We start from the raw sequence: 288358 nt of genomic DNA on the forward strand, positions 1-288358 counted from the left end.
TGACTTAATAGTTTGTTGTAGTTCTCATATATAATAAGAGAATACTGCATCAACTCAGACAGTAATGACTGATGTGAGGATGCCCTCCATGATGGCAGTGTGGATTTGCTCCAGTATTTGGGGAAGATGGAATTTTACCAACTGTCACAAAAAGTACTTCCTGTGTTGAGCCTTGTTGCTAATGAAGGAGATATAGTGCTCTGAGGCTTTATGAGGCAACGGAAACTTTAATCAGCAAAATTAAGTCAAACATCAACTCGTGCCCATGAGGTTCACGCATGCTGCTTCTGCTTTCCGGAATCCTCTCGGAGACTGCAGAGTGCTGGGACACCCAAGCGATCTCTAAAAAGCAATTCAGAGGCTCCAGCAGTTCAAGAATCACATCCAAGATGAAAAACAAATGTAAAAGATAAAAGAAGTACATCGTTTTATGATCTATCCAGAAGATGCTGACCGAAGGAGCATTGTTTGCAAGCACCATCTTGACTTTCACTACGTTTAACTATTATATATGTGTGTGTATATATCTTTACTGTAGTTAACGTATTTTCCCAATATTATCATGTATTGCAGCCACAAAGTTAACAAATTTCACAACATATGCTGCTGATATTAAACCTGACTCTGATTCTGCCTTGACAACAAAGAATGTGGGACATTGATGATGATCTGGTTGAATGAGCATCAGAGGGGTCTTTGAAGTGTGATCTGTGAGTCAGGTCTGCAGTTGAACTCGTTTAACCAGTTTGAGATGAGGGAGTCATCGGGGCAGAGGGATGCCTTCCTTTTGTAGTTGGTAATGGACTGAAGGCCTGACCGAAGAACAGTCATTTGCAGAAAACTGGCCTTTTTGAACTCACCTTTATCTCCACACCTGAAGGCCGCCTTCTTCTCCAGATGCAGTTATCTAAGCTCTGCATTAAACCAGGGTTTATTATTGCTGAAGCTGCTGATTGTTTATGCTCTAAAAGCTTATACATACACACTTAAATGCTAAAAATTTGCAGGGACACCTTTACCTATTGTTTGCAGCATTCTTTCATGTTCAAAAGCATGACATGATGTTAATACCCAGGTTCACTTTTCAAAAAATTGATGTAGGGTGCTGTCAACTGATTCCTCTTCTTTCTTTGCTAGTATTATTTGCTCCTACTGCTTGTGCTCTGTGAATTACTTGATCAATCTCTGTCAAATTCATTGTTTGAACAAAGTGGGCAGTTTTACTGACAATTGGCAAAGTTAATTTGAATAATGATTCATGTGACATGTCAAGGGAAAAGAGAACAAGATGAATTAGAATGCAAGTTTTATGACAGCGTTTCCTTCCAGACACTGAAAATTACTTAACCTAATTTTCCAGTTTGATGAGTTCTGCGATTAATGTATAGTTCAGCAGAGAAAGGAGAGGAAAAGTTGTGCATAATCCATCTGTTGGGTCTAGGGTCTTCTGGTTTCATAGTCATAGTCATAGTCATACTTTATTGATCCTGGGGGAAATTGGTTTTTGTTACAGTTGCACCATAAATAATTAAATAGTAATAAAACCATAAATAGTTAATATGTAAATAATAGTAATATGTAAATTATGCCAGGAAATAACTCCAGGAACAGCCTACTGGCTCAGGGTGTCTGACCCACCAAGGGAGGAGTTGTAAAGTTTGATGGCCACAGGCAGGAATGACTTCCTATGACGTGCTGTGCTGCATCTCGGTGGAATGAGTCTCTGGCTGAATGTACTTCTGTGCCCAACCAGTACATTATGTAGTGGATGGGAGACATTATCCAAGATGGCATGCAACTTGGACAGCATCCTCTTTTGAGACACCACCGTCAGAGAGTACAGTTCCATCCCCACAACATCACTGGCCTTACGAATGAGTTTGTTGATTCCCCTTTCCTGCATCCTTCAAATGTTCTCTGAATTGACATCTTGAGAGATGTCAAAGAATGGAATTTGAGGGTTCCCTCTATTATAGCTTGAAAGCCTTTTAAAATAAGTAGTTCCCAAATGCAAAAACCTGAAGAATTCAGATTAGTAAGGAATGTTTAACAATCTTCATGTGTCTGTCTGTTGCCCAAATATTATATAATTCTTCAAAAAAAAACCCTGTTATTTCTATAGATGGAAGGAATTGTCAAGAGGAATAGCAGTGTCAGGATAAAATGTTTTAAAGCAAAATGCAAGTGTTTTCCTTGTGTTATAGACAAAGTTTCAACATTTCAGATTAAATTTAGATATGTTTTCAAGTTAGCAGGTTACATCTTTGGTAGTACAGAAAACATGAATTGTTTTACTTTGGAGGAAAGGTAAAATTTCTGAACACATCTTTCAAAGACAGCGCTTTGTATTTTGCATTTCCTTTTTAAACTTTATTGTCAACTCTGTGCTACTCCATGCAATAATTAACTAGATGAAACAGATTTTTGGAAATGTAATAAAATAAGCTTACTTTTCACATTCATTACCATCTCAAGAAATAACACAGATTAGATATTTATATCAGCCTCTATGATGAGTTTCACATTTACTCTGTAAGTAAATATGCTGATCAGATCTTTATGTCGGAACCTGTGATGAGTTTCAGATTTATTCTGTAGTAAACATCCTGAAATATGCTGTGGTCAGTTTTCCATTTCCCATCCTGATTATCCTTGGGATATCTTAGAAATGCCTTCCAATTTATTACAAATTATGGGGATCATAATTGTACATCATATTGTTATGGAATGGTAACAAAACTACTTCCTTAAGTAACTTCACTGCCATCAGAAATGTAAGAATTTCTCAGTAGTATCAAACCTGAAATGATTAACCAACCAGTTGTCAAAACTAAGGTAACTCAAAAGGGTGCATCCAGTACAAATACTTCACACAGTGGGTGGATTGATGATTAAATACTACCTAAATTGTGTTGTACATGAAACAGAATTTCATTTACTGTATCACTGAAGTACATTGAATGGGGTAAAGATGCTTCATTTGTTCAGTTGATATGACCAAACTCACTACATAGTTATTTTTAAGGGTAGTACCCCATAATGCAATGATATGTTTGGATTACCACTCCAACACTATATGTTAACAATTTACTAACACAAAATCACATTCTTTCTTGTAAAACATTACTAAAATGTTATATTCATATTGTACCCTTTTTCTTCCCTCAGTTTTTCACTCCTTCCATCTTTGTGTGCATTGTTTGCATTACAGTCCTCCAATATGATTGTAATGAGATGCACAGTCCACTGGAGTCCCTGATTCCAAGGTTCCTCGAGCAGCTTAATCAGTTCAATTTTTAAAAATGTAATTTGCCAAGTATATAATGTTGTTAGAAAGCCTAAGTGTTCAAGGACAGTAGCTATAATTAGATTATCTTCTATAGTGAAATAATGTTTCAAAATGATCTGTGAAATTTCCCCCACAAACATTCAGTGTGATATTTTCAAAGTATTTTATATCGTATCAAGTGAAGCAACAGATTTAATGTTAGCTGTAAGAAATACAAGGCATTTGTAAGTAAAGAATATGCATTATTAAGTATATATGCATGATTATAGATAATGAATATTAAGGAACATAACTGAACGAGGAAAACTAAATTGAGATACTTTTCATGGCACTTCCCTTTGGCTAATATCTTCCACAACTGTGGCATTTATAAATGTTAATGAATTTAAATGTGGTAATTGAGTCAGTTGATTGTTATTAGGCCACGTTATTTGACTTTGACAAACAAGCTATCATGCAGCAGAAATCAAAAAGTGACAATTAACAACAGATTATGCTGTTCAATAAAGTCAGGCAAGAAGCTATGTTTAGCATATTCATCTCCTAAGACTAGAGAATAGTAGGTTCTTCTGAATACATTAGGTTGATCCCATAGTAAATAAAGGACTTCTCGTGTGATTCTAAATGTTATACTATCTAAATTAAAGTATGAAAATGACTAGAAATGATCTCTAACACTTTGCAAGGCTTCTCCTCTGATAAAGCAATTTATGATTTAAGATAAAATCCTTTTATTGTAATCATTTTCAAGAAATTGTTTTGTTATTGATCTAGTGCCCCAAAATTTGGTCTGATCATCCGTTCTGATCCTGAAGAGAGGTGCATCACCATCAAAGTCCTGATTTTTGTCCTTGCCCCACTCAGCTCCTAACACCTTAATAGACTTTACAATCCTTCACTTGCCTCCTATGAACCCGCTCCTGTCTCTCCTTTACTCACTGTGAGCCAGACCTTGCTGTAACTGATTTCCCTTGGGTACTCTGCACTGAAGTATTCTGCAATCACAAAGACGGCATGCCAGCGCTCTACTTTGTTAGGATTTTGAGGAGATTTGCTATGTTACTAAAGGCTGTTAAAATTGCAACAGATTTATGATGGGGAGCATTCTAACTGGTTGCATCACAGCCTGGTATGGAGCCTCTAGTGCAAAGGATTGCAAGAGACTGCAAAGGGCTATAGACTCAGCCAGCTTGATCATGGACACAAACAATCTGATGCTACCCAACACACATGTATACCTCGTCTGAATTTTTTGGTCTTTTTTTAATCCTTTATTGCTACTTTCACATATTTATATTACTACTTGTTTTATTATAATAGTGCCAGCCATCAATATCATACTGTCTTAGATAAACATGCAACCTGTACACTGTACACTCATGATTGTGTAGCCAGGTTTCCATCAAACTCAATAGATAAGTTTGCTGATGACTCAACAATTGTAGGCCGTATCTCAGGTAATGATGAGTTTGAGTACAGAGAGGAAATTAAGAACCTTGTGGCATGGTGCGAAGACAATAACTTATCCCTCAACGTCAGCAAGACGAAGGAATTGGTTGTTGACTTCAGAAGGAGTAGCGGACCGCACGACCCAATTTACATCGGTGGTGCGCAAATGGAACAGGTCAAAAGCTTTAAGTTCCTCGGGGTCAATATCACAAGTGACCTGACTTGGTCCAATCAAGCAGAGTTCACTGCCAAGAAGGCCCAACAGCACCTTTACTTCCTGAGAAGACAAAAGAAATTTGGCCTGTCCCCTAAAACCCTCACTAATTTTTATAGATGCGCCGTAGAAAGCATTCTTCTAGGGTGCATCGCAACCTGGTATGGAAGTTGTCCTGTACAAGACTGAAAGAAGCTGCAGAAGATCGTGAACATGGTGCAGCACATCACACAAACCAATCTTCCTTCCTTGGACTCACTTTACACCGCACGCTGTCGGAGCAGTGCTGCCAGGATAATCAAGGACAGGACCCACCCAGTCAACACACTTTTTGTCCCTCTTCCCTCCGGGAGGAGGCTCAGGAGCTTGAAGACTCGTACGGCCAGATTTGGGAACAGCTTCTTTCCAACTGTGATAAGACTGCTGAACGGATCCCGACCCGGACCTGGGCCGTACCCTCCAAATATCCGGACCTGCCTCTCGGTTTTTTTGCACTACCTTACTTTCCATTTTTCTATTTTCTATTTATGATTTATAATTTAAGTTTTTAATATTTACTAATTTTTTTACTATTTTTAATATTTAATATTTGTAATCCAGGGAGTGGGAAGTCCAGAATCAAATATCGCTGTGATGATTATACGTTCTAGTACCAATTGTTTGGCGACAATAAAGTATAAAGTAAAAGTAAAGTAAAAACCTGCACTTCATGTCAACCTATCAATCTTCAGGCTATGCCACTCAGGGATTTATGCTAATACTATACTGTGTGTGCTGGATTGGAATAATATATGCTGTGTGTGACTGGTCGGATATCCTAGCAGAAAAGACAGTGAAACAGCAATGGCAGGTATCCTTGGGAATAATGCACAAGGTGCAAAATCAGTTCATCCCCGGGAGAAGGAAGGATTCAAAGGGGGGAAAGTGGCCACAGTGGTTGACAAAGGAAGTCAGAGATAGCATAGCATTAAAAAAGAAGTATAACAGAGCTAAGGTGAGTGGGAAGACGGATGATTGGGAAATTTTTAAGGAGCAACAGAACTTAACTAAAAAGGCAATACGGGGAGAAAAAATGAGGTATGAATGCAAGCTAGCTAGGAATATAAAGGAGGATAGCAAAAGTTTTTTTAGGTATGTGAAGAGAAGGAAGATAGTTAAGAACAATGTTGGGCCCTTGAAGAATGAATTGGGAGAAATTGTTATGGGAAACAGAGAAATGGCAGACAAATTTAATAAGTACTTTGGATCTGTCTTCACTAGGGAAGACACAAGCAATCTCCCAGATGTAAGGATGGGCCAAGGACATAGGATAACAGAGGAACTGAAACAGATTGACATTAGGAAGGAAACAGTGATGAGTAGACTGATGGGACTGAAGGCTAACAAATCCCCAGGTCCAGATGGTCTGCATCCTAGGGTACTAAAGGAGGTGGCTCTGGAAATTGTGGATGCATTGGTGATCATTTTCCAATGTTCCTTAAATTCAGGATCAGTTCCTGAGGATTGGCGAATGGCTAATGTTATCCCACTTTTTAAGAAAGGAGGGAGGGAGAAAACAGGGAACTATCGCCCTGTTAGCCTAACATCAGTAGTGGGGAAGATGCTAGAGTCCATTATTAAAGATGAAATAGCGGCATATCTTGATAGCAGTGATAGGATTGGGCCGAGCCAGCATGGATTTACCAAGGGCAAATCATGCTTGACTAATCTATTGGAGTTTTTCGAGGATGTAACCAGGAAGATAGACGCGGGAGATCCAGTGGATGTGGTGTAGCTTGACTTTCAAAAGGCATTCGATAAGGTACCACATAGGAGATTGGTGGGTAAAATCAGAGCTCGTGGCATTGGGGGGAGGATATTGACATGGATAGAAAACTGGTTGGCAGATAGAAAGCAAAGGGTAGCAGTGAATGGGTGTTTCTCGGAATGGCAGGTGGTGACTAGTGCGGTACCACAGGGCTCGGTATTGGGACCACAGCTGTTTACGATTTACGTCAATGATTTAGAGGAAGGCATCGTGAGTAATATCAGCAAGTTTGCTGATGATACTAAGCTGGGTGGCAGTGTGACATGTGATGAGGATGTTAGGAGAATTCAAGGTGACTTGGATAGGCTGGGTGAGTGGGCAGAAACTTGGCAGATGGCGTTTAATGTGAATAAGTGTGAGGTTATTCACTTTGGGAGCAAGAACAGGAAGCCAGATTATTATCTGAATGGTGTGGAGTTAGGTAAGGGAGAAATACAAAGAGATCTAGGAGTACTTGTTCATCAGTCTCTGAAGGTGAATGAGCAAGTACAGCAGGCAGTGAAGAAAGCTAATGAAATGTTGGCCTTTATTACAAAGGGAATTGAGTACAAGAGCAAGGAAATCCTTTTGCATTTGTACAGGGCCCTGGTGAGACCACACCTGGAGTATTGTGTGCAGTTTTGGTCTCCAGGGTTAAGGAAGGACATCCTGGCTGTGGAGGAGGTGCAGCGTAGGTTCACTAGGTTAGTTCCTGGGATGTCCAGACTGTCTTACGCAGAGAGGTTAGAGAGTCTGGGCTTGTACACGCCGGAATTAAGGAGATTGAGGGGGGATCTGATTGAGACATATAAGATTATTAAGGGATTGGACAAGATAGAGGCAGGAAATATGTTCCAGATGCTGGGAGAGTCCAGTACCAGAGGGCATGGTTTAAGAATAAGGGGTAGGTCATTTAGGACAGAGTTGAGGAGGAACTTCTTCTCCCAGAGAGTTGTGGAGGTGTGGAACGCGCTGCCTCAGAAGGCAGTGGAGGCCAATTCTCTGGATGCTTTCAAGAAGGTGCTAGATAGGTATCTTATGGATAGGGGAATCAAGGGTTATGGGGACAAGGCAGGAACCGGGTATTGATAGTAGATGATCAGCCATGATCTCAGAATGGCGGTGCAGGCTCGAAGGGCCGAATGGTCTACTTCTGCACCTATTGTCTATTATATGTACTGTGTTTTGCACCTTTGCACCAGAGGAACAATGTTTTGTTTAGCTGTATGCATGTGCATGTTTGAATGATGATAAATTTGAACCTCCACACCATCAAGGACATCATCAAGAAGCAGTGCATCAAGAAAGTGGCATCCATCATTAAGAACCCTCATTATCTGGTACACTTCTTCTCGTTCCTGTGTCAGAGTGGAAGTGCAGGAGCCTAAAGACCCACACTCAATGATTTAAAAACAACTTCTTTCCCTCTATCATGAGATTTGTGAACGGTTGGTCCATGAACACTGCCTCATTATTGTTGCTTTTTTAGACTATTTATTTTTATAATTTATAGATTTTCATGTATTTCCTTTGTACTTCTGCCACAAAACAACAAGTTTCACATTATGTATCAGTGATAACACTGGACAGCAAAGATTTTGCTTCCTGAATACTTTTGGGTGTATCTTATGGATTTTGGGTTGCTGATCATAAAAATCACCATGAAATTTCCCTATTATGCACCATTTTGTGGAATTGCCTATATTTGTTATTTATTCATAATTCGCATCAATTAAAATTTTGCCCAAGATGTAAAATGAAAGGTTTTCCGTCGTGTCCATGCATACCTCGGCATGCTTAGGTAGGGTAGGTGATGCATGGCAGGACAGGTTTTAGAAAGGCTATAAAAGTATCACACACACACACACACACACCATTTTCAATGCATTGCGTTAACATACGTATCGGTCCGTGATCACATTGATGCTCTACGCACATAGCATATTCTGTGTGCTCATTATAATTAATTGTATTTTCAGGAGTATTTGTGATAGCAAAATGTCTCGTCAATGTTGCAACAGCTGCCATACTTTCAATTATATTTGCGGCGAGTATACGCTTAAATTTTAAAGACGGAGCATGATTCCTCTAATTAAGAAAGCCTATGAACTCTACTTTGGGTGTAAGATTCCCCTGGGCCTCTCACATTTGTGGTGCAACATGCGCTATCGATCTTAGAGCTTGGCTCAGAGGTACTTGGAAGTCAATACCATTCCTGTCTCGATATGGCAAGAGCAGAAGGATCATGTGACAGACTACTGATCTGAGTGATCAAAGTGTCAGGTTCCTCTGCTGGAAACAAGAAATCCATTGAATACCCTAATCTTCCTTCAGCCATGCCATGAGACCTGTGCCACATGCTGATAATCTTCCCGTACTAAAGCCACCAGAGACATGGAGTCTAGAGGCAGCAGACAAAGATGCCATGATACATGAGCCATGAATGGAAAACAACACTGATACTGATACAGATTTTGAATCCTTTATGTTGAGTGAGTCTCATCTGATAACCCAATCTGAGTTAAGTGACCTGGTCAGAGGCTTTGCTTTTGCCTTTGACAAACCCAAATTACAGTACTGGGTTTAAGACCGCAAGGATGGAATCTTAAACACAACACAGTGGAGTAGTCCTGACGAAGGGTTCCGGCCCGAAACGTTGACCGATCTTTTCCACTGATGCTGCCTGACCTGCTGAGTTCCTCCAGCATGTTGTGAAGGATGGAATCTGCTGTCACCAGGCACAAAAATTTCCGTGAAGGATATCAATATTTGTGACAGATGCTTCCCAGAATAACTGATGCCAAGATTAAGGAAGGCATTTTTGTTGATCCACAGATCAAACAGGTCATCAATGACAGGTAATTCCAGGAATTTCTAGTGGCACCGAAGAAAATTGCATGGAAGGCATTTGAGGATATTGTTGAAAATTTTCTTGGAAACTACAGAGCACCAACTACCTACAGCTGGTTGACAACATGCTTCAAGCATACAAAACCATGAAGTGCAACAAATCACTAAAGATCCATTTTCCTCATTCCCATTTAGACTTCTTCCCTGTAATTCTTGGCGCTGTCAGTGACAAACAATGTAAAGGTTTCACCAGGACATTGCAGTCTGGAGAAATGATATCAGGGCAACTGGAATCCATCAATACTGACTGATTATTGTTGGACACTTAAGCGAGAAACCTCTGACACTGAGTACAAATGAAAATCATCAACAAGACTTTTTTTTAGCTTAGTTGAGCCATTGCAAAGTGTCAGCTGCTTTATGCAGTTAAACACATTATAGTCAATAAAAGTTAGTTTCTTGTTTCTCCAATTTCCTACGTGATACAAGTAATCTGAAATTATATTTGTGTTCACCTACAAGCAGTCAATCATAACCACAAACATTTGCTGAGGAAGTAACACTTTGAAAAAAATTGCTACCAGTGTAATAAATATGATTTTGATTCTGTACTGTCTCATGTCTTAGGACTCAAGCTGCTGACTTTTGCCTGCCCACAAACACATAACTGGCAGCTTTTAGCTTCTTGGCTAGTATCTCTACTTAATGGTAAGCTACCCAGTGAATATATGAAGGATCAAAGTCACACTTACAATTATAGCTAATTGCAAAAAAAAATGAATATATTATAGTTGCACATTTTCTTACAATTTATTCGCTGTAGAAAAGGAACCTAGATCATTCAGACTGTGCTGATTTCCTTTCGTGTAAGGAACATAAAGCTCATAGGACCCTGAACTATGAGTACCTAGACATTCTAAAACAATGTATTATGTTACTGTACAGCTTTCTGTATATTTAAGTATCAGATTTACTGTACTTTTTGCTATTCTTTTTATATGAATATTTTGTTATCTCTATCTTTTTAAATTTTCCATTCTTTATCGTTACCAAAGAAAACTGACTAAAAACTAGGCATTTATAAGATATTGTGAAATAAAACTACAGCAATTTTTTTCAAAGGATGGAATATTCACACAAAAGAAACTGCTACACATTTTTGAGGGAAAATGGGACTAGCTCAAGTAGACAATTTTGTTGGCAAGGACATGTTGAGCTGAAGGGTCTATTTCTGTATCATATGACTATTTATATAATGCATTTACTGCTATAGCCCACCTCAAGACTATTTTTTTTTCAGTTCAATTGAGTATTCTGTTCTAGTTTCCAAATTTTCTTTCGTTGGTACTTTATTTATTAATGCACTTCAGGCACTACTAAGAATAAAATGGATAATTGAATAAAACATTTAATATAAATATTTGCATAATTGTTAAAATTTATGCTTATGTGTAAAAAGGGTGGTGGTGTGGAGATATGTCTCTATTAAAGGAGGTGTAAGACGCTCTTTCCCTCCACTAGCCGTCAGATTACCCTTCTATCACTGCTTAGCCCCCGGATCAGGGTCACATGAAGCCATGGGAGCAGATGGTAGATGGTCATATAAGCATATCACAAGTCTTATTTTTTTTGCAACCACTGATGCCGGGCAAACAATCTCTGAAAAGTATTGATAATGGTTGGATTCACCTGTCTTGCTCCGACAAAGGCAATGGCGAACCACCTCTGTAGAAAAATTTGCAAAGACAAGGGACTATGATCATGAGACCATGATCATACGTAGTATGACATGGCCCATAATGATGATGATGATGTAAAAAGATTGTTTCTCAGACAAAGCAAGTCATATTAAGTTTCATGAGTGGTGTTTAATGCTAATTGACTATTTAACCCACCTTTTGAGGCTAGGAAACTGACACTTTCAGGAACTAACCATTCTTAGAAAAGTAGAGGTTACTTTCTTCAGGGGAAGCTATGGTATTTGCTGATTGTTCCTTTTGTGAGTAAACAGGAGACTTCCCAAGCATTCACATACACGGGAAGTATACTGCTGCCGCAGATCTGTGGATAGTTCAAAACTTCATTGGCTACATTTAATATGGAAGTGAAATTCTGTGAAAAAGATAGTCAAAGAATGGAGCTAAAGTTGAACTTCTATATGGAACTGAGATTATGTCTCTTCATTAGCATATTATCACTGATCTATCTGATGAAAAATGGATGAGCAGAAACTGTCATGAACACATCGGAAAGGCACTCAAGCATTGGCATAGTTGCAATGCACAGCACATTAATGAGGCCACACTTGCTGTACAAATAGTTTTTGTACCCTTACTTAAGAAAGGATATAGTAGCATTGGAAGCATTCTACAGGAGAATCATCAGGCTTATTTCTGGGATGAGAGGATTGTCCTGTAAAGAGAGATTAAATAAGATGGATCTGTTTTCTTTGGCATTTAGAACACCAAGAGGTATTCTTATTGAAACACATAAGGCTGCACAAGGAAGCATAAGCAGGTAGATTAAAGTTCAAAGTACATTTATGATCCAAGTATGTATATGATATTAAACCTTGAGATGTTTAGGTGTTGCACTAATAGGAGAGACTCAAATGTGGGAATGTAGTTTCAAGATAAGGGAATGATCATTTAAAATTGCAGGACATAGAAATTTTTCCTTGCAGAAAATCAAATTCAAAGTCAAGTTTATTGACAAAAGCACAAGTCCACACGTGCAACATAAAACATACTCCAGCTGCATTAAGAGGTACATGGCATCATACAAGTAGATTTCACAAGAACATGCATTAAACAAAAATATCCAGATAATTTATAATGAAACACAATTAAAACAAGAAAAAAAAACTTAAATTTAGTGTAAGGTGGTCATAGTGTTGCTGAACTGTAGTGATTAAGGTTTTATAGGTTGGTTCAAGAGCTAAATGATTGAAGGGAAATAGTTGTTCTTGAACCTGGTGGTTTGGGATCTGTACCCCCTGCTTGATGGTAGCTGTGATGATGGGGGTCTTTGATGTTAGTTGTGGCCTGCTTGAGGCAGCATCTCTTGTAGAGGGATGTGCCCATGATATATTGGCAGAATCCATTACTCTCTGCAGCTTATTGCATTTCTGTGCATTCAAATTGCTGTTCCAGACCATGCTGCAACCAGTCAGGATACTTTCAACAGTATATTTATAGAAGTTTGTTGGAGTATTCAGTGACAAGCTGAACCTCCTCAAACTCCTAAGGAAGTAAAGATGTTGGTTCACTTTCCTTCTTATGATTTAATCTATGGGTTGGGTCCAGGGCAAGTCATTTGGCATGTTAAGGCCCAGGAATTTAAAGTTGCTAACTCCCTCCTCCCTCCCTCCCAGTGCAGATTGGCACATGTTCACCTGCCTTCCCCTTCCTGAAGTCAACAATTAGTTCTTTAGTTTTGCTGATGTTGAGTGACAGGTTGTTGTTGTGATACCACTCAACCAGGTGTACTATCTCACTCCAGTAAAGGTCTCTCTCTACCCCAGAGAGTTGTAAATACTATATTTTCAGAAATATTTAAAGTGAAGTAGATAAACTTTTGATCAGGTGTGTATACATTAGTTCAGCTGCAATCTTGTCTTAATCTTGACTATAACTGTGAACAAGTCGACAATGTCTTGGAGCTTGGCCTCCAAGCATGTACAAATACGAGAACTGATGCTGCCCTCACCCTCATCTCTTCCATTTCTCAGTGACCTGCCTTCACCCTATCTCCCAACCACCTTAACAGAGATACAGTTCCTTTTGTCCTTACCACCCACCCCATGAGCCTCCATATCCAGCACATCATTATCCACAACTTCTGCCATTTTCAATGAAATCCCACCACCAAACACATCTTTATCTCTCGTAGTGGCTAGCACAAAACTATTACAGCTCAGGGTGTTCTAGAGTTAGTTCAATTCTGGTGCCATTTGTAAGGAGCTCTGATTTCCTCTCACAGTCCAAAGGTGTACTAGTTTATAGGTTAATTGGTAATTGTAAATTATCCTGTGATGAGGCTGGTGTTAAATAGGTGGGCTGCCCATCAGTGCGGCTCATTGGACCGGAAGGACTGCTTTGCGCTGTATTTCTAAAGAAATAAAATAATCTCTCCACTTTCCATGGGATTACTCTCTCTCTGTGATTCCTTTGTTCATTTGTCCCTCACACTAATCTCTCCCCTGACACTTATCCCTGCAAGTGGAACAACCACTACAACTGTCCACAAGCACCACATCCTCCCTCACAACCATTCAGGGCCCGGAAACGGTCCTTCCTCGCAAAGCAACCCTTTACCTCCAAATCTGTTCGAAGTGATCTACTGTATCTGGTGTTCCTGGTGTAGCTCCCTCTACTGACATAGGTCAGGGGACTGCTTTGTTGAGCACCTTTGCTCCCTCCTCGTGAGGGAGGATTTCCATATGGCCAGACATTTTAATTTCACTCCCCATTCCCATTCCGACATGCTGGTCCATGGCCTCCTGTACTGCCACAGCGACCCACTCTCAGACTGGAAGAGCAACACCTCATATTCTGTTTGGGTTTCCTCCGGGTGCTCCGCTTTCCTCCTACATTCAAAAGACACTCAGTTAGGGTTAGTAAGTTGTGGGCATGCTATGTTGACGCCAGAAGTGTAGCGACACTTGTGGGCTTCTCAGTACAATCCTCGCTGATTTGAATTGATTCACTATATATTTGGATGTACATGTTACAAATAAAGCTGACCATTTAAATGCTGCATCCATTATCCATTGACATGTTTCAAAACCTAATTTTGTAGGTCATCAGATATATTAGCCACCATCCTCACTACTTCAATATTAGTTTTTCACTAATATTGATTCCAATGAACTCTATTTCTTCATCAATAAAGACAGGCATGAAACATTTGTATTTTTCCTGTAAGAAAGCTACAAAATTCTGCAGATCTCCTTTTCTTTTCATTTACCTGTAAGAGCTCTTAGAATTTGTTTTTATGTTTCTTGCTCAACTGCTCGAAAATGTTTATTTCCCTTTCGTTACGAGGACCACGAGGAGCCTAAATCATAGGGAAATTGTGCAGAACCAGGAGAGCATCATTTACATTTTGAAGGTGACAAACTTCTGTGGAAGAGTCTAGTAACTGTCACATGATATTAGAACACGTGACAATCACCTTGGGAGAGCAAGCAAAGTTTGCATCTGTGCATACTCCAACTAACTCAATTCTACTAAACTGGAAAAAATTGTTCTCCATGAGCAGAGGGATGGCACCTGTGATTTTAATTAACTTAGAAACATAGAAAACCTACAGCACAATACAGCCCTTCGGCCCACAAAGCTGTGCTGAACATGTCCTTACCTGAGAAATTACCAAGGGTTACTCATAGCCCTCTACTTCCCTGAGCTCCATATACCTATCCAGGAATCTCTTAAAAGACCCCTATCGTAACCGCCTCCACCACTGTTGCCGGCAGCCCATTCCACATGCTCACCACACTCTGCATAAAAAACTTACCCCTGATATCTCCTCTGCACCTACTTCCAGGCACCTTAAAACTCCGCCCTCTAGTGCTAGCCATTTCCGCCCTGGGAAAAAGCCTCTGACTATTCACACAATCAATGCCTCTCACCATCTTATACACCTCTATCAGGTCACCTCTCATCCTCCTTCACTCAAAGGAAAAGAGGCTAGGTTCACTCAACCTATTCTCATAAGGCATGCTCCCCAAACCAGGCAACATCCTTGTGAATCTCCTCTGCACCCTTTCTATGGTTTCCACATCCTTCCTATTGTGAGGTGACCAGAACTGAGCACAGTACTCCAAGTGGGGTTCTGACCAGGGTCCTGTATAGCTGCAACCTTACCTCTTGGCTCTTAAACTCAATCCCACGGTTGTTGAAGGCCAATGCTCTGTATGCCTTCTTAACCACAGAGTCAACCTGCATAGCAGTTTTGAGTGTCCTATGGACTTGGACTCCAAGATCCCTCTGATCCTCCACACTGCCAAGAGTCTTACCATTTATAGTATATTCTGTCATCATATTTGACCTACCAAAATGAACCACCTCACACTTACTGTATCTGGGTTGAACTCCATCTGCCACTTCTCAGCCTAGTTTTGCATCCTATCAATGTTCCGCTGTAACCTCTAACAGCCTCCACACTATCCACAACACCTCCAACCTTTGTGTCATCAGCAAATTTACTAACCCATCCCTCCACTTCTTCATCCAGGTCATTTATAAAAATCATGAAGATTAGGGGTCCCAGGACAGATCCCTAAGGCACACCACTGGTGACCGACCTCCATGCAGAATATGACCCATCTACAACCACTCTTTGCCTTCTGTGGGCAAGGCAGTTCTGGATCCACAAAGCAATTTCCCCTTGGATTCCATGCCTCCTTGCTTTCTCATAAGCCTTGCATGGGGTACGTTGTCAAATGCCTTGATGAAATCCATATACACTACATCTTCTGCTCTACCATCATCAATGTGTCTGGTCACATCCTCAAAAAAATTCAATTAGGCTCGTAAGGCATGACCTGCCTTTCACAAAGCCATGCTGACTATTCCAAATCATACTATGCCTCTCCAAATGTTCATAAAACCTGCCTCTCGGGATCTTCTCCATCAACTTACCAACCACTGAAGTACTCACTAGTCTATTATTTCCTGGGCTATCTCTACTCTCTTTCTTGAACAATGGGACAACATCTGCAACCCTCCAATCCTCCGGAACTTCTCACATCCCCATTGATGATGCAAAGATCATCACCCAGGGGCTCAGCAATTTTCTCCCTCGCTTCCCACAGTAGCCTGGGGTACATCTCATCCAGTCCCGGTGACTTATCCAACTTGATACTTTCCAAAAGCTCCTGCACATCCTCTTTCTTAACATCCACATGCTCAAGCTTTTCAGTCCTATGTAAGTCATCCCTACATTCGCCAAGATCCTTTTCTGTAGTGAATACTGAATAAAGTACTCATTAAGTACCTCTGCTATCTCCTGCAATTCGATACACACTTTTCCACTGTCACACTTGTTTGGTCCTATTCTCTTGCTCTTAACATACTTGTAGAATGCCTTGGGGTTTTCCTTAATTCTGTCCGCCAAGCCTTCTCATGGCCCCTTTTGGCTCTCCTAACTTCTTTCTTGAGCTTCTTCCTGCTAGCCTTATAATCTTCTAGCTCTCTATCATTACCTAGCTTTTTGACCTTTTCATTAGCTCTTCTTTTCTTCTTGACTAGATTTACAACAGCTTTTGTACACCAAGGTTTCTGCACACCCTACCATCCTTTCCCTGCCTCATTGGAATGTACCTATGTAGAACTCCATGCAAATACTCATTGAACATTTGCCACCTTTCTTCCGTACATTTCCCTGAGAACGTCTGTTTCCAATTTATGCTTCCAAGTTCCTGCCTGATAGCCTCATATTTTCCCTTACTCCAATTAAACGCTTTGCTAACTTGTCTGTTCCTATCCCTCTCCAATACTATGGTAAAGGAGATAGAGTTGTGATCATTATCTTCAAAATGCTCTCCCACTGAGAGATCTGACACCTGACCAGGTTCATTTCCCAATACCAGATCAAGTACAGCCTTTCCTCTTGTAGGCTTATCCACATATTGTGTCAAGAAACCTTCTTGAACATACCTAAGAAACACCACCCCATCTAAACCCCTCGCTCTTGAGACATGCCTTCGATATTTGGGAAATTAAAATCTCCCATCACAAGAACCCTGTTATTATTACACCTTTCCAGAATCTGTCTCCCTTTCTGCTCCTTGATGTCCCTGTTACTATTGGGTGGTCTATAAAAAACACCCAGTAGAGTTATTGACTCCTTCCTGTTCTTAACTTCCACCCACAGAGACTCTGTAGACAATCCCTCCATGTCTTCCTCCTTTTCTACGGCCATGACTCTATCTCTGATCAACAGTGCGATGCCCCCACTTCTTTTGCCTCCCTCCCTGTCCTTTCTGAAACATCTAAAGCCTGGCACTCAAAGTAACCATTCTTGCCCCTGAGCCATCCAAGTCTCTGTAATGGCCACAACATCATAGCTCCAACTACCGATCCATGCTCTAAGCTCATTCGCTTTGTTCATAATATTCCTTGCATTAAAACAGACACATCTCAAACCATCGGTCTGAGCACATCCCTTCTCAATCACCTGCCTATCCTCCCTCTCGCACTGTCTCTAAACTTGTTCAGGTAAAATAGGGAGTTGCATCTGGGGAAGAAGAATTTTGGTTGCAAACATTCCAGCTGGATATGGCACAGGTCTAGAAGCTGTAATGATGGAACTGCAATCTGAGTTACAATAGAATGACATTATATGTTCAGTCCCTTAAGAGATGAATTGACTTTGTAGAGCATGACATTATTGTCCTCTCTCAAGAGGACATAGCTTCTCCTTACCATAGCTGCATTTCATGCAATAAACTAGTCTTCCCCCTTAACCAACTATCTCAGCATGTGGCATCATATGGCAGAATACAGCAGTCTGAAGTTATAGAGTGATAGCACAATACAGCACAGTTACTGCCCATGTCAAACACCTTGCCCAACCGAATTATCCCAGTTTCCTCCATTCAGCTCATATCTAGATCCTGCCCCTCATGTTCCTATCCAAGTGCTTCTTAAGTGATCCTCCTGTACTTGTTTCATCCAATTTTTCTGACATCTTGATCCATATCATCATCGCAATCTGTACGCAAAACATCTGCCTCTCAGGTCTCTTCTAAATCTTTTCCCCCTCACCCTATATCCATGCCCCCTACCCTGGGGAAAAGACTGTTACAGTCCATCTTACCTATACTTATCATTTTAAATATTTCAGTAAGGTCACCCCTTATTGCAAGAAATAAATGTTCCAAGGAATAAAGACCTGGCCTGTGAAGACCTCTCCCTATAATTCAGGCCCTCTGATCCTGGTAACATTCTTGAAAATCTTTTCTGCACTCTCACCAGTTTAACCACATCTTCCCTACAACCGAGCCCAAAACTGTATAAAAGTGCAGCCTCACCAACAACTTATACAACTGCAGCATAATACCCTAACTCCTTTACTCACAGCCCTGACTGTTAGAGGTGTGCTAAATACTTCTTTTTAAACCACACTGCATACCTTTGATGCCACTTTCAATGAACTCTGCACTTGTACTCTTAGGTCCCTCTGTTCCATTACACTCCGTAGTGCCCTACTATTCATAGTATAAGTCCAATATTGGTTTGAGTGTCCAAAATCCATCACCAAACACTAATCTGTATTGAAATCCATTTGCCACCTAGCCTACTTCCTGAACTGATCAAAATTCTCCTGTAATCAATGATAAACTCTTTCACTACCAAACACACCTAATTTTGTATCATCTGAAAACTTATTAATCAGGCCTTGTACATTGACACCAAAATCATTTATATAAATAACAAATCACAAGAGTTCCCAACACCAATCCCTGTCGCACACCACTAATTAGCGGCTTCTACTCCAAGAAACAACCTTCAACTACCTCTCTCTGCCTCCCACCTCCAAGCCAATTCAGAATCCACCTAACTAGGTCTCCCTGGATTCCAAGGGATGTAACTTTCCAGGCCAGCCACCATGTAAAGTCTTGCTTAAGTCCAAATAGACAACATGACTATCCTTTTTCATCCTCCTTTTTTGTTACGTCTTCAAGCAATGCTAAAAGGTTCATCAAGCATGGCTTTCCATGCACAAGTAGCTTGTGTGATGTGGTAGGTTCCCACGCTGACTCCTCTTAATCTGATTTTGTCTATCCAAATGCTGGTAAATCCTGCTCCTCAGAACTCCCCCCAGTAACATCCTCACTACTGATGTCATGCTGACTGGCCTGTAGTTCCCCACCTTGTCCTTGATACCCATTTTAAACAACAGAACATTAGCCACCTACCAGGCTTTGGTAACTTCACCATCAAAGACAAGCTGAAAGAGCAGAGACTAAGATGAGAATTATACATATTGTACATATGTTGAGTTTTTAAAAATCAAGGTAGCTGAAACATTTTTCATTTATCACTCTGTGGTGAGGCCTGTGCTTGAGGACAGCCTATATGCAAAATATACCATATAAATTTAAGTCTTTCTTTCATCTAAACCAAATGTTGCAAAATGACTTTTCCAGACGATTCATACCTTTGCTCAGCAAATATCACCCCTGTCTAATTCCAGATTTATACTATTTATGATTGTGAAGTAATATGGACTATTATTGTGAAGTATTAGACTGCTATTTAAGCCACAATCAAAACCCATTCTGATTTATTGTTACTGCAGTGTTTGGAGTCTTAAAAAAATCAAAAGTCAATAGAAGCTTATTTTTGCCTAAATGTAAGGCTGATTCTCTCTTCAAATGTGTCTACAATATATTAAAGAACATCCATTGTAAGTAAATTGTTCATTATTTTCTGTATTGCATTCTTGAATCTGTATCTTAAAACACCCTCCCAGTTATAAACTTATAAATTTAAGCAATATAATCAATAAACAATTGTTTCAATTACATATGGTAATTGATTACAATATTAGACATTATCTGATAACAGAATTGATGACACTAAAAGCCTGAATATGTGATAAATACCAAAAAAAGGTCAATTAATGAAGTAATTTGTTTTTCTGCCGGGCAATTAACTTTCCCTACCATTGCTGACGCGTTTTCAACTGCCAAGGCCCTTAAACTATCCATTTCCCATCTTAAACCGCAATGTCTCCCTCACTCACTATTTACATTGAAGATATCCATTAGAATCTGCTTTTAATAAGACTTGCGCTCATTTAGTGCAGTATCTACATGTTTCTTTTTTGACAGTATTCCATGGGATGTTTTAACATATTACAGGTACCTTATAAATATATGTCATTGTGAATGAGTATGGGAAACCTATTGGGAAATTTCCCCCAATTTTTAAAAATATAATATACCAAAATCAGATACAGTAAAATACTTGGGTTTGCATGTAGGTATTAATAACTCTGCTCTGGAATGTCAACAAAGGTCCAATTTCTTACAGATGCAAAATAAGATAAATTGTAGCAGTTTCTGTAGATAGAAAAAACTCTATTGCAATGATTAAAGCTTAAGTTTTTAAACAAAGGCATTCAGAACATAAATAATTTGCATTTGATTTCCTGGTGGTTCATGAGGCTGTTTTGTTTATGTTTGTTTTTCTATTCTTGGGCAGGGTTGAGGATGACCTGTCTATTGGATTCTGAAGTTATTGTTGAGAGCAAGTGAGTCATATAGACTATACCATGGGTGGAGCAGGAGATGCTTGATTGGATGGACAAGTGAATACTTTGAAAACGGGCTGTGCTCATTTCTCCATTTACACTCGGCTGTATGTTTCTTGTAAGTGAACTCTGGGTTCTTAATGCAATCTAAAATACTCCTTCTCCACTTTGAGCAGTCATAGTTACTCTGAGCTCCCAGGAGGTTTCAAGAATAATTCTCCACCCAATTATTTCTTGCCATGACAGTCTTTTTCTGGTATTAGGCATGCAAATGTATCTTCTCATCAGAATCAAAGAGATGTAATTAAGGCTTTAAAACCAGAAACACTGGATTCAGAGAAGGTACTGACATTGCTACTCATGACCTGTTAATGAATTTGGAGGAACACTCGTGATATCTCTTTGAATTACTTCATTCATTCATAATCCATTCTTAGAAGAGTGCAGGAGGATAGGTCTTTTGCTGGGTTTGAGATATTATTCCAGGAATGGTAGTTGGTCCAAATCTATACTGCACACTGAACGTAACAGTGAATTTCCTCATTAACGACTGTCTTTGCTGAGAGTTGACTCTCAAGATATCAGAAGGATTTTAAAGAATTCCGAGGTGTCATCATGAACATTTATTGCCAGTTGATTGCATGGTTCAGCAGAGGCAGAGAGGACCTGTGTTTTGCAGAGGTTAAGTATAAGGCCTGTTCTCTTATGTGCTTCAGTGAAAAGGTTGAAGAACAATTAAAGATTAAAGATTATCTTCATTTGTCACATAAACATCAAAACATTGAAACATGCCTCGAAGTGCGTTATTTGCGTCAACCACCAGCACAATTCAAGGATGTGCCAGTAAAAGCCCGCAAGTGTCACCATCATAACACGCCCACTGCTTACTCATTTCCCTTTACTAACCTGTGTACCTTTGGAATGTAGAAGGAAACTGGAGCACCTGGACGAAACCCATGTGGTCATGGGGAGAATGTACAAACCCCTTACAGACAGCAGCGGGAATTGGCACTGTAAAGTGTTACACTAGCCATTACGCTACCATGCCATGGACAATGACTTACCATTTATATGATTTTTGTGAAACAAAGTGGCAATGTGTAGCAACCACTGAGCAGATCAAGGCCAGAAAACTGAGAATGCAGCATATCCCATATGAGCACAGATTCACTCTCCATCAATCATACTGCTTCTTTTCCACTGGAGTTGTGAAGTAGTGGCCATATCTTAAATGCCTAACTTTCAAACCAAATTTTAAAAACTTGCCTGTCTGGAATGTGATGTTTTCTCTGCAATAGCTTCTCCAATAAGACATTTTTTCTTTTAAATTTTCATGATTTTATACGTGAAGCTGTATTGACTCCTGTTTAAGAAACTAGTTATGTGCTCTTTTGTATCTGATGTCCTTTTTGGCCCCTGATTTTATGTGAACACCTACTGAAAATTAACCTGCAGGACTACGTTTGCTTGTTTGTTTGTTGGAGCTGGCTCCCTTATCCTGTTAGGAAATAGACGGTAACTTTAGTAAGTCCAGTAATATGAACATGTTTACTCAGTAGAAAGCAACCAATTCACCTAAAGCTTGCTGCACCATGATAATTTAAATGTGCACTAGTAGCTACTATTATTGTGTTTTAAAATTGTATTCATGTTCCTATCTACCCTCGGCCAGTAGGCTCGATAATGAGTCAACCTATCGCCAGGGAAGTGATGACCACCATCTATTACACTGTTCGAGGTAACTTATTTTTATTCTTTCTTACTTCTCTTCTAATATTTGTATATCTAAGCACTTGCAATGCTACTGTGACACTGTAATTTCCTTTGGAATCAATAAAGTATCTATCTATCATTCCTAGAATTTTGCATGTACTTTATTGTGATAATATTCAATAAGGAGTTAACTTAAAAACTGTACTGAGAGTAGGTACATTTTTAATGCTGTACTTTTCTTTGTAATTCATGTACTTAAAATTCTATGAGATGCCAAAGAAAACTACCGCAGAACAAGCAGTAAGATCACAAAGAACAAACAAAACATGTTTTAAAATTTGGAACATCATAAATATATATATATAAAATAGGAAATGAAGGTCAAACTCTATTGAGTTAAAATCTAGTTACTAGGCTTATACTAGAGACTTGAGCTGCTAGAATTTGGAGCAGAAAAATAAACCACTATAAGAACTTAGCAGGTCAAGCACAGAGATGGCCTATATTTTACTCTACAGCACAACTAAGAGTATAGATGGAAAATGCTCATTATATAGAGTAGAAGTGAGGGGGAGGGGTGAGACAGAAGCTGGTAGGTGATTGGTGGAACAAGATGATGGCAGTAATGGGCAAATGGAGGGGTAAAGACAAAGGCTGATGGAACCAGATAAGGGACTGATGAAGGGTAGATGGAACCAGTTGGGACAGGAATGGAAAAGGTGAACTAAAGGAGAGAAAACCTTACATATTTAGTAGGTATGTGGTTGAAGGAACTAGATGGAGGAGTGTGGTGAGCTTAGCTGATAGTTGGGGGAGGGAACGAAACGGAAAAGGTGAACAATGGGAAAGAGACGCTAGATGGACAGGCTGGAGTAGAAAAGGAAAGCAGAGGGTGTGGGTTACCTGAAACTGGAAAATTCAGCATTCATGCTATTGGAATGGTGGCTACTCAGCAGGAATACAAGGTGCTGTTCCTCCTGTAAGCTGGAGATAACCCACTTTACAATCAGTTAGACAGTTGTGTGCATGGAGTATGATGGAGACATTGGAATGCCTGAGAATGAACATACTGCCAGAGGGAGTGGTAGAGACAGATACATTAAGGGCATTTAAGGGACTCGTATATAGGTACGTGGATGAAAGAGAAGGAGGGCTATGTGAGAGGGAAGGGTTAGATTGATTTTAGAGAAGGTTAAAAGGCTGAAAGGCCTGTATTATGTTGTATTGTCTATATTCTAAATATTGTTACTTTCTGTCATAGATAAAGAACATCATTCATGTAACCTCTTGATAAGATACACCATCCTTTTCCATAGCCCTTTTCCATTTCTTTTCAGGCCTTAAGACAAGAATCAGTGTCTTTAGGGCTTTTTTTCATTCAAATTCAAGTTTATTGTCATTCAACTGTATATATGTATACTGCCAAAGGAAAACAATGATCCTCTGGATCAAGGTGCATAGCACTATAAGTATAACTCTCACACAACACGCATAGTAATATTACCACAAATACATTGACAAATATTAAAATGTATTCCAGGAGATCGACTATGGTCATGCTGGGTTCAGAGAAGAACCACAATCAAAACTCTCATTTTTTGGAATAAATCAGCACTTTGTGGGTTCTAGGCCTCTGATGTATTAGAATTTAACAGTTCCCTACTTATCATTTCTGTTTTCTGCAAAAATAAAAATAAAATAAATACATTGTATAACATCACTTATTCAATATGGTTATTTAATAAATCCCTAGTTCAAGCCATCTACACAGCCTGCAGTAATTCCATTATTTTCCCTTTTAAACATAAGCAAGCTGTAGAAGATACCAATTGTACAAAGCCAGCTAAAGAAAATTCAGGATCACCCAAGAGCCTTCTTCAACTTTAAAAGCTGAGGTGGGTTAATGGTTTGGAACATCTACATCCTAAATGACCTATCCAACAAAGCTGTCCAAGTAAATACAATACTTTTTAATCTAACAGCAACATGAACCATAAGTAAGTAGAAATTCATTGCTGCCGCCATCATTCCGGAGTATTGAGAAACAACTACTTGAACATGCAAGCTAAAGTTTGAAGAACTGAGTCAATGGTGGCTGTCATTTTACACTTTTTATGTTCCAGATGAAACAAAATGCATCTCTGTATTACCAGCACCATTTCCACTGTTTATGCTCCCAACTCTTTGTTTGAAGATAAATGGAAATGCCTTTTTGAATGATTTTCTGAAGTTGGCTCCCATGAATGCATACACTATGGGATTGATGCAGGAATTAGTGTAAGACATGCAATGGGCCCAGATCTTCACTTTGTATGTATAATAACTCCTGTTAAAGTTTGGAAGGAAAGACTGCAAAAGGATATATAACTGGATAGGACCCCAGCAGATGGCAAAAAGAAGGACCATAACTGCTAACATTCTGGAGATCTTTGTGCGCATGGCCTCTGACCTTTCAGCAAGAAGCTGTACCTGTAAAACAGTTTTAGTCTGCGATAAGGACCCAATAACATACAGAAGCATGGATTAAGAAATGGCAATTTGATCCATTGAATTCATTTATACTATACTAAATACCTTATACTTTATATACTATAATTTAACTTTCTGAGAGAAAGCTTGGCATGAATAACCTCTAATCTCTCAAATGCAATCTGTAATTAATTTATTCTTGCATATCCTTCATCACAGCGGAGTAAAATTTTATTTCACTTAACAAAGGCATTAAGTATTGTGTAAGCAGAGAATAAAAAGGAATGCAGAGCTGAAATGATCACTTGTCTATGGAAGTTCAACAGAGTATTAACTTGTCTTGCCAATTGCCAGCTTGGAAATTCTAAGTTTTGAATAAAACTAATTACATCCATTACTCTAAGTAACCCTCTCAGATTTCACTGTCAGTTCTGCAGCAGAAGTGGAACCATAACAGGAGGATAAAACAAAAATCTGAAAATGCTTGGAATATTCAGCAGGTCAGCAAGTTTCAGGTTGGAAACATTTAGTCAGAACTGAAAAAGGAGACAAAAGATGCTTGTAAAGTTGCAAAAAGGGTGGGGTGGGTGTCTCTGACAAGGTAAAACCAGAGTGACCTTGTAAATAAGATTATCAGATCAACCGGTGAAGAGAGCAGTTTATTTATGTTGTTTCTTTTTGCACCCTGTGGTGCATCAGGCAAGGCAGCATGTTTTGCCATTTTCTTAGCAATTGTCTGTTTTTTAACGAGGCCAAATTGCTACCTCTACACTCAACCCAGCAGGGATGGAAAGAATACAAAGATTTGAACCCAGGACCATTCCCCTGTAAGTCCAGTGCTGATGCCACTACACCACCAGCCGAATGTATTTATATTTTTTATTTATTTAGAAATACAGCGCAGAACAGGTCCTTCCAGCCCACTGATCTGTGTCGCTCAGCAACCGACTGATTTAAATTGTCCTAAGCACAGGACAATTTAAAATGACTAATTAAACTACTAACTGATAAGTTTTTGGACTGTGGGAGGAAACCGGAGCACCTGGAGGAAACCCACATGCACACGGAAAGAATGTACAAACTTCCTGACAGAGGATGCCAGAACTGACCTCTGAACTCAGCCCCCAGCTGTAATAGCATTTTGTTAACCACCGTGCTACCGTGATGCCCAAAAATCAACTGCCATTCTTCTTTCTACAAAGCCCATTGCCGATCAGTCTCTCAGCAGCAGTGCTGTGTTGCCAAACTGGACGGTGGTCACTGGATGAAGATCCCGAAGGTTGTGACCAGAAATCAAACCCGGCCAGGCAGTTGGAGACCCAAACCCCAACCACTTAACTGGAGAGTGAGAACATAGACAAACCAAGGAATAAAAAAAAATGTAAGTTGCAAAATACAGAGCAGGAGGTCATACCCAACAGCCAGTATGAGCATGTCCTCCACTCACAGGGACAAAAAAGGATGACTGATACAGACATAGAAATCAAATCATCTGACGTAGTGTATTCTATATTGAGTCTAAAAAACTGTAACATGCCCAGGCAGAAAATTAGACGCAGTTCCTCAAGCTTACGATGATGTAGTGGCCATTACAGAGACTTGGCTGGCACCAGGGCAGGAATGGATTCTCAATATTCCTGGATTTCAGTGCTTTAAAAGGGATGGGGGGGGGAAGGGGAGGAAGGGTGGCATTACTGGTCAGGGATACTATTACAGCTACAGAAAGGGTGAGTAATGTAACAGGATCCTCCTTTGCGTCAGTATGGGTGGAAGTCAGGAACAGGAAGGGAGCAGTTACACTATTGGGAGTATTCTATTGACCCCCTGGTAGCAGCAGAGATACCAAGGAGCAGATTGGGAGGCAGATTTTGGAAAGGTGCAAAAATAACAGGGTTGCTATCATGGATGACTTTAACTTCCCTAATATTGATTGGCACCTGATTAGTTCCAAGGGTTTAGATGGGGCAGAGTTTGTTAAATGTGTCCAGGGCAGATTCCTGTCACAGTATGTTGACAGGCCGACTGGGGGAATGCCATACTAGATCTAGTATTAGGTAACAAACCGGGTCAGGTCACAGATCTCTCAGTGGGTGAGCATCTGGGGGACAGTGACCACCACTCCCTGGCCTTTAGCATTATCATGGAAAAGGATAGAATCAGAGAGGATAGGAAAATTTTTAATTGGGGAAGGGCAAGTTATGAGGCTATAAGGCTAGAACTTGCGGGTGTGAATTGGGATGATGTTTTTGCAGGGAACTATACTATGGACATGTGGTAGATGTTTAGGGATCTCTTGCAGGATGTTAGGGATAAATTTGTCCTGGTGAGGAAGATAAAGAATGGTAGCGTGAAGGAACCATGGGTGACAAGTGAGGTGACAAGTGAGGTGGAAAATCTAGTCAGATGGAAGAAGGCAGCATACATGAGGTTTAGGAAGCAAGGATCAGATGGGTCTATTGAGGAATATAGGGTAGCAAGAAAGGAGCTTAAGAAGGGGCTGAGAAGAGCAAGAATGGGGCATGAAAAGGCCTTGGTGAGTAGGGTAAAGGAAAACTCCAAGGCTTTCTTCAATTACGTGAAGAACAAAAGGATGACAGGAGTGAAGGTAGGACCGATTAGAGATAAAGGTGGAAAGATGTGCCTGGAGGCTGTGGAGGTGAGCGATGTTGGAGTTGTTAAAATACATTAGGATGGATAAGTCCCCGGGGCCTGACGGAATATTCCCCAGGCTGCTCCACAAAGCGAGGGAAGAGATTGCCGAGCCTCTGGCTAGGATCTTTATGTCCTCGTTTTCTACGGGAATGGTACCGGAGGATTGGAGGGAGGTGAATGTTGTCCCCTTGTTCAAAAAAGGTAGTAGGGATAATCTGGGTAATTATAGACCAGTGAGCCTTACGTCTGTGGTGGGAAAGCTGTTGGAAAAGATTCTTAGAGATAGGATCTATGGGCATTTAGAGAATCATGTTCTGATCAGGGACAGTCAACATGGCTTTGTGAAGGGGAGATTGTGTCTGACAAGCCCGATAGAGTTCTTTGAGGAGGTGACCAGGCATATAGGTGAGGGTAGTGAAGCGGATGTGATCTATATGGATTTTAGTAAGGCATTTGACAAGTTTCCACATGGTAGGCTTATTCAGAAAGTCAGAAGGCATGGGATCCAGGGAAGTTTGGCCAGGTGGATTCAGAATTGGCTTGCCTGCAGAAGGCAGAGGGTCGTGGTGGAGGGAGTACATTCGAATTGGAGGGTTGTAACTAGTGGTGTCCCACAAGGATTGGTTCTGAGACCTCTACTTTTCGTGATTTTTATTAACGACCTGGATGTCGGGGTAGAAGGGTGGGTTGGCAAGTTTGCAGATGACACAAAGGTTGTTGGTGTTGTGGATAGTGTAGAGGATTGTCGAAGATTGCAGAGAGACATTGATAGGATGCAGAAGTGGGCTGAGAAGTGGCAGATGGAGTTCAACCTGGAGAAGTGTGAGGTGGTACACTTTGGAAGGATAAACTCCAAGGCAGAGTACAAAGTAAATGGCAGGATATTGGTAGTGTGGAAGAGCAGAGGGATCTGGGGATACATGTCCACAGATCCCTGAAAGTTGCCTCACAGGTAGAGAGGGTAGTTAAGAAAGCTTATAGGGTGTTAGCTTTCATAAGTTGAGGGATAGAGTTTAAAAGTTGCGAGGTAATGATGCAGCTCTATAAAACTCTGGTTAGGCCACACTTGGAGTACTGTGTCTAGTTCTGGTCGCCTCACTATAAGAGGGAGGTGGAAGCATTGGAAAGGGTACAGAGGAGATTTACCGGGATGCTGCCTGGTTGAGAGAGTATAGCTTATGATCAGAGATTAAGGGAGCTAGGGCTTTACTCTTTGGAGAGAGGGAGGATGAGAGGAGACGTGATAGAGGTGAACAAGATATTAAGAGGAATAGATAGAGTGGATAGCCAGCGCCTCTTCCCCTGGGCACCACTGCTCAATACAAGAGGACATGGCTTTAAGGTAAGGGGTGGGAAGTTCAAGGGGGATATTAGAGGAAGGTTTTTTACTCAGAGAGTGGTTGGTGCGTGGAATGCACTGCCTGAGTCAGTGGTGGAGGCAGATACACTAATGAAATTTAAGAGACTACTAGACAGGTATATGGAGGAATTCAAGGTGGGGGGTTATATGGGAGGCAGGGTTTAAGGGTCGGCACAACATTGTGGGCCAAAGGGCCTGTACTGTGCTGTACTATTCTATGTTCTATGTTCTTACATTGCCCTCTCTCAGTGACAGTAAAGGAAGCCACATACCTATAGGTCAAAGTGGGAGTGAGACTGGGAATTAAAATGTGAAGCAACCAGAAGCTCAGGTTCAGCCCTGCGACTGAACACAGGTGTTCCACAAAGCAATCACTCAGTCTGCATTTGGTTTCTCCAATGTCAAGACCATACTGTGAATGCAAATGCAGTACACTAGAGTAGATAAAGTACAAGTGAATTACTGCTTCATGCCCTCTTGCTCTGCATTTTGCAAACCTCACCCACTTTTTCCTTGATTCTTTCATCTATGAAAACTAACTGTTCCTATTCACTCATTGACAGATAAACTTGTTTACAGCTCATCCCCATGATCACCCCATTTTAACACATCAGAGGCAAACATCCCTCTCCCTTGCCCTCCTTGCAGATTTACAAGCTTTTGTCACCTTTTCAGATTTGACGAAGAGTCTCGGATCTGAAATTTCACTCTGTTTCACTTCCCACAGATAAGGCCTAACCTGCTAAATATTTCCAGTATTTTCTGTTTTTGTTTAGATTTCCACCATTAGCAGTTTTTTTATTGTTAGCAAGAGGATAACACTTTGAGTATTTTTAAAAACCTATTAGATGTATTTTATTGCTTGCAGACCCCATTTAGTTTGAACAAAATAACTTTTATAAATGTATAAATCTAATTTTGTTGCCTTCCTCCTCCACTCCAACACTGTATTGAGCTCCAAATTTTCTTACTTTCTTCCTGACTTATTTATTCTTCTGATTTTTTCTCCTCTCTATAGGAAATAACAACCCCAATTTAATGTCAAAGCAAAAACCAGAACCCTGGTGGGGCAAGGTATCAGTATTTTAGTTCAATCATCCAGGAGATTACTTAAAAGTACAGATCGAATCCAAAAATGTCACAGTTTAATGAGTACATTTTATACGGGGCTATTCTAATGTATTTGAAAGAGGAAGTATTTAAACTAATACAGTATATGTAATTAAGGTTTACCTGAAGGTTATTATCAATGGGTTCCACAGCTGGTCGCCCCATCTGATGAAGCATAGCAGTGTAGGACACACAAATTGTGACTAGCGGCAGGAGATAAACAGCTAGGAAGTTGTGTATAATGAAGGCCTTCTCAAGGAAAGCTGACGGAAAAGATTCACTGCAGTACACTTGGGGCCCAAACCAGTATCCACTTTGAATCTTCTGATAGATAGCCACTGGTATGGACACAATAAACGAACCTACAATAATTTGCAGAGGGTTAACATGCTGAATAAAAGGGTTCTTTGTCACCTATTTCACAAGTTTTCATTTGGTAACTTGACTACTTCATTATCAGACTTAATTATTACTTTAAGCTTATTGAAATTATAATACGATTCAGTAGCAAGGATAGAATGGCACTTTACATGCACGTATAACAGAAGAGAATATCCTACAGTGCTGCACACATCAAAAGTGAACATAAATGCCAGTGCACAGAAGGAAAAGCTACAGGGAGCAGCTTGACCAATAATTTGTTCAAAGCAGCGAACATTAAAGAATGTCTGAAGGGAGGACACTTCATTTGGAGCTATTGATTGATATCGGGAGCACATGGCCAAAGCAGTACAAGACCCAGCCACCAGCACTGGGGAGAAGACTCAGGTAACCAAGACATAATTTTATTTTACAGTTTAATAAGCATTTTATCTACATTGATCAGTACCTAGAAGGATTATACTGAGCTCCATAGTTTTCAGGTATGAATAGCAATTACTTGCTTAGAAAAATATTGATTGATTAACCTTTTTTAAGTTAGCTGAAAAATATTAACCTGTAATTTAATAGGTTAATAAATTTTAAAAGTTGAGGTGGCATATCCCTTTCCACAAAATGTTTGCGGATATAAACCAATTATATTTAGCAATTGAATCAGTGGCTTCTGATCCTTAGCATGAAGTATTTAAGTCTTTGGCTTCTGTGCTTACCAATCCATATTCCGAGACTGATGCCCAAAGCCACTCGGGGGGTTCTCTGCCTTAAGGACCTGAGTGGGTAAACTGTCACGTACCATCTGTCCACACTCATTGCAGTCAATGTTATACACGTTGCCTGTACTGATACCTGCAAAAACACAGAGTATATTTCTGAAAACTAGTCCAACAGAAAGCATTTTCACAAACAGGATTGAGGTCCATTATGTAAGGTTTGAGTGATTAAATGTGTTGAGTAAACAATTCCAAACAGACTGAAAATTACAATAAATTTATTTATTCACACATTCTTTTTCTCTCTCTCCTTTTTCTCCCTCTGTCCCCCTCACTATACCCCTTGCCCATCCTCTGTTCCCCCCCCTTTTCTTTCTCCCTTGACCTCCTGTCCCATGATCCTCTCATATCCCTTTTGCCAATCAACTGTCCAGCTCTTGGCTCCATCCCTCCCCCTCCTGTCTTCTCCTATCATTTTGCATCTCCCCCTCCCCCTCCCACTTTCAAATCTCTTACTCGCTCTTCCTTCAGTTAGTCCTGACGAAGGGTCTCGGCCCGAAACGTCAACTGTACCTCTTCCTAGAGATGCTGCCTGGCCTGCTGCGTTCACTAGCAACTTCTATGTGTGTTGCTTGAAATTCCAGCATCTGCAGATTTCCTCATGTTTGCATTACAATAAATTTATTTGTCCGATCCTCCATCTGAACATTTTCAACAATCCTTCAACAATCTCAGACATCCACCCTGCAAAAACTCATTTCAGGAACGTAGCACCATCAATTTGCGGGAGACTTCGGGGAGAGGTGGGATGTCTGCAATAGAGTAGCTCCTTAGCAGCTGGCCAGCTAGTTTAAATAACGTTAGCTACGCTAATGAACGAATGACACCTGTTAAACTCACCTCAACATGTCTTTTACAGTCTTAACCCACCATGGGCAATAGAAAAGTCACTGTTGCAAACAGTGCAGCGAGCAACACTGTCATTATGTTGACCCCTATTAGGCAGGGGTACACTTTAGTGTAGTCTGGGGTGACGTACATTTCATTTTTTTGGGAACACTCTGCAATGGCGCGCTCTCGCTCGCGCTCTCTCTCTCTCTCGTGGTTGCTCATGCGCTCTCGCTCGCGCTCTCTATCTCTTGCTTGCTTTCTCTCTTGCTCGCTCTCTATCTCTCGCTTGTTTTCTCTCTCTCACGCGCGCTCTCTCTCGTGGTCACTCTCGCGCTCTCTCAAAAAAATTGATTTCCGTGATATTGTATATAATTTGCGGGCATCAGGGAGCCACTATTAATATGTGGGAGACTCCCAGAAGTTCCAGGAGAGGTGGGATGTCTGAAATCTGTATCAAGCATTTATCATTTATAACTTGTCTATGATATTGAGTATTTTTTTGCCAAATAAAATATTTTATCATTGTGAGTTGTACATATGAGCCTATCAGCTACTCAAGTTTAGGACAAAAGACTTAGGAGCAGAATTCGGTCTTTCAGACCATCAAGTCTGCTCCACCACCCCATTATGGCTGATTCATTATCCCTCTTGACCCCATTCCCCCGCCTTCTCCCCAGAACTTTTGATGCCCTGACTAATCAAGAACCTATCAACCTACACTTTAAATACACCTAATGACTTGGCCTCCACAGCCTTCTGTGGCAATGAACTGCACAAATTCACCACCTTCTAGCGGAAGAAATTCCTCCTCATCTCTGTTCTAAGTGGATGTCGCTCTGTTCTGAGGCTGTGCCCTTTGGTCCTAGGTTCACCCACTATAGTAAACATCCTCTCCACATCCACTCTCGTGTTACCAGTTAATAAAATAAGAACATAATATGCAGGAGCAAGTGAAAACCAATTACCCCTTGAGCCTGCATTGCCCCCAGTGCAAGTATATTCCTTCTTAAATATGGAGATGACATCTCGATTATTGCAGTTTTTGTCTTATTAGCATCCTGTAAAGTTGCATTAAACCTTCTCTATCTTTGTACTCCATATACTTTGCAATAGAGGTGGCATTCCATTAGTCTTTCTAATTACTTGGTGTACCCATGTGCCTACAGTGTTTCATGCACTTGGTCCCCCATTCGTACTACAATATCTTGTAGTCTCACTCCCTTGAAATCATAACTTGCATTTTCATTTTCCAAATCAAAATAGATAATCTTGCATTTTTCAACATTATATTCCATCTATCAACTACTTGCCCTTTCATATATCCCATGAATATTCCTTTGATGGTTCCTTATGCTGTCTGCACAAATTACTTATGTATCTGACTTTACATCATGACAGATGTAAACAGGACGACATCATGACATCTTTACATTGTGACAGACCCAGGACATCTTCAAGGAGCGGTGTCTCAGAAAGGCAGCGTCCATTATTAAGGACCTCCAGCACCCGGGGCATGCCCTTTTCTCACTGTTACCATCAGGTAGGAGGTACAGAAGCCTTTAGGCACACACTCAGCGATTCAAGAACACCTTCTTCCCCTCTGCCATCCAATTCCTAAATGGACATTGAACCCTTGGACACTACCTCACTTATTTCGTATATATTATTTCTTTATTTTTTGCACATTCAATATACGTATACAGTATTTTATTTATTTATTTACATTCTATGTTATGTATTGCATTGAACTGCTGCTTGTAAGTTAACAAATTTCACGTCACATGCTGGTGATAATACGAGAGGTGATTGATAAGTTCATGACCGAAGGTAGAAGGAGTCAATTTTAGAAAACCTAGCACATTTATTTTTCAATATAGTCCCCTCCTACATATACACACTTAGTCGAGCAGTCGTGGAGCATACGGATCCCTTCTTTGTAGAAGTGGTCCACAGCAGGGCTGATTGATAAGTTTGTGGCCTAAGGTAGAAGGAGATGAGTTATACAGCTCTTGTTACTTGTACGTGCAGTTCAACTCTTTGAGTGAAAATGCAGAAAGTTTGAAGTTAATAACTCATCGTCTACCTTAGGGCACGAACTTATCAATCACCCCTCGTAAACATAGTCACAGTCATACTTTATTGATCCCGAGGGAAATTGGTTTTTGTTACAGTTGCACCATAAATAACTAAATAGTAATATGTAAATTATGCCAGGAAATAAGTCCAGGACCAGCCTATTGGCTCAGTGTGTCTGATCCTCTAAGGGAGGAGTTGTAAAGTTTGATGGCCACAGGCAGGAATGACTTCCTATGATGCTCAGTGTTGCATCTTGGTGGAATGAGTCTCTGGCTGAATGTACTCCTGTGCCCAACCAGTCCATTATGTAGTGGATGGGAGACATTGTCCAGGGAAACCTGATTCTGATTCTGATCTGACTTTAATGTCAATCCCACATTCCCATCCCCACTAGTTTCATACCATTGCCTGTAAAGAGTCAATCGATATCTGCTTTTAAAAAAGAGAGAGGCAAAATGAATCTCAAAGACTTGCAACTTTGAAAGAAAAGGATGTCATTATATCACTGTTGTAGATGTATGACCTTTTATTTTTAAGCTGTGACCCTTAATTCTAGATTTTCCTACTTGAGGAAACATCCTTTCCACATCTAAGTTGTCAAAACCCTTGCAAATATTTCAAAAAAGTTCCCTCTTACTCTTCTAAGCTCCAACAGATACTTGCCTAGCCTGTTGAACATTCTACCTATTCATTCAGCAAACCATTACTGAACAGATTCAAACACATCTTACTTAAATGAGGAGACCAATGCAGTACACGATACTCCAAAAATGATCTCTCCAATGTCCTACATTAATAAAGAATAGCCTTTCTACTTTTATATTTAACTTCACTCACATTAATTTACAACGCCTTGTTAGATTCCTAGTGAAGTAAAATGCTCAAGACTTGGTTGTGCCAGATTGACAGGTTTTCCCAGATCTCAACATTATGCATATTAATACCTAAAAGTACACTTAATTTACCTTATTTTAGATGTTCTGCTGTTATATATCTTCCAGTGAACTAGTAAGTTTAAGGGGAGCACAGGAACCAACCAGAACCAGTGTGTTTAAATGGAGTGCTGGAAACAGCCCTACTAAGTTTAAATAGAGCATGAGAAACATCATCCAATGAGGCAGGTGCTAATCCATTGGTATTTCCAAATAATCAGGTAACATATTAGCAGAGTTTTACTGTTCTAGCTGCAGGTGTATATTAGCATACGTAAAACGTGCTCTGGCATAGGACATAGAGCTCTGCAATCTCTCACTACCTAGATAATAAGCATCTTTTTTATTTCCTGTCAAAATGGTCATTATGCTTCATTTGACCATAAAACCACAACATAGGAGCATAAGTAAGGCATTTGGCCCATCGAACCTGCCCTGTCCTTTCATCATGACTGATCCATTTTCCCTCTCAAGCCCATTGTCCTACCTTCTCCCCATAACCTTTAACGCCCTGACTAATCAAGAATCTATCATCCTCCGCCTTTGATACATGCAATGCATTGGCCTCCAAAGCAGCCCGTGGCGATAAATTCCACAGATTCATCACCCTCTGCCGAAAGAAATTCCTCCTCATCTCTGTTCCAAATGGACGCTCCTCTATTCTGAGGCTGTGCCCTGTGGTCCTAGACTCCTCCACTACAGGAAATATCCTCTCCACATCCACTCTATCTAGCCCTTTCAACATGCTCACTGAAACCCCTCAATTGAAACTCATTGAAGGGTTTCAATGAGATCCCCCTTTATTCTTCTAAATTCCAGCAAGTACCAGCCCAGAGCCTTCTAACACCCTTCATACGATAACCCTTTCAATCCCAGAATCATTCTCATGAACTTCCTCTGAACCCTCTCCAATGTCAGGGCATCCTTTCTTAGATAAGGGGCCCAAAACTGCTCACAATGCTCCAATGAGGCCTCACCAGTCCCTTATAAAGCCTCAGAATTACATCCTTGTTTTTATATTCCAGTCCTCTCGAAATGAAAACTAACGTTGCATTTGCCTTCCTCAACCACTGACTCAACCTGCAAGTTAGCCCTCAGGGAATCCTGTACAATGAATTTCAAACCCTTTGCATCTCAGATTTTTGAATTTTTTTCTGTTCACAAAATAGTCTACACTTATATTCCTTTTACCAAAGTGCATGACCATACATTCCTGACACTATATTTCATCTGCCACCTCTTTGCTCATTCTCCTAATTCATCTAAGTCATTCTGCAGACTCCCTGCTTCTTCAACACTACCTGCTCCTCCACCTATCTTCGTATCATCCACAACTTGGCCACAAAGCCATCAATTCCATCATCCAAATCATTGATATATAAAAAGAATAGGTCCCAACACTGAACCCTGTCGAACATCACTAGTCACTGGCAGCCAACCAGAAAAGGTTCCCTTTATTACCGCTTTTTGCCTCCTGCCCATCAGTCAATCCCCTATCCATGCATATTTTTCCTTTATTACCATGGGTTCCTATCCTCACCTTGTCAAAGGCCTTCTGAAAATCCAAGTACGCAACATCAACCAATTCTCCTTTAGTAAATCTGTTTGTAATTTCTTCAAAGAATTCCACCAGATTTGTAAAGCAAGACTTTCTCTTAAGGAGACCATGCTAAATCTGGCCTATTTCATCATGTGCTTTCAAGTACCCAGAGACCTTGTTTCTGCCCCTTGACACTCTTGAACTTCCAGCACACTGCAAGTGTCTTCCACTGTGAAGACTGATGCAAAATACTCATTCAATTCGTGTACCATTTCCTTGATCTCCATTGCTACCTCATCATTTTCCAGCAGTTCGATATCTACTCTCGTCTCCCTTTTACTCTTTATATATCTCAAAAAACTTTTTGGTATCCTCTTTGATATTATTGGCTAGAAACTTGTCCATTCACTTAGTCTATGTCCCTTTATAACCCTCCTTTTTTTTCTTTCACAACTTAGTTTCCTACCTATCCTTATGTCATTATCAAATTTAAGAAATGAACCACACTGTTGGTGCCTTCATGCAAGTGATTTATATTAATTGTAAAATATGAGGTCTCAGCACCAACCACTGTGACACACCACTCATCATATCTTGCCAATCAGAAAAAGTAACTTTTTTGTTACTCCCTATTTCCTGTTAATTAGCCAAGCTTCTCTCTACATTACAGCAAAAATCTTGGTGCACATTTTATCAAATGACTTCTGGAAATTAAGCACAGTAAAACTACTAGTTCCCTTTTATCCACAGTACATGTTAAGAACTCCAATAAAATGATCAAATATGATTTCCTTTCACAAAATTGTGTTGACTTTGCCTGACTACCTCAAATGCTAGGAAGTATTTGATAATAAATTTGAACATTTTACCGAGGACAATGAAGGAAAATGTATAGCTAACTGAACTAAAATTTCCTATTTCTGTCTCCTCTTTTTGATTAAAGTAATTACAGTTATTATTTTACTTTGTTTTTCAAACTAATGGAACCTTTGGTAAAATTAACTATAGACAATTTTTCCAGCCATTCTTTTTTAGCCTAAGGATCAAGTCCTGTGGGACCTGGATTCTTATCTCTGTGCAGCTACAACAGCGGCACGGTAACATAGCGGTTAGTGCAATTGCTTTACAGTGCCAGTTATCACCAGTTTCCTCTGCTGTCTGTAAGGAATCTGTATCTTCTCCCATCATTGTGTAGTTTTCCTCCGAGTGCTCCAGTTTCCTTCCACTGTTCAACGACATACGGTTAGAGATAGTGAGTTGTGGGCAAGCTACGTTGGTGCAGGAGGGATGGTGACACTTGCGGGCTGCCCCCCGAGCAATCTTCAGACTGCATTGGTCATTGACGCAAAACACCTTATTTCACTATATGTTTTGGTATATATGTGACAAATGAAGCTATTCTGTTTAAATTCCTCAATACCACTTATCTGGCTATAATGATTTCCTGATTTCCTCTCCCCCTTAATTACACAGACTCACTTCCTATAGGACCAATGCTCTACTGAAGCCCTCCATTGGTCGGAGTCGGCCATGGATGTTGTGTCCCAACTGTTTACGTAATACGCAAGCCAGTGCAATATGATATGGAGAGCAAGCTGTTGCCCATGTAGCAAGCTCCCCCTCTCTATGCATCAGTTGAACCCAAAGGAACAGCAGAGACCAATACAGTTTGGTACCAGCAGCATTGTAGGAGTTGCCAGTCAGCGTTGAACTCAACGTAGGACTGTCTTAGGGACTGCAGCTCTGGATTTTTCCTTGGGGTTTACTGCTGAAGCATTCTCCATAAGTGAGTACAGCTGCAAGGCAGTGGAGGTTCGAGCTTAGATTTTTCCTTCTCCTGAATGAGCTGCCAACCACAGCTGACAAGCCCCATCTGCCCAGAGCAACTGATTTTAAGGCACCAGTAACCTACCTTTGCCCCTCTCCTATCAGTAGAAGCAGTTCCGTCGGGCTTTGTAGCTAAGCCACATGCGAAGGCCAGGAGCTGGATTTGGTTGTCAGAGGCTATTTGAGACACACGCCTTTGGGAGCATTTAATAGGTAATGGGAGCTTATCCTCTCTACCACCGCCAGGCTACAACAACCCTAAGGAACCAATTCTCTGCTACTCTTTAAATATCTATAGAATGCTTATAGGAAGTACAGTACAGGATTTTTTGTGTATTTCTGGTTAGCTTCATTTGTAGTTTTCCTTTCCTTATTAACTTTTTAATCATCTTTTACTCTTTTATCTTATGTCCAATCTTCTGGTCTGCCATTTAGGTTTACAAGATTAGTTTCTTATAATTTAAGTTTAATATAATCTTTCAACTTCTTTAAAGCCGTGGAGTCACACAGCACGGAAGCAGGTCCCTTTGGTTCGATTTGTCCAAGTAAACCAAGATGTCAATCTGACCTCATTCATTTGACTGTATTTGGCCCATATCCCTTTAGGCTTAATGCCTCTATCAATGACAAATGCCTTTTAAATATTGTAATTGTACCCCATCTACTTCATTCTCTAGTAGTGTGTTCTGTATACCAACCCCCCACTGAATGAAAATTATGCTCAGGTCCCCTTTAAATCTTTATCCCTCACCTTAAGTTCATGCCCTTCAATTTTAGAATCCCCTATCCTGAGAAAAAGACTGACCATCCACTTTATCAATGCTACTCATAACTTTATATTCCTCTGTGAAGTAATTCCCCCATGAAAAAAATTCTAAGCCTGCCCAGCCTCTCCTGGTAACTCAAGTCCTCTAGTCACAGTAAACATCAATGTAAATTTTGTCTGCACTCTTTCCAGCTTACTGACGTCCTTCCTATAGCTGGGTGACCAGAATTACACTCAATATTCTAAGTGAGGTCTCACCCACATCTTGCAAAGTTGCAACATAACATCCCTCTCTTCTATGCAATGACTTGACTGATAAAGGCAAGCATGCTAAACACCTTTTTCACCACCCTGTCTATCTACGTCCCGAATTTCAGGGAACTATGTATCTGTACCCCTTGACCTCTCTGTTTTACCACACTTTCCATGGCCTTACCATTTACAGTGTAAGTCTTGCCTTGGCTTAACTGACCTAAATATAACTCCTTGTACTGGTCCAAATTAAAATTCTTCTGCCATTCCTCTACCTGCTTCCCCATTTCATCCAGATCTTGCTGTAATCTCAGATAACCTTCTTCACTGTACCAATTTTGGTATCGTTCACAAACTTATTAAACATGTTGACAATGTTGTCATCCAAATCATTAATAAAGATGCCAAACAACAGTAGAGGCAGCACAGATCCCTGCAGCATACAGCTGGTCTCAGCCATCCAATCTGAAAAACAACCTTCCACTACCACCCTCTGACTCCTCTCACCAATCAATTTTGTATCCAATTGATTAGCTCACCCTCGATTCCAAGGGATCTAAACTTCCAGACCTTCATGCAGGACCTTCAGATTTTGACATAGACCTTGCTAAAGTCAACGTAGACAATGTCTACCACCCTCCTCTTTGATTAACCATAGATGGTAGATCCTTTCTTTGGATTTTTTTTGTTTGGTTGGAATATATTCTATGAGGGTTGGTAGATTATCCCACCATGGTAAGACTTACAAGGTTACCCAATCCTATCCTAGTCTACTAACCACTGAAAAATAAAAATATAGAAGTCTAAGTACAGTACAATCACTAGTTCTCTTCAAATACTGTTCTTCTATCAAATACTGTATCTTTGATCAGCTAAGAATATTATATTGATGGAAAGGCTAGGGCTGTTTTCCGTGGAGCAAAGAAGGCTGAAGGGTGACCATAGAGGGGTTTAAAAAACCACAAGGGGCATAGATAAGGTGGATAGTCACCTTATTTTTTCCCACGGTTGGGACAACTAAAACCCAGAGGACTTGGGCTTAAACTGAGAGGGAAAAGATTTAAAGGGGGCCTAAGGCACATTTTCACACAGATGATGGTGGGTTTATGGGATGAGGAGCCAAAGATGATAGTAGAAGTGGTACAAGTACAATGTTTAAAAGTCATTTGACCCCATCATGGATAGAAAAGCTTTAGAGTTATAATGGTCAAGCACAGGCACAATGTTCAGCATGGGAAAGTTGGGCTGGAGAGACTGCTTTTGTTCTGTATAACAATATGATTCTCTTCCTTCATAACTAATATATTCTTTTTAAATATGATTCAGCCACCCGTCGGCAAATGCACTGAGAGCTAGAGGCACTGATCAGCCTCCAGCAGGTGACGCTCTTTAGCTGCTTTCTTGAGGATACTATTACAAAATGCATTAATTTTCTATTAATTCAAGTGAGTTTAGAAACGGGGTAAAAATACACTCTACGCCCTTTTTTAAGCTTAGGGTGAGGGTGAAGTGACAAATTAAGAAAATACCACATGATCCGTTGCAGCATAAATAAATAGTATAAATTCTCAATTGAAAGAATATAATGTTTAAATGGTGTAAAATATTGGTGGCTCAGGTTGAGACATTTAATGTTGCAGTGTTCGCTGAGCTTCGTGAACACCATAATGTTTAAATCTCAGCCAGGGAAATCTACAACCTAGTAATTTGAACAACTTGCAGTAATCATTACATGCTCCTTCCTTTTCTCTTCCTTCCTGATCTACCTAGCACCTATCACATTGCCTCTTTTCCCACCTCCCTCCCTTTATTCTGTGCTCCACCATCTTTATCTATTACATTGCATCATCTCCAGCCATTTGTCACTTTCACTTCTCTCTTGCCAGCTTCTGGTACCATTCTCACCCTCCCCCCCCACCCCCGCCACCTAGACCCACCTACCACCTGCTAGCCCTTGCTCCACCCTTTCCCCTCCACACATTTATATTACCTTCCCCCTGGAGCTTTTAGTCCAGATTTAGGGAGTCTCGACCGTATTTACCAGCATAAGTGCTTCCTGACCCACAAAGTTCCTCTGGAATCTCATGTGTTGCTCCAGATTCCAGCATCTGCATTTTCTTGTGGATCCTTTATTGGAACTAACTTTTCATGTGTCAGGTGTGCTTCTAGCCAATAATGTGAGTTTTTCTTTTCACTTCCTTAACATCTACTGGCCAGGGTTAATACATTTGGATATGTTTCTAGTGTTCAACTGTGGCTACCCTGTTTGGATAAAATCTAGTTAGATCTAGAGCTTTACAGTTCTGTTAGTTACTAAGATGAGCATGATAAAATGGTTAATGGTGAATAATTTATGTTGCTATGTTTTGCACGATGCTTTACCCTATGGGCTATTGAGAGATGGAGATCATAAGGGTTCCCTTTTATGCAGGGAAATAGAATGGGCTAAGTGATGCCCTGTTGTCATTTCAGCAGCCTGATCCATTATTGCCTTACACGGTGGCTTCAATGAGATGAGTCAGTTTAAACATTATTTCATTTTAATGTAATAACCATATTCCTGACTACCCATATTTAATGTAATTGAAATGAAGCTAGTCTTAAAGACTTACCGACTGTATATTTACACCATTCAAGAAATCTCACTTATCAATGACATGAATCTCCTGGCGGAGAACTGCCCGCAATTCAACTAAATTCCGCAAAATTTATGTCATCTGTCTTTCACGAGCAGATTATCACCTGAAATGGCCAACTGTACATTTTCCGTCAACTTCAATTGGTTGCTAGCCTCAGATACTGAATAAACACAGTTGAAAAAATGGTAATAATTTTAAAAAAGAGAAATAATCAGCAAGTTAGGCAGTGCCGGACGAGAGAGAAAAGAGATGACTTTTTAGGTCGATGAATTATCAATGGAGCCCCTAATAACCTGTTTACCAAACCTCCCGGCTCTGGCTGGATACCAAGCAAATGTATGTCATCTCTTCTCACAGTCCACTAAGGGAAAGGGTAGTTCCAGTTTTGCTAAAGCGATGGATACCTAATGTTTTGTGACAAGATTGCGCGCCAATTCAGATTGAATGCAACGATTGCTCCGTCTTCGATACACAGTGGCAAACTCAGTGATTGCTTTGATTTTTCATTGTTCCATTCCAACTCATTGTTATGAAAGACTGAGGACTGGTACGCCTATAAACTACCTTTCGGTCACCAGAATCCACGATATTAGGTAGATACTATATTTCGTAGAATTAAACTGCAAATATGAGGAGTGAAATTGTCGTTTAAATCACTGCATCAACAACTAGAGATTACGATTAACTGAGCTCAGGAGAAACAAGTGTCAATTGGGTCAATCGAGAGAGGGAAAAAAAGATGTTAGGAAAGCTTACTTGTTGCATATAGTTGACAAATTTACACATGAACTCCCCGAAAATCCAGCTTGGGAGAGGGTACAGGACTGCGGTGAAAGGCACGCAGCACACCAGGAAAATAATATCGGTTGTAGCTAAATTTGCTTGGAAAAGAAAAAGTTCAAAACAATTTAGATGCAGCAGAAGTTAGGAGAACAAACCTGATTACATGCTAAAGAGCTATCTGATTGTTGTCGAAATAGGTCAAAGTTTAAATAATTCAATGCATTCTGACATATTTAGGTAGATGAATTATTACTCACTTCACAGAAAATAATATGCCTAATGTATAAACTATTCCTTTATATTAGCCCGTTATAGAACCGATTTGTCTTGTCTCAGTGATCTGTACATCAGATTTATAATTGCGAATTTATAAAGAATTAAATAAGATCACATTCCGCATTTAACTTACACAGGTTCAACTGCAAACAAAATACTAACTTGGAAATTGCACATTTAGATTTTTGCTTTGCTTTTAGGCACTGAACTTGATCTAACTGCTCTACTGTAACTGGCTTTACATTAATTTCAAAGGGAATGGACCAATATTTTAACCATTCTTCATTAAATCTGCATGTTATATGTAAATCTACTTGTAGAATATTCTAGAAATATACACATCGGTATGATTTTACACATGGATATTGTTACCTATGTAAAAGTTGGTGACGGTTCGCATCTGCTTGTGCTTCGTTACTACATAGATCACCAGCGAGTTTCCAGCGAGTCCAACCACCATCAGAATCCCAAAGCAGAGAGGTACTAGCCAGGCGTCCATTAACACTGGAGGGGTGGGAGCAGTAGTTGTGTTACTGCAGATGTATCCCAAACATGACCCGGTGAAATATTGTAATGATTCATTTGTCGAGGGGGTCACAGAAGAACCCATGGTCTGCCGAACGAAATAAATGAGACGCTGTTAAAATCGCCACATGTACAAAGGAACATGGACATGATTGTCGCCCGAGAGATCCGCACGGGCTTTTCTCTCGGTCTGTGATGGTACCTGTGTAGATGAAATTTAGAACCTTTAGTGCAGACTGATGGAACCGAATCGGTCCCGCGCAATGTTCGTAGCGTCTACGATCTTACCCAGAACTCGTTGGTAGGAACCAGTCAGATCAAAGAAAGGAGACTTTGCAGCAGCTGGATGAGTGAGTGCAGGGGCTGATTTTCTCTCTCTCTTGCTCTTTCAGTAAGAGCTCCTGACGTGTTTGTGAAATCAAAGCGGAGGATTGGGTAGGAGGTGCGCACTGGTGAAACCCGGAGCTCAAATTCAGTGAGATTTAACCCAAATTGCAATGACTCAAATCCCAACCAAAATATCAAGGCATTTTAATCCAAGCCCTAATAACAAATGACTCGGGTATTCCATCATTTAAAGATTAATTTGTAATCTTTACAGTAATTATTTTCTACTACATTTTCCTATCTTCCAGTTGACATTTTAGCAGATAGATACTTTATTGATCCCAAGGGAAATTACAGTGTTCCAGTATCATTACAAGTGCACAGGTATACAAATATTAGGAGAGAAGTAAAAAAAGAATAAAAAATAAGTTACCTCAAACAGTCTAACAGGAGGGGGGGGGGGTCATCACTTCCCCCGCCGTAGGTTGACTCATTATTGAGCCTAATGGCCGAGGTTAAGAATTTGGAGCAGCGCAGTTGTCTTAGTCTATTATTTTAAGTGCTCCTCTGTTCAGCCAAGGTGACATGCAGAGGGTGAGGAACATTGTCTAGTATTGCCAGGGTTTTCCGTAGGGTCCTTTAGAACCATAGACCATAGAACACTACAGCACAGAAAACGGGCATTATTCCGCTAGTCCCCTTGACCTGTATCCAGTCCATAACCCTCCAGACCACTCCCATCCATGTACCTATCCAATTTATTCTTAAAAGTGAGACCGCATTCACCATGTCAGATGGCAGCTCTTTCCACATTCCCACCACTCTCTGAGTGAAGTTCCCCCTAATGTTCCCCCTAAACCTTTCCCCTTTCACCCTAAAGTCATGTTCTCTCGTATTTATCTCTCCTAATCTAAGTGGGAGAGCCTATTCACATTTACTCTGTCTATATTCCTCATAATTTTGTAAACCTCTACCAAATCTCCCCTCATTCCTCTATGCTCCAAGGAATAAAGTTCTAACCTGTTCAATCTTTCCCTGTAACTCAACTCCTGAAGACCCGGCAACATCCTAGTAAATCTTCTCTGCACTCTTTCAATCTTACTGATATCCTTCCTATAGTTAGGTGACCAGAACTGTACACAATAGTCCAAATTTGGCCTCACCAATGTCTTATACAACCTCCCCATAACATCCCAACTCCTATACTCAATACTTTGATTTATGAATGCCAGGATGCCAAAAGCCTTCTTTACAACCCTGTCTACCTGTGACGCCACCTTCAGGGAATTATGTATCTGAACTCCCAGATCTCTTTGTTCCTCCCCACTCCTCAGTACCCTACCATTTACTGTGTATATCCTACCTTGATTTGTCCTTCCAAAATGCACCATCTCACACTTGTCTGCATTAAATTCCATCTGCTACTTTCTGGCCCACCCTTCCAGTTGGTCCAGACCCCTACGCAAGCTTTGAAAGGCTTCCTCGCTGTCCACAACGCCTCCAATCATCGTGTCATCAGCAAACTTGCTGATCCAATTTACTACATTACCACTTTGTTCTGCTACAGCCGCCAGTGTGTCCAGCTTGGCACCTATAACAGAGTAAGCCTTTCTCATCAGTCTATTGAGCCTGTTGACATCATCCGTGTTGATGCCATTGGATAGCACACCACTGCATAGAAAACTGTACTGGCGACAACAGACTGGTAGAACATGTGAAGGAGAGGCCTGCATACTCCAAAGGACCTCAGTCTCCTCAGGAAGTAGAGGCAACTCTGGCCCTTCTTTTACACCACCTCTGTGTTGGTGCTCCACTCAAGTCTGTCATCTATGTGCACCCCAGATACTTGTACGTCCTCACAAGCCCCATGGTAATTTTACATTTATTGGAGGGATTAATGGACATGACAACTAATCCCTGCCTATTGATTTATTTCAACACATTCCTCCCCTCCCCTTAAAAAAGGCCAGTGAGGTACTCTGGGTAGAATTTCTGTCCTTGGCCAGTCTTCTTTTTGTCAAATCCTTCCCTTGCTATAAGATTTCCAATTCATAAGTATCCCAAAGCAGGAAACATGTTAATTCATAAACTGAATGTTAGATTAAGGCCATTTTTTCTTCAGTTATTCCTTTTGTCTGTTCAGGAAGCCAGATAAAATCTAGAACTTGAGTATATGCATTGAAATATATATTCAATCCCATAATTCAATATTTAAAACAGTAAAAAGTGCAACAAAAATAGTCTTAAAGAGCAACTGTGGATCAGCAGATGAAGGAAGACTCAGCCAGTTTGTTATCCTGGTCCCTTTACTATGCTAAAAACAACAATTATAATCACTGCTCAGCTTCTTTTGAGTGAGATCATAACTAGTTTACACACCTGCTCCTCAACGTTCATTCAATCTATCCATCACTCAATGATTCTGATTGCTTTCTTCTGCAACCTCTTGAAAACCAAAGTATATATTTTTTGTTTGTAGCTATCAGAAGAATTCTTTTAACTTAAAGGATGATGAATATTTGAAATAGTCCAAGATAAAGTTGGATAATGGATATATTAATCTAACAGCAGGAATTTTAAAAAGGGGGGTTTTGATAAACAAGAGAAAATCTGCAGATGTTTGAAATCCAAACAACACATACAAAATGCTGGAGGAACTCAGCAGGTCATGCAACATCTATGGAAAGAGTACATTTGACGTTTCAGGCCGAGACCCAATAGCTTTTTCATTGCCTTTCTGTTGTTCTTCCTAACGAAATGCTGAATAACTGAAAACCTCATTTTCATTTAGACTATTTAAAAAGGGATTGTGGTTGACAGAATTTTGGGGTTCATCACATAAACTTACTTCAACTCACATAGCTGATTCTGTCCTTTCAAGTATGTCTAGTGAGCAGTTAAAATAACCCATGAGACTTACCTGCAATAATCCCCACCACCTCTTGAGCTTCAAATTTAAATAATCATTTTGAATAGATAGGTGAAAGAGGCATTTGTCAAAAGACATTTCAGTCTCTAGTTAGTACTGCCACAGTAGGAACCTTAATTGAGTGCTGGTCTGGTTGGACTTTTCTCAGCCATTCATGTCCAAAAAGTGCTGGCCCTCCACAAAGCTGCCAAACACTCCTCATATGTTAACTCCTTCATTCCCAGACTCATCCTCATGAACCTCCTCTGGACTCTCTCCAGTGACAATATGTCCTTACTGAGATAAGGGACCCAAAACTTTTGACAACACCCCAGGAGCAACCTGACTAGTGTCTTATAAAGCTTCAGCATTATCTTCTTGTTTTTATATTCTACTCCCCTTGAAATAAATGCTAACATTGTGTTTGCCTTCTTTACCTCACACTCAACCCGTGAAATAACATTCTGGGAATATTGCACAAGGACTCCCAAGTCCCTTGGCACCTCTGATTTTTGAACCTTCTCCCCATTTAGATAATAGTCTGCAGTTTGCATAGCACTTTTTCCTTAGTAGCAATGACACTCTCTTCTGTTCCGTGATGCTCATGGACTTCTGGCAGACTGCTAGTGTCTTCCACAGTAAAGACTGAAGCAAAGTACTTATTAAGTTCTTCTGCCATTTCTTTGTCCCCCATTACTACCTCACCAGCATCATTTTCCAGTGGTCACAATCAACTCTTACCTCCTGTATAGGTAAGTGTATGGGTGAGATGTGTGGGTCTGAAAATTGGTATGGCAAGGAAATGGTTAACAAGTAGGAATTTGTGAGTCTGTCCTGGTTTGAAGGTCTACCCGCGTGTTGGGCAAATTGACCCTTGATACTAGATAAGGGGAGAACAATGTGACTCTGGTTTGCCGGATAACATGGCCTGAAAGCAAGCTAAAAGTGCTGATTGTGTAAAAGTAATTAATCACCTTGTCTCTAAAGAATGTTTTTTTTACATTGTTTAGCTGTAAGCTTAATAGGATGCATTGTCCCTGGGGAGGCAAAGGCTGATTGTTTAAGGTCACCTGACCGAGAGGTTAGGGTCTTGTAAACGTCATATTGGATGCCTAGCCCCTTCCAGCTGGACTGGGAAGTGGCGATAGTGCTATAAAGGTGGGCAAGTTCTTTCTTGGGCAGACCACTCGCCTGGGTCCCACCTTCCGGCCGAGCAGCTGAACAGGTGCCAATGACCTCCACCCGAGCCAGTCCAGAGTCGATCACCTGCCTCAGGGACCACGCAGACGTTGGCGGTGTAGACCACCAGGGGTTGCTTCTGTTAACCCTACCTACTAGTGGTGTAGGCACTGTACAATATAAAGCATTTCTCATAGCTCTCTATTTCTTCTCTGTATTAACAATAAAGTGAGTCTTGGAGGAACTACTGAGCCTGGGTCCATTTGTTCAAGCCAAACCAAATAGTTGCCGCATCCACCCGTCACAGTTATTCTCATTGGGTATCAGTTTTGTGGAACAATTGGCGTAGTCGGCAGGATTCGCAGATTGCTGACAATGTTCCACTGGAACAAAGAGGTTGCCCCAGAACAATATCGCATACCTGGATGGACGGATAATACTGATGGGTTTGTTGCGCTTGCTAACACACTTGCAAAGTTGGGACCTCCCATAAATTGAGATGATTGCCTAGATAATCCTGGCAACAAATTGGGAAGTAAGGTGGCTAGATTGTTGCAAGAAATAAATTTTCCATCGAAATGAGGTTCTCATATTGATGGCTGTTGGCTGCTGGCCAGAGCCTTGTGCCAACAGTTGGAAAGGACCCGTGAAGTGGAACAAGAAAAGGATAAGTTGAGAGATGAAGTGAATGCTGTGAAGGAGAGGTGCTCAGTAATGATTGAGGTGGTGAGGACCAGTCAGAATAGGGCACAGGAAGCTGAGGAGAAGGGAATTAAGATGGCATGTAGGCTAGCGCAAATTAAACATCAGGAGGCAGCCCGCTGCCAGAATTATACCCCCAATCCCACGAAGATAAGATCGATGTTGCTATCCAGGGGAGACCCAGACACCTGGGATGGGGATCTATGGTATGATGATAATGATAATGGGTCCTTTGGTGAGGGGGAAACTGCTTTTGCCCCAGAACCATTGCAGGCTCGGCCTGCTGTGGTGACTTCTCAGTAAGATGTCCATGGGCAGCCGGGAGTACAGACTCTCGAGTACAAGAAGTATCATGATAAGGAGCTATCTGAGATGGCTGCTCATTTTAAACGAAGGTCTGGGGAATCGCTGGCCGAATGGTTACCCCACTTGTGGGATGATGGGGGTGCTAGTATAACCTTTTATCTTGAAGAACTAGCAAGGCTAGGGTCTTCAACTTCGAATTCTTGTATTAATATTGATATCCTCGTATTTGGAGTATTGTGTGCAGTTTTGTTCACCAAATTACAGGAAAGATATTAATAAGTTTGAAAGAGTGCAGAGAAGGTTTACAAGGATGTTGCCAGGACTTGAGAAACTGAGTTACAGAGAAAGGTTGAATAGGTTAGGACTTTATTCCCTGGAGCGTAGAAGAATGAGGGGAGATTTGATAGAGGTATATAGAATTATGGTGGGTATAGATAGAGTGAATGCAAGCAGGCTTTTCCCACTGAGGCTGGGGGAGAAAAAAACCAGAGAACATGGGTTAAGGGTGAAGGGGGAAAAGTTTAAAGGGAAGTTTAGAGGGGGTTTCTTCACACAGAGAGTGGTGGGAGTGTGGAATGAGCTGCCAGATGAAGTGGTAAATGCGGGCTCACTTTTAACATTTAAGAAAATCTTGGACAGGTGCATGGATGAGAGGTGTATGGAGGAATATGGTCCAGGTGCAGGTCAGTGGGACGAGGCAGAAAAATGGTTTGGCACGGCCAAGAAGGGCCAAAAGGCCTGTTTCTGTGCTGTAATATTCTATGGTTCTATGGTTCTATTTCTTCTTTCATCATAGGCATCCAAATACAATTGCCGACTGCACTTTTAATTGAAAGCATGTGATTGAAAACCATTGTAGTTTTCCCCATGATCCATGTCAGCATGAAGATACCCAAAAGGGTGTCTGGACCTGCTTTTCTTTAACTTTCCTTCTAGGGCTAGGAGGAGCAGGACTGCTGCTCCTTAGGATAACTTTCGTCTGCCACTGCCCAAGCTTACTCCAACTTCTCTCACCTTAAAGCTTTCCTGCATCAATGCTGAACAATGTTGGGCACTCATTCTCCAAAATTAAATTTTCCAAGGTGACTATGTGCCAGATCTGGGCACTTTGATATCTGTCTTGCCAATGTCCACCTAGCCCTGAATTAAAATCCAGCTTGTGTTGAGGCATAGATCAGACAAGATCATATTGAAAAGCAGGACAAGTTTGAGGAACTTGGATGCCTCCTCAAGATGGCAAAATTGTTGATCAACTTTCATTGTGCTCCAGCAGGAGAAACATTATTTAAGGATCCCAATAGCCTTTTCTATCACAGTTAAAGCGAAAGATTAGCTTTATTTGTCACATCAAAACATACAGTGAAATGTATCATTTGAGTAAACACAGTCCAAGGATGTGCTCGAGGCAGCCCACAAGTGTCACCGTGCTTCTGGCGCCAACAAAGCATGCCCACAACACAGCATCCCTTATGAAACTGTACTCTTCGAAATGGGGAGGAACCAGAGCACACAAATGAAACCCTCACCATTGTAGGAAAAACATACAAACTCCTGATAGTGGTGGAAATTGAACCCAGATAACTGGCACTGTTTTGCTACGCTGCCATGCTGCCCTACATTTCATGTAGAGCATGGATTTCATAGTGATTATGCTTCCACACTTAGTTGAGCTATCCACCAGAATCATAACATACAGTATGTGCTTGTCATTCAATATTTACATCTCGGTTTGCCATGGTGTAGTGGAGTCCTGACTGCTATAGAATGAAGCCATCATACCCACCACCAGTATACAGAATAAATCACTCTCTATGGTTACTTGATAGTCACATATAGAAAGAATGGAATACTTTTTTTGCTGCGGTTCACTGTGCCCCAAAGCATTGTGCATTTTGTCTGTTGTATCTCATTTATGTCTTTGAATCATTTAAGATACCTCAAACCATTTGAAACCAATTCATTCTTTTAGGTGACAGTTATAGAACACATTAATCAGTATATATTCCTAGCAGATCTTGATAAACCTATACTTTACACTAGCATGGAGGGTGGAAAAATAATGTGGTACCAAGAAATGACAGTATGTGTTCCAGCTGCAAATTCCATGATAAATGATAACCATTTTACAGTGGAATATGTGTTCTATCACAGAAATTGTAATTTGAATATACAGTGCCTTAAATCTAGGACAGGTGATTTAAATTTTTATACTAGTTTTTTTGTTACTAATATTAATTTTTTACTCTCTTTGATACTGAGACTGAGCTTATTTTACACATACAAAATGCTGGAGGAACTCAGCAAGTCAGGCAGCATCTATGGAGGGGAATAAACATTCAATTTTTCAGGCTGAAGGGAAAGTTTATTCCCCTCCATAGACGCTACCTGACTTGCTGAGTTCCTCCAGCATTTTGTGTGTGTGTAACGCAAGATTTCCAGCATCTTCGGAATTTCTTGTGTTCATGATGTGCATTGTTTGTGATCTAACTGCACAAATGCTTGTATGGGCAATCTCTCCATACAATAGTGGACATTTACAAATGAAAGTCATTCCAAGGGTTAACATTGACAATTTATAATTTATCTTCAGTATTGAAACAATATTTTTGTTTCATATTGAAGGTTCAGTTCACTCATAACTAAATTCTATTTATTACCTTCAGTCTCCAATGAGTTGATCTCACTGCCACCCAGATAGCTGCTTGTATAAGCAAGGGAAAATCGTACAATTGTTTTGTTTTTTTTTCCCCAGTGATATTAGGTATCATTCTCAAGGAACATTGGTCATTTGAAAAATAGTTAGACATACATTTTTAACAGTGCAATCCCACAGCATAATCCCTACCACCTTCACCAAGAAAACTCAACGATATTATTTTTTTCCAATCTTTGATATTTTCTTCTCTTTGTAGAATTAGGGCATTAAGGAGATCTATTTTGATACAATGAACACGTATATGTTATTTTATAAAGGAGTCATTGTATTTTAATGTATGGCATTACATCATTTTTCAGCTATGGGGGCAATGGATGCAAAAGGAATGTTTGCAGCTAAAACTTTCCAGGCCATTAGTGAAAGATTTTTCTGATCGTGCATATATTTCCTTATGACACAGAAAGATCCACTTGCCTGTCAGCTCCGTGCAACCCTCAGAGCAATCCTGTCAATCCCAATTCCCCATTTATTTCCTTATAGTCTGTTTTCCTCCAACTCCCCTTGACTCTCTTACTACATACCTATACCAGGGGTCATATTTATAGCTGCCAAATAACCAGCTAACCAGCATTTTTTCAATATGTGGAGGGAGCCACAGCACCTGGGGAACCCAAGAAGACACGAAGCGCTGGACTGCCGGATCCAGCCAGATGCAAGGCTGTGGCATGAAAGAACCCAAAACATCCCATGGTAAATTATATCCATTCTCTTCCTAGTTTTGCTACCAAGTTCAGTCATTGTTTAATGGTGGCAGTCAGGAATAAAAATATTAGCTTTGGTCCCACCAGTCCCAGCCCTGTCACCCTCCAAGACCAGACACTCATGGAAAAGGCTGTTGAAATCTTCAAGAGGGATACTGCCTTTCTACAGGTTTTGTTTATGTTTGTTCAATGAAGCAATGGTATTCTCTCATGCTAAGGCTGGCTGTTTAGTGCATACCTGCTATCTGTAGATATGCAGTTTTGAGGCATTCGTTCAATATTTCATCCTCTTCCTTTAACAGAAACTGCACTTTTACAGGCAAAAGTAGTGCTAAGACATAATCTCGATATGCTGAGACCTTCATATTAGCCTGTTACTCCAGTTTGCCGGTTTGTTTATCCTGTTCTCTGATGAAGTTTATTGAGGTGGTAATATGCGACCCATGATAGCAGGTGTGGTCCATGTTATCAAATTCTTCATTGTTCAAGTGAGTATTCAAATAAAGCACCTTGTGATCAGAGAACTGTCTTGTTTAAGCCGACATCAAGTCACATCAAATTTGCCACAAGCATCATAAAATTGTTTGATCATAAGCAGCAGTCTATCAAGCAATTTAGCAATAACTATGGTACCAACCATCTGCAAAGAATTTCTTGCTCCAAAATGAAGTTGGCTTTCCGAGTTGTTGGTTCTTTGAGCAATAGCTTCTAACTTTTGAGCAAATTACAATACAATACAAAAGTCTTATTTTGACAACTGGCTGAAAAGATAAGAGGCCATAGGATCCAGGGCAATTTGGCAAGTTGGATCTGAAGTTGGCTTGTTGACAGGAGCCTGAGAGTAATGGTTAAGGTTTGTTTTTGCAAATGGAAGCCACAATGATTTGATGCTGGAGCCATTGGTGTTCATCACAGACATTCACAATCTGGATGTGAAGGTGGGATGTATGATTAGTAAGACACCAGAGATTGTTTGGTGTTGATAGTGAGAAGGGTCATCTTCAGCCACATATGGTATTAGTTTGTAAGATGGACAGAAAAGTGAAGATGGTATTTTAACATGAAAAATGTGAGGCAATGCATTTTGAGATATATACAATGAAAGAAAAGACTTTAGGAAGTACTAAGGAGCTGTAGTAAGGTTACATAAAATGTAAACCACAGTGGATCATTGTGTGCTGTTCTGGTCACCACAATCTAGGAAGGACTTGTTTGTACTGGAGAGAATGCAGGATAAAATTTGCCTGGGATGGAGAATTTTAATTATTCGAAGAGACTGGAAAGGCTGTTTTCCTTAGAGCACAGGAAGTTGAGAGGTGACCTGACTGAATTAAACAAAATTATGACGAGCATAGATTGGGAGGAAGTGAGAAATCTTTCCCCTCAGTAGAGGTGCTTTTAACTAGAGGAGATAGGTTTAAGGTAAGGACTAGAATTTGAGAGGACATAAGAAATAATATTTCACCCAGAAGAAGATTGAAATCTAGATTGCACTGACAAAAGGGATGGTGGAGACATGTAAATGGTACATGTAAAAAAAATTGTAAAGCAAAGATGCTTTCAAAATAATGATTTGAAAAGTTTCTAAATATCAAAAAACTACAAAGAGCAATAAACAGCAAAAAAAACCACTAAATCACTCAATATTTGGTGGGACCACCTTTGCCTTTAAAACAGCATCAATTCCCTTAGGTACACTGTCCTGCAGTTCTATATATATAAAAAAAATCAGCAGGTAAATTTGCTCCAATTTGTTCATTGCAGAACTTGCCACAGTTCTTCTGCAGACTTTGGAGGTCTCACCTGCTTCTGTCTCTCCAGGTAATCCCAGACAACCTCAATGATGTTGAGATCAGGGTTCTGTGGAGGCCATACTATCTGAAACCATTAAAAAACACTTTTACATAGTACTGTACATGAAAGCACTTACTCAACAATGCTGAGCAGATTTACTGCAATATTGCTTACAAACCATTGTATTTCTTTTATTTTTATGAAGAATAATTATTGTTGCATCCTTCAATTCTTGTATGAGACTATTTACCAGCAGGTGAAATATTGCCTGGGTTATCGATAGTAATAAAGAAAATAAGGAAGAGGTGAAAAATAAACTATAAAAAGGACGTATGAAATCAACTCAAAAAAGAGCAGGGAAAATTATAGGTGTAATAATGATGCAATCAAGAAGAAGGAATGTCAGCGGCTCTACTTCATTAGCAGTTTGAGGAGATTTGGTATGTCACCAAAATCACTTGTAAATTTCTACGGATGTACTGGTTGCATCTCGGTCTGGTATGGAACCTCCAATGCACAGGATTACAAATGGCCACAGAGGGTTGTACATTTTCCATTCCATCAGGCATAATTCTTTCCATCATCAAGGACATCTTCAAGAGGCAGTGTCTCAAAAATTATATCAATCATTAAAGACCATCACCATCCGGGACATTCAGCCTTTGCATTACTGTTATAGGGGAAGAGCCTTAAGACCCACACCAAACTTTTTTAGAACAGTTTATATCCCTTTGCCATCAAATTTCTGAATGGCATTATTCGTCTTTTGTGTTATTTATTTATTTTTGTGACAATAGTAATTGTATGACTTTGCACTGCACTTTTGTGGCAAAACAACAATTTTCACAGCATTTGTCAGTGATAATAAACCTGATTCTGATAACTGTAATGGAGACTCAATTATAATGGCAAATGTGTTATCAACTTTACAAAAAAAAATCAATGTAAATAAGATGTATGTATCAAATTCACAAATTTTTGGTGACAAGTTACAAGAATTATATTAGCAATCCTAAGAAGCAGTCATAGATGTGCCAAGTTTATCTATTCTGATCTCATTTTCTACTAGCCTTCAGTACTGTGTTTCAAGTGTTCATCTAAATACATAAATCTTTTGAGAGTACCTGTCTCCACCATCCCTTTTGTCAGTGCAATCTAGATTTCAATCTTCTTCTGGGTGAAATATTATTTCTTAAGTCCTCTCAAATTCTAGTCCTTACCTTAAACCGATCTCCTCTAGTTAAAAGCACCTCTACTGAGGGGAAAGATTTCTCACTTCCTCCCAACCTATGCTCATCATAATTTTGTTTAATTCAGTCAGGTCACCTCTCAACTTCCTGTGCTCTAAGGAAAACAGCCTTTCCAGTCTCTTCGAATAATTAAAATTCTCCATCCCAGGCAAATTTTATCCTGCATTCTCTCCAGTACAAACAAGTCCTTCCTAGATTGTGGTGACCAGAACAGCACACAATGATCCACTGTGGTTTACATTTTATGTAACCTTACTACAGCTCCTTAGTACTTCCTAAAGTCTTTTCTTTCATTGTATATATCTCAAAATGCATTGCCTCACATTTTTCATGATAAAATACCATCTTCACTTTTCTGTCCATCTTACAAACTAATACCATATGTGGCTGAAGATGACCCTTCTCACTATCAACACCAAACAATCTCTGGTGTCTTACTAATCATACATCCCACCTTCACATCCAGATTGTGAATGTCTGTAATGAACACCAATGGTTCCAGCATCAAATCATTGCGGCTTCCATTTGCAAAAACAAACCTTAACCATTACTCTCAGGCTCCTGTCAACAAGCCAACTTCAGATCCAACTTGCCAAATTGCCCTGGATCCTATGGCCTCTTATCGTTTCAGCCAGTTGTCGAAATGAGACTTTGACCAAGGACTTGCTGAACTTCATGAGGTGTGGTTGATGTTCCATGTCATACATTATGATTAGACCATGCAAATCTATTTTACACACTTAGTCACCTCTTCCATCAACATGCAATACACTGTACAATTAAAAACAAAGCTTGCAGTATAATTCACTGGATTTGGACTACTGCACCAACTCACCTCTATTGGGGATGAGTATCCATTCCCCCTCACTAAACTGAGCCATTCATGGAGGGAACAGCCAAATTAATGCTCTATCACCTAAGGACTGGGCTTCAGGCGATGAGGAAGGTCCTGATGCCTTCTCATGTCTCACTGCTTTCAAAGATTTCTATGCTGTTTCTCTTCTCTCAAAATAGGTGAAGTTTTGAAAGTCTCCAGCTCATACAACTGTGGATACTGAATCATTAAGAAAGGTACAGTGGCGATGTACTATTACAGCTCAGGGAGATCTGGAGTTTGGAGTTCAATTCCAGCACCGTCTGTAAGGAGTCTGTATGTCCTCCCCATGGAATGAATGGGATTTCCCCAGGTGCTCCAGAGTCCAAAGATGTACTAGGTAGGTTAATTGTAAATTGTTCTGTAATTAGGTCAGGGTTAAATGGGGTTGTTGGGGGTGACATAGCTCAAAGGACTAGAAGGGCCTATTCTACAGCATATTGCTAAAAAGAAATATTCTAGGCTGAGATTGATTCCCAACAAGGGATCAGGAAAGCTAAAGCCATTATTTGATCGACCAATTTCTTACTAAATTGCAGCACAGGATCAAACCAGTGAATACCCTGCTGGTGACTGAAGAGAATGTAGGCGAGAAGTGATTGGGTAGTTTTTTTTCCTTTTTTAATTTTCTTTTACACACAGAGTGCTAGGTGCATGGAATGCTTTGCCAGGGTGGTGGCTGAGGCAGGTACCTTCAGGAGATTTAAGAGATATTTTTGATAGGCACATGGATGAAAGAAAAATAGAGGGTTATGTGGAAGGGAAGTGTTAAGATTGCTCTTGGAGTAGGTTAGTAAGTCAGTACAACATAGTAAGCTGAAAGGCCTGTATTGTGCTGTTCTGCGTTCTAATGCTATCGCTCATATTTTTAGCTGAGTTCAGGTTGGAGATGGGGAATGGGACTCTCAAATTCCAAGGTATTGGTGCTATGCTTGACAATTCTTTTATATGCTTAGCTTTCTAAACAATATCTGCTCTTATCTATGGAAGGGAAGCTCACTGTAATACACTGCTTCCTTCCTTCTCCTCTCTAGTAAAAGCTGCATTCTCAATGGACAGTACTTCAGCAATTCAAATATTGGACAGTTAAAATAAATACATTCTTTTTGACTGAGATGAAAGCCCAGGAGACAATGTGAATCGCAAATGTAAATATGCAGCTCATCGACCCTGCATGGGAACAAGAAAAAAAAATGAAGAAAAAAATTAAAGGTGACTTTCCTTTCACAAGAATTAAAGAGGTCCAGTTGTGCTACAAATGCGTTAGTGGATGAGACATTCAGAGGCCAGAGAATTTGAATCCAAATTTCACTATTATAGATTGGGAATTTGAACTACATTTAAAAAGCATGAAAATAAGAAGACAACAAATTCAAAAATAAGCCAGAAGTTTACTACCCACCAGTACTCTAGAGTTATAACTAACAGAGCTGGGAACAGGGATTTATGACATTCATATGAAGTCAGTGCTATCTGGGATTGATGAAACTAGCTGTAGGCAGAAGGCAGAAAAATTACCATGATGAAATTTTTGAAAAGCTAATTAATTTAATTTACCCTTTATGTAACTGAAGAATTAAATTATGATTTTTTACAAGCAATGTAAATTTTGTCAAAATTTAAACTACATAACCTCACAGCACAAAAAGATATCATTCAGCCTACACTTCAACTACATTTTCAATCCTTTTCAAATGTTACAATTGAATCTTCCTCCATCACCCACACAACCAATTCATTTCAGAACATTAAAACCTGTCAGTTAAAAAGAAAATTATCTCCATTGTTCTTTTACTTTACCTTCAATGACCCTAAATATCACATCAGAATATTCAGTTCCCAATCTATATCATCTGCAATAATGTCTCAGTAATGGCCGTCATGTCAAATTTATTTCCATTTGTACTCTCAGTTCATCTGTTTGTTTCAAACACAACCTGTATTGTTAGAGAGCCTTGTGTTTAGTCCTTCTCTATGTTTGTAACCTGTAGCTTTATCTACCTTTATCTGTTCCAGTAAAATATATTTATCATGTCCCATCATAATACCATTCTCTCTAGCCTTGTTTCCACCTTGATTTATCTGATCTTTGTAAGAGCTCTTAAAACTTTGAATGGCTCCATATTATTTCCTGCTCTGATCTTGGAGGAACAATGCCATTTTTAATTATCCCTCCTCCCTGTCAGTAATCTCTCTGCACTTTCAAGTACTTGTATGTCATACCTTGAAGATGCCATTGCAATTTTTCTGGAATATAACCTGAGATTTATAAAGGCTTACAATACAGACAATACTGTCTCCATTCATAAAGCCTTCATAGATTCATAAATGTATTTCTAAGTCTTCAATTTGTTCACCAGCTTATAGGAATATAGGAGTCATCAGGTTTGTCCGTTACAACAACCCGTTTAAAACATAGTACATATCCTTTCTCATTTTCTTTCTAAATTGCATCATTTCTCTGCATCAAATTTCATCAATTATCACTCCTTATTACTTCCCTGATATTCTATTATCTGAAATTATACTCCGTCTGATCAAAGCTAGATCATTGATATATTGAGGTAGAGAACAAAATGGGCTTGGGTAGGATTAATATAAAATAGTTATATTATAAAATAATATAAAACTGATGATCTATTTCCATGCTGTATTTCCATTTGTTTTTGCTTTCTGATATTCCCACTACTCATTATCATCAACAACCTAACTCCCTAACTATGGCACTGTGGAGCGTTTTTACCACAAGAACCACAGCAGTTCAAGAAGGTGCTCATTACAACTTTCTCAAGAGCAATAATATGGGCAATAATACTCTTATTTTTGTTTTAAAACATTCAACATCCAACAAACTCCTGGCTACAAAGCCGCCTTTGAATACAAGAAAGTTTGATAGATTCAGGGAAGAAACAACTGCTGGAGGAACTCAGCTGGTCGGACACCGTCTGAAATGGGCAGTCCCGTGAAGGCACAATATTCTGGGATCTGGACTAACACAAAAAGCGGTGTGGGTCTGGCAAAAATCTGCCGAGGTGAAGGGTACTGCCAGTATTCAAATTACAGTATCATATGTATCTCCAATATAGGAAGGAGGCTATTTTCCATTAAAACACTAAAGTGGATCTACATCTTAAAATATATTACAACCCAAACAGGTTGAGTTTCCTTCTCCAATAACTGACTGAATCAAAACCTTTGCCACCTCAACAACAAACCGGGACGACACCTCAACGATGTCCTTCGCGGATGGCGTCAGCTACGAACCACGTGGTGTGTGACGCAAAAGGTGGGCAGGACCTTCGTGGGGCAGGGTGACTACTTGCCACTGGTTTTGTGTTCGCGAAAGCCAGGATGGTGATAGCGAACCGGAACGATGTGACGGACCGGACGGAGTCAGAAGACTATGTGTGAGTAAAGTCTGCATTCTCATGCAGTTAATCCCTTAAAATATCTGTAGGTTAGTTCTTTTGTAGGAAGGTTACTGGTTTGTATTTGATTGACAGGACAGGAACCAATCCCGGAACAATATATTGTGAATGTGATGATTGATGGTGCCTTTGGACCAATCAGGGTCAAAATGAAGGTGGGTTTGTCTGGGGAGACTCTCTGGAGACGCAAGGCGGGGGGTACCTATCGTTTGTAATAACTGTCGTTTATGTGTCGCTCTTTGTGGGAATTTGCTTCGACTGCTAGCACATTCCCAAGACCAGAGATCATACTAAAGGATGCACCGATGGCCCACAGTAAAGACTTAAGTTGAAGGCCCTCCTACACAGAGGGTGGACCCATAAAAACAGAAGAATTGATGCCCTTATGATAATAATGTTTTTAACCGTGGGTGGTAATGGAGGAATCTACCATATTATACTTAAAATTAGTATTTCAAAAAAAAGATCTAGTGCTTAACCGGCGTATATGACATAGAAGCTGTTCTCAGGCATCCAGCCGGGTCCAGGTGGTTAAAATCGACACCGGCTGGAAGCCCGAGAGGAATTTTCGGTATGTGGATTAACTACGTTATTGGAATGGGAAGGGATGCACTGCAGCTTTCCCCCAAAATGAGATGAAAACTGATGTCGGGTTTAAAAAGAAATGCTTCACTCCTTCACACACTCAGGAGGGGAACAGATTATGGTTTCAAATAGGTTACATTATGTCAGTTATTTTGTGGCCTCTTTGATTTATTTGCTTTGGGAAAGTTCTCAGGATGTAGGGTGCCAGGTAGATTGTCAATCTGAAGTAGCAGGGAGTCAAATCTGAGAGATTTCATGTCAGCTTGTTTCCTTTGAGGCTGCTGGTTTCTTTTTGTAGGGCATCCAGGGAAGTTCTTTTTCCACAATTCCTTTTGATGTACAAAGGAATGAAAGGCATTTATTCAGAAATGTCAACTGGGCATGCACCTTTGTCAAAAATGAACAACCAGACCTTACAAATAATACTGCATGTATCCGAATGAACAGTTATTACTCTTGTCCTAAAGAAGAGTCATGGTCCAACTGCTTGTTCATTTCTATGGATGCTGCCTGACCTGCTGAGCCCTCCAGCCTTTTGTGTATGTAACCATTACTCATTGGCATGTTTCTCATTGCAAAAGGTAATTGGAAATGATTCAGATATTTGCAATTCGACGTAGAACAGGACATGCTAAAAAAGAGATCCATAATTATACTTTTTGTTAAGGCCTTGGCAACATTAACATTTTTCACTATAGCTTGTAACTTGCTATGGATAGGTTACATTTCCATTCATTTTTTACGCTACTATTCACAGTAGAAGTAGGCCATTTGGTTCTTTGTGTCTGTGCTGGTTGTTTTATTGAGCTATACATTAGTCTCAAGTTCAGGTTTTTTTTGCTTCCAATGATTGATGTTAGTATGGGGATTTTTTAAAAAAACTGCTAAAAGGTGTCCAAAAATAATTTTAAAAGAGGTGTAGTTTCTGTTAAAACTATTCACAATTTTGAAGATCTCCATCAAATCTCTTCTTAATGTTCCTGCCACTCAGAGATCACTTCACCTTCTTCAGTTTCTTTCCACTGTAATTGAAATCTTTAGCTCCTGGGACCAAAATAGTAAATCTCTTTTGCACCTTATGAGGGCCGTGATTTCCAGAAGTGCAATGCCTTGTATAGTCCAAAACTGTATCTGAAGCATTAACAACAATTTTTATTCACTTCTCATTTTGAAAGTTATGGTCGAGTTGCTTCCATGCTTTCAGGCAATATTCCAAATAATTTCCTCCATCTAATAATTTTTAAAGATCTTGCTGCTGGTCCAACCTATCAAGTCCAATTGTATCCTAATTAACTGTAAAGCTAAACTAGAGGATTAACAACTGAGTATAATTTTTTTAAATTAAAGGTGTGACCAAAGCCATCAATTTCTACCTCTATAATATTGTCTGAATCCATTCTGTCTAGCTTATTTATAAAACCCTCCTCCATCATTTTATCTTCAGACTTGGGTAATCTGTTACATACCCACCTGATTACCCTTAATCTATCTTTCATAAATCTGACATCAACCAAAACTCTGCAACTCTCCCACAAGCATTTACCAAATCCTCTCGTTGGTCACTCCATTGCTCTATGACCTGATCAAGAGACACCTTTTTAAAATCCATCCTTGATGTCAATCCCTCCATGAGCACCCCAACCTCCCATTCCAACTTGTATCTCTGCAAAGTTCCAGTGCTGTTGTCTTTAGCACCCCAATTTTATACGCTTCAATTTTTTTGTGCCTTTTCTTCCATTTGAGTTTAACGCAGCACTTTGGAAGAAAAAAATGTGAAGATCGTAATGTATGCATCTATTTCTTTTTGAGCAATGACTCCCCTTAGCACTACGTACAATCTGTTGTCTGCACATGCGCATTGATCTCTCGCTCTCTCTCACTGCGATGTGAATACACCAGTTAAAGCCACCTCCCACATATGTGCTTTTATTTTAATTGATAATGTAGTTGCAAGGACATAGCAAATTTACGACGAGTTTGAACCTGAATGTCAGAGAATATCACCAACAGCACTGATAGTTGTGGGATGAAACAGTGAGAGGAAAGATTTAAACAGTACGGAGTAGGCTGTCATGGACACTAACAAAAGGGATGTGTGAGTACAGCATAGTACACAGTGAAAGATGCACAACTAGCAAAGTTAAAGTGAAAATAACGTGGCGATGGCTTCAGTTAGGGAAGTTGACGAATTTGATAGTGCTGGTGAAGGCTCGGAGTTGTATATCGAGAGGGTTGAACTGTATTGTAAGGCGAACGCCGTAGATGAGCAAAAGAAAGCCCCTCATGCTTCTTAGCTTAATGGGTGCTAGGACGTATAGTCTCTTACACAACCTAGTAACCCTAGAAAAGCCAGCAAGCAAGACATTCGACAAAATTGTTACAATTTTATAAAATCACTTGAGTGCTAAACCGCTGGTAATAGCTGAGATTTAGATTTTACAGAAAGAATCAGTCAAAGGATGAAAGCGTTTCTGAATACATTTTAGAACTCTGCAAGCTTTCCTAGTACTGTGACTTTAGAGATGGACTTTCTGATGCATTAAGGGACAGGCTTGTATGTGGCATGCATAGTCAAAGCACTCAGAAGAGGCAACTGTCAGAAAGAGACCTAACCTTAGAACGGGCATTGACCATTGCAATATCAAAAAAGGATGCAGCTGAACTACAGAAAAGAGGTTAGAATGTGAAATGCACAAAATGTTCCTGAATGATGCAAAACGCCAAAAATGTTATTGATGTGGCAAACCCTCCCATGGATCAAATGACTGTTGGTTCAAAAAAAAGTATGCAGAAAGTGTCACAGTCAAGGTACATAGAGAGAGTGTGCAAGGCAGTCAAAAAGCACAACCGAGTGAAAAGTTTCAAATACAGAACTAAGCAAATGCATAAAGTGACCAACTGTGAAACAGAAAACACAGAGTCTGATAAGGGTGAGCTGGCATGCCTAGAATTGCATGGAATTACTGAAGCAGGTCACAAAATCATATGGATCACAGTAGATGTGTATGGTGTAAAACTGAAAATGCAACTGGACACAATCAGCTTTGTCTATAACTTCTGAGGCTGACTACAACAGACTGTTTTCTAAGCTACCATTAGAAAAGACATCAGTGATGCTAAAGAGCTACATAGGCGGAAAAGTCTCCCTAAGGCAAACTGAAAGTGAGTGTGACACATGGAGGCCAAACACAGCAGTTAGAGATTTATGTGTTGAAAAGTGGAAGGGCATCACTTTTTGAATGTGAATGGTTGAAAAAAATCCAACTAGACTGGCACACAATTAGAGCTCTCAATGTCTGATCAACAGGCAATTGCAGCCCAAATGGTAGCACTGACCAGAGACAGTCTCAGATGCTCAGTGTGAAGGTGTTTGAGAAGGGTATTGGTAAACTCAAAGGCATGAAGACCAGAAATAAATTGAATGAAGCAGCAACACCAAGATTCCGTAAAGCACATCCAATGCCGTATGCACTATGTCTGAAAGTGGATACTGAATTCCAGGCATCTGGAATTCTTTCCATGGTTGATTGGAGTGATTGGGCCATGCCTTTTGTCCCGGTGATCAAGAAAGGGAAGGCCGGAGCCGTTCACATATGCGGGGACTTAAATGTGAGCACCAGCCCTGTGCTGAGTACTGTGCAGTATCCCTTGCCACAAATAGAAGACATTTTTGCGTCTTTGGCAGGCGGAGAGAAGTTTTCAAAGATTGACTTGTCACAAGTCTATCTGCAAATGGAGACTGAGGAGTCAAGCAGGAAGTTCCTCACAATCAACACTCACAAGGGACTATTCCAGTATAATCGTCTCGTCCTTGATGTCGCATCAGCTCCACCAATTTGGCAAAGAGCAATGGACCAAATGCTCCAAGATACCCCAGGAACACAATGTTACCTTGATGATGTCATTGTGGCTGACAAGAATGATAAAAAGCACATCCAGAACCTGGGTAAAGTTCCTTACCAAACTGAGTGAGTATGATCTGCGCGCAAAGAGAAAGAAATTTGAGTTTTTCAAGAATGAAATCTCATATTATGGACATATCATTGACAAACATGGCTGACATAAGTTCTCAAGAGAAGACTGAAACAGTGCTTCAGGCACTCAAACCGGAAAATGTGTCATAACTGAGGTCATACTTGGGCCTTGTAAATTACTACCACCTATTTCTCCCAAGCATTGCTACAGCGCTGCACCAATTGAATGCACTGTTGCAGACAGGAGCAAAATAGGAATGGTTAGAAAGTTTGTGAAAGAGCATTCAAGGAAATCAAGAGACTAATAACATCAGATGAACTGCTCACCCATTATGACTCGCTTGTCACATCTTCCATTGTTGGCAACTGAAGAAGAAAAGCCTTCATACTCTGACCAGTTGCCGGGAACAGGGTCAGAAATAAAAAGAGAAACATGGAATGATCAGACATTGTCAAAAGTCTATGAAATCACCATGCAAAGATGGCCAGCTTGTGGTAACCCTGTTTCCAGAGTTCTTAGGAAGATGAGACCACTGTCGGTATGTCAAAGAATGCTGATGTGTGGCTCCCTCTAAACTGCGCACCAGAGTGTTGAGGAATCTGTATGAAGGACACTTGGGGACAGTCAAGATGAAGAGTCTCACCCAGAGCTACATGTGGTGGCCAGGAATATATAGGCAGATTGATGACTTAGCCAAAAGCTGTATGGGATGCCAAAAAGTCTAAAATGCATCTCCACAGGCCCCGTTACACCCATGGGAGTGGCCGCTATCACCATGGCAAGGAGTAGATATTGACTTTGCTAGGCCATTCATGGACTCGTGTTCCGGATTGCTGTGGATGCTCATTCAAAGTGGCCTGAGGTTATACCAATGAAGTCCAGCACCTCAGCAAAGACTGTCTGCACCAAGTACTATCTTCACCAGAAATTGCTGACCGGTACAAATTATGAGTGACAGCGGACCACAATACATGTCAGAAGAATTCTGACTGTCCATGAAGAAAAATAGCATCAGACATTTCAAGTCAGCTCCTCGTCTCCCAGCAACGAATGTGTTAGCTGAAAGGTTTATCCAAACTTCAAGAAGGTTCATTAAAGTGATGGACACAGAAGACATTTCTCTACAGCACAAGGTGGACAATTTCCTTTTTTGTGTATTGGAGCTCTGTTTATGTGGTGACAAATCAAACACCTGCATGATTAGGAATATGAGTTCTTGCGTAGACCTCCCAAAACCAGATCCACGGAGGGAAGTGCAGAATAAACAGTTCGGCCAGCTGCCAAGTGAATCAACAAAGAGCTTCGAGGATGGACAGGAAGTTCTAGCACGTGATTACCGAATAGGATAGCTGCAAGAATTAGACCACTGATGTACACAGTGGATGCTGGAGATCAGACATGGAGACGTCATGTGGACCAGATGCTGGATGCTCAACTGAAGAACATACCCGAGTCAATTGCATCCAACAAGACAGCCCCTCAGTGATGATCATGTCATTGACAGCAACGTGACACCAGCCAAGACACTGGCCAAAACTGCTGCCACTCCACAGGCCTAGAGGCACCAAGAGAACGTTGTCGTTGACAAGAAACCTGCCAAACCTGATGTCTCTCCAAAGGTCCAGAGGCACTATCCTGAAAGAAATCGAGTGCCACCCAAAAGACTGAATCTTTAGAACATTAAAGTTAGCTGTGGACTGTTACTGTGAATGCATGTTTATTTGAATATGGTTTGTGAAAGGGAAATTTAATGTTTTCTACATATACAGTTTTATATTACATTAATCTAAAGGGGGAGGAAATGTGATGTATGGATCTATTTCATTTAGAGCAATGACTCCCCTTAGCACTACGTATGATCTGTTGTCTATGCATGTCTATTTTCTCTCGTTTTCGTTACTGCACCAGTTAAAGCCATCTCCCACATGCATGCTTTTATTTTAATTGGTAAGTAGTTGCAAAGACACAACAAAGAGATAGTATATTCTTAATGGCAAGACCCTTATCAGTGTTGATGCACAGAAGAATCTTGGGATCTAAGTCTATGGCTCCCTAGAAGTGACAGCACAGGTAGTTGATAAAGGAGACATATGCATGCTTGCCTTTGTTAGTTGAGGCATTGATCAAGGGTCAGAAAGTTAAGTTACAACTTTATACAACTCTAGTTGGGCTGCATCTGGAGTATTGCATCCAGTTCTGGTTGCCCCATTATAGGGAGGATATCAAGACTTTGGAGAGGATGCAGAAGAGGTTTGCCATGATGTTGCCTAGATTAGAGGGCATCTGCTTTAAGGAAAGGGACAAATTTCTCTGGAGCAGCAGAGATGAGGGGAGATCTGATAGAGGTTTATAAGATTATGAGAGGCTTAGGTGGAGTAGACAGCCGGTTGCACCTTTCTCCCAGGGTTGAAATGTAACCCAGAGGGCATGCTTTTAAGGTGAGAGGATATAAATTCAAAGGAGATGCGCAGGGCAAATTTTTTTTTACACAGTGTGGTAGATGCCTGGAATGCGTTGTCTGGGTTGGTGGAGGAGCCAAGTACAATAGAGATGCAAATCATAAACATGAGATTGTGCAGACACTGCAAATGCAGAGCGACACACACGAAATACTGGAGGAATTCAGTAGGTCAGGTAGCATCCATGGAGAGGAATAAATCTTAATTTTGGGATGAAGCAAAGGGGTACAAGTGGCTCTTAGGCACATGAATGTGCATGAAATGGTAGGATATGGAAATGGTTTGGGCAGAAGGGATTAGTTTAACTGGACGTTTGATTTCTAATTTAATTAGTAACATTGTGGGTTGAAGGGCATGTTCCAGTACTGTCCTGTTCTATGCCAAGTTACTGAACTGTAAAATTACTTCCCTAAGCTTGTCTGCCTTTCTTCCTTTTATCTCATTATCTGAATTGATAGCATATTTTGTTTGGCAATGACCCAGTGAAGCAACATAGCTACATTAAGTGTGCTGTCTAAATTCAAGCTCTGTTGTTTAACAAAGACTTAACATACTATCCTTTGTTTTCACTCTGCCTCTCTTATAGCCATGGATCCCTTATGTTGTTTTTCCAGACCTTTTAGCTTGTCCTTTCTTCTTTACAGAACATGAACATGCACAGTGGGTGTCTCCTTAAAATTCAGTTGACCTTTTCTTGTGATACATCATTTTGTATTTCTAAATTTCACCTGTCACATCAACCCAACCAATTAATGTCCTTTAGAAGAATGGTGCTTTTCTTGTTGGGATCTCTACCTGCAAACTAAAATTATACATTATATAACTCATATCAGCCAGTAATAAATATCAACAATTAATTGTCCACCAGAGAAAGCAGGATCTCCCAGTGGCCACACATTTTAATTCCACATCCCATTCCCATTCTGATATGTCTATCCACGGCCTCCTCGACTGTAAAGATGAAGCCACACTCAGGTTAGAGGAACAACACCTTATATTCCATCTGGGTAGCCTCCAACCTGATGGCATGAACATCGACTTCTCTAACTTCTGCTAATGCCCCACCTCCCCCTTGTACCCCATCCGTTATTTATTTATATATACACATTCTTTCTCTCTCTCTCCTTTTTCTCCCTCTGTCCCTCTTACTATACCCATTGCCCATCCTCTGGGTTTTCCCCCCCTCCCCCTTTTCTTTCTCCCTAGGCCTCCTGTCCCATGATCACTCATATCTCTTTTGCCAATCAACTGTCCAGCTCTTGGCTTCATCCCTCCCCCTCCTGTCTTCTCCTATCATTTTGGATCCCCCCCCTTCCCCCTCCCACTTTCAAATCTCTTACTAGCTCTTCCTTCAGTTAGTCCTGACGAAGGGTCTCGGCCCGAAACGTCGACTGTACCTCTTCCTAGAGATGCTGCCTGGCCTGCTGCATTCACCAGCAACTTTGATGTGTGTTGCTGCAATTAATTGTCCCCTTATTTTTGCTCTCTTCAAACTGCATTTCCTGCAACATCACCACTCTATTACACCCATTGCTCTTCTGTACAACCTGAAACACTGCAGTCTATTCATTACCTGAGCTTTGTTTAAATATAGAAATTTTCTTTTTTGTCAATAATCAATCCTTCCTTGATAAGTAAGTGTAGAAAGAATTTCTAGGTATAGGTAAAAATATGGAGATTAGGTTGCAATCAGACCAACTGTAGTTGTATTGATTGGCAATTGGCCTATTCCTGCACCAAATTTTCATATCAGGCTTATTTAATAACAATGTCTCCTTAATGACCTACGGATTTGTACCTTTTGTAAAAGAGGAAATAACTAGCCTCAGCTCATCCTGTAAGAGAACTTGGTAAATACTGCAGTATTTGTAATAGGAAGTTGTAAAATAGACGTTAATTCTGTACCAATTTAATGTTTTTTTTATTATTCTCAGCCTGATTGAAGATTGCCTTCCACCTCTGCAGTACTCTCCAGCAAAGCGCACATCACCTGCAAAACGCAAGCAATACTACATCAATCAAGCAATCCGTAACTCTGATCTCATTCCCAAAGCAAAGGGAAGAAAAAGTCTGAGAAGACTTGAGAATAGTAAGAAGTGAATTTTAACCATGCAAAATTTCCACTATGCTTTTTTCTCTCTCTCGGAAGTAAAGCTGGCTTGAATTGTAGATAATAGAAACAATTTGTTTTACTCAACTTCCCTAAAGGCTTAGTGAGTAAATACACTTCCTATTGTGCAACACAATATAAAGTTCTATTTCCACAGCTGCTGAACATTCCATATCATTGTGCTATCAATGCGATTGCATTTTGAACTACAGATATATCTAAATCGCAAGAAAATGTTTGGGTGAACCCTTTGCAATTACCTGGGTTTCTGCATTAATTACTCATAAAATGTGGTTTGACCTTCATCTAAGTAACAATAATAGAGAAACACAATCTGCCTAAACTAGTAACACACAAACAGTTGTACTTTTCATGTTTTTATTAAACACGTTGTTTTAATCATTCACAGTCCAGGCTGGAAAAAGTATGTGAACTCTTGTATTTAATAACTGGTGGAACCTCCATTAACAGCAATATCCTCCACCAAACATTTCCTGTTGCTGCTGATTAGACCAGAAGTATTTCAGTTCATCAATATTTCTGGGATACCTTGCACAAACAGTCCTTTTCAGGTCATGCCACAGCATCTCAATGGGGTTAAGGTCTGAACTCTGACTTGGCCATTCCAAAACAATAATTTTCTTCTTCTTAAACCATTCTGTTGTTGGGTTACTCTTGTGTTTCAGATCATTGTGTCATCCAGCTTCTATTATGCTTCAGGTGACAGGCACCTAACCCGCCATTCTCCTGTAAAATATCTTGATACAATTTTGAATTCATTTTTCACTTGATTGAAAGCTGTCCAAACCCTGAGGCAGCAAAGCAGCCCCAAGCTACAATACTGCTTCCACCATGCTTCACAGTTGGAATCAGGTTTCAGTGTTGGTGTGCAGTGCCCCTTTCCTTCCAAGTACAGCGGTGTGCATTTCTGCCAAAAAGTTCAACTTTTGTCTCATCTGTCCACAGAACATTGTCCCAAAAGTGTTGTGGAACATCCAGGTGGTCTTTTGCAAACTTGAGATGTTCAGCAATGTTTTTTCTTTGGAGACCAGTGGTTTCTTCTGTGTGTTCTTCCATGAACACCATTATAGTTCAGTGTTTTTCTTATAGTGGGCACAAACTTTAGCAAGTTCTAGAGATTTCTGCAGGACTTTTGCTGTTACCTTTGGGTTCTTTGTCACCTCCTTTAGCATTGCACTTTGTGCTCTTGGTGTGATCTTTGCAGGACTCCCACTGCTAAGGAGAGTGGCAACAGTACTGAATTTCCTCCATTTGTAGACAGTTTCTCTTGCTGTGGACTGATGAACACTCAGGTCTTTAGAAATGTTCTTGTAGCCTCTTCCAGCTTCATGCATCTCTACAATTCTTCTTCTAAGGTCCTCTGAAAGTTGTTTTAATGGAGGCATGGTGCACATAAACATCTTTCTTAAGAAGAGCAGGCTCTCTCATTAACCTGACTTTGTGTGTGTTTTTCTAAAGGGCAGGGCACCTCGACAATCCACACCTCCAGTCTCATCTCATTGATTGGAGCACCTGATTCCAAATAAGGCATTACCCCAGAAGCTCACATACTTTTTTGAACTGAGACTGTGATTGTTTAAGTGGTGTACTCAGTATTGACGAGAGGTGCAATTGTTTGCATGTTATTAGTTTAGGCAGGTTGTGTTTATCTAGTATGGTGACTTAGATGAAGATTAGACCACATTTTATGAGTAATTAATGCAGAAAACCAGGATTCACAAACTTTTTCTTGCAACTTGTATATTTGGGCAAATAGATCAGTTAAAATGTGTGTAGAAATGATGTGCAGTTGGAATACATTTGCGGTTAAAAAACCAGGCAGACGCTTCCTTTGAAGGGTTGAATCTGGCCCATTACCGCAATGCACCTCCTGCTGTCTTTCCACAGCCTCAGTTACCACTTAGAGTTCTGTGGCTCCAGTCAACCAGTCTTGTGAACTGGATGTCACGATTGTGCTGTGAGGTGGAACAGGGAGCGAGCTGTGCCTAGGTATCAAATGGTAGATCATGATTCCTTGTCCTGGAATGCAATGCAACCTTTTGATAGCTTGATGTTGAGGACCTTTTTAGTTGTTTTTAAATGTCTCCGATAATTAGTGACCTTTTGATGTTTTAGGTTCACAATAGATCAGCTTTTCTTGGAGAGGTCAAAGGCTGGTGACGTGGGACCATAAAACTATGTTTAAATATTTGAGAAGTGACTTTTTTGGTATTTCAGATTTAGGATAGATTAAGTATTCTTGGAAAGATCAAAGGCTGGTGATGTGGCACCATAAAGTGAGGTATCTCATTCTGAGACCAAGTCTCCAATCTGAACGGTTAATTGTTTTTTCTTTCCACAGATGCTACTCGACTGCCTGAATTCTTCCTACACATTTGTTTCTGTTTCAGATTTTCATACCTACTGTATTATTTGTTTTCCAAAGGTATTTTAAATATCTCTGTGAAAACAGGTTTTCAGGTACTTGGGTAATTGGAACTTTCTCTGGGACGGGGTGACCTGTGCAGAAGGGGCGGGTTGCACGTAAACTGTAGGGTAAACGATATTCTGGCCGGGAGGTTCACTGGTGCTACTCGGGAGGGTTAAACCTAGTTTGGCACGGGGTTGGGAACCGGAACACCAAGTCAGAAGTGAAGGGGTGAACAAGAAGGTAGATGTCAAGGCCAGTAAAAACAGGCTAGAGCAAAGTAATAGATACAATGAGACTGATTAGTTTGAAGTGTGTGCATTTTAATGCTAGGAGTATTATAGGTAAAGGTGATGAATTTAGAGTATGGATCTGTACATGGAACTATGATGATGTGACCATTGCAGAGACTTGGCTTAGAGAGGGACAGGAATTGGTGTTTAAAATCCCAGGGTCTTGATGATTTAGAAGAGATAGAGAGGGAGGTGAAAGAGGTGGGGATGTTGCACTATTCATCGAGGACAATATCACAGCTGCACTCAGAAGGGATATAATGGAGGGCTCGTTCTCTTAGTGTATATATGGGTAAAACTCAAAAATAAGGAAGTGTGCAATCACTCTAATGGGATTCTACTCCTGACCATCTCCCCCCCGAAAAGCCACTGGGACATGGTGGAGCAGATGTGCAGGTAAATTAAGGAAAGGTGTAAAAACAATAGGGATGTTGTCATGGTGGACTTCATCTTCCCTAATATAGAACATTGCGATCTCTTCTGGGGAAGATACGACCTGTATAAAAAGAACAGGTTACACCTGAACCCAAGGAGGACCAATATCCTTGCTGTGGGCAGGTTTGCTAGAGCTGTAGGGGCGGGTTTAACCTACTTTAGCAGGAGGATGGGAACCAGATTGATAGGGCTGAGGATAGTGCAGTTGGTATGTAGTGTGTCGTGAGATTGTGAGGAAGGACAGGCTGATAGGGAAAAATTGCAGTCATTGGATGAGTTAAAGTGTAACAGGAAACCAAAATTGTAAAGGGTGATGAATACAGGACTGAAGATGTTGTGTTTATATGCACACTGTATATAAACGATCAGGTCGATGATCTTGCAGCGCAGTTAGAGATTGGCAGGTGTGACGTTGTAGGCATTGCTGAGTCATGGCTGAAAGAAGATCTAGGAGCTTAACATCTCAGGATATACGTAGTATGGAAAGGATAAGCAGATAGTCAGAGGAGGTGGGGTGGCTCTGTTTGTAAAAAATGAATCAAATCCTTAGAAAGAGGTGACATAGGATTGGAAGATGTAGAAATACAAGGATACAAAGACCCTGATGGGGTTATATACAGGCCTCTGAACAGTAGCCACGACGTAGCCTACAAATTACAATGGGAGATAAAAAAGGCATGTAAAAAGGAAAATGTTCTGCTAATCATGGGGAATTTCAATATACAGGTAGATGGGGAAAATCTGGTTGGTGCTGGATCCCAAGAGAGGAAATTTGTAGAATGCCTATGAGGTGGCTTTTTAGAGCAGCTTGTGGTTGAGCCCAGAAGGGGAATGGCAATTCTGGAATGGGTGTTATGTAATGACCCAGATTTGATTTAGAAGCTTAAGGTAAAGGAACCCGAAGGAAGCAGTGATCATAATATGATCAAATTTACCCTTTTATTAAGGATTAGGTTTCAGGATTACTCGGAGGCACGTGACAAAATTTGCTAAAGTCGGCTAATTTTCCTTCTAGGGGAAATCTTGCCTGACAAATCTGCTGGAATTCTTTGAGGAAATAACAGGCAGGATAGACAAAGGAGAGTCAGTGGATGTTGTTAATTTGCATTTTCATAAGGCCTTTGACAAGGTGCGGCACATCAGGCTGCTTAACAAGATATGAACTTGAAAGAAAGATACTAGCATGGATAGAAGACTGGCAGGAGGCACAGTGTGGGAATAAAGGGAGCCTTTTTTGGTTGGCTGCTGGTGACTAGTGGTGTTCCACAGGCGTCAGCGTTGGGGCTACTTATGTGAATGATTTGGATGATGGAAATGATGGCTTTGTGTCCAAGTTTGCAGATGATACGAAGATAGGTGGAGGGGCAGGTAGTGCTGAGAAAACAGGATATCTGCAGAAGGAACTTAGACAGATTGGGAGAATGGGCAAAGTCATGGCAGATGGAATATAGTGTAGGGGAGTGCATGATCATGCACTTTGTTAGGAAGAATTAAGGTATGGGCTACCTTCTAAATAGGGAGAAAATTCAAAAATCAGAGGTGCAATGATTCCTTAAAGGTTAACTTGCAGGTTGAGTCAGCAGTAAGAAAGGCAAATGTAATGTTAGCATTCATTTCAAGAGGACTAGAATACAAAAGCAAGGATGTCCTGCTGAGCCTTGATAAGGCATTGATCAGACCACACTTGGAGTATTGTGAGCAATTTTGGGCCCCTTATCTAAGAAAAGATATGCTGGCATTGGGACTCAGTCCAGAGGAGGTTCACGAGAATGATCCAGAAATGAAATAGTTAACATGAGTAGCATTTGATGGCTCTGGGCCTGTACTTACTGGAGTTTAGAAGAATGAGGGTGGGGGTGGAATCTCATTGAAATCTGTCAAATATTGAAAGGCTTCGAGAGAGTGGATATGGAGAGGTTGTTTCCTGTAGTGAGGGAGTTGAGGACTAGCGGGCACAGCCTCAGAATAGTGGGGCTTCCATTTAGAACAGAGATGAAAAAAAAATTCTTTAACTAGATGCTAGTGAATCTGTGGAACTCATTGCCACAGAAGGCTGTGCAGGCCAAGTTATTGTGTATAACTTAAGGTGGAGGTTGATAGGTTCTTAATTAATCAATGCTCAAAGGTTACGGGTAGAAGGCAGGAGAATGGGTTTGAGGGGGATAGTAAATTAGCCATTATGGAATGGCACAGAAGACTTGATGGATCAAAAGCCATAATTCTGCTCCTATGTCTTATGGTCTTATAACAGGAACTTTCTGAGTGCAAGAGGCTTAGATGAGACAGAATTTGTTGGGAGCATCCAGGAAGGTTTCTTAAAACAATATGTAGATAGTCCAACAGGAGGAGGAGCTGTACTGGACCTGGTGCTGAGTAATGACACTTCTTTTGGATTCCAGACCTAACCAGTTCCCCTCTACCACCACTCTCCTCTGTCTAGCGGAATTAGTCCTTACTCTTAATAATTTCTCCTTTGGCTCCTCCCACTTCCTCCAAACTAAAGGTGTAGCCATGAGCACCCGTATGGGTCCCAGCTATGCCTGCCTTTTTGTTGGCTTTGTGGAACCATCCATGTTTCAAACCTATACTGGTATCTGCCCCCACTTTTCCTTCGCTACATTGATGACTGCATTGGTGTTGCTTCCTGCATGCATGCAGAGCTCGTTGACTTCATTAATTTTGCCTCCAACTTTCACCCTGCCCTCAAGTTTACCTGGTCCATTTCCGACACTTCCCTCCCCTTTCTTGATCTTTCTGTCTCTACCTCTGGAGACAGCTTATCTACTGATGTCTACTATAAGCCTACGGACTCTCACAGCTACCTGGACTATTCCTTTTGCAAAAATGCCATCCCCTTCTCACAATTCCTCCGTCTCTGCCGCATGTGCTCTCAGGATGAGGCTTTTCATTCCAGGACGAAGGAGATGTCCTTTTTCCTTTTTTAAAGAAAGGGGCTTCCCTTCCTCCACCATCAACTCTGTTCTCAAACGCATCTCTCCCATTTCACGCACATCTGCTCTCACCCCATCCTCCTGCCACCCCACTAGGAATAGGATTCCCCTTGTCCTCATCTACCACCCCGCCAGCTTCCGGGTCCAACATATAATTCTCCGTAACTTCCGCCACCTCCAACGGGATCCCACCACCAAGCACATCTTTCCCTCCCCCCCCCCCCACTTTCTGCTTTCCACAGGGATCGCTCCCTACACGACTCCCTTGTCCATTTGTTCCCCCCATCCCTCCCCATCGATCTCCCTTCTGGCACTTACCCTTGTAAGCGGAATGAGTGCTACACATGTCCTTACACTTCCTCCCTTACCACCATTCAGGGCCCCAGACAGTCCTTCCAGGTGAGGCGACACTTCACCTGTGTGTCGGCTGGGGTGATATACTGCGTCCGGTGCTCCCGATGCGGCCTTCTATAGATTGGCAAGACCCGACGAAGGCTGGGAGACCGTTTCGCTGAACACCTATGCTCTGTCCGCCAGAGAAAGCAGGATCTTCCAGTGGCCACACATTTTAATTCCACGTCCCATTCCCATTCTGATATATCTATCCACGGCCTCCGCTACTGTCAAGATGAAGCCACACTCAGGTTGGAGGAACAACACCTCATATTCCATCTGGGTAGCCTCCAACTTGATGGCATGAATATTGACTTCTCTAACTTCCGTTAATGGCCCACCTCCCCTTCGTACACCATCCCTTATTTATTTATTCCCCCACTCTCCCCCCCTCCCCCCCATCCCTCTCACTATAACTCCTTGCCCATCCTCTGGGCTTCCCCCCCTTTCTTTCTCCCTAGGCCTCCCGTCCCATGATCCTCTCCCTTCTCCAGCCTTGTATCCCTTTTGCCAATCAACTTTCCAGCTCTTAGCTCCCTCCCTCCCCCTCCTGTCTTCTCCTATCATTTCAGATCTCCCCCTCCCCCTCCCACTTTCAAATCTCTTACTAGCTCTTCTTTCAGTTAGTCCTGACAAAGTGTCTTGTCCCGAAACGTCGACTGTACCTCTTCCTAGAGATACTGCCTGGCATGCTGCATTCACCAGCAATTTTTATGTGTGTTGCTCAAATTTCCAGCATCTGCAGATTTCCTCGTGTTTGCTGCGTAATGAGCCTGGCCAGGTAACTGACTTTTCAGCGGGTGAACAATTAGGGAACAAGGACCACAACTCCTTAAGTTTTAAGATGGCTAAAGATCGGAGTAAGTATGAACCTTGCAGGAGAGTAATAAATTGGAGCAAGAACTAGAGAGAGTTAATAAATTACAAAAGAATTAGGCAGGAAATATAGAGAGTTAATTGGGAACAGGTACTTTTGGGCATGTTCATATCTGATATGTGGAGCGTGTTTAAAGACCAACTGTACAGAGTACAGGGCAGGTATGTTCCAGTCAGAAGGAAGGACAAGGATGGTAAGGTAAGAAAAACTTGGATGTCGAGAGAGCTAATGAATTTAGTCAAGAAAAAAAATGGAAAAGTATGTAAGGCTTAGGAAGCTAGAATCAAACAGAGCCCCTGAGAATAAAAAAAGCCGGAAAAGAAGTCAAGAAGGGAATGAGGAAAATCAGGACAGGCCATAAAAAGTCTTTGGCAAGTAGGATTAAGGAGAATCCCAAGGTATTTTATATATACACCAGGAGCAAGAGGATAACAAGGGATAGGGTTGGACCACTCAAGGATAAGGGGAGGGGGCATTTGCTTGGATGCAGAGGATATGGATCTTTAATGAGTACTTTACATCAGTATTTACCAAGAAGGACACGGGGGTTGGGAGATCAATGTTGAGTATATTGACATGCTAGGGCACTATGAGGTAAAGAAGAAGGTAGTGTTGGGTCTCTTAAAGAGCATTAAGGTGGATTTTGTTCATCTGCAGCGGCATAGCGTGTGATGAGGAACTGCTGCGTACTTGTCCTTGCAGAAACATGGCTCCAGGACAACATCCTATGCACCATCAATCTACAGGCCATGACACAGGCACTTGGGCTATATTATTTGTTTATTGTTTGTGACTGTATGTTTTACTGCTGTCGTAATTACTGTATATGTGTTTTGTGCCGTGTGTGACTGTTGGTACTGTGTTTTGCATCTTAGCCCCGGAGGAATGCTCTTTTGTTTGGCAGTATTCATGTGTGTCTTTGAATGATAATTAATCTTGAAATTGATAAGTCCCCGGGGCCTGGTGGGATTTGAGAGAGGTAAGAGAGGAGATCGTTGGGGCCTTGACCAATACTTTTGTGTCCACTTAAGCCAGTCAAGGTCCTGAAGGACTCCGTTACTCAAGAAGGGATCCAGCGATAATCCTAGAAACTATAGATTGGTGAATCCCTTGTCAGTGGTAGGAGAGAGTTCTTAGGGATAGGATTTATGAGCATTTGGAATCCATTGCCTAGTTAGGAAGAGCCAGCATGGCTTTGTGTGGGGCAAGTCATGTCCTACTAACATGATTGTTTTTTTTTGATGAGGTGTCGAGGGTGACCTGTGGATGTTGTTTACATGGATTTTAGTAAGACTTTTGACAAGGTCTTTAATGGGAGGCTCATCCAGAAAATTACGATGCATGGGATCTATGGTGAATTTGCCATTTGGATCAAAACTATCCTGCCCATAGATGACAGGGTAGTGATTGGTGGGTCTTATTCCAGCTGGAGGTCTGTGATTACTGGCGTTCCATAGGGATCTGTGCTGGGGCTTCTGCTGTCTTGTCAGGTATATAAATGACCTGGATGAAAATGTAGATGGGTGGGTTAGTAAATTGCAGATGATACAAAAATTGATGGTGTTGTGGATAGTGTAGAAGGCCGACAAAGAATACCACGGGACATGGTTCAGTTGCAGATATAAGCAAGAAATAGCAGCTGGCATTTAACCCGGCCAAATGTGAAGCTTGGTAGGTCAAATGTTAAGAGGCAGTACACGGTTAGCAGCAAGATCTTGAACCGTTTTAATGAGTGAAGGGATCTTGGGGTCCCAAGTTCATAACTCCCTGAAAATGACTGCACTATTTTAGTAAGGTGGTTAAGGTATATGGCATGCTTGTCTTTATTAGTCAGGCATTGAGTTCAGGAAGCTGTATTGCAGCTTTATATAACTTTTGTTAGGCCACATCTGTAGCATTGCATACAGTTCTGGTCTCCCAAGTACAAGAAAGATGTTGAGACTTCGGAGAGGGTGCAGAAGAGGTTTTCCAGGATGTTGCCTGGATTAGGGGGCATGTGCTTTAATGAGAGGTTGGACAAACATGGATTGTTTTCTCGGAGGCTGAGGGGAAATCTGACAGAGGTTTATAAGATTGGGAGAGGCATAGGTAGACTAGACAGACAATATCTTTTTGGAATGTCTAATACCAGAGGGCATACGTTTAAGATGAGAGGAGGGAAGTTCAAAGGAGATGTGTGGGACAAGGTTTTTACACAGAGGGTGGTAGGTGCCTGGAATGCTCTGCTGGGGTGGTGGTAGAGGAACTAATATTAGAGACTTTTAGGAGATATGAAAGTGAGGGAAATGGAAGGATATGGACATTATATAGCCAGAGGGAATTAGTTTAGTTAGCCATTTGATTACTAATTTAATTGGTTTGGCACCACATTGTGGGCCAAAGGGCCTGTGTTGTACTGTTCTGTTTTTTATGTTCTATGTAAAAGTAAATGGGTCAAGTACATTTCTCATTTAAAATTGTTTGACAATTGAAAAAAATCATTAAAACATTGTAACACTTTTAGAGATAGTCTTGCAAGTAGCATCATAATGGTTTACTTTCTATAAGTCTAGTAATGGAGTTTAGAACATTTTAGGACAGTCGAGTTCTAAAGTTCAATGCTTGTCAACTTCTCTTAGTTCTGAATGTAGGTCACAATGATATATGTTCTTATTGCATGTCCCAACTTGTTAGGGAGCTGATGAATTGCTTCCGTGATGCTGTTGTGAAGGAATTACAGGATTCTAACCAAGCAACAGTGGAAAAAGTGGTAATTATATGTTCAAGTTTAGATCTGGATGAATGGTTGTATGCCAGTGTTGGATAAGTACACATACAAAAAATTAGTTTGATTTAAAAGAGCTCCCCAGGTTTTGGATTGACCTGATTTAGTGAAATACAACTTTATGCAAATACTCCCAGATATTTTAAAGTATTTTTCAAACAATAATAATAAGATGTATTATGGTATTCATTAGTGACGGATTACAGTATACCATTCTTTATCTTAATTTATGAGGAATGTTTAGGTTAATAATGAATGAATTATAGCAAGTGTACATTGAGCAATATAATATGGGAAACTATAGACCTTTTTGACTTACTGAGTGCTCTGGTTTCCTCCCACATTACAAAGATGTATGGGTTAGTAGGTTAATTCATTACGCATGTAATTGGGTGGCACAGGCTCGTTTGGTTGGTGTACTGTATCTCTAAATAAAATAAAGGCTGCTTACAGACAGCTCTCAGGAATGGAACGCTGAGTAGTCCAGGGACTCTAACTGTAAACAACAGGACCCAGAGAGGTTTCCATCAATCAAAGTTGCATGTATTTACCCTCAAAAGTAATTGCCTCCCAAGCCAATGGATGTAGAGCGTTGGTATCTGATTAATTCTTTGTTGTGTTTCTACTTCTTGCTCTGCATTCACTCACTTTCTGTCTCTCTTTTCCTTTCCCTCGACATATCTCTTTCCCTCTCCTTTTTTTTGTCCTTCATTATTCCCTCATTCTCTTGCAGCATTCTCTCTTGCTCCTCTACAAAAGGTATTTTGCTACAAATTTTGGAAAACCTGGCTTTTTTTTCTGAATAATATCTATGATTAACATGATGCCGAATAAAACATGATTTCAATTGCTGTGTTTGGGCATATTCATTGAAATGCATTGACATTTCTATTCATTACTCCATTTGTTCACACAAAAGTAAAAGAAATTCTTTAGTTTTGAAAAGGAATTCAAAATTCTTGTGGAATCTTCCAGTGATGAACCTTTCAGAAGAGGGGTGAAACGTATAATGAACATGGCTAGAGACTCCAATAAGAGTAACTAGCATAGATTCCGAATTTGTACAACAAACAATAGATAGAACCTTATTTATTCAAACAAATCTGAAATTCTGATTATGGACCATTTCTTCCAAAATGTAACTCTATACATAAAATCAAAAGTGCTGGAAATACTCAGCAGATCAGACTGTAAGAGTGGGAAGAGAAATAAAGTTAGTGTAACCAGAGTTCTGACAAAGGGTCTTTGACCTAAAAAGCTGATTCGATTTCTCTTCCCTTAAGTGTGGCCTGAACTGCTAAGTACTTTAAAGTATTTTCTGGGTTTTTATTTTAAATTTATATTTCCAGTATCTTCAGTTTTTTTATTGATTTACACAAATTGTAACTTGGTGTTTGAAATGCACAAAGTTTCAATTTGTGTAAATCACTGCAACTAATTCAGCGAAGTGACCGCCCCAGCCACCCCAGCTTCGATTTTTGACATTGTGATTCTGATGATGTTGTCCATGTGAAGTTTGCACATTCCCCTGTGACTGCATCAGTTTCCTATGAGCTCTTGTTTTTTCCCATGTTCCAAAGGCCTGCTGATTAATTGCCCTTAGTATAAATGGCTGATAAGACAATGATGTCCACGTTAATAAAGCACTTATATGGGTGAATAGGTTGGATTAATGGGATGGTCCTGAGGGTAGCATAAACTTGATGAGCAAAGTAGCCTCCTTCTCCAGTACAAACAACACTCATGTTATTGGGCTGAGAGGTGGGGAGATGGAAAAGACTGGCAGCATGGTTGCATTCGAAAAAAAATGACGCAATTATCTATAATTTGAAGCTGGGTCACCTGAATATGCCCTATAACTGTAAGCTGAAAAAAATTATGTTGACTGTTTTTCTGCATAAATTCCAGTGTAAATATTATTTTGTATTTCAAAATTTTGCATAGTGATTTGTGAATTCTGTAAGCACAAATTTCCTTAACCTGAATGGTCATAATGCTGGAATTGCCTGTACCTTAAGAAAATAGTAGTTTGCATTTTATTCTGCTGGTCCTAAAACCTAACTGACTGTTTTTGCAATTCCAAAACCTTGGTTGAACCATTTCACTATTTGATTGTTGGATTTGGACAAAAGCTAATAACTTTGCAAACTCTTTAAAACAGAATGAAATACCGTGAAGCAAAGTCTCATTATTTCGCTGCAGTTATGTTGGCCTGGATTTTGCCATTAGTGATGGTGAAACAGCCAGTCATTGACACCATGATAAACGAAGTAGCAAAATTTAAGAGATACCATTCATGATTTCTTACTGCTTTGAAGGGCAATCTTTTTGTAGTCCTTTCCTAGTATAACTTGCAGAAATCAGTGAATTGGCAAAATTTCAGCTTGGTGCACAAAACAATAGTGTGACATTTCAACCAGATAATAATTTCTTCATGGAGTACTAAACATAAAATCCTCTATTAAACTTCTCCAAGATCCTCAAGTGTGAAGGTTGTAATTTCAGATAAGTATTTCAAAATTGTTTTGTTTGGCTATTATTTCAAGTCACTCACAATCTGGTGCACATTTTATGCTTTGCAAAATGTGTAAAAGTATCAACTTTAAGAGTTGTGCTTTTTAATTTTGATTTGCTCCCGGAGTGTTATTTATTGATTATGACCATTGGGATCTTTTTGAATTGTCATCAGACAGGAACCAACATAGCAAAAGGGAAGGTTCCTGTCACAGATTGGGAACTCTTGTTCAAGTCACTGTGTTGGTTAGCTGTGGCTGTGAAATCCGGTCCTTCACCCATAAGAAATAGTGCTTTGTGTTATTCCATAACTACTGCTCCATGAAAGTCAAACTTCACTTTAATTCACTTACTTTCTAGCTCACTATCTGATGAACCTTGTGGAGAAAGATGACTGCGTCAAGGATGAAGTTGAGGCAGACCCAGCTTCCCCAACAATCTTCACAGAAGCTTGTTGTAATGTTGACTATATCGAGGTATTCTAATTTATTAACAATTCATGAGCTTCAATTTGATTGAAATAATGTAGCATCAGAATTAAGAGGTTTGAATGAATGAGATTTTATGGTTGCATTGACTCTGCACTTTTAAAGGTTCTAATGGAGATGACATTATGATTCTGTTTTAGAGATAGCATTGTCATTCAGCAGTAATAGAGATAGCATTGTTAACAGGAATTTCTCAGGACGTGCCCCAGTTCCACTAATCCCTGATCCTTCGTCAGTGATTTTCTTTACATCACAATGTCAAAAATATGGATGTTTACATAGTGTTCAGTTCCGTTTACACATCTTCCAGTTGCGCAAGCCATTCGGTCCTGCGCAGCATAAACACACAACGTTCTGCAGGTGCTGAAAGTCCAAAGCGACACACACAAAGTGCTGGAGGAACTCGGCAGGTCAAGCTGCATCTGTAGAGGTGAATCAACAATCTGGTTCCGGCTAAGACCCTTCATTAGGACTTGAAAGGAAGGGGTCAGATGCTAGAATAAGGATGTGGGGGGAGGAGGAGGACGAGCCAGAAGGTGATGGGTGAAGCCAGGCGGGTGGGGGTGGGAAGATGAAGTCGGAAGCTGAGAAGTGATAATTAGAAAAGGCATAGGGCTGGAGAAGAAGGAAACTAATAGGAGAGGTGAGTGGACCATGGGAGAAAAGGAAGGAGGAGGGGACCCAGGGGAAGTGATAGGGGGGTGAGGAGAAGACGTAACAAGTGAGAGTGGGGAATAGAAGAAGAGGAAGCAGGAAATAAAATTTCCAGAAGAAGTCAATGTTCACGCCATCAGGTTGGAGGTTACATATATGGAATATGACGTTGCTTCTCCGACCTGAGAGTGGCCTCATTGCCGCAGAACAGGAGACCACGGACCGATATGTCAGATTATTACTTCCCAGCTTCTTACTTCATCCCCCATCCCCCACCCATCTGGCTTCACCTCCCCACCCCCCCCCCCCCCGTTTGTAATATTCTGACATCTTCTCTCCTTCCTTTCCAGACCTGATGAATTTTTACGGCCTGAAACGTTGACTGTTAATTGATTTCCATAGATGCTGCCTGAATTTCTCCAGCATTTTGTGGGTGTCAAGCAGCAGTAAATCAGGGCAACTGGACTTGCTGTGTTGTCTAGAAGACATTTTGCCACTCATCCGAGAGGCTTCTTTAGTTCTGATCCATGCTGGGTAGTTTTCAGGCTTATAAACTCTGTGAGTTGTTTAAAGGTTATAGCAATCACATGAGGGTTGGAAAGAGTTATAGAAATAATGAGAGGGTCATTAGTCTTATCTTTGCATGAATGGGCCGGTGAATGATTGCAGAGACACTGGGGTAGAGATGTTAGGACGCACTGTAAGTAGCTGATAGGTGGTGTCGTACCCCAACCCCTCTGTTCAGGGATGGGTTTTCCAGTTTGACAAGGATCTGTATATCGGCGAGACAAAACAACCACTTCAGGAACAAGTGGCCCAACATAGGAGGGCTAACACCTCAGGTCAAGACTCGGCTGTATATCTACACCTAAAGGACAAGATTCGGCTGTATATCTACACCTAAAAGACAAGGGACACTCCTTTGATAACAATGTGCACATTTTGGATGAGGAGGACAAGTGGTTTGAAAGAGTGTTGAAAGAAGCCATCTTTGTCAAACTGGAAAACCCATCCCTGGACACCACCTATCAGTACTTACAATGCAGTCCTAATATCTCTACCCCGGCGTCTCCACAACAGTTCACACCTCCACTCGTGCAAAGATAAGACTAATAACTCTTAACAGCCCTCATGTGATTGCTATACCTTTTAAACAGCTCACAGAGTTTATAAGCTGGGAAAGTGCCCACCATGCATCAGAACTGAAGGTGAGTGGTGAAATGGCTTCTGGACAACACAGCAAGTCCAGTTGCTTTATTTACTACTGCTTGATATACAATGACCTGGATGACTGAGAACCTTCATAGACGTTCCTAATACAAGAAGATTTGGACAATATTTGTACCTGAGATGAAAAGTAATGTGCACTCCTCACTGAGAGATGACTTAACTAACTCTTCTTGGCCTTCAGTGAAATCTTCATTGTCAATCCTCAACCTCAGTAATGTTTGGCAAATCAGAGGCTGTATATTCTCAGATAAATGAATTATTTCCTGCCTTCCCAAAATATTCACATCGTTGACAAAGTACAAATCAGGATTATGAGGGAATGCTCCCCAGTTGTCAGGATGAGTGCAACTCAGCACAGCATAAAAACCTTGACCCCATACACAACAGAATATCCTCCCTGTTTGACACCCATTCCCTGACCTAAAACATTCGCTTCCTCCAACACCAGTACATAATGGCTGCGTTGAATTAGATATATCTTGTAGCAGGGTAGTGTGTTTAGCACGACTCTTTACAGCGCCAGTTGTAAGATCAGGGTTTGATTCCTGCTGCTGTCTGTGAGGAGATTGTATGTTCTCCACATGACTGCACAGATTTCCTCCGGGTGTTCTGGATTCCTCCCACATTCTAAAGGTGTACGGTTAGGGTTAATGAGTTGTGGGCATGCTATGTAGAAGCCAGAAGTTTGGTGGCACTTGTGGGCTGTTCAGCACAATCCTCAATGATTTGGTTTGGCAAAAATGCCCTATTTAACTGTTTATATGTATATGTAACAAACAAAGCTCTTACTGCAGTAATTCACCAATGCTGCTTTGACAGAACCTCTAAAGCCTGTGCACTGCATGGGCTGAGCAGGTCAGCAGGAATGTGAGTGCCACGGTATTGTAGCAGATAGCTCGATGCTATTGCAGCTCGGGGCGTCAGAGTTCAATTCCAGCATCCTCTGTAAGGAGTGTCTCCCTGTGAACGCGTGGGATTCTGCTGGGTGCTCTGGTTTCTTTCCACAGTCCAAAGTCACACCGGTCAGTAGGTTCGTTTGTCATTGTAAATTCTGCTGTGGTCAGGCCACGTTTACGTCGGTGTATAGTTGTGTGGTTTGGGTCGTTGGGCCCGAGGGGCCTGTTCAACCCTGCACCGATAAATAAATAAATAAACTCCACACTCAATCCTTGGGATGAATGCTGCATCAAAATTTTACATACTAAGAAAGTTCCTGGACAGCCCTGCTATTGTGCAGTGTAATGTGAAACTGAACCTGTATCAGGTTTGTTATCAGTCTCGTACAGTGCAGAACTTGTTGATTTGTGGCAGCAGTACGGCACGTGACATAAAAATCACTACAAGTTACAAAACAAATAGTGTAAGAGACAAATAAGAAGCTACTGTTCACGGAGCATCGAGAAACCTGATGGTGGAGGGGAAGCAGCTGTCCTTACCATGTTGAGTGTTGGGTTTTAGATCCTGTACTGCCCCCGGTGGCAGCACTGAGAAGTGGGAGTGTCCTGGGGGATGGGTGCCGCCGCCGTGAGGCATTGCCTCTTAAAAATGTTCTTGATGGTGGAGAGGGTCGTTCCCATGGTAGAACTGGCCAGATCCTCGTGTAATCCTGTGCATGCCAGGCTGCGACACGACCAGTCAGAACGTTTTCCCCCGTACAGTTGGAGGAATTTGGAAGATTCTTTGATGACGTGCTAAATCTCAAACTCCTAATGAAGTAGAACCACTAACACACCTTCTTTGTGATTGCATCAGTGTGTTGGATCTTCGGAGAGTTGACACCCAGGAACTTGAAGCTGCTCACCTACCCGCTCCATTGCTGACCCCTCTGTGAGGTCTGGTGTGTGTTCTTCCAACTTCCCCTTCCGTCATCGGTTGCTTGGTCTTGCGAGATTGTTGTGGACACCACTGAACCTGCTGATTTATCTCACTCCTATACGCCTCCTATTCTCCATCTGAGATTCTGCCAACACAGTATTGTCATTGGCAAATTGAAATCTGGTATTTGAGCTGTTCCAAGCCACACATTCATAAGCATAGAGAGAGTAGAGCAGTGAGCTAAGCATGCATCCTTGAGTGCACCTGTGTTGATTGTCAGCAATGAGGAGGAGATGTTTTTACCAATCCACACTGACTTTGGACTTACAATAAAGAAGTCAAGGATTCAGTTGCAGAGGGAGGTACAGAGGCCCAGGTTTTGAAGCTTATAGATTAGTAGAGGGGGGATGATTGAGTTGAATGCTGAGCTGTAATTGATAAACTGCAGCCTGACATGTTTTCTATTTGTATTGGTGGTCCAGAGCTGAGGGACATTGCGTCCATTGCAGAATTGTTGTGGCAGTAAAAAAAGTTATAGTGGGTCCAGGCCTTTGCTCAGGCAGGAGTTAATTCTAGCCATGACCAATCTCTCAAAGTACTTTATCACAGTAGATGTGAGTGCATCCGGGTGATGGTCATAGTGGTCGCTCATCCTTCTCTTCTTGATTGATGCTCTTGAAGCAGGTGGAAACTTCCGACTGCGGCAGTGAGGGGCTGAAGATATCCTTGAGCACTCCAGCCAGTTAGGGGGTGAGGATTTATAGTACGCTGCCAGGTATACAATCAGCACCTGACACACTGTGTAGGTTCACCCTCTTGAAAGATGTTTTGACGTCAGCCTCTGACATAAAGTCATAGGGTCTCCCTTTTAAAGCACGCATAAAAGGTGTTGAGCTCACTGGGGAGCGAAGCATTACCGCCATTTATGCTATTAGGTTTCATCTTGTAGGAAGTAATGGCATGCAAACCCTGCTACAGCTGCCGTGACATTTTATTGTCTCTCTAACTTATGCAGAATTGTCTTTTTGCTCTCACAATGGCCTTCCATAGGTCACACCTGGACTTCTTGTAGAGTTCTGGATCGCTGGTCCTGAACGGCACAGTTCTAGAACTCAGCAGACTGCAAATCTTTTGGTTTGGGATGACTCGGTATGTTCTCGAAGACACACACTCATTCACACAGGTCTTGATGAAGTTGGTGACTGCTGTGGTATATTCATTCAGATTTGAAGATGGTCTAGTTCACAATTCAAAGCAGTCCTATGTCTTCTGTCTCTCTCGACCATACTTTCACCATCCCCACCACTGGTGCTGGTATCTGTGGCAGAGGAACACATGATATAATGAGAAGAATTTTCTTTTGCATTGTTACTTTTGCAAGGAAGAACAAATGCAAGGAAATGAGGGATTTTCCCTTGGATACAGAGAAGATTGCATTATGGAAGATCTTTTTATTTTTTGTATATTATCGGACTTCTGCTGACCTTCTGAAACTATTGTCTGTGTAGAATTGTTCCAGGATCTTTATTTAACCTAATTCTTAAAGAGATATTAAGGTAAAGGAAATTGTAATCTTCTGAGAGGATTTCCTCCTCTGAGCAGTATAATAGCAAATCGTATAAGAATTGAGAGCCTTTTAATATTGAAACACCTGTTGTTGATACCTGGTAGATGTATCACACAACTTTGGTTAATTTAATTTTCAGATCTGGAATGATTTTATGAACCGTTCTGGTGAAGAGCAAGAAAAGTTTTTACATTATTTGGAGGAAGAGGCAAAGAAGAAGAACAAAAGGAAAGTGTACTCAAGTTCCCAGGATGCAAAAGGAGGTAAGAAATTATCCTTGAGAATGGGAGAATACATTGGGCTTTTCAAGCCGGCTGTGCTATTTAATTAGGTCATGGCAGAACAGGACCTCAACCTTCCTTTCATACTTCTAACTGGTAAAAAATTTATTTATTCAACAAAAGTTTCAGTTGATCTTGGATCTAATCTTTTGGTGTGACACAAACACAGCAGACAAGAGGACATGAGTTGAGAGTTAAAGGGCAAAAGTTTAGGGGTAACATGAGGGGGAACTTCTTTACTCAGAGAGTGGTAGCTGTGTGGAACGAGCTTCCAGCAGAAGTGGTTGAGGCAGGTTCGATGTTGTCATTTAAAGTTAAATTGGATAGATATATGGATAGGAAAGGAATGGAGGGTTATGGGCTGAGTGCAGGTCGGTGGGACTAGGTGAGAGTAAGAGTTCGGCACGGACTAGAATGGCCGAGATGGCCTGTTTCCGTGCTGTAATTGTTTTATGTTTATATGGTTATATGCTGGAGTCTGGAGCAATAAAGAAAATGCTGCAGGAAGTTGTGGGGGGGGGCAGTGTGATGGGTGGTCAGGCAGCATCAGTGGAGGGAAATGGGAAATCAGTGTTTCAGGTTGAGACCCTCCACCTTGACCAAATTCTGAGCTCCTCCAGCATTTGTTTGTTGGTCCATGTTTCTACTGTCTAATGTGTAGGAGTCCTACTTTCACATTTCACCTGTGATGGCTCTGATCTTAAAATGGCTCTTGTTTTGAACTCCACTAGAAGCATTAATTTCTCTTTATCATTTAAAATGCCTTGAATATTTTGTGTCTCTCCCTTCCCTCACTCAAGGGATTATTACCGAATTACTTAAGTGATTCACAAAACTTGTTATTTACAATTGAAGTGTAATTTCCTTCTCTTTGAATATCAGCCCAATGATAATGGCCAAAATTCCATAGCCTTTTAGAAAAATATGTAACGTATGCATTTTTTAGTTATTTCAATGCATCCAAATTGCTTGGATGTTATGATTCCTAGCTTCTCACCTTTTTCAAGATATCTCCCACTTTCAAACACAGACCTCCTTTTATTGGTTTTACCTATTCTAAGAATCTATAATTTCACAATTACTTGCTCCTAACCATACCAGTACCTGAGATCTTGACTTAATGTTTACATTTTATACTTATAACTCAACTGCTTCAGACTGCTTAATTAAAAAATATTGAAAGGCTGAGGCATCAAGATAAAATTAGCGGAAAACACCATTTAACACATCATATTATTCAACAATGTCTATAACAAATCCATATCAACACACACAAAATTCAGGAGGAGCTCAGCATTCAGATACCATCTATGGAAACAAGTAAACAATTGACTTTTCGGGCCGAGACTATTCTTCAGTCCTGATCTGCTGAGTTACTCCAGCATTTTGTGTGTTGATATGGATTTGTTATAGACATCGTTGAATAATGCGATGTGCTAAATGGTGTTCTCCGCTAATTTCATCTTGGTGCCTCAGCTTTTCAACATTTTTTATGAACAATTTGTTAATAATGATCTGTAGATTTTCTCATGTTTGTGATTAATAAATCCATATCTCTGTTTCCACCTTTTAACCAATTTCTTACCAATACTGTAAGGTTGCCTAAAATTTTTGTCGATAATCTTTTTAATAGAACCTACTTATGTCTCTGTATTTGCTTATAAATACCCCATAGATGCTCTTCTATCCATCATTTCAGTGACTATTTCAACAGAAACAACATTAGTAGCTTGACTTACAAAAGGAAACCAAGAAGGTCATTAAGAGAGAAAAGATTAACTATGAAAGGAAGCTAGCAAATAATATCAAAAGCTTTTTCAAGTATATAAAGAGTAAAAGACAGGTGAGAGTAGATATAGGACCGATAGAAAATGATGCTGGAGAAATTGTAATGGGAGATAAGGAGATGGCAGAGGAACTGAACGAGTATTTTGCATCAGTCTTCACTGAGGAAGACATCAGCAGTATACCGGACACTCAAGGGTGGCAGGGAAGGGAAGTGTGCGCAGTCACAATTACGACAGAGAAAGTACTCAGGAAGCTGAATAAGCTAAAGGTAGATAAATCTCCTGGACCAGATGGAATGCACCCTTGTGTTCTGAAGGAAGTAGCTGTGGAGATTGCGGAGGCATTAGCGATGATCTTTCAAAAGTCAATAGATTCTGGCATGGTTCTGGAAGATTGCAAATGTCACTCCGCTATTTAAGAAGGGGGCAAGGAAGCAAAAAGGAAATTATAGACCTGTTAGCTTGAGATCGGTGGTTGGGAAGTTGTTGGAGTCGATTGTCAAGGATGAGGTTACAGAGTACCTGGAGGCATATGACAAGATAGGCAGAACTCAGCATGGATTCCTTAAAGGAAAATCCTGCCTGACAAACCTATTACAATTTTTTGAGGCTAGACAAGGGAGATGCAGTGGGAGATGCAGTGGATGTTGTATATTTGGATTTTCAGAAGGCCTTTGACAAGGTGCCACACGAGGCTACTTAACAAGATAAGAGCCCATGGAATTACGGGAAAGTTACATACGTGGATAGAGCGTTGGCTGATTGGCAGGAAACAGAGAGTGGGAATAAAGGAATCCTATTCTGGTTGGCTGCCGGTTACCAGTGGTGTTCCACAGGGGTCCGTGTTGGGGCCACTTCTTTTTACATTGTACATCAACGATTTGGATTATGGAATAGATGGCTTTGTGGATAAGTTTGCTGACGATACGAAGATAAGTGGAGGGGCCGGTAGTGCTGAGGAAACGGAGAGTCTGCAGAGAGACTTGGATAGATTGGAAGAATGGGCAGAGAAGTGGCAAATGAAGTACAATGTTGGAAAGTGTATGGTTATGCACTTTGGCAGAAAAAATAAACGGGCAGACTATTATTTAAATGGGGAAAGAATTCAAAGTTCTGAGATGCAACGGGACTTGGGAGTCCTCGTACAGGATACCCTTAAAGTTAACCTCCAGGTTGAGTCAGTAGTGAAGAAGGCGAATGCAATGTTGGCATTCATTTCTAGAGGAATAGAGTATAGGAGCAGGGATGTGATGTTGAGGCTCTATAAGGCACTGGTGAGACCTCACTTGGAGTACTGTGGGCAGTTTTGGTCTCCTTATTTAAGAAAGGATGTGCTGACGTTGGAGAGGTTACAGAGAAGATTCACTAGAATGATTCCGGGAATGAGAGGGTTAACATATGAGGAACATTTGTCCGCTCTTGGACTGTATTCCTTGGAGTTTAGAAGAATGAGGGGAGACCTCATAGAAACACTTCGAATGTTGAAAGGCATGGACAGAGTGGATATGGCAAAGTTGTTTCCCATGGTGGGGGAGTCTAGTACGAGAGGGCATGATTTAAGGATTGAAGGGGGCCCTTTCAGAACAGAAATGTGAAGAAATCTTTTTAGTCAGAGGGTGGTGAATCTATGGAATTTGTTGCCACGGGCAGCAGTGGAGGCCAAGTCATTGGGTGTACTTAAGGCAGAGATTGATAGGTATCTGAGTAGCCAGGGCATCAAAGGTTATGGTGAGAAGGCCGGGGAGTGGGACTAAATAGGAGAATGGATCAGCTCATGATAAAATGGCGGAGCAGACTCGATGAATGGCCTACTTCTGCTCCTTTGTCTTATGGACTTCTTCACACACCCATGTGATCAGTTCAAATTTGTTCAAACTCTGCCTTTTTCTTATACAATTCTTATACAATATGATTCTTATACAATATCATTGTTTGGCAAATTAACTAATAAATGTGATTTTCATTTAAGCTTCCTTTTAATGTAATGAATAAAGCTTGAAGCAGAAGTTTTTTTTGTTACCCTTTTGGGTGAAGTCATAAGTTTGCACAAGTTTGTCACTGGATGTTGAATATTCGAATTCTTCTGTTTCCACCAAGCCTTATGCCCAGGAGTAGCTAATTGTTTCGTTTCATGCTTTTAATTTATAATTTCTTGCAGAGCACTCTGGGTGCACAGGCAAGGAGTGTTTTCAGAGGATTGACAGAAGATTGCGTACCACTCTAAGACGACGTCAGATCCCCATGGTTAATATTCCTTTCTTATCCAGTTTTAGTGTGTTGTGTGGCAGTATAAAACATATCCTAAAACAGTAATTGCTGGAACACCCCATATATATGAAAAAGAACTAGGTTGTGATTTGACAAGTCAAATATCATTCTAAAAGATAGTGTAGATTTTACCCTTATTTTTGGGATTTGTGTGACAATGATACCATCTTTTCCATGAAAGAAAAAATATAACTAAGTGTATATTTTGCAAAACTATTTGACAGCACAAGTAAACTTTTGTGGGTGGGACTAGAACACCTACAAATTCTACCTCGTTTTTGGTTTCAGAGGCCATATTATACAAAAAAAATTGTATTTTAAGGCATAATAGCAGGTGTTGCAGAATTATTCCTGAAAGTTACATCATTCTATTACATCAGTTCAATAAGTACAAGTTCTTAAGTGATCCTAATTGCAGCAAAGTATATTTGAAATTACAATTTTATGATGAATATAGTTTTGGATGTATCCTTTCTTCAGGGTACCCTAGAATTTTTGGAAGAGGAATTGACTGGATTCTTTGCCATGAAACCACAATCTGTGTACAAGGCAATGCTGGAAAACAGGTAATTGATTTTTTTTTAAACAGTATGTCACTTTTTTAACACTGACATGGAACAGTTTAAAGAGTTTCTTTTTACCCCTATGTTCCAAATGCTGAGTTGTTTTATGTTATGTAATTATAGGAAGAATAAAGATGGATCGAAACAATGTGAAATGGATGGAATATAGTGTAAATAGCAACATACATCAAAGTTGCTGGTGAACGCAGCAGGCCAAGCAGCAGTCCTGACGAAGGGTCTCGGCCTGAAACGTCGACTGCGCCTCTTCCTATAGATGCTGCTTGGCCTGCTGCGTTCACCAGCAACTTTGATGTATGTTGCTTGAATTTCCAGCATCTGCAGAATTCCTGTTGTTTATAGTGTAAATAGTCCTATTTTTTGGTAGATTCTCAGCCACATCATGGATTCAAAATAGTTGTATGTCAAAAGTGACCAAATTGAAAGTGAAATTCTTCCTTGTACAGGAGGGAGTGATGATGAAAGACCACTTGAGTGTTCAGCTTTGTTTTATGTTGAAAGAAACATCTAGCCGCTATGTGTAAATGTGAACATTTGATGAGCTGTTAACGATTTGCACGTTTTCCTTTTCCAGCTATGAGAGATTGTTGCTTCATGCTCTGTGTCAGTATTTGGATCTCATCTCACAAAGTGAGTGAACTTATCAACATGATTTTATTATCCTGCCTAATTGCTACATTATTGAACTTTACATGCAATTCAACAAACCTTTGTACAATCTTTACAGGTTCTGACTGCAATGGAAAAAGACAAACCGAAGTAAGCAACAAAGGCACAGATTTTCTGCCCCCAGTACCCCTTTTATCTGTCTACTTGGAGCAGCAGAGTTGATTGTATGAAATCTGTCCCTCCCTAGCTAATCCGTAAATATAGGATGAACCTAATCAACTGCAGCCAAAAGACTAATATAAAATATTCTCCCTGCTGCGTGGTCACAAGGAACTTAAAAAAAAAACCTTGATTTCTGAATAAAGTTATAAATTATTTTATACTTTAAACCATAAAACTTCCTTCAAGGTTCAAAAAATATATTACCCTGAATTTTCTTTTAAAGCTTTCAAGTGCATTCAGAATTGCATTTTTTAGTAATATATCTGATATGATTGTACAATTGACTATTATGATTACTTAATAGAATTTATTACAATATTTGTTACCCACTTTTCACCATGCCTCGTAACAAAGTTACCTCATATTGATTATTCCTCTTACCCTTGTAACGCTTGGAAAATTTCTCATATTAATTGTTAAGCCCTGGCTTCCACTTAACATTGCATAGACCAGGGATACCAGCTGATGTCAGTTAGGAAATTACAGCATGTAGTGTGTGTTGTTTCTAAGATGCAAGTTTGCTAGAAAACATGTTTTAAAATGTTTGTAAAAAGAATTTGAAGTTAGAAGCAATTAGGCATTGTGGAAAATAAGTATTGACATTGTAGGATCTAATCTTTGAAAGATTTGTTTTTAAACGTGAAAGATCCTCTGGTTTTGTGTGCATCTTAAAAAGGCTTGGAATTAAATATTATGTGGATGGTATTTTGTGAATCATGCTGTAAGAATGTTGTTACTACTTTGGAATACTTGCTTTAGTTTATCATGTTGTGATCTTAGTTACCAGTGGTTTTAAGTTTTAAAAAAAGATAGTTTTATTTTATGAAGCGTATGGTGCTTAATAAAATTGTCAAAATAATAGGTGGATCTTCAGTTGAATAACCATCTGTGAGTCATTTTCATTGTGTGGAATTTTACTATTTTATCATTTTTCTCAGCTGAAATAAATATGACTGAGTCACACTCACTGGTCCTCTAAAACCTTCATTCCTTGCCTACTGGATCTGTGTAAAAGTTGCATAAACATGCTGTTTGGATTTCTATAGTTACTGGCAATCAGAATAATCAGCCACAGAAGTGCCATATTGCAACAAAGCTTCACGTTATCATTGATCTCCTGCTCATTTTTGTGCAGTGAACTAGTTTTGCCAAGCGCTACCACAGTTAACATTGCAAAAACAGTTAAAGGTGCTTTGCAGGATAAGTGCTGACCAACTCTCAATATCTATACTCGGTGACCACTTCATTAGATACGGGAGTGGAACCTGGTATGCTCTTCTGCTTCTGTAGCCTATCCGCTTCAAGGCTTGACATGTTGAGTATTCAGAGATGTTCTACTGCACCCCACTGTTGTAATGCATTACTGTTGCCCTCCTTTCTGCTGGAACCAGTCTGGCCATTCTCTGCTGACCTCTCTCATTCGCAAGGTGTTTTTGCCCACGGAACTCACTGGATTTTTGTTTGTTTTTCATGCCATTCTCTGTAAACTCCAGAGACTGTTGTGTGTGAAAATCCCAGGAGATCAGTTTCTGAGATACTTAAACTACTCCATCTTGCACCAGCATTCATTCTACGGTCAACGTCACTTGGTCTGAACAACAACTGAACCCCTTGACCATGTCTGCATGAGGTGCTGCCACACAATTGGCCAAGCACAAACTCATATTAACAAGCAGTTGTACCTAATAAAGTGGCACTGATTTACAGTTTGGGTGCATTTTCTTAACTAATTTTTTTTTCATTGGTAATTCTGGAAATGTTGCTTTTAAGTGACTGGATAAGCCTCAATACCAAAGAAAAAATAAAGGACCAGCAGCATGCTAAAACAAACAAAAATACTTGAGATGAAAAGAAACACAATCATTGCCAGAACTAATGGAGATGTATTTTGCATGAATGTGCATGTATTTTGAAATTAGGGCAGAAAATGTTGGAAATATGTGACAACCAGGTAACTAATGGAAGAATCCAATCAAGGTCTTTCAAAAGGCTGGGTAGAGGAAAGTGTAGTCAAGGAAACTTATCTTAGTGCATACTGATCAGTAGGCCATATGCTGAAATAGAAATAGTCTTTAAGGGAGGGAACCCTGGTACAAGATGGAAATTAGCAGCAAAAGTAATTTTTTTTTCTTAGCTTCGACAAGGGCAAGCAGCATTGCTGAAAAAATTATCCTTGTACTAGTGAAAAAGAGGGAGAAGTAGGACCAAGATTGACATTGTTCCAAATTTTGTTCCGGATTATAGTTGATAGCTTGGATCCATAGGTTCTCAAAGCAACTTTTTTTTCTGGGAGGGGGCAAGGTGGAATCAAAGCAGTTGTTCAATGAAACATTAAGTAAAGCAGATGAATAAGTCAGTTTGGGAGTTGGAAAGGGATGACCTCGCTGATTATAAAATATGCAGATTTCTCTAAGGTATATTAGAAAATGGCATTTGCATGAGGTAAGTTTTAAGTGTGTTGAGCTATAATAACTGCAAACTTGTGTTTCAGCATTTACCTTAGTCTTGGATCTTTCAAGTTCTTTCAACAGGCTGAAAATTAAACTTTCAAACTATGCCCACTAGGCCTCCACTTGAATTGACTTGACAGCAACAGCCAACTATAGCATATCATTTGAACATTGAGAAGTTTCCTTCAAATTCAGATGAAGAATGCAAATTACTTTAAAGCACAGACCTGATTTGTGTTCTGTGGAGTGAATAGGATAGTAGGAAATGATTATCCTAGCAAAAAAAAACATATTTAGGAATATTCATTTCAGGACTGAAGAGGGAAGGGGCAGAGGCCCTATAAAGAAGGTGGGGGGAGGGTGGGAAGGAGAAGGCTGGTAGGTTCCAGGTGAAAAACCAGTAAGGGGAAAGATAAAGGGGTGGAGGAGGGGATAGGCAGGAAAGGTGAAGGAATAGGGGAAAGCATAATGGGTAGTAGAAGGAGGTGGAACCATGAGGGAGGGGACAGAGTGAAACTGGGATGGGGGATGGGTGGGGGAGGGAATTACCTGAAGTTGGAGAATTCAATGTTCATACCAAGGGGCTGGAGACTACCTAGATGGTATATGAGGTGTTGCTCCTCCAACCTGCGTTTAGCCTCATCATGGCAGTAGAGGAGACCATGTATGGACATATCCGAATGAGAATGTGAAGCAGAGTTGAAGTGGATGGCAACCGGGAGATCCTGTCTGTTGTGGTAGACAGAGCGGAGGTGCTCGACAAAGCAGTACCCCAATCTGCGTCGGGTTTCACCGATGTAGAGGAGGCCACACTAGGAGCACCGGATGCAATAGACGACCCCAACAGACTCACAGGTGAAGTGTTGCCTCACCTGGAAGGACTGTTTGGGGCCCTAAATGGTGGCAAGAGAGGAGGTGTAGGGACAAGCGTAGCACTTGCGCTTACAGGGATAAGTGCCGGATGGGAGATCAGTGGGGAGGGACGTGTGGACCAGGGAGTCGCAGAGGGAACGATCCCTGCGGAAAACAGAGAGGGGTGGAGAGGGAAAGATGTGCTTAGTGGTGGGGTCCTGTTGAAGGTGGCGGAAGTTGCAGAGGATAATGTGCTGGATCTGGAGGCTGGTGGGGTGGTAGGTGAGGACAAGGGGAACTCTGTCCCTGTTGTGGTGACGAGAGGATGGGATGAGGGCCGAATTGCGGGAAATGGAGGAGATGCGAGTGAAGGCATCATTGATGACAGAAGGGAAACCACGACCCTTAAAGAAAGAGGACATTTGAGATGTCCTGGAACAGAAGTCTCATCCTGGGAGCAGATGTGGCGGAGACGGAGGAACTGGGAATCGGGAATGGCATTTTTGCATGTTGCAGGGTGGGAAGAGGCATAGTTGAGGTAGTTATGAGAGTCAGTGGGCTTATAAAAGATGTCAGTGGACAGTCTGTCTCCAGAGATGGAGACCGAGAGATCGAGAAAGGGGAGAGAAGTGTCTGAGTTGGACCAAGTGAATTTGAGGGCTGGGTGGAAGTTTGAAGTAAAGTCGGTGAAATTGACGAGCTCAGCATGGGTGCAGGAAGCAGCACCAATGTAGTCCCCAATGTAGCGAAGGAAAAGTTGGGGAGCAGTGCCAGTATAGGTTTGGAACACAGACTGTTCCACATAACTAATGGCATAGCTGGAGCCCATGCAAGTGCCCATAGCTACACCTTTGGTCTGAAGAAAGTGGGAAGAACCAAAAGAGAAGTTATTAAGTGTGAGTACCAGTTCCGCCACCCGGAGGAGGGTGGTGGTGGTGGGGAACTGGTGAGGTCTATTGTCCAGAAAGTAGCGGAGGGCTTTGAGGCCGTCTTGATGGGGAATGGAGGTGTATAAGGATTGGACATCCATAGTGAAAATGAAGCATTGGGACTGGGGAACTGGAAGTTATTGAAGAGGTGGAGGGCATGGGATGTATCCCAGATGTAGGTGGGGAGGGACTGAACTATGGGTGACAAAATGGAGTCCAGGTAGGCAGATACAAGTTCAGTGGGGCAGCAGCAAGCAGAAACTATGGGTCTACCGGGACAGTCAGGTTTGTGGATCTCGGGGAGGAGGTAAAACCGGGCAGAGCGGGGTGTGGGAATTATGAATTTAGTGGTTGAGGATGGAAGGTCTCCGGAGTTGATAAGGGCAGTAATGGTGTAGGAGACAATGGTTTGATGTTTTTTGGTGGGGTCCTGTTCCAGGGGTAAGTAAGAGGAGGTGTTAGAGAGCTGCCGTTTGGCTTCAGTGAGTTAGAGGTCCATCCGCCAGACTTATTATAAAACCTTCGATTTCGACCTGATTCAACTGCTTCATTATCATACGTGGCTGTGCGCATGTGTGAATGCAAAAGATCAAATCCTGATTAGTGTGGAGCTAAATCTTCATTCTAGACTTGACCTTTTGTAAAATTTTATCCTCAAATCTTAAAATGTTAACAGATGCAGCAAATTAATGAAATTTGTAGCTTTCAGATGGCAAGTTAAATTTTATTCTACAAAAATTTTACAGCATATTTCTTTTATTACAAATTTGAATGAATGAACATTCCCACATTTCACTAAGCTCAAATTGTAATGACCTATTTTATTAGACAATAAGGCACTTCCAAATAGCTAAATCTCATCCCTTAAGTCAAAGTTGTGTGGTTTTGAATGTCCAGCTGTGAATCAAGGAGTAAAGTACTTCCTAATTCACATACACTCCGTGTTTTGGAACTACTTATAAAGATTTTCCCCCAATGTTGAATACAATGACTCAATTGTTAAGCACATTACCTCTAACTGATTTAGCAAGAAAGCAGCATAAATCAAATATTTACACACAGGATTGTTATTTAGAACAAATGCACAATTCAATTGAATACCTTCAAGGCAAACAACAGGAATTCTGCAGATGCTGGAAATTCAAGCAACATACATCAAAGTTGCTGGTAAACGCAGCAGGCCAAGCAGCATCTATAGGAAGAGGTGCAGTCGACGTTTCAGGCCGAGACTTCTCGTTTCTCGTTTCAGGTTTCTCGGCCTGAAACGTCGACTGCACCTCTTCCTATAGATGCTGCTTGGCCTGCTACGTTCACCAGCAACTTTGATGTATCTTGCTTGAATACCTTCAAGGGCAAGGTTCTACTTGGTTTATACGTTGCAAGGGCTTTAAGTGGTAATGATGAGCCATATCTCAGCAAATGGTGGAAATATCGAACAGCGTTGCTTCAAGACTTGAAGACAAGATGTTCAACTGTACGATTTTGAGACAGTTTTATCTCTTGGCACAGATGGAGGTTGTTCAGACTAATGTATACACTGACTCCTCGTGGAATAATCCCAAACATCCCATTACACTTGTTCTTTCCAAAAGTAACGCAAGACTCTCAACCACTTACCTAATTCTTCTGTGAATTTCAAAATAAATCTATATAATCCCATATTGCTTACATTTTAAATATTTAATTTATACTGTAAAACTTTCACCACATCCACATGTTCCTTTAATATTTGGGTTATTAAAAACAAATTCACTAGAGAGTTTAGATTCAATAAAATCCATTTCAGTTCCAAGCAGGGTTAACTGTGCTTTCTGGTCGATGAACACACGTACACCTGTGAAGTGAACAAAAGTTTATGAATAGACTGGATGACACTGAGGAACAAACTATATTCAATGCTCTCCATTGATAAAACAGATAAAACAGTCACAATTTCACTGCAATTGCATGATGGATTTAAAACAGTGTTCAACAAAAGCAATTCTTAAAGACAGAGACAGAATTCCCAGTTTTTCTGGTACAACCATCAAACCCAACCCAGATGTTAAGTGTTCATAGTTAGCAGGCCAACAATATGAGACAATGAGGTCTTAAAGCTAACATACAGTATTATGTAAGACTACACTTCTAGCAAATTGAGGATTTTCAGTTAAGATCAAGATAAAGCATGGTATTTTACTCCACTGCAAACTACAGATTATTGACGCTCCATACCATCTTGATTAACTTCTTCATCAAACTTTCCTTTCTCCGTTGCATACTCTATGACATAGGACAGGCCACTGCAACCACGTGTGCGGACTCCTACCTTCAAACCAACCTGAAATACAGAAAAAATAATGGCTTGAAACAATAAATACTCACAGAACATCAAACAAAATGAAATTGGAGACTACCACAGCTTCAGGCGTAGATTAGATCACAGTTTTTATGTAGGAATAGGTCTGAAAAGCGAATGTAATCCCAAAAGTTATGAATAAAGTACAGCATTTCCCCCAATTTAAAAATGTTATCCTACTTCTTCAAATTCACCATCATAGTGGCAGTTTGACTTTTTCAATGCCATACCCAACTATTCGTCTTCCCATTTGACCTCATGCCAACACATTCCATAAGACCATAGGATATAGGAGCAGAATTAGGCCATTTGGCCCATCGAGTCTGCTATGACATTTCATCATGGCTGATCCAATTTTCCTCTCAGTCCCAATGTCCTGCCTTCTCCTCATATCCCTTCATGCCCTGACCAATCAAGAATCTATCAACCTCTGTCTTAGGTATACATAAAGACTTGGCCTCAACAGTTGCCCATGGCAAAGAATTCCTCAGATTCACCAGTCTATGGCTAAAGGAATTCCTCATCTCCATTCTAAAAGGATGCCCCTCTATTCTGAGGCTGTGTCCTCTGGTCTTAGGCTGTCCCACCACACAAATCATTCTCTCCACAACCACTCTATTAAGGCCTTTCATCGTTTGATAAGTTTCAACTAGGTCACCCTTCTACTGAATTCTAGTGAATACAGGCCCAGAGCCAAATGCTCTTTACATGACAAGCCATCAATCCTAGAATCATTTTCATGAACTTCCTTTGAAACCTCTCCAGTTTCAGTACATCCTTTCTAAGATAAGGAGCCCAAAACTACTCATGATAATCCAAGAGTGAGGCCTCACCAGTGCTTTATAAAGTTTCAACATTACATCCTTGCTTTTATATTCTTGTCCTCTTGAAATGAATGTTAACATTGCATTTGTCTTCCTCACCACAGATTCAACCTGCAAATTAACCTTTAGGGAATCCTACATAAGGACTCCCAAGTCCCTTTGCATCTCAGTTTTTTGTATTTTCTCTCCATTTAGAAAATAGTCTACTCTTTCATTTCTTCTACCAAAGTGCATGACCATACACTTCCCGACACTGTATTCCATCTGCCATTTCTTTGCCCATTCTCCCAATCTAAGTCCTTCTGTAGCCTCCCTACTTCCTCAAAACTACCTGCCCCTCCACCTGTCTTCATATGGTCTGCAAAATTTGCAAAGTCATCAATTCCATCATCCAAATCATTGACATATAATGTAAAAATAATCAGTCCCAATGCACACCCTTGTAGAACACCACTGGCCAACAAGAAAAGGCTCCCTTCATTCCCACTCTTTTCCTCCTGCCAGTCAGCCAGTGCTTCGTCCATGCTAGAATCTTTCCTGCAATACCATGGGCTCGTAGCTTGTTAAGCAGCCTCACGCATAGCACCTTGCCAAAGGCCCTCTGAAAACCCAAGTACACATCATCAACTGATTCTCCTTTGTTACTTCTTCAAAGAATTCCAACAGATTTGTCAGGCAAGATTTTACCTTGAGGAAACCATGCTGACAATGGCCTATTTTAACATGTGCCTCCAAGTACCCCGAGACCTCGTCCTTAATAATCGACTCAAACATCTTCCCAACCACTGAGGAAATTAGTAATTTAGTCAAACATTTTTGGGACAAAAGTTCACTAATACTCCTCAATAAAAACACATTTTTTGAGCCATTGAAAAAAAAATTAAGCTTATTGACAGATATCCTAGAAGGCAATTAAAAATGTAAACAGTCTGATTAAATAATAGCATTTTACAAAATTGACCTCAAATTATTAAAAATTATGTTTTAAGTTTACATAGGCTATTATAAATTTGAAAGAAAAATTTGCTGTTCTGGTATCCCTATTGTATGCCTTTTAAAGCATTTAAAAATGCTTTGCTACCAATTAATACATTTTGGAGTGCCATTACTGTTAAACTCCATAGCCATTTTGTTTTGGTTTAAGTGCAGCAAGCTCACACAAATAGCAATATGACAAACTCTTTTTGGTAAATATATTGAAAAGTAAATATTAGTCAGAAAGAATAATTCTGCCTTTTCTAAAAAATAATGCCACAGGATCTTTTAATCTACCTGTAAAGTAAAATGGAGCTCACGTTAACATCTAAAAAACAATGGAGTGCCTTCTGGAGTGACGATAGTTTGCACGTTCAAGTCTCTAGATGTGTAATTTGCATCCACAACCTTCTTATCTATTTTTTAGCCTTTTTAAAAAAATGTCTTGACATTGGATGTGCACAAAGTTCCTAGATTTCCCACTTTTCTTTTTACAGAAACAGTTGTGTTAATTCTGTAGTTCAAACATGTACAACATACTTAAGTAAATAAGCTTGTTAATCTTTTATGTAATAGAGTTCTTCCATTCTCACCAAGTGATAAAGGGTGTGAGTTCTTATCAAGCACTGACAGCAATATAAACATGCAGCCAGTAATCACTACCAGCTGGCAAAAGAAAAATGACTTTTCATTTTACAATCAATTCGCTATTAATGGGATATGTAACAAGGCTTCAACACATTGAGATTCCTACTAATACACAAAAACAGAGGTAGATTTTTGATATTGCCTTTTCAAGTAATAATTATGTACATATGTTAATCATATATTACTTTGAAATTCATTTTCTTGCAGTCATTTACAGAAAAATGAAGAAATACAACAGAATTTACAAAAAACTATACATAAGCAAAGACTGACAAACAACAAATGTGCAAAAAAACAATACTGGAGTCCTCGAAAGTGAAATTGTAGTTTGTGGAATCTTCTTGTGGAAGTGAAGTCTTACATACTGGTTCAGGAGCCTGATGGTTGTAGGGTAATAACTGTTCCTGAACCTGATGATGTGCGACCCAAGGCTCCTGTACCTCTTACCCAATGGTAGTAGCAAGAAGAGAGCATGGCCTGGATGGCGTGGCAGCACACCATGTGAACATGTTCAATAGCGCAAGATCTTTGTCTGTGATAGCTGTATCCACCACTTTCTGTATCCTAACTGCAACCAGTTAGGATACTTTCCTCTGTGCATCTATTAAAAGTTGGTCATAGATTTTGGTAACATGTCGGATCTACGCAAACTTCTAAGAAAACAAAGGCACTGTCGTGACTTTTTTGTATTGGCACTTACATGCCGTTCCCAGGACAGATCCTCCAATATGATAACACCAAGGAACTAAAAACTACTGACCCTCTCCACCTCAGATCCCCCAAGGACTGGCTCATAGACCTCCAGCTTCTTCCTCAAAGTTCAAAGTAAGATTTATTATCAGAGTACTTACATGTCACCACATACAACCCTGAGATTCTTTTTCTGCAGGCATACTTAGCAAGTCTATAGAACAGTAACTGTAAACAGGATCAATTTTGTGCAAATGCAGATATAAATAACGAGTGTGAAATAAAAATATAAAAGAGTTCTTAAATGGGTTTGTTCAAGAGCCTGATGGCTGAGGGGTCGTCCTGTGGTAATCAACTCTTTGCTTTGACGACATTGAGTAGGTGGTTGTTGTTATGGCATCATTCATCCAGATTTTCAATCTCTCGCCTATATGCTGATTCATCACCAGCCAACAACAGTGGAGTCATCAGCAAACAAATACGGCAATGGAGCTGCGCTTAGCCACACAATCACCGGTATAAAGTGAGTAAAGCAGCAGGCTAAGCACAAAACCTTATTATGAGTGAATTACTCAGGCCAACAGTAATTTTATATATTGTATGATCAAAAGAAATAATCTGAATGGAGAATTCCCAGAGTCAAAGAGACACACAACTGAACCCAATTACTGTGCTTAAGTAAAGATAAAAAAAAGAACTATGTACCACAAAAGTTGGCAAAAGTAATTTAGGACATAGGTTTTAAAAGCAACTTCTTTAGACCAGGTGGAAAATATCGGTTTCAACACAGTCTTTGATAACATGGGCTTGGTAAATCTGAGATTCATTATTGTAACAGAGGAGGTTCTTCCATAGCTGTACAGTTGAGATTCGCGAGTGCCACCTCTCAAGAAATACCGCCAGACCTTTACAATCTCACCCACACATACACAAGATCCACTCTTCCAAAGGAATTTACAGTTCATGTTCATCATTCACAGTATGAGTAACAAGCCAGTGCTATTTGGGGCATAAAATCTTTCATTAACTATACTTTTACTTACGCATTCTGGTCTCTCTTGTAGAAGACTTCTAATTCTGTTGACAGCAGATGAGGTCTGTGATTGAAAAATAAATGTAGAGTCAAATGCTAGAAGACTGAACAAGTGAAGAATAGACTTCAAAACTAGTAAAGATGAATTTAAAGGCAGATTTAAAACTAGTTTTTTTAAAATTCTGTTTTTGCCATCCAGATAGCAGCAGCAAGGTCAATACTTATACTTATCCCAATCTGTCCACATGGTGGTGATGAGCCGCCTTCTTGGATCATTGCAATCCTTCCAGTAAAGCTATTCTCACAATGCTCTTGGAATGGGAATTCCAGGATTTAACCCCATGGTGATGAAGAACCAAGCATACTTGAAAAGGTACCTGCAGAAAGCGGTACTCTTGATGCTCTTGTCTAAGTGGTAGAGGTTGAAAGTTTGGGAAGTACTGTCAGAGCAGTTTAGGCAAGTAACTGCAGTGTATTTTGAAGACAATACATACAGCTGCCACAGTGCACTGGTGAGGTAGAGGATGAATATTTTTAAAGTAGTGGTAGTTGTGGTATCAGTTAAGCAGGCTGTTTGTCTGTGATGGTGTCAAATTTCTTGAGAACTGTTGGAACTGTACTTTTCTAGACATGGGGAAGGTTTCCATCAAACTTGTCTCCTGATACCTACAGTGTTTTCAGCATCAATAAGACATGAGTCACTCAGCACAGAACACCAAGTCTCTGATCTGCTTTGGTAGCTACCATATGTATATGGCTGATCTAGCTGAGTTTACTCACCAGTGGTGACTCCAGGATGTTGGTGGCATGGGATTTGTTGATTGCAATACCATTGAATATCAAGGACAGATTATTTGACTTTTGTTGGGGATGGACACCAGCAATTTTGTGAGATGCATGGAGTGCTTCACTTCCTCAGGAGCTACATAATTTGAATTCAATTTGCAATCCATTTCTGATCTTATCCTGGAATGAAGATCACTGATAAAGCTACTGAAGATGGTTAAGCTTAAGGCATTGCTGAAGAATTCCTACAAGGATGTCCTAGGGCTGGGAGACTGACCTCCAATTACAACAACTATCTTCCTTTGAACAAAGTATGAGACCAACCCTTGATGTCAACTAAATTTTACAAGTGTCTCTTAATGCTATAATGGTCACAGATCAGGTGCATTTAATTTTATCTTGCCTCTGAAATTTAATTTCTGGAATTAAGTGGTCTGACAAAACCTAACCTGATCATCTGTGTTCAGTTTATTGGCAAATACATGCTGCCTGACAACACCGAATGATACTTGAAAGCAAACTGATGAGGCGTTAATTAGGTTGAATTTGTCCCGAGTTTTGCTTACAAGACATATCACATCATCAGACAGATGTCAGTGTTGTAGGCCTGGACCCACAGCCTTGATGTAACAACCTTGATGTGACAGCACAGAAGCAGGCCCTTAGCCCATATAGTCCATGCTGAACCATTTAAATTGTCTAGTCTCACTGACCTGCACCTGGCCCTTAGCCCTCCATTGCCCTCCCATCCATGTACCTATCCAAACTGAACTTAAATCAAAATTGTATCCACTACTTGAGCTGGCAGCTCATTACACACTCTCATGACCCTCAGAGTTAAGAAGTTTCTCCTCATGTTCCCCTTAAACTTCTCACCTTTCACCTTTAACCCATGACTACTAGTTGTAGTTTCAACCAACCTCAGTGGAAAAAGCCTGCTTGCATTTACCCTATCTATACCCCTCATAATTCTGTATACCTCCTTCAAATCTCCCCTCAATCTTATACGTTCTAACCTTATAAAGTTCTAACCTATTCAGTCTTTCCTTATAACTCAGGTCCTCCAGTCCTGGCAACGTCCTTGTAATTTTTTTCTGTACTCTTTCAATCTTATTTACATCTTTCCAGTAGGTAGGTAACCAAAACTGCACACAATACTCCAAATTACACCTTACTTGTATAAGCCTTATACAACTTCAACAAACATCCCAACTCCTGTACTCAATAGGAAGGCCAAAGTGCCAAAATCTTTCTTTCCTACTCTATCTACCTGTAATGCCACTTTCAATTAATTATGGACCTTATTCCCATATCCCTTTGTTCTACCACACTCCTCAGAACCTTACTGTTCATTATGTATGACCTACCCTGGTTGGTCCTCCTAACGTGCAACACTTTACACTTCTGCCATTTTCCAGCCCATGTTTCCAACGGACCCAGATCCCGCTGCAAGCACTGATAGTCTTCCTCACTATCCACTACACCCCCAATCTTGGTGTCATACACAAATTTGCTGATCCTGTTAACCACATGATCATCCAGATCATTGATATAGATGACAGCAACCAACCCAGCATCAATCCCTGCAGCACTCCACTAGTCACAGCCTCCAATAAGAGAGGAAACCATCTACTACCACTGTCTGATTTCTCCAGCAAAGCCAATGTCTAATCCAATTAACTATCTCATCTTGAACGCCAAGTGACTGAACCTTCTTGACCAACCTCTCATGTGGGAACTTGACAAATGTCTTGCTAAAGTCCATGTAGACAACATCCACTGCCTTGCCTTCATCAACTTTCCTGGTAAATTCCTCAAAAAACTCTAAATTAGATTGGGTAGACATGACCTAACACATACAAAGCCACGGTGACTATACCTAATCAGTCCATGTCTACCCAAATATTCATATATCCAGTCCCTTAGAACCTTCCAATAACTTTCCCACTACTGACATCAGGCTCAGTGGCCTATAATTTCCTGGTTTATTCTTAGAGACTTTCCTAAACAGCAGAACAACATTAGGTATCCTCCAATCCTCTAGTACCTCACTTGTCGCTTAGGATGATTTAAATACCTCTACCAGGGCTCCAGCAATTTCTGCACTAGCATCCCACAGGGTCCGAGAAATTTGTCCATATCCACCCTAATTTGCCTCAAGATAGAAAACACCTGCTCCTCTATAATCTGTCTTGGGTCCATCATCTTGCTGCTGCCTTCCCTCACTTCTATAGATTCTGTGTCCATCTTCTGAGTAAATACAGACACAAAAAAAAATCCATTTATGATCTCCCCCCATCTCTTTTGGCTCCATGCAAAGATTATTTTTCTGATCTTCCAGAGGACCAGTTTTGTTTCTTGAAATCCTTTTGCTCTTAACATATCTGTAAGCCCTAAGGATTCTCCTTCACCTTGTCTACTAGAGCAATCCCATGCCTTCAGTTAGTTCTCCTGATTTCTTTCTGAAGTGTTCTTTTGCATTTCTTATACTCAAGTACCTCATTTGTTCCTGCCTTCCTATACCTGCTATGCACCTTTTTTCTTCTTAACCAGGTCCTCAATATCTATCAAAAACCAAGGTTCCCTAAAGCCGTTATTCTTGCCTGCCTTTTATTCTGAGCTTTGTACTCTCAAAATTTCACTTTTGAAGGCCTCCCACTGACCAAGTACACCTTTGCCGGAAAACAACCTGTCCCAATCCAAACTTGCCAGATCCTTTCCGATACCATCAAAATTGGCCTTTCTCCAATTTAGAATTCAACCCAAGCATCACACCTATCCTTTTCCATAATTACCTTGAAACTAATGGCATTGTTTCTCAATATCATAAGAAAAGCAGAATTGATTGAAGACCGTCTCTGATGGTGGAGATCTAAAGATAGTGGACTGACTACTCAAGACACATTAAATGTTTCTGTTCTGCACATTTAATCTAAGATTTTGAATTTAACAGCATAAATGTAAATCTTATATATCATAAGCCTTCCAAATACTGTTTCATGGGCCCAGGGTATGAAAATGGGATGGTTAATGCATACCTAGAAAAAAATTGGATTGTCACAATGGGAAAGAAAAGTAAAAAGGTAAAACTATCGTGAACACAGAATATTGTAGAGCTGAGTATTTATTATTCCTACCAGGCACAAGCGATTGTATGAATCAGAGCTGCTACTGATCAGAAGCAGGTAAAAACAAAGCATCAATTGCTTTTTCTAGATAAGATTAAAAATTCCACAGCAATATTCTTCTGTAGAAGAATTGACATTAATTATTACTGCAATGTGGCTATTCTATTTATACATACACAAGAACAGAGTACCTTTCGAAAAGCAATTATATGAATTGCTCTTGGAAATGAGTTGTTTAAGACAGTAATACTTAATGGTCTAAGCAGCTTTCACCACCAGCAGATGTCAATTGTTGATGGAGTTTATATAATATTATATCACATAATTATTAGGCGGTAAGAATGCTTTTGGATACCTTGATTCAAAGACGGAATAATTTCCACAGTTAACCATTTCCTTCACTACAATTACATCTATTAAAGCCCAAAGTTCAATCAGAAGTCCTGAAGTCATAGTCCAATAGCCAAAGCCTGGAGGGCTGGTGACCCAGAGGCCTGTCCTGGATTTGAAGGACAGTTCACGTATGTGGATGGGAGGAACAGTGCAAGAGAGAAAAGGAGCTTGTTTTGTTGTTATCGTTTTGTTGCTTGTTGTGGTCTGTGTTGTTCTGCCAAGCATTGTGGACATGTTATGTTGGTGTCAAAATGTGTGGCGACAATTGTGGGATGCCCTCAGTACATCCTTGGGTGTATTGGTTGTTGATGCAAACGACTCGTTTCACTGTATATTTCAATGTATATCTGATCAATACATCTGAATCTGCATCTATTAATGTTTGCACTATTCCCTTTGCCCCAAGCTTCTGTGGAAAGCACAAATGCAATGTATTTGTACTAAGCTATTAAGTTAAAATGCATTTGAATCTGCGGATATTTAAAAATTCTTGGGGAATTTAAAAAAAGCAAAGAATTTGTCATCATCAATCTTTCATCTTAGGAGGCTCCTCAAGGTTAAAGATAATTTCCTTCTCCTCCAGTTTTGTGGGTTCCAAGATGCTTAATGAAGCACAAAAAAAGGCAAAATAAGGGGTCTACAGATAGTCACTGATGGGGCAAGAGGTTACTACTTGATGGTTAATACTGAAGGTGATGCATTCCTTCTTCAATTCTCATTAGATTTTTATGTGCTACTGTAAAGATCGGGTTCTCCATGCCATTCAGAATGTTCCTTCTCCATTTTGAGTAGTAATGAACTAGCAGACCAATGAGGATGTTAAACTATTTTCCTTCCCTAAATACTCCCACCCTCCAATTGCTGGGAGAATCTGAGAATATATTTTAATCATCTTCTCTCTCTTCCAAGTAAGTCCTTGCTGTATCAGGGCTGAGTGTTTACCTACTTGTACAAATTTCTGTTCATGTGTAGATTGGTAGTTGTCTGTCATGTCCGACACTGACAGGAAACCTATGTGGGGTGTATGGGGTGTCCAGGGAGGGTAGCATCTCTGACGAAGGGGCTCATTGTTTCCATTCTGGGACAGTTGGTTTCCGCCTCTCTCCCCGCAGACACTCTGTTCTCACCTGTAGCTCCAAGTAGCTGTTAGCATGCGACAGTGGCCACACCCTGTCCCCTTTGACAGGCAAGCTAAACCAGGTGAGGGTAGCCGGACAGCCAGGTGAGATAGGGACATGCCCATCCTAGCATGCAAAGACAGCTCCAGAGGACTGGGCAGATGAGATCAATAGTAACATCCAAAGGCCAGGAAGGCAGCTCTGCAATGTTTTGTTGAGAGAGAAGGCATGACAAGGTACAAAAATCATGGTCAACCAAGGAAGACCCCAGTTGTGACAACAACTCATACCACTGGACCCAGAATTCCAAGGTCGAGAGACTGGAACCGCCCCAGTGAAACAACTTCTCTGTGTATTAATTACACGTTGGTAGAGACCACTTCTCAAAATCTTGGAGGGGGGGGGGGGGAGTCTTCGCTGGTCTTACTATGCAGCATTTTTTAAAACAAGGTAAACAGGCCAAAACTGCATACAATTCTCCAGGTCCACCATGGCAATAAAATTCATTCAACTGCATTAAGATATTTACCCATAACTTCTCAAATACCATTACAAATACAGTATTTGATCATTGCACTTTTGTATTTTGGCCTCTTGAAATGGATTTTCCAGAAAATTCTAGAAAATAGACCTGACCTACTAGAGTGTCATTGAGAAATAAGAGAAACCGACTCAATACAAGCATGAGCAAAGGCACCTCGTTTTCTGCACTACAGACGTCTAGACTCAACATTGAACTCTACTACTTCAAGTAACCTGATTTCTGGATCTGCAACAGTCATCCATTTGTGAAGTCAGGTTAGGCTGTTTTTCTCTTCCTCTCCGGGAGTAGAGGACCTGCACGGCCCAACCTGATGACTTTGTCCTTCAGCTCTGCATACTGTTAACTCCCATATTCTTTTGTCTGTCTTTATATTCTCACTCTCTAACTGCTCGCAGACTCGCTGACCACTTTACCTCGTTTACAGTTTACCCCATAGTCAGCCCAGCTTTTTCTTATCAAAGACGCAGTCCAGGCGTCCTTGCAGCTTATTATTGTCATGTGCACCGAGATACAATGAAAAGTTTTGATGCATGCCATCCAAAAGGGTCATTTCTTCTCTTGCCTTCTGTAGTTCTGAGAAGGCTTTCCCATCTGAAAAACTGACCCCGTTTCTCTTACCGCAATACATAACCTGCTGAAGTCCAGCGTCCCAACCTACTAGTTTCTATTACCGATGTAATCAATATGCCGCGATGATTTTCGTGTGCCAAACTGTACTGTTTAGTTTAAGTTAATTCAAATAATTAACGCAATCTTACTAGCACCAGGGCTGCTTTGGTCGGTAGTCTGAGTCTCCGAGAGGTCACCGCTTTCACACTTGCCCTTACAGCCATGTTGTTTCTGCGACAGAATCAACGCCGCGGCTTTTCATTGGTGGACGTCGAGCCAATCGCAGGCCGTCTTGTTTGGTCCTGACAACCGGGCCGCGGAGGTGAGCACTGTTTCTTTCAGTGGGGCGATCCATTGTTGGCATTCACCTTGTTGTCACCTCGTACACCGATAATGACTGTCCAGATCCTACCCTCTCCATTTCTGATCCCTTGATAAGACTGGTGTGTGTGTTCCCTTGACTTCCCCTTCCTTAATTCCACGATCAGTTCCTTGGTCTTACTGACACTTCGTGCAAGGTTGTTGTTGCGACACCATTCAACTAGCTGATCTATCACTCCTGTACTCCTCGTCACCGTCTGAAATTTTGCCAAAAATAGTTGTGTCATCAGCAAATTTATAAATGGTGTTTTGGCTGTGCCTAGCTACACAGTCGTAGGTGTAGAGAGAGTAGAGCAGTGGGCTAAGCACACATCCTTGAGATGCACCAGTTTTGATTATCAGCGAGGAGGAGATGTTAGAAAAAATTTCTGAGTCGCATTCACAGTGGTCTCCCAATAATGAAGTCAAGGATCCAGTTGCAGAGGAAGGTACAGAGGACCAGGATTTGGAGCTTGTTGATTAGTGCTGAGGATATGATGGTGTTGAACGCTGAGCTGTTATCAATAAACAGCAACACACATCAAAGTTGCTGATGAACACAGCAGGCCAGGCAGCATCTCTAGGAAGAGGTACAGTCGACGTTTCAGGCCGAGACCCTTCGTCAGGACTAACTGAAAGAAGAGCTAGTAAGAGATTTGAAAGTGGGAGGGGGAGGGGGAGGGGGAGATGCGAAATGATAGGAGAAGACAGGAGGGGAAGGGATGGAGCCAAGAGCTGGACAGGTGATTGGCAAAAGGGATATGAGAGGATCGTGGGGCAGGAGGCCCAGTGAGAAAGAAAAGGGGGAGGCGGGGAAACCCAGAGGATGGGCAAGGGGTATAGTGAGAGGGACAGAGGGCGAAAAAGGAGAGAGAGAAAAAGAATGCATGTATAAAAATAAATAACGGATGGGGTACGAGGGGGAGGTGGGGCATTAGTGGAAGTTAGAGAAGTCGATGTTCATACCATCAGGTTGGAGGCTACCCAGTTGGAATATACGGTGTTGTTCCTCCAAGGTGTGGCTTCATCTTTACAGTAGAGGAGGCCATGGATAGACATGTCAGAATGGGAATGGGATGTGGATGGGATATGTCTATCCATGGCCTCCTCTACTGTAAAGATGAAGCCACACTCAGGTTGGAGGAACAACACCTTATATTCCGTCTGGGTAGCCTCCAACCTGATGGCATGAACTTCGACTTCTCTAACTTCCGCTAATGCCCCACCTCCCCCTCGTACCCCATCCGTTATTTATTTTTATACACACATTCTTTCTCTCACTCTCCTTTTTCTCCCTCTGTCCCTCTGACTATACCCCTTGCCCATCCTCTGGGTTCCCCCCCCCTTTTTGTCTTTCTCCCCGGACCTCCTGTCCCAGGAACCTCTCATATCTCCTTTGCCAATCACCTGTCCAGCTCTTGGCTCCATCCCTCCCCTTCCTGTCTTCTCCTATTATTTTGGATCTCCCCCTCTCCCTCCCACTTTCAAATCTCTTACTAACTCTTCCTTCAGTTAGTCCTGACGAAGGGTCTCGGCCTGAAACGTCGACTGTACCTCTTCCTAGAGATGCTGCCTGGTCTGCTGCGTTCACCAGCAACTGTGATGTGTGTTGCTTGAATTTCCAGCATCTGCAGAATTCTTGTTGTTTGCATCAATAAACAGCAGCCTGACATAGGCATTGCAATTGTCCAGGTGTTCCAAGGCTAAATGAGATTGCATCTACCATAGACCTATTGTGTCATTAAGCAAATTGCAGTGGGTCCAGGTCCTCACTTTGGCAGGAGATGATATTTTGGAAATAAATTTACAAACTTTATCAAGCTTTGCCATGACTGAAAAGAAATCATTGTGATTTTGTTGGGAGTAAAACTGCACAAAGTCATACATTGTTGAGTAGGTATTTTGTCATTATGAATGTGAAGGATCCGAAACTGTAAATTTAATCAGACATTTCTTGATACTACAAATACAGTTCTATAATCTATATAAAACAAACATACCTTCTTCCTCCTTTCTTCTTGTATTAGCATCATGTCTACCTGAAGTATTTAGTATCCTCTCATTCATTTGTTAAGAATATTTGTCTTTATATTGAATTGCAAAGAACATTGCCACAAACTTTCTTCTGATCATTTGCTCCTACTCACCTTTCCATTTCTTAGTTTTTGAACGCACTCACTAATTATGCATCCACTGTTCATTCATTCTAACTTTTGAGTTTGAACTGTAAAGGACTTCGCCCCTCGCTGTTGCAATAACTACTGTATGTCATTTTAACTAAATGAAAACTTTCACTGTAAAATTCTTTGAAATATCCTGAGGATTCCATAAGACATGGGATTCAAAAGTAAATGCAAGTCTTTCCTTTTCACTACAGTTTTATAATTGATATATACATATAAACTCCGGATGCAACGTGCCTTTCCTTTTCCTTTTCCTTTATAATTGATCTTTCATCTGTGTGCTCTATTTATACCATCGATGTGCTCACTACAATAGCAAAATCCATAGTAATCACTATGTCCTCCTAACTATGCTTATTATGAAACCACAAGTTATCTTCATTTTTCTAAAATTAGAAATGAAGAGGCTAGAAGTCAGCATCCTAGGCCTAAAGTGAAATAAGATGGAAAGGCACTGGAGTATTCCAATCAGACGACTACAGGATGATATACTCTGGTGGAGATAAACATGAAAAGGGTGTTGCAATCATCTCAGACTAAGAAACATCCAAGAGCCTGCTAGGATACTGGCATATCTCAGACAGAATGATGCTAATCAAACTAAAAGGACAACAAAACAACATCTCTATCACCCACAATGGAAAGCTCAGAGGAAGAAACTGATGCCTTCTACCACTCCCAAGACAAAGCACTAGAAGCCATCATAGTCATGGGCGACTTCAATGCAAAAGTTGGTGAGGGAAGAGAAGACCATATTGTTGGAGACCAGGGATTGGGAGAAAGAGATGAAAGAGGAGAAGAGCTTATATCATGGTGTAAAACAAACAATCAGATAATCACCAACACTTGGTTTAAACAACATCCAAGAAGGAAATGGACATGGAGAAGCCCAGATGGGAACAACAAAAATCAAATCGACTACATAACAATCAATAACAGATTCAAAAACTCGATAACTCAATCTAAAAGCTACCCTGGAGCAGACTGTGGAAGCGACCACATACCAGTCATTTGCAAAATGGAAATAAAGATGAGAAAATTAAAGAAACCAAAAAGATCAGAACCACTGGATTATCAACAACTACAAAACACCCTCATCTGAAAACAGAATAGGCAATCAAGGTGCAAAACTGTTTTCAATTGCTGCAGGATGAAGGAGGTAAATCTTCCTGGGACATACTGAAAGAATCCATGGTTGTAGCTGCAAAAGAAACCATCCCATGAAAAGAACAGAAAAGTAAGAAGAAATGGATAACTGAAGATATAATACAATTGATGCAACAAAAACAGACCATCAAACCAAGAGACAGCTAAGAATACAAACAACTTGATAAGACAATAAAAAGAAAATGCAGAGAAACTAAAGACAGATGGCTAAATGAGAAATGCTACAAACCCATAACCCTGGAACAAAGTTGATGCACAGTAAGATTGAAGAACTAATGGGGAAATTACCTTGCTCAGCAAGTGGATGCATCAAGGCAAAAGACAGCAGCTTAATTACGAACAAAGAGGAAATCCTAAACAGATGGACAGAATATATAAAAGAACTTTTTGAAGACCAAAGAGAAGAAAAACCGAACATAAAGAAGAATCTTGAAGGAACTAGCATTCTAAAATCAGAAATTTGAGTAGCCATAAATAAAACAAAACATAACAGAGCAACTGGTCCAGACAACATCGCTGTTGAAATGATACTGGCCTTAGAAGATTTTGGAATAGAGAAAATAACAGAGATAGCAAATGGAATCTGTGATCATGGGGGGGGGGGGGGGATACCTGATGATTTAAGTAAATCAGTGTTCATCACACTTCCAAAGAAAGAAGAATGTGACTTACATCGTACAATAAGCCTGATGAGCCAAGTGGCAAAAATTATTCTCAGAGTAATCATGATAAGAGCAAGACGCTGTATAAAACCAGAAATCAGTAAAGAACAATGCGGCTTTGTGGAAAACACTGGAACTAGAAATGCAATTTTCATGCTATGGATGATCTGTGAACGAGCCATTCAGGTACAAAAAGACATCTGCCTATGTTTCATCGACTATACAAAAGCTTTTGACACTGTCAGACAGCAAGATCTTCTGGAAATGCTTCAAGATCTTGATATAGATGGGAAAGATATATGTTTCTTAAGAAACTTATACTGGGACCAGACAGCATCCATCAGAATAGAAGGAGAAGTGAGTGAGTATGTGAATATTATGAGAGGAGTCAGGCAAGGTTATGTCTTTTCGCCAGACTTATTCAACCTGTATAGTGAAAATATCTTGAGAAGTATCAAAGACATCAAAGGATTCACAATTGGAGGCCATAATATAAATAACATCAGATATGCTGATGACATCGTACTAATAGCTGACTCAGAAACAAAACTTCAAGAACTACTCACTACAGTGGCAGCAGAAAGTAATCACAGAGGCCTCTCAATCAACACCAAGAAGACAGAAAGCATGGTCATCTCTAGAAAGACAAACATCCCACAATGTGCAATCAAGATCAGAAATACAAACATCAAACAAATCAACAAATTCAGATAACTTGGCAGCCTAATAACCTAATGGCAGGTGCGACACAGATATCAAATACAGAATAGCAATGGCGAAAGAAGCTTTTCAAAAAATGAAGACCATTTTAACAGACAGAAAGATGAGCACGTACACTAAAAACAGAATACTGCAGTGCTACATTTATTCTGTCCTGACATTTGGAAGTGAATGCTGGACCATTTCCCCAGCAATGGAAAAGAGACTAGAAGCAGCTGAATTATGGTTCTACAGGAGAATGTTAAAAATATCACTGACCACACACACATCAAATGGAGAAGTTCTCAGAAGAGCCCAAGCAGTTAGATCACTCATACCAACAATAAGAGAAAGACAACTCAGATTCCTAGAACACATCATGTGGAAAGATGAACTAGAAAAACTCATACTCTCTGGAAAGTTCGAAGAGAGCAAACCTAGAGGAAGACCTCGGCTTATGTACATCAAAAGCATAGCCAGGTGGCTACACATTGAGGAAGTGGAAGTCATCCAAAAAACGAAGGATAAATCTATATGGCAAACCACGGTCACCAAAGTCCACATCGGATATGGTACCTAGACAGACAGACAGACAGTCATCTTTTTATTGCACTGTTTAAAAGGAGGCACAGTCATTCACTCCTGACCTTGGATGCTCTCTGTGTGAAGTTTACACGTTCTCACTGTAACGGCATGTGTCTCCCCAGGGTGTTTTAGTTTCCTCCTATGTTCCAATCATTTGCAGGTTGGTGGGTTAAATGCCCACTGTATATTGTCCCTGTTGTGTTGGTGAGTGGTAGAATGAGGGGAAAGTTGATAAGAGCACAGGGAGAATGAAAATGGGATTAAGTTAGGAATACTGTAAAATGTACAGAGTTGATGGTCAGCATGGACTCAGCTGGCCAAAGGGCCTTTTCCATACTGTAAACACAAGGGGTTCTGCAGGTGCTGGAAATCCAGAGCAATACACAAAGTGCTGGAGGATCTCAGCAGGCCAGGCAGAATCCATGGTGAATAAGCCATCAATATTTTGGGCTGAGATCCATCAACAGGACTGGAAAGGAAAGGGGAAGAAAAAAGAATAAGTGGGGGAGGGGAAAGAGAACAAACTGGCAGATGATGGATGAAGTCAGGTGAGGGGGAAGGTAGTGAGGGATGAAGTGAGAAGCTGGGAGGTGATAGATGGAAAAGGTAAAGGGTTGAAGAAGAAAAGAGGGGAGTGGACCACAGGAGAACAGAAAGGAGAAGGCACACCAGAGGGAGGTGATGGGCAGGTGAGGAGAAGGGAAGAGGTAGAAGGGGAGCCAGAATGAGGAATGGAAAGAGAGAGATGGGGGAGGGGGAAGAAATCAATGTTCATTCCACCAGATTAGAGGGTGCCCAGATAGAATATGAGGTATTGCTCCTCCAGCCTGAGAGTAGCCTCATCATGGCAGTAGAGGAGGCCATGAACCAATGTGTCGGAATGGAAATGGGAAATAGAATTAAAACTGCGAAATCCAGGTCGAATACCTTTGTTCTGTCCTCCACAACAGACTTAATTTCCTGGTGACCTCCCATTTTAATTGCTTAGTTTACAGTAATTTCTCCCCCTTCCTCTTCTTTCTTTCCATTCCCCATTCCAGCTACCCTCTTGACCCTTCCCTTCTCCTACTTGCCCATCACCTCCCTCTGGTGCTCCCCTCCTTCCCTTTCTCCTATGGTCCATTCTCCAGTCCTATCATATTATTTTACCTTCCCATTTACCTTTTCCACCTGTCTTCTTCCACCTTCTCACTTTATTCCCTTTCCTCTACCCACCTTGGCTTCACCTATCAACAACGATCTTTGCGCCCTTTCCCCTCCACAAAACTTCTTATTCTGTCTTCTTCCCCTTTCCTTTCCAGTCTTGATGAAGGGAATTGGGCCAAAACGATGACTGTTTATTCCCCTCCATAGATGCTGCCTGACCTGCTGAGTTCCTCCAGAACTTTGTGTGTGTTTTCCATATTGTATGATATGTGACTCTGTTAATACTTCATAGCCCACCACCATGTGGCCATTGTGCTCACTACATGGTTAGCATTTGTACCGGAAATTGTGGAGCAAAAGCATACCTTTTTTCCACTTTATCAAACTGTCTCAGCTGACATACTGTGTCCCTTTTCTCCTCCTTTCTTTCCCTGGCTTTATATTGGTATAGAAGTTCAGTGACTTCCACCAGCTATGTATAAAGACATTAATTCAGTTTTTTTCTCACCACTGCATATCCTGTCTTTTCTAATTTCATATTTTCAGAATCTGCTGTACTCGTCTGGTTCTGCTTTGGGGTTAAGTGACCACACTCTGTGAATGTTAATTATGCATATTATAGCCACATGGTTTGAAGGAAGTAAAGTTTCTGAGGCATATGAAGAATCTCCTGTATAACAACAATGCTAATGCTACAGAAATAAAGGTATCATGTGGAATGATAGTTTGTTTTTTCTACTGTTTTTTTCTGCTGAAGGATCTGACGCGGGGTTTCGGTCCATGGGTGTGGTTGTTATTCTCTAGTTTATTAAAAACACATTTTCTTCATTTATATATCCACACAGTGACTGTCAGAAGAATATTTGATCAATAGAAATATCTGACCACTTGCACAATTTTTCACTGTCGTTGATGGTTAAAAACTGAAGGTCAAAAGAGCAATATTTACTTCTCCATGTGTGATCAGCTAACAGTGCATTCACACACCAGTAATTTACCTAATGTGAATCACTGTGAATCTCACCATATGGATCAAGAACTTAGTGTTGAACAGGTATAAGGTTTTTCCCCCTTTTAAGTGTTTGATTTATTGTGGATATTTAAAGAAAGGGAAATAATCCTACTTCAGCAACAGAATACTAAAGACTATCTACCATGGTGTTCTTTCTGATTTTATTTTTGCACTAATGTCATGTTTTGCACAGAACCACTTCTTATATTTATGTACCACTCAGGCCATGCACTTTTCTTGTTGCTGCCCTCAGGTAGAAGGAACAAATACCACAGGACTCGCACCACCAGGTTCAAGAGCAGTCACTATCCCTCAACGATCAGGCTCTTGAACAAAAGAGAGTAACTACACTCACTCTATTTCTGGTGTTCCCACAACCAGTGATTGCACTTTAAGGGCTCTTTATCTTGTTGCTTCATTCTCTCGTTATATATTGCTATTTATTTATATTTGCTTTTGCAGAGTTTGTTGTTTATTGATCCTGTTTACAGTTACTGATTTGCTGAGTATGCCTAGAGGAAAAAGAACCTCATGGTTGTAAGTGGTGACAGGTACGTACTCTGATAATAAATTTTACTCTGAACTATGTATTTATGTTCCGTGTCTTGTCTGAATCTGTGTGTCAGTAATGCTGCCGCAAGGTTTCCATTTACCTGTACCTCACCATACTTGTGCATATGACAAAAAACTCCACTTGACTTCATAAATGCTTTTGCATTTTTAGTACCAAAATCTATGTGGTGATAATTGACCTAAAAAATAAAACTGTCTACACTAATTCCCCTCCTGGTACTTTATGCTGCAAGCAACAAAAATGCTAAACCTGCCCATTCGCCTCCATTCAGGACTGCTAACAGTCCTTCCGGGTGGGGTTGTCTACTGTATCTGGTGCTCCCGAAGCAGCCTCTTCTACATTGGTGAGACCCAATGTTGATTGGGAGACTGTTTTATTAAGAACATCCGTTCCATCTACAAATTCTGGAATTTGCCGGTGGACAACCATTTCAATTCCTTTCCCCATTCCTGCTCCGACATGCCGGTCCACCACTTCCTCTTCTGCCATGATGAGGCCATTCAGTCTGGAGGAGCCACATTTCTCATTCTGACTAGCCTCCAACTTGATGGCATGAACATCGAATTTTCCAACTTCTGCTGATTTTTCCCTCCCCCTTACCTCTTCTTCAATTCCCCACTCTGGCCTCTTACCTCTTCTCCTCACCTCCTCTGTTGCCCCTCCTCCTTTCCTTTCGCCCATGGCCCACTCCCTTCTTCTTTCAGATTCCTTCTTCTCCAGTCCTTTACCTTTTCCACATCACCTTCCAGCTTCACCCATAATTTTCTAGCTCCCCGCACCTCCTTATTCTAGCATCTTCCCTTTTCCTTTCCAGTCCTGGCCCAAGACATTGACCATTTATTAAATTCCATAGATGCTGCCTGACCTGCAGAGTTCCTCCAGCATTTTGTGTGTGTCGATACTGTCTACAATCACTTTTTCCTTCTATAATAATTAGAAGAGCAACCCAAAGTTGTAATTAATGTGTAATTTTAATTCTATTTATTCTTTCTTTCTAAATGTGCTATTAAACTGGTTTGTAATTTCCCTACTCTGTTCAAAATGACTTCTATTTTTTATTCAAAAAGTAATTTTTGGACATTCTCTAGTTAAACTTAAATCTCTGTTTTCTACTACTAAGACATCTGAAGATCCAAAACAATCCCCTTTAATTGGTTCTGAACAGAGGAGGTATGAGACCAAACAGCAATGAACAAAGAGAGACTGAAAATCTGAGAAACTCCTGTGTGCTTTGGTACCCTCTGGTATTGCTACCACAGCATCTCTATCTCAATCAGTGTGAAACAGGGAGAAGGGACAGTGTTGGAGAAGACAGGATCATGATGGAGTTTGAGAACAGGATCATGATGGAAGAAAAAAAACAGATGGAAACTGAAATAGGAATTCAATTTTGTAACAGAAATCCTCCAGATGGTTCATTTATGATAAGTTACTCTGAATTGATTTTGCAATGTTATAGAAATACTTTAAATGATATCTGGAAGGGTAATGAAATTAAGAACAGATTGTTTCTAACAGTATATTTGAGAAAATAGTGATAATAAAATAGAATGGACAACACAGAAACAGAACCTTTGGCTTACCATGTCTGTGCTGACCAGCAAATACTCATCCATACTAATATCATCTGCCAGTGCTTGGTCTAAACCCTTCTCTGCCTTGGCGATTCAAGTACTTATTTAGATGCAGTTTAAATGTAGCAAGGGTTACCTGCCTCTACCACTCATATGGCAGTGCAGTCCAAATTCCAAACAACCTTTGGATGAAAAATATTATTCAGATCTCCTTTGAATCTTCTAACCCTTTAGCCTAACCTTTGCCCTCTAATTTTAGACACTTCTGTGAAAAGGGAAGATGGCATTAGTGGAAACAGAAAAACAACCTAAAAATCCTTTTGGAAGGATGAAAGATGAGATGGTGGAAACATAGTGAGGGTGTCAGAAATGATGAAAGGTGAATAATTGAATGTGGTAGCTAGTGTGATGGTAGATGAGGATGGAGAAACACATTTATTTCCAGGGTGGGAGGAATATGTCCACCAGAGATAAAGAGAAAAAAATGAATATAAAAAGGAGCAAGAGAATATGGAAATAGGAATTAAGGCTTTAGAGGAACCGTCAAAATTCACATGCAAATGGATACACTGATAATCAAAAGCAAAGTAGATTTGATTACACATAAATTATTACAGTACAAAATTCTAGGAAGTAAATTGGGAATGGAGAGGATAAGGAATATAACTTTCAGCAAAATCCAAAAGCTCCCAAATATTTTTACAGCCGGCTATTGTAAGGCACTCAGCGGCAATATTCAAATAAATCGTTTGCTAATAATTAGGCGCACTTTTGACGAGGACAAACAATCTATGGTTTATGCCATTCTGAAAATTCTTAATTTGCAACTTTTGTTCTTTAATAATTTTCATTTTAAAGATGGGCTGACATTTAATAACAACACAATGTGATTTGAATATATAAATATCCATTAAAAATTGAGACACGTCGAAATAAACTAAAACCAATCACTTCTAAAACATGCAACACACATCAAAGTTGCTGGTGAACGCAGCATGTCAGGCAGCATCTCCAGGAAGAGGTACAGTCGACGTTTCAGGCCGAAACCCTTCGTCAGGACTAACTGAAGGAAGAGCTAGTAAGATGTTAGTCCTAACGAAGGGTCTCGGCCTGAAACGTCGACTGTACCTCTTCCTGTAGATGCTGCCTGGCCTGCTGCGTTCACCAGCAACTTTGATGTGTGTTGCTTGAATTTCCAGCATCTGCAGAATTCCTGCTGTTTGCACTTCTAAAACATGTTGCTTAGTAGATATCTTGTTAACATTCTAAGAAATACTTAATGTCAGAAATGTAAAACAAATAATAAATCTAAGAGCCAGAAATGATCAAAAAAGTGAAAAAGTGCAATGGAGCTGAAAGGATTTACACTTAGCACATTTATTCTGTTTTTACTTTGATACACTGTTCTAAAAGCCCGTTTTCAAATTGAAGTTCCAAACACATCCCTTTAATTGGTAACTGAAGGACCCAATGTTAAAAAGGAGAAGCTTAACGCAACCGCCTGGAATTAATTAAATAAATAAGTAAATAAATAAATCTGCGTTATTTGAGGAAAAATTTTAGTAATAATTTAAATGGCTGAAGCACCTGGCAAATTGGTGAGTTTTAAATTTCATCCGGATTTCAGGCAGCCCCTGGACAGACGGAGTGGGACACATGCGCCCTGCGCTGAGGCGCCTGTGCACTGGGCGTAAGCGGAGTCGCGCTTGCCGCGGTCATGGAGGTGGCGTATTTTTGTGAATGGGATAAGTGGCCGAAGAGTAATTACTGTCCCTCTGTGTCACTCGTATGCGCCTGGTCCTGTAGGAACCTCGTTGCCTTCACAACCGACCTAAAGAACGAGGAAGAGCAAGGTAGGTGTTGGGCCTGATGCCCGGAGTGCCCAGTGTTTGCATTGTGCTGATGTGATATAGGGGAAGTTTCACATTCAGACTGCTAGACTTCATATTGCATTCCTTGTACAGCCAACTTGAGCCAAGAGTATGGATTCCTATAGTGTTAACGGACACTTCAGAAATACTCGGGTCCTGCAGATACATCGTGTGACTTGCAACCCATTTGAACAGAACAAGATTTCAAATACATGTTTGATAATATTTGAGTAACAATACAGTTTTGTAACGGATAGTGTGTATCATTGAATAGGAAACTTGCAGATTCAAATTCAGTTCCTAAATATGACAAAATCTAGGTTAATCTGGTGTCACTGATGGAGATGCCTTGTTTCACATAAGATGATTTGCGTTCTCTGAGGTGGATGTGATGACATTTCTTTGCAGAAAAAAAATTGGGTCTTTGGTCAGATGTAAGAGTTGAGAGGGGAAGGAGAAATGCTTCGGGCCTCCAAAATGTGCTGTGTGATTTTAAGCTTTGACTTGTGCTTATTTTAAGTTGGTGTTTTTATTAATCAGGACTGCCAGCAGACATGTGCAAGGCACTTCTGCCTCAGGCACAGGTACCACCAACGGTTTATGGGCTCCCTAAGAAACACAAGGAGGCTTTCCCCCTGAGGCCTATTGTCAGTGGGATAGATACTACGTCGCTGAGCATTTAATGACCATGCTACACCCCTTTGTTGAAGACCATGAGCATCACATCATAAATTTGACTGACTTCGTAAAAATGATAATCAACATCCAGCTGAATCCGGAGAACATAATGGGCAGTTTCAACGTGTTGTCCCCATTCACAAGAGTTCCCATTAAGGACAGCTTCAAGGTTTGATAAGGATACCATTGCCCTTTTTGAACACACCCTTGCATCAACATACTTCCTTCATAAGGGGAGCTACTATGGACAAACAGACGGAATAGCCATGGGATCAGCCTTGTTACTGGCTATTGCTAATTTCTACCCGGAAGACTTTGAGAAGAGGGCCCTGAGTTCATCACCCTTGCGCCCCAAATGTTTTTTTCAGATACGTTGATGGCACCTTCGTAGTGTGGCCTCATGGACTCCAGGCATTCCAACAGTTCCATGACCATCTGAACAGTATACATTCAACTTGCAGTGGAGATGGAGAGGAATGGTTGCCTCCTGTTCCTGGACATTCTAATACAATGGAAACCGGACAGTAGCCTCAGACACAGCGTCTATTGGAAGTGCACTCACACGGACTTGTACCTCAACAGTAACAGCCACCATCATGCCTCCCAATGTAGACGGGTTCTTTCTACTTTGATTAACTGTGTGAAAACTTTCGGACCTGGAGACTCCCCGAGGATACAAGACAAATATGCATGACGTTCCTACAGGATGGCTACAGGTGAAGAAAATCAATCAGGCCCTTAAAAGGGCAGGTGGAAAAACTAGGGAACCTAGCAATGAAGAGGGAGCCATCACTACCGCCTGTATTCCCTATATTTCCACAATTTCTGGAAGGATCGCCAAAATCCTGAAGAAATACTGGATTAGTACCATCCACAAACTCATAAGGAAGCTCAAATCACAGTTTATGCAGGTCAAAGGTGACCTGGGACCCAGATTGACTGCCGTTTTCAGGATGCCCTGTGAATGTGGAGCAGTGTATATCAGCCAGATGGGATACACAGTGGAAACCTGCATCAAGGAACACAGGAGGTGTATTCATTTGGACTACCCGGAGAAATCCACGGTAGCAGAATGCTGCATTCTCAATGACAATTGGATTGACTTTGGCACAAAACTACCGTGCCATGCCAATGGCTTTTGGGACTGTTTGGTAAAGGAAGCCTTTGAAATAAAACTAGAGGAAAAGAATGTTCACAAAGATAAAGGACTCGCTCTAAGTAAGAACTGGAATTTGATTATAAACGAGGTAGGACAGCAGAAACCTGATTGGATGAGGACTAACCAATTAGGATGGACGGATGATGGGGGTATAAATACCACCGGACTAGAGATGCCCAGGCATCATCCCTGATGAAGATGCAGAGTTTGTCATCGAAGTGTTGGTTATAGTCAATACCTGTACCCGGCTGGAAGCCCGAGAAGAGTTTATTCGACATATACGCTGGAAAGCATTAGATCCTTTTTCAATATCCACAGACTTTCTAACAGATTTGTCAGGCAAGGTTTCCCTTTCAGAAAACAATGCTGACTAAGGCCTATTTTATCGTGTGCCTCCAAGAACTCTTGAATAAACCCAACATCTTTCCAACCACTGATGTCAGGCTAGCTAGCCTATAATTTCCTTGCTCCTGCGTCCTCCCTTCCTAAAGAGTATCCCACAGGTGTGAGATATTTACAATATTAAGGAAGACTTTAGGAAGAGTGAGCCATCTGACCGCAACAGTAGGATGTAGGAGACTATTAAAGTTAGGGATGTGCTACAAGTAGAGGCCTGTGCAGTTGGGTGATAGTTTTCTGCAGACTTGACAAGAAGTCTACACTGCCTGCTTGGGATGTTGTCACATTCCTGTCAGCCGGAGAAGTTGTATCAAACTGCCAGGATTCATCTAGGATCTACTGACCTGGTAGATCCAGAAACAAGGTTCTCATTGTCAATTATATAGCAGATTGAAAGGAAATGGGGGCGAGATGGGGACTAAATTAAAAATCGAACATAAACGGTAATCTCAGAATTGTTTCCTGATCCGCATGTAAACTGGATTTGGTTTGAACAGATCAGAGACCTTCATGCTTTTGCAGAAAGTTGTAACCTCGCCGCTCATGTACTAACATCATTGGCAGACTTGGATTTTGCACCCAGTCTTTTCAGCAATGTCATTAAGAATTCAAGTAGCAGAAGACCTAAGAATGTTGTAGCATGAAGGCAGTTTGAGTGGGCAAGAAGTTATTAGAATACAAAACTGAAGTCATGTATTTTGGGAAGAAGCATAGAAAATAAAATCAGTTTAAATGATGAGAATCTAATTTATTAGTTAGCTGAGAAATGTTAATGTTCTGACCAGGTTCATACAGTGCAGAAATAGGCCCTTCGACCTGTCTAGTCTGTGTCGACCAGCTTTTTCTGTCTTTCCCGTCAACCCACACTAGGACCATAGCCCTCCATACCTCCCTCATCCATGTACCTATCCATACTTCTCACAAATGTTGCAATTGAGCCTGCATCCACACCTCCGCTGGCCACTTGTTCCACACTTGCATGAAATTCCCTCTCAGGTTCATGAGATGCAGAAATTCGTTTTGGTAATTAGGAAGGTAAATGTTCTGTTAGCCTTTATTGCAAAGGGTTGAAGGGCAAAGGTAAGAAAGTTTTTCTGAGATTGTACTAAGCTTTGATGATACTTCATTTGGAGTGCTGTTAACTATTTTGGTCTCAATCCTTAAAGGGCAAGATGTCTACCTTGGAGTCAATAGATTCACTAGATCCATTCCCAAGGGGTTGTCCTATAGAGAGGGATTACTGTTGGCCTATGCTGACAAGAGTGTAAAAGTGGATCTCATTGGATAAGTAAAGGTCCTGTGAGGTTTATTATTGGACAGCCAAGATTAAGGGATTTAGTTTCAGGAAAAGGATGGAGAGGAGGGCAAATTTTCTAAGGAAAACTCTTAAATATTTTGGGAATTTTCTACGTGTGGAATGTACATATTCATTGAGTATATTCAAACCTGAAGCTGACTCTTCAATATTAAGGAAACAAAGTACATTTGAATCATGCAGGAAGGTGAACAAAGCACAGGATCATCTCTATTTTTAATGAAAGAACATTTAAGAAGCTATTTGATTGACTGTTTCAATCTAAATTATGGGTAGTGTTTTGTCCAGCATTTCCCTCAGCCAACATCACACTACAGATTACGGATGCCACATTGTAAAGTAATGGGCAAATATTCCAACAGAAGGTGTATTAGAATCTGTTGAGGTAGTATTCACTGATTTAGTATGTTTTTTAGGTCATGAGTTTTGAACAATTTGCTTTCAAAATAGAAGTTTTTGAAAGCTTCGAGGTTTTTTTTAGAAATTTTTCTTTTGTTGGTTCTGCAATAGAATGCCAACTGGGGCTGTAGATAATTCAGTGGCTGCAAAAGAATTATTTTCCTGAAAATTAACTGTAATACTGTCAGTAAGAGAAAAATCAACTAGTTAAGGATCATACATAAAATTAAACAATGAGCGTTATGTTATTGAGAACCAGGAAATATCAACTGACTATAATGAAATAATGCCGAATAATAAAAATGTTAGAGGGAAATATTGGGCACAGTATCTAAAATCTATAACATTTAAATATTGGAGTTAAAGCAATAAGAACCAGAAATTCCTCAATGGGAGAGATGAGAATAAAATATTTTCTTAGTATAAATTAAATGTCGAGACTACATACTATTTGAAATATATTTTCATCTTTAATTTGTTTTTCCTAAATTCTAATTTCTATTTGTGGATTTGAATTTCTCAAAAGCTAGCGGTCTTGTGAGCGGAAGCTGAGTACTAATTGAACTGACATATATAATAAACAAAGGAATATTCATCGTGTTACCATTCTGCTAAATGATCACTGTGATTAGAATTCTTCTAATGAAATTTGTCATCTGAATACTTCAGTTTCATGGGCTTGCTGGCCTCGATGCTTGTTAAGTGGTATTTACAAAGTGAAGGTTTTTTTTGGATTTTAAATATTTGCAGATTTATTTTTTCCCTTCCCAATAAAGTTTGCTCAGTCCTATCTGAAATGCATTCTCCTTATACCTGCAGACTGACATGCCAACTACTCCCACTTGTTATTTTTTTTTTGACAGAGTTTGATTACGTTTTAAATAATTTAGAACATGAACTTTGTGGCTAAAAATGTTTTCCGAAAGCCTTTGTTTTTTCTTTCAGACCTGACTTATATGATACACATTTTGGACACTGAACATCCTTGGGATGTCTACTCTATAAACTCCGGGCACCATGAAGTGATCACGTCTCTGGAGTGGGACCAATCTGGTAAACTTTTGTTAATGTGTTAGTGTGTCAGATAGGAGTATAAAATGTTAAGTAAACTATAATAATAATAATAACTAATAACTAATTAATAACTAATGTCACATGATAGTGACACACATGATTTAAAAATAATTAAATCTATTGCCCTCTCACGAGATTGAGTGGCCATTAGGCCGCTGAAGGTCTCAGGGCTAAGAAATGAATAATTAAAAGGTTTTCACAATATTTGCAGCTTGCCCTTCATTTCTCGATGTGTCCGAAGTTAACACTTCAACCCTCTAATGGAATATCTCTGCTATGTGTTATAAGTAGTGAAGTTTTAAAACTCTTTGAAGAGCATGTTTGATTTTCACTACTGTATTGTAGAGGGGAAATATCTTTTCCTGTATTTAAGCTCTCACTTTGGATGATACTTTTTAAAATAGAAATGTACGTATTTCCTGTGGATAACTGGTGTATATTTTTTATTTCCATTTTAGAACGTTACGTAGAAAATGTCTGCTAACTAAGCAAAGTTTTTCCATAATTATTGGGAACTAAAATGTATAATTTTGAAGCGACGTGTTTTCTAAAATGAAATTTTTGCTCCATCTCTCTATGTAAGGTTCCCGGCTGTTATCAGCTGATGCTGATGGTCAGGTGAAATGTTGGAGTATGACTGATCACCTCGTGAATAGCTGGGACAGCACAGTTGGGAGCTCGGTGGATGGTGACCCTATTGTGGCCTTGTCGTGGTTGCACAATGGTGTCAAGTTGGCCTTGCACGTAGATAAGGTTTGTGTTATAATCAAAACCCTGAATAATATTCCAGTTACCTCCCAATAACAAAGTATATTGATAATTACATTTGACACACTGGCCCCTAACAGTAGGATACAACTCGTAATAGTCTGAAGGTACATTTAATAAAGACAGGTCAGGTCTGTGTGTTGGATTGTTTTGATTTTAAATTGCATATAATAATTCAAAGTCATTTGCTTAAAATATTGTGCAATTATAGAAAAATGTATGGTAACAAAATGGCATGTTATAGTTTTGTTTATCTTGGTGCTAAGTGATTACACTTAATGGTTGAGACTGGGTTTTCAACTGTAAGTAATGATGCAATGGCAAACTTGCCTTTCTGTCACTCTAGGAAGAAATTAATTTGGGTAGCCCAATGATGCTGTTAGTAGAGCTGCTACCGCACAGCTCCGGAGACTTGAGTTTAATTCTGATCTCTGGTGTTATCTGTGTGGAGTTTGCATGTCCTCCCTCTGACCATGTGAACTTCCCCTGGGTGTTCTGGTTTCTCTCACATCCCAAAGATGTGTGGTTTGGTGGGTTTATTGGATTTGGAATAAATGGAAACTAAAATGCAGATTTCAGAGTTGCGGTAAATATCAATAATATAGTCCAAATAATTAACTAGCCATCTTCACAGGCTGTTTTAATTTACAGCCACAAAACCATTTTAAATTATTGGATGGTGTGCCTTGGGTAGATCAAAGCTAATTTGATCTACCCAGGCTTTTTAGAGCATTTTTACTGCTCTTGTGTTTAATAAGCAAAATGTGTTGCTGTCCAATTACTTGACTTGGCACAGCGTTCAATTCTAAATTTGTTTTGTGTTGCTTTGCATTTTTTTAAATCACAGTTATCTTTACAAGTGGGTTCACAGCTTCAGAGATGACATGCTTTCCTGTTTTATTCCCTGCCAATCAGTCTGGAGTGTCCAATTTCGGCGAGAAATTTTCGCGGGTGAAATTCTCCCCATCCTTGACGCTCTTTGGAGGAAAACCAATGGAAGGTTGGATCGCTGTAACGATCAGTGGTCTAGTGACTGTGTCATTATTGAAACCCAGTGGACAAGTTCTCACTGCTACAGAAAGTTTATCGCGGCTGAGGAGCAGAGTTGCGCTCGCAGACATTGCATTCACTGGTGGTGGAAACATCGTGGTGACCACGTCAGACGGCAGCAGCTCGTCACCCGTTCAGTTTTATAAAGTCTGTGTGAGTGTTGTTAATGAGAAGTGCAAAATTGATACCGAGTTACTTCCCTCACTCTTCATGCGCTGTACAACTGACGTTGCTCGGAAGGAGAAATACCCAGTCGTCACTCACCTGAAATTTTTAACAAGAGAAACCTCTGAGCAGGTAAGATGTCAGTGTTGTACTCATTGAGTGGCTCTGTAGCCACTTCTAAATACCACCTATGTGTAGGCATGAGTAGTTTCCTTTTGAAGTCATTATTTTGTTTGGTGGTTTGCCTGATTTTTGAGGCTGCAGCATTGTCTTGTATTCCGGTTTTTTTTCCCAATTAAAACATAGAGTTGCAAGAAAAAATTTGCGAACCCTTCACGGTTGCCTGGTTTTCTGTATTAACTACTCATAAAATGTGGTCAGATCTTTATGTCACAATAATAGACAAACACAATCTGCCTAAACTGATAACATACAAACAATTGTACTTCTTGTCAATACCATTTAAACAATCACAGTCTAGTTCCTCATCCTGCCGAATAGTCTCGGTCTGAAATGTCGACTGTATCCTTTTACGTAGATGCTGCCTGGCCTGCTGAGTTTCACCAGGTGTGTGTGTGTGTGTGTGTGTGTGTGTGTGTGTGTGTGTGTGTGTGTGTGTGTATGCTGCATATAGTTATGAGTGTTAGTTTTGTCATACAAAGTCGGTGGGCTTCCAGTTATCTATTCACCTTCCATGGTATAAACTTCCTGTCTGCAGTACATTGAATTTTAAGATTCTCATCCAATCTGAGACCAAGCTCCTCCAATCTTTTAGTCCTCTCTGCTTGTGTATCCTCTATATTTTTGGAGCTACAGTCCTCAGCAGTAAATGAATAATCAAATTAATAAATTATCTCCCAAAGTTGATCTGCCTCCACTTTGCTTTTTCTACGAATTTTAATCTATATTTATTTAAGCTTTCAGTCTCCTGAGATAGCAGGGTGCCACGTTTTTATTATTAATTTTCCTTTATGAGAACTTTCAATGTTAGTAGTTACTACGTACATGCAAAAAGCCTGGAACAGCTCATTTCTACCTGCTGGCATGATGTGGCACTCGAAACAGTGCTGGAAGAACAATAGGAAAACATAAGATTTATGATAATAAGTTAATCTGGATAATGAGTAGTGAACATCTGAGGTAAGGTTTGTGAAATTTGATTAGTCTAAAGTTTGAACATTATAGCTGAGTGCATGAGTAATTGCCATACTCTTACTTCCTGCAGGTGTTACTATGTGCTTCCAGTCTGACGGGTAGCATTGTAGAATGTTGGTCGTTACGGAAAGAAGGGTTACCAGTAAGCAATAGTTTTCAGACAATATCCCCAGTGGGTGAGTACAGAGACTGCTACTCCAAGCAGGGCATATAATTACAAATTGCGAACAATTCGAGTTGAGGTTTAAACAAGGGTTTCAGAGAAGTTGCAATAAACTAGAAAATTTGCATCTTTTTTCTGTATCCTGGCATCTTACTTTTTGCCCTATATGATGTATTATAAATGAACTGAATGAAGTGAGCTCTTTATGAGGCAGATGGTGAGTTCAAAACTGTTTTATCTCCTTTGATAGACTAGCTACAGCTGTGCATGCTTGCAATTTTATTGCTCTGTCAGTATTGACTAAATGGTTCATGTGACTTGATAGACATTAGGTTATTGCAATGCCATCAAATGTGCATGTTATTTTCCCTTCAATGAAATTCTTAAAGTTTAGTTTAAATACTAAAATAAATTATATCCTAAACTTTTAAAGTTATTAGACCCTGAAGTAAGATGAATTTCTGAATGTAATATTACACTTGATCATTGAGACTTCAGAGCGTACTTGTTTTATGAATTTCAAAGATTGGTTACCCATGGGGTGAAGAAGTTACTTCTTAGCTTTGCAGGGAATGGCCAACCTTTGGGTCTCTGGTTCCAGAACCTAGCCAAGAGAAGCCCCTAGCCTGTCAAAGCCTTACAAATGTTGTATGTCTGTTATTTTAATTTCTAGAGAGTATAGACAGTGTGTTTAATCTCTCTTGCCATCCTAGGAAACACTTTGGTGAAGCTTCATCGCACTGCTTTTGCAAATCCTTCCTTAGAGACAGATGCCAGGTGTCTTGACTCTTGCACCGTGAATCCTCATTGCTGTACTGTTTGCTGCTGCCTTTTTTGCTGTAACCTGCAGTGATTTATGTAAAAAATCTTACAAATCTGATTTGTTTTTTTACTAATTATGTAACATCTGATTCAAATGATTCTTAAACTCTGCCCTTTCATTATAACCAGTCATTTTTCACTGTCTTGTATATTTGCCAGTTTTAATTATTCAGGCCTAATTAGAGTAAGGTGATAGAAATTTTGATTTATGAACTATTCTGCTCAGAATCTAGTTTTTTTCAAAAGCACGGACTCAATAGATTAACTTGTATCTTTGTGTTTATGATTCTATTATATTTCAGTTTTATCTTACCTGAAGACTAAAGGCAATACAGTTTATGACAGTTACCGAATTAGTTATAAGCCTTCACTTCAATAATTTTCATTGCTTTCCAGTTTAGTATTCTGAAATTATTCTTCAGTTTTAAATGGATTATTGAAAGGTGCTGGTGATCTGAGGGGCCTGGAATCCTTGTATATAAATCATTGCAAGGAATGTAGAGACATTTATAAAAAATAAAATTGTTTAGTGAAATGGGTTAATACTTCATTATAGTAAAATATCTATTTTGTTCCTAAATTGCTTTTGAAGGTAACATACCTTTCATTAGTTTTCTATTGACTCTACTGATTTCTTACTCGCCTAGGTGATAAGCAGCCAAGCATCCTGAAATGGAGGATTCTGTCTGCAACCAATGATCTGGATCGTGTAACAGCTGTGGCTTTACCCAAACTTCCCATCTCACTTACCAGCACTGACCTAAAGGTGGCAACAGACACCAAATTCTTTCCAGGCCTTGGTTAGTATTATAACTTGCATGGTCCAAAATTTAAAAAAATGTTAATATTATCCAGTGAAGGGTGTATTTCTAGATCCTTGTGAATGGTCTCGTTTGGGGATTTACTTTATTGTTAAGTCGTATTTGATTTCAATGTCTACACGAGAGGAACATATAAATTGAATTATCTTTGATTTAGAAGGGATGCTAGTTTGGGCACTCAGAGTAATTCTATTTTGGGAGTTTTTATCGATAAGTAAACGACAAGTTAGAGTTTGTGTTGGCTTTCATTACTACTCTCCTTATTGATAAGATTTTCAGATTGATCTGGAGAACACTTTCTAATGCAACGCACTGTTGAGAAGAAAATCTTTAAATGGTTCCTTGCATCACAGTAGAAAGGATACACCATTGTCATGTTTCTGCTACCCCTACCATTGAAGAGTTCTTCTATTGAGTTACTTTATAGTTTACTTTCATAACATCTATCACGTAATTGCTTAATGCCGTTGCTCACTGTTTACCCAATATATTGACTTAGGTAAACATCATGCATAATAAACAGTAACTATAGTTGTGATAAGTGGGTCATAAGAATGTATTTGTGTTTGTTGTGGAGGATTGGCTAAATTCCACTTTCTTTCCTCTCTCCAGGCCTTGCACTAGCATTCCATGATGGAACTATTCACATTGTTCACAGGCTTTCACTACAAACTATGGGAGTCTTCTACAACATTCCCTCCCAACGATCAACGGATGACCAATCTATTAAACGTCAGCGCACAACTGCGTCTTCTGTGCACTTCAAAGCACTGCAGCTATCCTGGACTTCATTGGCACTAGTTGGAATAGACAGCCAGGGAAAGGTGAAAAAACTATGTTCAATACCTAAAGAGATATTTCACTGTCTGAAGTTCAGTGATGCACATGAAGTGCTGAAACACCACAAAAATATTTCTTCCCACTCATCAGTTGTGGACTGTTTCCATGTTTGTATTCAATTTTCCTTCTGCATTTGAACAGATTTTCTTGTATCAAGCAGTTTGTAAATAAGGTAACTGTGGGGTTGGGATAGACTAACTGCATAAATATGGTTTGCTTGGAAAATGCCACTAAATGAGTTTTGCTGGTCTCCCAACATTCTCCCATTTCTCCCTGACTTCCTTCTAAGGGGTCTGATGTAGGAAATTTCTACCAAAAGGAATTAGGCCTGTAACATTTTTATATCAATGTAAATTACTGGGAGGGCAGCCAGAGTTTTGGACAGATTATTCAGGGTGGTCAGTTCATTCATGGCTGCTGCAGAATTTAACTTCAAGTAGTTTAATAAATCTGAAATAAGTTAATTTCAGCAACTGAAACAATGACAGGTACCATATTGTCATTTTAAAAAATCATCTGGTTTATTCTTTAGGGAAAGAAATTGCCATCCTCCTTGTACGTGGCATTGGGCCCACGAATATGGTTAATCATTAATTGCTGCTCAGTTCATGGGTGATATGGGGTTGTGTATATATGTGGAATTTCTAGCATCATCTATTTTCCTGAAATGAATTTTAAAAGATTTCCAACTGATTGTGTTCTTTTATTATCTTCTTTACGGTTTGAATATTTATTTTACTTAAAAATTATTGCAATTTCAACACAGCCAATCTATGCAAGTACTAATTAGTTTCTACGTAAAATAATACATTTATTTTTTTGAAGTGCAATTTTACATTCTTATTGAAATCTTGAAAGTTACTGTTACCTTATTCCCTCATAGCTGAGCATGCTAAGGATCTCTCCTTCAATGGGTCACACATTAGACATGAACACTTCACTGCGTCATCTCCTTTTCCTATTGGAATACTGTATGGTGACTGGTTATGACTGGTGGGATATCCTTTTACATGTACAACCCAACATGGTACAAAACCTAGTCGAGAAACTGCATGAGGAATATACACGCCAGAATCAGGCTTTGCAACAGGTAAGAGTTCAGTAGAGTGGCAAGGTATGCAATCTGGGTCTGTAATGTCCGCTCATTTTTGGCAAGTTTGCTTTTCTTTTTTGGTAATTAGTCCTGTAAATGTAAACTTGTGTAGTCATAGAGCACCACAGAACAGAAATAGGCCCTTTGGCCCATGTAGTCTAAGCCAAAATGTTATTTTGCCTAGTCCAATCAACCCACATCTGAAACATAGCTCTCCCTACCCCTCCCTTCCATGTACTTATTCCAACTTCTCTTAAATGTTACAACTGAACCTGCATCCACCGCTTCCTCAGGCAGCTCATTCCACACTTGCACCACCCTCCAAATGAAGTTCTCCCTCAGATTCCCCTTAAATATTTATCTTTTTCCCTTAACCTACAACCTCTAGTCTCACCGAACCCGAGGGGAAACGGCTGCTTGCATTTACTCTATCTATACCACTCATAATTTTGTTTACCTCTATCAAATCTTCCTTCATTCACCGACTCAAGATGGTTGAGGAAGCATGGTATGGGCCCCCAAATCCTAAGAATTTCCTACAGGGGCACAATTGAGAGCATCCTGACCGGCTGCATCACTGCCTGGTATAGGAACTGTACCTCCCTAAATTGCAGGACTCTGCAGAGAGTAATGCGGACAGCCCAGCGCATCTGTAGTTGTGAATTTCCCATGATTCAGGACATTTACAGAGACAGGTGTGAGAAAAGGGTCTGAAGGATCGTTGGGGACCTAGTCACCCCAACCACAATCTATTCTAGCTGCTACCTTCCCGGAAACGGTACCCGCAGCATAAAAGCCAGGACCAACAGACTCGGGGACAGCTTCTTCCACCAGGCCATCAGTCTAACTAACTTACGCTGACTTGAGTGTATCTCTATGTTACATTGACTGTTCTATTTATTATAAATAACAATGATTGCGCATTGCACATTTAGATGGAGATGTAACATAAGGATTTTTACTCCTCATATATGTGAAGGATGTAAGAAACAAAATCAATTCAATTCTCTCTAGAGAATAAAGTCCTAACCTATTCAACCTTTTCCTGTAGTTCAGGTCCTCAAGTTCTGACAATATCCTTATAAATTTTCTCAGTAATCTTTCAATCTTATTGACGCCCTTCCTGCAGGTAGGTAACTAGAACTGCACACAGTATTCCATATTTGGGCCTGTCAGCATCTTGTACAACTTCAGCATAACATCCTTTACTCCTGAGTTATGAAGGTAAGGCTCAAAATCCCCCCCAGAATAGAAATTTCAACCTGAAGTATGGTGAAATGGTGGATTGCAAGATTGTTCGGACAGTTACGTAACTATCAGCAGTTCTTGCAACAGTTGGCTTTGACATTTGCAGATATTGTGTATTGCTTCTAATCTAATAAGTAATATTAATTACTTTTTGAATTATTGATAAACTAGAGTAACAATTTGCAACATGATAGAGACCTTTTGAACTTGTACAAATGTCACTCCCTGAAAACTATTCACTGACTCTCATGTTCTTGTTTTATTATACCACATGTATACATTTCCTTTTTTAAAAAAATGCTCTACTCGCTCATGTCAATATGATAGAAACCATTTTAATCTCTCTATCTTGTTGACATCTTTCCTGCAGCTAGGTAACCGGAACTGCACAGTACAGGTTTACCCGCCATCCGAAGGTAGAGCATTCCTATGAAACGCTTCGAAAGCCGGAATGTCGTAAAGCGAAGAAGCAATTATCATTTATTTATATGGGAAAGTTTTGTGAGCGTTCGCAGACCCAAAAATAACCTACCAAATCATGCCAAGTAACACATAAAACCTAAAATAACAGTAACATATAGTAAAAGCAGGAATGATATGATAAATACACAGCCTATATAAAGTAGAAATACTTTTCTACAATCATTGCCGCACTGTTCTCCGTGCGAAAATCTCACGCAAGCGCTCTTGGCAGAAACACTCTCTCCAGTAAACTTTCAGCTATGAAGCTGCCAAATCATACCAAATAATGCATAAAAATACACAGCCTATATAAAGTAGAAATAATGTATGTACAGTGTAGTATCACTTACCGGAATTGGGAAGACAGCACCAAGCACACTGATGATGGTGTGTTAGGCTGAGTCGTTGGAGGTTGGGGTGGTGCAGTGGATCCCAACCCCCAGGCCGCTGACCAATACCGATCCGTGAAGCATGCAGGGATACAGCGGTAGCCGGGACGCACCCTGCACATCTTTAAGAAAAAAGCTGAAATAAACAAGCTAATTAATTACGTGCCGCCCGGCACGCAAATGTTGGCCCAGATCAGAGGCGACACAATCGGCAATCACCTCTGATCTGGGCCGACAATTACGTGCCGGGCGGCACCTAATTAATTAGCTTGTTTATTTCAGCTTTTTTCTTAAAGATGTGCTGGGTGCGTCCCGGCTACTGCTGCATTCTCCGCGGCAATGTATCGGTCCACGGCCCGGGGGTTGGGGTGGTGGGACACTGGGGTGTCATCTCATCGTCATCTGTTTCCATCAGGGCAGGCAGGTCATCTTCTTCTATGTCTGCCTGCCTCGATGCCAAAGGTCGAGGTTTGTCGTCTGCTGTGGCTGATGTGGAAGGCTTGAAAAACGACAGTATACTTGACTGCTTAGCCTCATGCATTTTTGTATCATACAGTTCTTTGTAAGCACTCAAACCATCTTGCAAATATGCCTTAAACCGAGGTACCCTTTCAAAATTAAAAGTCGTACTTTTCTGCAATCATTGCAGCGAAAATCTGCGCAATTCCTGGACTACTTCACTTTCGGTCTGTTCGCTACTGCATTCGGTTTCAATTGTTATCCTTTCCTCTTCCAATTGCATCAGCTCTTCATTTATCAGTTCTTGGTCATGGCATGCCAAAACCTCTTCAACATCATCTTTGTCAACTTCCACAAGCCAAACTCACTTTGTCCTTACTTCGTTCATCACGATCGAAACGCTTAATTATGTCTAGTTTTATGCTAAGTGTAACACCCTTACGAGCTCTTTCAGGCTTTTCCGATACCTTAGAACTCATCTTACTAACGGCTGCTCACAGACACGTGTTTAAGCAATGCCGGCTAGAATGCAGTTCTGGGGGAGGAACTTGGCTGCTTGGGGCGCGCGCTGCCTTTTTTTTTTGTAACAGTGAAAACACCTGTTAGCGAAAACAGGTAACTAATGTAGGTCTTTCGTAACAGCGAGGTTTTGTAAAGCGAACGTTCGAAAAGCGTGGGACACCTGTATTCCAGATTTGGGCCCATCTGCATCTTATACAACATCAGCATAACATTCCAACTCCTGTACTCCTGATTTATCAAGACATGACTCAAATCCAACAAAATGGTCATTATTATGTCAATATGTTTTTGCTAGCAATATATGAGCTATTTGGAATTGAACCTGCCCAGTGGAAAATCTTGCTAAGTGAACAGAACAAGCAGCATCATTGTTTCCCGCAAAGCATCAAATTCATGGGCAAGAATTGACTTCAGCAGCCTGAAGGAAAGAGAAGGGACCACAATTTCCAAACTATCCATTTATGATACGCATATTACAATCTCTGCTGTAATCATGCAAGCTTTAGTCTGGGGTTATTTGCTCAGATGAGAGACTGCGAGCCATCTGTACGTTAGGTTGCAATATCCATTCTTCTCTGCAGACTGTGTGCATGTGTGTTTATTGGCATCATTAGCAATGCAAGTTTAAAAATGAAATGAGCTTGCTGCCATGAACTACTAAGCTCTGTGAAGGTGTTCGCAGAGTTGGGTAGGAATTCAAGGATTCTGACATGAATGATGAAGGAAATGAAATGTGAAATGTATTTCCAGGTTGCAATGATGTGTGAATTGGAAGGAAAAATTGTTGAGTATCTGCATTTTCTCAGTGGTAGATGAGACAGATTTAGGGAGATGCCGTTGAAGGAGCTCTGGTATTTTATGGGTGTTGCCTATTCCAGCAGTGTTGTGGCAGGAATGCAGAAGTGAGTAGCTAAGGGAAAAGATTAATAAGTTTGACTTATTTTGGAAAGGGACAAGGGGATCACTGGCAAGGCTTCTATATATTGCCCAGACCCATCTTCCTTTGGGAGGTGTTGGTAAGCCTTTGCCTTGAACTGCTGAGGTCCTTCTGATGATTATGCTCTCATGGTACTATTAGGTATGGAATTGCTACAGTGCTATCCTGCATTTAGGGTGGTAAACTCCAAATCCACAAACATCCCTTGATCTCCATTGACTTCAGTTTTTCCAGGGCTCTTTGATGGCATTCAGAACCTCCCATGATATCAAGGGCAGTTAGTTCCGCCTTGCCTCTTCACTTCATTCTTGTTCAAAATATGAAATAAAGAAGTATGGAGTTGAACAGTTCTGGTGAAACTCAAACTGAGCATGGGTGAGCAAGTGATCAATATGCTAGCACTATTGACAATACCTATTACTTTATTGGTGATTGGAAGTATACTGATTGGACTGTAATTATTGATTGATTGGACTATAATTGTCAGATTCAATTTCATTTGCTTTTCATGGACTTGGGCCATATTTCTACATTGTCTTGTGTTAATGTGCAGGAGTAGGTTGGTCAGAGATGTTGAATGAATTGATTTAGCTGTGGACTGGAGGGATCTGAGGTGGCAGGTGAGAACATCCATTCTGCAAAGCTAGCAATCCTAGGCATTTAAAATTATTATGTTTGGGTGGAGTAAATAAGAAGGATCTAATTGCCTTAGTGAGAATTTTAGATACCCAGTGGGTCTATAATTTTAAGTTCATGTTTAATTATCATTCAACAATGCATGAATATAGCAAAACAAAACAGCATTCCTCTGGGGGAAAAGGTGCAAAACAATTACCCCCAGCATATAGCACGTGTGATTATAATAGCAGAAGAACACAAGAAATATGGCCTAATTCCCTTAATGGCAATTGATAGCACTTTGGGTGTTGTCCTGGTCCAGGTTGTTCTTCTATTGAGCAAACACCAGAGGGCAGCACTGACAGAAAGGCGCCATCTTCCCCCCCCACCACCCATTATGGATCCATGGGATACTGCAACATGTGACCCTGTGGTATGAGGGCCTAGTCCACGCCACAGCCAAGGCAATGCAGCTCCCCTGAAGTCGGTCTTCCTGCCAAGGAACCAGTGACTGGTAGAAAGATGAGAGAAATTCAGGAAAAATATTTTGACTCGTAGGTCTGGAAAGAAAGCAGGATAGAAATCAAATGTGATGGCGCACCTTTTTGTGTTAGAAATTTTCTGATTCCACTATGATGATGCAACTTTTTAATGAAGGAAATAGCATCATGGTTATCCTTTAAATGTAAATGCCAATGTAAGACCAACAGCTCAGAATTCTGAAATTTCCTTTCTGATTGTGAGGTTTACATAAACTTAATGTTTAAAAGAAAAGACAGTTCACTAGACTGCACTCCCTCAGCTCAGTTTTCACTCCAGAGATTTACATGCAATCTATTCTGGTGTTTCTGTGAACTATTGAGGGATTGCTACACTCTTGGAGGTACTGTGCTTGGATGAGTTGTGTTCAACTGCTCAAGACCTTGGATAAAAATAAAAGTCCCTCAGCATCACTCAATCAAACAAGGGATTTCTACTGGCATCCTAGCCAAAGCATCCCTTAGCCAACACCTCAAACTGATTGTATAGTCATTTATTTCATGGGTGTTAATGGGAGTTGGCAAGTTGGCTTTGTGCAAATTAGCAATTCTTATATTACAACTGTCAAAACATTTTTAAAACTTATTTATGTAAGGCATCCTGAGGTTGTTGAAGGCCCCATATATAGTGTACTAGTACATGGTGTGTAAGTACAAACTGCTGCTTCCACTTTGTTTTTAAAGCTCTTCTTGAGAAGTGACTATTCTTTAGATCTACTGAATGCTTCTTTGAATGTCAAGTGGTAGTTCAACAATGCATTGTATCTGGCCCAGTCCTAAATCCTCAGTGTCACCCTATTTGCCTTGACTGAGGACATGGGAAACCTGTAGTTTTGCACTGTCTGTTGTGTCCACTCTTGAGGTCTCAACTGTGTTTTGTGTGCACATGTTTAATTTGCTTTCTATGTTTCCCTTTATTGAGGTTCTAGCCACAAGAATAGTGGCTATGAAAGCATCTTTGTGCAAGCTGTCAACAAATACACTGGCAAGAGCCTGTGATTTCCATGCAAAGCTGTTGTTGATTGCAATCGGTTCCACACTTAAATCACTTCTTCGACCACACTTGCTAAACACGCCAGATAAAAGCCCTGGAGAGCGACTGACCGAGATCTGCTGTAAGAACACTGACACTGGTACGTACCCAATTTGTGCGTGTGGACCAAATAATGTAAATACTTAATGGCTGATAAAAGCCTTCCAATTTTTCAAATGAAATGTTCTTCAGACAGATTGTGGGCATTCTTGAATGCAGAAATTATAATTAAACTTCTTTCAACATTCAGGCAATCACCGTTCCCTCTAAGCTGTGTGGGTGCGTGGCTACGCAGTAATTGAAAAGCTCCCACACATACAGCCGTTGTTGCTGCGCAGTTGAAATTTTCTTAGCATTTAAACATTTAAAGTGCTGCGCAGTTTTCAGGTCCTGTTATAATTTCCTGCTGGGAGAGCAATGGTTGGTTCATGTGGTGTGTTTTTTTTAAAAAAAGTTGCAAGTAATGTATTTTTATAAAATTCTTACACCATGTTTTTCCCATTATGCATTTTTTAATTTTCAAATTTGAACGTCTAGGATTTATGCAGTCTCAATATTGCCTTTTATTGTTTTGGTGGCCAGAGTAAAACATTTTAGATCAGAGCATCAACAGATGCCACCTGGTTATTATTGTTGAACTTTGAACTTAAAACAGTTTTCCAGTAATGTTTTCTGTGTGTCAAGTTGTTTAAAGAATGTAACTGATGCTTTCTTTCAGATATTGATAAAGTTATGATAAATTTAAAAACTGAAGAGTTTGTTCTGGATGCTTGGGTGTTGCAGTCTCTACAGCAGCTCATTCAATGGGTTGGAGACTTTGTACTGTATCTGTTGGCTAGTCTGCCCAATCAGGTGAGTAATAGCATGCTTATGAGTTTTCTTTTTAACTAAAGTGGGTACATGTAGGTGTAGCAAGATTGAGATGTTTTCTCCAAGCTCTATGGATGTCATTGCCTTTAAAGAATGAGCACGTCAAATGGCTTTTAAAGTTGGTGACGTATTTCACTCTATTACCATTGATATTGTTGAGCTATTTCAGTTTATGAGATGCTCAGTCTCTTAAATCTCTTTTACACAATTGAGTGGTTTTAAGATCTAAGCCCACATTCCATCAATTTGGCATTACCATTACAAAGGAAGCAGCCTGTATTAATCAGCTGGAAGTATAACTGAGGTTGTGTCAAACCATGTGATTTATTTGTAAGATGTTGAAGTACATTCTGTAATAGGTTCAGTATTAATTTTACCCACTATATCCATACAAATCTTATGCCCCCTTGCTTTTTGTAAAAATCTCATTCTTGTACTCTGTTTTAAAGCTTCGGCGAATCCACTGGACAAGATACTTAATTATCCCCTTTTATTGTGGGGGGGGCCATTGTTTAGAGAAATGTTAACCTTCTTGACAGCGAATATAGTGCAGAGGAAAGTAAGCAGCATAATAAACAAAGCATTTATTTTAGCTCCTATGTTGCTTGAATTCTATAAGATGTCAGTGAGAAATCCATACAAGGGCAGGAATAGGCCATATCCCCTTTGAGCCTGCAGGGTAATTCATTATGTCATGGCTAATCTGATCTTGGCCTCAAATGCATTTTTCTGCTCAATCTTCATAACTCCTGTCTTCCGAAAGGTCCAAACATGTATTCACCACCCTGAATATATTTCAAAAACACAGGGTAGAGAGTTACAATAAATAATCCTCTGAGAAATTATTCTGTCACCTCTGGATAACCCCTTATTCCGAAGCCTTTGTTGGGACTCAGAGCAAGAGGAAACTTGTTTGCTTTAAGTTGCTGAGAGAGCGAGGGAGGAATGGATTGAATGTAGGGATATCTCTGATAGGGTAAGGCCAGGATTGCTATGATCATTGGTGAAAGCATACGGTTGATAGTTTAATGAAGTAAGTTGAGAGAAAACAAAGGACTCTCAAAGAGCTGTGAAATCCAGAACTCCAGGAAATAGCGAACAGGTCAGGTTCTTTGAGAGAAGAGAGGAAAAAGGCGTGTCAATACCATAGATGGATGACCTATAGTAGAATTGAACAGTTCTGATTCATAAGAAGAAAAATAATTACCTGAAATCATTGAATTCTACATATGTAGAGTTGTCAAGGCTGCTACGTGTCCTGATGGAAACTCACACTGGGCCACATTATAAAAATGTAATAGATCATTGACAAGTCAGAGTGGGGTAGTGACTAAAGTAACAATTAAAAAGAAATTCAGAATCACTGCTACAGACTCTCTGTAAAGTGGATACCAGGTCTGTGCTGAGTTTCTCTAATGTAGGAGAGGTCATATTTATAGACATCAAATGCATCACATTAGATTGGAAGAATTGCTTCACCTAAAAGGATTATTTTGGTCCCTGGATGTTGTGAATGGAAAAGTTAAAAGGACAAAGTGTTGAAAAGAGTAGTTGGTATAGGTGGAAGTTGAGATCAGAAAATCCCTATGGAATGGTTTGTTCAAATGTCGAAAGGTCTGTCAGTAGAATCTTGTTTAAGTTGGCAGCAATTACAAACTTCTTGTGTCTTCCTCACCATCTTTCTGCCTGTAATACTCTTATCCCTTCACTTACATCATTAAGATGTTTGCAATAATCCACGACACTGCACTTCACAAATGTGAAAAGGAATCCAAAGCATTGCAGTTGGAAGAGAGAATATTTGGGTCATCAAGGCAACATAAATATTTACGATATCAGAAACTGCTGACAGAATGTATTTTGAACAAATTGTCTTCCTGTTGTGCTCTCTCTTTTTAACACCACTCAGTGAATTTGTGTCTTGCTGATGGTCAATCCTTCTTTACAGAGTTCTCCTGTTCGACCAGGATTTAGTTTCCTTAGAGATGGTACCTCACTTGGCATGCTGAGAGAACTCATGGTAGTGATCCGAATTTGGGGTCTACTTAAACCTGGTTGTTTGCCAATATACACTGCTACATCAGACACGCAGGATAGTATGTCCCTGCTCTTTCGACTTCTCACCAAGCTCTGGCTCTGCTGTAAGTTCAACATAATGAAGTGAAGAATTCCGTTTTTCTTAATGTGGGTATAAGAGTAAAAATGGGCATCATTTGACACTAAGCTCATGATTATGTGTGGTCTTCAGATTCTTACCTAGTTCCCATATCTCCTGGCTCTCTTTGTCTCCTAGGCTTTAATATTCAACGAGTGTGCAACCAAAACCCTTGGATCAGAGAAATCTAAACAGTGACGATCCCTATTATGATAGTGATCTCAGTGAGATGTATAAAATTGTTATAGGGCAAGGTAGATGCGGAGTTGATTTCCCTCCCCCGGTTTAGAGTATTAGTGTATAGAATCAGGGTAATACACTTTTTTTTTAAAAATCAGCTGTTAAGGACGGAGGTCAGAAGAAATTTCTTCACATGCATAGTAATAAATTAAAGCAGGCTCTGGAGGTTCAATTGTTGAGTATATTTAAGATAGATTTTTGGATATTAAAGGAATCAAGAGATATGACCATCACTGTAATAAGGGAAAATAGAATACAAGAGTAGACCAGAAAGAAACATAGATAATTTATCAAAAGGAAAAAAATACATCAAGATGAATAAGTCTTTAACAGACTGAGACAGGAGGTATTATAATGAGGAATAAGGAAATAACAGAAATTAACCAAATACTTAAATTCTGTCTTCTTAGAAGGCACAGAAGAACTTCCAGAAATAGAGTAGGATTGAGTATAAGCTAAATGCTCAAGAAATTAGAATTCGTTTTTAAAAATAAACTAGATGAAATGAATGTGACAGAAAGGCTATCAACTTGATGAACAGCAGCTTTTTAAGGTGGCTATGGTGATCATGGCTGTCATCTTCCAAAATTCTGTTCTAGGATGGTATCCACAGATTGGAAAGAAATAGTGTTGAGCAAAGTCGATGTGAATTTGTGAAAGGGAACTGATATTTGACAAAGATGTTAGAATTTTGAGGCTGTAAATAACAGTAGGAATAAAGGGATGATTTTTTTTTGGTTTGGAAGCTTCTGCTGATGGGATGCCTCAGGGATCAGTATGGGCACCCCAGCTGTTTGCAGACTTTAATCAGTTGACAAGAGAAGCACATCTATGATTGAAGATGGGTAGCGCGTCGGTGCTGCAGCAATTCCAGCAGCCAAGTTTAGTTCTGTCTGTGGTGCTGTCCATGTGGAGTTATTATATTCTCTAACCACGTAGATTTCCCTGGGTGCTCCAGTTTCCTCCCTCATCCCAAAGCTATGTTTGCTTAGGTGATTGGCTGCTGTAAATTGCCCCATGAGGAGGTGGGTGTGGGAGAATTGGGATGTTCATGTGTGCTAAAACTAGGTAATAAATTGGGGGGGGGGAATAATGGAATGGCTTAAGAGTTGGCGTAGATTTGATGAGCCTAGTGATGTTCCATGTATGAAAGTTCAAAGCTAAGAGGCAGTGTGGTACGTGAAGGGGATTCAGGAGAGTATAGATAGTCTAGTAAGTGTGCAAGGCTTGCAAATGAATAAACATTGAAAAATATGATATCCACTTGCAAAAAATTTGAAAGGCAGAATATTTTTTGAATGATGTCAGTGTTTAGAAGGACCTGAGTGGTTCTGTTCATACATCACTGAACATTAACAAGTAGGTTCAAGCATTTATGAAGCAGATGATAAAAAGAATTCAGGTACAAGAATAGTGACATTTTGTTCCAGTTATGTTCAGCTGCAGTATGTATTCAGCATATTTTTTCCATATATTATTCTGTTAAGAAATGTTATTGCTGAATAAGTAAAACTAAACACATTTTCCCTTGTTACAAATACGAGAATGCTTGCGTAGTTCTCAATCTAACAGGATACTCTGAGTTTATCAGGCTGGTATTAATTTTCACAGCCCTCTGGAATTCATTGAAACTGTAACTCAGCACGGAAATGCAATCTGATCACTTCAGAATGGGAGAGTACTGATGTCTGAAGTCTTGCAATAGTTTTACCTTCTGAATATTTCTTATAGCATATTTCTAGTATGCTAAATGACTAATTCTTGAAAGGTTCTTAAGTTAGGGTATTACAGAATAGCAAATTTGGAGCCGTTTGGAATAATTTGGAGCGGTGTCTTCTGGCTATCATTTTGAGTTCCCCCAAGACTGATGTGTTGTGAAAGTGATATGTGATCTGACTCCGAGCTGTATGAATGCAGCTAATGAATACAGAGCTACAGCATAAACTAAATTGATGTGAACATGAGAAACATTTACAGAGCAATAACTGATAGATGCCTGAGACACATAATGGGATAGAGTAGGAAACGTAATGCAGTTGTGTGCTGGAATGATATGAAGTAGTAATTAACTTTGTGATTTTATTTATGGGCTGTGTTGCTGTCAACTAGGATTGTCCAATCCTCATTTGCTCTTTAAAAATTGGTGGTGAGTCACTGTCTGGGACCATCACATTCTTAGCTGGGTGTATGTGATCAAACATGTTAATCAGTGACCCAAGTTTTTGACAACAATTTGTTAATGATCCGGCTTTACCAAGTGGTTAAGTGGCCAGAAAAAAAATGTTTTTTTTCTCTGGCCACTTATGTTAAATTCCAAGACTGCATACTTGAATCCCAGAATTGCACATAACTTGGGAGCTCCATTTCATTATTGTAGATTAGCGAAGAACCTTTTCAGTTGGAATTCACCATCGACTAATGCCCTTTTGCAAATGTTTTATGGAGCTACCATGACTAATATCATATTGTAGCCTGCCACACTATAATTCAGTTGATAGGATCTGCATTGATAGTCACAAGCAAATCAAAATGTATTTCTTTCTCTTCCAGAGTTCTTCATTTGGATTGTAAATTTCTAATGCAAAGTTCACAATATAAGTTGGTTGAATTTTTTGAGGAAATGGCAGAACATTGATGGAGGTAGAGCAGTAGATGTGGTAGATCTACATTGTAGATTGTAGTATGGCATTTGACAAGGTTCGTTGTGGTAGACTCATTCAGAATGTCAGGAGGCATGGGAGCAGGTTCTCCCAGTGGCCACACATTTTAATTCCATGTCCCATTCCCATTCTGATATGTCTATCCACGGCCTCCTCTAATGTCAAGATGAAGCCACACTCAGGTTGGAGAAACAACACCTTATATTCCATCTGGGTAGCCTCCAACCTGATGGCATGAACATTGGCTTCTCTAACTTCTGTTAATGCCCCACCTCCCCTTTGTACCCCATCCCTTCCTTTCTTTCTTTCTTTCTTTATGTATGTATTTATTTATTATTATTCCCCCTTTTTCTCTTTTTTCTCCCTCTGTCCCTCTCACTATAACTCCTTGCCCATCCTCCGGGTTCCCCCCCCCTTCTTTCTCCCTAGGCCTCCCGTCCCATGATCCTCTCTCTTCTCTAGCCTCATCCCTTTTGCTCCATCCCTCCCCCTCCTGTCTTCTCCTATCATTTTGCATCTCCTCCTCCCCCTCCTACTTTCAAATCTCTTACTATCTCTGCTTTCAGTTAGTCCTGACGAAGGGTCTCGGCCTGAAACGTCGACTGTACCTCTTCCTATAGATGCTGCCTGGCCTACTGCGTTCACCAGCAATTTTTGTGTGTGTTGTTTATCATGATGTTGCCTGGATTAGAGACATGTCTAATGAGAATAGGTTGAACAAGCTTGGGCTTTTCTCTTTTGGAGGGAAAGATGATGAAAATGTCTTGACAGAAATGTACAAGATGAAAAGACGCATAGAGGGGGCAGCCAGAGACACTTTCCCGGAGCAGAAATGACTAATACAAGGGTGCATGACTTTAAGGTGTTTGAAGGAAAGTGTAGGTGGAAAATCAATAGTAGATTTTTTTTTTCCCCCACACAGAATGGTAGGTGGGGGAATGTGCTTCCAGGTGTGATGATAGAGGCAGATACATTAAGGATATTTGAGAGACTCCTAGGCACATTACGGAAAGAAAATGGGGTGCTATGTGGGAGAGAAGGGTTAGATTGGTCTTGCAGTAGATTTAAGGGTAGACTCAACTTTGTGGGCTGAAGGGCCTATACTGTGCCGTACAGTTGGATATTTTGAATGCATAGAAACCCCTGTGGGGTTAGTAAGTTCATAAGTAGCTGCTACCTTTATAAATTTTAACATTTCTTATCCAACATTTTCCAGGTAGAGATGAGAACCATATGACTGAACCTGATGACAATCTGATTGACGAATGTTGTCTGCTTCCCAGCCAGCTCCTTGTTCCCAGCATTGACTGGCTGCCAGTGAATGATGGAATTATTGGCAAGTTACAGAGTAAACAGCCATTAAAGCTGCAGTTTGGAAAACCAGTCAGCATACCGAGCCACTTTGCAACCTCTCAGCTTGATATCTTTGCAAGGTATTTGGAATGTCTTGGCTTGCTAAGAGAATCATACCCCCTTCTGAATCTGCCTTTTGGAAGCTTTGCTATTAAATAATCACTACGAATTATATCTTATTAAAATGTTAGTTCAATAATGACTGATTATAAATTGGCTTGTAAGTTATTTTCTTACTGTTATAGCAACTTCCGATTGGGAAAGCGGTGGCTACAGGTAGCATTGATATTAATACAGATCTTTGCAATGTAAGCATTGCACTTAATTCCACTTTAGTTCATTAAAGTCTGGAAAGAATCGTGTCTTTTGGAATGATTTCCATTACTCTGTTGGACAATGTGATATTCTATTTCTCAATTTTGCCTGTCTACAAAAGCTCATTCATAATGTTGTGGAGCTGATAGGAAGAGGTGGGTATGAGGGACTACTACAGGTAAGTTCCGCAGTCAATATCAGTAACTGAATGTTCCTGTACCTAGGATTCTGACAAACATATCATTGCAGAAGTCCAGTCATCTTTGGTAAACCTTGTACTGCTTATTAATCTAATCAGAATTGTTTTCCTGTCAGCCTAGACAACACATTCAATTGGGTGTAATATTTTTCCATCCTATTTAATTGTGATGTGTATTAGTAAGCACTGATAGAGTAAGTTGTACTTTTACTATCAATGCCACACTAAGCATTAATTCAATTACAGTACTGTCAATTTATATGATGTTCAGGTCACCGGGGTATCAAAAGATGGATAATTTGAGACGACTTAATTTAGGAGTATGCCCAACAGAAGAAACCAAATCCTGCACTAGGTAAGCAATAAATAAGGACAATAACTTCATTATTCGTGGATGACTTTAACTTAATTAGAGGCAAATGGCCAATTATCAATGTGGTGTTAAATTTGTGCACTAGTGCCTGGTTAATGCACCTGATCCCGACAGGATCAGGTATATGTTCTGATAAAATATTAGGATTAGGGTGTGTCTGACTGGCTAAATAATAGTTTGGCCTTCTGCACAAGTATGAAACTAGTACTCGCTCATAAATGTCCACTATAACTTGTCCAGTATATTTAAATTATTCTAAATGAAAGCATGATCAGTGTAACCTTCTGTGAGAACTACTGTGAGTGGATTGAGTTACTTAAGTTTCTAAAATTTGAACTTTATTAAAAACTATCTTTTGTCATGTATGAATACATTTTATATGCTAATCTAGCTGCTACGTAAATGTCAGGTTACAATGCCAGTATAGTTAAATGAGTTCACTCTTGTTGGTATTCCTTTCTGTGCAACATTAGAACAAGAGTAGTGTGTATTGTTATTCATTGATATCAAGTACAGACAGTAATCTATTTACATAAACTTGGGTATTTTAAAATCTTCAAATACATTATCTCATTATTTAAATTCCAAAGAAATGCTGCACGGTTATGTAATTTCTGCAGTAGTACACAAAATGCTGGAGGAACTCAGCAGGTCAGGCAGCATCACTGGCGGCAAATGGTTAGTCATTGTCCAAGTTTCTAGCATTTGCAGTCTTTATGTAACTTCAATTTACTAATCTGATAAATTTTTTTTGTGTTTACTGCAAGGCCAATATTGCCTTTTAAGGTCTGGATTATGTACTACAATATATTGAATGAGGTGTTTTTGATACAACTTTCTGTTGCATCATTTCTAATTCATTGTATTTGCATGTGGTATGAGGATTTTTTTTCTTGGTCATAACTTTTTATGCCAGTCCACATCTTACATGTATGTGTATGGAACTTCGGAGTTTGCTTTTAGCAATCCAGTATCCAAAGTAGATGAACTTATTCTTGACAAAATTATAGCAATATTTGTCACACTTCCTCCTCATTCTGTTAATATCTTTGCATTGTTATCCTTCCATCTACACGGGTTACAACGCTACCTTTCATCATGTAATATTTTAAATACAGTACTGGTTGCAACTGAAACCCTAATGTGAATGAAAGCTGTCAGAGCACCTCTTCATTATTCCCATTCTTTATGGATTTTGGTAACTCTTGTTCAATTATGCAGTAATTAAAACTTCCATCTTTTAAACAGATGTGGATGCAATACCATGCTGAAATCACCAAACAAGTCAACTGCAGTTAAGCAGTGGGAGCAGCGGTGGATAAAGAACTGTCTGTGCGGGGGGCTGTGGCGTAAATTCCCCATTAGTCCAACCTGAATAACATCAGTCATTTGTACTTTAATAAAAAAATATACCCTTGAAAATTTTCACTTGAAATTTATTGACGTTCAAAAGATATTTGTATATTGTTTGTACTTCTCATAATTAAATGTTTCCTACTTTTTTTAAATAGAGTTTTGAGTAAATTGAGAATCTTTTCATTGATGGCTTGAATTATTGTTTTAATTTTTGCTTTGGTTTTCTCCTGAGGTAATTGACTGCAAAGCTTTTGATGGGTGCCAGCTGCCTTTTCTGCCCTTGCCCAAGTTGTCCATTATTGATGTGCAGCCTTTACAATGACAGTCTCCTAGCCATCTTTCTCCAGATAGCATTTCATCAGAGTTTAATTTCTTGTTCAAAGCTGCAGTTAGACTTTAGCAAGTTTAAACTTGGGAACTAAAAAAGTTCTGAATTGGTGCTATTTGTAGAATTGTCAAGAGCAAAGATTTAACATTACACATTTAACACAAGTATTTGACAATGGCTGTGTGAGTTTCATAACCTAATCATTTTTGAGCAGTACTAAATTTAATCTGCTTTTCCCCTTCATCTCCTTCAGAAGTACCTTGACCATGTTGAGCTGTGCTGTATTAATGATTGTTACAGCTGCTGCTGATTTATTTAAGCATGCTGGTTTTCCTTTTCACTAACAAGCCTCCAGTGAAGTAACCCTGATGCTGATCTTTCACTCAAAGATTGGACTTCATTTTCTAGTCACAGGCTGGAGGTGTATTCGGGAATTCTGGAAGGGCTTTCAGTGAATGCTAATGCTGTCTGTACATTAGCAGAAAAGAGTAAAGGTCTTGGTTATTGAAGGGGTGTGTGTGTGTGTATTCCTCATCTGCTCAATTTATACTACTGGAAAAGTAATTACCTGATGTACACTTTCAGCATAATTTGATTTAGTCAATTACTTTGAATAATTGTATAAATCATGAAAATCTGAAGTTATTTATTCCAGGCTGTACCGTTCTCTGCCAATTGCCATTAGCTCAGGTTAAGATTCTGTGGTATCTGCAAGACCCACTCATACATGCAGAAAACACAAAATTCCCTTGAGTTAGGGAGTCAAAAATTATGGGGAGAAGGCAGGAGAGTGGGTTTGAGAGGGATAATAAATCAGCCATGATTGAATAATGGAGCAGACTTGATGGGCCAAAAGACCAAATTCTTCTATGTAATACAGTCTAGATCTATTGCCTTTAAGTACTGCACACATTTTAAAAATACTTTAAAAGCCCATTTCCAGTGCAGTTATGCAGGTAAGTATCCCTCCACCACCAAAGCAGCTACACCTAATTACAATGTTTTCAATTCACATACAGAACTCCACAGGTTGTTTGAATTGAATCAGACATGTTTAAATCCTGAGAGCCAAGATCTTCACAATTACAGGTCAAAAAACAACATAAAGAACTGTTAAACCTCTTGCAGCCTTCTCCCCAAGATCTCTCTCCTACTGAGGAGAAAAAGGGTATTTTACTCTGTTAATTTTGAATGTTATTCATCCCATGGGTCTTGTGAATATACTTTAAAAAGCCTACAAATAAAATAAGCAACTTTGTATAAAGTTGGAGGTAGAATGGGTTTAAGAATTCAGCATTTGCCTGGATACGTTTCAGCACTGGTGATTGAGAACTAGAATGTTTGAGCTGTTAATGATAAACATTAGCTGATCTCAAGATACAGACAAATGATGTATAACTCAGAACTAGCTGATAGTTAAGTCTCAGTCGGTGAGGTATTGAATAGTTCCAGTGCCTTTTGCTGATAGCCACTCTAAAGATCTGAAATGTGTTGCATTGCGGGGCCTAGTACATTCAAAAACAAGTTTTCAGTAATGAATGATTGGCTTACAACAAATATTGGCCACATGTATCTTGCCATTGCTTGATGATTATATCACTGGTACTTTTGGATTTCAGGGGTTTTTAATCCTCATGATGTTACACTAACTTCCTGTACAAAGCAGTTACTCCATACTCTTCAAAATCTTGCCGAGTTATACACATCTGGTGGAAAGTAGAAAGACCTGCCAAAATGGATGCTCCTTTCCATGAAAGATAGTTCCTGTTGGGAGGTGCAAGAACCTTCACCTAAGGTGGGCGGGGAGGTGGAAGAGAAATAAAAATATTTGTTTATCTTTAAATTACAATAAAATTAACAAGGAATATTGCAAACTGAATTGTGAATTGAAGTAAAAATACTATGCTAGGCAGATAAAATACCAGTGTAAGTACAAGTCTTCAACCACTGAATATGTATGAATTTTTAAAATGAGAAGCAACTAGAACACCTTAAGCATGTTTGGAATCACCAGAGCGGACAAAGTGACCAATAGGTGACCCAACTTCACTTTGGCTTCCTAAATTTAGACTGCATTTATCCTGATTTTCTTTCTAGAACAAATTGCCAGGAAAAGTAGTTACTTCTAGATTAATTGCTGTTTGTCGTTTATCATTGTATCTCTAACAATATTTGTTGTTAGAGATAGGATGAGGAATAACTATAAACAGATGTTCAAAAGTAAAATGGAACAAGGTGATTCCTTTACGGCTATGGCAATGAAATAAGTTGGGCTACTGATACTACCATTTTATAACACAAGAGGAGGCCAGTTACACCTAAGTTTACTCTCAAATATCTGTTTAAAGCAAGCCCCCCCCCTTCAATTATTTTAATAGGGGAGTAACATTCCTGAAGATAAGTCTATCTAAAGAATGTAGAATGTTCCTGGTACTTAAGAAAAATGAATAGATTTTTCCCAAGCTAACAACTATAGTCTAAACTGAGATCTAAAGTTTGGATGGTCCAACTTAGTATCTCACATGGAATGCATAATGAACTCAGCAGGTCAGGCAGCATTTATGGAAAAGAGTAAACAGTCAATGTTTTGGGCTGAGACCCTTCAGGACTGAAGGAAGGGGGAAGATGCCAGAATAAAGAGATGAGGGAAGGATTCTGATATCTTTTCCCCCTTCCCTCTCAGGCCTGATGAAGGGTCTCGGCCCAAAATGTCTACTGTTTTCTGTAGATGCTGCTTAACCTGAATTCCTCCAGTTTTCTGTGCAAGTTGCTTTGGATTTCCAGCACCTGCAGACTACCTCATGTTTGTGATTCCCAACTTAGTATTTTTAAATAATTAACAACTAAGTTGTTACATCTATAGAGGGTTAAGAAGCTAAAAGACGGATAAGGTTGAGAAGATGCAAGACTTAATTTCATGAGATGATATTTGTACCAATGTTTGCTCCACAGCAGTAAGGTGGTACTTTGGGTTGATTTGAAAAAGGCAAAAGGTTTGTTCAATCTATGTGGACGATCTATTTAACATCCAACTTAACTATATGAATTTGCATAATATACAGTGCCTATAAAAAGTATTCACCCCCCCCCCAGAAGTTTTCATGATTTATTGTTTTACAACATTGAATTACAAATTGATTTAATTTGGCTTTTTTGACACTGATCAACTGAAAAAGATTCTTTTTCGTGTCAAAGTGAAAACAGATCTCTACAAAGTGATCTAAATTAATTACAAATATAAAATAAAATAACTGATTGCATAAGTATTCATCCCCTTCAAGTCAGAATTTAGTAGATGCAACTTTGGCAGTAATTACAGCCTTGAGTCTGTGTGGATAGGTCTCTATCTGCTTTGCACATCTCGACACTGCAATTTTCCCCCATTCTTTACCAAACTGGCCTGGTCTAGGCAAATTTACAGCTGTGCCATATTCTTTCGATTTCTTGATGATTGACTTAACTGTACTCCCAGGGATATTCAGTGACTTGGAAATTTTCTTGTACCCATCTCCTGACTTGAACTTTTCAATAACCTTTTTGTGGAGTTGCTTGTAGTGTTCTTTTGTCTTCATGGTGTAGTTTTTGTCAGGATACTGACTTACCAGCAGTTGGACCTTCCAGATACAGGTGTATTTTTACTGCAATCAGTTGAATCACCTTGACTGCACACTAGTTAAATCTCCATTAAACTGATTATGTGACTTCTAAAACCAATTGGCTGCACCAGTGATGATTTGGTGTGTCATACTAAAGGGGTGAATACTTATGCAATCAATTATTTTGTGTTTTATATTTGTAATTAATTTAGATTACTTTGTAGAGATCTATTTTCATTTTGAAATGAAAGGGGAAAAAAGCCAAATTAAATTAACTGTGATTCAATTTTCTAAAATGATAAAACATGAACATTTCCAAGGGGGGTGGGGGTGAATACTTTTATAGGCACTGTAAGTAACTCCAATAGAAAAAAAGCTTTGATGTTATTAAATAGTATGCAGTAACTAATTCTCAGCCCTTACAGGAAGAATAATATAAACCACATATGAGGTGGCCTAGGAACCAAATACATCAAGATACCGAACATTGTATCTTTCCTTAATTTAAACATACCTTTTTTCCTGATTTTACAAGGTCTGTCATCTCTTGTTGAATTCGCTGTCCCATGTTTCTAAACATAGTGTTACCACCAGCTAGGACAATGTTTGTGTACATCTCATTGCAGATCTCTTCATTGCAATGCTCAATCACAGAATGTGCCAATGCGGTTAAGTTCTGAATGTCCTTGCCTGAAAGTCAAATGAACTTTAACAATAATATATTCTTTATGTACTAATGCAAACATTTAAAACAAACAGAAAAAGCTGGAAATACTCGGGTTAACCCATGTCTGTGGGAAGAGAAAAGAGTCAACTTTTCAGATTAAAGACCTTTTACCATTTTAGACACAACTAGAAATATTTTGTATTTGCAAACCTGTAGTGTTTTAGAAGATAGATTAATTGATGTCTTAATAGAAATGACTGGAAATGATCTGATCACTATTACAGAGATACAATTGCAAAGTGACTAGTGCTGATTTGATATTCCATGGGAGAGGCAGAAGACAGAAGGAGCTTAGGGTATTTGTGCAGAAAAAGGATCTTAACCTTGGGAGATACAGAATCAATCTGGGTTTTTTTTAATCGAACCGCTACACAGGGTTAGTTCATTGTCACAGAATAATAAGGGTTTGCCATTTCTGGAAGAATTCTGGGTGGCTTATTTTTCCAATAGGTTGGACAAATCGAAATTACAAAGATAGGCATATGAATGAGTTATTTGGTATGTACAGTATGAGAGAGATGGAACATTTTGTGGCAAAACCATGTATCAGGTCAGGATTAAATGTCTCATAGCAAAGGTCAATCACTACAAAACAGACTTTTACATTCAGAATAGGAAATGTGCATCTTAGTGTCTTAAAAACAATGTTGGAAACACTCAAGTTGGTCTTCATCAATGAAAAGAGAAACACAGTTAACATTTCAGGTAGAAGATCTTTGTAAGAACTGCAATATCTGCCTTTTTCCTATTTATTTAGACTTAAACTTTAGACAACTCTACTTTTGTACCTGTCAAGTGGAGAGGAGAAATAGATCAAAAGGTAAATAAGTCATGGCAAGCCAGAATACTACAAAGATTTTGGATATTAGCAAAGCATGACTATAAGATGGGAAATGGACTGAGGGGGAAAATAACAGGAAATACAAGGATTTTTACAACATATGACATAATTCCAATATAATAAATCTATTGGCAATAGTGGGGAGACAACATAACCTGGTTAATTTCATGTTTTTTATTAAAATGCTGAAATCCATTAAAGAAGCAGGAAATTCCTTTTTTTTTGTATAAAACAGGAAACCATCGTGGGCACTAGCCTTCTCAACATCCAGGACACCTTCAAAAGATGATGCCTCAAAAAGGCAGCATCCATCAAGGACTCCCATCACCCAGCACAATGCTCCTCATTTCTACCATCAGGAAGGAGGTATCAGAGCCTAAAGGTACACACTCAACGTTTCAGGAGCAACCTCTTCCCCTCAGACTTCTGAATTGGCAATGAACCCATGAACATTACCTCAGCATCTTTCCCTCTCTTTTTGCACTACTTATTTCATTTTATATATATTTACTGTAATTTACAGTCAATTTTATATATATTTACTGTAATTTACAGTTGTGTTGCAACAAATTTCATGACTTGTCTGTGATATTAAATTTGATTCTAAAATTTTTATAAATTAAAACTCATTGACAATGTAACAGTGATATGGTTAAAGAAAAACAAGTAATTGCATTGTTTGAAATCCTGATGATTCAGCGTCTGGCACACAGAGCTGTTTGATAAGCTGCCTTGAAGCTCACCTGTGTTTCTCACCCTCCTGGGATGGCAGGACTTTCATATGAAGAAAGACTGGATGAATTGGGCTTGTACTCATTGGAATTTAGAAGATTGAGGGGGGATCTGATTGAAACATATAAGATCCTAAAGGGATTGGACAGGCTAGATGCAGGAAGATTGTTCCCGATGTTGGGGAAGTCCAGAACGAGGGGTCACAGTTTGAGGATAGAGGGGAAGCCTTTTGGGACCGAGATTAGGAAAAACTTCTTCACACAGAGAGTGGTGAATCTGTGGAATTCTCTGCCACAGGAAACTGTTGAGGCCAGTTCATTGGCTATATTTAAGAGGGAGTTAGATATGGCCCTTGTGGCTATGGGGGTCAGGGGGTATGGAGGGAAGGCTGGGGCGGGGTTCTGAGTTGGATGATCAGCCATGATCATAATAAATGGCAGTGCAGGCTCGAAGGGCCGAATGGCCTACTCCTGCACCTATTTTCTATGTTTCTATTAGCACATGAGTCATTCTACCATATAACATCATTTTTAAAAAGTCAATTAAAATTGGCTTTTTCATGGTTTCCTGTCTGACCAATTTTATTGAATTCTTTGAGGAGGTACATCGATGAGGCACAGTAGTAGATGTGATTTATGTGGCCTTTAGTAAAACATTTAAGGTCTCACATGGAAGATTAATTCAAAGGGTTAGGATCATTTGAACCAGGAAAGGTGGCATACTGGAGCCAAAGTTGGCAGCAATAAGGTGATGGTGGAGTTTTTGTGATTGCATACCTTTGACTAGTGATGTCCTTCAAGGATCAGTGCTATTATTCAACAAATGACCTTTGTTATTTGTAATATGTGAATGGCTTGGATATGGGAGGCAAGATCAGCAAGTTCATGGATGCCACATGGCATGTGAAATTATAAATTTTGGGAATATTATCATAGGGTCTTGAGGTGTATTAAGAAAAAGAGTCTTTGGAGTAAATGTCCAGAGATTCTTTAAGATAGCAATGCAGGTAGACAATGTAATTTGGAACACATACATGATATTGACCTTTATTAGAACACTGAATATAGAAGTTGGTAGGATATACTCCAACTTTATAAAATCTCAGCTGGAACGCTACGTGCATTTCTCATCATCCACACTATAGTGTGGATACCATGGTGCCAGAGAAGGCGCAGAGATGATTCACGGGATGCAGCAGTTCAATTATGAGAAGAGACTGGAGAAGCTAGGTCTTTTTTCTCCCTGGAGCAGAAGAAGTTAAGAGAGGACATATTCAAGGTATATAAAATTATGGGGGGTATATAGATGGTCTAGACTGCAGGAATCTAGACTCTCATTCTCTCCACATTGTGGGTCAATAAAACTAGAGGACATAGATTTAGGCTAAGAAGAAAGGAGAGATGGGGGAGAGAATCTGAGACAGAAATGTTTATTTACTATTCCCCAGGTGGATAGCTGGAATGCTCTGCCTGAGAAAATGGTTGAAACTGGGTCACTGACAGCCTTTTAAGTGTCTCAATGAACACTTGAATCACTTGGTTTATAGCCCTCTATACCCAGGTGCTGGGTGATAAGGCTAATACAGAGGGGTACAACGATGAGCTAGGCCAAATAGTCCACTTCCATGCTATATAATTCTATGAAATAAGGTATATCTCTCTATTTCTATTGGAATAAGGTAGATGAACTTGTAGTATGCATGGCTGAAAGAAGATCATGGCTGGGAGTTTAATGTCCAAAGACACACATTGTATCAAAAGGACAGGCAGGAAGGCAGAGAGAGGTGGTGTTACTCTTCTGGTTAAAAAATGAAATCAAATCATTAGAAACAGGTGACTTAGGCTTAGAAGGTGTTGAATCGTTGTGGATAGAGGTAAGGAACTGCAAGGGTAAAAGACCCTCTTGGGAGTTGTGTACAGACTCTCAAACAGTAGTAAGGATGTGGTATACATATTACAATGGGAGATAAAAAATGCAAGCCAGAAGGGCAATGTTACAATAGTCATGGGGGACTTCAATATGCAGGTAAATTGGGGAAATCAGGTTGGTGCTGGATTCCAAGAGGGGGAATTTCTAGAATGCCTACGAGATGGCTTTTTAGAGCAGCTCGTGGTTGAGCGCACTAGTGCTTCAGCTATTCTGGATTGAGTGTTGTGCAATGAAACAGAATTGATTAGAGACCTTAAGGTAGAAGAAACCTTAGGGGAAAGCAATCATGATTTGATCATATTCTCCCAAGAAATTTGAGAAGGAGAAACTAAAGTCAAATGTGTCAGCGATATAGTGGAGTAAATGGAATTACAGAGGCATGAGAGATGGGTTGGCCAGAATTGATTGGAAAGGAACAGGAGCAGGGACAATGGCAGAGCAGCAATGTTTGGAACTTTTGGAAGCAATTTGAAAGGCCCATGATATATACATCCCAAAAAAGGAAGAAGTATTCTAAAGGCAAGATGACACAACTGTGACTAACAAGAGAAGTCAAATCCAAAATGAAAGCCAAAGAGAGAGCAAAAATTCGTGGAAAGTTAGAGGATTGAGAAGCTTTTAAAAACTAACAGGAGGCATCTAAAAAAGTACTTAAGGTATAAATGGAATACGAAGGTAAGCTAGCCAATAATATTAAAGAAGATTCCAAAAGTTTGTTCAGATACATGAAGTGTAAAAGAGAGGCGAGAGTGAATAGCGGACTGCTAGAAAATGATGCTGGAGAGGTAGTAATGGGGGACAAGGAAATGGCAGATGAACTGAATAAGTATTTTGCATCAGTCTTCACTGTAGAAGACACTAGCAGTTATGGTGGATGTTCCAGGTGTCGGGGTCATGAAGTGTGTAAAGTTACCATTACTAGAGAGAAGGTTCTTGGGAAACTGAAAGGTCTGAAGATAGATAAGTCACTTGGACAAATGGTGTACACCCAGGGTACTGAAAGAGGGTGGCTGAAGAGATTGTGGAGGCATTAGTGATTATTTTACAAGAATCACTAGATTCTGGAATGGTTATGGAAGACTGGAAAATTGCAAATGTCACTCCACTCTTCAAGAAGGGAGAGTGGCTGAAGAAAAGAAACTTACAGGTCAGTTAGTCTGACCTCAGTTGTTGGGAAGGTGTTGAAGTTGATTATTAAGGATGAGGTCTCAGGGTACATGAAGGCTATAGTGAGCATGGTTTCCACAAGGGAAAATCATACCTGACAAATCTGTTGGAATTCTTTGAAGATATAACAAGCAGGATAGACAAAGGAGAACCTGTTGATGTTGTCTTTGTGCTTGGATTTACAGAAGGCCTTTGACGAGGTGCCACACGTGAGACTGCTTAAGCTACAAACCGATAGTATTACAGGAAAGATTCTAGTATGGATAAAACAGTGGCTGATTGGCAGGAGGCAAAGTGTGGGAATAAAGGGAGCCTTTTCTGGTTGGCTGCCAGTGATTAGTGGTGTTCCACAGGGGTCCGTGTTGGGACTAATTCTTTTTATTTTATATGTCAATGATTTGGGTGATGGAATTGATGACTTTGTTGCAAAGTTTGCAGACCATATGAAGATAGGTGGAGGGGCAGGTAGTTTTGAGGAAGTAGTGAGGCTACAAAAGGACTTAGACATATTAGGAGAATGGGCAAAGAAATGGCAGATGGAAATGTCAGGAAGTGTATAAGTGTATTTTGGTAAGAGAAATCAAAGAGTTGACTATTTTCTAAATGGAGAGAAAGTACAAAAAAAGAGGTGCAAAGGGACTTGGGTTCCTTGTGCAGGATTTCCTAAAGGTTAATTTGCAGGTTGAGTCTGTGGGGAGGAAGGCAAATATGATGTTAGCATTCATTTCAAGAGCACTAGAATATCAAAGCAGGGACGTAATGATGAGACTTTATAAAACACTGTTGGGGCCTCATTTGGAGTATTGTGAACAATGTTGGGCCCCTTATCTTAGAAAAGATGTGCTGAAAGAGGAGAGAATTCAAAGGAGGTTCACAAAAATGATTCTAGGATTGAATGACTTGTCATATAAAGAGAGTTTTATGGCTCTGGGCCTGTACTCACTGGAATCCAGAAGAATGAGGGATGACCTCATTGAAGCCTATAGAATGGTGAAAGGTCTTGATAGTGGATGTGGATAGGATGCCTCCTATGGTGGGAGAATCTAAGACTAAAGGACTCAGCCTCAGAATACAGGGGCGTCATTTTAGAATGGAGATGAGGAAAAATTTCTTCAGCAAGAGAGTAGTGAATCTGTGGAATTCTTTCCCACAGGCAACTGTGGAGGCCAAGTCTTTATGTATACTTAAGGCAGAGGGCAATAGATTCTTGATTGGTCAGGGCATGAAAGGATACAGGGAGAAGGCAGGAGATTGGGGCTGAGAAGAAAATTGGCTCAGCCATGATGAAATGGCGAGAAGGCACTATGGGCCAAATGGCCTAATTTTGCTTCTATATCTTATGGTTTTATGGTTTTAAGAGTAGGTAGGAGTGTTAATGAATCATCTGGAAAATTTGCTAGACCCAAGCTTGCTGGATCAATAGAAGCTTACTGCGAACATTTCAGACCCTGCCACTGGTCTAAAATCTCAGCTTTGTTAAGTCCATATTGTTTCAAATGATAAACAACTACCCAATGTTAAAAGAACATGGGTGAACTAATCAAGGACAAGGGCACAGTCAATGCCCATTGGAACATTCGGAAAACCTCTTCTCCTGTGAATGTCCTTGATTTCATCCCACACCAGCCTATTCATGCCAACCTTGTTCCTTCTGCCTGACAAGTAGTCAAAAGTCATTTCCCAACAGTTTCAAAAGGCCTCGTCTGAACAAGATAAGAGCCTATGGTATTACAAGAAACATACTGGCATGGATAGAAGATCGGCTGACCGGTAGGAGGCAAAGATTGAGAACAAACGGCTCCTTTTCTGATTGCCTTTGGTGATTAGTGGTGTTTCACAGGGGTCGGTGTTGGGACGGCTTCTTTTCACATTATATGTGAATGATCTGGATGACAGAATTGATGGCTTTGTGGCCAAGTTTGCAAACAATATGAAGATCGGTGGAGTGATGGCTATCCCACGTGAAAGATAGTGTAGTAAGTGTACGGTCATGCACTTTGGTAGAAGGCATAGACTATTTTCTAAATGAGAAAATTCAGAAACCAGCAAAGGGACTTGGGAGTCCTCGTGCATGATTCTGTGAAGGTTAACTTGCAGGTGTTGTTTCGTTGGTAAGGAAGGCAAACGCAATGTTAGAATTTATTTCTAGAGGATTAGAATATAAAAGCAAGAATGTAAGGCATTGGTCAAACCACACTTTTCATATCGTGAGTACTTTTGGGCCTCTTATATAAGAAAGAATGCGCTGGCATTGGAGAGAGTCCATAGGAATGATCCTGGGAATGAAACAGTCAATGTATAAGGAGCATTGTTGATGGCTCTGGGCCTGTACTTGCTGGAGTTTAGAAGAATGGGAGTGGGGGGAGGGTGATTTCATTGAAACCTATCAAATATTGAAAGGCACAGGCAGAGTGGACTTGGAGGGGATGTTTCCTATAGTGGGTGTGTCTAGGACCAGAAGGCACAGCCTCAGAATAGGATATTCCTTTAAAACAAAGATGAGGAATTTCTTTAGCCAGAGGATGGTGGAATCCAAGTTAGTTCAGATTAGCAACAACACCGCCTCCACAATCTCCATCAGCACAAAAGTAATACAAGGCTGTGTGCATTATGCAGAAAGATTGAAGTTAATAACTCATCTCCTTCTACCTTAGGCCATGAACTTATCAACCACCCCTGATGAGTTATTAACTTCAAACTTTCTGCATAATCACTCAGAGTTGAACTGCACATGTATGTAATGAGAGCTGTATAACTCATCTCCTTCTACCTTAGACTGCAAACTTATCAATCACCCCTGCTGTGGACATTTTCTGGAGGACTAAGATCCGTATGCTCCACGACCGCTGGTCTAAGTGTGTAAATCTAGGAGGGGACTATGTTGAAAAATAAATGTGCTAGATTTTCTAAAATTGACTCCTTCTACCTTAGGCCACGAACTTATCACTTTGATGATACATTTACTTTAAACTTTGCATTCACTGCCACAGACTGTGAAGGCCAAGTCATTGGGTATACTTAAAGTGGAGGTTGATAGGTTCTTGATCAGTAAAGTCATCCAAGGTTAGGTGGAAAAGGCAGGAGAATGGGGTCAAGAGGGATAATAAATCAGCCATGACAGAATGGCCGAGCAGAATCAATGAGCCCAATGACCTAATTCTACTCTTATGTCATATGGCCTCAGGAGCATAAAGTATCCCTGCTGAAGTTCAAAGATTTTGTAGATTTGTGCCTGAAACTCTTCACTATTTGCCTGTACATTCAAGGAGACAGACCTGACTCATAACTCTAGAAGGGCCTACCTGCTGTCTTCCACAGCAAAAGTCATGACCGACATCTAACTCAACTCCACACAGAAACTTAAGAACTACTCCCAACATCCATGTTGATTCTGTCCATCTAAAAGCACAAAAGACTTACTCATCACACAATTCAGAAAACTGCAAGGAATGGAATTGATCATTATACACGGTCTTCACTAAAGCCTTTGATTTCTCAACCATTAAGTACTGTGGAGCACTCTCCTCAAGTTCAGTCACCAATAGATGCTCTCTATCGTATATTTGCTTAATAGTGTCATGCACTGCATGATCCTACCCAACAAGTCTAAACAAAGCCAATCTCAATGGGCAAGTGTCAAACAGCTGCGTACATTATTGCCCTGATGCTTTTAAAATCTTTTTCACCATAATGCTGCACCTTACCTCTCATCGAGTGGAATTAGTCTTTAGAATCAACGAAATGCTAAACCACCACAATGCACAATGGCTCACGGGAGTCAGAAATATCTAGGTGACTCTGTTTTAAGCTAACTACACTGACTACACATCCTAACTACTACTGACAACAATGATGATGTTTCAATACACTCACAGGCTAAACTCCAAACCATCAATAACTTCTCCTTCACCAAAGCACACAGAGTGGACCTTCAACTAAACAACAACAAGACTTTGGCGCTTTGCTAGCCTGTCCCCAAAAAACACCAGACGCTTAGGGAAGGCAAACCCCAATTCACTATCACCTTTCATTTGTTAGCAGTCTTTCATCAACTAAGAGAAAATGTCCAAGAGCAAGACCTCAAATTTGACTCAAAACCCATGGTCTACCCATGGCAACATTGATCTGTACCCCCACGCAAACACGAGGAAATCTGCAGATGCTGGAAATACAAGCCACACACATCAAAGTTGCTGGTGAACGCAGCAGGCCAGGCAGCATCTCTAGGAAGAGGTACAGTCGACGTTTTGAGCCAAGACCCTTCATCAGGACTAACTGAAAGAACAGCTAGTAAGAGATTTGAAAGTGGGAAACATCCCATTCCCATTCTGATATGTCTATCCATGGCCTCCTCTACACCTCTGCTCTGTCCGCCAGAGAAAGCAGGATCTCCCAGTGGCCACACATTTTAATTCCACATCCCATTCCCATTCTGATACATCTATCCACGGTCTCCTCTACTGTAAGTCCTTCCAGGTGAGACGACCCTTCACCTGTGAGTCGGCTGGGGTGATATACTGCGTCCGGTGCTCCCGATGTGGCCTTCTACATATTGGCGAGACCCGACGCAGACTGGGAGATCATTTCACTGAACACCTATGCTCTGTCTGCCAGAGAAAGCAGGATCTCCCAGTGGCCACACATTTTAATTCCATGTTTGATTCCCATTCTGATATGTCTATCCACGGCCTTCTCTTCTGTAAAGATGAAGCCACACTCAGGTTGGAGGAATAACACCTTATATTCCGTCTGGGTAGCCTCCAACCTGATGGCATGAACATTGACTTCTCTAACTAACGCTAATACCCCAGCCATTATTTATTTATATACACACATTCTTTCTCTCTCTCTCTCCTTTTTCTCCCTCTGTCCCTCTCACTATACCCCTTGCCCATCCTCTGGGTTTTCCCCCCTCCCTCTTTTCCTTCTCCCTGGGCCTCCTGGCCATCCTCTCATATCCCTTTTGCCAATTACCTGTCCAGCTCTTGACTCCATCCCTCCCCCTCCTGTCTTCTCCTATCATTTTGGATCTCCCGCTCCCTCTCCCACTTTCATATCTCTTACTAGCTCTTCCTTCAGTTAGTCCTGATGAAGGGTCTCGGCCCGAAACATCGACTGTACCTCTTCCTAGAGATGCTGCCTAGCCTGCTGCATTCACCAGCAACTTTGATGTGTGTGGCTTGATCTGTACCCCGTACGTCTTTAAGACGCAAACTATAACTCGCTGTATTGGTGCATGACAAATTGTACTATGCAATGACAATAAAGATATTTCATTTCATCTACAGCAAATGATTCAGAGCAATGGAAAAATACCACCAATGCTGTTTTCAGAAAATCTTCCATATTCACTTGAAGGGTAAGTAGACCAATATTAGTGTCCTTTCCAAGTCATCATCCCAATTAGGGAGTCTCTAGTTACATTTGTTTTTCCTTTCCATGCCTTGTGGTGCATTGGGCGGCAACCTTACCCTTTCTTTAACATTTAAATTGCTTACCCCCAGTGACCTGAACTGGGACCATAGCCATCCATACCTCTACCATCCATGTACCTATCCAAACTTCTTTTAAACATTGAAATCAAGCTGCATGCACCACTTGCACTGGCAGCTCATTCCACATTCTCACCACCCTCTGAGTGAAGAAGTTTCCCTTAATGTTCCCTTCAAACCTTCCATCTTTCACCCTTTGCCCATGGCTTCTAGTTGTAGTCCCACCCAATCTCAGTGGAAAAAAGCTTGCATTCACCCTGTCTATACCCCTCATAATTTTGAATTCCCCTATCAAATCTCCCCTCAATCGTCTACATTCTAAGGAATAAAGTCCTAATCTATTCAATCTTTCCTTATAACTCAGGTTCTCCACTCCCAGCAACATCCTTGTAAATTTTCTCTATACTCTTTCAACCTTACTTACATCTTTCCTGTAGGTCAGTGACAGACAATACTCCAGATTAGGCCTCACCAGTGTCTTATACAACTTCAACGTGACATCCCATCTCCTGTACTTAATACTTTGATTTATGAAGTCCAATGAGCCAAAAGCTTTCTTTACAACCCTATCTAGCTGTGCCACTACTTTCAATGAACTATGGACCCATATTCCCAGATCTCTTTGTTCTACCACACTCCTCAATGCCGTACCATTCACTGTGTAAGATTTACCCTGACTGGTCCTATCAAAATGCAACATTTCACGCTTGTCTGCATTAAATTCCATCTGTCATTTTTCAGCCCATTTTTCCAGCTGGTCCAGATCCAGATGCAAACTCTTTCATTTGAAGAGGTGACTACATATGTATCTACATATTCAAGTACATACTCAAAACCCTCTGATTTATGATTACAATGTTGAGGAACTTGTATCAGAGGGCCACAAACCTATGGAATGTGTTGATCTAGAAAGATGTGGAGACAGACATGAGTACATTAACTTCTGAGACAAACCTGTGGACATTGAAAGTGAATTGTGCATAGAAGGAAATAAGATTTGAGACTTAAGGATATATAAGGTATCTTGTATTCCTATTTCATAATGTAGGCAATTATGAAGACTTGGCAGAGACTCCTTGGTCTGTTGTTTTGGGACCATGCCCTGTAATAAAACTGAACCAAGAGTACTCAAGGGCTGCTGGCCATTCCTGGAGGCCAACAACTGAGAGATTTGAGCTTAAATGTTGTTCTGTGGTCAAAAGTTCCATGAACAGAAAAACAATGGAAAAATTCTTAACCAGATTACCTATTAAAAATGGCTTAAACATGACTTCTGGGCAACTGAATTTCTGGTTTGTGATGATCATGTTTTGTCCATCTGGAAGCACATATTCTTCTTTTATTCCGTCTGGATTATTCTTGAATTTCTGCAGTTCTGCTTCAAAGTCTAGTGCAACATAGCAAAATTTTTCCTTGATATTTCTGATAGTATCTAACCCAGCTGGGGGAAAAAAGAAAATTACACAAAATAAGAACATTTGAAAAGCAAATTCTCTACAGGCTTTATACATCTCAAAACCAACGAGACACATTTGGAGGTGGGATTGGGAATTCCTCTGCAATTCGGTCTTCCTTTAGGCAGTATCTAAGAAAATCTGGAATCAATTCCCAAGATATTAATTGTATTCATACTTTGTGTGAACACTGAAATATAATATTTTATTGTTCATTAGCTTTAAGCAAACTGTCTTTTTGAATCACAGATGTCCATGCTTAAAGTACTTCCCCTGTGTTTGCAGTTCCAGCATTTTGATCAAGTGATGATTAAGGAATGATGATTGTAAACCCCCCAAATAAGCGTGTTGCCTGTGATACTGCTGCAAGTAAGTTTTTATTGTGTGTACATATACAGTACTTGTGGTGCATAGGACAATAAACTTGACTTTGACTTGTTGCGGAGCTTTAGGCCAGCGATAGTGTTTTATGATTGCTGCTAAATCTGATACAGCGCACGCGGCCGTTCCAAATTGATATCGATATGTGTTAACTAGGGGGCCGTGCTCAACCCTGATTTGATGGAGACAGCCGTGAGAAGCACAGAGGAACATCTGGAGAAACTTCTGAAATGCCCGCTTCGCTGCCGCTGCTGCTGTGCGATCAAGAATCTCCGGAGGGGAAGGTCCCAGATCCTCGGCTTTGCCTATTGCCTGTTGCCGGGGCTGGGGTCGAAGCACTCAGCAGAGATAGTGCTCGGTGCTTGGTGTCAGAGAGCTGGTCGGAGGCTCGGAGGTTTCGGACGGACTCGGAGTGGGATTGTGGTCGGATGCTTCCGGGATGCTGCATTGGCAAGTTTGCGGCACTGGAGGTTTACCCTCTGCGTGAGATGATGGGACTTTACAACAGTGCAAAGCAATACTGTATTGCTTTGCACTGTTGTAACTGTATGTTATAATTATGTGGGTTTTGTCGGTTTTTAAGTCGGTTTGTCATGTGTTTCTGTGATATCATTCTGGAAAAACATTGTATCATTTCTTAATGCATACATTACAAAATGACAATAAAAGAGGACTGTGTGTCCTCATAATCTATCTATATAACCTATGATTATTATTGTTGAATAATAGTCATGACAGCTTCAAGACATTGCCCTCAGGAACTCCAGCAACATTGTCTATTTCAGTCAACAACTTTCTTTCTGTCACAAGGCTAGAAATAGGGATGTTCGTTAATGATTACACAGTACTCAATTCTGTTTGCAATTCTGCAAAGAGAAGGACAACTTCATGCCCCTATGCAACACTTAGATCAAACAAGGCAATAGTCATCCACAGCAAGGGAGGGTCTAACCACCTATTCATCAGTCTTGAACTCATCATTGACAACATCAGGTTGGAGACAGAGTACAATGTACTTGCCACTTGCCACCCAAAGCCTTTTCGGCATCCACAAGACACAAATCAGGAGAGTAATAGAATGCTTTTTTGATGAGCACAGATCCAACAATATAGAAGCAATCTAACACAATTTAGCACCTCATACAACCTAAATGTTCATTTCCTCTACTTCTGGCACATTGTGGTTGTAATGTGAACCATCAAAATAATGTTACAATTACTCAACTAGACTATTTGAACAACGCCTCCCTAAGTTTCCACCATCAAGAGATCATGTCAGCTGGTGCACGGAAACATGTTTTCTCCGAGTTGCACATCAAATTGACTTATTCCTTTATCATAATGAGCTCTAAATCCTGAAACACACCACTTTGCCGCACTATCAGGGCACCTTGGTTGGAAAGACTGCAGTGGTTCAACACTTCCTCAGGCTAATCAGGATCTTACGTCCCCAAAAAACAAATAAAAAGCACTTGCCTCTTTCCATAATGTAATGCAACACCATAGTTTGCCTTTTTATTCTAATGTTTATATCATTTTAATTATTTTTGTAGCCTCTCTAAATTTACTTTCTCATCCATCATTGTATTGTCAATAAATCTGAATACAATATTTCTATACTTCCATGTGAAATAGGAACTTCTGACAGTCTATGCCAGCTCAGATTGCAATGTGATTCCCAAGTTAATTTTCCTTGTAATCTATTCTCCCAACATTCCCATCAACTCTTCCCCAGAGTGTACTGCCTCATTATACACTGGGGCCATCTAGATTAGCCAATTAACCTACGCCTTTGGGATGTGAAAGGAAACCATAGCATCCTTACAAAACTCACATGGTTTGCACAGGAATGTACAAACTTCACACAGACAGATTCAGAGATCAGGAGTGAAACCGGATCACTGACACTGAAACACTAGCTCTGCTAACTGCACTATCATGGTGCCCAAATAAACCAATTCCTTTATCTAAATAAATAACATAGAATATGTATAATTGTGACTCCAACATTAGTCCCAGTGGAACCCCAGTAGTTACACTTTATCCACCTGAATTTTATCCGTTTATCTGTTCTCTCAGCTTTGCACTAATTTACCAATCCTCTGTCTCTATTAGTTACTACTTCAAAGCTCTGAACCCTTACATTGAGCAGGAGATTTGTATGTACCTTTTACAAGTGCAGATGAACCACACCCACTGATTTTCCCATTATCCTTTCTGCTAATTGAACCTACAATGCAGTGTGCTAAAACAATAACCCCCAACTTCCTTTGTATGAACCATGTTAGTATTTTCTAATTATCATTCTTCTACTCCTACTCCTTCCCGTATTTCTCAAAGGCAGATGTTGGACAATATGACCCATAGTTGCCTGCTTTCTGCATTCCTTTCCATTTGTGGCTTTCATCTTCACTGGGAGCTTCCCCATTTGTGACAAACTTTGGAAGAATGCAACCAATATATCCACCATTTGGACAGCACTTCTCTAAAAACTTAGGGATATAGATGGTCAGATCCAGGAGATCTGTTAGCCAGCAGTCCCATTAGTTTGCCTGATACATTTTGGTTAATCATAGTAATTGATTTCAACTCCTCTCATCCTTTTGATCTCTAGTTATATGCCACATCGTAATTTTTGCCTCTGAGAATATGAAAGGGGAACAGAGTTAATGTTACAGATCAATCTGTTCAGGTCATTAACCCTAATTTTTTCCTCTTCACAGATCAGTTGAGTGTTTCTGGTATTTTCTGTTTTATTTCAGGATTCCAGTTCTAACAGTATGTTGTTTCAGGAAAGCTCAAAATTCAGCTGATAAACTGTATAATGTCAGCCACAAATAGCAGATTGTACGGAGGGAGGAAGCCCTACGTTTAGAAGAAAATTAAAGCCAAACACAAAAATTGGGTCTTTTGGCTTGTTTATTTAGTATAGTTTTATGTAATACAAGAAACTCCAATTAAAATTAAACAAGCTATCCTGTACCAAATTAATAGCTTCAGCTAAACCAATATTTATCTTCACAAACAAGAGAAAATCTGCAGATGCTGGAAATCTGAGCAACACACACAAAGTGCTGGAGGAACTCAGCAGGCCAGGCAGCATCCATGGAAAACAGTACCGTCAACATTTCGGCCCGAAACATCAACTGTACTTTTTTCCATAGATGCTGTCTGGTCTGCTGAGTTCCTCCAGCATTCTGTGTGTGTTGCAATATTTCCCTTAGCCATTTTTTTTATATAAAGGAAGCAAAACAATTAATTATCATGATAATATGACCTATTATCATTGACCCATTGTGTGATTGTAGCTGGCAGAGGATCACACCCACCAATACACAAGGATGAAGTCTTATGTTTAAGAAATAAATGGTGGTACTGTCACATGCAGCATTATCCAATGGTGTTACATGATGGTATGTTACTTTTACCTTTGGAGGTGAAGGACCAGCTATTGTTTTCAGCCAGGGATCTCATCATGTACTCTGTCAGGTCCTCTCCTCCCAGGTACACACGCTTAGTGATGTTATTCAAGGCACCTCCTTCAAGAATGGGAACCACTTGCGTCACAGATGATCCTGCAATCGGAAAGAAGGAAATCTGTATATTCTATGAAATAATTGTTTTATTCATTATAGGAAACAGAACATAGAATTGTACAGCCCAGTACAAGCCATTCGGCCCATGATGTTGAACTGATCCTTTAACCCACATAAGATCAATCTAACCCTTCCCTCCCACATAGCCCTCCGTGTTTCTTTCATCAATGTGCCTGGCTAAGAGTCTCTAATGTATCTGCCTCTACCACCACCTGTGTCAGAGCATTTCATGCACCTACTACCCTGTGTAGAAAAACAGCCTCTGGCATTTTCCTCTGTACTTTCCTCCAAACAACTTAAAGTTATGGCCCCTTGTATGAGCCCTGAGAAATGGTCTCTGGCTGTCCACTTGTTCTATGCCTCTCATCTGTACATGTCTATCAAGTCACCTCTCAACCTCCTCTCAAAAAAGCCTTAGCACACTCAACCTATTCTCATAAGTCATGCTTTTTAATCTAGACACTATGCTGATAAATCTCCTCTCTAAAGCTCCATTCTCTAAAGCTTCCACATCCTTTCTGTAATGAAAACAAAACTGAACACAAGAATGAACACAAAACTCCAAGCGGCAACATTATCTCACAGCTCTTGAATGCCAACACACCATACATCATCTTAATTTTATTTAACATAGGCACATTGCATTGTTTTAACAACATTTTCCCTCAGAAATGCAGAACACATTTCAGCTTTGCACAGATGGTTTATGGATTAAGTGTGAATCTTGAAAACTAATCAAATCAGTAACAATAAAGTTAAATCTGATATTTTCAGTCACTCTTCTTTATGATCAGTTTAAATTCACAGCTCGAAAAGATTATGGGCACAATTACACCATTGACTGAAGCTAGCAGCACGTGATCGTAAAATCAAAGTTATAGAAATTTAGCATAGAAACATAGAAACCCTACAGCACAATACAGGCCCTTCGGCCCACAAAGCTGTGCTGAACATGCCTTAGAATTTACCTCAGAAATTACCGAGGGTTACCCACAGCCCTCTATTTTTCTAAGCTCCATGTATCCATCCAGGAATCTCTTAGAAGACCCTATCATTTCCACCTCCACCACCGCTGTTGGGTTACAGAAAAGATAGGTTGCTTAGTTAGAAGATGCTACCTGAATCAATGACCGTTCCTGTAACTTTGCCAGTAGAGTATAATGCCAGCACTGCCTGGATTCCCAGAAGAAGAGACGGAACTTGGAATGCTTCAAAAAGAATCTGTTTTAGATAAAAACAAGTACAACTGGTTGTTAGTTTTGACCCTGGTTAAAATTAACTCAAAGTAACTGCGATGTTTTTAATTTGTTGGCTAAAGCATCTCACTTTTAGTGTGGAAAATTAATCAGCTCCAAAGCACCACTCTGAGAGTGATGCGATTGTCTGCATTTTCTATACCATACATTACAATCTCAGTAAAGACTTCAGAGAAAGAGAGGCAAATATAGGAATAGACAGTCACCTTGAACTGGTGTTGTGTACTGCCTTGCATAAGTATTTTAACACTGGATGCAGGAACAGGAAACTTCTAACTTACAGATAACAGGATGGAGATACAACAGGTTGTGAGGATGAGTGTAGGAACTTAAAAGGATTTAAACAACATGGATATAGTAAAAACTAATGAAGTCTCTAGCAAGTTATACCAGTTTGATTTTTTTAAAAACTGTCAATAAAAGATCATAGAAAAAGAAAATAATTTGTGTCTTGCTTATCAATCACTGATAGCTTTAAACTCTGATCATAGGTTGAGCAACATTATGGCCACCTTGCACTACAATTGATATTTTTTATTCTAATATGTTTTTAGTACAAATGTATACATGCTTACATTTTTTCCTTGCGAATGCTGCTTATATATTGCAAGTATTTATTTCATTGCATCTGCGCATATATGTGACTTTAACAGATGCGAAAAGTAATCAAAGTGTTTGTGGAATATTAGAATCATCTCAGTGGGGTTGGAAGTAAAAAGTGAAAAGGTAGTTGTGCTGTTGTATATAGCCTTGGTTGAAGTGCATTTGAAATGTGGTGAGGTTGCATTTTGACCCTCCTGTGTGGTTCTGGTCTACATACCCAAGGAATGTTCACCTGATTGATTCCTGGAATGGGACAAATTATCCTCAAGAGCAATATGGGGCTTGAAACAACAGATACAAGGATGAAGTGTCCAGGCTGGGATATCTAAAATCAGGGGTCGCAGTTACAATATAAGGAGTTAGCTATTCTGTCTGTTTTGAGGAATAATTTTTTCACCCATAAGGTCTTTTGAACTCTCCACTCAAGAGGGCTGTGTGGGGTTATTCAAGACACAGATTGATAAATTCATTGATATTAAGGGAACCAGGGGAAATGGAGTCAGTATAGGAAAGTACGTAGCACTAGGTGAAAAATCAGCCATGATTGGCACGGTAGTGTAGAGGTTAACACAACGCTTTACAGTACAGACCACCCGGGTTCAATTCCTGCTGCTGCCTATAAGGAGTTTGTACATTCTCCCTGTGACCACGTGGGTTTCCTCCGGGTGCTCCGGTTTCCTCCCACAGGTCAAAAACGTACTGGTTGGTAGGTTAATGTATGAATTGTCCCATGATTAGGCTAGGATTAAATCAGGGGATTGTTAGGCAGCGTGGCTCAAAGGGATGGAAGGCCCTATTCTGAGTTGTTTCTCAATAAATAAGTAAAACCTGATTGAATGGGGGAGCAAGGGCAGGAGCAATAATGGCCTATTCTTGTTTCTACTTCTGATGCTCTTGTACTATGTTCTGATTTAGTATTGAACCTTATAGAGGCCCAAGCATACTTAGAGCACTGACTCACCGAAGTGATAGGAGAACTTAAATTATGAAAACAGACTGCATGTTCTCCTACTTCAAACATATTTAGAGGGAGATTCTAATGAGGTTGTTAAATTTTAAATGTTAATTAAACAAACCCTTCTGTTAACTGTAAGTTAAACAGATTCCAGATTTGGAGGTTATACTTCCAGACTCTGAGGGTGTGAATGGTCTGAAATGAAGAAGTAATTTTCAGACAAAATAAAATTAGAAATCTGTTATTTACTTTCCCAAAAGAATTTATGTGTTGAATTAATCAATCAAAGGATTTATGACAGATCAATCAATCTGTATTAGTTTGCGGTATCAAAGGTTAGGACACTAAAGGCATGTAAATGAAGTAATAATCAGCTGTAATCTAACTGAAGGGCAGAATGTCTCTCTCTCTGTCTATTGTCTAAGGGTGGTGCTTGACAGGAGCTTAAAGGGAAAGTCTGATGGAAAATGAGAAAAAGATACTTTATTATGTGCCAGTTTATTGCACAGAGATAAATTTCATAAATTTTATTTAAATTGTCTTATGGATTATATTCTATTGGAACCTAATTTCACTGCTCAAGTGTGTTTAAGTTCTCTGTTAAGTATTAAAGAAGAAAGCTTTTCTAGATTGTATCTCCTTACAGGTCTGAGGGGAAAAGAAAAGCCTATAAATTCACTACATCAGCATTCATATCAAGTTTTTAAGAATCTATTTCAAAAGCTTTAGAGGTGACATGCTTTTACCCAGCACATCTCAATGGTTGTGGGTTTGTTACCTCGCTTGTCTTCTCCCTGTTCCTTTGCGGATTGTTTGTTGGTTCTGTCATAACAATTGGGTGTTCTTGAACGTCAATACGCAGTTCGTTCTCAAACGTGTGCTTCCAGAGTGCTTCCATTTCTGTCCAACGTGTAATCAGTCCATGCTGAATTGGATACTTCAAACACAGTCAAACATTTGAACAGACATCCACCACCAGCACTGGTATACAATCCCCCACAGCAACAGGCCAGCACGTCAATTGATCGTACTTTACTAGTGAATTTAATATTTTTGATACACTTTTAATTTTACATGTTGAGAATTATAGGAGGTGAATAGTCAAGCCTCATCACTTTCACCCTCCAACCATCACTGCCTCATCCCCATAGATTAAGCTTTATTGAAATGTTATAGTTTGGGAAATTCTCACTTGGCGCAAGTCTACACAAACCATTTGCACAGCAATTCAGACAACACATTGTGTAAATGTTTTTTCAGTTCATCACTAGATCTCGCACCAAGGGTTTAGAGCCTGTATCCTCTGGCAATTTAGCCCCTGATAATGGAAATAGTTTCTCTGTATTTGAACTAGCAAGATTTTGTAAACCTACTTTGTTCCAAGAAGCATAACCACTTCTCTTGGTTATCTTGGTAACTAAAATTTCACACCCCTGAAATTATGTTAAACTTTTTCTATACTGCCCCTTGGGCCTTTATGTCTTTCTTAAAGTTGTGTCCAGAATCAAACATACAGGGAAACAGGAGCAGGAGTAGGCCACTCAGCCCTTCAAGCTCACTCCACCATTTAGTATGGTCATGGATGATCAAAACTGATGGACTTCTCTGTGCCAGTGTTTAATCTTTCACATAGTCCATCTCCACTTTAAATATCTAATGATCTGGCTTCCACCACCTCCAGGAGCAGAGATTTGGAGAGGTTCATACTCTCTGAGAGAAATTTCTATGCATCTCAACTTTAAATAACAGGGGCCTTATTTTGTAGCCACATTCCCTTGTTCAAGAACTTGCACTCATGGGAAAAACTCAACAACTACCTTGGCAAGCCCCCTTAACATCATGTACTGTATATTTAAATAAGATCATTCCCCATTCATCTAAACCCCAATTATCTAACCTTTCCTGATAGGACAAATCTCATCCTAATAATTAGCCTTTGAACAGCCTCCAGTGCTTTTATATCATTTTATAGTTAAGGTGGTCAAAACTTAGTGTGGTATTCCACATGAGGCCCTGCACAATGGTAACAAAACCTCCCTATCCTTAAACTCCAATCCCTTTGAAATAAAGGATAACATGTCCTTTGCCTTGTTAACTACTGTACATGGTGATTCTTTTCCTTTAAATTTTGTGATTCATACATTATAACTCTGAGAGCCCTTGGAACTTCAATCCATGGGACTCTCCATGTAGATAATAACCTGGCTTTTGATTTCTCTTACTGAAGTACATGTCCTCACCCTTCACATATTAAACTCTATTTATCAGGTGTCCTCTCCAATCGTTCAGTATGTATTTCATTGCAGAGACATCATGTGCTTATTAGAATATGGCCTTCAATCTAGTATATCATTGACAACCTTGGAAACCTTGCATATTGTTCCCTTCTCTGCGTCATTAGTGTAAATTATAAATAATTGCAGGCCAAAGACCAATGTCTGGGGTACTCCACAAGTTATAGCCCTCTAGCCTGAAAAGAAGCCATTTATTTTAATTCTCCCCTTTCTATCCCTGCTAACACGTTTTTTCCCATTATCTTTGGATCTTAATTTATGCACCAGCAAAGTGTGGCACTTTGGCAAATGCCTTTTGGAAATCTAAATACATTACATCCACTATCAGCTTCCCCATTACATCTTCAAGGAATAGAAGTTATTTCGTCATGCATGATTTATATTTCATTAAACCTAATGAAATTAGGCTTAATTATATAGTTTTCCTAAATGATTAGTTAATTGTTCTTTGATTGTTGATTCTAACCCCTTGTCAGCCATTGATTTTAAATTAACTGGCCTAAACTTTCTTTCTTTTTGTCTCCTTCCCTTTTTGAATAAGGGATTTGCGTTTGTTGTTGTCTAATCTTCTAGTACATATTCACATTTAGTGAACTGAAAATGTTCAACCAATGGCTCCACTATCTCTGCAGTCACAGCTTTAGAAACTCTTCTATGCATGCCATCAGGTCCCAGTGATTTGTCCACCTTTATACCAGCAAGTTTCTCTAATACTGTTCTTTATCCCTTGTTCCTCTCTGTTTGAAGGTTGTTGCAAAAAAATCATTTTTTATATATCTGTCAGTTCTTTGTTTCCATGTGATTAGTTCACCAAGATTCTCTTCCAGAGATCCTTCACACCAACCTTAGCCATCTTCTTCCCATTTACACATCCATAGAAACTCTTACTGGTTGTTTTGATACTATATGCATCTCCTCTCTAAAAAGTGATTTCCCCCTTTCTTTTTTTTAGCGTTTTGCTGCTGGATCCTAAACTTCCCAGTCCTCTGGCCCACCACCAGCCCTTGCCACTTTGTTTGACCTACTGTAATTCTCAATATAACATTATACCTGACTGCCTTTGCTAACCATAAATTGTGTCTCTTTCTCATTGAATTCCCCCCTTTCTAATTGGGACAAGTTCCTGCTGAGTGTTATGACCAGCTGTTTGACTATCTGACACTGTTCATCTACTGACACATCTCTTATTTTCCTACAACACACATCAAATTTGCTGGTGAACGCAGCAGGCCAGGCAGCATCTCTAGGAAGAGGTACAGTCGACATTTTGGGCCGAGACCCTTCGTCAGGACTAACTGAAGGAAGAGTTAGTAAGAGATTTGAAAGTGGGAGGGGGAGGGGGAGATCCAAAATGATAGGAGAAGACAGGAGGGGGAGGGATGGAGCCAAAAGCTGGACAGGTGATTGGCAAAAGGGACACGAGAGGATCATGGGACAAGAGGTCCGGGGAGAAAGACAAGTGGGGGGGGGGAACCCAGAGGATGGGCAAGGGGTATAGTGAGAGGGACAGAGGGAGAAATTATTTTCCTAGTTCTGCATCATACCAATATAATTGACCTTATTCGAGTTGGAAGCAGCAGTTTTGGTCTGCAATGTTTATCTTCAAACTGCATCTGGATTCTATCATACTGTGGTGACTACCTTGCAGAGGTGGTGAACCTATGGCTCACATGTACAAGGAGGCACGCACAAAAATTTTGTTGGCATGCAGGGTGCAGTGCCACCACTCAATTCTTTAAACCCCATCACGATGATCATTTTTATTGCCAAATGCAAAAACAAATGATCTTTTTACAAACTGAGAGCAGTGAGATGTTTTCACAGGAAACATCTCACACCAGCTTGGTGCCAGCTAGGTGGTTGTGAGAATTCGTAACATTGGATGATACATTTTGAAAACCTCACAAACTTAGTATACCTTATCAGTATTTGGATAGTAAATGGTTGAGCCAGTTGGCATTGGCTTAGCTCTGCTTATACTTTTTCTTCTGTTGTTTGTGAGTGAAAACTGAATATTCAGTGATACTACAGTAAGTACTATATGTAGTTCAGTGCCTCCATAAATATTCATGCAAGTTGCTTTCGGTGATGAACTTGGTCAAGTCTAATCATAGGAGTAGGCTTACTGATGAAACTAATGTTTTGCTCTCAAATACAAACTGGATTTGAAATACTTGTCATCCTTATTGCAGCAACAAAAATCTCACTGGGAGTAAAGTGTGTTTATTTTCACTCCCTTGATCTTTTATGAATATGCACAAGAACTTATAACACCACATTCACAATTCTTATGTTATATATGAGGTACAATAACAATACCATTTATAAAATGTTGTTATTTTTCAAATGTCTTTTTAAAAGATTAATACTAATAATTTTGAACAGATTTTCTAAAATGCTTCATTTATTTCAATCTGTCTCTGTTACAATTTTATTATTAGCAAAACAATGAATACATTTAATAACCAACAGGGCTCGTCCTTTTTCCTTAAAAAAGTCCATAATTATCGTTACTTATTCATTAATCAATGATAATCTCTGCTCAAAATTACCACAACATGCATGAGAATATTTATTTAGAAAATCATCACCAATTTGAGCATGCACTTTCAAAAAGGTTCACCACCTGGGGATCTTTAATCACAAGATTGGTAATTACTGCTTCCTCACTATTCATAACCCATTCAAAATAGTCAAACCCTGAGTAGATTCTGTATCTGTTCTAGGAAGCAATCTTTGATGGACTCCACACTGTAGACTAACACTGAAAAACTAATAAATGTAATCTGTATTTTCATACACAAGTTTTCCACTTACAATCAAGTGAAGAATGCTGCGTTTTCTTTGGGCTTCATCTCCAACATAAGTGTCTCTTCCTGATGATCCAAAAACATTCATTATTGTGTTCTTTGGCCTTCCAACCACACTTGGGAAAACGGAGGCTGGACACTGATTTCCGGAGAGTCCAGCTTTTATCAGTCCACTGCCATTATCGATTACAACTGGGGGACAGAGGTCATTGGGCAAACTGGAACAGTTGGTCACCCTAGAAAATGAACTGTCTGGCAAGGAATTTGGATGATAAGGTAAATATGTCAAGAAACATCTCTGAATCTCCATGGAAGAATCTGATTGGCTAATGCAATCAGATTTTCCATTTGAAACATCAAATTCCACTAAGCTGATTGCAGTACGTTATCAAAAATTCTACATGCAAGCGTGGAAGAGGAGAAAATAAAAACCCATCACCTTGGTTCAAAATGAGAGGAAAGTAATTAGCCAAGCCTTAGCTCACTATACTACCAAGCTTATAGTTGAAAACATGCTTAGAGCTAGTTATAATGCTTCCTTTGATATTCTGGATATACATCATATCAGTGGAGAAACACTGGCCACAGGAATGATGCATGTAAGAAGAAAATATCTGAAACATTTCTGTGATGGTCATCTTCAGACCATAGAACCATAGAAACTACAGCACAGAAACAGGCCTTTTGGCCCTTCTTGGCTGTGCTGAAGCATTTTCTGCCTAGTCCCACTGACCTGCACATGGACCATATCCCTCCATACACCTCCCATTCATGTATCTGTCCAATTTATTCTTAAATGTTACAAAAGAACCCGCATTTACCACCTCGTCTGGCAGCTCATTCCATACTCCCACCACTCTCTGTGTGAAGAAGCCCCCCCTAATGTTCCCTTTAAACTTTCCCCCCACTAACCCTTAACCCATGTCCTCTGGTTTTTTTCTCCCCTTGCCTCAGTGGAAAAAGCCTGCTTGCATTCACTCTATCTACACCCATCATAATTTTATATACCTCTATCAAATCTCCCCTCATTCTTCTACGCTCCAGGGAATAAAGTCCTAACCTATTCAACCTTTCTCTGTAACTGAGTTTCTCAAGTCCCGGCAACATCCTTGTAAACCTTCTCTGCACTCTTTCAACCTTATTTATATCCTTCCTGTAATTTAGTGACCAAAACTGAACACAATACTCCAGATTCGACCTCACCAATGTCTTATACAACCTCATCATAACATTCCAGCTCTTATACTCAATACTTCGATTAATAAAGGCCAATGTACCAAAAGCTCTCTTTACGACCCTATCTACCTGTGACGACACTTTTAGGGAATTTTGTATCTGTATTCCCAGATGCCTCTGTTCCACTGCACTCCTCAGTGCCTTACCATTAACCCTGTATGTTCTACATTGGTTTGTCCTTCCAATGTGCAATACCTCACACTTGTCAGTATTAAAATCCATCTGCCATTTTTCAGCCCATTTTTCCAGCTGGTCCAAGTCCCTCTGCAGGCTCTGAAAACCTTCCTCACTGTCTACTACACTTCCAATCTTTGTATCATCAGCAAACTTGCTGATCCAATTTACCACATTATCATCCAGATCATTGATATAGATGACAAATAACAATGGACCCAGCACTGATCCCTGTGGCACACCACTAGTCACAGGCCTCCACTCAGAGAAGCAATTCTCTACCACCACTCTCTGGCTTCTTCCATCGAGCCAATGTCCAATCCAATTTACCACCTCTCCATGTATACCTAGCGACTGAATTTTCCTAACTAACCTCCCGTGCGGGACTTTGTCAAAGGCCTTACTGAAGTCCATGTAGACAATATCCACTGCCTTCCCTTCATCCACTTTCCTGGTAACCTCCTCGAAAAACTCCAACCTTCAGTGGAGGATCAGCATAGCTTTGGATAAAGGATATCGCATAGAAAAAAAGCTAAAAAGCACCCTTTGTGTCCAAGTTGATAAAATGAACATATTTCTCACCTTCATGTCTCATCAGTAGATCTCCCTCACAAAGTAGTGTGTTGTGCTGTTCAGAATCTGGGGTTCTGGTAGCTTCTGGCCATGTTAGGTTACTTCCATCCTCCAGAACAACCATAGTGACCTTGCTGATTGATTGCTCCTGAACTACAGAAACTGAATCAATCTCCTTCAAAGCACACTGCTCCTCTCCCATGGCCTTTTCACTAATGTTGTTGCATTCCTCCATAGTTACGGAATTACTCAAATCTATTAATGAAAGAATGCCATATGAAAAAAATACTTGCAATTGATTCAGGGTCTTTTTGATCCAAGACGGATTGTGAACTTCATCCAGTATCAAGTGTTAATTACTTTTCTTGGAAATATCTGCCTTAGATAGGTTGCATGAAATACTTGCACATTATTAGAAGAAATTATTTAACATTAGATACCTAGGTTGATCAGAAACATTGTAAATTATGCCCCCCACTCCCCATTTTAATATGGCCACTTGTTTTAATTCTAACTGTGGCTTTTGAGAAATGTCACCTCATTAGGAAAAAAGATAAAAAGTTTTTAAAAAACTTCAGATGCTTGAAAGCTGAAAAAAGGAGAGAAAATGTTGGGAGTCCTGGGAGGTGTGACTGAAATGGTAACTCTTATCCCTCCATAGATACTGTTTGACCTGCTTAGTAATTCTCACATTTTATGCTCCTATTTTGAATAGACTCAGAATTGAATGTTGTATTTACACAATGTGGCCCATCAAATCTAAACTGGTTCTAGGACCAACTGCACCAATCCCTTTCCCACACCTGTTTCTCTGTAACCTATTCTATCACACATGCCCACAATATATTGCTGATTCTCCGACTAACCTCCAATGCCGAGAGTAATTTACAGTGGCCAGCACATTGTTTAAATGTAGGAAGAAACCAAAAGAGATCTATATAGTCACAGGGAACACATGTAAACTCCCATATGTTGAACTGACGTAGTTAAGTCTGCGAAACAAGTACCTTCTGTGTGCAACTGTGTCCAGCGGCTACACAGCATGGAAGTGAGTGGAGAGTTGAATTTAGCAGGCAAGAGGCTCTGGTATGTGAAAGATGCAGAATGGCTACAGGTGCAGTCTGCTGGATGGCACGCAGAAAAATAAGATTTTGTACACACGACAAAATTAAACCGAGTATTTCCAGTAGTATTTTGGTTTTCTGCAGCCACAATATTTAGCTTTGACTTTCACTTTTTAGCGCTGACCGTAACTCTGTTTTGGAAACTTCCGATTTTTTTTTTCCGTCTAGGGGCAAGTTTGATTCTAAAATAATTAGTTATCTGACTCTACTAGAGGCACTTACCATTAGAGCTGGGGCCCGCGGTCCCATGGGTCAACTGAGACCAGGACTGACAGTACAGTTCCCCAGTCTCCTCGTCTGCCTGCACGTCGTCCCTCGCTAAGTCGAGCTCGCCCTTTGGGCTCCGGTTCTCTTCCGCAGGAAACAGGCGGTCGGCAGTAGCGAGCGCTCCTTGCACGAGTGGCTGTGTTGGGGCATCTCCCACGGTCAGCGGCAGGGAGACGGCCTCTGCTGTCTTTACACTGGAGGCGCAACCCATCGCCCTCACCCCCTCACCCCTGCGGTCTTCACGCCTCAATGCTTTCAGAAGTTTTTGATTCTAGGACCCAGGGCCCCGAGATGGTACACGAATGCATTTCCAAACCGAGTTGGACATCTCGAAGGGCAATTCGCGAGGCAGACCGAGGCTTGGTGGTTGCTAAGCTACATGCCATTAACGCCGTTGCGGAGCAGTGTGTGCAAGACACACAAAAAAATTAAAGGAGCAACGCTCGTTAATAACTCTGCAATTAAAAAATATAACAATACATTTCATTATGTCGATCAACCAGATTTAAACTCAAATATAAGCGAGGAAACAAAAAGCAAAACGTGAAAATCATCTTAGATCAGAGTTCGTTGATGCTTTTTATAAACTGACTTTTATAAATCATAATTCAATACTTCTCTGCGATTCGACATTTCCGTTCAATACTTTTTATATACAAAACGACGGAAGTCGTTTGTTGTTAGAATTAATTGTTAGCGGGAGATCGTTGATTTACGAACAAGTTTATGAAATAATGGAGCTTCCATATAAAGTGTCACCCTAAATAAATTCAAAGCTCTTTATCATTTCCGGTATCCAAGAAAGAAAAGAGTTGGAGATTTCTTAATTAGATTATTGAAAGGCAGATTGGGAGATTATTCGAATTGGGCCCGCTTTAGTAAATGCCGTCTTTGCATGTACAGTATTGTCTTTCTATGGGGTTTGAGTTTCGCAGCTCCGGCAGCGTCATACGTGTACTAATACTTACGATTCTATTTAGTATACGAAACATATTATCCCACTCCTTTAATAATCTGTTTTCAGTCTCTAGAAATACGATTTTATTTCAGACTTAGAATACATGCAAATCTACTGCACTGTCTTTAAAGTTCAGGAAAAATGTTCAATGACATGTGATTAAGAACATCATTACTAGTTTGAAATAATACTAAACAAGTAACTAGTTTGCGAACATCTGCCAAGATTTACATGTCAGGTAGGATGATTTCAGCACATCAAGCTGGGTTCAGACACGAGTGGGAGGGAGGAGGCACAGGAAGCATACTGAAAGTAAACAGCATGAACATGCCATGCCAGAAATCATTAGAACTGTAAGTTTGTCAGAACCCTTGGAATTCAGAACCACCTGCTTCCACTCCATATCTATGTTTTCTGGGCAGGCCGAAGTGGGTTGGGCCGACCCTGCCAGGAGGTGCTTGCCCGGGGAAGCGCATGGTTTGGGAGGTGAAGCTTTCCTTCTGCCAAGGCAGCTTTAACGGCATGCTCATGTAGTTTCCTTTATCCACCCGCTACTTCATGCCACCAGAGAGCTTGGAGTACACTGCCTCTCTGAAGTGTTTCAGGTCCGGTGGCCAGCCGAGTGAAGACGCCTGAATGTAATTAGGATCGTGATGTTGGGAATGAAAGAAAGCTGTTCTACAGAACAAATGGGGAGCTGTTCAACTTGTGTCAACTTTATTTAAAAACCAAGGTTACCCATCCTCCTGTCATTAGGCTGAATATTTGTGCCTTCAAGCCACCATCAAAACTTTATTCACCCATCCCATCATTCTCGATGACTGTGGTGGGCATTTGGGGGCAGTATTTCAAATGGAAAACCAAGACAGTATCATTTTATTTATCAAACTTTAGCTAGAGTTACAGATTTTGGTTAATATATTCAAGTGGCGTGGGTTTCAAAGGAAGAATTACCATTTAATTACCCGTCCCTGGTTGCTCTTGAGAGGTGGCAGTGAGTTACCTTCTTGAACTACTACAGTTCCTGAGGCTAAATAGTGATATATTTCCAAAACAGTGATGCTAAAGGAATGGTGATATATTTCCAAGACAGGAAGGTGTGTGGCTTGAAGCAACTTCTGGGTGACAGCCCCATGTTCTTGCTGTCCTGTCGTTCCAGCTGACACAGGTTGTGGGTTTGACCTGATGAAGGGTCTCGGCCCAAAACGTCGACCGTACTCTTTTCCATAGAGGCTGCCTGGCCTGGCGAGTTCCTTCAGCAATTTTGTGTGTTTTGCTTGGATTTCCAATATCTGCAGATTTTCTCTTGTTTGTGACTGACAATAATTTCCTTGTTTTGGGTCATGTGTTCATCTAAAATAAAACATCCAAAAAGTTAAATGGGTGAGATTTGTTGAAATTACACAGCAATGTTACTTTAGTGAAGAATTTGGTGCAGTTTCCATTTTCTTGCATATTTTGATAAAATGAATGAATTGAGTCTTTTATGCTGTGCAGCATAAATCCCCCAAGAGCATGTGGGAGTCCAATGGTGTGATCTATAAAATATTTCTAGTGAATATAGAAACAATTATCTATAAAAGTTAAAATTTATAAAGTTACTCTAAGACAATCAAATAAACACAAGAGATTCTGAAGATACTGGAAATCTTGAGGGCTTTTAAGTGGGCACAATTCATCATCTTGAAAACTCTAATATTAAGGTCATGTCAAGGAGCAGCTAGCACCAGGTGTTTATCGAAAACCATACCCAAGAGCAAAAGGACATAATAGAACGCCAACCACTATAGTATGTCTTGAAGTGATAACCACTAGATTGAGAAGCTTTCCAGTACAGAAAAAAGTTTATCTAAATCTTTATTAATGAATGAAGCATGATTTAAAAGGAGGAGAGGGCTAAGTGCTTTATATTTTCGGATTCAAGGTGTTCAGGAAAGACAGACATGGGAAAAAGGGTAAAAAGCCAGAGGAACTCAGCAGACCAGGCAGCATCTATGGAAAAAAAAGTACAGTCGATGTTTCAGGCTGAGACACTTCCAAGGGCTTGGATTTCCAGCATCTGCAGATTTTCTCTTGTTTATGGAAAAAAAGGAGTCAGCATGACAAAAATGATTAAGGAAGATTTACTGTGCTTGAGAGAAATGCTATCCTTTACAGCCAAAGACAAAATCAATTTGGTTAAGAATAGGAAGCAAGGATGTAATCAAATTATTGATGATATTCTGTACAGTAATATAGTGATAGGAAAATATAATCTCAAACCTGCAAAGGAAATTACAGAGGAGTGAGGGAATTTTAGAGCAATGTTATTTGGGTTTCCATTACACTAATCTTAAACAATTTAAATTACAAAGCAGGATTGGAATTTCTGAAATGCATTTAGGAGAATTTTCTTGATCAGTTTAGTAGTTCTGGTCTAACAATGAAGAATCCTTTCTGGAGAAAAAGGTCGGCTAAGTAAACCAAGTGTGAATGACAGAACACTCACAAAACAGTGTTCATTGTACCACAAGGCTTAAATTAGCACAGGGTAATTTAGAGCAGAGTATCTTAGAGGAAATCCAGCTACAGTGGAATGAGAAAGATCTGATGAAGATAAAATGGAATGAAAGATTGAAATTAGTCAGTAGGCAGCTGTTAAAAAGACAATTCGGAATATCCCTGCCTTGTGTGCATTTGATTTACTTTGGCAACAAGGGTATAACTGTGCACCATCATCACATAACACCATTAGTTTGGAAACAGCCCATCTTCTCCCAAAGGTACTGTCATCTGTCAATACAGTTCCAGACTAATTTCTCAAAAATCAATGAATATTCTATTAAAAAAGATCGCTGCTAGGGTGCAGTGTTTGCACAATGATCTTGCACGTCTAGATTGTATCTATTTCAGCTGCTTGCCTGAATATTTACAAACAACTGTCTAACCTACATTTGTAGTAAATCTTATATAATAGAAACAATGGCACAGGAGAATACCATTTAACCCATTGTGCCCCTGCCAGTAAAACAAGAGCTACTCAGCTTTCAGGACAAGGTCTGCAGCCATATAAGGTTATTCTTAAAGTGCACATCCAATTACAGTTTAAATGTGACCAGGGCTTCTGCTTTTACTACACTGTGAGACAGGAAGGCATCAGACCCCTCATATCCTCTGGATACATCTATTTTCCTCCTTTTCCTTCCAATCCTTCTACCAATTACTTTAAGTTTATGCCCATTGCTTTTGATCTGCTCTGCTAAAGGAAGTAAATCCCTTCCTATAAATCCATTCATGCCCCTCATAATTTTAGGAACTTTTTTTTATTCCTGTGCTACTTTATGGCTACAATTTTCTGGTGCTAGTTATATACTTGTAAGTTTCCAGAAATTATCCAGTACAGTAACATTTTTTTAAACAAAAACTATCAGATGAAAAGAGCATCAATGATCGCGGTTAAGGCATCTCAATATCAAATTGTACACTAATGGAATATATAAAAACGCATTTAACCCATGCTTGACGTTTCATTCTCTGCATTTTACAAAGATTTGATTATGATCTAGCAAATTCTGTTAATTGTTGAATAAGAGAATTTTCAATCAGTACTTAGAACGCATCGGTTCTTTTTTCGAACATGTAATTGTTCGTTTCCGAACATTTCGTTATATTTTGGAACATTGTCTCCCTGGAGACATTTACACAAACATTGGTTTTACCGTAAGTTATTAACACGTTAAAGTGTCTTTCTCGCTGAATAAGAAAGTGGACTTAAAATGCAGCGTTCAACAAGATTTCAGAACGAGGGGTTTTCACAGAGGTCTGGTCTCTCTCTCTCAGGACAACCTGTAGCCCAATTCACATCAGCTTCAGCCACAAGATATGTTCTACAAGAATATCAAGGTCGGATTTCTTAGGATTAAGATCTTATATTTTCACAAGTCAACCCCTTTTACATAGACACAGTTTCCTCTGATTCCCCGAAATCGCCCGTTTCTAATAATGTTCATAAAAATCATTAACATTCTCTCTTCTTCACCTCATCTGCAGGTGATTCGATTTCATTTCCTTTCTCTTGCTATTTCAAACCAAAGTGGAAAGTATTTTCATCTTCATAATACAGAGATCATCACTCCTCTAGGGAGTGTCAAAACCCTTAAGTCAATTAGGCGCTTTCGAATTGTACTCACGGTGATAATGTTTCCACAAATGGTATACGAGATCTTTTTTTTTGCGTAGATTGTTAGAGGAATATATATTGTTCAAGATTGTCAAGGAAAAAAAACAGAAAATAGGAGAAGGAGTAAGCCATTTATTGGTTGTAGCCTGCTGACCCTTTCATTATAATCGCGGATCCTGTTCTTGCTTCCTCCCCACAGCTCTTCACCTCTATGGCTATAAAAATATATATTTCTAACTGCTTTAATGATTTCACCTCAACTATTTCCTCTAACATGGAATTCCACCTCTTCGGATAAGGGAGAGAGTGGGAAAGTTAGAAGCTGGGAGGTGATGTAAAACTATAGGAGGGGACGGCGGAGCATGGAGTGAATGGGATGCGTTGCGGGGAGGAGCCGGTAGGAGTGTGTTGGTGATGAGCAGATAGAGAGGGTGGGTGGGGAAAAGTGATAGAATGGTGGGGGACAGTTGGAACAGGACAGGAGATAAAAAGATTGGAGCGAGGGATAGAGGAGCTCGGTTACCAGACGTTTGAGAATTCGATGTTCATGCCGCCAGGTTGGACACTGCCCAGGCAGAATAGGTGTTGTTCCTCCACTCTGCACTTAGCCTCGACCTGGCAGTGGAGGTGACCGTGGACAAACACGTCAATATAGGCTTATGAAATGGAATTAAAATGATTGGCTACCTGGAGATCCCATCTGGCAAGCCGACGGAGAGAAGTTGCTCGGCGAGGCGGTCTCACCGATGTAGAGGAAGAAGCAACGAGAGCGGCGGATTCAGAAGTAACGCCGTGGGATTCACATGCGACGTGCTGCCTCACCTGGAAGGGCGGTTTAGGGCCGTGGGTGGTAGCGATGGATATGTTGTAGAGGCACTTTTTGTTGTTTCGGGGGCGGGGGGTAGGGGGAGACTTCTGTGGAGGGATGAGCGAACAGGGAAGTCGTATAAGAGAGAGCGATCCCAGCGGAAAGAGGAGAGGAACTTGTTCTTCTTGGTGGGATCCCGTTGTAGATGGAGGATGCGAAGGATAATATATTGATTACTGAGGTTGCTAGGGTGGTAGGCGAGGACCGCGGGGGGGGGGGACTCTATCTGTGTTTTTTTCTGGGGGGTCCTGCGCTCTGTGCAAGGACAGAAGTGCTGGAAACGGAGGGAAAAGCGGGCCAGGAAACCTTATTTTCTATAAAATGAGGACTTGTATTGAAGTCATGTCCTTCAACATTTACATTACCAAGAGAGCAAAGAGGGTCTTGGTTTAATATTTAATATAAAAGGCACTTGCTCTGAACTCCGTCTCTAATACCGGGGCGCTTCCTTAGATCTGCGCCAGCTAACGGCCAGATTTGCGCTCTTTGGCGTTTAAGGACAAACCTCTCGACTCAGTATTACAAATGCTGACAACTGAGCTGCAATTGACAGTGTAATAATGAGGGAGTCCTGCCCTGAAGGAACTAATACTATGACAGCAACCTACAGCACTATCCCACTAACAGGACATACTCAGCGCTTGTTTCGCCGCTGGCACTGAGGGCAGTAATGAAGGTCCTCTATCTCAGGCGGTGTTCAGGACCTCCTTCATGGTGTCAGTGGCTTCCTCTCGGTTTTCACTACTGTCAGCCGCACAAGTCCCAGATGGAGCCTCAGGAATACCGTCGCACTCAGATTTAGAACAATTCTTTATTGCTGTTTCCGTAACAATCTTGTTGTGCCTGTCGGGGTTGTTAGCTCTGAGCTGAACCCCCGAACCTGGAGGACTGGTAGACCACTCTAAGTTTGAACTTTACCCTTTGACCTGTTTGGCAAGGGTGACCCTACCAAGAGCGAAACATAAAGCCCTGACTCCTCTGGGTCATCGAGGCATGTAGTCCTTCAAACCCGAAGACAAGGGTGTGGTCCTCTTGGAGGACTTACAGGATATAAATGAATAATATTTTGTTTGTTGGGAATTGAATGTGAACAAGGATGCTATTAGAATTTCTTGCTTTGCAAGGGGTGTCATATTTATTTTTACAACCAAATGAATGAGTAGACTGAGCCTCCTTTTAACATCTCATTCAAAATGTTGTACATTTGACAATCTTGCAACCTCTCAGCATTGTACTGAAGCATTAGCCTAGATTAGCTACTGACAACCATAATGAGATTCAGGGCTACAGCTTTCAGGCAAGATGATCATACTAAAGGAGTCAAGTCAACATAACAATAACTAATGTGAAAAAGAAAATTAAACTAAAGGAGGATAAGATTTTGGAGTAGGTTAGGCCATCTGGCTCTCAAACCATCTCAGTATTTGATCAAGATCATGGCTGGTCTTTTGCTTACAGGCTTTTTCCGGGACAATCACCATGTACTTCAATGCCCTTAATATCCAAAGATCCATTGAATCAGAATCAGGTTTATTACCACTGGCATGTGTTGTGAAATTTGTTAACTTAGCAGCAGCAGTTCAACAAAACATAGAACAAAAAATAATAAATAAATAAATTGATCAATGGCAGTATACATATAGTGAATAGATTAAAAATTGTACAAAAACAGAAATAATATATATTTAAAAAGTGAGATAGTGTTCACAGGTCCAATGTCCATTTAGAAATTGGATGGCAGAGGGGAAGAATTTGTTCCTGAATCTCTGAGTGTGTACCTTCAGGCTTCTGTACCTCCTATCTGATGTTAACAATGAGAAAAGGGCATGCCCTGGGTGCTGGGGGTCCTTAATAATAGACACTGCCTTTCTGAGTTTTGAATGGATTCACTAACTAAGCCTCAACAGCCCTCTCTTGTAGAGAACCCCAAAAGTTCAGTCCAATGGGAAGAAATTGGCCTCTGTCCTAAATGTCCTACCTCACTGGTCAGTGCTTATCAAGCTGAAAAATCCATTTATTCCCAATTTTGCCCTACAACCACTTTTGAGTCATGATATTACCTGATTCCATGTGCTCTAATCTTGTGTGGTAGTACTGAAAGTCTTCTGAAACTCCAAATATATCACAGCCACTGTTTCCCTAATCAATTCCACAAGTCATATACTAAAAATAAACTTTATTTAAACACAATTGCAGTATTCTAATCAAGATGTACAGCTGTTGCATTTCCCCTAATGCTGAAGTTAGAACTAATAAATTAGTTCCACATTTTCACTCCTTTCTTAAACAGGTGGGTAACATTGGCTGTGCTTCAATCCACATGAACAATTCTAGAATTTACAAAACACTGAAAGATGATGACCAGGGCACTCATTATCTCTAAAGCCAGCACAATTAAAAATCCAGTGGAAATGGAACAATGAGGTCCTTGAAAATTTTCATCTGAAGTTTACCACAGTGGGGGCGTTGGGAACGGACCCAAATGCAAGACACAGACACTGAAGTACAAAGAACAGGACTTGACTAGAGTAGGGATGTGACAGGATACAGACAAGGAGCAGGGACAAGAACGTAGACTTGGGCTTGGACCCCGAGCTGGAGACTGGACAAGGACCCAGAATCCTGGGTCTTGCCTCAGGCTTGGGCCCCAGAACCAGGCATGGACATGACATGACTGCAGGACTGGGGGACAGTGCCCATAGTGATTCTAAACAGAAGTTTGGATAATTGGAGCTCAAGAGGAATCACAGCACAATTCAGTAATGCTTTAAAAATCAAAAAGCCTATAGTTGCAAGCTTTGCACATAAATCTGCCTTCTGATCCTACAAAAGTAAGTGGACCCATCACTGGGACTCAAATGCTCCATCCATCCTGACTTCAAAATGATGAGTTCTGGCTTTACTGCAATTCTTGATTCTGCATTTCTCGGTCTAAGAGATTCTTGACCAAGCTCATTCACTGCCTATTAATTACATGAAACAAAGCCAGACTACAAATATCTATGCGTACAAGCATTGTGAAATGTGCCATAACTGATAATCATTACATAGTCACGTCCATAATGGAACTAAAATATGCACCTACCTACACACAGGTACCAAGAAGCCATTAAACACGTAGGTTCACAAATGTATTTCTGTTATAAAAATTATTCTATTGAAAGGTGAAAATAGATGTGTGTTTTTTTTAACAGGATTCCACGTAGCACCATGTGGTTGTCTGTATGACTCTAGAATACAAAATCTTGGAAGTAACAGAACCCACTGTGATTTGCCACCTAGATTTACTTCACCGTTCTACAATCAAAACTTCATTTTAAACACAGCAGCAACATCTGGCCACCCCGATCTTCAGTACTTTTCTCCCTTTTACCGTTCACCATCTGATCACAACAATAGCATTTACCAACCACCCCCTGTCTACTATCAAAGTCCAATTTTACTTCCAGGAAGAAACCAAGTTGCTTATTCTAGTCAATTATTTCCCATCAATAGTAAAACTTATGTGTCGAATGTTCCTGCAAGATTTCATACTGGGTTGCTAAATCCTCAAATTCAATTGCAACGGCATCACGAGCTGAGACAAAACCAAAATACTCAGCTGCCAAAGGCTTTGAAGTCTGAAGATGCTATGAATAAGACAACCCCATTGCCTATGGATACCCCAGTTCAGGAAAGTCCTTCTGATCAACTGACCTCAAAATTCAGCCCTACCTCTAACAATGAACAGAAAAAGCAAAAATGTGTAATTGCTTCAACCAGTAATGAAACCCGATTAAAGGATGATGAAGAAGAAATGCTTGCTGCACTTGATGCAGTAAGTGAAGAGTTAAATGAACTCACTTCCAATGTAGAAACAGCAAAAAACCAAGACATCACAAGCCCAATTAATCAGGTGTCAGATGCACTACCTGATGAGGTTTCATTAGATGATGCCATGAAATTGTTTGATTGCACCCCATTCCACAATGCATTATTGAACGATTCACCCATTGCAATATCAGGAAAACTTTCAAATAGTGCAGACCTAAATGAATTCAGTACTAATATTGAGATCACCCAGAAAAAATCAGAAGAGAAAAGCATAGTTGAAAGCATCTCAAATATCAGGAATCAAATGTCAAATCTACCTCTAACAGATGAAACTAGTTCTGAAAACAGCATGGGTTTCCTTGCACTGCCCAAGGAGCTTATATCCTCTGATTATGAAGTCCCTGAGCTTGAAGACATAATTACTACCATGGACTTCTTTTATAGTGTTAGTATTTATGGTCTGTTCAGTGCTGAGTCATCAGACTGTAACCCTTTGTACAATTCGATAAAAGACAGCAGTTGCAACCTAGGTCTGAATACCTTACCAAAGTCTGGAGAAGTATCTCTAGTAACTGGTAGTTCCCCAAAAAATCTTGACCTAGCCAGAAAGGAAAAAAGGCATTCCACAGATACAATCACTCATCCTGTATCCAAGAAGAGTAGGATTGCAGATTCTGCAGCTCTGGAAGCAGTTCAGGAGTTCTGTGCGGTCTCAATGTCTACTACAATGAAAAAACGCTTGGGGATTGAAGACTAATGAACTTGGGATCAAACTGACTTTGATTTCACCCCATTATTTTAATTGTGCATTTTCAAATAAAAGTTATCACAAATAAGGTTGGTTATTAATTGTGGAAAATGAATAGCTTCTCCAGACACAAGAGTTGGAAAATAATGGCAAGGTGTTCTGTTGAGAACTGAAAGACTGAAGGATGTCAGGGATACCTTCCACATTTATATTAGCTGTTTTGGTAAAGATACAAAAATATTTTTGATTAAATCACCAGAGAATTCATCATCCAAGCATTCAGAATTTCAAAGATAGGCCATTGAGATTTTTCAGAAACATAGAGAATACTAGAAACAGGTGTGTCCATTTGTCCCTTAGGATTGATCTGTAATTCAGTAAGATCATGGCTGATCCAATCTCAACTTCAATGCAACCTTTCCAGTCTCTCTCCATCTGCTTTCACACCTGTGTGGGGTAGAGAATGCCAAAGAGACATGACCTACTGAAGAAATCCATTCCCTCTTCACCTGAAAAGGGTAACCCCATATCCTGAAAGCATACTCCTAAGTTCTACATACCACCACTAGAGAAAACATGCTCTCAAATCTCCTCAAAATCTTTTGGTTAAATAGATTATTTCTTATTCTTCCAGATTTCATTGAGTATAGTCCAATATCTCTTCATAAAAATACACCTTCATCTCAGAACTCAATCTATTGAACCCTCTCTGTACTGCCTCCATGACACATCCTTCCCTAATTACGGAGACCAAAAATCTACACAGTATTCCAATTGCATTTCACCAACATCCAGCAGCAGTGCATTAAAACTTCCCTGTTTTTCTACTCCAATCCCCTTGGAATAAAGGCTAACATTCCATTACTCTTAATCACACGTTTCATACCCATTCACAACTAGCCAACTCACATAATTTTGTATCAGCAAGTTCAGCTATAGTTCATTTAGTCTTTTCATCCAAGTATAGATTATAATTGAGGCCTTGACCCCAATCACTGTGGTACCCTGATATTACTGATTGCCAATCTGAAGATGACCTATTTATCCTGACTCTCAGATTTTTGTTAAATGGTCAATATATTGTTCTCACCCATGTCCACTCATATTTTGTAGCAACCTTTTGTGGTTCTTATTAAATGTCTTTCTGTAAATCCACACCTACTGGTGTCTCTTTGTCCACTTGTTATGTCCTCACTAGTCCAGTACATATTTGTCAAAATGATTTCCCTTTGATAAAAATCACCTGTTAATATATTTTAAATAAAGGATTCCAACACCTTCCTAATGACAGTAGTTGGATGAAGTAGCCATTTTATCTCCATTTTTTTTTATTAGTTAAACTGCAGTTTTCCAGTCCTCCAGAATGTAGGGAATTGTGAATAGATAACAAATGTACAGGCATCCACTTAAATCAAAATTCACAATATTAGCAAAACATTTGTGGAAAAACTATCTTTGTGCAATAATTTTTAAAAGTTATGTTCTGCTATTTATCATGCGGGAAAAAAAGTGTATAGATTTTTACACCAAAGGAAGCAATAGTGAGATCATGTAGAAAATTGCAGTGAAAATTCTACTGCATAGAAAATGATAGGGAATTCTACACAAAGCCAGTAATTGAATTTGTACTCCAAGTCATTCAATTTTTCATTATATTTTCTGGTAAACGGCAACAATAAGGTACTTGTATATGCTATTTCTTCAAGAGTGGAGGTAAACTTGGCATCACATGGCTTCTTTAAAAATACCAACGGAGATCCCCACAATGGAGGCAAAACACACAAAATACTGGAGGAATTCTACAGGTCAGGCAGCATCTATGGAAATGAACAAACAGGCAACATTTTGGGCCGAGATCCTTCATCATGACTGGGAAAAAAGATGAGAAGTCAAAACAAGAAGGTGTGGGGGGAGGAAGAAGAACAAGGTGGCAGGTGGCAGGTGATGGGTGAAACTGGGAGAGGGGGAGGGGTTGAAGGAAAGAGCTGGGAAGCTGCTGGGTGAAAGAAATAAAGAGCTGGAGGAGGGGGAATCTGACAGGAAAGGGTAGAAGATCAGGAAGAAAGGGAAGGAGGAGGAGCACCAGAGGGAGGTGATGGGCAGGTAATGAGATAGAGTGATGTAAACAAGAAGGGGGAATGGTGAAAGGGGGGAAATTACAGGAAGTTTGAGAAATCGATGTTCATGCCGTCAGGTTGGAGGCTACCCAGATGGAATATAAGGTGTTCTCATCCAACCTGAGTGTGGGCCTCATTGTGGCAGTAGAGGAGGCCATGTCAGAATGGGAATGGGAAGCGGAATTTAAATGGGTGGCTACTGGGAGATCCCATTTTTTCTGGTGGAAAAAGCGTAGGTGCTCATCGAAGCTGTCTATCAATCTACGTAGAGTCTCACCGATATACAGGAGGCCACACGAGCACCATCAGATACGGTAATCCCCATGATGGAGGATTGCTATGATCTCAACAAGACACTTTCTAAATTGCAGGATAAACTTAAAAGAAAGTGGCCTATCACAAAATTGTTTACTTTTTGTAGCAGCAATACCAAACCAAAGCATTGCTGCCAGTCAAGCTAAGAAACTACAAAGGTTAAAAGACCCTGGTGGGAGTTACATGGAATATAGTGTCACGAAATGTATGGTCATGCACTTTGGTAGAAGAAATAAAAGTGTAGACTATGAAAATTCAAAAATCTGAGGTGCAAAGAGACTTGGGAGCCCTTGAGCAGGATTCCCTAAAGGTTAATTTGCAGGTTGAGTTGGTGGTGAGAAAGGCAAATGTAATGTTAGCACTAATTTTGAGGACTAGAATATAAAGGGAAGGATGTAATGTTGAGGCTTTATAAAGCACTCGTGAGGCCTCACTTGGAGTATTGTGAGCAATTTAGGGCCTCTTATCTAAGAAAAGATGTACTTACATTGAAGAGGGTTCAAAGTAAGTTCACGAAAATGATTCCAGGATTGAAAGGCTTATCATATGAAGATCATTTGATGGCTCTGGGCCTGTACTTCCTGGAGTTCAGAAGAATGAGGGGGGATCCCACTGAAATCTATTGAGTGTTGGGAGGCATCGATAGAGTAGATTTGGTGTGGATGTTTCCCATGGTGGGGAAGTCTAAGACCAGAGGACTCAATCTCAGAATAGAGGGATATCCACTTAGAATAGAGATGAGGAGCAATTTCTTTAGCCAGAGAGTGGTGAATCTGTGGAATTTGTTGTCACATACGGCTGTGGAGGCCAAGCCTCTGGGTATATTTAAGGCAGAGATTGATAGATTATTGATTAGTCAGGGCATGAAAAGATACGGGGAGAAGGCGTGAGATTGGGGATGAGAGAGAAATAGATCAGCCTTGATGAAATGGCGGAGTGGACTCAATGGGACAAATAGCCTAATTCTGCTCCTATATCTTATGGTCTTATGAAATGCTGATGTTTGATGTAACTGTCAAAAACTTTGCTGACAAAATGTAGCAGCTAAACCAAACTAAAACAAAACCGAAACAATTGCTGCCTGCTTGCTACTTTAGATGGAGTTGTTATACCTGCATGCTCCAATGAAAGTGATTGTTCCAAAGTGCTGAATTCCTTATTTCAATCCTTTATTGGCAATTAGCAAGCATACAATCTTGAAGCGATATTAAGTAGTATGAAATGGTCACCAAAGATGTGACCTTTGTGGTCCCAAACTACAAACTGCCAGAAAATAAGGAAGAATACGAAACTTATTCCCTGGGCTTTTAGCATGCCCCTACTAATACCATAATACCATTATAAATGCACAGCACAGAATACATGGCTCCTACACTTTTCAAAATGGCAAAAAGAAAAATAGGAGACATGTCCCTTCTTGGGGTGAAACTGCCTATATAAGATAACACTTAGACATTTTGCATGTTGTTGATAAGGCCACACTAACCCTCTTGAGAACCAGCAGCAGCCACTCCTCAGCCTGTCATGATTCAACAAGGCCAGAGTAAGCAGGATGGCATAATATTTACTGCCAAGAAGGCAGGACTGCTTTCCACCCTCATACATTCTATCTGAAGTTCAAACATCTAGTCTAGGGATCTGATTTGATTTGATGGCAATGACACATTTCACTGTATGTTTCAATGTACTGTACATATGACAAATAAAGCTAACCTTATCAGGGATATGCTCAAACATCAACATCAGATAAAGAATAACATTGGGATTAATTTGCTGGTCTGAATGACAATTTTAAAAAGGTGCAGTATGCAAATCTATAGTATTAGGCATATTTTTACATGTATAATAAAACCATAAGACATACCAGCAGAATTAGGTCATTCGGTTCATTGAGTCTGCTCTGCCAGATAAGATCACAATTGGTACATTCAATCTTTCCTCCAGTTACTTCAAGACAAGTTTTTAAAAAATATATTTTAATTCCATTATGTAAAATTGGAATCAGCTTATTAAGATTTAAAGCACTCTTTTTAAATAACAGAATCCTGGTGTTGGTCACAATTCAGGAGGGTGGAGTTCGAATGTTGCACTCCCTGTAATAGTAGCACAGCAGAAGTAAAAACCATACACCACCTTTAGATTACCTACCATCTGGGCCTAAAGGAAGACAGATCAATCCAGGTGGAAGGCCCGTAACACTGTGGGGCTTCCTTACTGATTGTCTAACTGTGGCCTAACAAGCAGCTAGCTTACGTCATTGCACCCAGAGACTTCCAGAACAATTCCTACTATCAGGCGAGGAGTCATGGAATGTTTCTGTAAGCTTTGGATTTGTATTAGAATTTGACCAAAACTCTTGCCCAATGAGATCTGTTAGGGGTGATGGGTTATGGTAAGTTGAACTTCTATGAGGAGTGCATGTACTGCAATGATCACTCCATGACGGAGCCCTTGAAGCCATGCATGGACTCAACTTCTGACTATTGCAATCATAGGCATCACATATTTGATGCTGTAGATACCTCCGGACAAAGGTAGGTGAAGTGGCACCATCAGACTCTGAGGAACTGTACAAAGACTCTTCCATAACAGATTGAAACTGTCCTCTCTTTGGTTGTCTTGGAGGTTTTTTTATAGTTTGGGTTTTAGTCCTCCAATTCCTCTGTATGTATGTCTATGATATTTTAGTACCTTTTCCTGTTAGTATGACAACCTTTACATTCTCACCAGTACACCAATGCCTTTGACCACGCTCTTCACAGGCTTTTCTGACTCCTTCACAGTTTTCATATTCAATCAAAACACAAACTTTACTTCTAATCTCTGGATATTTCTATGTATATTTTTTCAATTCAACTGGAATTTCCTTACCTGGCTGCAAGAGGTGGATTGAACTGATCACACCATAAATAGAGAAAACAAACCATTGCTGTTTCCTTGATATTTATTTGGACAAGTTTTTCACCGCTATTCTCTGGAGAATCCTCACAGAAGTTCCACGCCAATGTATGTTTATTTGGTAGCGTTTTCAGAAGGGATTCTAGTAGAGGATTTCTTCAATGAACCTTTGTCCCTTCTGATTTATTTCCAGCAATTCAAAATAATTCAGAGCACAGGACCAAGACTTTCCAATCTTTAGTCAAACACTTATCCTATAAGGAAAACAATTCATAAATTAAAATCTTAAAATTATTGCAATGGACATATGAATTAAATTCACAGTCAAGGCTGAGATGGTTTGGTTTACATTCCTATAGTTGTATTGTAATTATAAATGCAATAATAACAGGGTTGTCATGGTGGGAAATTTTAATTTCCCCAATATTGATTGGCATCTCCCTAGAATGAGGGCTTTAGATGGGGTGGAGTTGGTTAGGTGTGTTCAGGAAGGTTTCCTGACACAATATGTAGATAAGCCTACAAGAGGAGAGGCTGTACTTGATCTGGTATTGGGAAATGAACCTGGTCAGATGTCAGGTCTCTCAGTGGGAGAGCATTTTGGAGACAGTGATCACAACTTATCTCCTTTATCATAGCATTGGAGAGGGATAGGAACAGACAAGTTAGGAAAGCATTTAATTGGAGTAAGGGGAAATATGAAGCTATCAGGCAGGAACATGGAAGCATAAATTGGGAACAGATGTTCTCACGGAAATGTACGGCAGACATGTGGCAAATGTTCAGGGGATATTTGAGTGGTGTTCTGCATAGGTATGTTCCAATGAGACAGGGAAAGGATGTTAGGGTACAGGAACCATGGTGTACAAAGGCTGCTGAAAATCTAGTCAAGAAGACAAGAAGAGCTTCCAAAAGGTTAAAAAAAACTAGGTAATGATAGAGATCTAGAAAATTATAAGGCTAGCAGGAAGGAGCTTAAGAATGAAATTAGGAGAGCCAGAAGGGGCCATGAGAAGGCCTTGGTGAGCAGGATTAAGGAAAACCCCAAGGTATTCTACAAGTATGTGAAGAGCAAGAGAATAAGACGTGAGAGAATAGGACCAATCAAGTGTGACAGTGAAAAAGTGTGCATGGACCCTGAGGAGATGGCAGAGGTATTTAATGAATACTTTGCTTCAGTATTCACTACAGAAAAGAACCTTGGAAATTGTAGGGATGACTTATAGCAGACTGAAAAGCTTGAGCATATAAACATTAAGAAAGATGATGTGCTGGAGCTCTTGGAAAGCATCAAGTTGGCTAAGTCACCAGGACCAGACGAGATATACACTGGGCTACTGTGGGAGGTGAGGGAGGAGATTACTGATCCTCTGGCAATGAATTTCCATCATCAATGGGGATGGGAGAGGTTCCAGAGGATTGGAGGGTTGCAGATGTTGTTCCCTTATTCAAGAAAGGGAATAGAGATAGCCCAGGCAATTATAGACCAGTGAGTTTTACTTCAGTGGTTGTTAAGTTGATGGAGAAGATCCTGAGAGGCAGGATTTATGAACATTTGGAGAGGCATAAAATGATTAAGAGTAGTCAGCAGTGCTTTGTCAAAGGCAGGTCATGCCTTTCAAACCTGACTGAATTTTTTGAGGATGTGACTAAACGCATTGATGAAGGTAGAGCAGTAGATGTACTGTATATGGATTTCAGCAAGGCATTTGATAAGGTATCCCATGCAAGGCTTATTGAGAAAGTAAGGAGGCATAGGATCCAAGGGGACCTTGCTTTGTGGGTCCAGAACTGGCTTGCCCATAGAAGGCAAAAAGTGGTTGTAGACGGGTCATATTCTGCACGGAGGTCAGTGACCAATGGTGTGCCTCAGGGATCTGTTCTGGGACCCCTACTCTTCATGATTTTTATAAATGACCTGGATGAGGAAGTGGAGGGATGGGTTAGTAAATTTGCTGATGACATAAAGATTGGGGGTGTTGTGGATAGTGTGGAGGACTGTCAGAGGTTACAGCGGGACATTGATAGGATGCAAAACTGGGCTGAGAAGTGGCAGATGGAGTTCAACCCAGATAAATGTGAGGTGGTTCATCTTGGTAGGTCAAATATGATGGCAGAATATAGTATTAATGGTAAGGCTCTTAATGGAGGATCAGAGGGATCTTGGGGTCCGTGTCCATAGGACACTCAAAGCTGCTGTGCAGGTTGACTGTGTGGTTAAGAAGGCATAAGGTGCATTGGCCTTCATCAACCGTGGGATTGAGTTCAGGAGCCGAGAGGTAATATTACAGCTGTATAGGACCCAGGTCAGACCCCACATGGAGTACTGTGCTCAGTTCTGGTCACCTCAGTACAGGAAGGATGTAGAAACTATAGAAAGGGTGCAGAGGAGATTTACAAGGATATTGCCTGGATTGAGGAGCATGCCTTACGGGAATAGGTTGAGTGAACTTGGCCTTTTCTCCTTGGAGTGATGGAGGATGAGAGGTGACCTGATAGAGGTGTATAAGATGATGAGAGGCATTGATCGTGTGGATTGTCAGAGGTTTTTTCCCCAGGGCTGAAATGGCTAACACGAGAGGGCACAGTTTTAAGGTGTTTGGAATTAAGTACAAAGGGGATGTCAGAGTTAATTTTTTTACGCAGAGAATGGTGAGTGCGTGGAATGGGCTCCTGGTGACTCTGGTGGAGGCGGATATGATAGGGTCTTTTAAGAGGCTCCTGGACAGGTACATGGAGGTTAGAAAAATAGAGGGCTATGGGTAACCCTAAGTAATTTCTAAACTAAGTACATATTTGGTACAGCATTGTGGGCTGAAAGGCCTATATTGTACTGTAGGTTTTCTATGTTTCTATGTTCCTTAAAAATGCAAAGCTTTCACGACATAACTGTAGCAGCATAATTGAACTGAAAACAAAACCAATGTTCAAAAGACAAAATCAAGTATTTCCTACATTGAAACAGAAGTTGTTTTACATTCTTACTTTTAATTACATGTACAATGTATTCTGGTTAATTGGGCCATCAGTTTATCAGGGCAGCCACTTGTTTGGGACAACTCTTAAAGAACAAAAACAATTTGAAAATAATAGCTGAGATTCTCTCTGTTTATTTGGGACACTATACTAGTAATTGGGACAGGAGATGGTGAGTCACGTACACTTGTGTGGTCATTAGACACAACACCGTGCTTAGAATGAAGAGTTGAATGTGCTTGTGTTATGTTATCCATTTGGACCAATGGATGCTCTTTTTTATTTTGATTTCAAAAAGTTTGTTTGAGACCCTTGCCATGAAAAGATGCAACACCAGCCAAAAACAAATTACCCTACTGGACTAAATTAAAAGCCTCTAACCTAACACCACTCATCGTCAGCGGATGTAGAACTGGAGTGCCAAAATCTACAATTGCATGCTTGATACATCAGCAAGGTAAACTGCGAGAATAGTGGGCATTATACAAGGGGACAACAGGGAACATCCCAAAAATGGTCAGAATCCACATGCTGAAGGAGCCTTCAGTCAATGGTTTTCCATTGTAACTGGACAAGGTGTGCATGTCTGTAGGTCAATGTTAAAAAACAAGTCGGAACTAGACAAGAAGCTGAGTCATGAGGATTTTAAAGCAACAGATAGGTGGTTGTCTCAATGGAAATGTAGGCACCGCATTAAATTCTAGAAAGCACACAGCTGGAAAGGTAGTGCTGATGCAGTAAGTACAGAAACATGGAAATCTACAAAACTCCACGTTTTGCTTCAGAAATTTTGTGCAGATGATATCAATGATGCCAATGAAACAGGCCATTTTATCATACCCTTTTCTGATTACCTTTACTGTAAACACGCAAGAATCTCAGGTCCAAAGAAAGGAATGGATCGCTTAAGTGTGTTGTATTGTTCAAAACTGTCAGGATCTGATAAAAAGAAATTGTTGGTTATTGGCAAAAACATTAAACCTCAATGCCTTAAGGACTAAGAATGAATAATTTACGAATGAGTGCTATGCCAGAGTACACTTGATTAATTCCTCTGTCAGTAATCATTACGAACTAGTAACACATTTTTATAGGACTGTAGTAATATTGGTAGTGTTCTAATTTGTTCTGTGTTTCATTTAAATAGATAACTTTGCTCATTTAAATGGTAGCTTGTCTTTTTTTAAATTCCTTTTTAACTATTTTCATGAAACTTTGGATAATTGGGCCAGCCGACAATTGGGCCAAATGTACTAGTCCCAATGAGTCCCAATTAACCGGAACCCACTGTACTTATTAATCAATTCCATGGTGAAAATGCATCTCTGAATTATATTTGGCCACAAATTCTGATTTATTGCAGGGTAGGTACACAGAAAACAGCTTCAGTGGACTATAGCTGAAATCGACTGTCGTGGTCACAAGATTAGCATGCATGGGAATTGCAAGGGGTGATGTTTAAAAAAAGAACATGGCAACCTCCCACATAGGAGGCGGGTCCAGAAGGTTAAGTCACTCGTTCAGTTGGATCTGACATTGAATGGGAGAAGCCAGAGAGTAGTAGTAGATGGTTGTGTCTGACTGGAAGTTGGAACTAGTGGTGTGCCACAGGGACCAATGCTGGGTCCATTGTTATTTCTGATCAATATTAATGATTTATACATGACACCGGGGGCATAGTGGACAGTAAGGAAGGTGTTCATAGCTTGCAGCATGACCTTGAACAGCTGGGAAGATGGGATGAAAATTAGTAGATGAAATATAATGCAGACATATGTGGGGTGTTGGACTTTGGGAGGACAAACTAAGGCAAGATTTAGAAAGTGGACAGTAGGGTCCTGAGCAGTGCAGTAGAACAAAGAGATCTGGCATGCAGGTCCATAATCCCTTGAAAGGGGAATCACAGAAAGGTAGGGTTATAAACAGAGCTTTTAGCATATTGGCCTTCATAAATCAGGACACTGAGTACAGGAGTTGGAATGTTACGTTGAAGTTATGCAAGATTTTGGAGAGTATTATATGCAGATCTTGTCACCTACTTACAGGTGTGTTATCAATATGCATGAAAGAGTTCAAAGAAAGTTTACAAGGATGTTGCCGGGAGTTGAGGTCCTGAGTTATAGGGAAAGGTTGAGTAGGTTCAGGCTTTATTACCTGGAGTGCAGGAGAATGAATGAAGATCTTAGAGAGCTATTCAAAATTATGAGGTGTATAGATAATGTGAATGCATGTGGGCTCCCCCCCCCCACCCCAGGGAATCTGAGGAGAAATGTTGTGTGAGTGTGGAACAAACTGCCAGAAGAAGTGGTAGATGTGGGTTCAACTGTAACACTCGAGTTATTACAAGTATTGATCCTCAACAATAATCATCAGTTAGGCACAGAGAAAATCTGTAATCAGTTAACAAACAGTGAATTTATGAAACTAAGTACCTGGGTACATATCCACTAGGTTTCCCTGACCTTCCATGAACAGTTAGAGAATAGAAAAGGTAATATCCACGAAAAGGAATCTATGCTGGCCAGGAGCCTTTCTTGATCCAGATGTAATCTCCACATTCCTGACATGGGGTCATTCACTTCTGTGATGGTTGGTCTTCAGACATGACACTGCTTGACCTCCCAAAATCCTCCATTCTTATCCTTATTAAATTAATCTGAGATGTTTCGCTTTTGTTTGCTCATGTTCATGTGACTGACCTACGTCAGCTTCTGATTGGAAGCGGCTCAAGGCTACAAGCAGTATTGCTTTACGGCTCTTTCCCCCAGACTTATGCACTAGGTGATCTATTTTGTTTTTTCCAACTCAAACTGGTTCAAACCAGTTCAACCAGGTCAGCTAAACACTGAACCCAGCCAACCAGATCACAGGCTGTTCCTTCTACAAGCCTGCCATTTTACATAATAACCAGCTCATTTGAAAGCAGACTCAGGTTTAGCGGATCATCAGCAGAAACTCCTTGAGTCCACATTCAATTGCTCTGATTAAGCTACACCTGAGCAAGAGCCAGTTCACCAAATGGTTCACAAAATGGTGACTGGAAGAACAGTCTCACAAAATGGCCACCTCCACTCCTGCAACCACATGGAAAGAACAAAGATTTTTGCTTTATTTCCACTGCCCTTGCCTCATTCCTGTTTGCTGATTTGTAGATTGTTGTTCTTTCTGGCCAACAAAATGAAGTTTGGATGAAATTGGTTTGGTGGGATATTAAAAATGCAAACACGAGGAAATCTGCAGATGCTGGAATTTCAAGCAACACACATAAAAGTTGCTGGTGAATGCAGCAGGCCAGGCAGCATCTCTAGGAAGAGGTACAGTCGACGTTTCAGGCCGAGACCCTTCATCAGGACTAACGGGGGGTCTCGGCCTGAAACGTCAACTATACCTCTTCCTAGAGATGCTGCCTGGCCTGCTGCATTCACCAGCAGCTTTTATGTGTGTTGCTTGGTGGGATATTGTCTGGGTGCAGGTAGATGGGACTAGGGAAAAGATTAGGTCTGCACTAGATGGGCCAAAAGGTCTGTTTCTGTGCTATGGTACTCTATGACTCACCAATGTCCAAGATGCATCCTTTACTTAAATGCATATTGATTGTTTATTAGTCAATGCCATTGCCATTCCAAATTACAAAATTTTACGATAATTACTTGGCTGATAAAAATTCTGATGATTTTTGTTTTTTTTAAGTTCTTATACGTTTTAAGACTACAGCTCATTAGGAGGCTAAAAAGACAAGCTGTATATAGAGCTGGAAATGAGCATCATTTTAAATGACTGCTGTGTGTCTGTATTCATTTAAAAGTTGGTTGGGAGAGAGGTCAGGGATGGTGCAATTAGGCAAGAGTATATAAAGAGAAGGAAAATCTTAATAGGTTGGCATATTTAAGAGAAACATACAAAAGGGATTAATAAGTGATCTGTTAAGAAGAGTAGTAGCAAATAATTGCTATTTTCCATTCCTCTCTGGCTGGTCTGATGTTAGAGGGTTGAAAGATTCTTAATCAATCAAGCAATTGTAGCCAAGCCAGTATAACTTTATCAGTGATCAAATTATTAGAATAAGAATAGAAGTCCAAAATAATTTAGAATGGCACTGAATAAGCTTGAGGTAAATTTATTATCAAAGTACGTCCTGTATATATCACCATCTATAACTATGAGATCCATTTTCTTGTAGGCAATCACAGTAAATACAAAAAACACAATAGAATCAATGAAAGACCACATCTAACAGCACAAACAACCAATGGGCAAAAGACAACAAATGGTGCAAATACAAAAAGAAAGAAAAATACATAAAACTATTAATATTCATTTTAGGAGAGTACACATCCAAAGGTTGCAAAGAAGATAAATGTACAGGCAGACTGGCCAGGAAAATAGCAAATTGTGTTCAATCCAGATAGTAGCATAAGATATTTGGGGAGGATCATGAAGATGGATGAATTTGAAAAGTTAAGAAGGTAACAAGGGTACACAAACCACACACACCAACAGATAGTTCGATTTTAAAAAAAATACGAGGAAAATACAATGAACTCAAGGAATAGAGCTGGAACCTAGACAGCAGCATTACCTACTGTAGCACTCTTATGAAGCTTTCCTGTATTTGTAACCCTTCACACTTCCATTCAGTTTCACTTCATCAGCAAACTTGAAAATATTACTTCTGATCAAGGCAAAGTTATAGATGCAGCTTGCAAATGGATGGCAGCTGAGCACCAGTCCCTGCAGTGCCCAACTAGTCAGTTTGCCAAATTGAAAAGATCCCACTTGTTCCCATTTTTATTTTTCCTGTGCCAACCAAACTGTCGATCCATGTATGTATATTACCCTCCGTTCCACAGATACTAACCCTGTACTAACATACTAACACCAACCTTCTGTGTGAGACCTTATCAAATCTCCTTAAAATCCAAATACAGTCCATCCAGTGGTTCTCATTATCCATTTTTCTAGTTAGCTGCTTTTAAAAAATCCAGAGAGCATGGACTGAAGAAAAATAAATTGTTCAATCATTACTTTCCAAATGGATTGACCCTACTACTACATTGACTCAGGCCTAGGGGGCCGGCGTCGGGCACGATGACGTATTCTCCACTTCTCCCTCTCCCTCATCAGTGTGTTCAGTTCATCTACATTAGCCGTGCCGCTGTCTTCGAGGAGCGTGTTGACCCTAGTCTTGGGAGGGCGCCCAGGGTTCATCCTCCCATGCTTGGGCTCCCATTTGATGACTAGGCTGGCAGGTAGCTCGGGGTGGCGTAGACAGTGCCCCACTAGTTGCAGTCTTCTCGCCTCGATTTTAGTGGTGAGCATCGGTAGGTTGTTATAGAGCTCAACGTTCGTCATGTGCTGTTGCCAACTCACGTCAAGAGCCACCCGGAGCATTCGTGTATAGCAACCATCTAGAGCACACCCTTTATTGTAGATTTCAGTGTTTTCCCCCAGACTATTAAATCAGTTTACACTTTTCTCTCCCTTCTTTAAATGGCAAGACATATTTACATCTTCCAACCTGCAAAAATCATTCTAGAATCTATAGGAATTTGTAATATAATCAGAGCACACACCATCTCTGTGGCTATCTTGATCAAAACTGGAGGATGTCAATCATTATGTCCTTGGATTTTTTTTGTTTTCAGCCTCATTAATTTCTTCAGTGATTTTTTTAAAAATCGGCATTTCTTTCGCTTTCTCATTCGTTTGGAACCTTGGTTCCCCAGCATTTCATTTTTTTTAAACAACACCACTCTTCTTTACATTGACAAGCATACATATAATCCTTTCACAAACAAGAGAAAACCTGCAAATGCTGGAAATCCAAGCAACACACATAAAACTGCTGGAGGAATTCAGCGGGCCAGGCAGCATCTATGGAAAAGATTCCTGCTGAAAAGTCTTGGCCCGAAACATCAACTGTTCGTGAGCTCTGATTTCTAAATCAGTGTGTTGAGGAACTGGCTATATTAAATCAATTGCTTATACATTCCAAAGGAATGACTGACTTCCAATAACTAACCATCTTCTACTGTTTGTAATGCAATTCAACCCAGAAGCATATTCCTCTCAATACCCACTGACTTCTAACAGGACGACTTGAATGAAAAAAACCTGGGCCCTCCTTTACTTGTCTGACAACCGGGTTATAAACCATGCTAGCTACACACCATAGCGCACATGTGCAAGATGTACAAGTGAAATTTGGAAAGCGGCTTTTCATGAAATGGAATTTAAATATTGATGTCAAAGATATTCTCACTTCAACTCAGCAATTCAGTTTCTTGTTTCATGTTTGAATGAAGGCTGGGGTGAGGTCAGCAATGAAGTGGTCTTAGTGAAACTTAAACTGGTAATTTTACTGAAGTGCAAGTATTGGTTGACAGCATTGCCAGCAACATCGTTGATTCTCACTTCATTGATAGCTGATTGACAGGATCACAATAAGCAGAATGAATTTGCCCTGTCTTTTATGAACAAGACATACCAAGAACATTTTTCCTTGTTGTATTTGTACTAGAACAGCTTGATTGGAAGTATCAACTAATTCTGGTAAACAAAACTTAACTATTGCAGCCTAGGTATTGGTTGCTCTCAGTTTGTGTTGTAACTAGCCTTTTTAAATATATAGACCCAAAATTTATCAAAAGGCTATTTGATGCCACTGAGAAAGCCTTAGCTATTTAAAGGAGGTGAGAAGTTTGATGCTGTTGTAACCTGATTTATTTCTCTTAATGTGCTTTAACAGAAAACAACCTGATGCCAAATATTCATCAGAGATAAAATTCAAGCTGGGAGATTATTTTTTGAATCTTATCAAAGTCAGTGGGGGAACCCATTCATCAAATTCCAAAAAATCAGCATTGCTATCACTCTGGCCATAGGAATTCCTGTACAAAACAAGGCAGGAGTTTAATTTTAAATTACAGAGAATCAATTTACAAATTTCCAAAATGAAAGAAAAAATTTATCCCATTCTCTGTCATGTAGGATGACAAGATTTCATATTCTAATTTTTTCCTTCATTGTTGGAAAATGCAAGGAGGTGTTGATTTTTCCCCACAGAAGTTAATAAAACCTAAATCATATTAATAATTCTTTCCCCTGTTTATACAAACTTAACGGAGCATTTCAGTGTACTATCAAACAGATTACTGTTCAAAATTAATGCACTCATCAACAGTATATACAGGCTTACACACTTCTATTGCATATCACACAAAGAATACCGAGGATAAGTGGGATGCTGACAGCACTGCCAGTGGAACTAGGTGAGAGTAAGAGTAAGAGTTCGGCATGGACTAGAAGGGCTGAGATGGCCTGTTTCTGTGCTGTAATTGTTATATGTTATATGGTTATAAAGGTGAAACTGTACACTTGAACAGGAAAAATAAAATTGTTAAGTGGCGAGAGTATAGAGCACTAAGATCCAGATATATGTTTGGGATTTCTAGCTGATAATTCACAAGAAAAGGTTATTATGTAAGTACCCTTCTGCATCAGCTGACTGCCACAGAATGAACTTCCAAACAGTTATCATTACTAGCTAAACTCAATGCTAAGTTATTGACTCAGCGTCTGGCACTGCTGGATTTAACAATGTTTCTGTCAAAGTAATTCAATACAACAGTAGACTGGCTATGCTAGAGTTGTGCAGGACATGTTTGAAGTATTATGCATGGTACAAGTCCTTTACTTAAAGGGAGGTAACAAATGAATTACAAATTAAATTCCATCACTTTGAATTCCTCAGTCAGTAGAAATCAAAGTTCAAAAATTTAAAGTAAATTTATTATCAGAGTACATATATGTTACCATATACAACCCTGGATTCATTTACTTGAGGGCATTCACAGTAATTACAAAGAAACACAGTAGAATCAATGAAAAAATGCACACGACAGAGTTGGACAACCAATATGCAAAGGACAGCAAACTGTGCAAATAAAAAGAGAAAAAAAAAATAAACAAATAAGCAATAAATATTGAGTCTATAAAAGTGAGTCTCTAGCTTGTGGTATCATGACGTTATGGAAAGAGAGTAGGGGGTTGATTGTTGGAGTAATTCAAAAATCAACAACCAAACTGCTTTAAAGTGACATTGAATTAAATTGAGTTGACTTTATTTTTTACATCTTTCACATACATGAGGAGTAAAAATCTTTACATTACATCTCTGTCTAAATGTGCAATGTGAAATCATAGTAATTTATAATAAATAGAACAGTCAATGTAACATAGAAATGCACTCAAATCAGCGTGAGTTGATCAGTCTGATGGTCTGGTGGAAGAAACTGTCCTGGAGCCTGTTGGTCCTGGCTTTTATGCTGCGGTACTGTTTCCCAGATGGTAGCAGCTGGAATAGACTGTGGTTGGGGTGACTCAGGTCCCCAATGATCCTACAGACCCTTTTTACACATCCATCTTTGTAAATGTCCTGAATCATGGGAAGTCCACAACTACAGATGTGCTGGGCTGTCTGCACCACTCTCTGCAGAGTCCTGCGATTAAGGGAGGTACAGTTCCCATACCAGACAGTGATGCAGCCAGTCAGGATGCTCTCAATTGTGCTCCCGTAGAAAATTCTTAGGATTTGGGGACCCATACCAAACTTCCTCAACCGTCTGAGGTGAAAGAGGTGCTGTTGTGCCTTTTTCACCACATAGCTGGTGTGTACAGACCATGTGAGATCCTCGGTGATGTGGATGCCGAGGAACTTAAAGCTGTTTACCCTCACAACCCCAGATCCATTGATGTCAATAGGGGTTAGCCTGTCTCCATTCCTCCTGTAATCCACGACCAGCTCCTTTGTTTTTGTGACATTGAAGGAGAGATTGTTTTCTTGACACCACTGTGTCAGAGAGGTGACTTCTTCCCTGCAGGCCACCTGGTTATTGTTTGGGATTAGGCCAATCAATGTAGTGTCGTCGGCAAATTCAATTAGCAGATTAGAACTGTGGGTGCCAACACAGTCATGGGTATACAGGGAGTAAAGGAGGGGACTTAGTATACAGCCCTGAGGGGCACCTGTATTGAAGCACCAATACAACACTTTATGATGTAATTTTGGGAACATAATGAAAGGAAAATATTGTGATTAAAGGTGACAGCTTATTTCAGTAAAATGAATTGGGTAGATGCAGCACTACAATTTTAAGACCAAATTCTAGTCATTATCAGAAAGCAACGCCTCTGTCCATCCGACTTACTCCTCTGGCAGGAGGTATTTTAAACAAACTTAAGAGTGAACAATGAAATTTTAAAAAATCAAGATTCCAGACTGGCAGAGAATTTACCGTTGGTCACTGCTGCGATGGAGCACTTCAGCATCCTCACTGTTGATTCTTCTCCAAAAATACTGAACTCCCCCCTTCCCTTCCCTTCCACTGGAAGACTGCATGAAGGAACCGATGTATCTAAGGAGGACATGGCAAAAACCTTAAAGAAAAGAAAATCTGTAGGAGAAAAATAAACCAACAAGGTTCAAAGTCAACAAAAAGAGCTCAGAGTGAATGCAAATCATTTTCTGTTATTGAAATACTAGCGCAATGGACACATGCAAAGCATGATGCTCAAAAGTGGGAAGGATGTGATGTAACTGCAGGGAATCAATAGAATAATATATTACTTGAGTATCCTACAAACTGATGAGTAAATTTATACAAACACCCAGGCAATAAAGGTATTGTCTGAAGATAATCCAAATTTAAGCATACCAAATGGATTATACAGTACCTGCTTACACAAAGGAACAAGGAAAATAGCAAAGCATACAAATTCAAGGAAAAGGGAGGTATATTAAAACAAATGGATGGAAAGAAACAATATCATTCTCAAATTCAAACCCACCCTACACATTTTATAGGTCAGTCATTTCTTGTAGAAGTGAAATTGAACAAGAGCACCACAGGTTTAAACAATATATAATTTGACAGTTTAATACATAGAGAAAAAAGCTGCCTGGTACAATCTTAGGCCACAGTCATGGCTGACTAGAAAAGGAAAACTTGTGATTAAGTAATGAACTTCCTTTCTGAAAAATAAACAATAGAAAATTAACAAATAGTAAAAATACTTAGGATATTTAAACAAAAACACACCATAAAATGTATCCCTAGAAGTAATGTGACAAAGCATATAATAAATGGTTAAAGAAAATAAACCAGGGCCAGTAATTAAGTAAAATCGTATGCAAAGTGAACATAGGTGTGAAAAAGTAATTCCCCCACACTGAATTTAACTTCACACAATTAATGATTTTCTGAAATTTCTGAGTAAGTGAAAAAGAAGTAATAAAATCAAGTAATATTACTAATAATACACAAGATGAAATAAGTCATTTAAAAATAAATAAATAATTCCTAAGAAATCATAAAAATAATCTTTAAACTACAGGATTAAAATAAAAGACTAATCCATTCTGGAGTCCTAATTATGGAAGCAAAGGGAACAATAAAGCATAGCATCAACAAAGTTACGAACATCAAGCAATGGAATCTAATTAGGGCATGTCTGAAAATTAAACCAGGAGAGTTCAGCTGTAAGCAATAAGACAAGTTGTATTGATAGATAGATAGATAGATATACTTTATTGATCCAGAGGGAAATTGTGTTTCGTTACAGCCGCACCAACCAAGAATAGAGCATAAATATAGCAATACAAAAACCACAAACAATCAAACAACAAATGCAAACTATGCCAGATGGAAATAAGTCCAGGACCAGCCTATTGGCTCAGGGTGTCTGACCCTCCACGGGAGGAGCTGCAAAGTTCGATGGCCACAGGCAGGAACAACCTCCCGTGACGCCCAGTGTTGTATCTCGGTGAAATATGGCCGAAGTCCAACAGCAAAAAGTTCAATATCCGGTCTACAAACACCTTCCTTGATCGTAATATGCCCAGGATTGCACCATCCGTTGTTAACCAGAACAGCAAGCCCCCAACTCTTTTTCCTTACCGCTCTCAGTGCACTTCCGGTCAGCCCGAATGGTCTGGAAGCCATCCATGGAAAAGTTTTGATCGGGTATGTCCTCGTGCAGCCCCGTTCCAGTGAAACACATAACACTGCACTCCCGAAATGTTCTCTGACGCCTGGCTAGTGCCGTGAACTCGTCCATTTTATTACCCACTGAACTCCTCTTCTCCATAAGTCTCTGTTGTCTCGACCCGGTCCTCTTTCCTCGCCTTTGTGATCCCCCTCTGCATCCTCTGTGTGTTTTCCTCCTGATTTCAGCAGGGGTGTCCGCCGCTCTGCACGGTAAACCGGCCGGCATAAGCTCAATCAGCTGGTCCCTGGAATAAACAATACGACCATACTGCTGCCCTGCTAATGAGGCCTGTCCGAATGTAACTATTTCCAGCGCTAAAAACCCAAATAAAACTCTCTCTACCAGCATGTTAGAGAGGGTGCAGCTTCAACATGTTACCGTGAAAAAAAATACAAAAAAAATGTACGTTAAAAAAGTAAGAAGAAAAAAATTAAGAATACTGGTCGGAACAGCTGTAACAGGCTGCATGCACGACTGGCGCATGCGCACTAATCATACTAGTATCATACTAGTTGTATGATAAAAAAGACATATGATAAAGAATAAGACTAGTTATGCTGATTAAATCCTAATTAGCATGCAGCCTATTTTATGTGGTTACACGTTTAAATTATTTAGCATATTCATTGGTAATAGATTGAAAATGTTTACCTCATAACTGTAAGGTCGTGGCAACCTTTCATTTTGTCTGAATCAACTTGTGTCTGGTTCTGATAGTAGCCTTCTCAGATTGTCAGCTGTAAGGATCTCGTATGAAATTGCCTATCCTATTTTGTAGGTTGCAGATAGTCAATGTACAAAACAGAACTAGTGCACTGGTGCAGTAACAAGTTGATGTTGCCGGGGTAATGGGATCTTTAACATTGATTATTGCAATTATGTTACTAATTAAAATTGTTAAGGTTATTTTGAAAATAAGTTAAGTACGTATCTTGTGGGTGATTTTTCATTCTTCAGAAATATTATTTTCTATATACAAAAAAACAAGTCATAACTGAGAAAAAAATATCCAGTAAAGTTATTATTTCCCTTTTTAAGATATTTCCCTACTGATTTTTTGCTTATACACAGGGCACATAATATTGCCACTGAAAAGAAATATGAAAAATGCCCTCTGCGTTCTTGAAAAAGCCATAGGAATTGATCAGATGGGTTAATGTTATTTTCAAATTAACACTCAGTTTAAAGAAGGTTTAAATTTTTGCTAAATTTTTCTACCTTCTGGCATCTACATCATGCTGGAGAAAGTCTAAGTGGTTTTCAGGATGAGGAAGCCAATCGAGTCATAGAACCAGAGAGCTTTGAAACAGGCCTTTGGCCCAATCTATTTATGGTGACCAAGTTGCCTACCTGAGCTAGTTCAATTTGCCTGAATTTGACCCATATCCCTCCAAACATTTTCTATCCATGTACCTGTCCAAATGTTTTTTAAAACATTGTAATTGTACCCACCTTCACCATTTCCCCTGCTGGCCCATTCCACATTCTCACCACTCTCTGTGCCTCACCAGGACAGATTGTCATATAAAGTTCGATTCATCATGACTAAATCTGATATTTAATGCCGATGTATGGGTCTCTCTTCGTAATTGCTTTGCACATATATAATGATTTCCATCAAAACAGATAAAAAAATTATTATGGACCCAACAGGGCTTACCAAGACTCAAACACATAGTTTACAAACAATATGTTGCACTGATAGAAGCAACTGAAATAATGCCAGTAAAGATGACAGGAATGTACTGAGGAATGTAAAAGTGATGAATTTTGGATGGTCTTTTAATGACTTTAGGAATATAAAACTAATGACTTTGGGATATAGCCATACATGCCCTCAATGTGGGTAATGAAAACCAATTTCCCCCGGGATTAATAAAGTATGACTATGAATATTAGGCTCTCTGTGACACTACTGGCACACTACTTCCTGTGCAAGTTCTAGCTTATGGTTATAAACAAACAAGAGGAAATATTTCTAGCTGCATTGTGAAGGGTGGAGTTCACCACTCTGTTTTTGCCCTGAAATCAATTTTAAAGGAGAGTGTGGATCGAGGCCCATCTGAATTAAGATATAGCTATCATTAAGGAAGAAATAGTGAAACAATTAGAAAGGAGTGGTTCCATTAGACAGACGCAGCATGGATTCAGAAAGGGCAGGTCCTGTTTGACAAACTTACTGGAGTTCTTTGAGGACATAATGAGTGCAGTGGATAGAGGGGAACAGGTGGATGTCGTATACTTGGATGTCCAGAAGGCGTTCGATAAGGTGCCGCACAAGAGACTTATAAGTCAGGTACAAATGCATGGAGTCGGAGGAAGTGTATTGGCATGGATAGTGGATTGGTTAACCAACAGAAGGCAGAGAGTTGGTATAAATGGGTGTTTCTCTAGTTGGCAGATGGTGGTGAGTGGAGTGCCGCAGGGGTAGGTTCTGGGCCCACAGCTGTTTACCATTTACGTTGATGATTTCAAAGAGAGAACTGAGTGTAGCGTAGCAAAATTTGCTGATGACACTAAACTGAGTGGAAATTGTACAAAGGATGTGGACAGTCTGCAGAGGGATATTGATAGGTTAAGTGAGTGGGCCAAAGTCTGACAGTGGAATACAACGTTGGTAAATGCAAGATCATCCACTTTGGAAGGAATAATAGAAGAACAGATTATTATTTAAATGGTGAAAGATTGCAGCATGCTGTTGTGCAGAGGGACTTGGGAGTGCTTGTTCATGAATAGCAAAAAGTTGGCTTGCAGGTACAACAGGCTATTAAGAGGGCTAACAGAATGTTGGCCTTCATTGCTAGAGGAATTGAATTCAAGAGTAGGGAGGTCATGCTGCAACAATACAGGGTACTGGTGAGGCCGCACCTGGAGTACTGTGTGCAGTTCTGGTCTCCATACTTGAGGAAGGATATACTGGCTTTGGAGGCAGTGTAGAGGAGGTTCACCAGGTTGATCCCAGGGATGAAGGAATTAACCTATGAGGAGAGATTGAGTCGCCTGGGACTATACTCTCAGGAGTTCAGAAGAATGAGAGGGGATCTTATAGAAACATACAAAATTTTGAAAGGGATAGATAAGATAGAAGTAGGAAAGTTGTTTCCATTGGTGGGTAAGACTAGAACTAGGGGACATTGCCTCAAGATTCAGGGGAGAAGATTTAGGACGGAGATGAGGAGAAACTGTTTTTCCCAGAGAGTGGTGAATCTGTGAAATTCTCTGCCCAGGGGAGCATTTCAGGCTTCCTCACTAAATATATTTAAGAAACAGTTAGATAGGTTTTTACATTGTAGGGGAATTAAGGGTTATGGGGAAAAGGCAGGTAGAAGGAGCTAAGTTTACGGACAGATCAGCCATGATCTTATTGAATGGCGGAGCAGGCTCAATGGGCTGGATGGCCTATTCCTGCTCCTATTTCTTATGTTCTTATGTAAGAAGTATCGGCATCAACCCATGGCAAGCCTGAAAGGCAAGTAGAATATTTTTGCCTCCTCCCCCATCTCCAAAAGATAAGTAATAATGCAATTTTTGTTGGAATCCATCTGAGCTCAACAGGAATAGTGTGGATCTCCATCTCTATCCTCCTTTGTCAGATGTAACCACTACAAACCCATGAATCCACAGTTCCCTTGACCACATATTCTCTTGATATGCTTTTTGCTGGAACTCTATTTCATAGTCCCACTTTTTCCATCTCTGTTATTCTCTTCTGCGTTAGCCATCCATACCTCTTCATTTTTGTTTTCCTTACACCCGACTGGATTGCCCAACATTGTACTAATGACTGGCTGTTATTAAGTGAATGGTTCAATAAGGCATTGATAAGATCACATTTGGAGTCCTTTTTGCAACACTTATTTAAGAATAGATGTACTGAAACTGATACTAGGACAAGTTCTCTCACAAAGAAAGAATCAACAAACTTTTATCTGTTGAAGAATAAGAGGGGATTTGATTGAAAACGTAAAATTATGAGGGATCATAAGTGAGTGACTGTAGAAAGGATGGTTTGTCTTCTGGAGAATATAGAACTAGGAGTCACCTGTTTAAGACAGATATAGAGTGTTTTTTTTCTTTCACAGGGTCTTTGAAATCCACTTTCTCAAAAACTAGTGGAAGCAGAGTCTTTGAATATTTTCTAACCGTGAGTTAATTAGATTCTAGATAAGTAAAGGAATGAAAATTTACTGGAGTTCTAATCCAAAATTTAGGGTTACAATCAGATCAGCCATGGTGTTATTGAATGGCAGAGCAGCTTCAAGGAGCTTGTCCTGGTTTAATTTATTGAGGTGCAAATAAAATCTACAGTGATCTATCTTGATTTGGCTCCCAAATTAATTTCATGAATTAGAACATAGAACACAACAGCACAGTATAGGCACTTCTTCCTACAGTACAGGTACAGTAACCCTTCCCTCCCACATAGCCCTCCATTTTTCTATCATCCATGTGCTTACCTAAGAGTGTTTTATATATCACTACTGCATCTACCTCTATCATCACCCCAGCAACATATTCTACATTCAACCATATACATGTACACAACTAAATCAAACACTGTTCCTTTGTGGTAAAGGTGCAAAACATAGTACATACAGTCACATACAGCCCTGTGAAAAAGGCTCTGGCTGTCTACGATCTATGCCACTTACCAATTTGTACACCTATGCTAAGTTATCTCTCATCCTCTTTTGCTCCAAAGAGAACAGCCCTAGCTTGCTCAACCTATCTTCATAAGACATGCGCTCCAGTCAAAGCAGCATCCTGGTGAATTTCCTCTGCACCTTTTCTAAAGCTTCCACATCCTTCCTATAATGAGGCAGCCAGAACAGAACACAATATCCTAAGTGTGGTCTAATCAAGGTTTTGCAGTACATAGCTGCAACATTACCTCGTGGCTCTTGAACTCAATCCCCTGACTAATGAAAGCCAACACACCATACACCTTCTTAACAACCCTATCAACTAGTGTGGCAACTTTGCGGGACATGAACCCCAAGATACTCTGTTCCTCCACAATGCTGAGGATCCTGCCATTAACCCTGTATTTTGCCTTCAAATTCGACCTCCCAAATTGAATTACTTCACATTTTTCCTGGTTGACTCCACCTACCACTTTTCAGCCCAGTTGAACATCCTATCAATGTCCCATTATAATCTACAACAACCTTGTACACTATCTACAGAACCACCAACCTTCACATCATCTGCAGACTTAGTAATCCACCCTTCCACTTCCTCATCCAAGCCATTTATAAATATCACAACGATCAGAGGTCCCAGAACAGATCTCTGTGGAACACAACTGGTCACTGATCTCCAGGCAGAATACGCTCCATTTACAAACATCCTCTGCTTTAATGGGCAAGCCAATTCTGAATCCACACAGCCAAGTTTTCCTGTATCCCATATCTCCTGACTTACTGAATGAGCCTACTATGAAGAACCTTATCAACTGCCTTACTAAAGTCCGCATATATCATGTCAACTGTTCTGCCTTCATTAATGTGTCTTGTCACAACCTCAAAGAACTAAATCAGGTTTCTGAGGCTGATTGTGATATGAAGAAAAAAAGTAGTTGCAAATAAGCTGAAGAAATTTAGCAGCTACAAGATAAAAGGTACACTTGGAAATAGGGAAACAGTTTCTGAATTCTTTGCAATTACTAATATTTAGCCTAATCTATATTTATTTATTTTCAATAAAATGTTATCAGTTGGAAACTGATAAGAGCCATCTACAGGAGTCATAAGATCGTAAGACATAGCAGAACAAGGTCTAGTAGGAGCAGAGAAAATCAAGTGGAAGGCATTCAAGAATGTTGTTTAAAATTTTCTTGGCAACTACAGAGCACCAAACGACTTGCAGCTGGTAGACAATATGCTTCAAGCATTCAAGACTATTCAGTGCAACATGTCACTAAAGATTCATGTTTTCCATTCCCATTTAGACTTCCCTGTAAATCTTGGTGCTGTTAAGCATGGTGAAAGGTTTTTTCAGGACATTGCAATCATGGAAAAACAGTATCAGGGCAATTGGAATTATCAATGTTGGCTGATTAATTGTTAGTGGCTTTAGCAAGAAGCTCAAGACACTGAATATAAATGAAAATCATCAACAAAACATCTTAGCGTAGGTGAACCATTGCAAAGCTTCAGCACTGTTATGCAATTAAATATTTTATTAATATTCAATCAAAGTTAACTTCCTGTTTCTCCAAATTCCTACGTGATACAAGTAATCTGAAATTATATTTGTGTTCAACTTCAAGCGTTCTATCATAAACAAAAAAATTTCAAGGAAGCAACACTTTTGAAAAATTTGTCTAATGTAAAACATGAATTTAATGTAAATGCCATGTCTTTATATTGTAAAAGCACAAACCAGTAATATAAATCCTATGGTTACATCTTAATAAAAACACACATTGAGATAGGGCACACAAAAAGCTGGAAATGTTATCCAACCATTTCATTTAAGAAAGAAATAATTTAACTTAAAATCATTAATGCTGCAAAATGATTATATATCCATAAGTATATTTTTTACCGAGTTGTTATACTATCATTCAGGCATATTCAGTGCATTTTATAGTTTTCAAAGTTTGATAAGATCAAAGCATAAAATTCTTTTGGTTAGATGTTTTATTTATATGCACTCTCTTCTGCTATACATTTAAAACATACTCAAAGATTATTCAGAGTCATAACATTTTTAGTCATTTTGTATATGACATTTTTTAATATTAAGGATTCATTGTATAACAGTCAATATAACAGAATTATGCACCACTTTTTCTCTGATGACAATAGCTCCATGTATATTAAGAATTATTACCTATTAGACTAGAACATCTTTTTCTGAAGCTATATGGAAAGTTCAGTTTGAGCTATAGAGATTTATACAAAAACTTTATGTACTTAAACTTCTTGCAACAAAGGTATCAACAAAAATTCAAAACAGTTGTAATTTCATGTTTGATTAACTAAAATACATTGTATTATTCATTCATTGAAGCAAAAAGCCTATCCAAATCAAGAAAATTAATACCAAAATAAATATTCCTAGCAATGTCTCTGAAGAATATCGAGTCTCTGTTTGGGCTCCATATACAAACACACTAAATGTGGTAGTAAGGTTACAGAAACTGCAAAAGAAATGAAAAAAGAAGAAAAAATAAAATATACTCTGCACAGTTCTTAAGTATACATATGTGTACACAGGCTTTATAAATAACCAACATCTATTAATAATCTACTAATAAGCATAGTTTGCAAATTTCTGATAAGAAATCTGAGGAAAATTTATTGTTGAAGTCATTGTTATACATGTAAAGAGAAAAGTTCATGGGCATGATTTACGTGGATTAGTAGAAGACACTGTACAATTATTCTTCATGAGAGATAGACGTTGCAATATACACATAACTAATGGAATCATGATCTGCAAGAAGTTCCTGATGGAATATGCACTTACACAAGCTATTCTCAGGAATTTCCTGACCTCATCATCAACCACCAATAACAAGCAAATCACCTCAATAATAAGCAAATGCTTTGAGAGGCTGATCAAGGACTACATCTGCAGCATGCTATCACCCACACTGGACTTGCTACAATTCACCTACCGACACATCCAATCGACAGATGACACAGTAGCCACAGCTCTGCACACCATCCTTTCACATCTGGAGAAGAAGGATGCTTATGTGAGAATGCTGTTCTTGGGCTACAGTTCAGCATTCAACACCATAGTTCCATCCAGGCTTGACAAGAAGCTCAGAGACCTCAGCCTTCACCCTGTCTTGTGGACTTCCTGTCAGATCGCCGTCAGGTGGTAAGAATGGGCTCTCTCACCTCTGCCCCTCTGACCCTCAATACGGGTGCCTCTCAGGGCTGTGTCCTAAGCCCCTTCCTTTACTCTCTGTATACCCATGACCGTGTCGCCACCCATAGCTCCAATCTGCTAATTAAATTTGCTGACAATACTACACCGACTGGCCTAATCTCAAATAAAAATGAGGTAGCCTACAGAGAAGAAGTCATCACCCTAACACAGTAGTGTCAAGAAAACAACCTCTCCCTCAATGTCACAAAAACAAAGGAGCTGGTTGTGGACTACAAAAGGAACAGAGACAGGCTAACCCCTTTTGACATCAATGGTTCTGGGGTTGAGAGGGTGAACCGCTTTAAGTTCCTCGGCATACACATTACCAAGGATCTCACGTGGTCTGTACATACGGGCTGGCTGTGTGGTGAAAAAAGCACAACAGCACCTTTTTCACCTCAGATGGTTGAAGAAGTTTTGTATGGGCCCCCAAATCCTAAGGACATTCTACAAGAGCACAATTGAGAGCATCACTGCCTTGTATGAGAACTGTACTTCCCTCAATTGCAGGACTCTGCAGAGAGTGGTGCGGACAGCCCAGTGCATCTGTAGATATGAACTTCCCACTATTCAGACATTTACAAAGACAGCTGTGTAAAAAGGGCCCAAAGGATCACTGGGAACCCAAAGCTGCTACCATCTGGGAAATGGTACCACAGCATAAAAGCCTGGACCAACAAGCTCTGGGACAACTTCTTTCACCAGGCCATCATACTGATTAATTCATGCTGATACAATTGTATCTCTCTGTTATATTGACTGTCCTGTTATGCATACTATTTATTACAAATTACTATAAATTGCACATTGCACATTTAGACGGATACGTAACATAAAGATTTTTACTCCTCATGCATATGAAGGATGTAAGTAATAAAGTTAATTCAATTCAATACTCAAACAATTTGTGTAAAAGGGAAGTAATATTAATTTCAATTTAGTAATTAGAAACAGTCAACAATACTTCCAACATGTTTTACCTTTTCTTCAATTGAGAATTCACCACTGCTTTGATTACAGGATGACTGATAACATTCATTCAATTCCATTCGGTTTTGGGCTCTTTACTTTTCTTGTTTTTGATAAGAGTGTTTTGGATACCATGATTTTCAGCTTCTAACCCATGTGCCTTCATCAAGAACTAATCATTCCCAGCATGTGATCAAATATGCAGGCAAATCACAAAGAGATGTAAGATGAATAGGACTGTAGCAAAAAGGGAATTCAACTTCCCCAGCATTAATTCAGATCATCTTAATGTGGAAGGTTTAGAAAAGGTGTAATTTTTAAAAGTGCATCTCTGAAAGCTTTTCTTGCCAGTGCATATGTAGCTCTACAAGGACAGGGCCACACTAGACCTAATGCTAGAAAATGAAATTGATGAATTGTCATTGTTTGGCTGAGCACTTTGGTGATAGTGACCATCGTTAATAAATGGAAAGGAATAAGGGTGGTCCAGAAACTAGTGTCTGAATTGGGGGAACGATGATTTTAATATCATTAGATAGGTTCTGGGATAAGTAGGCTATGAGCAGCTGCTTGGAGGTAAAGCTACGATTGGGAAGTGGGAGTTTTACCAAAGTGAAAGACTGAGTGTTCAAGGTCAACATGCTTCTATAAAGGTGAAAGGTAAGGAACACAAGTCAGGGAAGGCCGAAAGTCAAGGGATATTGTGGGTTTGATTTTACAAAAGGAAGCGTAAGTTAGATATAGAGCTTTGAAAACAGGAAAGGCCTTTCAGATACTGAGTAAAGGAAGCTACTAAAAGAAGGATGGCAAAGCAATATCACAAAATATCACTAGCAGATAAGATTAAGGAAAATCCCAAGGCATTTATAAGTATATAAGAGCAAAAGTGCTCATATATAAGGGAAAGAGTGGAGCCAATTAGGGACCAAAGGAACAACTGTGCAAGGAGCCAAGGAATGTGGACGAAGTCTTTAATGAATACTTTAGATCTATTTAAGAAAAAAGATACTGTACCTGGAGATATTATTTGGGATGGTGAATTTCTAGAGCATGTTAAGATTAAAAGGAAGTTATCTATTGTCTTATAAATCTCGAGGGCTTGATGAGTTACAATAGGAGACAACGGAGGATTTTGTTGTGAACCTAATGGACAAATTTAAATCTTCACCAGCTAAAGATGAGGTGTCAGATGACTGGAAGACAGCCAATGTTTCTTTAATCAGGATGGACAACAGGGATTAGTTGTAATTTCATGTGTTAGTCTAACATCTGTGGTCAGTAAATTTTGGAAAAAATTCTAAAGGATAGTCCTAATCTACACTTAGAAAGACAGGAAAATAAATAAAACTGCAGATACTGGAATCTGAACCAACAACAGAAAGGCTGAAAGAACACAGCCAGTCAAGCAGCATCTGTGGAAAGAAAAATCAGTTAACATTTCACATCTGGTCCCCCCTTTTCAACTGGATGGGGAGAGTGTAGCTGTGGAGAGGAACAAAGTGTAAGACAAAAGCCCATTTGTTCTGCGTGTTGTCAATCAGTCCGGCATGATGGGTACAGTAGGACTACCTGAGAATGAATGAGTCATGCAAGTTTCCCAGATGCTTAGCTATAACAAATTAGATCTTCACATGGTAGTGACAACTTACTTAAACATGCATTTTCTCTTAATGAAAAGTTTGTTGATTACATGCAGATCCCTTAACATCAAATGTGTGCAATCTTCTACTCCCCAAACCTTCGGAAATCCTACTAAATGTGCAAACCCACATGCTTGTGTTGCTCTCTAAATGAGGAGAAAGTGATATGTTCTTGAGTAACCTTTATTTCAATGAGTAGGGTGGTGGAGCCTGTCATGGAACCATTGATAGATGTCAGCAATAATTTATTTTGAAAGTTAGCATCTTGATGCATTATGTGGATTTGGAATTAGCCTTGGAAGGACATGCCTTCCTTGCCAGAGCCCTTCTCTCATCTTTCTTCAGCCTCTTCTATTATTAACATCTGAAGTTGCATATATACCAGAACTGTAGAACCTAACTCTCACCTAGAAAGTGGTACTATATGGTCAACATATCCATGTCTGTATTTTAATCTATAACTTTAATTTTAATATAATATTTTTATTCTTTATAATTGTTGAATTTTTTTTTGTTGCTGCATGTCATGCCAACACACCACAGAAAATTCCTAATACATGTAAATGTAAAAGGTGAATAAAGTTGATCTGCCTTGATTCTAACATTTTAGGCCTGGGTATCGCTTCTCATACTAATTAAATATCATTTTGTTATAGAATAAATTATAGTAATTCAAATGCACTTGAAACTCAGTAATACAGAACACTCTATCAAACAATGGATATCTTAAACTCACATACAGTAATTAAAACTCACATACAGTAATTGTTTTACTTCACTGTATCGCTTAATATCTCTAATTTATTTTACACATTGTTAGCATGCTGTTAAAACAAAAGCAAAACACTGTGGGTGCGGTAAAAATGCTGTAGATATTTAGCATGTGGAAAGAGAGAAGTATGTCATTAAAATGTTTGGAAGTAATTTAAATAATCTCCTGAGCAGAAATAAAGAAAAGCCGAGGTAATCAGTTTCTTTTAAACCTACCTGTAATGGGGGTTTACCACAATTGCTTTGAAAACATAAATGCCATTGCGTTTTGCAAAGAGGATTTGGTTTTTGAACCCTCCACCCATAATCTGGTATTCAGCAGAAGGACTAGCTGTTAGTAGTGGGCCTGGTTGCAAACAGCTACGGTAATTCTTAAAGTGAAAGGAAAAAAAAGGTATTAGTTTAGTATTGCCATTAATTGCAAAGGTAGGAATGTAGAAAACATCATCATATGAAAATTGTCAGCTGTCTTTCTGGTGGCCCAATCAGCGGCAGGAGCAGCGAACAGCGAGGTTTCTCGGGGGTTGGCGGTGCTTGTTTAAAAGGAGAGCTTGTGAGCCTTCAGTGTCATTCCGGCAGCAGAAACAGTGCACAGTGAGGAGGTACTTTGCAGGTTGGCGAGAAAGCGCAGAGAGGAGTAAATAAAAGTACAGAGGGGACAAGTGCAGTGGCCATTGTTGGGAGTGGGCCAGTGTTGAGGGTGGGAGTGTTATGCTTTGGCTCAAAGGAGGCTTCGGCTTGGAAGAGGCGCTGGCTCTGGGTAAGTTGTCCAGTTAGGTTTTCCTCTTTCCTTACTGTGTCAGGAGTGGTTAGTATAGTTTAAATAACTATTGTGTGTTCTTCATACCAGATGTTGGAGTCCTGTGAGACCCAAAATCTCCCAGAGAATTACACTTGCGTGAAGTGCATCCAGCTGCAGCTCCTTGAAGACCGTGTTCGGGATCCGGAGCAGCAGCTGGATGACCTTTGCCTTGTACGGGAAAGTGAGGAGATCATCAATCGGAGTTACAGGGAAGTAGTCACCCCTAAGTTGCAGGAGGTATTTAGCTGGGTGACTCTCAGGAGAAGAAATGGGAAGTTGAATAGGCAGTTAGCACAGAGCACCCCTGTGGCTATTCCCCTCAAAAATGAGTATTCTATTTAGATACTATTGTGGTGGATCACCTGCCAGGGAATGCCATGGAGACCAGGTTACTGGCACTGAGCATGGGTCGCTGGTGCAGAAGGGAAAGGGGGAGAAGAGTAGTGATAAGGGACTCAATTGTCAGAGGAACAGACAGGAGATTCTGTGGACATGAATGGGACACCCAGATGGTATGTTGCCTCCCAGGTGCCAGGGTCAGGGACGTCTCAGATTGTGTCTGCAGCAACTTGGAGAGGGAAGGAGAGCAGACAGATTTGGTACACATTGGTACCAATGACATAGGAAGGAAAAGCAAAGAGGTCCTGAAGAGGGAATTTAGAGAGCTAGGCAGAAAGCTGAGAAGCAGGACCTCCAGGGTAGTCATTTCTGGATTGCTACCTGTTCCACATCACAGTGAGGGTAGAAATCGATAATTTGGCAGATAAATGCATGGCTGAGAAGCAGGTGCAGGGGGCAGGGCTTCAGGTTCTTCCTGTCATTGGGATCTCTAGTGGGGGAGGTGTGACCTGTACAAAAAGGAGGGGTTGCACCTCAACCTGAGGGGGACCAATATTCTCAGGGGCAGTTTCATTAGAGCTGTTGGAGAGTGTTTAAGCTAATTTGGCAGGGGGATGGGAAACGAGTGAAGGGACACAGCTTAGGGCAGATGGTAAAAAAGCAAGGACAGCCTGCAGTCAGATTGTTGGGAAGAGCAGGCAGATGGTAGGACAAAATTGCAGCCAGCAGGGTGAGTATCAGTGCACTAGGGTTGCAGAATCAGAAAGGGTAGCAAATATAGTACTCAAGGTGTTATATCTCAATGCTTGGAGTATAAGAAATAAGGTGGATGATCTTGTTGCACTTTTACAGATAGTCAGGTATGATGTTGTCACTGAATCGTGGCTGAAGGATGGTTGTAGCTGGGAGCTGAATGTCCAAGGATACACATTGTATCGGAGATTAGGAAAGTAAGCAGAGAGGGTGGTGTGACTCTGCTGGTAAAGAATGGCATCAAGTCATTAGAAAGATGTGACATAGGATAAGAAGATGTTGAATCCTGTGGGTTGAGTTAGGAAACTACAAGGGTAAAAGGACCCTGATGGCAGTTGTATACAGGCCTCCAAACAGTAGCTAGGATGTGGACTACAGATTACAATGGGAAATAGAAAAGGCGTGTCAGAAGGGCAATGTTATGATAGTCATGGGAGATTTTAATATGCAGGTAGATTGGGAAAATCAGGTTGGTAATGGATCTCAAGAGAGTGAATTTGTTGAATGCCTATGAGATGGCTTTTCAGTGTAGTTTGTTGTTGAGCCTACTAGGGAATCAGCTATACTGGATTGGGTGTTATGTAATGAAGCAGAGGCGATTACTGAGCTGAAGATAAAGGAACCCTTAGGAGACAGTGATCACAATATGATTGAATTAAATTTGAAATTTGATAGGGAGAAAGCAAAGTCTGACATAGCAGTATCAGACATCCCACCCTGCAAAAACTCATTTCAGGGAGGTAGCATCACCACCCCCGCCCTCTGCAACCCCCCATATCCCCTCTGGTTGACCTCCAAGGGTGTATATATACAGGACATTTGATTATGAAAGAACACAACAATTTATTTGATCACATATTGAAACTATTTACACACACACACACACATACATTCCTTGTTGAGTAATTTTGTTGGCAGTCTCAATGCTAATAGCTAAATGCTAATGCAAATAGCTTTTCCTTTTTTTTGCAAACATTCCTTGTACCGTGATGTGGCTTGCTTGGCAGATTTGAGCATTTTGCCAGAAGTCTCAACCTCATAGCAGTCTGTGTCAACGAATTTGTTAATTTTGCAAGACATCAGATTCAAAAGATTCACTATTAAATTATATTATATTATATTATCATGGAGTCTTTTTTTATTCTATTACAACTTTAAGCAAGTCTACAGGGAGTTTGTCTTCATCACATAGGACATCAATAGAGTAGCTCCTTAGCAGCTAGCCAGCTAGTTTAAATGACGTTAACTATGCTAATAAACGAATGACACCAGTTAAACTCACCTCAACATGTCTTTTACAGTCATTTAACCCACCATGGGCAATAGAAAAGTCACGGTTGCAAACAGTGCAGTGAGCAACATTGTATTATTTTTGACCCCTATTAAGCAGGGGTACACTTTAGTGTAGTCTGGGGTGACATACATTTTATATTTTCTTTTTTTGGAACACTCTGCCACGGCACCGCAGGACACTAAACTGAACTGATGGACAATGAAAGAGAGAGAGAGGCCGACTGTAAAGCCTGCCCACAGGGAGAACTGATAGGTCTACTTAGCACAAAGAGAGACCAATCAGAATGCTTTCTCTGTCACTCTCTCGCTATGCCTGTCACTCGCTCTCTCTCCCCCTCTTGCTCGCTCGTTTGCTCTCAAAAAAATCAATTTCCGGGATATTGTATATAATTTGCGGCTGTCAGGAACCCACTATCAATATGCGGGAGACTCCTGGAACTTCCGGGAGAGGTGGGATGTCTGCAGTATTTCAGTGGAGTAAAAGAAACTATAGTAGTATGTGAAAGGAGATGGCAGATAAATTGGAAGGAGATGCTGCAGGGATGACAGCAGAACAGCAATGGCTTGAGTTTCTGGGAAAAATGAGGGAAGTGCAGGATAGTTGTATTCCAAAACAAAGAAATACTCAAATGGCAAAAAAGTACAAGGCTATAGAGGACTTAGAGAGATTAGGAAAATGGACAAGAACGTGGCAAATGAAATACAATGTTGGAAAATGCATGGCCATGCACTTTGGTAGAAGAAATAAATAGTCAGACTATTTTCTAAACAGGAAAAAAATCCAAAAATCTGAAATACAAAGGGACTTAGAGTTCTTGTGCAGAACACCCTAAAGGTTACCTTGCAGGTGGAGTCAGTGGTGATGAAGGCAAATGCCATGTTAGCATTCATTTCAAGATGTATAGAGTATAAGAGCAGGGGTGTGATGTTGAGGGTTTATAAGGCCCTGGTGAGGCCTCACCTTCAGTATTGTGAACAGTTTTGGACTCCTCATCTCAGAAAAGATGTACTGGCATTGGAGAGGGTTTAGAGGAGGTTCACGAGGATGATTCCGGGAAGGGAAAGGTTATCATATGAGGAACCTTTGATGGCTCTGGGCCTGTACTCTCTGGAACTTAGAAGGATGAAGGGGGAATCTCACTGAAACCTTCTGAATGTTGAAAGGCCTAGACATAGTAGATGTGGAAAGGATGCTTCCCATAGTGGGGGAGTCTAGGATAAGAGCCTCAGGATAGAGGGCTGTCCATTTAAAACAGAGATGTAGAGAAATTTCTTTAGCCATAGGGTGGAGAATATGTGGAATTTTTTTACCAAGACAGCTGTGGAGGCCAGGTCATTGGGAGTATTTAAGGCAGAGATTGTTAGGTTCTTGATTGGCTACACCATCAAAGGCTATGGGGGGATGGCCAGGGAGTGGGGCTGAGGAGGGAAAAAAGTATCAGCCATAATTGAATGGCAGAGCAGACTCGATTGACCAAATGGTGTAATTCTTCTCCTGTGTCTTATGGTAATTCCTTGAGTTTTTCTTCTAGCATCAAATGGAATCTCCTCAGGACAATAGTAAGCAGGAACTTAGTAATGTTCTAACTGTGTTATTTGTCAAAAGAATTTAAACTTGTGGATGAATATTACATACTAAGAAAGTTACCATAAAAATGTGGATAATATGATTAACTCATTATTTATCATTAATTGCACTATTACCTTTGAGTGCCAAGCAGTATGAGGATCTGGATTAGTCTGTTGGCTTAACATGACTGTCCAGTTTTGTACTTCTGAGATACAATCAATGTCGTATAGATGGAGTTGATAGCTGTAATCATTTATCCCATTCACTTCAAACATTACATATTCTACATCAAGTTCGTTCAGAAATTTATCATTTTCCCATCTGAAACATCAAAATCAGGAAATTAATTAATACTATAGAATCTAAGCAAGAGTATAGGAAAACTTTCTGTTATTTGAACAATACCACAAAAGTATTTGCTGGACTGGCAGATGAAACTCCAGTTTAATATCAAAAAGCCCACAAATTTAGAAACCTGGATCTCACCATAGCTACACACATAAAAGTTGCTGGTGAACGCAGCAGGCCAGGCAGCCCATCCTCCGGGTTCCCCCCTCCCCTTTTCTTTCTCCCTGGGCCTCCTGTCCCACAATCCTCTCATATCCCTTTTGCCAATTAACTGGCCAGCTCTTGGCTCCATCCCTCCCCCTCCTGTCTTCTCCTATCATATTGGATCTCCCCCTCCCCCTCCCACTTTCAAATCTCTTACTAGCTCTTCTTTCAGTTAGTCTTGACGAAGGCTCTCGGCCCAAAACATCGACTGTACCGCTTCCTAGAGGTGCTGCCTGGCCTGCTGCATTCACCAGCAACTTTGATGTGTGTTGCTTGAATTTCCAGCATCTGCAGAATTCCTCGCGTTTGCGTTTTTAATCTCACCATAGCTATGGGATCCAAAATTCTTTATTAGCTTTTTTCCAGTCTCATTGATTAATGAGATGGATTATTTTATCATCTTCCTAAAATTGAGAACTAAATTTTATCCAGTGACATACAATTTGTAAATGCCATTGCTACTGTTGAAAGCTAAAACAGAAACTCCTCCATATTTATTTCAGTGACTTAGCCAACAATACCTGATCTGGAATAATCTACACAAGTCTCCTCTCTCTACCCAAGCAAAAATATACCTGGGTTGGATGGAGTGCAACAAAAGTTCATCAGATTGATTCCTGAAAGGCAGTTTTGTTAAGAAAGGTTAGGTTATCTGGGCCTACAATGTATACAGGTCTGAAGAAGGAGGTAAAATCTCATTGAAACATATAAAGTCTTTATTGGGCTTACAAGGTAGATGTGGAGTTGATGTTCCCTCCTGCACACACATCTAAAACCTGGGATCACTGTCTCAGAATAAGATGTTAGCAAGTCAGGAATGATCTGTAAAAGAATTTTGCATCCAGAGGTTAATGAAGGGGTTTTTTGAATTCACTACATAAAATGGATGTCAAGGCTTAGTTGCTGGTGGCATCTTAAGATAAAATTTGACATATTTTTGGATATTAAGGGGTTTGTGCAGAAAATTAGCACTGAGGTGAAGGATTGGCTATGATCTTATTCATTGGTGGAGAAATCACAAGAAACCAACTGGCACTCTCCTGCTATAATGTACTTTCAGAACATAGAACACAGAAATCTACGGCACATTACAGGCCCTTCAGCCCACAATGTTGTGCCGACCCTCTATTTTTCTAAGCTCCATGTATCTATCTAAGAGTCTCTTAAAAGACCCTATTGTATCTGCCTCCACCACCGTCACTGGCAGTGCATTCAATGCACCCACCACTCTCTGTGTGAAAAACTTACCTCTGACAATCCCCTTGTACCTACTTCCAAGCACCTTAAGACTATGCCCCTCATGTTAGCCATTTCAGCCCTGGGAAAAAGCCTCTGGCTATCCACCTGATCAATGCCTCTCATCATCTTATATACCTCTATCAGGTCACCTCTCATCCTCTTTCTCTCCAAGGAGAAAAGGCCAAGTTCACTCAACCTATTTTCATAAGGAATGCTCTCCAATCCAGGCAATATCTTTGTAAATCTCTTCTGTACTCTCACTATAGTATCCACATCCTTCAAGTAGTGAGGTGACCACAACTGCTTTTAAAAGCTCATCTGTTTAGTTTTTAAGCAACTGTTTCTGCCACAGCAACCTTTTAGGCCGTTAAATTATTCCATCGTTCTTTGGGTTAAAAGAAATTTTCCACAACACTCCTTTAATATTTTAATTATCTATGGTTAATTACCTCTCCTTTCAGGGAAACAGATTTTCCCTAGCTATATCGTTGCTTTATACATCTCAATTAAACACCCATATGGACAGTTCTGAAGAAAACAATTCCAACCTACCTATTTTTTCTCACAATTAAACTTCTCCAATCCTTTACCATATTTCTTTAAACATTGCAGGAGGCCATCTCAGCTAGTCTGATCAATGTAACTCCTAGAATTTATTCTACCGTTACTTTTTTGTCAAATCCATTACCTCCACATTTCCATCTTTTACGATCCCGCCACCAATCCTCAACACCTGATTTCCATCCACTTCCATAGTTACTCTAATTCTCCCATCTTGGATGTGGATTGGCCAACCAAATTTTGTCCCTGTAAATTGAACTTCTTCATTCCGTCAACTATCCTCAATCCTGATCATTGACCTGGCTCAATTCCTAGTCCCATTCTGTTGATCAACCACTACTAATTCCCAGACATGAAAATGGCCTGCATCATAGGTCAGTAAAGCTCAAAGCATTTGGCCTCAGACACTATTTAAGTTTTCAATGGAAAGCCCGTGACTGAACTGGTCTTTGGTGACTCATTGCATCAGTGCCTGGTATAGAAACACCAGTGCCCTTGATCGGAAAAGCCTACAAAAAGTAGCATATATGTCCAAGTGCATGACAGGTAAAGCCTTCCCCACTTTTGGAAAGCACACAGGAAAGCAGCACCAACCATCCAGGCCATGCTCTTTTCTCAATGTTGCCATCAGGAAAAATGTACAGGAGCTTCAGGAGCCACACCACCAGGTTCAGGAACAGTTATTACCCCTCAACTGTTAGGTTCTTGAACAAGAGGGATAATTTCACACAAGTTTAATCGCCCCACCACTGAACTGTTCCCACAACCTATGGACTCACTTTCAAGGATTCTTCATCTCATGTTCTGGATATTTATTGCTTATTTATTAATTATTATTGTTTTTTATTTGTATTTGCATAGATGGTTGCATTTGGCACATTACAATTCTAATTTCAATACTACCATCCGCTCAAAACTAATCAATAAGCTTCAAGACTTTGACTTCAATACCTTTTTGTGCAATTGGATCCTCAATTTCCTCACTTGCAGTCAGTTCGGATTGGCAAAAACATATTCTCCACATCACCACAAGACTGTATGCTTACCATCCTGCTCTACACGCTTTACACTTATCTCTGTGTGGCTAAGCACAGCTCCAACGCCATATTTAAGTCTGCTGATGACACCACTGTCACTGACTGAATCAAAGGTGGTGAGAAATCAGCATATCGGAGGGTTATTGAAAATCTGGCTCCTACAACAATCTCATACTCAACGTCAGCAAGACCAAGGCGCTAATTATTGACTTCAAGAGGAGGAAACTAAAGATCCATCAGCCAGTCCTCATTGGGGATCAAAGGTGGAAAGCATCAGCAAGTTTGAATTCCTCAGTGTTATCATTTCAGAGGACCTGTCCTGCGCTTTGTACGTAAGCACATTATGAAGAAACTACAGCAGCATCTTAACTTCCTTAGAAGTTTGCAAAGATTCGGCAGAAATCTAATACTTTATCAAACTTCTAAAGATGTGTGGTGGAGGCATATTGACTGACTGCATCACAGTCTAGTATGGAAACACCAATGTCCTTGAATGGAAAATCCTACAAAAAGTAGTGGATATGGCCTAGTCTATCACAGGAAAAGCCTTCCCCTGCATTAAGCATATCTACACAGAGTGCTGTCACCACACAGATCATCCTCTCTTCTTTCTGCTGCCATCAAGAAGGTACAGAAGCTTCAGGACTCACACTACCTGGTTCAGGAACAGTTATTACCCTGCAAACATCAGGCCCTTAAACCAGAGGGGATAACTTCATTCAACTTCACTCACCCCATCACTGAACTGTTCCTACAACCTATGGACGCACAGTCAAGGACTCTTCAACTCATGTTCTCGAAATTTATTGCTTATTTATTTTTTCTCTTTTGTGTTTGCACAGTTTTGTTGCCTTTTGCCAATGGTCGTTTGCCCACCCTGTTGGATGTATTCTTTCATTGATTCTATTATGGTTCTTGGAGTATTCTGCAAGAAAGTGAATCATAGAAACATAGAAAATAGGTGCAGGATCAGGCCATTCGGCCCTTCGAGCCTGCACCACCATTCAGTACGATCATGGCTGATCATCCAACTCAGAACCCTGTACCTGCCTTCTCTCCATACCCCCTGCTCCCTTTGGCCAGAAGGGCCATATCTAACTCCCTCTTAAATATAGCCAATGAACTGGCCTCAACTGTTTCCTGTGGCAGAGAATTCCACAGATTCACCACTCTCCGTGTGAAGAAGTTTTTCCTCATCTCGGTCCTAAAAGGCTTCCCCTTTATCCTCAAACTGTGACCCCTCGTTCTGGACTTCCCCAACATTGGGAACAATCTTTCTGCATCTAGCCTGTCCAATCTCTTTAGAATTTTATACGTTTCAATAAGATCCCCCCTCAATCTTCCAAATTCCAGCGAGTATAAGTCTAGCTGATCCAGTCTTTCATCATATGAAAGCCCTGCCATCCCAGGAATCAATCTGGAACCTTCTTTGTACTCCCTCTATGGCAAGAATGTCTTTCCTCAGATTAGGGGACCAAAACTGCACACAATACTCCAGGTGTGGTCTCACCAAGGCCTTGTACAACTGCAGTAGTACCTCCCTGCTCCTGTACTCGAATCCTCTTGCTATGAATGCCAGCATACCATTCGCCTTCTTCACCGCCTGCTGTACCTGCATGCCCACTTTCAATGACTGGTGCACAATGACACCCAGGTTTCGTTGCACCTCCCCTTTTCCTAATCGGCCACCATTCAGATAATAATCTGTTTTCCTGTTTTTGCCACCAAAGTGAATAACCTCACATTTATCCACATTAAATCGTATCTGCCATGAATTTGCCCACTCACCTAACCTATCCAAGTCACCCTGCATCCTCTTAGCATCCTCCTCACAGCTAACACTGCCGCCCAGCTTCGTGTCATCTGCAAACTTGGAGATGCTGCATTTAATTCCCTCGTCTAAGTCATTAATATATATTGTAAACAACTGGGGTCCCAGCACTGAGCCTTGCGGTACCCCACTAGTCACTGCCTGCCATTCTGAAAAGGTCCCATTTATTCCCACTCTTTGCTGCCTGTCTGCCAACCAATTCTCTATCCACATCAATACCATACCCCCAATACAGTGTGCTTTAAGTTTGCACACTAATCTCCTGTGTGGGACCTTGTCAAAAGCCTTCTGAAAATCCAAATATACCACATCCACTGGTTCTCCCCTATCCACTCTACTAGTTACTTCCACAAAAAATTCTATGAGAATCGTCAGACATGATTTTCCTTTCACAAATCCATGCTGACTTTGTCCGATGATTTCACTGCTTTCCAAATGTGCTGTTATCACATTTGTGATAATTGACTCTAGCATTTTCCCCACCACCGATGTTAGGCTAACCGGTCTGTAATTTCCCGGTTTCTCTCTCCCTCCTTTTTTAAAAAGCGGGGTTACATTAGCCACCTCCAATCCTCTGGAACTAATCCAGAATCTAAAGAGTTTTGAAAAATTATCACTAATGCATCCACTATTTCTTGGGCTACTTCCTTAAGCACTCTGGAATGCAGACCATCTGGCCCTGGGGATTTATCTGCCTTTAATCCCTTTAATTTACCTAACACCACTTCCCTACTAACATGTATTTCCCTCAGTTCCTCCATCTCACTGGACCCTCTGTCCCCTACTATTTCCGGAAGACTATTTATGTCCTCCTTAGTGAAGACAGAACCAAAGTAGTTATTCAATTGGTCTGCCATGTCCTTGTTCCCCATGATCAATTCACCTGTTCCTGACTGTAAGGGACCTACATTTGTCTTAACCAATCTTTTTCTTTTAGTCATAGTCATAGTCATACTTTATTAATCCTGAGGGAAATTGGTTTTCGTTACAGTTGCTCCATAAATAGTAAATAGTAATAGAACCATAGATAGTTAAATAGTAATATGTAAATTATGCCAGTAAATTATGAAATAAGTCCAGGACTAGCCTATTGGCTCAGGATGTCTGACCCTCCAAGGGAGGAGTTGTAAAGTTTGATGGCCACAGGCAGGAATGAATTCCTATGACGCTCAGTGCTGCATCTCGGTGGAATGAGTCTCTGGCTGAATGTACTCCTGTGCCCACCCAGTACATTATGTAGTGGATGGGAGACATTGACCAAGATGACAGCATCCTCTTTTCAGACACCACCGTGAGAGAGTCCAGTTCCATCCCCACAACATCACTGGCCTTACGAATGAGTTTGTTGATTCTGTTGGTGTCTGCCACCCTCAGCCTGCTGCCCCAGCACACAATAGCAAACATGATAGCACTGGCCACCACAGACTCGTAGAACATCCTCAGCACCGTCCGGCAGATGTTAAAGGACCTCAATCTCCTCAGGAAATAGAGGTGGCTCTGACCCTTCTTGTAGACAGCCTCAGTGTTCTTTGACCAGTCCAGTTTATTGTCAATTCATATTCCCAGGTATTTGTAATCCTCCACCATGTCCATACTGACCATCTGGATGGAAACAGGGGTCACCGGTACCTTAGCTCTCCTTAGGTCTACCACCAGCTCCTTAGTCTTTTTCACATTAAGCTGCAGATAATTCTGCTCACACCATGTGACAAAGTTTCTACCGTAGCCCTGTACTCAGCCTCATCTCCCTTGCTGATGCATCCAACTATGGCAGAGTCATCCGAAAACTTCTGAAGATGACAAGTGTAGGTGTAAATGGTGAAGAGAAAGGGAGACAAGACAGTCCCCTGTGGAGCCCCAGTGCTGCTGATCACTCTTTCACATATCCATAAAAGCTTTTACAGTCAGTTTTTGTTTCCTGCCAGTTTTCTCTCATAATCTCCTAACTAAACCCTTTGTCCTCCTCTGCTGGACTCTGAATTTCTCCCAGTGCTCAGGTGTGCCGCTTTCTCTGGCTAATTTGTATGTTTCTTCTTTGGAATTGATACTATCCCTAATTTTCCTTGTCAGCCACGGGTGCACTACCTTCCCTGGTTTATTCTTTTGCCAAACTGGGATGAACAATTGTTGTAGTTCATCCATGTGATCTTTAAATGCTTGCCATTGCATATCCATCGTCAACCCTTTAAGTATCATTTGCCAGTCTATCTTAGCTAATTCACATCTCATACCTACAAAGTTACCCTTCTTTAATTTCAGAACCTTTGTTTCTGAATTAACGATGTCCCTCTCCATCTTAATGAAGAAATCCACCATATTATGGTCACTCTTACCCAAGGGGCCTCTCACGACAAGATTGCTAATTAACCCTTCCTCATTGCTCAAAACCCAGTCTAGAATGGCCTGCTCTCTAGTTGGTTCCTCGACATGTTGGTTCAGAAAACCATCCCACATACATTCCAAGAAATCCTCTTCCTCAGCACCCTTACCAATTTGGTTCACCCAATCTATATGCAGACTGAAGTCACCCATTATAACTGCTGTTCCTTTATTGCATGTATTTCTAATTTCCTGTTTAATGCCATCCCCAACCTCACTGCTACTGTTAGGTGGCCTGTACACAACTCCCACCAGTGTTTTCTGCCCTTAGTGTTATGCAGCTCTACCCTTATCGATTCCACATCCTCCCGGCTAATGTCCTTCTTTTCTATTGCGTTAATCTCCTCTCTAACCAGCAATGCTGCCCCACCTCCTTTTCTTTCATGTCTATCCCTCCTGAATATTGAATATCCCTGAATGTTGAGCTCCCATCCTTGGTCACCCTGGAGCCATGTCTCTGTGATCCCAACTATATCACATTCATTAATAACCATCTGCACTTTCAATTCATCCACCTTGTTACGAATGCTCCTTGCATTGACACACAAAGCCTTCAGGCTTGCTTTCACAACACTCTTAGCCCTTATATAATTATGTTGAAAAGTGGCCCTTTGTGATTTTTGCCCTGGGTTTGCCTGCCTGCCACTTTTACTTTTTACCTTACTACTTTTTGCTTCTACCCTCATTTTACACACCTCTGTCTCTCTGCACTTGTTCCCATCCCCCTGCCACATTAGTTTAAATCCTCCTGAACAACAGTAGCAAATGCTCCTCCTAGGACATTGGTTCCAGTCCAGCCCAGATGCAGACCATCCTGTTTGTACCGTGGGGTTGTATATTGTGACACCTATGTATTTTACTAATATATTTACTTTGAACTTTTGAACATTGGCTGTTTATCCATCCTGTTGGGTGTGGTCAGTCATTGATTCTATTGTGTTTCTTGGATTTACCATGGATGTTCACAAGAAAATTAATCTCAGGGTTGATTATGGAGACCTATATGTATGTACTTTGATAATAAATTTACTTTGAACTTTGAAGTTGTACTCCATACAACATCTACATTGCAGTTCTATACCAGCAGTACATTGAATTGTGAAAGCACTTCATTTTCCTTATCACTTACTAGCTCTTCTATGGCGATTTTCACCAACAAGTTGTAAAAACTTACAGCTGTAGTACTGGACTCCAAGCATTAGCATAATGTACCGCTGCTGGACATCCCAATAAATTATAGTTATATTTCACAATTAGGTCTTCTTTTGCTGTTTTAGATTCAAAAGAAAAGGAAGGATCATAGAATTCCCTATAAGATTAAAACAAAAAGAAATGAAGCATACAATAGTCAAAGATACATTTAACAGTTCAGAAATTTAACAATCGATGTTCACAACTTTCACTTATATGGATCCTTTTATAAAGAATAACATGTCAGGGAGCTACAGAGATCAAAGAAAGATTTAATGCCACACCAAGAGATAGGACGTTGAAAGAAATGACCAAAGACCTGCTGAAGGCAGTTAATTTTGTGGAAGTTCTTAAAGAGGAAGGTTACAAGGGACAGAATTCCAGAGCATGGGGTGCGCTAATGGCTGTCAATAATGAGAAATTAAAGCACAAGAAGCTAGTGTAGGAAAAAAATATTTATAAAGCGTTTTAAAAGAAGAAAATGACCAAAGTAACTAAAATTTAGATCAAGCCAAATGAGAATGTATATTTTGGAACTAATTGAAAGCTTAGGCAATAAGATTGATATTACAGCCCAAGGCATGGGAATCGGAGTTCAATCCTGGCATTCTCTGTAAGGAGTATCTGTACGTCCTCTTTGTGGAATGCATAGGTTTTCTCCATATGCTCTGGTTTCCTCCCACAATCTAGAGAAATACTAGATAGGTTAATTGATCATTGTACATTGTTCTGTTTTAGGGTTAAATCAGAGTTGTCGGGACTGGCTGGCAGGTGAAGCTCGTAGAGCTGGAAGGGCCGATTCCATGCTGTATCTCTAAATAAAATAAATAAATTTCACAAGGTAGGGAAGGGCTGCTTCGGTCTGACTTAAAGATGCTTTGAGCCTCAACTGCAACACATAGGACTCCCTACAGCTTGGACTTGTTACCTGACTCTTCCAATTTCCATCTGTTCTAAAGCTGTGGAGTCCATGGATCCTTTAAATCAGAAGGTTCCAATCTGGGTCCACGGGCCCCTTGGTTAATGGTAGGGATCCATGACATAAAAATGGTAGGGAGCTCCTGCTCTAAAGAAAGACTGCCTATAGGATTTCTATTTATCTCCACTCCAATTTTTTATTCTGCTCAACTGCACCATATGTGTTTCAGGTCCCCCCAACTTTGGCCAGATCATAACTCTAAACTCCTCATCAGTCAATAGTCACCAACCCACTTGATGGCCCAGCCTGATTCTGAGACCCCAATTCTCAAACCTAGTCTACAGAATCTCCAACTTACCATATATCCCAAAGACCTCTCTCAAATGCAATGCCCACTCCTTCTCAACCTTAACCTTTCTTAAATTCTTAAAACCAGCATGTCCAATTTATCACATATGATGCCCTGAGTCTCAAACACAACACAATGAACCATTCTGCAGTCTGTTACATGTTGTCTCAGCCACCTGCAACATTTTTTTTCTGGAAGTGGAGGGCCAAATGAGCCGATCTCTGCATCCAACAGGGATCCATTAAGCCAAAGTGATCTCCATGCAACAAGACAGCCTTATTCAACCAACGATAGAGTTCTGGTCCAGGAACACCTTATTTTAAAAATATCTAAATACATATTAAGTAATTTGAAATAACTATGATTAGAGAGATTTTAAAAATATCTACAAACCCCTTCACAGACTTTGCTAGCCACCTGTCAAAATCTGCGAAGCGTTTGTAGAAAATTTTCAAATTTTAAAACTATTCAAATATATAAAAGGTAATTTTTTTAAGAAGTTATTAATAACATGAAAACCAAATTAAAATACTAAATTACAATGAAAAATATTAAAATAAAGTAAATTAACTGAAACATTTAACTGTATTTAACTTTTGAGGGTCACCATAATTCAAATAATTGAGGTTACCATTATTATGCCGGTATTTGCTCCTGATTCTTCCTTCAGGGTCACTACCCAAAAGTGCATCCAGCAATGGGACACAGAGTCTGAAGTGTCGGCATTTAACCCTTAGGACATCAGGCCTCTGTGTTTCACCTTGCATTCACCTTCATCTGAAACTTTGTAAATGGCCCAGAACCAACAGATCCTTTCAATCCAATATTGCTGCAAGTGTGCCATATGCAAATGGAGTACCACTCAATTCAATAAATCATCAAGATAATTTCCAGGTCTACAATGGCCCGTAGCATGCACTTTACATGGGTATGGTGAGTGGATTTTGCAAATCAGAAGCTAATTGTGAATAATTGTGTTCTATTATATGTATTGAATAAGATATCATGCCATTATCTGAGATGTTCTTCTTTCGAAGTTCATTAAATAAATGAGTAAAGTGTACCTGGAATAAATGCCAGCAAAATATATCTCACACCACATACCATGAACATTACCTATATTCTGGGAATATATCTGTACAAAACTGCACGAAGATAGATGTGGAAAGAAAACGAGATAGTTTCTAAAAAGCAGCAATAAATAACTAACAATCAACAAAAAGTTAGAGTACAGGATAAAAGCTGCCCAAAATGTATAAAGAGAAAGTTGGTCCAATAGAAAGTGAGTCTGAGTAATTACTAATAGGAAACCAGAAATGCCAGATGAATTAAACAAGCTTTTTTTTCATCAGAGAGTATAAGTCACATCCACATAACTGTAAATCAACAACTGGAAAAGAGGGAAAACTCAGGAAAATTGTTGGAATTGCAGGCTGTTAAGTCTCTGGGTCTAGACAGACTTCATCCTAGTGTCTTCAAAAAGTTCCTAGTGAGGCAGTAGACATATTGGTTTCAGTTTCCCAAAATTCCCTAGATTCAGGGAAGGTTCCATTAAATTGACAAACAGTGAAATGTAACCCCCTTATCCAAAATAGGGGAGAACAGAAAGCTGAAAATTATGGGCCAGTTGTGATAATATCTGTTCATAGGAAATTGTCAGAAGCTATTATTAAAGATGTTATATCTGGACACCTTGAAATGACAATGTGATCAGGTAAATTCAAAATGAAAGAGAAATCATACTTGATCAATTCATTGTAATACTTTGAAGAAGTGATGTGTGCAGTAAAAGGGAATTGTTGAATGTGCTGTATAGATTTTGTAATCAAAAGTAATTGCAGGAAAAAGGGGTATGACCTGGGATGTAAGGAATTGGTGCCGATAAGGGATTGGCTGATTAACAGTAAACAGCACAGGCAGAAAGGGATTTTTCTGATTGGCAAGATGTAGAAAAAGGTTTGTTACAGGAATCAATGTTATGGCCTCATAATTTGTAAAAATGATGGATGAAGGCACTGAAGGTGCAGTTGCTAAATTTGTTGATGAGGCAAAGACAAGTGGGAATGTAAGTTGTGAAGAGGATATGAGGAGGTTACAAAGAAATGCAGATAAATTACTTGAGCAGGCATTTTATCCGTTTTGGCAGGGAAAATATGACACTTATGAGAGCTCATCTGGAATATTGTGTACTGTATTGGTGTCCTTATTTGAGGAAGGTTTAGAGTTCAAATTTAGAGAGTATTTAATAAACCAGTAGTTGAAATGAGTGGGCTGACTTACGAGGAAAAGTTGGACAGACTAGGTTTGGATCTACTGGAATTTAGAAAAGTTCATAAGATCTTAAGCGGTCTTCATAGGATGAAAGAGGATGTTTCCTATTGTGGTAATGAGTAGGAATGGAGATAACGATTCAAAATGAAGAGTTGAGGCCATCTTCACCCCTACCCCCAGAGCATTGCAAATGTGTGGATTTCTCCTCTTCAAAGGGTGGTGGAAGCAAATTCTTTGCATAGTTTTTAAAACAGGGGTAAATAGATATTTGGTAGGGTAACTTGGATAGACCAGAATGAGGAGCTGAGTTTGCAATCAGATCAGACCCAATCTCCTTAAAAGGCACTGGTCTCAAAGCGGCCTCCTCCTGCTTTTCATTCATATGTTGATATGAATAACCCTGTCAGCCAGAAAGTCTAAAACATATCCCAATCCCATTTATTCAGCTGAAAAATGTTGGACATCCCCCAGCTACAGTAAATCACCAATAATCTGAGTTCCGGTTGTTCAAAACCTTGATATTGCAGCATCTGACTCACTTGTTAGTCTGGAATGTGAGTCAGGGTTACGAATGCATCTGCTGCTGGAACTGCGGTACAGGTTAAGAACACCAGTAGTTAGTAACTTAGATAGGTTTGCCATGGAACCAGATCTGGAGTGCTTGCATATTTCCCATTCCTTCAAATCTACTGGATTCATTGGTGGAATTATTATACCATGTAACACGTAAAATATAAAGAAATAAATAAACGTGTATTTGAGTCGGAGTCTGGCCATCTGCTACTCTGGCTCCACCAAAATCCCAATGCTGCCAAATGATCCGAGTTTTACTGTACTGAATAGTTTTAAAAAAGTCAATACTCACTTTTTAATGACATAAATATAATTATTAAGTCCTGATGTACGAAGTAACCCTCTGCTACATGCAGTCACTCTTCTATTTTGCAAAATCGAAACAGAAACAAAAATTACAAGGTTCATATTTTGATACAAAATGCATTAATGTTAACTAAAATGTTATTAATACAAAAGATAAGACAAACTTATGCTGGTATTCTACTTGACAAAATGGAGAAATTTATTGACGGAAAATATATCAACCATTAATCCTAAAAAATCTGAGGCAGAAATGGGTTGGAAGTGTGAAGAAATACAGTCATGTTTTGGACAAAAATGGTTTCTGTATCTTTAAAGATTAAAAGTTGTTTAGAGCTATTTTATGAAGTTGTACAAATGAACATAAATGGCTAGCAGAAAAACAAAGGTGTACAACTAATTTAATGGGTAAGAGAAGCAACAACGCACATCCAACCCAGTCTTACTAACATGCTGCCACTCACATTATCCAAACAAATGCCGAGCTCCACATACGTTTTAACAACACCCAAATGAATCTCCCCAGCACTGTTAGACTATTTCTCAATGTTTCTAGTCCCTGTGATTCATCAAGCATCTTGTCCAATGTGCAAGATTCAAGTACATTTATTATCAAAGAATGTATAAATTAAACAACCTTGAGATTTGCTTGCTCACAGGTACCCATAAGGCAAGAGACCCAAAAGAACCCAATTAAAGAAGAATGAAAGAATAAAAATATATAGCATGCAAACAATTGAAGCAAACAGCAGCATTCCGAATCAAAATTGAGTACTCAGATCTGAACCACGGAGCGGGCTGAAATAGGCTCAAGGCCCCGCTGATCAGTTCATCATATTAGAGGGCACGGAGCACAATAGCCGGGCAGTCTTCATAGGCTCAGCATCACAGAGATGACCATCGCAGAGAACGAGTGAAATCAGCTCTTGTCCAGACTGACATCCATCTTTTCAGTCTACCTGGGCTGACATTTAAATTGACCAAACAATGGACAGCAAAAGGATCCGCCGCCCAGGAGAGTGGAGAGAAGGTCGCAGAAAGCGAGCAAAATCTGTTCATGCCTCTGATCTGGACTGGCGTCAAAATTGTCTCAGAGTATCGTACCTCGTACTAGGACCTGGACACCACTTCTGCAAAAGGCTCTGGGCTTAGACCATACCACTCAATGACAGCATCGGAACTCCATCTGCAATGATTCTGCAACACATCATCTTAGCTCATCCCTCAAAGTTTCAAAAATGAAAAAATGTTTTGTATTTTACAAGCAGGACTTCCTTCAGAATTAAAATTTAGATCACCAAGCTCTTGTTCTTGGTCCCTAATACACCATTTAGCTAATTTCACCTCTCTCCTTGGCCAATTTTTAAGGCTAGAATGGATTGCCCATGTTGAAATGCAGAACAGACTTGATGGGCCAAATGGCTAATTCAGCTCCAATATCTTATGGTCTTATGGTCTAAACAAGATTGCTTGCATCATTGTGACCCTGTTCTAACCCTGAATTAAATTCCCAACACTACATTCTGCCCAATTATTTACACATCGGTAACATTGTCTCTTACTACCCCAGCCTCAGCAAAACAGTGATTGAAACCCTCCAACAAGTACTTGTTACGTTTAGTCTCAATGGCTTCAATAGTCTCCTGGTCAGCTTCCAACATGTACCATCCATAAACATGAGCTCATCTAAAAACTTTTCTGCTGTTTCCAAAATCAGTCACCCTTTCAACTGCCACCCTTACATCACCATTTGCCCCCTCCTGCTCCATTCACTCATATAAAACCATAAGACATAGGAGCAGAATTCGGTCATTCAGCCCATTGTGCCTTCTCTGCCATTTGATCATGGCTGATTTATTTTCCTTCTCCATCCCATTCTCCTGCCTTCTCCCCATGTCACTAAAATTGTAGAATTACCAAGAACCTATCAATCTCTTCTTTAATTATACCCAATGACTTGGCCTGCACAGCCATCTGTGGCAATGCATTCCAAAAAATCACTACTTTCTGATTAAAGAAGTTCCCCATCATCACTATTCTAAATGGACGTCCTTCTATTCTGAGGTGGTGCACTGTGGTCCTGGACTCTCCCTATTTTTTTCTCTGTAGGTACATAGCTAGTGTGCTGAGAATGGGTCTATCAGTAGTGTTATTTTCTTTGTGTGAGATGTGGGAACTCTGGCAGACATCCAGTCTCCATGATAACTACCTCCGGTCAAAGTGCGTAGAATTGATGACCTTCAGCTCATACAGGAAAATGAGGAGGTGATAGATAAGAACTATAGAGCGGTAGTCACCCAAAAATTGCAGGAAGCAGGTACCAGGGTGACTATCAGGAGAGGGAAAGGGAATAAATAGCCATTGCAGAGTACCCCTGTGTCTCCTCAATAATAAATATACCACTTTGGATACTGTTGGTGGTGGTGGGGGGGGGGGGGTGGAAACAACCTACCGGGTATCCAAACTCATTCATCCTTTCAACTGACCAGGCCTCTGGCACTGTGTCTGGCTCTGTGGATCAGAAGGGAAGAGAGGGGGAAGGAGAGGAGTGCAGTAGTGATAGGGCATTCTGTAATTAGAGAAGCAGAAAGTAGATTCTGTGAAAAGGACACCCGGATGATATATTGCCTCCCAGGTGCTAGGGTCAGGGATGTCTTAGATAGAGACCATGGCATTCTGAAAGGGGGAGGGCGAGCAGCCAGAAGACATGGGACATATTGGTGCTGATGACATTGGTAGAAAAAGGGAGGAGGTCCTGAAGAGAGAATAAAGGGAGTTAGGCAGAAAGCTGAAAAGCAGGACCTCCAGAATAGTAATTTCTGGATTGCTGCCTGTGCCACATGCCAGTGAGGGTAAGAATAGGATGATTTGACATATTAATGCATGGCTGAAGAATTGGTTCAGGGGGCAAGGTTTCAGATTTCTGGATCATTGGGATCCCTTCTGAAGAAGGTATGACCTGTACAAAAAGGATGGGTTACTCCTGAACCTGAGGGGGACCAATATCCTTGCTGGCAGTTAGAGCTGTTGGGCGGGGTTTAAGCTGAGGTGGCAGAGGAATGGGAACCAGGTGATAAAAGTTGATATACAAGTAGATGCAGTGTGTAGTGAGCCTGTGAGGATGGACAGTCAAATGATAGGGCAAAGTTGCAGTCAATGAAATGAGTTAAATGTATTGGGGGACAAAATTAAAAAGGTGATGAATACAGGAGTGAAGGTGTTATATTTAAATACATGCAATATATAGAATAAAGTAGATGCTCTTGTAATGTAGTTAGAGATTTGCAGGCATGAAGTTGTGGGCACCTCTGAGTTGTGACCAAAGAAGATCATAGTTGGGAGTTTAATATCCAAGGATACACATTTCATTGAAAGGACAGGCAGAGAGAGTGACATGGCTCTGTTGGTAAAAATTAAATCAAATCCCTAGTAAGGGGTAACATACCAGGATGTGGGCTACAAATTACAACAGGAGATAGAAAGGCATGTAAAAGGAGCAATATTGCAATAATCAACATTGATTTCAATATGCAGGTATATAGATTGGGAAAATGAGGACGGTGCTGGATCCCAAGAGAGAGAGAATTTGTAGAATGCCTCTGAGATGGCTTTTTAGAGCAACTTGTGGTTGAGCCTACAAAGGGGATGGCAATTCTGGATTGGGCGTTATGTAATGACTCAGATTTGATTATGGAGATTAAGGTAAAGGAACCCTCTTAGGAAGCATTGATCATGATATGATAGAATTCATCCTGCAGTTTGCTAACTTTGGTGAATTTTACCTTGTGCCTCCAAGTACCCCAAAACCTCCTCTTTAATAATGGGCTCCAACACCTTCCCAACCACTGAAGTCAGGCTGACTGGCTTATAATTTCCTGTCTGTTACTCCTCTCCCTTCTTAAAAAGTGGTGGAGTGATATTTTCAATTTTTCAGTTCTCCGGAATGTGACAAGAATACACATAGATGTTAGCTGTCCTGTGTGATCAGCAGTTGGTCTGCCACCTGTCTTCGGGAGAGAGAGAGATAAGGAAGACAATGGAGCAGCATTTGGAAATGTGTAATGAAGGGACGGGAGAGAGAGCTGTCTAGAGCGGCTCCCCCTTTGAACCCTGAACTGTTTGATGGACAGGCGATACCCCAGCAGGGGGATAAAAAGGGACAGGTTCGCTAAGGCAAGACACACACGACACCACGAGGTAACGAGACCCTGGAAGCGGTGCCCCCCCCCCCCCCGCAAGTCGGCGGGAGTCGTTTGGAAGGCTGGTCGCGGAACCAAGCCATAGACGCACAGGGTGGAAAGGTACGATCAGCGGGAACCCGGTGTGTGTCCGCCCTTGCTTGGATGCCAGGTTCACTGCAGAGGATCGACCGCATCTGGAGGAGGGGTCACAGTCGGTGATCTCAGGTGACATCACAAAGGACTCGCCCGAAAGCTGCTTGTGAGCAATATCGCAGGTCTGTGTGTGGAAGCCGTTTTGAATGTTCATTCGTTCTTGTTCTCTCTCTCCTTCCCCCCACATTGTCCATCGCCATGGCAACGATTACTGCGAACTGAACTAAATTGAACTGGACTTTGTGTCACTTTGAAATTGGTCATTTACCCCTAGACAACGATAGAGCTTGATTGATCCTGTTATCTTAATTCTGTGCACATGTGTGTTTATCATTGCTGAATTGTTGCATTTATTATCCTTTTGATGACTGTGTTGCTTGTTTCTTTAATAAAACTTTCTTAGTTCTAGTAATCCAGACTCCAACTGAGTGATCCATTTCTGCTGGTTTGGCAACCCAGTTACGGGGTACGTAACATAAGTGGGGTTCTCGTCCGCGATTTTGAATGCTAAATTTGGGACGGAGTAAATTGATTGGGTCAAAATTCCCGAAAGAAAGAAAAGACAAACAGCAGAAATGGAGGCTGAGGAATTTATAAAGGCGCCGACCTTGGAGGCATTAGAGGATGCCAGGAAATCGGAATTGGTAGCTGTGGCCAAACGGTTGAATCTTGCTAAGGGGAAGTCGACAATGAGGAGAGAGGAGATACACAGAGCTATAGTAGAGCACTATGTATCAAAAGGTGTGTTTCCCCAAGGCGAGCTGGAGGTGGTGTCTATTGAAAAACCTGCTGGAGATGCGGTACAGGTGCAGCTTGAAAAACTGAGACTCGAGCACGAGTTCCGGGTACAGCAGTTGGAGCGAGAAGAGAAAGAGAGGGACAGACAGTTACAGCGAGAAGAGCAGGAGAGAGAGTTAGAAAGGCAAGAGAGAGAGAGGCAGTTGGAGCGAGAAGAGAAAGAGAGGGAGTTAGAAAGCAAAGAGAGAGAGAGGCAGTTGGAGCGAGAAGAGAGGCAGTTGGAGAAACAGAGGGAAAGGGAATTCGAGCTGGAGAAGTTAAGGTTAAGGGCAGAGCAGGGGCTCGTGCCGAACCAAGGTGGAGGGTTCCGGGCGACCCAGGAGGTTAGGCTGGTTCCCCCATTTGACGATACCGACGTGGATCGGTACTTTCTCCATTTCGAAAAAGTGGCTATAAGTCAGGACTGGCCGAGGGATAAGTGGGTTGTTTTGCTTCAAAGTGTACTGAAAGGGAAAGCCCAAGAAGCTCACTCAGTTTTGTCCGCGGAAGATGCCCAGAGGTGTGAGGTGGTGAAAGAGGCCATCCTCAGGATCTATGAGTTGGTCCCAGAGGCATACCGGCAGAGGTTCCGGAATGCGAGGAAGCAGTGGGACCGCACGTATTTGGAGTTTGCCCGTGAGATGCAGACATATTGTGAGCGTTGGTGCGCCTCAAAGGGGGTAGAGGGGGATTATGACAGACTGCTGCAGCTGATCCTGATTGAGCAGTTTAAAGGTTGTGTCCCTGAGGGTATGAGACCCTACCTAGATGAGAAAGAGGCAGCCACGTTAGCCGCAACTGCTAAGTTAGCGGATGAGTATGCGTTGACACATAAAATGAAGTTTGCCCCGAGTAAAGGCTACCAGAAGGGTAGTCAGGACGGCGGGGAGAGTCCGCCGGAAAAGTCAGAAAGTAAGCCGGGGACTAGTGAGAAGGATAAGGTAGACCAGGGGCAGTCTGGTAGGAAGTCTCCTGGGGTCGTCTGTTATAATTGCGGGAAAGTCGGACACTTTGCATCCAGGTGCTTTGCCCCAAAGAAGGAGACAGGAAAAGGAAAAACGGCAATTTTGACTGGCTGTATCGAGCTGGTACACGAACCGCTAGGGAAGGACAGGTCTGCCAAAGTTCAGGAAGGGCGCGAGAAGTTTATCTCGGCCGGAGTGGTGTCAGTGAAGGAGGGGTTAAAACCAGTTCCAGTGCGGATCTGGAGAGACACGGGAGCGTGTCAGTCACTGATACTGAAGAGTGTATTAGAGTTTAGCTCAGAGACCCAGACTGGGGAGGTAGAGGTCAAAGGTGTTGGGGAAGGGACAAAGTCAGTCCCTTTGCACCAGATACACTTATAAAGCAACCTGGTCTCTGGACTAGTCACGATCGGGGTGAGGTCCGAATTACCGATGAAAGGCGTGGAAGTCTTGCTCGGTAATGACGTCACCGGGGGAATCGTGTTCCTAATCGTGAGATTGACAGGTCAGCCTGCCAGCATTGAGGCCCCGCCCATGGACTCACAGGTTCATCATGGGGCTGCGGTGGTAAATTTCGCTGAGACGTTTCTGCCAACCTTGTACGAGAATGGGGTAGAAAATGAAAAGAAGGAGTGTAGTGAGACAAGAGGTAGTGAGGGAGCTGGGACAGGCGTAGCATTAGTCAGGAAAGAATTTGTGCAGACGCGGGAGCGAGACGAGGGGCTGATGGTTTTGGCAGAGACAGCTCTCTCTGACACAGCCATAACAAGGGAACTAGTAGGCTATTGTGTGGAGGAGGAAGTGCTGAGGAAGCAAGGTAGACCAAGTGCCGTGCCCGCAGATGAGGAATGAGGGGTGGTGCAAAAGAGTTATGGGGATGAGGTTTTTAACCCGGCCCACAAGGTACCCCCCGGTGGACATTTTGCGGTGCTGGAGGAAACAGTTGGTGGAATCATGAAAGAGGTTTACCGGCTACCCAGGGGGAAGGATGTTATTGATTATGGCCGATGCGAACTGAGACGGTCACAGGCTTTTGATATGCTAACAAACCTAGTCGGTGTTAGCGTGGAAATCAATGAAGCTAGAGGCCCCCCCGATAAGAGAAAAAAACCATTTTGAAAAGATGAGTATGGTATTGACCAGATGGGAGAAGGCTATTGTTTTGGCCAGGTCTGCTGATAAAGTCTCTCCCTTAATCCCTGAACAAAGCGACTCTTTAGGAGAAGTAATTAAACGACTCGCACCCATGTGTTTGATTGTCCCGAGGCAATGCAAAGAACTGGGACGTTGGGTGGTGTCTGTTACAATAGGTCAGCCTAGTAAGCGACATCCATATAGAATGAGTAATTCAGTGACTAAAGGGCTGACGAACACAGAGGTGTGTATTGGCAATTTAATACAGCTGTCTGAAGCCAGCTTGATGGTGAACCTTGAAAAAAATGAGTTCGGCCACACGAAGGTCACTTACCTGGGAATTGTGGTGACACAGGGGCAGCTGGCAGTGATGCAAGCTACAGTGCAGGCTATCGCTGACCTCCCAACCCCGACAGACAAGAGGGCCCTCAGAAGGCTCTTGGAGAAGGTGGGGTACTGTAGGAAGTTCTGCAATAACTCTGCGGTCACTACCCCTCCCCCTCCTACTAAGCCCTTGCGAGAGAAAACTAAGTCGGAATGGGACGACCCTTGTTATTGTGGTCCGGGACAAAACCAAATGAGAGGTTACATTGATCGCAATTCATCAGTGTTTTTGGCCACTATGAAGTTTGCTAAGTTGGAGCCTGGTCTAAGGGATTATTAATAACACATATAAAAGGGACAGAAAATGTGATTGCTGACTGTCTGTCAAGGTGTTGACAACTTCAAACTCGCTGTATTAGCCAAATAGCTGATAAAGATGTATATTTGTGTGTGTACCAAATAATGTATTCATGTTTATAATTTTTACCCCCCGGTAAAAATCCTTAAAGGGGGGAAGTGTGACAAGAATACACATAGATGTTAGCTGTCCTGTGTGATCAGCAGTTGGTCTGCCACCTGTCTTCAGGAGAGAGAGAGATAAGGAAGACAATGGAGCAGCATTTGGAGATGTGTAATGAAGGGACGGGAGAGAGAGCTGTCTAGAGCGGCTCCCCCTTTGAACCCTGAACTGTTTGAAGTGATGGACAGGCGATACCCCAGCAGGGGGATAAAAAGGGACAGGTTCACTAAGGCAGGACACACACGACACCACGAGGTAACGAGACCCTGGAAGCGGTGCCCGCCCCCCCCCCGCAAGTTGACGGGAGTCGTTTGGAAGGCTGGTCGCGGAACCAAGCCTTAGACGCACAGGGTGGCAAGGTACGATCAGCGGGAACCCAGTGCGTGTCCGCCCTTGCTTGCGTGCCAGGTTCACTGCAGAGGATCGACCGCATCTAGAGGAGGGGTCACAGTCGGTGACCTCAGGTGACATCACAAAGGACTCGCCCGAAAGCTGCTTGTGAGCAATATCGCAGGTCTGTGTGTGGAAGCCGTTTTGAATGATCATTCGTTCTTGTTCTCTCTCTCCTTCCCCCCACATTGTCCATCGCCATGGCAACGATTACTGCGAACTGAACTAAATTGAACTGGACTTTGTGTCACTTTGAAATTGGTCATTTACCCCTAGACAACGATAGAGCTTGATTGATCCTGTTATCTTAATTCTGTGCACATGTGTGTTTATCATTGCTGAATTGTTGCATTTATTATCCTTTCGATGACTGTGTTGCTTGTTTCTTTAATAAAACTTTCTTAGTTCTAGTAATCCAGACTCCAACTGAGTGATCCATTTCTGCTGGTTTGGCAACCCAGTTACGGGGTACGTAACAGGAACCATTGTAGAATCTAGTGTTTCTTGAAAGATCACTGCTAATGCCTTCTCAATCTCTTCAGATACCACTTTCAGAACCATGGACTGTAGCCCATCTGGTCCGGATGATTTAACTACCTTCCGCTTCCCAAGCACCTCCTCCTTAGTAAAAGTGAACCCACTTACTTCTGCTCCCCTACATTTGTGAATTTCTAGCATGCTGCTGATATCTTCCACAATGAAGAGTGACACAAAATACTTAATCAGTTAGTCTGTCATCTCCTTGTTCTCTATTACTACCTTTCCAGCATCATTTTCCAGTGGCCCAATGTCCATTCGTGCCTCTCTTTTACTCTTTATATATCTGTAAAATCTTTTGTAACCTCCTCTATATTATTTGTTAGCTTACCTTCATATTTAATCTTTTCTCTCCTTATTGCTTTTTTAGTTGACTTCTGTTGTTTTTAAAAGCTTCCAATCCGGATATGGTTGCTTCAATGTCCCTTTAGAATGCTGCTTCTTTTTTGGGATGAACCAATCCTGCATCTTTGTATTACTCTCAGAAACTCCAGCCATTGCCACTCTACCATCATTCCTTCTAGTGTCCCCTTCCAATCAACTGTGGTCACTTCTCCGCTTGTGCCTCTGTAGATACCTTTACTTAGTTGCTATACCGATGCATCTGATTTCAGTTTCTCCCTCTCAAATTCCGGGGTGAACTCAAAGTTCAAAATTTAAAGTAAATTTATTATCAAAGTACATATATGTCACCATATGTAACCCTGAGATTAATTTTCTTGCAGATATACACAGTAAATAAAAGAAACACAACAGAATTGATAAAAGATTGCACCCAGCAGGACAGGCAAACAATCAGAAGATGCGTTGCTCAGGTGGTTGATGGTTGGGTTGAGTTGTTCTCTGATCTTGGCATTTTACTGCAAATGTTTCATCACTATGTGAGGAAACTTTTCAATCAGCTGATTAGATATCCTTTCAGAATCTCAGTTGTGGTGTGGGAAGGAAAACTTGTCGCCGAATGGCTGTTGTTGAGATCATCGTGCACTGTGGTCTGTGGTCATGAAGTTTACCATACACCATAAGTTCACCAATTAGGCAGAAAGATTCTTGATTAGTCAGGAGATGACAGGTTATGGGGAGAAAGCAGAGAGGGAAGTGAATCAGCCATGATGAAATGATGGAGCAGACTCAGTGGGCTAAGTGGCCGAATTCTGCTCCTGTGTCTTATACGTATATATAAATGACTTAGATCAAAATGTAGATGAGTGGGTTATAAGTTTGCAGATAGCACAAAGATTGGTGGAGTTGCGGATAGTGTCGAGGGCAGGATGTTCTGTAGACCAGTTATAGATATGGATGGAAAAATGGCAGATGAATTTTAATCTTAGATAATGTGAGGCGCTGCACCTTATGATGTCAAATGTAAGGTGTGTAGAAGGATCTTGAGGCCCAAGTCCTTAGCTCAGCAAAAGTGACCACTCAAGTAGATAGAGTGGTAAAGAAGGTATATGGCATGGTTACCTTCATTGGTCAGGGTACTGAGTATAACAGTAAGCAAGTCACATTGCGTAAAAGTCACATTACATAACAGTTTAGTAAGGCTACACTTAACTCATTTTGTATGCAGTTCTGGTCACCAAAATACAGGAAGGAAGCAGAGGCTTTGGAAGGGGTGCTTAAGAGGTTTACCAGGATTCTGATTACCAGTGGAAAGTTTATGAGAGATGTGCAGGGCAAGTTTTTTTTACAGAGTGCTTGGAAGTGGCTGCCAGAGGTAGTGTTGGAAGTAAATACAGCAGTAGCATTTAAGAGTCCTGCCAAAGGGTTTTGGCCTGAAACTTTGACAGTACTCTTTTCCATAGATGCTGCCTGGCCTGCTGAGTTCCTCCACAATTGTGTGTGTGTGTTGAGTGGCATTTAAGAGCAGGGAAAGGGGTGATTTGGATCATATACAGGCACAAGAAATTTTGTTTAATGCGGCATTGCATTCAGCTCAGACATTGTGGACTAAAAGGCCAGTTTCTGTGCTGTGCTGCTCGATGTTCTATTGCAAAGCTGCTATTGGTATCAGAAGCACAGGAAATGAGATTGCTTTTCATGTAAAGCCATCTGACAGTGGAGTTTCTTCTCATGCTTTCTTGGAGAGGAGTAGTGAGGATTCGTCTTGATCATAAGAATCCAGAGGTTCTTATAACAGGAAACATAGCTTTACAAATATTTTCATGTTACTTGAAGATTATGTGGAAGATGACCTGCTTCCACTCCTACACTGTGGGTTCTGATGTAGCTAATGAGGCCAATACGGTAACTCCACACTCTTCTACAAATGGGGCAGGAGTTGTTCGCAAGGTAAACAGGTGAGTAGATTATGAGATGGAACACTTCTGTTGCTTATGAGGCTTCTACATGTGCCTGATCCATGATCTTGAGGTTATCAATGTCAGCCCAAATGCCCTTTCTCCACTTTGATTTCCCTGGACTTATTCATGGAAGCTTTGAGAAAAATCCATGAATCAACAGTATTTCTCTGCCCATCAGGTAATTTTCTCCCATGACATCTCAGAACTGCGTATTTGCTTTGAGAGCCTGGTGCCAGGCTTGCAATTGTAATTGAGAGTAAGTAGAGTGTCAGAGCAGGGGTTGGTGGCCCAAAAGAGGATGCTGACATTATCCCACTTATCCTTACAGTCAATTTGGAAGATTCACCAAAGCATGTGACAGAATGAGCCTTACCAGGATCTTCTACAAACTTGCCCTTAGCAATAATGGTTCATAACAAGACCCTGCAAAAGATGGACCACATCCCATATCGTACAAGCTACCTCTTGGTAAAGGTGGTTATCAATGATGAGATTTACCACAATTTCAGTCAATTGAGGAAAAAGATCTTGGTTGGACCTAGCACAAAGGTCATGGTCTACCAGGCCACAGTGAAGCCTTCCCTTCTATATAGTTCTGAGACTTGAACTGACTTCAGAAGGCATTTCAAGGCAATACAGAAATATCACTAATACAGCACTGACTTACAAGCAGTATAATGTTGGAGCAAAAATGTGACTCTACTGAATGGAACAGTTTCTTCTATTGTACACAGTATCCTAGTTGCTCAGGATGATAGAGCAACCATGTGGTATTATATTTAGTACTTATTAAACTCTGGTATTTACAGTTCCTTAACTAGAACTTACGGATGTCCACAAATTACAGCAGTAAATGTTGGCATTGCCAGTGATTCCAACATCCCAGAAGGAATATTGTAAGCCTGCACTCTACTCGCTTTACTGTATTTTTTAAAAAGCTTCATTTAGTTAGTTGATGCATTAGTTGATGTTATTTTTACATTTTCCAGTTATGATGAGACACGAGCATTTTTTAATAAAATGCCAGAACAATTACTTAACAATTCAATATGAATACACAGGCCAGTTCATGGAAAGCATATCAAGAAGCTGAGCCTCGCGCATCTAATGGAAAATGTTGTGCATCTTCCCATGGTATTTTGTCCACTGAAATTAAAAGATAAAATTGTGCCTATGGACCTGTAAGTTGAGCTTCTGCAGATAATTACTTATGTAGAATTGCAAAATAAAAACATGGCACTTGAAAGCCTCTGTGTGATTTACTGTAAATGTGTTATAATATTTAATGGTCTTTCATAGTTTGGGTGAAAATACATTCATCTAAGCTACAATACCTTATGAGTTTGATGATAAATCATCTTCTGTTTCTCTGTTAAAATGGCACTTCCTGCTTAACTCTGGATTGAAGGTCTCGCTCAGCATTTAGTGTAAGTTAATTCTATAACCCAATGTCCTTAAGTAACTGGGTAAAGTCAGCATACAAACACAAGCTAACTTCAAGGTAGAGGCTAATTATTTTGGGGATCTATATGATACTGCTAACTAGAAATCCCACAATATGCATCCAAAAATAGTGTTTTTTTTAATCCCTTTAGTTATTTTATAGTATTCAGCAATCAAATTCATTTGTTCAGTTGAAGTCATTCCGCAATGTTAAAATGTCTGATTACTTACTTGAATATCCTTATTTCTTTAGTTGGTGGACACCCAATGACGAAGAATATGGTCTGCAAAAAATAGATAAATTTTTCAGTAAAACTAGACATAGATCAGGAGTACACAACTTCCTTGCAGGTTTCTATCAGACATCTGAACAGTCCATGAATGCATAAAATACCACCTCATAAAATACTACCTTCTGGTTAATTGGGACACAACTGGGATCAATGATCAATCTATGTATACAGTATACAAAGCAGAGATTCATCTTTGAACAAACAACCGTGAAACAAAGAAAACCATGGAACTCATTCAAAGAAAAGCATGAAACCCCCATGTATAAAAAAAAGCACAAATCGTGCAAATGGCAAAAAAGAGCGTGAATGAAGACACCAAGTCACAAAGTCATTAAGACTCCAGGCATGTTCAGTTCAGCTCAGTCCACTGCAGCATTGCTCGCTATCTGCAGGCCCCAGAGCCAGCCCACCCCGAGCAAAATTGCACAAAACAGCCACAAAAAAAAAGGAGAGACCATAAAACAAAAAAACATCATAATGTGAACTACGAGTACAATCCACAAACTGCATCAATTACATCATGCACAAGACCCACGACTCTGGCACCATCCAGTGCATTTTGGCCCAATTAAGCAGCTGCTCCAATTAGCCTAAGTTTCATGGAAATAGCTAAAAAAGTATAAAAAAAGATAAACTACTATTTAATTGAGTAACAAATTATGTACTTAAATGAAATACAGAAAAAATAAGAGCACTATCAATATTACAACAGTACTATAAAACTGTATATTAGTTCCCTATCATTATTGACAGAGGAATTATGATGCTGTTCTCTTTTGATTGCTTGTAAATGAACAAAATCAGTGCAGACACCTAGTGTAGATAATGGACTGCCTTCACACAATTTTTGAGAATTTCATCCTCAAAATCTTCATTTTCATTGTAGCATTCAAGATTATAGTCGATACAGGTGTCCCCCGCTTTTCGAGCGTTCGCTTTACGAAACCTCACTGTTACGAAAGACCTACATTAGTACCCTGTTTTTGCTTTCAGAAGGTGTTTTCACTGTTACGAAAAAAAAGCAGCACGCGGGGAAAATCAGCGCGTGCCCCGAGCAGCTGCTCTCCCCCGGATTCGGAACTGCATTCTCGCCGGCATTGCTTAAACACGTGCCTGTGAGCAGTCGTTTGCAAGGTGAGTTCTAAGGTATTGGAAAAGCCTAAAAGAGCTCGTAGGGGTGTTACACTTAGTGCAAAACTAGACATAATTAAGCATTTTGATCGTGGTGAACGAAGTAAGGACAAAGTGAGTTTGGCTTGTGGAAGCTGACGAACATGATGTTGAAGAGGTTTTGGCATCCCATGACCATGAACTGATAGATGAAGAGCTGATGCAATTGGAAGAGGAAAGGATAACAATTGAAACTGAATACAGTAGCGAACGGACTGAAAGTGAAGTTGTCCAGGAACTGAACGTGAAGCAACTGCGTGAGATTTTCGCTGCAATGATAAAGTACGACTTTAATTTTGAAAGGGTACGTAGGTTTAGGGGATACTTGTAAGATGGTTTGAGTCCTTACAAAGAACTGTATGATAGAAAAATGCGCAAGGCTCAGCAATCAAGCAAGCCTTCCGCATCAGCCACAGCAGACGACGAACCTCGACCTTCGACATCGAGGCAGGCAGTCATAGGAGAAGATGAGTTGCCTGCTGTAATGGAAACAGACGATGAGATGACACCCCAGTGTCCCACCACCCCGCGATTCACAGAGAATGCAGCGGTAGCCGGGAGGCACACAGCACATCTTTAAGAAAAAAGCCGAAATAAATATGCTAATTAATTAGGTGCCACCCGACATGTAGTTAATTAGCATGGTTATTTCGGCTTTTTTCTTAAAGATGTGCTGGATGCCTCCCGGCTACTGCTGCACCCCTGTATGCTTCATGGATCGGTATCGGTCGGTGGCCTGGAGGTTGGGGTCCACTGCACCAGCCAACCTGCGACGACTCAGTCTAACACACCATCATCAGTGTGCTCGGCGCTTAACCAATTCCGGTAAGTGATACTACACTGTACTTTCTACTTTATATCGGCTGTGTATTTTTACGTGTTATTTGGTATGATTTGGCAGCTTCATAGCTTAAAGGTTACTGGAGAGCGCTTGCACTGTGCTTTTGTCAACAGCGCTTGTGTGAGATTTTCTGCCGACGACGCTTGCGCGAGATTTTCGCTACAGAGAACAGTTCAGTAATGATTGTGGAAAAGTATTTCTACCTTATATAGGCTGTGTATTTATCATATCATTCCTGTTTTTACTATATGTTACTGTTATTTTAGGTTTTATGTGTTATTTGGCATGATTTGGTAGGTTATTTTTGGGTCTGTGAACACTCACAAATTTTTCCCGTATAAATAAATGGTAATTGCTTCTTCGCTTTACGACATTTCGGCATACGAACCGTTTCATAAGAACGCTCTACCTTTGGATGGCAGGGGAAACCCGTAATGAATATTGTGGTGTATTACTATTCACTTGGCAACATATGTCCAACTCCAAACAGATCTTGGAAGAAAGTGCCATATCCTGAGGTAACTGTTTCTAACTTTACCACAAAGATAACATAGGTCATTGGCAACAAGATGTAGAAGTAATTCACTTTATTCAGCAAACTGTCTAGTATAAAATGCAAGATGTGGCTGATTTCGCACTTTGAATTACTTCTCAACCAAGTATGGACAGGTAACTATTCCAGAAATAGCCCTGAAGATCACAGTTAGCAAGCGAAGAGCGGAGTGTTTTTTTTAATGCCTAAATGTAGTTTCCAGACCTAAAATATACTTTTTTTTTCATTTTCATACTATTTTGCTCTGACATATCTTTTGGATTTCCCATGCTAATTAAAATAAGCTTTATTGTATATGTACAACACCTTTAAAAAGATATTGCACCTTCTCCTGATCTTGAGATAGAAGTACATATTAGATCCCTGTACTGGCATTAAAGGAAATCACTAGACACGACACTAACTTGCTGTAAGTCACTGTTTGAGGAGAGCTCTGCAAGGAGTGATTTTTCTATGCCTGAACTCAGTGCCTGTTTGATACTGGTAGTCGATCCAGTTTTATTTCTTTGCTATTTAAAAGCATGGTGCCAAAAAAATGGCTTTTTAGGCTATCTCAGAAGCATTTAAGATTCAATCATATGGGCTAGTCTGCAGTGACATGTAGGTTAGACCAGGTAAGGATAGTAGATTTTCTCCCTGAAGTGAACCAAATGAGGGTTACGATGAACCAGTAGTTTATCATGGTTATTATTACTAAGATTAACTCACCAACCACATTCAACATGATACCTGCGTTCTGCATGTGCACTCCCTGCTCACCCTACACTAACTTCAGACACCAGCCACACATACACCAGCTCAAAGTTTGGACATTGCCAGATATCAGTCCATTCGATACCCTTTGCTTTGTTTAAGACAATCATGTGCTGCTCAGAATTTTGAATTTGTTTTGCACTTCATTCGCAGACGAGGAAGTTTGGCATGAGTCCCCAAATGCTAAAGACTTTCTACAGGGACACAATTGACAGCATTCTGATTGGCTGTATCACTGCCTGGTTTGGGAATTGCACTTCCCTCAATCGCGGGACCCTGCAGAGTGGCCTAGCACATCTATGGATGTGAACTTCCCACTATTCAGGACATTTACAGTGACAGGTGCGTAAAAAGGGCCCAAAGGATCATTGGGGACCCGAGTCACCCCAACCACAAACTGTTCCAGCTGCTGCCATCTGGGAAACAGTTCCACAGCATTAAAGCCAGGACCAACAAGCTCCGGAGCAGCTTCTTCCACCAGGCTATCAGACTGATTAATTCACGCTGACACAATTGTATTTCTGAGCTATATTGACTGTTCTGTTGTATATCTTACTGTACATATTATTTATTACAAATTACTATAAATTACATATTGAACATTCAGACAGAGAAGTAACAGAAAGATTTTTACTCCTCATGTAAGAAAGGATGTAAGAAATAAAGTCAATTCAATTCATTCATTTTATTTTGAAATATTTCGCATTCATCAAATTACTTGTAGCAATGCTGAAAAACATCAAAAGTGACAGGTTCAAAAGTGCTCACCTGCACCAACAAAACTAATCTCTTAAACTTGATGAATAAAATATTAACATGTTCTAACTTACAACTGCTGGGATGCTTCTGCAGAGAACACCTTTACGTAACAAGTCAATGGTAAGTGCTGAAAGTTCACTTGGGAACATCCTAAATAGAAAATGATCTATTGTATTATTTTTTTCAGACTAATTTAGATACTGAAATAAACCAAATCACACACAAGAGTTGACTAGACGCAACTGCAATTTTAGTAAGTTGATATAGCTTTCAAAACAGCAGACAATTTTAAATCTTCAAGAATATATATTCCCATGCATAATCTTAAGAATCTGCTTTCACTAGAGAAGAAAATATATTTCCTGAGATATAGACTTCAATACTGAACCATGCTTAAAACTGTATGAGTTATAAATAAGACTCCCTTTAGATAAAAGCACCTGTTGGTCTTGCGAGACCATGGATCTGCGCCTGGAAAGTCTTCACTCTCCAGGGCACAGGCCTGGGCAAGGTTGTATGGAAGACCAGCAGTTGCCCATGCTACAAGTCTCCCCTCTCCATGACACCAATGTTGTCCAAAGGAAGGGCATTAGGACCCATACAGCTTGGCACCAGTGTCGTCGCAGAGCAAAGTGTGATTAAGTGCCTTGCTCAAGGACACAACACGTTCCCTCGGCTGGGGCTTGAACTCACGATCTTCAGGTCGCTAGTCCAATGCCTTAACCACTTGGCCACGTGTCCACACCCCTTTAGATGATGTGAGAGTTTATTCTGAAAATAAAGAAAAGTTCAGATGTTGGAAAACTAAAATAAAAACGGAAAATATTGTAAGTACTCAGTAGGTTAGGATGCATCTATAAGAAGATAAAAAGAGTTAACATTTCAGGTTGAAGAACCTTCATTAGGACTGAAAAGGAGACAAAAAAGCTTATTATGTTATTGGGAGGGTGGGAGGGGGCTGTCATTGATAGGGTATAACTGGGCTGACCATGGGATAATGGAGACGTGATAGACTGCAGATGCTGGAATCTGGAGCAACAAACAATTTGTTAGAAGAATTCAGTGGGTCATGTAGAATCCATGGGAGGAAAGGAATTGTCAATGCTTTGGGGATGCAGAGTTTCCATCTGAAATGTCAACAATTCTTTTCCTCCTACAAATACTATTTGACCTGCTGAGTTCTTCCAGCAGAACGTTTGTTGATCAGGCGATTGTTGTAACCAAGGTCATCTGGTTATTGACTGAATGGGGGTTAGAGAGTGGGAACATAGACAAAAGAATGTACAAATTGTGAATGACTGTCTGGGTGTGTTCCCCACGGGTGGGGGGGGGGACAGAAAAGCTAAACCAATATTACAAATGACAACTGATGCAGATAGAAATAAAGCTACCTGAAGTTGTAGAACTCAATATTAAGTCCAGAAGACTGCAAACTTTGCAGACAGAAGATAAGTTCATTGGGCCACATTGTATAAGTACAGGAGGCCACAAACCAATAGCTAAGAATGGAAGTGAGGTTAGGAATTAAAATTGGATGTAGCAGGAACCTCAGGATCACTCCCGCAGACTGAATTCAGATGTTCTGCAAAGCAAACCAAGTCACTAATTCTTCAACATTAAGGAGACCACATTATGTACATCAAATATAGTACACTAGGTTGGAAGAAGTGTAAATAATTCAGGGCCTTACTGAGAAGACTGATTGGATCCCTGGGTGGTGGGAATAAAAGAAGTAAAGAAAATGTATTGCATCACCTGTAGTTGCAAAGGAAATTTCTATAAAAGGGGATGATTGGTGGCAACAGAAGAGTGGACTATAGAGTCACAAAGAGAAACATCCCTGCAAAATGCTGAGCGAGGAAGCAAGGGAAAGATGGAATTTCTTTTGAAATTGTAGAGGATGATCTGTTGAATGCAGAGCTGGTGAGATGGTGCTTGCTACCTATGTGCTAACTATACTTCTTAAGTAGAGATATATTATTGCTTCAAGAAGTGGTAGGAGCCATTTGAAAATGTCCATGCTTTGATGTTTTGAGAAATGATTTATGTGAAACACTGCATACCAAGATTTACAAGACAGATTTACAAGTTTGCAGTAGAAGATAAAATGAAGAGAGATATTATGCAACGTGAGATGGAGAGGAGACTCAATAGAAAATGCTCAGCACACAGAGGATAGAAGGAGTACAATAATTGGGATCAATTCTCAGACTGTTGTTGCAAAAAATATGAAAGTAATTAAGAAAAAGGTCATATAGTCTCAGACAAGCTGTCAAAAATCAGTGAAGGAATGATTTGTGAAATGCCGGGTCCCCTCTGATACAACAAAGGCCTTAACCACAGACAACTTATTGCACACTAATCGCCCATCTTTCATTCGTGTCAATCAATAAGCAACCTAACATTCCTATAGCTTATTACTGCAGTATCTGTGAGTTTCTTTTATGTTGCTGCTTATGCCAACAAGCCAGAAGCAGAACTATAAACAAAACATTCTTTATCAAAAGCAGTAAGTTTTGAGTGAACTGCAGTAACTACGTAGGCACAAAAACATACCCAGAATCTCACCACTTAATTCATCAATCTGTACAATGTGGTTAGTGTGAAACTTGGGACGTTCCAGAATTCGGAGTTCAATTCCGGTTCTGTAAGGAGTCTCTGTACACCCTCCTTGGAGAATATGTGGGTTTCCCCTGGGTGCTCTGGTTTCCTCCCATTGTGCAAAGATGTACTGGGTCAGTTAATTGGGGTGGTGTGATTTGAAGGTCTGGAAGGGCCTACTCAGTGATGTACTGCTAAATAAATAAACTATGTTCAACCATGACAGGACTCTGGAGAGTATTGTAAAACAGATACCCAGGGATAAGTACACAGTTGCCTAAAAGTAGGTATACAGCAGGATAGAAAGATGAAGAAGGCAATTGGCATGACTGTCTTTATTGCTCATAACACTGGGTACAAGAGAAGGAATGTCATAATACATGCAGTGTCTATAAAAAGTATCCCCTCCCCAGAAGTTTTCATGTTTTATTATTTTACAACATTGAACCACAGTGGGTTTTATTTGACACTGATCAACAGAAAAATACTCTTTCATGCAACTTGGCATGGGGCTTTTCACAGAGCTTGGAGTTTAGCCACAAAATGGAAGTTTGTTTCCTTTATAAGACCTGTGATTGTTTCAGTTGCAGCAGTTTCCATCAAAACTTTGAGAGCTGCAAAGGAAACTCAGATTGCTGCCACCATGATTCGGACTATCCTTTCCACTTCATATTGTCCATGTTATCTTCTTCTCTAATGTTTTGTCATCTTCAGATAGATGGGTAGGACCTCATTTGCCTGGTTCCATTTCTATCTATCCAATCTTAATTAAATAATAACTTGCATATACTTCTCTTGTAGTGTTTACAACATTAACTCCCTTCTTAGATGCTGTTGAGGGGGATGACCTGACAGGGGACACTCATGGTGACCGGGTCTCTGGCACTGAGACTGGCGCTGTTGTGCAGGAGGGAAGGAGGGAGAAGAGGAATGCAGTAGTCATAGGGGATTCCATAGTCAGGGGAACAGACAGGAGATTCTGTGAGCCTGATAGAGACACCTGCATAGTGTGTTGCCTCCCAGGTGCCAGGGTACAGGATGTCTCGGATCGGGTCCAGAATATTCTGAAGGGAGAGGGCGAGCAGCCAGTTGTCTCGGTACATGTTGGTACCAATGACATAGATAGGAGAAGGGAGGAGGTCCTGAAGAGAGATTTCCGGGAGTTAGGAGGGAAGCTGAGAAGCAGGACCTCCAGGGTAGTAATCTCGGGATTGCTACCTGTGCCACATGCTAGTGAGGGCAAGAATAGTAGGATCAGGCAGATGAATGCGTGGCTGAGAGACTGGTGCAGGGGGCAGGGCTTCAGATTCTTGGATCATTGGGATCCCCTCTTGGGGAAGTATGACCTGTTCAAAATGGGCAAGTTACATCTGAACCTGAAGGGGACCAATATTCTGGTGGGAAGGTTTAATAGAGCTGTCAGAGAGGGTTTAAACTAATTTGGCTGGGGGATGGGAACCGGAATGATAGAGTGGAGGAAGGGGAAAACAGAAATAAATCTAAGATAGTAAACAGTAAAGATGTCAGGAAAGACAGGCAGGTGATGGGGCAAATTTGTAGCCATTGGGATGAGTTGCAGTGCAATCAAAGCAAAAAGTACCAAATACTAGTCTTAAGGTGTTATACTTAAATGCACGCAGCATAAAGAATAAGGTGGATGATCTTGTCGTACAGCTACAGATCGGCAGGTATGATATTGTGGCCATCACTGAGACCTGGCTAAAGGATGCATGTCTCTGGGAGCTGAACGTCCAAGGATACACGGTGTATCGGAAGGATAGGAAGGTAGGCAGAGGGGGTGGCATGTCTTTATTGGTAAGAAATGATATCAAATCATTAGAAAGAGGTGACATAGGATCGGAAGGTGCAGAATCTTTATGGGTTGAGCTAAGAAATCGCAGGGGTAAAAGGATCCTGATGGCAGTTGTATACAGGCCTCCAAACAGCTGCAGTGATGTGGACTACAAATTACAACAGGAAGTAGAAAAGGCTTGTCAGAAAGGCAGTGTTATGATAATTGAGGGATTTGAACATGCAAGTGGATTGGGAAAATCAGGTCAGCACTGGATCTCAAGAGAGAGAATTTGTAGAATGTCTGCGAAATGGCTTTTTAGAACAGCTTGTTGTTGAGCCCACTAGGGGATCGGCTGTACTGGATTGGGTATTGTGTAATGAACCAGAGGTGATTAGAGAGATTGAGGTGAAGAAACCCTTAGGAGGCAGTGATCATAACATGATTGAGTTCACTGTGAAATTTGAGAAAGAGAAGCCAAAATCCGATGTGTCGGTATTTCAGTGGAGTAAAGGAAATTATAGTGGCATGAGGGAGGAACTGGCCAAAGTTGACTGGAAAGGGACACTGGCGGGAAGGACGGCAGAGCAGCAGTGGCTGGAGTTTATGCGAGAAGTGAGGAAGGTGCAAGACAGATATATTCCAAAAAAGAAGAAATTTTTGAATGGAAAAAGGATGCAACTGTGGCTGACAAGAGAAGTCAAAGCCAAACTTAAAGCAAAGGAGAGGGCATACAAGGAAGCAAAAATTAGTGGGAAGACAGAGGATTGGGAAGTTTTTAAAAGCTTACAAAAGGAAACTAAGAAGGTCATTAAGAGGGAAAAGATTAACTATGAAAGGAAGCTAGCAAATAATATCAAAGAGGATACTAAAAGCTTTTTCAAGTATATAAAGAGTTAAAGACAGGTGAGAGTAGATATAGGACCAATAGAAAATTATGCTGGAGAAAATGAAATGGGAGATAAGGAGATGGCGGAGGAATTGAACGAGTATTTTGCATCAGTCTTCACTGAGGAAGACATCAGCAGTATACCAGACATTCAAGGGTGGCAGGGAAGAGAAGTGTGCGCATTCACAATTACAACGGAGAAAGTACTCAGGAAGCTTAATAGTCTAAAGGTAGATAAATCTCCTGGACCATATGGAATGCACCCTCGTATTCTGAAGGAACTTCGTGTTCTGTGGAGATTGTGGAGGCATTAGCGATTATCTTTCAAAAGTCGATAGATTCTGGCATGGTTCCAGAGGACTGGAAGATTGCAAATGTCACTCCGCTATTTAAGAAGGGGGCAAGGAAGCAAAAAGGAAATTATAGACCTGTTAGCTTAACATCGGTGGTTGGGAAGTTGTTGGAGTCGATTGTCAAGGATGAGGTTACGGAGTACCTGGAGGCATATGACAAGATAGGCAGAACTCAGCATGGTTTCCTTAAAGGAAAATCCTGCCTGACAAACCTATTACAATTTTTTGAGGAAATTACAAGTAGGCTAGACAAGGGAGATGCAGTGGATGTTGTATATTTGGATTTTCAGAAGGCCTTTGACAAGGTGCCACACATGAGGCTTCTTAACAAGATAAGAGCCCAAGAAATTACGGGAAAGTTACATACGTGGATAGGGCGTTGGCTGATTGGCAGGAAGCAGAGAGTGGGAATAAAGGGGTCCTATTCTGGGTGGCTGCCGGTTACCAGTGGTGTTCCACAGGGGTCCATGTGGGGGCTGCTTTTTTTTTTACGTTGTACGTCAACGATTTGGACAATGGAATAGATGGCTTTGTGGCTAAGCTTGCTGATGATACAAAGATAGGTGGAGGGGCTGGTAGTGCTGAGGAAACAGAGAGTCTGCGGAGAGACTTGGATAGATTGGAAGAATAGGCAAAGAAGTGGCAAATGAAATACAATGTTGGAAAATGTATGGTTATGTACTTTGGCGGAAGAAATAAACAGGCAGACTATTATTTAAATGGGGAGAGAATTCAAAGTTCTGAGATGTAACGGGACTTAGGAGTCCTCGTGCAGGATACCCTTAAGGTTAACCTCCAGGTTGAGTCGGTGGTGAAGAAGGTGAATGCAATGTTGGCATTCATTTCTAGAGGAATAGAGTATAGGAGCAGAGATGTGATGTTGAGGCTCTATAAGGCGCTGGTAAGACCTCACTTGGAGTACTGTGGGCAGTTTTGGTCTCCTTATTTAAGAAAGGATGTGCTGACGTTGGAGAGGGTACAGAGAAGATTCACTAGAATGATTCCGGGAATGAGAGGGTTAACATATGAGGGACGTTTGTCCGCTCTTGGACGGTATTCCTTGGAGTTTAGAAGAATGAAGGGGGACCTCATAAAAACATTTCGAATGTTGAAAGGCATGGACAGAGTGGATGTGGCAAAGTTATTTCCCATGATGGGGGAGTCTAATACGAGAGGGCATGACTTAAGGATTGAAGGGCGCCCATTCAGAACAGAGATGCAAAGAAATTGTTTTAGCCAGAGGGTGGTGAATCTATGGAATTTGTTGCCACGGGCAGCAGTGGAGGCCAAGTCATTGGGTGTATTTAAGGCAGAGATTGATAGGTATCTGAGTAGCCAGGGCATCAAAGGTTATGGTGAGAAGGCGGGGGAGTGGGACTAAATGGGAAAATGGATCAGCTCATGATAAAATGGCGGAGCAGGCTCGATGGGCCAGATGGCTGACTTCTGCTCCTTTGTCTTATGGTCTTATGGTCTTCTTTCCCACTTCTCATGTACAGTACATGCTACCCATATCTATTTCTGCAAGCATATTAACTGAAGCTGTACATAATTGGACAAGATCCTACTTTATTTCGCCACCGTATTATTTGATCCCTCTGCACTCCTCCAAATCCAAACTTTTGATCATGCCTGAACTTAATTGCATCACATAGCTAGTTTTGACATTCTTCTGTATAAGCCCTAAGGTGTCTAATTTGCTTCCTAAACACCTTTTTCTCTCTGCTTTTCTTTCCCCCTTTTATAGGCATCCATTAGTCTCATGAGACCATGGATTTGCACTTTGGAAGGTTTCCAGGGCGCAGGCCTGGGCAAGGTTGTATGGAAGACCAGCAGTTGCCCATGCTGCAAGTCTCCCCTCTCCACGCCACCGATGTTGTCCAAGGGAAGGGCATTAGGACCCATACAGCTTGGCACTGGTGTCGTAGCAGAGTAATGTGTGGTTAAGTGCCTTGCTCAAGGACACACACGCTACCTCAGCCAAGGCTCGAACTAGCGACCTTCAAATCATTAGACAAACACCTTAACCACTTGGCCATGCGTCAACACTTTCCCCCTTTATTATGTTGTCTAACATCTGTTTGTTGTTCGGTGTAATTTTTGTGCAATAAAGCTCTTATGGTGTATATTAGTATCCCTTCTTATAACAACTAAATATAAATACATTTTTGATGTTGTGAGATAAGGGCAGTTAGTCTATAATAAAACAAAAAGAGAAAACTGCAGGGTTATAGAAATCAACACACATAAAAGTTGCTGGTGAACACAGCAGGCCAGGCAGCATCTCTAGGAAGAGGTGCAGTCGACGTTTCAGGCCAAGACCCTTCATCAGGACTAACTGAAGGAAGAGTGAGTAAGGGATTTGAAAGTTGGAGGGGGAGGGGGAGATCCAAAATGATAGGAGAAGACCGGAGGGGGAGGGATGGAGCCAAGAGCTGGACAGGTGATAGGCAAAAGGGATACGAGAGGATCATGGGACAGGAGGTCCGGGAAGGAAAACAAGGTGGGGGGGACCCAGAGGATGGGCAAGGGGTATATTAAGAGGGACAGAGGGAGAAAAAGGAGAGTGAGAGAAAGAATGTGTGTATAAAAATAAGTAACAGATGGGGTACGAGGGGGAGGCGGGGCATTAGTGGAAGTTAGAGAAGTCGATGTTCATGCCATCAGGGTTATAGAAATGTCAGGTTGCACTAACATTGAAAGAACACCTATGTCAATATTATAAATTGTTAAATTAGAGTAGAAATAGCCAGTTCTAACATGTTTTTGCCTCAGCTTGAAGAATATGATATTGAATCCAGAAGGATCCCACAGCTAATGAATCTATTTGCTGAAATAGAGTAATTTACAAACAAGAGCTAATTTGCACCCACAAAGCCTGGAAAGAGCATGCAAGTGATCAGTTTTTTGAGAGCAGGCAGAATTCTATGCTCTTCTTTCAATAGATCTCTAACATCTGCCTTAACATTGTTAATAAGATCTCAATTAAATATATCACAATAAAGGGCTCATGATTTTGGACTGAACTATCTTGCCAATTTTATGTTTGTATTTATAATAGATTTGAACTCTTAACTATTTAATTTAGTGGTCATAGTCAACCAATGTTAGACTCGTTGGCAGTGTACATATTTTTATGATTTTTTTCAATATTCAGATATCAATATACACCATTGAACATGCAACAGATCAAAATGACAAAACAAACAAATGTCAGTTAAAATTTTATCTACTATTAACTTACCAATGGAAGCCATATTTTGACAATTCCCAACCAAAGAAGACCCAAAATCTAAGTAAAATCTTTACATACCTATCCTTGAAATCATAGTTTCCATTTTTATTTACTGTACGCAGTGATATAAATACATACTAACAGGAATAAAACAAAAAATAATAAATCAATCTTTAGTATATTGAAATAACCACTTTATATATCTACCATCTCTTGAAAAATTCTGTATTAACATATTGTCATTATTAAGTGATAGTGAACAGCCTGGAAATCGTCATTTGGCTGTAAGTTGCAAGTGGTTCTTTAATGGCACTGTCAGGGCTGGAAATCCCTCAGAGAAACTTTATCAGCATTAAAAAGGCAGAAGATATAAAGCTGCTTTAAAAAGCCAAGGTGTATGTAAGATTTAAATAAAAAATGCTGTTGGCCTCACTTGTTTACAAATCACACTGTTTCAATCTCAGCTGGCATCACCAAAAGCATTTTGTTGAACTTCCTGCAGCAATTGATATTTAACTATTAGCTGAGATGTCACCACTCAGTCCTTAAAGGCCCATATACACATGATCAGCATTCTTCCAGTGACTGAAGACTTCTGCTTAAATGAATACGACTTCACTGACTTTCCCAGAGAGCAAGGAAAGTGATTAAAAGTTTAGTGAAAGAGATGGGGAGAGGTTAGTGACACGTGAACCAGGAGGTATGTTCTATTCCACAAGGTCATAATGTTATGTTTGGTCCATTACTTCTTGCAATTGTTTTCTACTGCTCATGAAAGATGCTAAACTTGGGTGACATACTGTAAACTGAAAGAGCACACTTCCGAAGAAGAACAGATTGATATCTCTTAAGGATAGAATATTGGACTTAATGGGCACTACCAGGAGAAGCTGTGTGTGTCTAAGATCTTTTGGGTATAAACTCATTTTACAGGAGTTTAATGTTACTTATCATCTCACTTAGAAATCTGAATGAATGCAATCTCATATCAGATGGAAATTAAATCTTGATTTTAGTCAGATGCAAACAATAGGCTATGTGATTTCCTAGTGGTTTGAAAAATGTCTGTCATTTAAAAATCATAGGAGAGGGAAGAATCTCAAAGTCTAGAAAAATCTTCTATAAGATCATTGTTGCACAGCTCCAGTATAATGCTTCTTTTGCAAAGTTTGTAGCAGAACTAAGACCTGAGTACAGCTGTCAAAGTATGATATTTGATCTGAGATTTTATGTTGATATGGTATACCGACAACTGTTAGGATTTGGCTGCAATAGCCAATGAAACCATAGGTTAACTCACTCTATATCCTTGATGAAATGAAATGATCACTATATATTCCATTAAATCAAGAGATTATTATACACTTCTGACCTCTGAGTAGCATTTCTGCTTTATCCTAAATATCAATTAGTGCACTTATTCTTGATTGTAAGTACTCTTAGGTGGTTATTTAATGAGTATATAATGCTTGTAAATGCTTGTAAATGGGTATCCAGTATTTGATGAGATTTAATACAGCATTAAGCATGAATAGTTAAGTGTCTATGTGTGTGAGGTATGTGCATACATGAATTTAGAATGAGTGTATAGAAAAGGTGAGTTGCTAAAGACATCGGGAATGTTTCCAGAATCAAATACTGTACTTCCCTACACCTAGATATATGCTCCCTTTAGAGAATCCTTGTATGAGGCTGTTGCTATTGAGGGTAGGGACTGCATAGTTGCTCAATTTTATCCTCCTCCTCTTCCAATAGATTAGATTAGATTAGATTATGAGAACACTCAGTCCTCTTTTATTGTCATTTAGAAATGCATACTTGCATTAAGAAATGATACAATGTTTCTCCGGAGTGATATCACAGAAAACAGGACAAACCAAAGACTAACACTGACAGAACCACATAATTATAACATATAGTTACAGCAGTGCAAAGCAATACCATAATTTGATGAAGAACAGACCATGGGCACAGTAAAAAACCTTCTGGTGTTTGTCTTTACCTAAGTTTTTCTCCCTTGTTCCATCTTTTCAAGCAATGGCTGAGTTATTTGATGGCCAAATTAGGAAATGCACAGCAGAACATAATTATTTTCCTATCAAATGCAGTCACTCTCACCTCTCCTCTACTGGAGTAAAGAGCTTCAGTGCGCTCCCTAATGCGACACTGAGTAACATACTGGGAGATTTGGCATTGAGTAACAACTGCAGACTGGAATTATGCTGAAGCTAAATTGCTAAGAGGGATGGTGACTGTAACATACACTAAGTTCAGGATCATTCCAGTCTGCAGTTGCTGTTACATGACATATCCCCCATTTTGTCCAAAGGAAACTCTCATAAAGATGCAACAAAGTCATCATAACAGTGACTGTTAGTCTCCCTTTCGCTGTGAAATGAGTGACATCTCTCTGTCCCTTGTTAGTGAGAGAGGGAGAGCCTGTGGCATGTTGAACTGTCGGGTAAACAATAGTTTTTGTTGACTGCAGATCATGGTCTCTCTTCGGGTGCTTTGCTATTGCTTGATGGGTGGTGGGTGCTGATGCTTTTTGCTGAAATGGGTGGGGGAGGGGGGAAGTTGATGCTTTGCTGCTGCTTACATGGGGAGGAAGAGGGGGCTTTGGGATTCTAACACTTTTTCTGTTTTTTGTGGATGTCTGTGAAGACTAATTACTTCATGTTGTATATTGTATTCATTCTGTGATAATAAATGGGACCATTTGAACATTAGTCAATAATGTAAACCACTCACCACCCACAAATACTATCCCCCCCAAACAGAGAGCATTTGAATAATTTTGTAAGGAATTAATTAATTAATTCTTAAACATAGAACTCAAACTTATTACACTAATACTGAACTCTTTCCTAAATAATGAGAGATCATTTAAAGCACTCTGAATTTTGCAAACTTCCTAGTTTTCTCAGTGGATATCTACACTCCAGGTGCCTGAAATGTTACCATTAATCAAATATCTTAAAACCTTGGCTTGCTAATCTGTACAGATTATCAACAGTTACTATTTGAAGCAATGCAACTGAGAGTAACCAATATTGCAATACATTTTACAGAATAGCATGGAAAGGTTAAACTATATTGAAGGGTGAACATTCCTAGCATTCCAATAGGAAAGGAATGGGGAACTATCCTGATGTTGTAGCCCAAGCACACAAGAATTTCTTCCTGGCACTGGGAGGACCTTTGCCTTAATCCCTGAATTTAGGGGAGCATTCATTTCCCTGAAATCTCACTTTCCTCCACAGCAATTCTTAAAATGATGCTGTGGAGAATGCATCTTTAATGATTGGAAAGCTGTTCTGATTTGATGGCAGCTGAATGAAATTTGCATTGCTTCCATTGGAGGGACAGGTAACACCTTACATACTTTGAGGGGAAATTGCTCAAGTAATGATGTGCACTTTTTTGAGGCATTGTGTAGTAGATCTCATGAAAGAACCCTTCCAAAAAGATGTTCCTTTTTTCTATTTATCTAGCCTATTCATATAATGAAGACAAGTAAATACAAATCACTGACCATGGAGACGATGACTTTCAAATCAATTGTCTTTAAATACTCATCAGTAAAGGCTTGGAACCTCACTAAAAAAGGATCAGTCACCATAATCTGAAAGTAAAACAATGTTTATGTAAGAGGAGCAAATAACTTGTGAATTTCAAAGAGTTCCACAATCCATCAGGTCCAAGGATTTTTATGGTTTCATATGACGTTACTATTGTTGCTTTGCTTTACAGAACCCTTGTAAAACTAATCAAGTGGCATCATGGGTGGTTGGGTAGTAGTGTATATACTACTACAAAATAAAAGGAAACTGTACATAATTCTTCATCTGAGGGCTCACCACTGTCTTGTTAAACTGTAATGTAACTTCCCAACTCCTATAGGTAAGCTGCAAGTTATGTACAAGACAATGACCACCTTCAACAAGAGGAAGTTTATGCACCTACCCTTGTCATCCCATGGCTTTGCAGTACTCCAAAGAAATTTGGACAGACACAAAGATAGGAAAGATTTAGACCAGGATTTCCTAACCTGGAATCCATAGACTCCTTGCTTAATGGTTTTGGTTCATGGCAGAAAAAAGGTTGGGAACCCCTGTTTAGAGGAATATGGGTCAAATGCAGGTAAATGAGACACTTTGATCTGCAAGTAGAGCTGAAGGGCCAGTTTCTATGCCATTTAACTCTATGACTTTACCATCATTGTATTTCCCACTATCAGCATCCTGGAGGTCACCATTGACAAGAAAATCAGTGGATAATCAACAGAAGTACTGTGGTCACAAGAGCAAGTCAGCATACTGGCCATCCCATGGAAAGTTACTTAACTCTGGTACATATTGTACATGTGACACCCTTCATCTGCAGGGCCCAAGTCAGAATTACAATGGAATGCACTTTCCTTGCCTGGATTACTGCAGTGCCAGTATCAATTATCAAACTTAACACCAGCTGAAATAAAGTAGTCTGTTTGACTGATACCACATCTACCAACTCAATCATTCATTTGTTTGACCACCAGCATTCCACAGGTACAGTATGTACCAGCTACAAGAGGGACCACAGTTGTTCACATAACCCACTTTGTCAGAACAAAACAGAACAATAAAAGCAACAAAATAATGGAAAAACAAGCCCCTTTCCCCCCTCCCACCCACCCACCCACCCACATTCAGTGCTCCAACTGCATGACAGGACTCCAGTCACCAGTAACCAGCCTCCAGTTTCCAAGTTTTGGCCATTGGGCTTTGACTTCCAGACTTTGATCTCTGGACTAGCTGATGATGGGACCCCGAGCTCCTCATGCTTCTTGTTCACACGGACATCCGATTCAGGGTCAGCCCAACGTCCATGGATGTCCTTTGTCCCCACGTCCACATGGCTGGACTTAAAGCGCTGAGAGGAGACCTGACCACTAACTCTTCCACATCCATCTTCCTAATCCCTAATTGTCATAAGGGCATGGCATGGCCAAGTGCAAGACACAGACACTGAAGTACTAGGGACAGGACTAGGATACAAGGTGATGGCAAGGACATGGACAGGAAAACCAGGAACCTGGAACAGGACTGGACAAAAGAGCTAGGAGCCTGGGCTTGGACTCCGAGCCAGAGACTGGACAAGGACCCAGTACCTGGGTCTTGCCTCTGGTTCGGACCCCAGAACTAGGCAAGGACGAGGCTTGGCAGGCAGGCAGGACGAGGCAGAAATTTACAGGCTTGAAGCTTGAGGCTAGAGGCTAGAGACTTGGCATGGCTTGGCAAGAGGCTAGAGGCTATCGGCTAGAGACTTGGCTTGGCAAGAGGCTAGAGGCTAGAGACTTGGCTTGGCTTGACTTGGCTAGAGGCTAGAGGCTTCAGGCTCGGGGAGGGGCAGGAGGCTGGAGTCTTCAGGCTCGGGGAGGGGCAGGAGGCTGGAGTCTTCAGGCCCGGGGCGGGGCAGGAGGCTGGAGTCTTCAGGCCCGGGGCGGGGCAGGAGGCTGGAGTCTTCAGGCCCGGGGCGGGGCAGGAGGCTGGAGTCTTCAGGCCCGGGGCGGGGCAGGAGGCTGGAGTCTTCAGGCCCGGGGCGGGGCAGGAGGCTGGAGTCTTCAGGCCCGGGGCGGGGCAGGAGGCTGGAGTCTTCAGGCCCGGGGCGGGGCAGGAGGCTGGAGACTTCAGGCCCGGGGCGGGGCAGGAGGCTGGAGACTTCAGGCCCGGGGCGGGGCAGGAGGCTGGAGACTTCAGGCCCGGGGCGGGGCAGGAGGCTGGAGACTTCAGGCCCGGGGCGGGGCAGGAGGCTGGAGTCTTCAGGCCCGGGGCGGGGCAGGAGGCTGGAGTCTTCAGGCCCGGGGCGGGGCAGGAGGCTGGAGTCTTCAGGCCCGGGGCGGGGCAGGAGGCTGGAGTCTTCAGGCCCGGGGCGGGGCAGGAGGCTGGAGTCTTCAGGCCCGGGGCGGGGCAGGAGGCTGGAGTCTTCAGGCCCGGGGCGGGGCAGGAGGCTGGAGTCTTCAGGCCCGGGGCGGGGCAGGAGGCTGGAGTCTTCAGGCCCGGGGCAAGGCTGGAGGCTGGAGACGAGGCGAGGCTGGAAGCTGGAGGCTGGAGACTTCAGGGGAAGCTGGAGGCTTGAGGCAGGAGGCTGGAGCCTGGAGACTTGAGGCGAGGCTGGAGGCTGGAGACGAGGCGAGGCTGGAGGCTGGAGACGAGGCGAGGCTGGAGGCTGGAGGCTGGAGACTTGAGGCGAGGCTGGAGGCTGGAGGCTGGAGACTTGAGTCGAGGCTGGAGACTTGCGGCGAGGCTGGAGACTTGCGGCGAGGCTGGAGGCTGGAGGCTGGAGACTTGAGGCGAGGCTGGAGGCTGGAGGCTGGAGACTTGAGGCGAGGCTGGAGGCTGGAGACTTGAGGCGAGGCTGGAGGCTGGAGGCTGGAGACTTGAGGCGAGGCTGGAGGCTGGAGACTTGAGACGAGGCGAGGCTGGAGGCTGAAGGTGAGGTGAGGCTGGAGGCTGGAGGCGACGCTTGGCAGGAGGCAGGAGACTTGAGACTTGAGGCGAGGCTTGGCTCCTCCTGGGCAGGGCGCGGATCTCCTGGGCAGGGCGCGGATCACCAAGGGACAGTTAGGGACAGAACCAACCTCAGGTAACAGCAAGACGGCCTGGATTACCTGGGCGGAAGCAAGGGACAGGAAAGGAACTAGGTACAGGGAGGCTCCAGGACCAGAAAGCAAGACAAGGCAAGGCTACTGGCAAAGCAAGGCAAGACGAGAACTTCAGGCGAAGCGAGAGTTACCGGCAAGACAAGGCAGGGCTTCAGGCGAGGAAACAGAAGGCAGGGAAAGGGATACAAGGAGTAAGAACAAGAACAATCCAGCGGCCACACCCTGGTCTCTGAGGTATTTATGCAGCCAGCCCCAACTAGCATCAGCTGACTCAATTAGAGCTCAACAAGACAGAAACAGGGTAGATAGGAAAACCTGGAGCAAGGGTCGATGGACCGTACCGTGAACCGGAATATGGACTTCACGGACCGGACTATGACAGTACCCGTCCTCTATGGGAGCCTCCGGGCAACCAAACAGGGTATCCAGACTATGGACAACCTGGGCGGGTGGGAGGGTATGGAACAGAAAGGTACCCGGGTGGCAAGAGGAAAACGACAGTGTCTGTGTCGCTGGGTCCATAGTTGGCTGGACTTAAGGCGCTGAGAGGAGACCTGACCCCTAACTCCTCCACATCCATCTTCCTAATCCCTAATTGTCATAAGGGCATGGCTGGGAATGGACCCAAGTGCCAGACACAGACACTGAAGTACTAGGGACAGGACTAGGATACAGGGTGATGGCAAGGACATGGACAGGAAAACCAGGAACCTGGAACAGGACTGGACAAAAGGCTTGGAATCCGAACCAGAGACTGGACAAGGACCCAATACCTGGGTCTTGCCTCTGGCTCGGACCCCAGAACTAGGCAAGGACGAGGCTTGGCAGGCAGGCAGGACGAGGCAGAAATCTACAGGCTTGAAGCTTGAGGCTAGAGGCTAGAGACTTGGCTTGGCTAGGCAAGAGGCTAGCGGCTAGAGACTTGGCTTGGCAAGAGGCTAGAGGCTGGAGTCTTCAGGCTCGGGGCTAGGCAGGAGGCTGGAGTCTTCATTCTAGAGGCTAGGCAGGAGGCGAGGTGAGGCTGGAAGCTGGAGACTCGAGGCGAGGCTGGAGGCTGGAGACTCGAGGCGAGGCTGGAGGCTGGAGGCTGGAGACTCAAGGCGAGGCGAGGCTGGAGACTCAAGGCGAGGCGATGCTGGAGACAGGAGACTTGAGGCGAGGCTTGGCTCCTCCTGGGCAGGGCGCGGATCACCTGGGCAGGGGGCGGTACTCCAGGGCAGGGCGCGGATCACCACCCGACAGAGGCAAGGGACAGGAAGGGACAGAACCAACCCCAGGTAACAGCAAGACAGTCTGGCTTACCTGGGCGGAGGCAAGGGACAGTTAGGGACAGAACCAACCCCAGGTAACAGCAAGACAGCCTGGCTCACCTGGGCGGAGGCAAGGGACAGGAAAGGAGCTAGGTACAGGGAGGCTCCAGGACCAGACAGCAAGACAAGGCAAGGCTACTGGCAAAGCAAGGCAAGACGAGAACTTCAGGTGTGGCAAGAGTTACCGACAAGACAAGGCAGGGCTTCTGGCAAAGCAAGGTGAGACAGAGCTTCAGACAAGGCGAGAGTTACTGACGAGACAAGACAGGGCTTCAGGCGAGGAAACAGAAGGCAGCGGAAGGGATACAAGGAGTAAGGACAAGAACAATCCAGCGGCCATGCCCTGGTCTCTGGAGGTATTTATGCAGCCAGCCCCAACTAGCATCAGCTGACTCAATTAGAGCTCAACAAGACAGAAACAGGGTAGATAGGAAAACCTGGAGCAAGGGTCAATGGACCAGACCGTGAACCGGAATATGGACTTCATGGACCGGACTATGACACTAATCTGATTCCTAACTCCTCTCCTTGTCCCCAAAACCACCCCTATGAATTTAAAGAACAGTTATGTCTGAGCCACAATTTCGATGGGGACTCACTGCTTGGCACCATCTTGACTGGCCTTGCCAGTGATTGCTGCCTCTTTAATATTGAATAATCAATGGAATGTTGGAAATCTATATTCATGAATTGTAGTCAAGTGAAGGAAGATCCATACAAAGAGAAATACATGTGAGTACTTGTTTGACAAATCTATTAAAGAGTTTTATTTTTGGCTTCTAGCCAGCAAAATAAATTGGGCTAAGGCGTGAATGTGGTGTGATCTTCCTAAAGTGTGGATGTGGGCATCAAGAATCAGTGGTCACCTTTTCAATATTCAGATATTGAATATTCAGAACCGAAATCAAAAGTAATTTCTTCGACCAGAGTTAATGAATCTTTGGAAGCCTCTGCTTAAGGTCAGTGGAGGCTCAGTTACCGAGGCTCAGTTACCAAGTACAATGCATTAATATGTTTTTGGAAATAAAAAGGGCTTAGTGCAGGAAAAAGCATTGGAATTCCTGATAGACTATGATAGGAACAGGCCATACAGCTTCTTGAGCTTGCCTCACAGTTCCAAAAACAAAAGCTAATCTGATATTAGTTTCAGCTCCACTTCCCTAGCTGTTAATAAAAGAAAAACTCTTGATTCTCCAATTTTGGTTCTAAATTATTTTTCCATTAATGGAACAGGTACAGTACATAATTACAGGCAAGCTTTTAATAATCACCGCAATTGTCCATGAGAAGATGGTATGCAACTGTCTCCTTAATCAATTACAGTCCTTTTTTAATTGGTTACTGTTATCTGCTGGAATTTCAATGGAGTCAATGGTCTACTATAATGGTACAATGGTTTCTTCAGGCTCTCTTCCTCTGTTCTTTGCCTGACCCACCTTTTTCCTCTTCGCCTCTCACCATGCTCTCCCTCATTTTCTTTGTTCTTGCAATGCTTAATAAAAAAAATTGTAAGCAACAAGTTTTATGCCTCATTCTTAACTTTTGAAGAACTTTTTGATTGCAAAAGCATCAGGATCCAACATGTACCTGTCGAGAAGCATTTCATGGTCCTGGGTCTGTACTCATTGGAGTTTAAAAGAATTAGGGGATCTCACTGAAACCTATTGAATATTGAGAGGCCTAGATTGAGTGGACATTGAGAGAACTTTTCATTTAGTTGGTGAGTCTTGGACCAGAGACCATAGACCAAAATAGAAGGATATGCCTTTAGAACAAGAGATGAGGTAGAATTTCTATATCCAGAGGGTGCTGAATCTGTGGAATTCATTGCCACATATGGCTGTGGAGGCCAAGTCATTGGGGATATTTAAAGCAGAGGTTGACAGGATCTTAATTAGCAAGAGTGTCAAAGGTCACTGGGAAAAGGCAGAAGAATGAGAATGAGAGGGATAATAAATCAGTCATGATGAAATAGTAGAGCAGATGGAGGACCGAATGGCCTAATTATACTTTTATGTCTTATGGTCTCACTGCGCACATTGAATCAACAAGAAAATGGCCAGATTATATAGAGTGGTTCAAGGATCTATAAGTACAGTAATTGAGGATCAAAGTGGAGATGGTGGGGGAGGGAAAGGAAATTATTATTACTACTTTTAAAATAGGTTTAAACATTCATGCAGTATATTACTGAATAATGTGGCCTAATCTGGCAGGAAAAGCATAAATCAAATCAATCAGGATCAACATTACCAACCACTTATTCTGTATAAAACTATATCTGTTGGGCCAAAGGCCTACTCCTGCGTTGTATTGTTTTCTATACAGTACGAGAATACTTGCCATGAAGATTCCATCATCTTCTGTCTTTGGCATATATAGAGCAAAGTAAAAGGAACCATCCTTCTTGTCCATATAAGTGACTTCACTTTTGTTTTTACCAGAGAACCACTGGACCTGCAAGAAACAGAGAATTTCTCCTTTGGGTGTTCATTTAAATACAAGAGGTTAAATCTCAGTAAATACCACTTTATGTAGAGTACAGATTTCCAAATTTCTAAAGACTGCTATTGAATTATTAATGCAAGGAAGGATAGGGCAACTTGCATCTTGAAAAATAGCTAAAATGTTCAAGATTAAAATTTTAGAATGGAGTGACCAGTTGCTGCATTAGAGTTATAATTCCCATAAATTACAGAAACATGATATTTGGAACAATATACATGCTTTAAGCACCTGCCCATTTCCACTGTAGGACTGCAAATAATATGAGAGATCGTAAACATTTTCAAATTGACTTAAATTGGGCAGTTGTTTTCCAAACATTGGATTCCGCTGTAGGCCATACTCCACCATAAATTAGAGATTCCATTATACAATGCAATTATTTTTTACCTGATGTGAAACTTAAATTCACATTTTATTGTAGATATTATGCAAAGGCTGCAAAACTGCATTGCATACAGCATCTAAACCCTTAACACAAGACACTCTGCAGATGCTGGAAATCTAGAGCAACACACACAAAATGCTGAAGGAACTCAGCAGGCCAGGCAGTATCTGTGGAAATGAGTAAACAGTGGACATTTCAGGCCAAGACTCTCTATCGGGACTGGAAAGGAGGGGGAAGATGCTGGAATAAGAAGGTGGGGAGAGGGGAAGGAGCACAAGTTCGAAGATGATAGGTGAAGCCAGGTGGGTTGGGGGGGAGGGAATGAAGTAAGAAACTGGGAGGTGATAGGCGGAAAAGGTAAAGAGTTGGAGAAATAGGAATCTGATAGGAGAGGATAGTGGACCATGGGAGAAATGGATGAGGGAGGGGCACCAGGGGATGTGATAGGCTGTTGAGAAGAGGTAAGAGGCTAGAGTGGGGAATTAAAGAAGAGGGAAGAGGGAGGGGAAAAATTACCAGAAGTTGGAAAGTCAATATTCATGCCATCAGGTTGGAGGCTACCTAGACAGAATATGAGATGTTGCTCCTCCAACTTGAGAGAGGCTTCATTGTGGTAGAAGAAAAGGCCATGGACTGGCATGTCAAAATGGGAATGGAAATAGGAATTAAAATGGTTTGTCACCTGGAAATTCTGCTTTTGTGGATGGAGTAGAGGTTTTTGGCAATGTGGTTCCCCAATCTATGTTGGGTCTCACCAATATAGAAGAACATCAGATACAGTAGACGATCCCAACAGATTCGCAGGTGAAGTGTTGCCTCACCTGAAAGAGCTGTTTGCGGCCCTGAATGGAGGTTAGGGAAGAGGTGAATGGGTAGATGCACCACTTCTGATGCTTGCAGGGATATGTGCAAGGAGGGATATTAATGGAGAGGGACGAATGGACAATAGAGTCACAGAGGGAGTGATCCCTGTGGAAAGCGGAGAGGGAAGGAAAAATGTGTTTGGTCATAGGGTCCCGTTGAAAATGGCGCAAGCTTCGGAGAATGCTGTGTTGGATACGGAGGCTCATGGGGCGGTAGATGAGCACAAGAGAAACTCTGTCCTTGTTAGGAAGATGGGTTGAGGACAGATGTCTGGGAAATGGAGGAGATGCGGGTGAGGGCCTGGAAACTGATGTGATGGAGAAGATAGAGCTGAAAAAAGCAAACGGCATTTTTACAGGAGGCAGGGTGGCAAGCAGTATAGTCAAGATAGCTGTAGGAACCGGTAAGTTTATAAAAGATATCAGTAGATAGATTTTCTCCTGATATGGGGATAGAGAGAATGAGACGGGAGAGAGGTGTCAGAAATGGACCAAATTAATTTAAAGGCAGGGTGGAAGCAGAAGGCAAAGTTGGTGAAATTGTTGAGCTCAGCATGACTGCATGAAGCAGCACCAATGCAGTCATCAATGTTGCACAGAAAGAGTTAGGAAATATTACTAGGGAAGGCATGGAGCATGGACCATTCTGCATAGCTAATGAAAAAGCAAGCATAGCTGGGACTCATGCAGGTACTCATGGCCACATTTTGAGTTTAGAGAAAGTGGGAGGAGTCAAAAGAGAAATTATTGAGGCTGAGGGCTAGTTCCTCCAGACAGAGGATGGTGGTGGTGGAGGAGAACTGGAAAGAAATGAGGAGCTTTGAGGCCTTCTTGATGGGGGTAGAGGTGTATAGGGTCTGGACATCCATGGTGAAAATGAGGCAATCAGGCCCAGGGAATTGCAAGTTGTTGAGGAGATTGAGAACATGTGAACTCTTGCAGATGTTAGTGAGAGGTGACTGAACCAAGGGGAATAAAATTGAGTCGAGCTATGCAGACACAAGTTCAGTGGGGCAGAAGCAGGCAGAAACAATGGGCCTAACCAAACAGTCAGATTTGAGGATCTTGAATAGGAGGTAGAAATGAGCAGTGCAGGGTAAGGAAGCTTTTCAGAGTTGATGAGATGCGGGAGATAATGGCCTGATGGTCTTGAGTGGGGTCCTTTTCAAGGGCTAAGTAAGAGGTGGTGTCTGAGAGTTGCCACCTGGCCTCAGCAAGGTAGAGGTCAGTCCGTCACACTACAACAGCACCTGTGGGTTTGATGGTGAGGCTGGGATTGGTGTGGAGATAGTGGAGGGCAGTGCATTCACAGGGGGTAAGGTTTGAGGAGGAGTGCTGAAGTCAAGCAAGTTGATGTCTGAAGCACCTTCAATAACTGCAAAAGACTGAAATTGGGTAAAATACTGAAAGGCTTTTATTCGCTGTACAATATGACCTCCATGGTGAGTGTCTGCCCCCGGACTGAGGGGGAGGGGCAAGGTGAAATCATCTTTATTCAGGGGTCTGTGGGAGGAGCCACAGGGGCGGTCAGCAGAGGGGCATTTCCAAACAGGTAACCCAGTTACAACATATATATGGTTTACCACCATTTCTTTTCAACAATTAAACATGAAAAGATTCAGGGCAAAAAGGAAATCAGAGCAGGGTGTCTGAGAAGAGGAGGAGGGGGTCATCTTTGCAAGGTGGGGAACCTTTGTTGGGATCTGGAAGTGCACCCCAAATGCTGTCATCAATCTTACAGCAATGCTCTTTTCTTTTTTTAATTTCCCTGCTGAAATTCTCACATCTGGCAATCTAGCTGATCATTGGAAATGCTTCAAATAGCAATTCAATATTGTGACGTTCTGGGTAGGGCGTGGTCGACAGCCTGCCCCTGCATTTCTAATGACCAGTACTGTTTACTGTTCTTGTATTAAAATGCTTTTGTGGGATTATGGTGGGAAGTTCCAGTTCATTTATTGTTACATTTTAGCTTGGGTTACACCGTCATTTGCTTGTGTATTTCGGGTCACCCTAACTGTAACAAGAGTGTGTGATGGTCACCTTCCCCGTCTGTGTGAGACTGGTTGGGTTCACTCTCCGGGTCATGGTGCCTGGTCTGTTTTTTGTCTATCACAATAAAAATGTTGTTGAGTTAAAGAGCTTCCTCATCTGTCATTATGGACCAAATGCTCGCCACAATATATATATATATATATATATATAGCAGTGAGCAGAGCTGGTAGGACGGAGGTAAAATTGAAAGTTATCTTTCACCACATAGTTGGCGAAAATATTTTGAACATCTACAACAGCTTTCAAATTGATGAGACAGACTTTACATTGGACATTCTGATGACAAAATTTGAGGGTATTTTGTCCAAAGTAAAAACATCACATATGAAAGAAAACAGAGGGGCAGAGCACAAGGCATGTCCCAAAGTAACAGCATAGCAAAGAGGAAGGATCAGACAGTAACTGTAGTAAACGTGGAGGTAGCCACATCTCAAAAAAGTGTCCTGCTTATGGAGAATCCTACAATAATTGTGGGAGGAGAAATCATTTTGTGAAGTGCTGCAAAAGCACCAAGAGAAAGGTGAATACGGTTGATGAGGAAATAGCAGAATTCTTTGTAGATTCTCTGCAGACTGTTAAGACAGAATGGAATGCTCCAGCACTGTAAATGAGGTAGTTATTCCATTCAAGCTTGACACTGGAGCCCAGGTACATCTGTTATCCATGGATGATTACAAGACTCTCAAAGTAAAGAGCAAAATTTACTCAGTGAAGTTAAAAGTGACAGGCTATACTGGAGAGAACATTCCAGTGAAAGTAGGCTGTATTGTGACCTTCAAGCACAAAGGACAGCAGCTAAAGGCACAGCTACTGATTGTTGAAAAGCAAGTACAGCCAATATTAGGTCTGATTGCATGTGAAAGGCTCAACCTGGTAGGAAGAGTTTTCATTGTGGCTTCACAGACCAAAGGTGACCAGGCAACACTCAATAAAGAGCATTCAGATGTCTTTGAGGGGCTCAGATGCTTACCTGAAGTGACTCAAGAAACCTGTAACAGCATCCGTGAGAGATACAGAGAGGTTACGCAAGAGAAGCACAAGACCTCCACCTTCCATAGATACCTGTACCAGCTACACCAGCATGACAGTCAGGATGCCAATATTGAACAGAGTTGTCATGATGAAGAAATCGCCAGTCTTGTTTCTATATCATGCAGCTTTGGTTCACAATCTGTCTTGCATCGACTTCAAGTTAGAGACTGGAAATCAAAACCATCAGCATGATCCTCTCCGATTTTGCAGAAGAAAAATAAAAAGGAAGATAATTATCAGACCACGCAAGATCTGAGGTCAGAACAACACCAGTTCAACACAAACCAACAGGAGAAGCGGCTACCTATGATATGCAACCAACAGAAGGAACTCTATGAATTGAGACAGAATCAATTGGAACTTGTGCAAAGATTCACTAATCACATGGATGTAGTCCAGAGCTCCATTTACGCAGCATGTGGAACAAATTATGGTCACATGGCAAGAACAAAATTAGAGACAAACAGGATCTTGGCAGAAGGATGTGCGTTAAGAGTGATCTTTGGGTTTAGGACATATATAATTGACTTTGGCTACTAGTCTTCACATCTGAAAATGTATCGTGCATTTAATTTGGAGTGCAGCTCTGAACAATGGGTTCCTAAAAGCTGTGAATCCCAGTCCAGACAATGCTGATTAAAGCAACACATATAAAATATGCTGGTGAATGCAGCAGGCTAGACAGCATCTATAGGAAGAGGTACAGTCGACATTTCAGGCCGAGACCCTTCGTCAGGACTAACTGAAAGAAGAGATAGTAACAGATTTGAAAGTGGGAGGGGAGGGGGAGATCTGAAATGATAGGAGAAAACAGGAGGGGGAGGGATGGAGCTAAGAGCTGGAAAATTGATTGGCAAAAGGGATATGAGACGATCATGGGACGGAAGACCTAGGGAGAAAGAAAGGGGGAGGGGAGCCCAGAGGATGTGCAAGGAGTTATAGTGAGAGGGACAGAGGGAGAAAAAAAGAGAGAGAGAAAAATAATAAACAAACAAATAAATAAATAAATAAGGGATGGGGTACGAAGGGGAGGTGGCGCATTAACGGAAGTTAGAGAAGTCAGTATTCATGCCATCAGATTGGAGGCTATCCAGACAGAATATAAGGTGTTGTTCCTCCAACCTGAGTGTGGCTTCATCTTGACAGTAGAGGAGGCCGTGGATAGTCATATCAGAATGGGAATGGGATGTGGAATCAAAATGTGTGGCTACTGGGAGATCCTGCTTTCTCTGGTGGACAGAGATTAAATGCTGATTAAAATTCATTTGGATGTCTGTGGTGTGGATGTGAATCGGGAGGTATGAAGGTTGTATGTAGTTTCAAAGAAAGCACTGTCCATACATTGTAAATATGGAGTTGTCCTTTGATCTATCTCCCTGGCCCACAAAACTATCACAGAATTGGCCGACCCCACCGTTATCCCTAAATCTAAAACTTCCTGGTGGGCTGAGCTCAGGCCTTCTTTCATCATTTTCAGGAAGACTTGGTCATCCCTCCCTGGATTATCTAACTGGAATATTCCTCATACGTTCTGCATACTCCATGGCTGTCTCATCAGCTTTATGAATCACTGCCATTATCATTTCCCAGTTACTCTCACCTCACCCCCAGTTGCTGCTCACTTCGCCTTTAAAAGAGCGATATCTTTCTTCATTGCTAGCGTTCCTAGTAATTGCCCATGTACCAACCTGTACCCTCTGGGCCATACTGTTGCACATATTCCTCGGGCACTTTGCTTTTACAAACACATGTATATCTTTAGGGTGCATCTGATGACATTCAAGCATTTCCTTGAGCTTGCACCAGAATTCTGAATGCAACTTTAAGTGAGGGCAAATCTGACAAAATGCTCTGTTTCTCCTTGGGGGTGAAAGGCTTATGAATGGTTGTGATCAGAGTCACGGGCTGGCTTAGCTTATCAGGGTTCTCGACCTGATGTTGCCTGACCTCAACAGGAGCCATCCTGACAGATACATCTGAGTACAACCTCTTCCTGAAATATTTCCACACTAATTCCCACACTAATATAAATGACGGCTACCAGTTAAACAGCACATAGTTAAAATTGTAGAGTATGTACTCCGCAATCTGCCACTTTTGAGCACCTGATCTTATGATGCCTGCTTTGCTTTGCATCACACTCGCAAAACGTGTACGCTAAAATGCAGCTCCCCGAACGAGTATACTGCCCCCACTCTGGTGTCCTGAGCCACCGGTAACCACCCTTCGCAACTGGTGGCTCCACCTCACCAAATTAACATGCAAAGTTTCCTCTCTTACATAAACACATATTCATGCACACACACACCACTTTTATATCTACTAGTTCAGCTCTCTGTTCGTGATACCTCATGTTCCCGTGTACCACCAACCCGAACAGATCCAAGTGTGCTAATTTTTAAAAAGTACACACCCACTTAGACTGCTAAGATCACTGGCCACACGGTGGGTAATGAAAGTATCCCACTACTGACACCAAATGTTGTGTGTGAAGTCACCAAAGGAAATTACTGGTAGATACAAAACAGCTTCTTTATTCGACAAGACAAGGTACAGCAGGCATCAAATTGGGACCCTTTCGGTGGAAAGGTTTGCTGGCCCAAGGTGGGGCTCGATATTTTATGTGCCAAACATCAAAGGACAACTCCATATTTACAATGTATGGACAATGCTTTCTTTGAAACTACCTACAACATTCACACCTCCTGATTCACATCCACACCACAGACATCCAAATGAATTTTTATTAGCAGTGTCTGGACTGGGATTCACAGCCTTTAGGAACCTATTGTTCACAGCTGCACTCCAAATTAAATGCACAATACATATTCAGACGTGAAAGCTGGTAGCCAAAGTTAATTGTTAAACATTTATGTCCTAAACCCGAAAATCACTCTAACAATGTGAAAGGAATGAAGACATAAATCAGAGTTCTCAAAAGGACACTGTTATTAAGGCAGCAAGTGAAAGCAAGACATTTGTGGCAACAAATAGCAGTCCAAAATGGATCATTAAGCCACCACAGAGACAGACTGAGAGTTCATGAAGGAATAAGGGACTATATTTGCTTAATACAATTGAAGTTAATGTAATTATCTTTGTTGGAAAGCATTACTGTGCCTTGCAGGTTTATGAGGACATACTCTTCTGTTTGTTTTCTTTAAAGGGTGAAGATGTGTTATTATGTGTGTACATAATAAAGAATATCAGTTCCCAGTGTGCAATGCAGTTGATTTACGTGGAACTGGAGGTGACATTGGTGAACGAAACACACTGGCTCTTGGTGGGCTGAAGATCCAAAGTAAAATGTGGTCAAGCTGAAGCCATTCTATAAATCTGTAAATAAAATACTTCAGGCATTTTTATCCACATGAGTTTGTATTTGTTAATGAACAAACATAACAAAGACTTAGGAGCAGAATTAGGCCATGCCCATTGAGCCTGCTCTGCCATTCCATCATGGCTGATTTATTATCTTGTATTATCTTATATTCTCCTACTCTCTTGTATTCTCCCCATAATTTTTGAAGCACTTACTAATCATCAACCTCGACTTTAAATATATTCAATGATTTGGCCTCCACAGCCAGCTGTGGCAATGAATTCCACAGTTTCACTACCTACTGGCTAACGAAATTCCTCCTCATCTGTTCCTTGCATCCGGAAGCTAAGCCTCTGGTCTTAGACTCCCCCACTATAGGAAACAGTTTCTCTGTGTTCACTCTATCTAGGTCTTTCAATATTCTATAGGTTTTGATGAGATACACCATCATTCTTCTAAGCTCACAGCCATAAAACGCTCCTATATGTTAACCCCTTCATTCCCAAATCATTCTCATGAACCTCCTTTGGACCACTTCCCATTTAGAAAATAGTCAATAACTTTATTCCTTCTAAAAAGAGCATGACTATACACCTCCCTACACTCTATTCCATCTGCCACTTCTTTCCCATTCCCCTTATCTGTCTAAGTCCTTATGCAGACTCCCAGCTTCCTCAACACCAGCTGTTCTTCCAATTATTTTTGTATTGTCTGAAAAAGTAGCCACAAAGCCATCAATCTCATCATCCAAATCATTGACATAAAATGTGAAAGGAAGCGGTCCCAAAATCAAGCCCTTTGGAACACCACCAGTCTCTGGCAGCCAACCAGAAAAAAACCCCTTTATTCCCATTACTTGCTTACTGCCAGTAAGCCAATCCTCTTTCCATGCTAGTATCTTTCCTGTAATACCATGGGTTCTTATCTTATGTGTGGCACCTTGTCAAAGACCTTCTGAAAATCCAAGTAAACAACATCTGTCAGCTGTCATTTGTCTATCCTGCCTGTTATTTCATCAAAGAGTTCTAACAGATAAGTTGTGCAAGATTTCCCCTCAAGGAAACTATGCTGACCAGTTTATTTATCATCTGTCTCACTACCCCAAAACCTCATCCTTAATAATGGACTCCAACATCTTACCATCTCTGAGGTCAGGCTAGATACCTAAAGATTCCTGTCTTTAGCCTCCCTCCCTGCTTAAAGAGTGGAGTGACATATGCAATTTTCCAGTCCTCTGGAACCATTCCAGAATCTAGAGAATTCTTGAAAGATGACTACTAATGCCTCCATCTCTTCAGCTACCTCTTTCAGAACCCTAAAGTGTAACCTAGCTGGTCCAGGTGACTTATCAACTTCAGAACTTCAAGCTCCCCAAGCACCTCTCCTTAGTAATAGCAACTACCTTTACCTCTACCCCTGACACTCTTGAACTTGTGGCATATTGCTATTGTGTTCCACAGTGAAGATTGATGCAAAATACTTATTGAGTTCATCCATCATTTCCTTGGCTCCCATTACTACCTCTCCAGCATTATTTTCCAGTGGTCTGTTATCCACTCTTGCCTCTCTTTTAGTTTTTAAATATTATATCTGAAAAATCTTTTGGTATCCTCTTTTATATTATTGACTAGCCTGCCTTCATATTTCATCTTTTCTCTTCTCATTGCTCTTTTAGTTGCTTTACGTTGGTTTTTAAAAGCTTCTCAATCCATTAGCTTCCCATTAATTTTTACGATATTATATACTCACTCTTTTGAAAAAGGGTCTAGTGCTAGATAAGTGGGTGACTGTCAGGAGAGGGAAGGGAGAGCATCAGGTAGTTGAGAGCACCCCTGTGACCTTAACAATAAGTACTCCATTTTAAGTATTGCTGATGGGGGGCGGGGGTGGAAATGACCTACCTGGGGGAAGCAACAGCGGCCATGCCTCTGGCACTGAGTCTGGCCCTGTGGTTCAGAAGGGTAGGGAATGGAAGAGGATGGTAGCAGTAATAGGGGACTCTATAATTAGGGAGACAGATAGGTGATTTTGTGACCGCGATAAAGAAACACAGATGGTAGTTTGCCTTCCAGGTGTCAGGGTTCATGGTATTTCTGGATGCGTCCACAATATCCTAAAATGGGAGGGTGAGCAGCCAGCGGTACCAACAACATAGGTGAAAAAAAGGGAGGAGGTCCTGAAAGCAAAATATAGGGAATTAGGAAGGAAGTTGAGAAGCAGGACCTCAAGGGTAATAATCTCGGGTTTTTTATCTATGTCATGCGGCAGTGAGGATAGGAATAGAATGAGGTGGTGGATAAATGCATGGCTGAAGGATTGGAGCAGAGGGCAGGAATTCAGATTTCTGGATCATTGGAACCTCTTCTGGACCAGGTGTGACCTATACAAAAGGGACGGATTGCACTTGAATCCAAGGGGAACCAATATCCTGGTGGGAAGATTTGCAAATGTTATTGGGGAGGGTTTGTAGGGGGGTGGGAACTGAATTGAAGAGGCAGAGGACAGGGTTGTTGGCGAACAAGTAGGGACAGCTTGTAGGGAGTTTGTAAGGAAGGATAGGTAGATGATGGAGCGAAGATGCACAGCCTGATTGTTTGTCTATTTTAACGCAAGGAATACATAAAATAAGGCGGATGAACTTAGAGCGTGGATCAATACGTGGAACTATAACTTGGATGTCTCAGGGGCAGGAATGGCTGCTGAGTGTGCCAGGCTTTAGATGTTTCAAAGACGACAGGGGGAGGAGGCAAAAGATGTGGGGGTGTGGCATTGCTAATCAGGGATAGTGTCACAGCTGCAGAAAAGGAGGAAGTCATGGAGGGACTATCTACTGAGTCCATGTGGGTAGAAGTCAGAAATGGGAAAGGGGCAATAACTCTACTGGTTGTTTTTATAGACCCCCCCCCCACCCCAATAGTAACAGGGACATCGAGCAGCAGATAGGGAGGCAGATTCTAGAACGGTACAATAATAATAGGGTTGTTGTGTTTGGAGATTTTAACTTTCCTAATATTGACTGGCATCTCCTTAGAGCAAGGGGTTTAGCTGGGTGGAATTTGGTAGTTGTGTTCAGGAATGTTTCCTGATGCAATATGTAGACAAGTCAACTAGAAGAGAGGCTATACTTGATCTGGTATTAGGAAATGAACCTGGGCAGATGTCAGATCTCTTGGAGGGAGAGCATTTTGGAGGTAGTGATCATACCTCTATTTCCTTTACCATAGCACTAGAAAGGCATAGGAACAGCCAATGTGGGAAAACATTTAATTGGGGTAGGAGAAAATATAATGTTGTTAGGCAGGAACTTGGGAGCATAAACTGGCAGCAGATGTTCTCAAGGAAATGCACGGCAGAAGTGTGGCAAATGTTCAGGGAACATGGCGTTCTGCATAGGTATGTTCCATTGAGGCAGGGAAAGGATGGTAGGGTAAAAGAACCATGGTGTACAAATGGTGTGAAAAATCTAGTTAGGAAGAAAGGAAAAGCTTACAAAAACCTCAAGAAACTGGGTACTGATAGAGTTCTAGAAAATTATAAGTTTGCCAGAAAGGAGCTTAAGAATGAAATTAGGAGAGCTAGAAGGAGCCATGAGAAGGCTTTG

At 40.6% G+C, this 288358-nt stretch overlaps 6 protein-coding genes across 8 annotated transcripts; 3 read left to right on the forward strand and 3 right to left on the reverse strand.

The window, feature by feature from the left end:
• Window positions 1-24678: 24678 nt before the first annotated feature.
• LOC134337185 (G-protein coupled receptor 54-like) lies at window positions 24679-43840 on the reverse strand. Its single transcript, XM_063032014.1, has 5 exons — window positions 43603-43840; window positions 42928-43052; window positions 31249-31384; window positions 30281-30519; window positions 24679-25035 (listed from the first exon to the last, which is right to left on the reverse strand). Exons 1-5 carry the CDS (start codon window positions 43838-43840, stop codon window positions 24679-24681), a joined length of 1095 nt encoding a protein of 364 aa, XP_062888084.1.
• Window positions 43841-59790: 15950 nt separating this feature from the next.
• Window positions 59791-94221, forward strand: r3hdm4 (R3H domain containing 4). The gene is made up of 8 exons (XM_063032670.1): window positions 59791-59919; window positions 68894-69048; window positions 82085-82200; window positions 87618-87741; window positions 91705-91790; window positions 92295-92380; window positions 92970-93025; window positions 93123-94221. The coding sequence occupies exons 1-8, from the start codon at window positions 59864-59866 to the stop codon at window positions 93224-93226; spliced, it is 783 nt and encodes a 260-aa protein (XP_062888740.1). The 5' UTR covers window positions 59791-59863; the 3' UTR covers window positions 93227-94221.
• On the forward strand, window positions 69407-79188 carry LOC134337552 (uncharacterized). 2 transcript variants are annotated; one of them, XM_063032668.1, is made up of 2 exons: window positions 69407-76429; window positions 77104-79188. In XM_063032668.1, exon 1 carries the CDS (start codon window positions 74602-74604, stop codon window positions 75577-75579), a length of 978 nt encoding a protein of 325 aa, XP_062888738.1. In that variant the 5' UTR covers window positions 69407-74601; the 3' UTR covers window positions 75580-76429; window positions 77104-79188. The 2 variants fall into 2 exon arrangements, with proteins under 2 accessions (XP_062888738.1, XP_062888739.1); XM_063032669.1 differs by having other exon boundaries at window positions 69407-77241; window positions 79120-79159.
• Window positions 94222-98771: 4550 nt separating the features above from the next.
• isca1 (iron-sulfur cluster assembly 1) lies at window positions 98772-110849 on the reverse strand. Its single transcript, XM_063032671.1, has 4 exons — window positions 110693-110849; window positions 103976-104029; window positions 99672-99777; window positions 98772-99291 (listed from the first exon to the last, which is right to left on the reverse strand). Exons 1-4 carry the CDS (start codon window positions 110765-110767, stop codon window positions 99143-99145), a joined length of 384 nt encoding a protein of 127 aa, XP_062888741.1. The 5' UTR covers window positions 110768-110849; the 3' UTR covers window positions 98772-99142.
• Window positions 110850-118611: 7762 nt separating this feature from the next.
• On the forward strand, window positions 118612-150141 carry med16 (mediator complex subunit 16). 2 transcript variants are annotated; one of them, XM_063032665.1, is made up of 15 exons: window positions 118614-118908; window positions 122133-122358; window positions 127272-127379; window positions 127984-128153; window positions 129084-129515; window positions 130609-130714; window positions 132171-132323; window positions 132957-133168; window positions 134068-134274; window positions 140374-140584; window positions 141203-141336; window positions 143303-143495; window positions 147626-147842; window positions 148548-148631; window positions 149898-150141. In XM_063032665.1, the coding sequence occupies exons 2-15, from the start codon at window positions 122223-122225 to the stop codon at window positions 150022-150024; spliced, it is 2490 nt and encodes an 829-aa protein (XP_062888735.1). In that variant the 5' UTR covers window positions 118614-118908; window positions 122133-122222; the 3' UTR covers window positions 150025-150141. The 2 variants fall into 2 exon arrangements, 1 of the variants encoding a protein (XP_062888735.1); XR_010016022.1 differs by lacking the exon at window positions 149898-150141 and having other exon boundaries at window positions 118612-118908; window positions 147693-147842.
• A 1804-nt stretch (window positions 150142-151945) lies between these two features.
• LOC134337551 (uncharacterized) lies at window positions 151946-181880 on the reverse strand. Its single transcript, XM_063032666.1, has 9 exons — window positions 181496-181880; window positions 180159-180404; window positions 178174-178418; window positions 173841-173999; window positions 171367-171469; window positions 170081-170227; window positions 166064-166258; window positions 154444-154619; window positions 151946-152123 (listed from the first exon to the last, which is right to left on the reverse strand). The coding sequence occupies exons 1-9, from the start codon at window positions 181749-181751 to the stop codon at window positions 151974-151976; spliced, it is 1677 nt and encodes a 558-aa protein (XP_062888736.1). The 5' UTR covers window positions 181752-181880; the 3' UTR covers window positions 151946-151973.
• Between the last annotated feature and the right edge of the window lie 106478 nt (window positions 181881-288358).

This window comes from Mobula hypostoma, chromosome 24, assembly GCF_963921235.1.
Source record: "Mobula hypostoma chromosome 24, sMobHyp1.1, whole genome shotgun sequence".
In the NCBI taxonomy this organism is placed as follows: Eukaryota; Metazoa; Chordata; class Chondrichthyes; order Myliobatiformes; family Myliobatidae; genus Mobula; species Mobula hypostoma.

Bases quoted from the DNA above. Each gene is read 5' to 3' on its own strand.
- r3hdm4 (XM_063032670.1), top strand. From the start codon at position 59,864: ATGGTGATAGCGAACCGGAACGATGTGACGGACCGGACGGAGTCAGAA. The intron at 87,742-91,704 runs GTAAGAAATTAT...AATTTCTTGCAG, and splicing joins TTCCCAGGATGCAAAAGGAG to AGCACTCTGGGTGCACAGGC. The intron at 93,026-93,122 runs GTGAGTGAACTT...CAATCTTTACAG, and splicing joins TTTGGATCTCATCTCACAAA to GTTCTGACTGCAATGGAAAA.
- med16 (XM_063032665.1), top strand. From the start codon at position 122,223: ATGGAGGTGGCGTATTTTTGTGAATGGGATAAGTGGCCGAAGAGTAAT. The intron at 122,359-127,271 runs GTAGGTGTTGGG...TTTTTCTTTCAG, and splicing joins AAAGAACGAGGAAGAGCAAG to ACCTGACTTATATGATACAC. The intron at 141,337-143,302 runs GTGAGTAATAGC...CCTTCTTTACAG, and splicing joins TGGCTAGTCTGCCCAATCAG to AGTTCTCCTGTTCGACCAGG.
- isca1 (XM_063032671.1), bottom strand. From the start codon at position 110,767: ATGGCTGTAAGGGCAAGTGTGAAAGCGGTGACCTCTCGGAGACTCAGA. The intron at 104,030-110,692 runs GTAAGATTGCGT...TTTCAATCACAG, and splicing joins CCAAAGCAGCCCTGGTGCTA to ACCTCATCTGCTGTCAACAG. The intron at 99,292-99,671 runs GTATGGAGCGTC...TTCACTTCACAG, and splicing joins TGAAGAAGTTAATCAAGATG to GTGTACGTGTGTTCATCGAC.
- LOC134337185 (XM_063032014.1), bottom strand. From the start codon at position 43,840: ATGGGTTCTTCTGTGACCCCCTCGACAAATGAATCATTACAATATTTC. The intron at 43,053-43,602 runs GTAACAATATCC...TTCTTTTCCAAG, and splicing joins CGTCACCAACTTTTACATAG to CAAATTTAGCTACAACCGAT. The intron at 30,520-31,248 runs GTAAGCACAGAA...AAATTATTGTAG, and splicing joins CAGTCTCGGAATATGGATTG to GTTCGTTTATTGTGTCCATA.
- LOC134337552 (XM_063032668.1), top strand. From the start codon at position 74,602: ATGACACTTCTTTTGGATTCCAGACCTAACCAGTTCCCCTCTACCACC.
- LOC134337551 (XM_063032666.1), bottom strand. From the start codon at position 181,751: ATGGGTTGCGCCTCCAGTGTAAAGACAGCAGAGGCCGTCTCCCTGCCG. The intron at 178,419-180,158 runs GTGAGAAATATG...ATTCCTTGCCAG, and splicing joins TCTACTGATGAGACATGAAG to ACAGTTCATTTTCTAGGGTG. The intron at 166,259-170,080 runs GTAAAAGTAACA...TTTTTCCCCCAG, and splicing joins CTGGTCCTTCACCTCCAAAG to CTGGGTTAGATACTATCAGA.